Source organism: Somniosus microcephalus, chromosome 12 (genome assembly GCF_052327205.1).
Source record: "Somniosus microcephalus isolate GS21.2 chromosome 12, FLI_Smic_1.0, whole genome shotgun sequence".
NCBI classification, from domain to species: Eukaryota; Metazoa; Chordata; class Chondrichthyes; order Squaliformes; family Somniosidae; genus Somniosus; species Somniosus microcephalus.
The window spans coordinates 175733180-176021537 of NC_140998.1; positions in this window are offsets into that span (position 1 = coordinate 175733180).

Sequence of the window (288358 nt, forward strand, 5' to 3'; positions counted from 1 at the left end):
ACAGATCATTCACAACTCCACCCAAACTTCCGCTCCAATTCACAGCAACTACAGATCATTCACATCTCCACCCAAACTCCCGCTCCAATTCACAGTAACTACAGGTCATTCACAACTCCACCCAAACTCCCGCTTCAATTCACAGTAACTACAGATCATTCACAACTCCACCAAACTCCCGCTCCAATTCACAGTAACTACAGATCATTCACAACTCCACCCAAACTCCAGCTGCAATTCACTGTAACTACAGGTCATTTACAATTCCACCTAAACTCCCGCTCCAATTCACAGTTACTACAGATCATTCACAACTCCACCCAAACTCCCGCTCCAATTCACAGTAAGTACAGATCATTCACAACTCCATCCAAACTCCTGCTACAATTCACAGTGCAGTAACTACAGATCATTCACAACTCCACCCAGACTCCCGCTCCAATTCACAGTAACTACAGTTCATTCACAACTCCACCCAAACCCCCGCTCCAATTCCCAGTAACTACAGATCATTCACAACTCCACCCAAACTCCTGCTCCAATTCACAGTAACTACAGATCATTCACAACTACACACACGCTCCCGCTCCAATTCACAGTACAGTCACTACGGATCATTCACAACTCCACCCAAACCCCCGCTCCAATTCACAGTACAGTAACTACAGATCATTCACAACTCCACCCAAACTCCCGCTCCAATTCACAGTAACTGCAGGTCATTCACAACTCCACCCAAACTCCCGCTCCAATTCACAGTAACTACAGATCATTCACTACTCCAACCAATCTCCTGCTCCAATTCACAGTACAGTAACTACGGATCATTCACAACTCCACCCATACTCCCGCTCCAATTCACAGTACAGTAACTACAGATCATTCACAACTCCACCCAAACCACCGCTCCAATTCACAGTACAGTAACCACAGATCATTCACAACTCCACCCAAACTCCTGCTCCAATTCACAGTAACTACAGATCATTCACAACTCCACCCAAACCACCGCTCCTATTCAGAGTAACTACAGTTCACTCACAACTCCACCCAAACCCCCGCTCCAATTCACAGTACAGTAACTACAGATCATTCACAACTCCACACAAACTCCCGCTCCAATTCACAGTAACTACAGATCATTCACAACTCCACCCAAACTCTCGCTCCAATTCAGAGTAACTACAGATCATTCACAACTCCACCCTAACTCCCGCTCCAATTCACAGTAACTGCAGATCATTCACAACTCCACCCAAAATCCCGCTCCAATTCACAGGAACTACAGATCATTCACAACTCCATCCGAAACCCCGCTCCAATTCACAGTAACTACAGATCATTCACAACTCCTCCCAAACCCCCGCTCCCATTCACAGTAACGCCAGATCATTCATAACTCCACCCGAACTCCCGCTCCAATTCACAGTAACTCCAGATCATTCACAACTCCACCCAAACACCTGCGCCAATTCACAGTAACTACAGATCATTCACAACTCCAACCAAGCTCCCGCTCCAATTCACAGTAACTACAGATCATTCACAACTCCACCCAAACCCCCGCTACAATTCACAGTAACTACAGATCATTCACAACTCCACCTAAACTCCCGCTCCAATTGACAGTAACTACAGATCATTCACAACTCCACAGAAACTCCCGCTCCAATTGACAGTAAATACAGATCATTCACAACTCCACACAAACTCCCGCTCCAATTCACAGTGACTGCAGATCATTCACATCTACACCCAAACACCCGCTCCAATTCACAGTAACTACAGATCATTCACAACTCCACCCAAACTCCCGCTCCAATTCACAGTAACTACAAATCATTCACATCTCCACCCAAATCCCGCTCCAATTCACAGTAACTACAGGTCATTCACAACTCCACCCAAACTCCCGCTCCAATTCACAGTAACTACAGATCATTCACAACTCCACCCAAACTCCCGCTCCAATTCACAGTAACTACAGATCATTCACAACTCCACCCAAAGTCCAGCTCCAATTCACAGTAACTACAGGTCATTTACAATTCCACCCAAACTCCCGCTCCAATTCACAGTAACTACAGATCATTCACAACTCCACCCAAACTCGCGCTCCAATTCACAGTAACGACAGATCATTCACAACTCCACCCAAACTCCCGCTACAATTCACAGTACAGTAACTACAGATCATTCACAACTCCACCCAAACTCCCGCTCCAATTCACAGTAACTACAGTTCATTCACAACTCCACCCAAACCCCCCCTCCAATTCACAGTAACTACAGATCATTCACAACTCCACCCAAACTCCTGCTCCAATTCACAGTAACTACAGATCATTCACAACTACACACAAGCTCCCGCTCCAATTCACAGCACAGTAACTACAGATCATTCACAACTCCACCCAAACTCCCGCTCCAATTCACAGTACCTGCAGGTCATTCACAACTCCACCCAAACTCCCGCTCCAATTCAGAGTAACTACAGATCATTCACAACTCCACCCAATCTCCCGCTCCAATTCACAGTACAGTAACTACGGATCATTCACAACTCCACCCAAACCCCCGCTCCAATTCACAGTACAGTAACTACAGATCATTCACAACTCCACCCAAACCCCGCTCCAATTCACAGTACATTAACTACAGATCATTCACAACTCCACCCAAACTCCCGCTCCAATTCACAGTAACTACAGATCATTCACAACTCCTCCCAAACCCCCGCTCCCATTCACAGTAACGCCAGATCATTCATAACTCCACCCAAACTCCCGCTCCAATTCACAGTAACTCCGGATCATTCACAACTCCACCCAAACACCCGCTCCAATTCACAGTAACTACAGATCATTCACAACTCCAACCAAGCTCCCGCTCCAATTCACAGTAACTACAGATCATTCACAACTCCACCCAAACCCCCGCTACAATTCACAGTAACTACAGATCATTCACAACTCCACCTAAACTCCCGCTCCAATTCACAGTAACTACAGATCATTCACAACTCCCCCCAACCTCCCGCTCCAATTCACAGTAACTACAGATCATTCACAACTCCACACAAACTCCCGCTCCAATTCACAGTGACTGCAGATCATTCACATCTACACCCAAACACCCGCTCCAATTCACAGTAACTACAGATCATTCACAACTCCACCCAAACTCCCGCTCCAATTCACAGTAACTACAGATCATTCACATCTCCACCCAAACTCCCGCTCCAATTCACAGTAACTACAGGTCATTCACAACTCCACCCAAACTCCCGCTCCAATGCACAGTAACTACAGATCATTCACAACTCCACCCAAACACCCGCTCCAATTCACAGTAACTACAGATCATTCACAACTCCACCCAAATTCCAGCTCCAATTCACAGTAACTACAGGTCATTTACAATTCCACCCAAACTCCCGCTCCAATTCACAGTAACTACAGATCATTCACAACTCCACCCAAACTCCCGCTCCAATTCACAGTAACGACAGATCATTCACAACTCCACCCAAACTCCCGCTACAATTCACAGTACAGTAACTACAGATCATTCACAACTCCACCCAAACTCCCGCTCCAATTCACAGTAACTACAGTTCACTACAACTCCACCCAAACCCCCCCTCCAATTCACAGTAACTACAGATCATTCACAACTCCACCCAAACTCCTGCTCCAATTCACAGTAACTACAGATCATTCACAACTACTCACAAGCTCCCGCTCCAATTCACAGCACAGTAACTTACAGATCATTCACAACTCCACCCAAACTCCCGCTCCAATTCACAGTAACTGCAGGTCATTCACAACTCCACCCAAACTCCCGCTCCAATTCACAGTAACTACAGATCATTCACAACTCCAGCCAATCTCCCGCTCCAATTCACAGTACAGTAACTACGGATCATTCACAACTCCACCCAATCTCCCGCTCCAATTCACAGTACAGTAACTACAGATCATTCACAACTCCACCCAAACCCCGCTCCAATTCACAGTACAGTAACTACAGATCATTCACAACTCCACCCAAACTCCAGCTCCAATTCACAGTAACTACAGATCATTCACAACTCCACCCAAACCACCGCTCCTATTCACAGTAACTACAGTTCACTCACAACTCCACCGAAACCCCCGCTCCAATTCACAGTACAGTAACTACAGATCATTCACAACTCCACACAAACTCCCACTCCAATTCTCAGTAACTACAGATCATTCACAACTCCACCTAAACTCCCGCTCCAATTCACAGTAACTACAGATCATTCACAACTCCACCCAAACTCCAGCTCCAATTCACAGTAACTACAGGTCATTTACAATTCCACCCAAACTCCCGCTCCAATTCACAGTAGCTACAGATCATTCACAGCTCCAGCCAAATACCCGCTCCAATTCACAGTAAGTACAGATCATTCACAACTCCACCCAAACACCCGCTACAATTCACAGTACAGTAACTACAGATCATTCACAACTCCACCCAATTTCCCGCTCCAATTCCCAGTAACTACAGTTCATTCACAACTCCACCCAAATCCCCGCTCCAATTCACAGTAACTACAGATCATTCACAACTCCACCCAAACTCCTGCTCCAATTCACAGTAACTACAGATCAGTCACAACTACACAGAAGCTCCCGCTCCAATTCACAGTACAGTAACAACGGATCATTCACAACTCCACCCAAACCCCCGCTCCAATTCACAGTACAGTAACTACAGATCATTCACAACTCCACCCAAACTCCCGCTCCAATTCACAGTATCTACAGATCATTCACAACTCCACCCAAACTCCCGCTCCAATTCACAGTATCTACAGATCATTCACACATCCACCCAAACTCCCGCTCCAATTCACAGTACAGTAACTACAGATCATTCACAACTCCACCCAAACCCCCGCTCCAATTCACAGTACAGTAACTACAGATCATTCACAACTCCACCCAAACTCCCGCTCCAATTCACAGTAACTGCAGATCATTCACAACTCCACCCAAACTCCCGCTCCAATTCACAGTAACTACAGATCATTCACAACTCCACCCAAACTCCCGCTCCAATTCACAGTAACTGCAGATCATTCACAACTCCACCCAAACTCCCGCTCCAATTCAATGTAACTACAGATCATTCACAACTCCACCCAAACTCCCGCTCCAATTCACAGTAACTGCAGATCATTCACAACTGCACCCAAACACCCGCTCCAATTCACAGTAACTGCAGATCATTCACAACTCCACCCAAACTCCCGCTCCAATTCACAGTAACTGCAGATCATTCACAACTCCACCCAAACTCCCGCTCCAATTCACAGTAACCAGAGATCACACACAACTCCACCCAAACTCCCGCTCCAATTCACAGTACAGTAACAACGGATCATTCACAACTCCACCCAAACTCCAGCTCCAATTCACAGCACATTAACTACAGATCATTCACAACTCCACCCAAACCCCGCTCCAATTCACAGTACAGTAACTACAGATCATTCACAACTCCACCCAAACTCCCGCTCCAATTCACAGTAACTGCAGATCATTCACAACTCCACCCAAACTCCCGCTCCAATTCACAGGAATTACAGATCATTCACAACTCCATCCAAAACCCCGCTCCAATTCACAGGAACTACAGATCATTCACAACTCCACCCAAACCCCCGCTCCAATTCACAGTAACGCCAGATCATTCATAACTCCACCCAAACTCCCGCTCCAATTCACAGTAACTCCAGATCATTCACAACTCCACCCAAACACCCGCTCCAATTCACAGTAACTACAGTTCATTCACAACTCCACCCAAACCCCCACTCCAATTCACAGTAACGCCAGATCATTCATAACTCCACCCAAACACCCGCTCCAATTCACAGTAACTACAGATCATTCACAACTCCACCCAAACACCTGCTCCAATTCACAGTAACTACAGATCATTCACAACTCCACCCAACTCCCGCTCCAATTCACAGTAACTACAGATCATTCACAACACCACCCAAACCCCCGCTACAATTCACAGTAACTACAGATCATTCACAACTCCACCTAAACTCCCGCTCCAATTCAGAGTAACTGCAGATCATTCACAACTCCACCCAAACACCCGCTCCAATTCACAGTAACTGCAGATCATTCACAACTCCACCCAAACTCCCGCTCCAATTCACAGTAACTACAGATCATTCACAACTCCACCCAAACTCCCGCTCCAATTCACAGTAACCAGAGATCACACACAACTCCACCCAAACTCCCGCTCCAATTCACAGTCCAGTAACAACGGATCATTCACAACCCCACCCAAACTCCAGCTCCAATTCACAGCACATTAACTACAGATCATTCACAACTCCACTCAACCCCCGCTCCAATTCACAGTCCAATAACTACAGATCATTCACAACTCCACCCAAACTCCCGCTCCAATTCACAGTAACTGCAGATCATTCACAACTCCACCCAAACTCCCGCTCCAATTCACAGTAATTACAGATCATTCACAACTCCATCCAAAACCCCGCTCCAATTCACAGGAACTACAGATCATTCACAACTCCACCCAAACCCCCGCTCCAATTCACAGTAACGCCAGATCATTCATAACTCCACCCAAATTCCCGCTCCAATTCACAGTAACTCCAGATCATTCACAACTCCACCCAAACACCCGCTCCAATTCACAGTAACTACAGATCATTCACAACTCCACCCAATTCTCGCTCCAATTCACAGTAACTACAGATCATTCACAACTCCACCCAAACCCCCGCTACAATTCACAGTAACTACAGATCATTCACAACTCCACCTAAACTCCCGCTCCAATTCACAGTAACTACAGATCATTCACAACTCCACCCAAACTCCCGCTCCAATTCACAGTATCTACAGATCATTCACAACTCCACCAAAACTCCCGCTCCAATTCACTGTGGAGTAACTACGGATCATTCACAACTCCACCCAAACTCCCGCTCCAATTCACAGTAGAGTAACTACAGATCATTCACCACTCCACCCAAACCCCCGCTCCAATTCACAGTACAGTAACTACAGATCATTCACAACTACACGCAAACTCCCGCTCCAATTCACAGTAAATGCAGATCATTCACAACTCCACCCAAACTCCCGCTCCAATTCACAGTAACTACAGATCATTCACAACTCCACCCAAACTCGCGCTCCAATTCACAGTAACTGCAGATCATTAACAACTCCACCCAAACTCCCGCTCCAATTCACAGTAACTACGGATCATTCACAACTCCACCCAAACTCCCGCTCCAATTCACAGTACAGTAACTACAGATCATTTACAACTCCACCCAAACCCCCGCTCCAATTCACAGTACAATAACTACAGATCATTCACAACTCCACCCAAACTCCCGCTCCAATTCACAGTGACTGCAGATCATTCACATCTGCACCCAAACACCCGCTTCAATTCACAGTACCTACAGATCATTCACAACTCCACCCAAACTCCCGCTCCAATTCACAGTAACTACAGATCATTCACAACTCCACCCAAACTCCAGCTGCAATTCACAGTAACTACAGGTCATTTACAATTCCACCCAAACTCACGCTCCAATTCACAGTAACTACAGATCATTCACAACTCCACCCAAACTCCCGCTCCAATTCACAGTAAGTACAGATCATTCACAACTCCATCCGAACTCCCGCTACAATTCACAGTGCAGTAACTACAGATCATTCAGAACTCCACCCAGACTCCCGCTCCAATTCACAGTAACTACAGTTCATTCACAACTCCACCCAAACCCCCGCTCCAATTCACAGTAACGACAGATCATTCACAACTCCACCCAAACTCCTGCTCCAATTCACAGTAACTACAGATCATTCACAACTACACACAAGCTCCCGCTCCAATTCACAGTACAGTCACTACGGATCATTCACAACTCCACCCAAACTCCCGCTCAATTCACAGTAACTGCAGGTCATTCACAACTCCACCCAAACTCCCGCTCCAATTCACAGTAACTACAGATCATTCACAACTCCACCCAAACTCCCGCTCCAATTCACAGTACAGTAACTACAGATCATTCACAACTCCACCCAAACCACCGCTCCAATTCACAGTACAGTAAACACAGATCATTCACAACTCCACCCAAACTCCTGCTCCAATTCACAGTAACTACAGATCATTCACAACTCCACCCAAACCACCGCTCCTATTCAGAGTAACTACAGTTCACTCACAACTCCACCCAAACCCCCGCTCCAATTCACTGTACAGTAACTACAGATCATTCACAACTCCACACAAACTCCCGCTCCAATTCACAGTAACTACAGATCATTCACAACTCCACCCAAACTCTCGCTCCAATTCACAGTAACTACAGATCATTCACAACTCCACCCAAACCACCGCTCCTATTCACAGTAACTACAGTTCACTCACAACTCCACCCAAACCCCCGCTCCAATTCACAGAACAGTAATTACAGATCATTCACAACTCCACCCAAACTCCCTTTCCAATTCACAGTAACTGCAGATCATTCACAACTCCACCCAAACTCCCGCTCCAATTCACAGGAACTACATATCATTCACAACTCCATCCGAAACCCCGCTCCAATTCACAGTAACTACAGATCATTCACAACTCCTCCCAAACCCCCGCTCCCATTCACAGTAACGCCAGATCATTCATAACTCCACCCAAACTCCCGCTCCAATTCACAGTAACTCCAGATCATTCACAAATCCACCCAAACACCCGCTCCAATTCACAGTAACTACAGATCATTCACAACTCCAACCAAGCTCCCGCTCCAATTCACAGTAACTACAGATCATTCACAACTCCACCCAAACCCCCGCTACAATTCACAGTAACTACAGATCATTCACAACTCCACCTAAATTCCAGCTCCAATTCACAGTAACTACAGATCATTCACAACTCCACCCAACCTCCCGCTCCAATTCACAGTAACTACAGATCATTCACAACTCCACACAAACTCCCGCTCCAATTCACAGTGACTGCAGATCATTCACATCTACACCCAAACTCCCGCTCCAATTCACAGTGACTGCAGATCATTCACATCTACACCCAAACTCCCGCTCCAATTCACAGTACAGTAACTACAGATCATTCACAACTCCACCCAAACCCCGCTCCAATTCACAGTACAGTAACTACAGATCATTCACAACTCCACCCAAACTCCCGCTCCAATTCACAGTAACTACAGATCATTCAGAACTCCACCCAAACCACCGCTCCTATTCACAGTAACTACAGTTCACTCACAACTCCACCCAAACCCCCGCTCCAATTCACAGTACAGTAACTACAGATCATTCACAACTCCACACAAACTCCCGCTCCAATTCTCAGTAACTACAGATCATTCACAACTCCACCTAAACTCCCGCTCCAATTCACAGTAACTACAGATCATTCACAACTCCACCCAAACTCCCGCTTCAATTCACAGTACCTACAGATCATTCACAACTCCACCCAAACTCCCGCTCCAATTCACAGTAACTACAGATCATTCACAACTCCACCCAAACTCCAGCTGCAATTCACAGTAACTGCAGGTCATTTACAATTCCACCCAAACTCCCGCTCCAATTCACAGTAACTACAGATCATTCACAACTCCACCCAAACTCCCGCTCCAATTCACAGTAAGTACAGATCATTCACAACTCCATCCAAACTCCCGCTACAATTCACAGTGCAGTAACTACAGATCATTCACAACTCCACCCAGACTCCCGCTCCAATTCACAGTAACTACAGTTCATTCACAACTCCACCCAAACCCCCGCTCCAATTCACAGTAACTACAGATCATTCACAACTCCACCCAAACTCCTGCTCCAATTCACAGGAACTACAGGTCATTCACAACTACACACAAGCTCCCGCTCCAATTCACAGAACAGTCACTACGGATCATTCACAACTCCACCCAAACCCCCGCTCCAATTCACAGTACAGTAACTACAGATCATTCACAACTCCACCCAAACTCCCGCTCAATTCACAGTAACTGCAGGTCATTCACAACTCCACCCAAACTCCCGCTCCAATTCACAGTAACTACAGATCATTCACAACTCCAACCAATCTCCCGCTCCAATTCACAGTACAGTAACTACGGATCATTCACAACTCCACCCAAACTCCCGCTCCAATTCACAGTACAGTAACTACAGATCATTCACAACTCCACCCAAACCACCGCTCCAATTCACAGTACAGTAACCACAGATCATTCACAACTCCACCCAAACTCCTGCTCCAATTCACAGTAACTACAGATCATTCACAACTCCACCCAAACCACCGCTCCTATTCAGAGTAACTACAGTTCACTCACAACTCCACCCAAACCCCCGCTCCAATTCACAGTACAGTAACTACAGATCATTCACAACTCCACCCAAACTCCCGCTCCAATTCACAGGAATTACAGATCATTCACAACTCCATCCAAAACCCCGCTCCAATTCACAGGAACTACAGATCATTCACAACTCCACCCAAACCCCCGCTCCAATTCACAGTACAGTAACTACAGATCATTCACAACTACACCCAAACTCCCGCTCCAATTCACAGTAACTGCAGATCATTCACAACTCCACCCAAACTCCCGCTCCAATTCACAGTAACTACAGATCATTCACAACTCCACCCAAACTCGCGCTCCAATTCACAGTAACTGCAGATCATTAACAACTCCACCCAAACTCCCTCTCCAATTCACAGTAACTACAGATCATTCACAACTCCACCCAAACTCCCGCTCCAATTCACAGTACAGTAACTACGGATCATTCACAACTCCACCCAAACTCCCGCTCCAATTCACAGTACAATAACTACAGATCATTTACAACTCCACCCAAACCCCCGCTCCAATTCACAGTACAATAACTACAGATCATTCACAACTCCACCCAAACTCCCGCTCCAATTCACAGTGACTGCAGATCATTCACATCTACACCCAAACACCCGCTCCAATTCACAGTAACTACAGATCATTCACAACTCCACCCAAACTTCCGCTCCAATTCACAGCAACTACAGATCATTCACATCTCCACCCAAACTCCCGCTCCAATTCACAGTAACTACAGGTCATTCACAACTCCACCCAAACTCCCGCTTCAATTCACAGTAACTACAGATCATTCACAACTCCACCAAACTCCCGCTCCAATTCACAGTAACTACAGATCATTCACAACTCCACCCAAACTCCAGCTGCAATTCACAGTAACTACAGGTCATTTACAATTCCACCTAAACTCCCGCTCCAATTCACAGTTACTACAGATCATTCACAACTCCACCCAAACTCCCGCTCCAATTCACAGTAAGTACAGATCATTCACAACTCCATCCAAACTCCTGCTACAATTCACAGTGCAGTAACTACAGATCATTCACAACTCCACCCAGACTCCCGCTCCAATTCACAGTAACTACAGTTCATTCACAACTCCACCCAAACCCCCGCTCCAATTCCCAGTAACTACAGATCATTCACAACTCCACCCAAACTCCTGCTCCAATTCACAGTAACTACAGATCATTCACAACTACACACACGCTCCCGCTCCAATTCACAGTACAGTCACTACGGATCATTCACAACTCCACCCAAACCCCCGCTCCAATTCACAGTACAGTAACTACAGATCATTCACAACTCCACCCAAACTCCCGCTCCAATTCACAGTAACTGCAGGTCATTCACAACTCCACCCAAACTCCCGCTCCAATTCACAGTAACTACAGATCATTCACTACTCCAACCAATCTCCTGCTCCAATTCACAGTACAGTAACTACGGATCATTCACAACTCCACCCATACTCCCGCTCCAATTCACAGTACAGTAACTACAGATCATTCACAACTCCACCCAAACCACCGCTCCAATTCACAGTACAGTAACCACAGATCATTCACAACTCCACCCAAACTCCTGCTCCAATTCACAGTAACTACAGATCATTCACAACTCCACCCAAACCACCGCTCCTATTCAGAGTAACTACAGTTCACTCACAACTCCACCCAAACCCCCGCTCCAATTCACAGTACAGTAACTACAGATCATTCACAACTCCACACAAACTCCCGCTCCAATTCACAGTAACTACAGATCATTCACAACTCCACCCAAACTCTCGCTCCAATTCAGAGTAACTACAGATCATTCACAACTCCACCCTAACTCCCGCTCCAATTCACAGTAACTGCAGATCATTCACAACTCCACCCAAAATCCCGCTCCAATTCACAGGAACTACAGATCATTCACAACTCCATCCGAAACCCCGCTCCAATTCACAGTAACTACAGATCATTCACAACTCCTCCCAAACCCCCGCTCCCATTCACAGTAACGCCAGATCATTCATAACTCCACCCGAACTCCCGCTCCAATTCACAGTAACTCCAGATCATTCACAACTCCACCCAAACACCTGCGCCAATTCACAGTAACTACAGATCATTCACAACTCCAACCAAGCTCCCGCTCCAATTCACAGTAACTACAGATCATTCACAACTCCACCCAAACCCCCGCTACAATTCACAGTAACTACAGATCATTCACAACTCCACCTAAACTCCCGCTCCAATTGACAGTAACTACAGATCATTCACAACTCCACAGAAACTCCCGCTCCAATTGACAGTAAATACAGATCATTCACAACTCCACACAAACTCCCGCTCCAATTCACAGTGACTGCAGATCATTCACATCTACACCCAAACACCCGCTCCAATTCACAGTAACTACAGATCATTCACAACTCCACCCAAACTCCCGCTCCAATTCACAGTAACTACAAATCATTCACATCTCCACCCAAATCCCGCTCCAATTCACAGTAACTACAGGTCATTCACAACTCCACCCAAACTCCCGCTCCAATTCACAGTAACTACAGATCATTCACAACTCCACCCAAACTCCCGCTCCAATTCACAGTAACTACAGATCATTCACAACTCCACCCAAAGTCCAGCTCCAATTCACAGTAACTACAGGTCATTTACAATTCCACCCAAACTCCCGCTCCAATTCACAGTAACTACAGATCATTCACAACTCCACCCAAACTCGCGCTCCAATTCACAGTAACGACAGATCATTCACAACTCCACCCAAACTCCCGCTACAATTCACAGTACAGTAACTACAGATCATTCACAACTCCACCCAAACTCCCGCTCCAATTCACAGTAACTACAGTTCATTCACAACTCCACCCAAACCCCCCCTCCAATTCACAGTAACTACAGATCATTCACAACTCCACCCAAACTCCTGCTCCAATTCACAGTAACTACAGATCATTCACAACTACACACAAGCTCCCGCTCCAATTCACAGCACAGTAACTACAGATCATTCACAACTCCACCCAAACTCCCGCTCCAATTCACAGTACCTGCAGGTCATTGACAACTCCACCCAAACTCCCGCTCCAATTCAGAGTAACTACAGATCATTCACAACTCCACCCAATCTCCCGCTCCAATTCACAGTACAGTAACTACGGATCATTCACAACTCCACCCAAACCCCCGCTCCAATTCACAGTACAGTAACTACAGATCATTCACAACTCCACCCAAACCCCGCTCCAATTCACAGTACATTAACTACAGATCATTCACAACTCCACCCAAACTCCCGCTCCAATTCACAGTAACTACAGATCATTCACAACTCCTCCCAAACCCCCGCTCCCATTCACAGTAACGCCAGATCATTCATAACTCCACCCAAACTCCCGCTCCAATTCACAGTAACTCCGGATCATTCACAACTCCACCCAAACACCCGCTCCAATTCACAGTAACTACAGATCATTCACAACTCCAACCAAGCTCCCGCTCCAATTCACAGTAACTACAGATCATTCACAACTCCACCCAAACCCCCGCTACAATTCACAGTAACTACAGATCATTCACAACTCCACCTAAACTCCCGCTCCAATTCACAGTAACTACAGATCATTCACAACTCCCCCCAACCTCCCGCTCCAATTCACAGTAACTACAGATCATTCACAACTCCACACAAACTCCCGCTCCAATTCACAGTGACTGCAGATCATTCACATCTACACCCAAACACCCGCTCCAATTCACAGTAACTACAGATCATTCACAACTCCACCCAAACTCCCGCTCCAATTCACAGTAACTACAGATCATTCACATCTCCACCCAAACTCCCGCTCCAATTCACAGTAACTACAGGTCATTCACAACTCCACCCAAACTCCCGCTCCAATGCACAGGAACTACAGATCATTCACAACTCCACCCAAACACCCGCTCCAATTCACAGTAACTACAGATCATTCACAACTCCACCCAAATTCCAGCTCCAATTCACAGTAACTACAGGTCATTTACAATTCCACCCAAACTCCCGCTCCAATTCACAGTAACTACAGATCATTCACAACTCCACCCAAACTCCCGCTCCAATTCACAGTAACGACAGATCATTCACAACTCCACCCAAACTCCCGCTACAATTCACAGTACAGTAACTACAGATCATTCACAACTCCACCCAAACTCCCGCTCCAATTCACAGTAACTACAGTTCACTACAACTCCACCCAAACCCCCCCTCCAATTCACAGTAACTACAGATCATTCACAACTCCACCCAAACTCCTGCTCCAATTCACAGTAACTACAGATCATTCACAACTACTCACAAGCTCCCGCTCCAATTCACAGCACAGTAACTTACAGATCATTCACAACTCCACCCAAACTCCCGCTCCAATTCACAGTAACTGCAGGTCATTCACAACTCCACCCAAACTCCCGCTCCAATTCACAGTAACTACAGATCATTCACAACTCCAGCCAATCTCCCGCTCCAATTCACAGTACAGTAACTACGGATCATTCACAACTCCACCCAATCTCCCGCTCCAATTCACAGTACAGTAACTACAGATCATTCACAACTCCACCCAAACCCCGCTCCAATTCACAGTACAGTAACTACAGATCATTCACAACTCCACCCAAACTCCAGCTCCAATTCACAGTAACTACAGATCATTCACAACTCCACCCAAACCACCGCTCCTATTCACAGTAACTACAGTTCACTCACAACTCCACCGAAACCCCCGCTCCAATTCACAGTACAGTAACTACAGATCATTCACAACTCCACACAAACTCCCACTCCAATTCTCAGTAACTACAGATCATTCACAACTCCACCTAAACTCCCGCTCCAATTCACAGTAACTACAGATCATTCACAACTCCACCCAAACTCCAGCTCCAATTCACAGTAACTACAGGTCATTTACAATTCCACCCAAACTCCCGCTCCAATTCACAGTAGCTACAGATCATTCACAGCTCCAGCCAAATACCCGCTCCAATTCACAGTAAGTACAGATCATTCACAACTCCACCCAAACACCCGCTACAATTCACAGTACAGTAACTACAGATCATTCACAACTCCACCCAATTTCCCGCTCCAATTCCCAGTAACTACAGTTCATTCACAACTCCACCCAAATCCCCGCTCCAATTCACAGTAACTACAGATCATTCACAACTCCACCCAAACTCCTGCTCCAATTCACAGTAACTACAGATCAGTCACAACTACACAGAAGCTCCCGCTCCAATTCACAGTACAGTAACAACGGATCATTCACAACTCCACCCAAACCCCCGCTCCAATTCACAGTACAGTAACTACAGATCATTCACAACTCCACCCAAACTCCCGCTCCAATTCACAGTATCTACAGATCATTCACAACTCCACCCAAACTCCCGCTCCAATTCACTGTAGAGTAACTACGGATCATTCACACATCCACCCAAACTCCCGCTCCAATTCACAGTACAGTAACTACAGATCATTCACAACTCCACCCAAACCCCCGCTCCAATTCACAGTACAGTAACTACAGATCATTCACAACTCCACCCAAACTCCCGCTCCAATTCACAGTAACTGCAGATCATTCACAACTCCACCCAAACTCCCGCTCCAATTCACAGTAACTACAGATCATTCACAACTCCACCCAAACTCCCGCTCCAATTCACAGTAACTGCAGATCATTCACAACTCCACCCAAACTCCCGCTCCAATTCAATGTAACTACAGATCATTCACAACTCCACCCAAACTCCCGCTCCAATTCACAGTAACTGCAGATCATTCACAACTGCACCCAAACACCCGCTCCAATTCACAGTAACTGCAGATCATTCACAACTCCACCCAAACTCCCGCTCCAATTCACAGTAACTGCAGATCATTCACAACTCCACCCAAACTCCCGCTCCAATTCACAGTAACCAGAGATCACACACAACTCCACCCAAACTCCCGCTCCAATTCACAGTACAGTAACAACGGATCATTCACAACTCCACCCAAACTCCAGCTCCAATTCACAGCACATTAACTACAGATCATTCACAACTCCACCCAAACCCCGCTCCAATTCACAGTACAGTAACTACAGATCATTCACAACTCCACCCAAACTCCCGCTCCAATTCACAGTAACTGCAGATCATTCACAACTCCACCCAAACTCCCGCTCCAATTCACAGGAATTACAGATCATTCACAACTCCATCCAAAACCCCGCTCCAATTCACAGGAACTACAGATCATTCACAACTCCACCCAAACCCCCGCTCCAATTCACAGTAACGCCAGATCATTCATAACTCCACCCAAACTCCCGCTCCAATTCACAGTAACTCCAGATCATTCACAACTCCACCCAAACACCCGCTCCAATTCACAGTAACTACAGTTCATTCACAACTCCACCCAAACCCCCACTCCAATTCACAGTAACGCCAGATCATTCATAACTCCACCCAAACACCCGCTCCAATTCACAGTAACTACAGATCATTCACAACTCCACCCAAACACCTGCTCCAATTCACAGTAACTACAGATCATTCACAACTCCACCCAACTCCCGCTCCAATTCACAGTAACTACAGATCATTCACAACACCACCCAAACCCCCGCTACAATTCACAGTAACTACAGATCATTCACAACTCCACCTAAACTCCCGCTCCAATTCAGAGTAACTGCAGATCATTCACAACTCCACCCAAACACCCGCTCCAATTCACAGTAACTGCAGATCATTCACAACTCCACCCAAACTCCCGCTCCAATTCACAGTAACTACAGATCATTCACAACTCCACCCAAACTCCCGCTCCAATTCACAGTAACCAGAGATCACACACAACTCCACCCAAACTCCCGCTCCAATTCACAGTCCAGTAACAACGGATCATTCACAACCCCACCCAAACTCCAGCTCCAATTCACAGCACATTAACTACAGATCATTCACAACTCCACTCAACCCCCGCTCCAATTCACAGTCCAATAACTACAGATCATTCACAACTCCACCCAAACTCCCGCTCCAATTCACAGTAACTGCAGATCATTCACAACTCCACCCAAACTCCCGCTCCAATTCACAGTAATTACAGATCATTCACAACTCCATCCAAAACCCCGCTCCAATTCACAGGAACTACAGATCATTCACAACTCCACCCAAACCCCCGCTCCAATTCACAGTAACGCCAGATCATTCATAACTCCACCCAAATTCCCGCTCCAATTCACAGTAACTCCAGATCATTCACAACTCCACCCAAACACCCGCTCCAATTCACAGTAACTACAGATCATTCACAACTCCACCCAATTCTCGCTCCAATTCACAGTAACTACAGATCATTCACAACTCCACCCAAACCCCCGCTACAATTCACAGTAACTACAGATCATTCACAACTCCACCTAAACTCCCGCTCCAATTCACAGTAACTACAGATCATTCACAACTCCACCCAAACTCCCGCTCCAATTCACAGTATCTACAGATCATTCACAACTCCACCAAAACTCCCGCTCCAATTCACTGTGGAGTAACTACGGATCATTCACAACTCCACCCAAACTCCCGCTCCAATTCACAGTAGAGTAACTACAGATCATTCACCACTCCACCCAAACCCCCGCTCCAATTCACAGTACAGTAACTACAGATCATTCACAACTACACGCAAACTCCCGCTCCAATTCACAGTAAATGCAGATCATTCACAACTCCACCCAAACTCCCGCTCCAATTCACAGTAACTACAGATCATTCACAACTCCACCCAAACTCGCGCTCCAATTCACAGTAACTGCAGATCATTAACAACTCCACCCAAACTCCCGCTCCAATTCACAGTAACTACGGATCATTCACAACTCCACCCAAACTCCCGCTCCAATTCACAGTACAGTAACTACAGATCATTTACAACTCCACCCAAACCCCCGCTCCAATTCACAGTACAATAACTACAGATCATTCACAACTCCACCCAAACTCCCGCTCCAATTCACAGTGACTGCAGATCATTCACATCTGCACCCAAACACCCGCTTCAATTCACAGTACCTACAGATCATTCACAACTCCACCCAAACTCCCGCTCCAATTCACAGTAACTACAGATCATTCACAACTCCACCCAAACTCCAGCTGCAATTCACAGTAACTACAGGTCATTTACAATTCCACCCAAACTCACGCTCCAATTCACAGTAACTACAGATCATTCACAACTCCACCCAAACTCCCGCTCCAATTCACAGTAAGTACAGATCATTCACAACTCCATCCGAACTCCCGCTACAATTCACAGTGCAGTAACTACAGATCATTCAGAACTCCACCCAGACTCCCGCTCCAATTCACAGTAACTACAGTTCATTCACAACTCCACCCAAACCCCCGCTCCAATTCACAGTAACGACAGATCATTCACAACTCCACCCAAACTCCTGCTCCAATTCACAGTAACTACAGATCATTCACAACTACACACAAGCTCCCGCTCCAATTCACAGTACAGTCACTACGGATCATTCACAACTCCACCCAAACTCCCGCTCAATTCACAGTAACTGCAGGTCATTCACAACTCCACCCAAACTCCCGCTCCAATTCACAGTAACTACAGATCATTCACAACTCCACCCAAACTCCCGCTCCAATTCACAGTACAGTAACTACAGATCATTCACAACTCCACCCAAACCACCGCTCCAATTCACAGTACAGTAAACACAGATCATTCACAACTCCACCCAAACTCCTGCTCCAATTCACAGTAACTACAGATCATTCACAACTCCACCCAAACCACCGCTCCTATTCAGAGTAACTACAGTTCACTCACAACTCCACCCAAACCCCCGCTCCAATTCACTGTACAGTAACTACAGATCATTCACAACTCCACACAAACTCCCGCTCCAATTCACAGTAACTACAGATCATTCACAACTCCACCCAAACTCTCGCTCCAATTCACAGTAACTACAGATCATTCACAACTCCACCCAAACCACCGCTCCTATTCACAGTAACTACAGTTCACTCACAACTCCACCCAAACCCCCGCTCCAATTCACAGAACAGTAATTACAGATCATTCACAACTCCACCCAAACTCCCTTTCCAATTCACAGTAACTGCAGATCATTCACAACTCCACCCAAACTCCCGCTCCAATTCACAGGAACTACAGATCATTCACAACTCCATCCGAAACCCCGCTCCAATTCACAGTAACTACAGATCATTCACAACTCCTCCCAAACCCCCGCTCCCATTCACAGTAACGCCAGATCATTCATAACTCCACCCAAACTCCCGCTCCAATTCACAGTAACTCCAGATCATTCACAAATCCACCCAAACACCCGCTCCAATTCACAGTAACTACAGATCATTCACAACTCCAACCAAGCTCCCGCTCCAATTCACAGTAACTACAGATCATTCACAACTCCACCCAAACCCCCGCTACAATTCACAGTAACTACAGATCATTCACAACTCCACCTAAATTCCAGCTCCAATTCACAGTAACTACAGATCATTCACAACTCCACCCAACCTCCCGCTCCAATTCACAGTAACTACAGATCATTCACAACTCCACACAAACTCCCGCTCCAATTCACAGTGACTGCAGATCATTCACATCTACACCCAAACACCCGCTCCAATTCACAGTAACTACAGATCATTCACAACTCCACCCAAACTCCCGCTCCAATTCACAGTAACTACAGATCATTCACATCACCACCCAAACTCCCGCTCCAATTCACAGTAACTACAGGTCATTCACAACTCCACCCAAACTCCCGCTCCAATTCACAGTAACTACAGATCATTCACAACTCCACCCAAACTCCCGCTCCAATTCACAGTAACTACAGATCATTCACAACTCCACCCAAACTCCAGCTCCAATTAACAGTAACTGCAGGTCATTTACAATTCCACCCAATCTCCCGCTCCAATTCACAGTAACTACAGATCATTCACAACTCCACCCAATCTCCCGCTCCAATTCACAGTAACGACAGATCATTCACAACTCCACCCAAACTCCCGCTACAATTCACAGTACAGTAACTACAGATCATTCACAACTCCACCCAAACTCCCGCTCCAATTCACAGTAACTACAGTTCATTCACAACTCCACCCAAACCCCCCTCCAATTCACAGTAACTACAGATCATTCACAACTCCACCCAAACTCCTGCTCCAATTCACAGTAACTACTGATCATTCACAACTACACACAAGCTCCCACTCCAATTCACAGCACAGTAACTACAGATCATTCACAACTCCACCCAAACTCCCGCTCCAATTCACAGTAACTGCAGGTCATTCACAACTCGACCCAAACTCCCGCTCCAATTCACAGTAATTACAGATCATTCACAACCCCACCCAATCTCCCGCTCCAATTCACAGTACAGTAACTACGGATCATTCACAACTCCACCCAAACTCCCGCTCCAATTCACAGTACAGTAACTACAGATCATTCACAACTCCACCCAAACCCCGCTCCAATTCACAGTACAGTAACTACAGATCATTCACAACTCCACCCAAACTCCCGCTCCAATTCACAGTAACTACAGATCATTCAGAACTCCACCCAAACCACCGCTCCTATTCACAGTAACTACAGTTCACTCACAACTCCACCCAAACCCCCGCTCCAATTCACAGTACAGTAACTACAGATCATTCACAACTCCACACAAACTCCCGCTCCAATTCTCAGTAACTACAGATCATTCACAACTCCACCTAAACTCCCGCTCCAATTCACAGTAACTACAGATCATTCACAACTCCACCCAAACTCCCGCTTCAATTCACAGTACCTACAGATCATTCACAACTCCACCCAAACTCCCGCTCCAATTCACAGTAACTACAGATCATTCACAACTCCACCCAAACTCCAGCTGCAATTCACAGTAACTGCAGGTCATTTACAATTCCACCCAAACTCCCGCTCCAATTCACAGTAACTACAGATCATTCACAACTCCACCCAAACTCCCGCTCCAATTCACAGTAAGTACAGATCATTCACAACTCCATCCAAACTCCCGCTACAATTCACAGTGCAGTAACTACAGATCATTCACAACTCCACCCAGACTCCCGCTCCAATTCACAGTAACTACAGTTCATTCACAACTCCACCCAAACCCCCGCTCCAATTCACAGTAACTACAGATCATTCACAACTCCACCCAAACTCCTGCTCCAATTCACAGGAACTACAGGTCATTCACAACTACACACAAGCTCCCGCTCCAATTCACAGAACAGTCACTACGGATCATTCACAACTCCACCCAAACCCCCGCTCCAATTCACAGTACAGTAACTACAGATCATTCACAACTCCACCCAAACTCCCGCTCAATTCACAGTAACTGCAGGTCATTCACAACTCCACCCAAACTCCCGCTCCAATTCACAGTAACTACAGATCATTCACAACTCCAACCAATCTCCCGCTCCAATTCACAGTACAGTAACTACGGATCATTCACAACTCCACCCAAACTCCCGCTCCAATTCACAGTACAGTAACTACAGATCATTCACAACTCCACCCAAACCACCGCTCCAATTCACAGTACAGTAACCACAGATCATTCACAACTCCACCCAAACTCCTGCTCCAATTCACAGTAACTACAGATCATTCACAACTCCACCCAAACCACCGCTCCTATTCAGAGTAACTACAGTTCACTCACAACTCCACCCAAACCCCCGCTCCAATTCACAGTACAGTAACTACAGATCATTCACAACTCCACCCAAACTCCCGCTCCAATTCACAGGAATTACAGATCATTCACAACTCCATCCAAAACCCCGCTCCAATTCACAGGAACTACAGATCATTCACAACTCCACCCAAACCCCCGCTCCAATTCAAAGTAACGCCAGATCATTCATAACTCCACCCAAATTCCCGCTCCAATTCACAGTAACTCCAGATCATTCACAACTCCACCCAAACACCCGCACCAATTCACAGTAACTACAGATCATTCACAACTCCACCCAACTCCCGCTCCAATTCACAGTAACTACAGATCATTCACAACTCCACCCAAACCCCCGCTACAATTCACAGTAACTACAGATCATTCACAACTCCACCTAAACTCCCGCTCCAATTCACAGTAACTACAGATCATTCACAACTCCACCCAAACTCCCGCTCCAATTCACAGTATCTACAGATCATTCACAACTCCACCAAAACTCCCGCTCCAATTCACTGTGGAGTAACTACGGATCATTCACAACTCCACCCAAACTCCCGCTCCAATTCACAGTACAGTAACTACAGATCATTCACCACTCCACCCAAACCCCCGCTCCAATTCACAGTACAGTAACTACAGATCATTCACAACTACACGCAAACTCCCGCTCCAATTCACAGTAACTGCAGATCATTCACAACTCCACCCAAACTCCCGCTCCAATTCACAGTAACTACAGATCATTCACAACTCCACCCAAACTCGCGCTCCAATTCACAGTAACTGCAGATCATTAACAACTCCACCCAAACTCCCGCTCCAATTCACAGTAACTACGGATCATTCACAACTCCACCCAAACTTCCGCTCCAATTCACAGTAGAGTAACTACAGATCATTTACAACTCCACCCAAACCCCCGCTCCAATTCACAGTACAATAACTACAGATCATTCACAACTCCACCCAAACTCCCGCTCCAATTCACAGTGACTGCAGATCATTCACATCTGCACCCAAACACCCGCTCCAATTCACAGTAACTACAGATCATTCACAACTCCACCCAAACTCCCGCTCCAATTCACAGCAACTACAGATCATTCACATCTCCACCCAAACTCCCGCTCCAATTCACAGTAACTACAGGTCATTCACAACTCCACCCAAACTCCCGCTTCAATTCACAGTACCTACAGATCATTCACAACTCCACCCAAACTCCCGCTCCAATTCACAGTAACTACAGATCATTCACAACTCCACCCAAACTCCAGCTGCAATTCACAGTAACTACAGGTCATTTACAATTCCACCCAAACTCCCGCTCCAATTCACAGTAACTACAGATCATTCACAACTCCACCCAAACTCCCGCTCCAATTCACAGTAAGTACAGATCATTCACAACTCCATCCAAACTCCCGCTGCAGTTCACAGTGCAGTAACTACAGATCATTCACAACTCCACCCAGACTCCCGCTCCAATTCACAGTAACTACAGTTCATTCACAACTCCACCCAAACCCCCGCTCCAATTCACAGTAACTTCAGATCATTCACAACTCCACCCAAACTCCTGCTCCAATTCACAGCAACTACAGATCATTCACAACTACACACAAGCTCCCGCTCCAATTCACAGTACAGTCACTACGGATCATTCACAACTCCACCCAAACCCCCCCTCCAATTCACAGTACAGGAGCTACAGATCATTCACAACTCCACCCAAACTCCCGCTCAATTCACAGTAACTGCAGGTCATTCACAACTCCACCCAAACTCCCGCTCCAATTCACAGTAACTACAGATCATTCACAACTCCAACCAATCTCCCGCTCCAATTCACAGTACAGTAACTACGGATCATTCACAACTCCACCCAAACTCCCGCTCCAATTCACAGTACAGTAACTACAGATCATTCACAACTCCACCCAAACCACCGCTCCAATTCACAGTGCAGTAACCACAGATCATTCACAACTCCACCCAAACTCCTGCTCCAATTCACAGTAACTACAGATCATTCACAACTCCACCCAAACCACCGCTCCTATTCAGAGTAACTACAGTTCACTCACAACTCCACCCAAACCCCCGCTCCAATTCACAGTACAGTAAATACAGATCATTCACAACTCCACACAAACTCCCGCTCCAATTCACAGTAACTACAGATCATTCACAACTCCACCCAAACCACCGCTCCTATTCACAGTAACTACAGTTCACTCACAACTCCACCCAAACCCCCGATCCAATTCACAGTACAGTAACTACAGATCATTCACAACTCCACCCAAACTCCCGCTCCAATTCACAGTAACTGCAGATCATTCACAACTCCACCCAAACTCCCGCTCCAATTCACAGGAACTACAGATCATTAACAACTCCATCCGAAACCCCGCTCCAATTCACAGTAACTACAGATCATTCACAACTCCTCCCAAACCCCCGCTCCCATTCACAGTAACGCCAGATCATTCATAACTCCACCCAAACTCCCGCTCCAATTCACAGTAACTCCAGATCATTCACAACTCCACCCAAACACCCGCTCCAATTCACAGTAACTACAGATCATTCACAACTCCAACCAAGCTCCCGCTCCAATTCACAGTAACTACAGATCATTCACAACTCCACCCAAACCCCCGCTACAATTCACAGTAACTACAGATCATTCACAACTCCACCTAAATTCCCGCTCCAATTCACAGTAACTACAGATCATTCACAACTCCACCCAACCTCCCGCTCCAATTCACAGTAACTACAGATCATTCACAACTGCACACAAACTCCCGCTCCAATTCACAGTGACTGCAGATCATTCACATCTACACCCAAACACCCGCTCCAATTCACAGTAACTACAGATCATTCACAACTCCACCCAAACTCCCGCTCCAATTCACAGTAACTACAGATCATTCACATCTCCACCCAAACTCCCGCTCCAATTCACAGTAACTACAGGTCATTCACAACTCCACCCAAACTCCCGCTCCAATTCACAGTAACTACAGATCATTCACAACTCCACCCAAAATCCCGCTCCAATTCACAGTAACTACAGATCATTCACAACTCCACCCAAACTCCAGCTCCAATTCACAGTAACTGCAGGTCATTTACAATTCCACCCAATCTCCCGCTCCAATTCACAGTAACTACAGATCATTCACAACTCCACCCAAACTCCCGCTCCAATTCACAGTAACGACAGATCATTCACAACTCCACCCAAACTCCCGCTACAATTCACAGTACAGTAACTACAGATCATTCACAACTCCACCCAAACTCCCGCTCCAATTCACAGTAACTAGAGTTCATTCACAACTCCACCCAAACCCCCCCTCCAATTCACAGTAACTACAGATCATTCACAACTCCACCCAATCTACTGCTCCAATTCACAGTAACTACTGATCATTCACAACTACACACAAGCTCCCGCTCCAATTCACAGCACAGTAACTACAGATCATTCACAACTCCACCCAAACTCCCGCTCCAATTCACAGTAACTGCAGGTCATTCACAACTCCACCCAAACTCCCGCTCCAATTCACAGTAACTACAGATCATTCACAACTCCACCCAATCTCCCGCTCCAATTCACAGTACAGTAACTACGGATCATTCACAACTCCACCCAAACTCCCGCTCCAATTCACAGTACAGTAACTACAGATCATTCACAACTCCACCCAAACCCCGCTCCAATTCACAGCACAGTAACTACAGATCATTCACATCTCCACCCAAACTCCCGCTCCAATTCACAGTAACTACAGATCATTCACATCTCCACCCAAACTCCCGCTCCAATTCACAGTAACTACAGGTCATTCACAACTCCACCCAAACTCCCGCTCCAATTCACAGTAACTACAGATCATTCACAACTCCACCCAAACTCCCGCTCCAATTCACAGTAACTACAGATCATTCACAACTCCACCCAAACTCCAGCTCCAATTCACAGTAACTGCAGGTCATTTACAATTCCACCCAATCTCCCGCTCCAATTCACAGTAACTACAGATCATTCACAACTCCACCCAAACTCCCGCTCCAATTCACAGTAACGACAGATCATTCACAACTCCACCCAAACTCCCGCTACAATTCACAGTACAGTAACTACAGATCATTCACAACTCCACCCAAACTCCCGCTCCAATTCACAGTAACTACAGTTCATTCACAACTCCACCCAAACCCCCCCTCCAATTCACAGTAACTACAGATCATTCACAACTCCACCCAAACTCCTGCTCCAATTCACAGTAACTACTGATCATTCACAACTACACACAAGCTCCCGCTCCAATTCACAGCACAGTAACTACAGATCATTCACAACTCCACCCAAACTCCCGCTCCAATTCACAGTAACTGCAGGTCATTCACAACTCCACCCAAACTCCCGCTCCAATTCACAGTAACTACAGATCATTCACAACTCCACCCAATCTCCCGCTCCAATTCACAGTACAGTAACTGCGGATCATTCACAACTCCACCCAAACTCCCGCTCCAATTCACAGTACAGTAACTACAGATCATTCACAACTCCACCCAATCCCCGCTCCAATTCACAGTACAGTAACTACAGATCATTCACAACTCCACCCAAACTCCCGCTCCAATTCACAGTAACTACAGATCATTCACAACTCCACCCAAACTCCCGCTCCAATTCACAGTAACTACAGATCATTCACAACTCCACCCAAACTCCCGCTCCAATTCACAGTAACTACAGATCATTCACAACTCCACCCAAACTCCAGCTCCAATTCACAGTAACTGCAGGTCATTTACAATTCCACCCAATCTCCCGCTCCAATTCACAGTAACTACAGATCATTCACAACTCCACCCAAACTCCCGCTCCAATTCACAGTAACGACAGATCATTCACAACTCCACCCAAACTCCCGCTACAATTCACAGTACAGTAACTACAGATCATTCACAACTCCACCCAAACTCCTGCTCCAATTCACAGTAACTACTGATCATTCACAACTACACACAAGCTCCCGCTCCAATTCACAGCACAGTAACTACAGATCATTCACAACTCCACCCAAACTCCCGCTCCAATTCACAGTAACTGCAGGTCATTCACAACTCCACCCAAACTCCCGCTCCAATTCACAGTAACTACAGATCATTCACAACTCCACCCAATCTCCCGCTCCAATTCACAGTACAGTAACTACGGATCATTCACAACTCCACCCAAACTCCCGCTCCAATTCACAGTCCAGTAACTACAGATCATTCACAACTCCACCCAAACCCCGCTCCAATTCACAGTACAGTAACTACAGAGCATTCACAACTCCACCCAAACTCCCGCTCCAATTCACAGTAACTACAGATCATTCACAACTCCACCCAAACCACCGCTCCTATTCACAGTAACTACAGTTCACTCACAACTCCACCCAAACCCCCGCTCCAATTCACAGTACAGTAACTACAGATCATTCACAACTCCACACAAACTCCCGCTCCAATTCTCAGTAACTACAGATCATTCACAACTCCACCTAAACTCCCGCTCCAATTCACAGTAACTACAGATCATTCACAACTCCACCCAAACTCCCGCTTCAATTCACAGTACCTACAGATCATTCACAACTCCACCCAAACTCCCGCTCCAATTCACAGTAACTACAGATCATTCACAACTCCACCCAAACTCCAGCTGCAATTCACAGTAACTACAGGTCATTTACAATTCCACCCAAACTCCCGCTCCAATTCACAGTAACTACAGATCATTCACAACTCCACCCAAACTCCCGCTCCAATTCACAGTAAGTACAGATCATTCACAACTCCATCCAAACTCCCGCTACAATTCACAGTGCAGTAAGTACAGATCATTCACAACTCCACCCAGACTCCCGCTCCAATTCACAGTAACTACAGTTCATTCACAACTCCACCCAAACCCCCGCTCCAATTCACAGTAACTACAGATCATTCACAACTCCACCCAAACTCCTGCTCCAATTCACAGTAACTACAGATCATTCACAACTACACACAAGCTCGCGCTCCAATTCACAGTACAGTCACTACGGATCATTCACAACTCCACCCAAACCCCCGCTCCAATTCACAGTACAGTAACTACAGATCATTCACAGCTCCACCCAAACTCCCGCTCAATTCACAGTAACTGCAGGTCATTCACAACTCCACCCAAACTCCCGCTCCAATTCACAGTAACTACGGATCATTCACAACTCCACCCAAACTCCCGCTCCAATTCACAGTACAGTAACTACAGATCATTCAAAACTCCACCCAAACCACCGCTCCAACTCACAGTACAGTAACCACAGATCATTCACAACTCCACCCAAACTCCTGCTCCAATTCACAGTAACTACAGATCATTCACAACTCCACCCAAACCACCGCTCCTATTCAGAGTAACTACAGTTCACTCACAACTCCACCCAAACCCCCGCTCCAATTCACAGTACAGTAACTACAGATCATTCACAACTCCACACAAACTCCCGCTCCAATTCACAGTAACTACAGATCATTCACAACTCCACCCAAACTCTCGCTCCAATTCACAGTAACTACAGATCATTCACAACTCCACCCAAACCACCGCTCCTATTCACAGTAACTACAGTTCACTCACAACTCCACCCAAACCCCCGCTCCAATTCACAGTACAGTAACTACAGATCATTCACAACTCCACCCAAACTCCCGCTCCAATTCACAGTAACTGCAGATCATTCACAACACCACCCAAACTCCCGCTCCAATTCACAGGAACTACAGATCATTCACAACTCCATCCGAAACCCCGCTCCAATTCACAGTAACTACAGATCATTCACAACTCCTCCCAAACCCCCGCTCCCATTCACAGTAACGCCAGATCATTCATAACTCCACCCAAACTCCCGCTCCAATTCACAGTAACTCCAGATCATTCACAACTCCACCCAAACACCCGCTCCAATTCACAGTAACTACAGATCATTCACAACTCCAACCAAGCTCCCGCTCCAATTCACAGTAACTACAGATCATTCACAACTCCACCCAAACCCCCGCTACAATTCACAGTAACTACAGATCATTCACAACTCCACCTAAATTCCCGCTCTAATTCACAGTAACTACAGATCATTCACAACTCCACCCAACCTCCCGCTCCAATTCACAGTAACTACAGATCATTCACAACTCCACACAAACTCCCGCTCCAATTCACAGTGACTGCAGATCATTCACATCTACACCCAAACACCCGCTCCAATTCACAGTAACTACAGATCATTCACAACTCCACCCAAACTCCCGCTCCAATTCACAGTAACTACAGATCATTCACATCTCCACCCAAACTCCCGCTCCAATTCACAGTAACTACAGTTCATTCACAACTCCACCCAAACTCCCGCTTCAATTCACAGTAACTACAGATCATTCACAACTCCACCCAAACTCCCGCTCCAATTCACAGTAACTACAGATCATTCACAACTCCACCCAAACTCCAGCTCCAATTCACAGTAACTGCAGGTCATTTACAATTCCACCCAATCTCCCGCTCCAATTCACAGTAACTACAGATCATTCACAACTCCACCCAAACTCCCGCTCCAATTCACAGTAACGACAGATCATTCACAACTCCACCCAAACTCCCGCTACAATTCACAGTACAGTAACTACAGATCATTCACAACTCCACCCAAACTCCCGCTCCAATTCACAGTAACTACAGTTCATTCACAACTCCACCCAAACCCCCCCTCCAATTCACAGTAACTACAGATCATTCACAACTCCACCCAAACTCCTGCTCCAATTCACAGTAACTACTGATCATTCACAACTACACACAAGCTCCCGCTCCAATTCACAGCACAGTAACTACAGATCATTCACAACTCCACCCAAACTCCCGCTCCAATTCACAGTAACTGCAGGTCATTCACAACTCCACCCAAACTCCCGCTCCAATTCACAGTAACTACAGATCATTCACAACTCCACCCAATCTCCCGCTCCAATTCACAGTACAGTAACTACGGATCATTCACAACTCCACCCAAACTCCCGCTCCAATTCACAGTACAGTAACTACAGATCATTCAGAACTCCACCCAAACCCCGCTCCAATTCACAGTACAGTAACTACAGATCATTCACAACTCCACCCAAACTCCCGCTCCAATTCACAGTAACTACAGATCATTCACAACTCCACCCAAACCACCGCTCCTATTCACAGTAACTACAGTTCACTCACAACTCCACCCAAACCCCCGCTCCAATTCACAGTACAGTAACTACAGATCATTCACAACTCCACACAAACTCCCGCTCCAATTCTCAGTAACTACAGATCATTCACAACTCCACCTAAACTCCCGCTCCAATTCACAGTAACTACAGATCATTCACAACTCCACCCAAACTCCAGCTCCAATTCACAGTAACTACAGGTCATTTACAATTCCACCCAAACTCCCGCTCCAATTCACAGTAACTACAGATCATTCAAAACTCCACCCAAACTCCCGCTCCAATTCACAGTACAGTAACTACAGATCATTCACAACTCCACCCAATCTCCCGCTCCAATTCCCAGTAACTACAGTTCATTCACAACTCCACCCAAACCCCCGCTCCAATTCACAGTAACTACAGATCATTCACAACTCCACCCAAACTCCTGCTCCAATTCACAGTAACTACAGATCAGTCACAACTACACACAAGCTCCCGCTCCAATTCACAGTACAGTAACAACGGATCATTCACAACTCCACCCAAACCCCCGCTCCAATTCACAGTACAGTAACTACAGATCATTCACAACTCCACCCAAACTCCCGCTCCAATTCACAGTATCTACAGATCATTCACAACTCCACCCAAACTCCCGCTCCAATTCACTGTAGAGTAACTACGGATCATTCACAACTCCACCCAAACTCCTGCTCCAATTCACAGTACAGTAACTACAGATCATTCACAACTCCACCCAAACTCCCGCTCCAATTCACAGCACAGTAACTACAGATCATTCACAACTACACCCAAACTCCCGCTCCAATTCACAGTAACTGCAGATCATTCACAACTCCACCCAAAATCCCGCTCCAATTCACAGGAACTCCAGATCATTCACAACTCCACCCAAACACCCGCTCCAATTCACAGTAACTACAGATCATTCACAACTCCACCCAAACTCCCGCTCCAATTCACAGTAACTACAGATCATTCACAACTCCACCCAAACCCCCGCTACAATTCACAGTAACTACAGATCATTCACAACTCCACCTAAACTCCCGCTCCAATTCACAGTAACCAGAGATCATTCACAACTCCACCCAAACTCCCGCTCCAATTCACAGTATCTACAGATCATTCACAACTCCACCCAAACTCCCGCTCCAATTCACTGTAGAGTAACTACGGATCATTCACAACTCCACCCAAACCCCCGCTCCAATTCACAGTACAGTAACTACAGATCATTCACAACTACACCCAAACTCCCGCTCCAATTCACAGGAACTGCAGATCATTCACAACTCCACCCAAACTCCCGCTCCAATTCACAGTAACTACAGATCATTCGCAACGCCACCCAAACTCGCGCTCCAATTCACAGTAACTGCAGATCATTAACAACTCCACCCAAACTCCCGCTCCAATTCACAGTAACTACAGATCATTCACAACTCCACCCAAACTCCCGCTCCAATTCACAGTACAGTAACGACGGATCATTCACAACTCCACCCAAACTCCCGCTCCAATTCACAGAACAGTAACTACAGATCATTTACAACTCCACCCAAACCCCCGCTCCAATTCACAGTACAATAACTACAGATCATTCACAACTCCACCCAAACTCCCGCTCCAATTCACAGTGACTGCAGATCATTCACATCTACACCCAAACACCCGCTCCAATTTACAGTAACTACAGATCATTCACAACTCCACCCAAACTCCCGCTCAAATTCACAGCAACTACCGATCATTCACATCTCCACCCAAACTCCCGCTCCAATTCACAGTAACTACAGGTCATTCACAACTCCACCCAAACTCCCGCTTCAATTCACAGTAACTACAGATCATTCACAACTCCACCCAAACTCCCGCTCCAATTCACAGGAACTACAGATCATTCACAACTCCACCCAAACTCAAGCTCCAATTCACAGTACAGTAACTACAGATCATTCACAACTCCACACAAACTCCCGCTCCAATTCTCAGTAACTACAGATCATTCACAACTCCACCTAAACTCCCGCTCATATTCACAGTAACTACAGATCATTCACAACTCCACCCAAACTCCAGCTCCAATTCACAGTAACTACAGGTCATTTACAATTCCACCCAAACTCCCGCTCCAATTCACAGTAACTACAGATCATTCAAAACTCCACCCAAACTCCCGCTCCAATTCACAGTACAGTAACTACAGATCATTCACAACTCCACCCAATCTCCCGCTCCAATTCCCAGTAACTACAGTTCATTCACAACTCCACCCAAACCCCCGCTCCAATTCACAGTAACTACAGATCATTCACAACTCCACCCAAACTCCTGCTCCAATTCACAGTAACTAAAGATCAGTCACAACTACACACAAGCTCCCGCTCCAATTCACAGTACAGTAACAACGGATCATTCACAACTCCACCCAAACCCCCGCTCCAATTCACAGTACAGTAACTACAGATCATTCACAACTCCACCCAAACTCCCGCTCCAATTCACAGTATCTACAGATCATTCACAACTCCACCCAAACTCCCGCTCCAATTCACTGTAGAGTAACTACGGATCATTCACAACTCCACCCAAACTCCCGCTCCAATTCGCAGTACAGTAACTACAGATCATTCACAACTCCACCCAAACCCCCGCTCCAATTCACAGCACAGTAACTACAGATCATTCACAACTACACCCAAACTCCCGCTCCAATTCACAGTAACTGCAGATCATTCACAACTCCACCCAAACTCCCGCTCCAATTCACAGGAACTCCAGATCATTCACAACTCCACCCAAACACCCGCTCCAATTCACAGTAACTACAGATCATTCACAACTCCACCCAAACTCCCGCTCCAATTCACAGTAACTACAGATCATTCACAACTTCACCCAAACCCCCGCTACAATTCACAGTAACTACAGATCATTCACAACTCCACCTAAACTCCCGCTCCAATTCACAGTAACTACAGATCATTCACAACTCCACCCAAACTCCCGCTCCAATTCACAGTATCTACAGATCATTCACAACTCCACCCAAACTCCCGCTCCAATTCACTGTAGAGTAACTACGGATCATTCACAACTCCACCCAAACCCCCGCTCCAATTCACAGTACAGTAACTACAGATCATTCACAACTACACCCAAACTCCCGCTCCAATTCACAGGAACTGCAGATCATTCACAACTCCACCCAAACTCCCGCTCCAATTCACAGTAACTACAGATCATTCGCAACTCCACCCAAACTCGCGCTCCAATTCACAGTAACTGCAGATCATTAACAACTCCACCCAAACTCCCGCTCCAATTCACAGTAACTACAGATCATTCACAACTCCACCCAAACTCCCGCTCCAATTCACAGTACAGTAATGACGGATCATTCACAACTCCAACCAAACTCCCGCTCCAATTCACAGAACAGTAACTACAGATCATTTACAACTCCACCCAAACCCCCGCTCCAATTCACAGTACAATAACTACAGATCATTCACAACTCCACCCAAACTCCCGCTCCAATTCACAGTGACTGCAGATCATTCACATCTACACCCAAACACCCGCTCCAATTCACAGTAACTACAGATCATTCACAACTCCACCCAAACTCCCGCTCAAATTCACAGCAACTACAGATCATTCACATCTCCACCCAAACTCCCGCTCCAATTCACAGTAACTACAGGTCATTCACAACTCCACCCAAACTCCCGCTTCAATTCACAGTAACTACAGATCATTCACAACTCCACCCAAACTCCCGCTCCATTTCACAGGAACTACAGATCATTCACAACTCCACCCAAACTCCAGCTGCAATTCACAGTAACTACAGGTCATTTACAATTCCACCCAAACTCCCGCTCCAATTCACAGTAACTACAGATCATTCACAACTCCACCCAAACTCCCGCTCCAATTCACAGTAAGTACAGATCATTCACAACTCCATCCAAACTCCCGCTACAATTCACAGTGCAGTAACTAAAGATCATTCACAACTCCACCCAGACTCCCGCTCCAATTCACAGTAACTACAGTTCATTCACAACTCCACCCAAACCCCCGCTCCAATACACAGTAACTACAGATCATTCACAACTCCACCCAAACTCCTGCTCCAATTCACAGTAACTACAGATCATTCACAACTACACACAAGCTCCCGCTCCAATTCACAGTACAGTCACTACGGATCATTCACAACTCCACCCAAACCCCCGCTCCAATTCACAGCACAGTAACTACAGATCATTCACAACTCCACCCAAACTCCCGCTCCAATTCAGAGTAACTGCAGGTCATTCACAACTCCACCCAAACTCCCGCTCCAATTCACAGTAACTACAGATCATTCACAACTCCAACCAATCTCCCGCTCCAATTCACAGTACAGTAACTACGGATCATTCACAACTCCACCCAAACTCCCGCTCCAATTCACAGTACAGTAACTACAGATCATTCACAACTCCACCCAATCCACCGCTCCAATTCACAGTACAGTAACCACAGATCATTCACAACTCCACCCAAACTCCTGCTCCAATTCACAGTAACTACAGATCATTCACAACTCCACCCAAACCACCGCTCCTATTCCGAGTAACTACAGTTCACTCACAACTCCACCCAAACCCCCGCTCCAATTCACAGTACAGTAACTACAGATCATTCACAACTCCACACAAACTCCCGCTCCAATTCACAGTAACTACAGATCATTCACAACTCCACCCAAACTCTTGCTCCAATTCACAGTAACTACAGATCATTCACAACTCCACCCAAACCACCGCTCCTATTCACAGTAACTACAGTTCACTCACAACTCCACCCAAACCCCCGCTCCAATTCACAGTACAGTAACTACAGATCATTCACAACTCCACCCAAACTCCCGCTGCAATTCACAGTAACTGCAGATCATTCACAACTCCACCCAAACTCCCGCTCCAATTCACAGGAACTACAGATCATTCACAACTCCATCCGAAACCCCGCTCCAATTCACAGTAACTACATATCATTCACAACTCCTCCCAAACCCCCGCTCCCATTCACAGTAACGCCAGATCATCCATAACTCCACCCAAACTCCCGCTCCAATTCACAGTAACTCCAGATCATTCACAACTCCACCCAAACACCCGCTCCAATTCACAGTAACTACAGATCATTCACAACTCCAACCAAGCTCCCGCTCCAATTCATAGTAACTACAGATCATTCACAACTCCACCCAAACCCCCGCTACAATTCACAGTAACTACAGATCATTCACAGCTCCACCTAAACTCCCGCTCCAATTCACAGTAACTACAGATCATTCACAACTCCACCCAACCTCCCGCTCCAATTCACAGTAACTACAGATCATTCACAACTCCACACAAACTCCCGCTCCAATTCACAGTGACTGCAGATCATTCACAACTCCACCCAAACTCCCGCTCCAATTCACAGTAACTACAGATCATTCACATCTCCACCCAAACTCCCGCTCCAATTCACAGTAACTACAGGTCATTCACAACTCCACCCAAAACTCCCGCTCCAATTCACAGTAACTACAGATCATTCACAACTCCACCCAAACTCCCGCTCCAATTCACAGTAACTACAGACCATTCACAACTCCACCCAAACTCCAGCTCCAATTCACAGTAACTACAGGTCATTTACAGTTCCACCCAAACTCCCGCTCCAATTCACAGTAACTACAGATCATTCACAACTCCACCCAAACTCCCGCTCCAATTCACAGTAACGACAGATCATTCACAACTCCACCCAAACTCCCGCTACAATTCACAGTACAGTAACTACAGATCATTCACAACTCCACCCAAACTCCCGCTCCAATTCACAGTAACTTCAGTTGATTCACAACTCCACCCAAACCACCCCTCCAATTCCCAGTAACTACAGATCATTCACAAGTCCACCCAAACTCCTGCTCCAATTCACAGTAACTACAGATCATTCACAACTACACACAAGCTCCCGCTCCAATTCACAGCACAGTAACTACAGATCATTCACAACTCAACCCAAACTCCCGCTCCAATTCACAGTAACTGCAGGTCATTCACAACTCCACCCAAACTCCCGCTCCAATTCACAGTAACTACAGATCATTCACAACTCCACCCAATCTCCCGCTCCAATTCACAGTACAGTAACTACGGATCATTCACAACTCCACCCAAACTCCCGCTCCAATTCACAGTACAGTAACTACAGATCATTCACAACTCCACCCAAACCCCGCTCCAATTCACAGTACAGAAACTACAGATCATTCACAACTCCACCCAAACTCCCGCTCCAATTCACAGTAACTACAGTTCACTCACAACTCCACTCAAACCCCCGCTCCAATTCACAGTACAGTAACTACAGATCATTCACAACTCCACACAAACTCCCGCTCCAATTCTCAGTAACTACAGATCATTCACAACTTCACCTAAACTCCCGCTCCAATTCACAGTAACTACAGATCATTCACAACTCCACCCAAATTCCAGCTCCAATTCACAGTAACTAAAGGTCATTTACAATTCCACCCAAACTTCCGCTCCAATTCACAGTAACTACAGATCATTCACAACTCCACCCAAACTCCCGCTCCAATTCACAGTAAGTACAGATCATTCACAACTCCACCCAAACCCCCGCTCCAATTCACAGTAACTACAGATCATTCACAACTCCACCCAAACTCCTGCTCCAATTCACAGTAACTACGGATCATTCACAACTCCACCCAATCCCCCGCTCCAATTCACAGTACAGTAACTACAGATCATTCACAACTCCACCCAAACTCCCGCTCCAATTCACAGTATCTACAGATCATTCACAACTCCACCCAAACTCCCGTTCCAATTCACTGTAGAGTAACTACGGATCATTCACAACTCCACCCAAACTCCCGCTCCAATTCACAGTACAGTAACTACAGATCATTCACAACTACACCCAAACTCCCGCTCCAATTCACAGTAACTGCAGATCATTCACAACTCCACCCAAACTCCCGCTCCAATTCACAGTAACTACAGATCATTCACAACTCCACCCAAACTCGCGCTCCAATTCACAGTAACTGCTGATCATTAACAACTCCACGCAAACTCCCGCTCCAATTCACAGTAACTACAGATCATTCACAACTCCACCCAAACTCCCGCTCCAATTCACAGTACAGTAACTACAGATCATTTACAACTCCACCCAAACCCCCGCTCCAATTCACAGTAACTACAGATCATTCACAACTCCACCCAAACTCCCGCTCCAATTCACAGCAACTACAGATCATTCACATCTCCACCCAAACTCCCGCTCCAATTCACAGTAACTACAGGTCATTCACAACTCCACCCAAACTCCCGCTTCAATTCACAGTAACTACAGATCATTCACAACTCCACCCAAACTCCCGCTCCAATTCACAGTAACTACAGATCATTCACAACTCCACCCAAACTCCAGCTGCAATTCACAGTAACTACAGGTCATTTACAATTCCATCCAAACTCCCGCTCCAATTCACAGTAACTACAGATCATTCACAACTCCACCCAAACTCCCGCTCCAATTCACAGTAAGTACAGATCATTCACAACTCCATCCAAACTCCCGCTACAATTCACAGTGCAGTAACTACAGATCATTCACAGCTCCACCCAGACTCCCGCTCCAATTCACAGTAACTACAGTTCATTCACAACTCCACCCAAACCCCCGCTCCAATTCACAGTAACTACAGATCATTCACAACTCCACCCAAACTCCTGCTCCAATTCACAGTAACTACAGATCATTCACAACTACACACAAGCTCCCGCTCCAATTCACAGTACAGTCACTACGGATCATTCACAACTCCACCCAAACCCCCGCTCCATTTCACAGTACAGTAACTACAGTTCATTCACAATTCCACCCAAACTCCCGCTCCAATTCACAGTAACTGCAGGTCATTCACAACTCCACCCAAACTCCCGCTCCAATTCACAGTAACTACAGATCATTCACAACTCCAACCAATCTCCCGCTCCAATTCACAGTACAGTAACTACGGATCATTCACAACTCCACCCAAACTCCCGCTCCAATTCACAGTACAGTAACTACAGATCATTCACAACTCCACCCAAACCACCGCTCCAATTCACAGTACAGTAACCACAGATCATTCACAACTCCACCCAAACTCCTGCTCCAATTCACAGTAACTACAGATCATTCACAACTCCACCCAAACCACCGCTCCTATTCAGAGTAACTACAGTTCACTCACAACTCCACCCAAACCCCCGCTCCAATTCACAGTACAGCAACCACAGATCAATCACAACTCCACACAAACTCCCGCTCCAATTCACAGTAACTACAGATCATTCACAACTCCACCCAAACTCTCGCTCCAATTCACAGTAACAACAGATCATTCACAACTCCACCCAAGCCACCGCTCCTATTCACAGTAACTACAGTTCACTCACAACTCCACCCAAACCCCCGCTCCAATTCACAGTACAGTAACTACAGATCATTCACAAATCCACCCAAACTCCCGCTCCATTTCACAGTAACTGCAGATCATTCACAACTCCACCCAAACTCCCGCTCCAATTCACAGGAACTACAGATCATTCACAACTCCATCCGAAACCCCGCTCCAATTCACAGTAACTACAGATCATTCACAACTCCTCCCAAACCCCCGCTCCCATTCACAGTAACACCAGATCATTCATAACTCCACCCAAACTCCCGCTCCAATTCACAGTAACTCCAGATCATTCACAACTCCACCCAAACACCCGCTCCAATTCACAGTAACTACAGATCATTCACAACTCCAACCAAGGTCCCGCTCCAATTCACAGTAACTACAGATCATTCACAACTCCACCCAAACCCCCGCTACAATTCACAGTAACTACAGATCATTCACAACTCCACCTAAACTCCCGCTCCAATTCACAGTAACTACAGATCATTCACAACTCCACCCAAACTCCCGCTCCAATTCACAGTAACTACAGATCATTCACAACTCCACCCAAACTCGCGCTCCAATTCACAGTAACTGCTGATCATTAACAACTCCACGCAAACTCCCGCTCCAATTCACAGTAACTACAGATCATTCACAACTCCACCCAAACTCCCGCTCCAATTCACAGTACAGTAACTACAGATCATTTACAACTCCACCCAAACCCCCGCTCCAATTCACAGTAACTACAGATCATTCACAACTCCACCCAAACTCCCGCTCCAATTCACAGCAACTACAGATCATTCACATCTCCACCCAAACTCCCGCTCCAATTCACAGTAACTACAGGTCATTCACAACTCCACCCAAACTCCCGCTTCAATTCACAGTAACTACAGATCATTCACAACTCCACCCAAACTCCCGCTCCAATTCACAGTAACTACAGATCATTCACAACTCCACCCAAACTCCAGCTGCAATTCACAGTAACTACAGGTCATTTACAATTCCATCCAAACTCCCGCTCCAATTCACAGTAACTACAGATCATTCACAACTCCACCCAAACTCCCGCTCCAATTCACAGTAAGTACAGATCATTCACAACTCCATCCAAACTCCCGCTACAATTCACAGTGCAGTAACTACAGATCATTCACAGCTCCACCCAGACTCCCGCTCCAATTCACAGTAACTACAGTTCATTCACAACTCCACCCAAACCCCCGCTCCAATTCACAGTAACTACAGATCATTCACAACTCCACCCAAACTCCTGCTCCAATTCACAGTAACTACAGATCATTCACAACTACACACAAGCTCCCGCTCCAATTCACAGTACAGTCACTACGGATCATTCACAACTCCACCCAAACCCCCGCTCCATTTCACAGTACAGTAACTACAGTTCATTCACAATTCCACCCAAACTCCCGCTCCAATTCACAGTAACTGCAGGTCATTCACAACTCCACCCAAACTCCCGCTCCAATTCACAGTAACTACAGATCATTCACAACTCCAACCAATCTCCCGCTCCAATTCACAGTACAGTAACTACGGATCATTCACAACTCCACCCAAACTCCCGCTCCAATTCACAGTACAGTAACTACAGATCATTCACAACTCCACCCAAACCACCGCTCCAATTCACAGTACAGTAACCACAGATCATTCACAACTCCACCCAAACTCCTGCTCCAATTCACAGTAACTACAGATCATTCACAACTCCACCCAAACCACCGCTCCTATTCAGAGTAACTACAGTTCACTCACAACTCCACCCAAACCCCCGCTCCAATTCACAGTACAGCAACCACAGATCAATCACAACTCCACACAAACTCCCGCTCCAATTCACAGTAACTACAGATCATTCACAACTCCACCCAAACTCTCGCTCCAATTCACAGTAACTACAGATCATTCACAACTCCACCCAAGCCACCGCTCCTATTCACAGTAACTACAGTTCACTCACAACTCCACCCAAACCCCCGCTCCAATTCACAGTACAGTAACTACAGATCATTCACAAATCCACCCAAACTCCCGCTCCATTTCACAGTAACTGCAGATCATTCACAACTCCACCCAAACTCCCGCTCCAATTCACAGGAACTACAGATCATTCACAACTCCATCCGAAACCCCGCTCCAATTCACAGTAACTACAGATCATTCACAACTCCTCCCAAACCCCCGCTCCCATTCACAGTAACACCAGATCATTCATAACTCCACCCAAACTCCCGCTCCAATTCACAGTAACTCCAGATCATTCACAACTCCACCCAAACACCCGCTCCAATTCACAGTAACTACAGATCATTCACAACTCCAACCAAGGTCCCGCTCCAATTCACAGTAACTACAGATCATTCACAACTCCACCCAAACCCCCGCTACAATTCACAGTAACTACAGATCATTCACAACTCCACCTAAACTCCCGCTCCAATTCACAGTAACTACAGATCATTCACAACTCCACACAAGCTCCCGCTCCAATTCACAGTGACTGCAGATCATTCACATCTACACCCAAACACCCGCTCCAATTCACAGTAACTACAGATCATTCACAACTCCACCCAAACTCCCGCTCCAATTCACAGTAACTACAGATCATTCACATCTCCACCCAAACTCCCGCTCCAATTCACAGTAACTACAGGTCATTCACAACTCCACCCAAACTCCCGCTCCAATTCACAGTAACTACAGATCATTCACAACTCCACCCAAACTCCCGCTCCAATTCACAGTAACTCCAGATCATTCACAACTCCACCCAAACTCCAGCTCCAATTCACAGTAACTACAGGTCATTTACAATTCCACCCAAACTCCTGCTCCAATTCACAGTAACTGCAGATCATTCACAACTCCACCCAAACTCCCGCTCCAATTCACAGTAATGACAGATCATTCACAACTCCACCCAAACTCCCGCTACAATTCACAGTGCAGTAACTACAGATCATTCACAACTCCACCCAAACTCCCGCTCCAATTCACAGTAACTACAGTTCATTCACAACTCCACCCAAACCCCCCTCCAATTCACAGTAACGACAGATCATTCACAACTCCACCCAAACTCCTGCTCCAATTCACAGTAACTACAGATCATTCACAACTACACACAAGCTCCCGCTCCAATTCACAGCACAGTAACTACAGATCATTCACAACTCCACCCAAACTCCCGCTCCAATTCACAGTAACTGCAGGTCATTCACAACTCCACCCAAGCTCCCGCTCCAATTCACAGTAACTACAGATCATTCACAACTCCACCCAATCTCCCGCTCCAATTCACAGTACAGTAACTACGGATCATTCACAACTCCACCCAAACTCCCGCTCCAATTCACAGTACAGTAACTACAGATCATTCACAACTCCACCCAAACCCCGCTCCAATTCACAGTACAGTAACTACAGATCATTCACAATTCCACCCAAACTCCCGCTCCAATTCACAGTAACTACAGATCATTCACAACTCCACCCAAACCACCGCTCCTATTCACAGTAACTACAGTTCACTCACAACTCCACCCAAACCCCCACTCCAATTCACAGTACAGTAACTACAGATCATTCACAACTCCACACAAACTCCCGCTCCAATTCTCAGTAACTACAGATCATTCACAACTCCACCTAAACTCCCGCTCCAATTCACAGTAACTACAGATCATTCACAACTCCACCCAAACTCCAGCTCCAATTCACAGTAACTACAGGTCATTTACAATTCCACCCAAACTCCCGCTCCAATTCACAGTAACTACAGATCATTCACAACTCCACCCAAACTCCCGCTCCAAATCACAGTAAGTACAGATCATTCACAACTCCACCCAAACTCCCGCTACAATTCACAGTACAGTAACTACAGATCATTCACAACTCCACCCAATCTCCCGCTCCAATTCCCAGTAACTACAGTTCATTCACAACTCCACCCAAACCCCCGCTCCAATTCACAGTAACTACAGATCATTCACAACTCCACCCAAACTCCTGCTCCAATTCGCAGTAACTACAGATCAGTCACAACTACACACAAGCTCCCGCTCCAATTCACAGTACAGTAACTACGGATCATTCACAACTCCACCCAAACCCCCGCTCCAATTCACAGTACAGTAACTACAGATCATTCACAACTCCACCCAAACTCCCGCTCCAATTCACAGTATCTACAGATCATTCAGAACTCCACCCAAACTCCCGTTCCAATTCACTGTAGAGTAACTACGGATCATTCACAACTCCACCCAAACTCCCGCTCCAATTCACATTACAGTAACTACGGATCATTCACAACTCCACCCAAACTCCCGCTCCAATTCACAGTACAGTAACTACAGATCATTCACAACTACACCCAAACTCCCGCTCCAATTCACAGTAACTGCAGATCATCAACAACTCCACCCAAACTCCCGCTCCAATTCACAGTAACTACAGATCATTCACAACACCACCCAAAGTCGCGCTCCAATTCACAGTAACTGCTGATCATTAACAACTCCACCCAAACTCCCGCTCCAATTCACAGTAACTACAGATCATTCACAACTCCACCCAAACTCCCGCTCCAATTCACAGTACAGTAACTACGGATCATTCACAACTCCACCCAAACTCCCGCTCCAATTCACAGTACAGTAACTACAGATCATTTACAACTCCACCCAAACCCCCGCTCCAATTCACAGTACAATAACTACAGATCATTCACAACTCCACCCAAACTCCCGCTCCAATTCACAGTGACTGCAGATCATTCACATCTACACCCAAACACCCGCTCCAATTCACAGTAACTACAGATCATTCACAACTCCAACCAATCTCCCGCTCCAATTCACAGTACAGTAACTACGGATCATTCATAACTCCACCAAAACTCCCGCTCCAATTCAAAGTACAGTAACTACAGATCATTCACAACTCCACCCAAACCACCGCTCCAATTCACAGTACAGTAACCACAGATCATTCACAACTCCACCCAAACTCCTGCTCCAATTCACAGTAACTACAGATCATTCACAACTCCACCCAAACCACCGCTCCTATTCAGAGTAACTACAGTTCACTCACAACTCCACCCAAACTCCCGCTCCAATTCACAGTACAGCAACTACAGATCAATCACAACTCCACACAAACTCCCGCTCCAATTCACAGTAACTACAGATCATTCATAACTCCACCCAAACTTCCGCTCCAATTCACAGTAACTCCAGATCATTCACAACTCCACCCAAACACCCGCTCCAATTCACAGTAACTACAGATCATTCACAACTCCAACCAAGGTCCCGCTCCAATTCACAGTAACTACAGATCATTCACAACTCCACCCAAACCCCCGCTACAATTCACAGTAACTACAGATCATTCACAACTCCACCTAAACTCCCGCTCCAATTCACAGTAACTACAGATCATTCACAACTCCACACAAGCTCCCGCTCCAATTCACAGTGACTGCAGATCATTCACATCTACACCCAAACACCCGCTCCAATTCACAGTAACTACAGATCATTCACAACTCCACCCAAACTCCCGCTCCAATTCACAGTAACTACAGATCATTCACATCTCCACCCAAACTCCCGCTCCAATTCACAGTAACTACAGGTCATTCACAACTCCACCCAAACTCCCGCTCCAATTCACAGTAACTACAGATCATTCACAACTCCACCCAAACTCCCGCTCCAATTCACAGTAACTCCAGATCATTCACAACTCCACCCAAACTCCAGCTCCAATTCACAGTAACTACAGGTCATTTACAATTCCACCCAAACTCCCGCTCCAATTCACAGTAACTGCAGATCATTCACAACTCCACCCAAACTCCCGCTCCAATTCACAGTAATGACAGATCATTCACAACTCCACCCAAACTCCCGCTACAATTCACAGTGCAGTAACTACAGATCATTCACAACTCCACCCAATATCCCGCTCCAATTCACAGTAACTACAGTTCATTCACAACTCCACCCAAACCCCCCTCCAATTCACAGTAACGACAGATCATTCACAACTCCACCCAAACTCCTGCTTCAATTCACAGTAACTACAGATCATTCACAACTACACACAAGCTCCCGCTCCAATTCACAGCACAGTAACTACAGATCATTCACAACTCCACCCAAACTCCCGCTCCAATTCACAGTAACTGCAGGTCATTCACAACTCCACCCAAACTCCCGCTCCAATTCACAGTAACTACAGATCATTCACAACTCCACCCAATCTCCCGCTCCAATTCACAGTACAGTAACTACGGATCATTCACAACTCCACCCAAACTCCCGCTCCAATTCACAGTACAGTAACTACAGATCATTCACAACTCCACCCAAACCCCGCTCCAATTCACAGTACAGTAACTACAGATCATTCACAACTCCACCCAAACTCCCGCTCCAATTCACAGTAACTACAGATCATTCACAACTCCACCCAAACCACCGCTCCTATTCACAGTAACTACAGTTCACTCACAACTCCACCCAAACCCCCGCTCCAATTCACAGTACAGTAACTACAGATCATTCACAACTCCACACAAACTCCCGCTCCAATTCTCAGTAACTACAGATCATTCACAACTCCACCTAAACTCCCGCTCCAATTCACAGTAACTACAGATCATTCACAACTCCACCCAAACTCCAGCTCCAATTCACAGTAACTACAGGTCATTTACAATTCCACCCAAACTCCCGCTCCAATTCACAGTAACTACAGATCATTCACAACTCCACCCAAACTCCCGCTCCAAATCACAGTAAGTACAGATCATTCACAACTCCACCCAAACTCCCGCTACAATTCACAGTACAGTAACTACAGATCATTCACAACTCCACCCAATCTCCCGCTCCAATTCCCAGTAACTACAGTTCATTCACAACTCCACCCAAACCCCCGCTCCAATTCACAGTAACTACAGATCATTCACAACTCCACCCAAACTCCTGCTCCAATTCGCAGTAACTACAGATCAGTCACAACTACACACAAGCTCCCGCTCCAATTCACAGTACAGTAACTACGGATCATTCACAACTCCACCCAAACCCCCGCTCCAATTCACAGTACAGTAACTACAGATCATTCACAACTACACCCAAACTCCCGCTCCAATTCACAGTAACTGCAGATCATTCACAACTCCACCCAAACTCCCGCTCCAATTCACAGTAACTACAGATCATTCACAACTCCACCCAAAGTTGCGCTCCAATTCACAGTAGCTGCTGATCATTAACAACTCCACCCAAACTCCCGCTCCAATTCACAGTAACTACAGATCATTCACAACTCCACCCAAACTCCCGCTCCAATTCACAGTACAGTAACTACGGATCATTCACAACTCCACCCAAACTCCCGCTCCAATTCACAGTACAGTAACTACAGATCATTTACAACTCCACCCAAACCCCCGCTCCAATTCACAGTACAATAACTACAGATCATTCACAACTCCACCCAAACTCCCGCTCCAATTCACAGTGACTGCAGATCATTCACATCTACACCCAAACACCCGCTCCAATTCACAGTAACTACAGATCATTCACAACTCCACCCAAACTCCCGCTCCAATTCACAGTAACTACAGATCATTCACAACTCCAACCAATCTCCCGCTCCAATTCACAGTACAGTAACTACGGATCATTCATAACTCCACCAAAGCTCCCGCTCCAATTCACAGTACAGTAACTACAGATCATTCACAACTCCACCCAAACCACCGCTCCAATTCACAGTACAGTAACCACAGATCATTCACAACTCCACCCAAACTCCTGCTCCAATTCACAGTAACTACAGATCCTTCACAACTCCACCCAAACCACCGCTCCTATTCAGAGTAACTACAGTTCACTCACAACTCCACCCAAACCCCCGCTCCAATTCACAGTACAGCAACTACAGATCAATCACAACTCCATACAAACTCCCGCTCCAATTCACAGTAACTACAGATCATTCACAACTCCACCCAAACTCTCGCTCCAATTCACAGTAACTACAGGTCATTCACAACTCCACCCAAACCACCGCTCCTATTCACAGTAACTACAGTTCACTCACAACTCCACCCAAACCCCCGCTCCAATTCACAGTACAGTAACTACAGATCATTCACAACTCCACCCAAACTCCCGCTCCAATTCACAGTAACTGCAGATCCTTCACAACTCCACCCAAACTCCCGCTCCAATTCACAGGAACTACAGATCATTCACAACACCATCCGAAACCCCGCTCCAATTCACAGTAACTACAGATCATTCACAACTCCTCCCAAACCCCCGCTCCCATTCACAGTAACACCAGATCATTCATAACTCCACCCAAACTCCCGCTCCAATTCACAGTAACTCCAGATCATTCACAACTCCACCCAAACACCCGCTCCAATTCACAGTAACTACAGATCATTCACAACTCCAACCAAGGTCCCGCTCCAATTCACAGTAACTACAGATCATTCACAACTCCACCCAAACCCCCGATACAATTCACAGTAACTACAGATCATTCACAACTCCACCTAAACTCCCGCTCCAATTCACAGTAACTACAGATCATTCACATCTCCACCCAACCTCCCGCTCCAATTCACAGTAACTACAGATCATTCACAACTCCACACAAACTCCCGCTCCAATTCACAGTGACTGCAGATCATTCACATCGACACCCAAACACCCGCTCCAATTCACAGTAACTACAGATCATTCACAACTCCACCCAAACTCCCGCTCCAATTCACAGTAACTACAGATCATTCACATCTCCACCCAAACTCCCGCTCCAATTCACAGTAACTACATGTCATTCACAACTCCACCCAAACTCCCGCTCCAATTCACAGTAACTACAGATCATTCACAACTCCACCCAAACTCCCGCTCTAATTCACAGTAACTACAGATCATTCACAACTCCACTCAAACTCCAGCTCCAATTCACAGTAACTACAGGTCATTTACAATTCCACACAAACTCCCGCTCCAATTCACAGTAACTACAGATCATTCACAACTCCACCCAAACTCCCGCTCCAATTCACAGTAACGACAGATCATTCACAACTCCACCCAAACTCCCGCAACAATTCACAGTGCAGTAACTACAGATCATTCACAACTCCACCCAAACTCCCGCTCCAATTCACAGTAACTACAGTTCATTCACAACTCCACCCAAACCCCCCTCCAATTCACAGTAACTACAGATCATTCACAACTCCACCCAAACTCCTGCTCCAATTCACAGTAACTACAGATCATTCACAACTACACACAAGCTCCCGCTCCAATTCACAGCACAGTAACTACAGATCATTCACAACTCCACCCAAACTCCCGCTCCAATTCACAGTAACTGCAGGTCATTCACAACTCCACCCAAACTCCCGCTCCAATTCACAGTAACTACAGATCATTCACAACTCCACCCAAACTCCCGCTCCAATTCACAGTAACTGCAGGTCATTCACAACTCCACCCAAACTCCCGCTCCAATTCACAGTAACTACAGATCATTCACAACTCCACCCAAACTCCAGCTCCAATTCACAGTAACTACAGGTCATTTACAATTCCACCCAAACTCCCGCTCCAACTCACAGTAACTACAGATCATTCACAACTCCACCCAAACTCCCGCTCCAAATCACAGTAAGTACAGATCATTCACAACTCCACACAAACTCCCGCTACAATTCACAGTACAATAACTACAGATCATTCACAACTCCACCCAATCTCCCGCTCCAATTCCCAGTAACTACAGTTCATTCACAACTCCACCCAAACCCCCGCTCCAATTCACAGTAACTACAGATCATTCACAACTCCACCCAAACTCCTGCTCCAACTCGCAGTAACTACAGATCAGTCACAACTACACACAAGCTCCCGCTCCAATTCACAGTACAGTAACTACGGATCATTCACAACTCCACCCAAACCCCCGCTCCAATTCACAGTACAGTAACTACAGATCATTCACAACTCCACCCAAACTCCCGCTCCAATTCACAGTATCTACAGATCATTCACAACTCCACCCAAACTCCCGTTCCAATTCACTGTAGAGTAACTACGGATCATTCACAGCTCCACCCAAACTCCCGCTCCAATTCACAGTACAGTAACTACGGATCATTCACAACTGCACCCAAACTCCCGCTCCAATTCACAGTACAGAAACTACAGATCATTCACAACTACACCCAAACTCCCGCTCCAATTCACAGTAACTGCAGATCATTCACAACTCCACCCAAACTCCCGCTCCAATTCACAGTATCTACAGATCATTCACAACTCCACCCAAAGTCGCGCTCCAATTCACAGTAACTGCTGATCATTAACAACTCCACCCAAACTCCCGCTCCAATTCACAGTAACTACAGATCATTCACAACTCCACCCAAACTCCCGCTCCAATTCACAGTACAGTAACTACGGATCATTCACAACTCCACCCAAACTCCCGCTCCAATTCACAGTACAGTAACTACAGATCATTTACAACTCCACCCAAACCCCCGCTCCAATTCACAGTACAATAACTACAGATCATTCACAACTCCACCCAAACTCCCGCTCCAATTCACAGTGACTGCAGATCATTCACATCTACACCCAAACACCCGCTCCAATTCACAGTAACTACAGATCATTCACAACTCCACCCAAACTCCCGCTCCAATTCACAGCAACTACAGATCATTCACATCTCCACCCAAACCCCCGCTCCAATTCACAGTAACTACAGGTCATTCACAACTCCACCCAAACTCCCGCTTCAATTCACAGTAACTACAGATCATTCACAACTCCACCCAAACTCCCGCTCCAATTCACAGTAACTACAGATCATTCACAACTCCACCCAAACTCCAGCTGCAATTCACAGTAACTACAGGTCATTTACAATTCCACCCAAACTCCCGCTCCAATTCAGAGTAACTACAGATCATTCACAACTTCACCCAAACTCCCGCTCCAATTCACAGTAAGTACAGATCATTCACAACTCCATCCAAACTCCCGCTACAATTCACAGTGCAGTAACTACAGATCATTCACAACTCCACCCAGACTCCCGCTCCAATTCACAGTAACTACAGTTCATTCACAACTCCACCCAAACCCCCGCTCCAATTCACAGTAACTACAGATCATTCACAACTCCACCCAAACTCCTGCTCCAATTCACAGTAACTACAGATCATTCACAACTACACACAAGCTCCCGCTCCAATTCACAGTACAGTCACTACGGATCATTCACAACTCCACCCAAACCCCCGCTCCAATTCACAGTACAGTAACTACAGATCATTCACAACTCCACCCAAAATCCCGCTCCAATTCAAAGTAACTGCAGGTCATTCACAACTCCACCCAAACTCCCGCTCCAATTCACAGTATCTACAGATCATTCACAACTCCAACCAATCTCCCGCTCCAATTCACAGTACAGTAACTACGGATCATTCACAACTCCACCCAAACTCCCGCTCCAATTCACAGTACAGTAACTACAGATCATTCACAACTCCACCCAAACCACCGCTCCAATTCACAGTACAGTAACTGCAGATCATTCACAACTCCACCCAAACTCCTGCTCCAATTCACAGTAACTACAGATCATTCACAACTCCACCCAAACCACCGCTCCTATTCAGATTAACTACAGTTCACTCACAACTCCACCCAAACCCCCGCTCCAATTCACAGTACAGTAACTACAGATCATTCACAACTCCACCCAAACTCTCGCTCCAATTCACAGTAACTACAGATCATTCACAACTCCACCCAAACCACCGCTCCAATTCACAGTAACTACAGTTCACTCACAACACCACCCAAACCCCCACTCCAATTCACAGTACAGTAACTACAGATCATTCACAACTCCACCCAAACTCCCGCTACAATTCACAGTACAGTAACTACAGATCATTCACAACTCCACCCAAACTCCCGCTCCAATTCACAGTAACTACAGTTCATTCACAACTCCACCCAAACCCCCCCTCCAATTCACAGCAACTACAGATCATTCACAACTCCACCCAAACTCCTGCTCCAATTCACAGTAACTACAGATCATTCACAACCACACACAATCTCCCGCTCCAATTCACAGCACAGTAACTACAGATCATTCACAACTCCACCCAAACTCCCGCTCCAATTCACAGTAACTGCAGGTCATTCACAACTCCACCCAATCTCACGCTCCAATTCACAGTACAGTAACTACGGATCATTCACAACTCCACCCAAGCTCCCGCTCCAATTCACAGTACAGTAACTACAGATCATTCACAACTCCACCCAAACCCAGCTCCAATTCACAGTACAGTAACTACAGATCATTCACAACTCCACCCAAACTCCCGCTCCAATTCACAGTAACTACAGATCATTCACAACTCCACCCAAACCACCGCTGCTATTCACAGTACAGTAACTACAGATCATTCACAACTCCACACAAACTCCCGCTCCAATTCTCAGTAACTACAGATCATTCACAACTCCACCTAAACTCCCGCTCCAATTCACAGTAACTACAGATCATTCACAACTCCACCCTAACTCCAGCTCCAAATTCACAGTAACTACAGGTCATTTACAATTCCACCCAAACTCCCGCTCCAATTCACAGTAACTACAGATCATTCACAACTCCACCCAAACTCCCGCTCCAATTCACAGTAAGTACAGATCATTCACAACTCCACCCAAACTCCCGCTACAATTCACAGTACAGTAACTACAGATCATTCACAACTCCACCCAATCTCCCGCTCCAATTCCCAGTAACTACAGTTCATTCACAACTCCACCCAAACCCCCGCTCCAATTCACAGTAACTACAGATCATTCACAACTCCACCCAACTCCTGCTCCAATTCACAGTAACTACAGATCAGTCACAACTACACACAAGCTCCCGCTCCAATTCACAGTACAGTAACTACGGATCATTCACAACTCCACCCAAACCCCCGCTCCAATTCACAGTACAGTAACTACAGATCATTCACAACTCCACCCAAACTCCCGCTCCATTTCACAGTAACTGCAGGTCATTCACAACTCCACCCAAACTCCCGCTCCAATTCACAGTAACTACAGATCATTCACAAATCCACCCAATCTCCCGCTCCAATTCACAGTACAGTAACTACGGATCATTCACAACTCCACCCAAACTCCCGCTCCAATTCACAATACAGTAACTACAGATCATTCACAACTCCACCCAAATCCCCGCCCCAATTCACAGTACAGTAACTACAGATCATTCACAACTCCACCCAAACTCCCGCTCCAATTCACAGTAACTACAGATCATTCACAACTCCACCCAAACCACCGCTCCTAATCACAGAAACTACAGTTCACTCACAACTCCACCCAAACCCCCGCTCCAATTCACAGTACAGTAACTACAGATCATTCACAACTCCACACAAACTCCCGCTCCAATTCACAGTAACTACAGATCATTCACAACTCCACCCAAACTCCCGCTCCAATTCACAGTAACTACAGATCATTCACAACCCACCCAAACCACCGCTCCTATTCACAGTAACTACAGTTCACTCACAACTCCACCCAAACCCCCGCTCCAATTCACAGTACAGTAACTACAGATCATTCACAACTCCACCCAAACTCCCGCTCCAATTCACAGTAACTGCAGATCATTCACAACTCCACCCAAACTCCCGCTCCAATTCACAGGAACTACAGATCATTCACAACTCCATCCAAAACCCCGCTCCAATTCACAGTAACTACAGATCATTCACAACTCCACCCAAACCCCCGCTCCCATTCACAGTGACGCCAGATCATTCATAACTCCACCCAAACTCCCGCTCCAATTCACAGTAACTCCAGGTCATTCACAACTCCACCCAAACACCCGCTCCAATTCACAGTAACTGCAGATCATTCACAACTCCACCCAAGCTCCCGCTCCAATTCACAGTAACTACAGATCATTCACAACGCCACCCAAACCCCCGCGACAATTCACAGTAACTACAGATCATTCACAACTCCACCTAAACTCCCGCTCCAATTCACAGTAACTACAGATCATTCACAACTCCACCCAACCTCCCGCTCCAATTCACAGTAACTACAGATCATTCACAACTCCACCCAAACTCCCGCTCCAATTCACAGTAGAGTAACTACGGATCATTCACAACTCCACCCAAACTCCAGCTCCAATTCAAAGTACAGTAACTACGGATCATTCACAACTGCATCCAAACCCCCGCTCCAATTCACAGTACAGTAACTACAGATCATTCACAACTACACCCAAACTCCCGCTCCAATTCACAGTAACTGCAGATCATTCACAATTCCACCCAAACTCCCGCTCCAATTCACAGTAACTACAGATCATTCACAACTCCACCCAAACTCGCGCTCCAATTCACAGTAACTACAGATCATTCACAACTCCACCCAAACTCCCCCTCCAATTCACAGTACAGTAACTACGGATCATTCACAACTCCCCCCAAACTCCCGCTCCAATTCACAGTACAGTAACTACAGATCATTCACAACCCACCCAAACCACCGCTCCTATTCACAGTAACTACAGTTCACTCACAACTCCACCCAAACCCCCGCTCCAATTCACAGTACAGTAACTACAGATCATTCACAACTCCACCCAAACTCCCGCTCCAATTCACAGTAACTGCAGATCATTCACAACTCCATCCAAAACCCCGCTCCAATTCACAGTAACTACAGATCATTCACAACTCCACCCAAACCCCCGCTCCCATTCACAGTAACGCCAGATCATTCATAACTCCACCCAAACTCCCGCTCCAATTCACAGTAACTCCAGGTCATTCACAACTCCACCCAAACACCCGCTCCAATTCACAGTAACTACAGATCATTCACAACTCCACCCAAGCTCCCGCTCCAATTCACAGTAACTACAGATCATTCACAACTCCACCCAAACCCCCGCGACAATTCACAGTAACTACAGATCATTCACAACTCCATCTAAACTCCCGCTCCAATTCACAGTAACTACAGATCATTCACAACTCCAACCAACCTCCCGCTCCAATTCACTGTAACTACAGATCATTCACAAATCCACCCAAACTCCCGCTCCAATTCACAGTAGAGTAACTACGGATCATTCACAACTCCACCCAAACTCCCGCTCCAATTCACAGTACAGTAACTACAGATTATTCACAACTGCACCCAAACCCCCGCTCCAATTCACAGTACAGTAACTACAGATCATTCACAACTACACCCAAACTCCCGCTCCAATTCACAGTAACTGCAGATCATTCACAATTCCACCCAAACTCCCGCTCCAATTCACGGTAACTACAGATCATTCACAACTCCACCCAAACTCGCGCTCCAATTCACAGTAACTACAGATCATTCACAACTCCACCCAAACTCCCCCTCCAATTCACAGTACAGTAACTACGGATCATTCACAACTCCCCCCAAACTCCCACTCCAATTCACAGTACAGTAACTGCAGATCATTTACAACTCCAGCCAAACCCCCGCTCCAATTCACACTACAATAACTGCAGATCATTCACAACTCCACCCAAACTCCCGCTCCAATTCACAGTGACTGCAGATCATTCACATCTACACCAAAACACCCGCTCCAATTCACAGTACCTACAGATCATTCACAACTCCACCCAAACTACCGCTCCAATTCACAGTAACTACAGATCATTCACATCTCCACCCAAACTCCCGCTCCAATTCACAGTAACTACAGGTCATTCACAACTCCACCCAAACTCCCGCTCCAATTCACAGTAACTACAGATCATTCACAACTCCACCCAAACTCCCGCTCCAATTCACAGTAACTGCAGATCATTCACAACTCCACCCAAACTCCAGCTCCAATTCACAGTAACTACAGATCATTTACAATTCCACCCAAACTCCCGCTCCAATTCAAAGTAACTACAGATCATTCACAACTCCACCCAAACTCCCGCTCCAATTCACAGTAACGACAGATCATTCACATCTCCACCCAAACACCCGCTACAATTCACAGTTCAGTAACTACAGATCATTCACAACTCCACCCAAACTCCCGCTCCAATTCACAGTAACTACAGTTCATTCACAACTCTACCCAAACCCCCCCTCCAATTTACAGTAACTACAGATCATTCACAACTCCACCCAAACTCCTGCTCCAATTCAAAGTAACTGCAGATCATTCTCAACTGCACACAAGCTCCCGCTCCAATTCACAGTACAGTAACTACGGGTCATTCACAACTCCACCCAAACCCCCGCTCCAATTCACAGTACAGTAACTACAGATCATTCACAACTCCACCCAAACTCCCGCTCCAATTCACAGTAACTGCAGGTCATTCACAACTCCGCCCAAACTCACGCTCTAATTCACAGTAACTGCAGATCATTCACAATTCCACCCAAACTCCCGCTCCAATTCACAGTAACTACAGATCATTCACAACTCCACCCAAACTCGCGCTCCAATTCACAGTAACTACAGATCATTCACAACTCCACCCAAACTCCCCCTCCAATTCACAGTACAGTAACTACGGATCATTCACAACTCCCCCCAAACTCCCACTCCAATTCACAGTACAGTAACTGCAGATCATTTACAACTCCAGCCAAACCCCCGCTCCAATTCACAGTACAATAACTGCAGATCATTCACAACTCCACCCAAACTCCCGCTCCAATTCACAGTGACTGCAGATCATTCACATCTACACCAAAACACCCGCTCCAATTCACAGTACCTACAGATCATTCACAACTCCACCCAAACTACCGCTCCAATTCACAGTAACTACAGATCATTCACATCTCCACCCAAACTCCCGCTCCAATTCACAGTAACTACAGGTCATTCACAACTCCACCCAAACTCCCGCTCCAATTCACAGTAACTACAGATCATTCACAACTCCACCCAAACTCCCGCTCCAATTCACAGTAACTGCAGATCATTCACAACTCCACCCAAACTCCAGCTCCAATTCACAGTAACTACAGATCATTTACAATTCCACCCAAACTCCCGCTCCAATTCAAAGTAACTACAGATCATTCACAACTCCACCCAAACTCCCGCTCCAATTCACAGTAACGACAGATCATTCACATCTCCACCCAAACACCCGCTACAATTCACAGTTCAGTAACTACAGATCATTCACAACTCCACCCAAACTCCCGCTCCAATTCACAGTAACTACAGTTCATTCACAACTCTACCCAAACCCCCCCTCCAATTTACAGTAACTACAGATCATTCACAACTCCACCCAAACTCCTGCTCCAATTCAAAGTAACTGCAGATCATTCTCAACTGCACACAAGCTCCCGCTCCAATTCACAGTACAGTAACTACGGGTCATTCACAACTCCACCCAAACCCCCGCTCCAATTCACAGTACAGTAACTACAGATCATTCACAACTCCACCCAAACTCCCGCTCCAATTCACAGTAACTGCAGGTCATTCACAACTCCGCCCAAACTCCCGCTCTAATTCACAGTAACTACAGATCATTCACAACTCCACCCAATCTCCCGCTCCAATTCACAGTACAGTAACTACGGATGATTCACAACTCCACCCAAACTCCCGCTCCAATTCACAGTACAGTAACTACAGATCATTCACAACTCCACCCAACCCCCCGCTCCAATTCACAGTACAGTAACTACAGATCATTCACAACTCCACCCAAACTCCCGCTCCAATTCACAGTAACTACAGATCATTCACAACTCCACCCAAGCCACCGCTCCTATTCACAGTAACTACAGTTCACTCACAACTCCACCCAAATCCCCGCTCCAATTCACAGTACAGTAACTACAGATCATTCACAACTCCACACAATCTCCCGCTCCAATTCACAGTAACTACAGATCATTCACAACTCCACCCAAACTCCCGCTCCAATTCACAGTAACTGCAGATCATTCACAACTCCACCCAAACTCCCGCTCCAATTCACAGTAACTACAGTTCATTCACAACTCCACCCAATCCCCCGCTCCAATTCACAGTACAGTAAAAACAGATCATTCACAACTCCAGCCACACTCCCGCTCCATTTCACAGTGACTACAGATCATTCACAACTCCACCCAAACACCCTCTCCAATTCACAGTAACTGCAGATCATTCACAACTCCACCCAAACTCCCACTCCAATTCACAGTAACTACAGATCATTCACAACTCCACCCAAACTCCCGCTCCCATTCACAGTAACACCAGATCATTCACAGCTCCACCCAAACATCCGCTCCAATTCACAGTAACTACAGGTCATTCACAACTCCACCCAACCTCCCGCTCCAACTCACAGTAATTACTGATCATTCACAACTCCACCCAAACTCCCGCTACAATTCACAGTAACTGCAGATCATTCACAACTCCACCCAAACTCCCACTCCAATTCACTGTAACTGCAGATCATTTACAACTCCACCCCCGCTCCAATTCACAGTAACTACAGATCATTCACAACTTCAACTCCGCTCCAATTCACAGTGAATACAGATCATTCACAACTCCACCGAATTTCCTGCTCCAATTCAAAGTAACTACAGATCATTCACAACTCCAACCAAACTCCCGCTCCAATTCACAGTAACTACAGGTCATTCACAACTCCAACCAAACTCCCGCTACAATTCACAGTAACTGCAGATCATTCACAACTCCACCCAAACTCCCGCTCCAATTCACAGTAACTACAGGTCATTCACAACTCCACCCAAACTCCCGCTCCAATTCACAGCAACTGCAGATCATTCACAACTCCACCCAAACTCCCGCTCCAAGTCACAGTAACTGTAGATCATCACAACACCACCCAACCCTCCGCTACATTTCACAGTAACTACAGATGATTGACAAATCCACCTAAACCCCCGCTTCAACTCACAGTAAGTACAGATCATTCACAACTTCATCCAAACACCCGCTCCAATTCACAGTAACTACAGATCATTCACAACTCCACCCAATCTCCCGCTACAATTCACTGTACTGTAACTACAGATCATTCACAACTCCACCCAAACTCGTGCTCCAATTCAAAGCACAATAACTACAGATCATTCACAACTCCACCCAAACTCCCGCTCCAATTCACTGTAACTACAGATCATTCACAACTCCACCCAAACTCCAGCTCCAATTCACAGTAACTACAGGTCATTTACAATTCACCCAAACTCCCGCTCCAATTCACAGTAACGACAGATCATTCACAACTCCACCCAAACTCCCGCTCCATTTCACAGCAACTACAGATCATTCACAACTCCACCCAAACTCCCGCTCCAATTCACAGTACATTAAATACAGATCATTCACAACTCCACCCAAATCCCCGCTCCAATTCACAGTAACTACAGATCATTCGCAACTCCACCCAAACCCCCGCTCCAATTCACAGTAACTACAGATCATTCACAACTCCACCCAAACCCCCGCTCCAATACACAGTAATGCCAGATCATTCATAACACCACCCAAACTCCCGCTCCAATTCACAGTACCTACAGATCATTCACAACTCCACCCAAACTCCCACTCCAATTCACAGTACAGTAACTACAGATCATTCACAACTCCACCCAGACTCCCGCTCCAATTCACAGTAACTGCAGGTCATTCACAACTCCACCCAAACTCGTGCTCCAATTCACAGTAACTACAGATCATTCACAACTCCAGCCAAACTCCCGCTCCAATTCACAGTACAGTAAGTACGGTTCATTCACAACTCCACCCAAACTCCCGCTCCAATTCACAGTACAGTAACTACAGTTCATTCACAACTCCACCCAAACCCCCGCTCCAATTCACAGTACAGTAATTACAGATCATTCACAACTCCACCCAAACTCCTGCACCAATTCACAGTTACTACAGATCATTCACAACTCCACCCAAACTCCCGCTCCAATTCACAGTAACTACAGGTCATTCACAACTCCACCCAAACTCCCGCTCCAATTCACAGTAACTGCAGATCATTCACAACTCCACCCAAACTCCCGCTCCAATTCACAGTAATTACAGATCATTCACAACTGCACCCAAACTCCCGCTCCAATTCACAGTAACTGCAAATCATTCACAACTCCACCCAAACACCCGCTCCAATTCACAGTAACTGCAGATCATTCACAACTCCACCCAAACTCCCGCTCCAATTCACAGTAACTACAGATCATTCACAACTCCACCCAAACTCCCGTTCCAATTCACAGGAACTACACATCACACACAAATCCACCCAAACTCCCGCTCCAATTCACAGTACAGTAACAACGGATCATTCACAACTCCACCCAAACTCCAGCTCCAATTCACAGTACATTAACTACAGATCATTCACAACTCCACCCAAACCCCCGCTCCAATTCACAGTACAGTAACTACAGATGATTCACAACTCCACCCAAACTCCCGTTCCAATTTACAGTAACTGCAGATCATTCACAACTCCACCCAAACTCCCGCTCCAATTCACAGTAACTACAGATCATTCACAACTCCACCCAAACTCCCACTCCAATTCACAGTAACTACAGATCATTCACATCTCCACCCAAACTCCCGCTCCAATTCACAGTAACTACAGGTCATTCACAACTCCACCCAAACTCCCGCTCCAATTCACAGTAACTACAGATCATTCACAACTCCACCCAAACTCCCGCTCCAATTCACAGTAACTACAGATCATACACAACTCCACCCAAACTCCCGCTCCAATTCACAGTAACTACAGATCATTCACAACTCCACCCAAACTCCCGCTCCAATTCACTGTAACGACAGATCATTCACAACTCCACCCAAACTCCCGCTACAATTCACAGTACAGTAACTACAGATCATTCATAACTCCACACAAACTCCCGCTCCAATTCACAGTAACTACAGTTCATTCACAACTCCACCCAATCCCCCGCTCCAATTCACAGTAACTACAGATCATTCACAACTCCACCCAAACTCCTGCTCCAATTCACAGTAACTACAGATCATTCACAACTACACACAAGCTCCCGCTCCAATTCACAGTACAGTAACTAAAGGTCATTCACAACTCCACCCAATCCCCCGCTCCAATTCACAGTAAAGTAACTACAGATCATTCACAACTCCGCCCAAATTCCCGCTCCAATTCACAGTAACTGCAGGTCATTCACAACTCCACCCAAACTCCCGCTCCAATTCACAGTAACGCCAGATCATTCATAACTCCACCCAAACTCCCGCTCCAATTCACAGTAACTACAGATCATTCACAACACCACCCAAACTCCCGCTCCAATTCACAGTAACGCCAGATCATTCATAACTCCACCCAAACTCCCGCTCCAAATCACAGTAACTCCAGATCATTCACAACTCCACCCAAACGCCCGCTCCAATTCACAGTAACTACAGATCTTTCACAACTCCACCCAAACTCCCAATCCAATTCACAGTAACTACAGAGCATTAACAGCACCACCCAACCTCCCGCTGCAATTCACAGTAACTACAGATCATTCACAACTCCACCCAAACTCCCGCTCCATTTCAAAGTACAGTAACTACAGATCATTCACAAATCCACACAAACCCCCGCTCCAATTCACAGTACAGTAACTACAGATCATTCACAACTCCACCCAAACACCCGCTCCAATTCACAGTAACTACAGATCATTCACAACTCCACCCAAGCTCCCGCTCCAATTCACAGTAACTACAGATCATTCACAACACCACCCAAACTTCCGCTCCAATTCACAGTAACGCCAGATCATTCATAACTCCACCCAAACTCCCTCTCCAATTCACAGTAACTCCAGATCATTCACAACTCCACCCAAACGCCCGCTCCAATTCACAGTAACTACAGAACTTTTACAACTCCACCCAAACTCCCAATCCACTTCGCAGTAACTACAGATCATTCACAACACCACCCAACCTCCTGCTCCAATTCACAGTAACTACAGATCATTCACAACTCCACCCAAACTCCCGCTCCATTTCAAAGTACAGTAAATACAGATCATTCACAAATCCACCCAAAACCCCGCTCCAATTCACAGTACAGTAACTACAGATCATTCACATCTCCACCCAAACTCCCGCTCCAATTCACAGTAACTGAGAACATTCACAACTCCACCCAAACTCCCGCTCCAATTCACAGTATCTACAGATCATTCACAACTCCACCCAAACTCACGCTCCAATTCACAGTAACTGCAGATCATTAACAATGCCACCCAAACTCCCGCTCCAATTCACAGTAACTACAGATCATTCACAACTCCACCCAAACTCCCGCTCCAATTTACAGTACAGTAACTACAGATCATTCACAACTCCACACAAAACCCCGCTCCAATTCTCAGTACAGTAACTACAGATCATTCACAACTCCACCCAAACTCCCGATCCAATTCACAGTGACTGCAGATCATTCACAACTACATCCAAACACCCGCTCCAATTCACAGTAACTACAGATCATTCACAACTCCACCCAAACTCCCGCTCCAATTCACAGAAACTACAGATCATTCACATCTCCACCCAAACTCCCGCTCCAATTCACAGGAACTACAGATCATTCACAACTCCACCCAAACTCCCGCTCCAATTCACAGTAACTACAGATCATTCACAAATCCACCGAAACCCCCGCTCCAATTCGCAGTATCGACAGATCATTCACAACTCCACCCAAACTCCCACTCCAATTCACTGCAACTGCAGATCATTCACAACTCCAACCCCGCTCCAATTCACAGTAACTACAGATCATTCACAACTCCACCCAAACTCCCGCTACAACTCACAGTACAGTAACGACAGATCATTCACAACTCCTACCAAACTCCCGCTCCAATTCACAGTAACTACAGATCATTCACAACTCCACCCAAACCCCCGCTCCAATTCACAGTAACTACAGATCATTCACAACTCCACCCAAACTCCTGGTCCAATTCACAGTAACTACAGATCATTCACAACTCCTACCAAACTCCCGCTCCAATTCACAGTAACTACAGATCATTCACAACTCCACCCAAACCCCCGCTCCAATTCACAGTAACTACAGATCGTTCACAACTCCACCCAAATTCCGCTCCAATTCACAGTACAGTAACTACGGATCATTCACAACTCCACCCAAACTCCCGCTCCAATTCACAGTACAGTAACTACAGATCATTCTCAACTCCACCCAAACCCCCGCTCCAATTCACAGTACAGTAACTACAGATCATTCACAATTCCACCCAAACCACCGCTCCAATTCACAGTACAGTAACTACAGATCATTCACAACTCCACCCAAACTGCCGCTCCAATTCACAGTAACTACAGATCATTCACAACTCCACCCAAACCCCCGCTCCAATTCATCAGTATCTACAGTTCATTCACAACTCCACCCAAACCCCCGCTCCAATTCACAGTTCAGTAACTGCAGATCATTCACAACTTCACCCAAACTCCCGCTGCAATTCACAGTAACTACAGATCATTCACAACTCCACCCAAACTCCCGCTCCAATTCACAGCAACTGCAGATCATTCACAACTCCACCCAAACTCCCGCTCCAATTCACAGTAACTACAGTTCATTCACAACTCCACTGAAACTCCCGCTCCAATTCACAGTAACTACAGATCATTCACAACTCCACCCAATCTCCCGCTCCAATTTACAGTACATTAATTACAGATCAGTCACAACTCCGCCAACCCCCCGCTCCAATACACAGTAGAGTAAGTACAGATCATGCACAACTCTACCCAATCTCCCGCACCAATTCACAGGATCTACAGATCATTCACAACTCCACCCAAAACCCCGCTCCAATTCACAGAAGCTACAGATCATTCACAACTCCACCCAAACCCCCGCTCCAATTCACAGTAACTACAGATCATTCACAACTCCACCCAAAACCCCGCTCCAATTCACAGTAACTACAGATCATTCACAACTCCACCAAAGCCCCCGCTCCAATTCACAGTAACTCAAGATCATTCACAACACCACCCAAACTCCCGCTCCAATTCACAGTAACTCTGGATCATTCACAACTCCACCCAAACTCCCGCTCCAATTCACAGTAACTACAGATCATTCACAACTCCACCCAAACCCCCGCTCCAATTCACAGCACAGTAACTACAGATCATTCACAACTACACCCAAACTCCCGCTCCAATTCACAATAACTGCAGATCATTCACAACTCCACCCAAACTCCCGCTCCAATTCACAGTAACTGCAGATCATTCACAAATCCACCCAAACTCCCGCTCCAATTCACAGTAACTGCAGATCATTAACAACTCCACCCAAACTCCTGCTCCAATTCACAGTAACTACAGATCATTCACAACTCCACCCAAACTCCCGCTCCAATTCACAGTACAGTAACTACGGATCATTCACATCTCCACCCAAACTCCCGCTCCAATTCACAGTACAGTAACTACAGATCATTCACAACTCCACCCAAACCCCCACTCCAATTCACAGTACAATAACTACAGATCATTCACAACTCCACCCAAATTCCCGCTCCAATTCACAGTGACTGCAGATCATTCACAACTACACCCAAACTCCTGCTCCAATTCACAGTACCTACAGATCATTCACAACTCCACCCAAACTCCCACTCTAATTCACAGTACAGTAACTACAGATCATTACACAACTCCACCCAAACCCCCGCTCCAATTCACAGTAAAGTAACTACAGATCATTCACAACTCCACCCAAACTCCCGCTCCAATTCACAGTAACTGCAAGTCATTCACAACTCCACCCAAACTCCCGCTCCAATTCACAGTAACGCCAGATCATTCATAACTCCACCCAAACTCCCGCTCCAAGTCACAGTAACTCCAGATCATTCACAACTCCACCCAAACACCCGCTCCAATTCACAGTATCTACAGATCATTCACAACTCCACCCAAACTCCCGATCCAATTCACAGTAACTACAGATCATTCACAACACCACCCAACCTCCCGCTCCAATTCACAGTAACTACAGATCATTCACAACTCCACCCAAACTCCCGCTCCAATTCAAAGTACAGTAACTACAGATCATTCACAAATCCACACAAACCCCCGCTCCAATTCACCGTACAGTAACTACAGATCATTCACAACTCCACCCAAACTCCCGCTCCAATTCACAGTAACTGAGAACATTCACAACTCCAGCCAAACTCCCGCTCCAATTCACAGTAACTACGGATCATTAACAACTCCACCCAAACTCCCGCTCCAATTCACAGTAACTACAGATCATTCACAACTCCACCCAAACTCCCGCTGCAATTCACAGTACAGTAACTACGGATCATTCACAACTCCACCCAAACTCCCGCTCCAATTCACAGTAGAGTAACTACAGATCATTCACAACTCCACCCAAACCCCCGCTCCAATTCTCAGTACAGTAACTACAGATCATTCACAACTCCACCCAAACTCCCGCTCCAATTCACAGTGACTGCAGGTCATTCACAACTACATCCAAACACCCGCTCTAATTCACAGTAACTACAGATCATTCACAACTCCACCCAAACTCCCGCTCCAATTCACAGTAACTACAGATCATTCACAAATCCACCGAAACCCCCGCTCCAATTCGCAGTATCGACAGATCATTCACAACTCCACCCAAACTCCCACTCCAATTCACTGCAACTGCAGATCATTTACAACTCCAGCCCCGCTCCAATTCACAGTAACTACAGATCATTCACAACTCCAACCCCGCTCCAATTCACAGTAACGACAGATGATTCACAACTCCACCCAAACTCCCGCTACAATTCACAGTCCAGTAACTACAGATCATTCACAACTCCACCCAGACTCCCGCTCCAATTCACAGTAACTACAGATCATTCACAACTCCACCCAAACTACCGCTCCAATTCACAGTACAGTAACTACAGATCATTCACAACTCCACCCAGACTCCCGCTCCAATTCACAGTAACTGCAGGTCATTCACAACTCCACCCAAACTCGTGCTCCAATTCACAGTAACTACAGATCATTCACAACTCCAGCCAAACTCCCGCTCCAATTCACAGTACAGTAAGTACGGTTCATTCACAACTCCACCCAAACTCCCGCTCCAATTCACAGTACAGTAACTACAGTTCATTCACAACTCCACCCAAACCCCCGCTCCAATTCACAGTACAGTAATTACAGATCATTCACAACTCCACCCAAACTCCTGCACCAATTCACAGTTACTACAGATCATTCACAACTCCACCCAAACTCCCGCTCAAATTCACAGTAACTACAGGTCATTCACAACTCCACCCAAACTCCCGCTCCAATTCACAGTAACTGCAGATCATTCACAACTCCACCCAAACTCCCGCTCCAATTCACAGTAACTACAGATCATTCACAACTGCACCCAATCTCCCGCTCCAATTCACAGTAACTGCAAATCATTCACAACTCCACCCAAACACCCGCTCCAATTCACAGTAACTGCAGATCATTCACAACTCCACCCAAACTCCCGCTCCAATTCACAGTAACTACAGATCATTCACAACTCCACCCAAACTCCCGTTCCAATTCACAGGAACTACACATCACACACAACTCCACCCAAACTCCCGCTCCAATTCACAGTACAGTAACAACGGATCATTCACAACTCCACCCAAACTCCAGCTCCAATTCACAGTACATTAACTACAGATCATTCACAACTCCACCCAAACACCCGCTCCAATTCACAGTTCAGTAACTACAGATGATTCACAAGTCCACCCAAACTCCCGCTCCAATTTACAGTAACTACAGATCATTCACAAATCCACACAAACCCCCGCTCCAATTCACCGTACAGTAACTACAGATCATTCACAACTCCACCCAAACTCCCGCTCCAATTCACAGTAACTGAGAACATTCACAACTCCAGCCAAACTCCCGCTCCAATTCACAGTAACTACAGATCATTAACAACTCCACCCAAACTCCCGCTCCAATTCACAGTAACTACAGATCATTCACAACTCCACCCAAACTCCCGCTGCAATTCACAGTACAGTAACTACGGATCATTCACAACTCCACCCAAACTCCCGCTCCAATTCACAGTAGAGTAACTACAGATCATTCACAACTCCACCCAAACCCCCGCTCCAATTCTCAGTACAGTAACTACAGATCATTCACAACTCCACCCAAACTCCCGCTCCAATTCACAGTGACTGCAGGTCATTCACAACTACATCCAAACACCCGCTCTAATTCACAGTAACTACAGATCATTCACAACTCCACCCAAACTCCCGCTCCAATTCACAGTAACTACAGATCATTCACAAATCCACCGAAACCCCCGCTCCAATTCGCAGTATCGACAGATCATTCACAACTCCACCCAAACTCCCACTCCAATTCACTGCAACTGCAGATCAGTTACAACTCCACCCCCGCTCCAATTCACAGTAACTACAGATCATTCACAACTCCAACCCCGCTCCAATTCACAGTAACGACAGATGATTCACAACTCCACCCAAACTCCCGCTACAATTCACAGTCCAGTAACTACAGATCATTCACAACTCCACCCAGACTCCCGCTCCAATTCACAGTAACTACAGATCATTCACAACTCCACCCAAACTACCGCTCCAATTCACAGTACAGTAACTACAGATCATTCACAACTCCACCCAGACTCCCGCTCCAATTCACAGTAACTGCAGGTCATTCACAACTCCACCCAAACTCGTGCTCCAATTCACAGTAACTACAGATCATTCACAACTCCAGCCAAACTCCCGCTCCAATTCACAGTACAGTAAGTACGGTTCATTCACAACTCCACCCAAACTCCCGCTCCAATTCACTGTACAGTAACTACAGTTCATTCACAACTCCACCCAAACCCCCGCTCCAATTCACAGTACAGTAATTACAGATCATTCACAACTCCACCCAAACTCCTGCACCAATTCACAGTTACTACAGATCATTCACAACTCCACCCAAACTCCCGCTCAAATTCACAGTAACTACAGGTCATTCACAACTCCACCCAAACTCCCGCTCCAATTCACAGTAACTGCAGATCATTCACAACTCCACCCAAACTCCCGCTCCAATTCACAGTAATTACAGATCATTCACAACTGCACCCAATCTCCCGCTCCAATTCACAGTAACTGCAAATCATTCACAACTCCACCCAAACACCCGCTCCAATTCACAGTAACTGCAGATCATTCACAACTCCACCCAAACTCCCGCTCCAATTCACAGTAACTACAGATCATTCACAACTCCACCCAAACTCCCGTTCCAATTCACAGGAACTACACATCACACACAACTCCACCCAAACTCCCGCTCCAATTCACAGTACAGTAACAACGGATCATTCACAACTCCACCCAAACTCCAGCTCCAATTCACAGTACATTAACTACAGATCATTCACAACTCCACCCAAACACCCGCTCCAATTCACAGTTCAGTAACTACAGATGATTCACAAGTCCACCCAAACTCCCGCTCCAATTTACAGTAACTGCAGATCATTCACAACTCCACCCAAACTCCCGCTCCAATTCACAGTAACTACAGATCATTCACAACTCCACCCAAACTCCCACTCCAATTCACAGTAACTACAGATCATTCACATCTCCACCCAAACTCCCGCTCCAATTCACAGTAACTACAGGTCATTCACAACTCCACCCAAACTCCCGCTCCAATTCACAGTAACTACAGATCATTCACAACTCCACCCAAACTCCCGCTCCAATTCACAGTAACTACAGATCATACACAACTCCACCCAAACTCCCGCTCCAATTCACAGTAACTACAGATCATTCACAACTCCACCCAAACTCCCGCTCCAATTCACTGTAACGACAGATCATTCACAACTCCACCCAAACTCCCGCTACAATTCACAGTACAGCAACTACAGATCTTTCATAACTCCACACAAACTCCCGCTCCAATTCACAGTAACTACAGTTCATTCACAACTCCACCCAAACCCCCGCTCCAATTCACAGTAACTACAGATCATTCACAACTCCACCCAAACTCCTGCTCCAATTCACAGTAACTACAGATCATTCACAACTACACACAAGCTCCCGCTCCAATTCACAGTACAGTAACTACAGATCATTCACAACTCCACCCAATCCCCCGCTCCAATTCACAGTAAAGTAACTACAGATCATTCACAACTCCGCCCAAATTCCCGCTCCAATTCACAGTAACTGCAGGTCATTCACAACTCCACCCAAACGCCCGCTCCAATTCACAGTAACGCCAGATCATTCATAACTCCACCCAAACTCCCGCTCCAATTCACAGTAACTACAGATCATTCACAACACCACCCAAACTCCCGCTCCAATTCACAGTAACGCCAGATCATTCATAACACCACCCAAACTCCCGCTCCAAATCACAGTAACTCCAGATCATTCACAACTCCACCCAAACGCCCGCTCCAATTCACAGTAACTACAGATCTTTCACAACTCCACCCAAACTCCCAATCCAATTCACAGTAACTACAGATCATTAACAACACCACCCAACCTCCCGCTGCAATTCACAGTAACTACAGATCATTCACAACTCCACCCAAACTCCCGCTCCATTTCAAAGTACAGTAACTACAGATCATTCACAAATCCACACAAACCCCCGCTCCAATTCACAGTACAGCAACTACAGATCATTCACAACTCCACCCAAACACCCGCTCCAATTCACAGTAACGACAGATCATTCACAACTCCACCCAAGCTCCCGCTCCAATTCACAGTAACTACAGATCATTCACAACACCACCCAAACTTCCGCTCCAATTCACAGTAACGCCAGATCATTCATAACTCCACCCAAACTCCCGCTCCAATTCACAGTAACTCCAGATCATTCACAACTCCACCCAAACGCCCGCTCCAATTCACAGTAACTACAGATCTTTCACAACTCCACCCAAACTCCCAATCCAATTCGCAGTAACTACAGATCATTCACAACACCACCCAACCTCCCGCTCCAATTCACAGTAACTACAGATCATTCACAACTCCACCCAAACTCCCGCTCCATTTCAAAGTACAGTAAATACAGATCATTCACAAATCCACCCAAACCACCGCTCCAATTCACAGTACAGTAACTACAGATCATTCACATCTCCACCCAAACTCCCGCTCCAATTCACAGTAACTGAGAACATTCACAACTCCACCCAAACTCCCGCTCCAATTCACAGTATCTACAGATCATTCACAACTCCACCCAAACTCCCGCTCCAATTCACAGTAACTGCAGATCATTAACAATGCCACCCAAACTCCCGCTCCAATTCACAGTAACTACAGATCATTCACAACTCCACCCAAACTCCCGCTCCAATTCACAGTACAGTAACTACAGATCATTCACAACTCCACCCAAAACCCCGCTCCAATTCTCAGTACAGTAACTACAGATCATTCACAACTCCACCCAAACTCCCGATCCAATTCACAGTGACTGCAGATCATTCACAACTACATCCAAACACCCGCTCCAATTCACAGTAACTACAGATCATTCACAACTCCACCCAAACTCCCGCTCCAATTCACAGAAACTACAGATCATTCACATCTCCACCCAAACTCCCGCTCCAATTCACAGGAACTACAGATCATTCACAACTCCACCCAAACTCCCACACCAATTCACAGTAACTACAGATCATTCACAAATCCACCGAAACCCCCGCTCCAATTCGCAGTATCGACAGATCATTCACAACTCCACCCAAACTCCCACTCCAATTCACTGCAACTGCAGATCATTCACAACTCCAACCCCGCTCCAATTCACAGTAACTACAGATCATTCACAACTCCACCCAAACTCCCGCTACAACTCACAGTACAGTAACGACAGATCATTCACAACTCCAACCAAACTCCCGCTCCAATTCACAGTAACTACAGATCATTCACAACACCACCCAAACTCCCGCTCCAATTCACAGTAACTACAGATCATTCACAACTCCACCCAAACTCCCGTTCCAATTCACAGGAACTACACATCACACACAACTCCACCCAAACTCCCGCTCCAATTCACAGTACATTAACAACGGATCATTCACAACTCCACCCAAACTCCAGCTCCAATTCACAGTACATTAACTGCAGATCATTCACAACTCCACCCAAACCCCCGCTCCAATTCACAGTTCAGTAACTACAGATGATTCACAAGTCCACCCAATCTCCCGCTCCAATTTACAGTAACTGCAGATCATTCACAACTCCACCCAAACTCCCGCTCCAATTCACAGTAACTACAGATCATTCACAACTCCACCCAAACTCCCACTCCAATTCACAGTAACTACAGATCATTCACATCTCCACCCAAACTCCCGCTCCAATTCACAGTAACTACAGGTCATTCACAACTACACCCAAACTCCCGCTCCAATTCACAGTAACTACAGATCATTCACAACTCCACCCAAACTCCCGCTCCAATTCACAGTAACTACAGATCATACACAACTCCACCCAAACTCCCGCTCCAATTCACAGTAACTACAGATCATTCACAACTCCACCCAAACTCCCGCTCCAATTCACTGTAACGACAGATCATTCACAACTCCACCCAAACTCCCGCTACAATTCACAGTAGAGCAACTACAGATCTTTCATAACTCCACACAAACTCCCGCTCCAATTCACAGTAACTACAGTTCATTCACAACTCCACCCAAACCCCCGCTCCAATTCACAGTAACTACAGATCATTCACAAGTCCACCCAAACTCCTGCTCCAATTCACAGTAACTACAGATCATTCACAACTACACACAAGCTCCCGCTCCAATTCACAGTACAGTAACTACAGATCATTCACAACTCCACCCAATCCCCCGCTCCAATTCACAGTAAAGTAACTACAGATCATTCACAACTCCGCCCAAATTCCCGCTCCAATTCACAGTAACTGCAGGTCATTCACAACTCCACCCAAACGCCCGCTCCAATTCACAGTAACGCCAGATCATTCATAACTCCACCCAAACTCCCGCTCCAATTCACAGTAACTACAGATCATTCACAACACCACCCAAACTCCCGCTCCAATTCACAGTAACGCCAGATCATTCATAACTCCACCCAAACTCCCGCTCCAAATCACAGTAACTCCAGATCATTCACAACTCCACCCAAACGCCCGCTCCAATTCACAGTAACTACAGATCTTTCACAACTCCACCCAAACTCCCAATCCAATTCACAGTAACTACAGATCATTAACAACACCACCCAACCTCCCGCTGCAATTCACAGTAACTACAGATCATTCACAACTCCACCCAAACTCCCGCTCCATTTCAAAGTACAGTAACTACAGATCATTCACAAATCCACACAAACCCCCGCTCCAATTCACAGTACAGTAACTACAGATCATTCACAACTCCACCCAAACACCCGCTCCAATTCACAGTAACGACAGATCATTCACAACTCCACCCAAGCTCCCGCTCCAATTCACAGTAACTACAGATCATTCACAACACCACCCAAACTTCCGCTCCAATTCACAGTAACGCCAGATCATTCATAACTCCACCCAAACTCCCGCTCCAATTCACAGTAACTCCAGATCATTCACAACTCCACCCAAACGCCCGCTCCAATTCACAGTAACTACAGATCTTTCACAACTCCACCCAAACTCCCAATCCAATTCGCAGTAACTACAGATCATTCACAACACCACCCAACCTCCCGCTCCAATTCACAGTAACTACAGATCATTCACAACTCCACCCAAACTCCCGCTCCATTTCAAAGTACAGTAAATACAGATCATTCACAAATCCACCCAACCCCCGCTCCAATTCACAGTACAGTAACTACAGATCATTCACATCTCCACCCAAACTCCCGCTCCAATTCACAGTAACTGAGAACATTCACAACTCCACCCAAACTCCCGCTCCAATTCACAGTATCTACAGATCATTCACAACTCCACCCAAACTCCCGCTCCAATTCACAGTAACTGCAGATCATTAACAATGCCACCCAAACTCCCGCTCCAATTCACAGTAACTACAGATCATTCACAACTCCACCCAAACTCCCGCTCCAATTCACAGTACAGTAACTACAGATCATTCACAACTCCACCCAAAACCCCGCTCCAATTCTCAGTACAGTAACTACAGATCATTCACAACTCCACCCAAACTCCCGATCCAATTCACAGTGACTGCAGATCATTCACAACTACATCCAAACACCCGCTCCAATTCACAGTAACTACAGATCATTCACAACTCCACCCAAAATCCCGCTCCAATTCACAGAAACTACAGATCATTCACATCTCCACCCAAACTCCCGCTCCAATTCACAGGAACTACAGATCATTCACAACTCCACCCAAACTCCCGCTCCAATTCACAGTAACTACAGATCATTCACAAATCCACCGAAACCCCCGCTCCAATTCGCAGTATCGACAGATCATTCACAACTCCACCCAAACTCCCACTCCAATTCACTGCAACTGCAGATCATTCACAACTCCAACCCCGCTCCAATTCACAGTAACTACAGATCATTCACAACTCCACCCAAACTCCCGCTACAACTCACAGTACAGTAACGACAGATCATTCACAACTCCAACCAAACTCCCGCTCCAATTCACAGTAACTACAGATCATTCACAACTCCACCCAAACTCCTGGTCCAATTCACAGTAACTACAGATCATTCACAACTACACCCAAACTCCCGCTCCAATTCACAGTACCTACAGATTGTTCACAACTCCACCCAAATTCCGCTCCAATTCACAGTACAGTAACTACGGATCATTCACAACTCCACCCAAACTCCCGCTCCAATTCACAGTACAGTAACTACAGATCATTCTCAACTCCACCCAAACCCCCGCTCCAATTCACAGTACAGTAACTACAGATCATTCACAATTCCACCCAAACCACCGCTCCAATTCACAGTAACTACAGATCATTCACAACTCCACCCAAACTCCCGCTCCAATTCACAGTAACTACAGATCATACACAACTCCACCCAAACTCCCGCTCCAATTCACAGTAACTACAGATCATTCACAACTCCACCCAAACTCCCGCTCCAATTCACTGTAACGACAGATCATTCACAACTCCACCCAAACTCCCGCTACAATTCACAGTACAGCAACTACAGATCTTTCATAACTCCACACAAACTCCCGCTCCAATTCACAGTAACTACAGTTCATTCACAACTCCACACAAACCCCCGCTCCAATTCACAGTAACTACAGATCATTCACAACTCCACCCAAACTCCTGCTCCAATTCACAGTAACTACAGATCATTCACAACTACACACAAGCTCCCGCTCCAATTCACAGTACAGTAACTCCAGATCATTCACAACTCCACCCAATCCCTCGCTCCAATTCACAGTAAAGTAACTACAGATCATTCACAACTCCGCCCAAATTCCCGCTCCAATTCACAGTAACTGCAGGTCATTCACAACTCCACCCAAACGCCCGCTCCAATTCACAGTAACGCCAGATCATTCATAACTCCACCCAAACTCCCGCTCCAATTCACAGTAACTACAGATCATTCACAACACCACCCAAACTCCCGCTCCAATTCACAGTAACGCCAGATCATTCATAACTCCACCCAAACTCCCGCTCCAAATCACAGTAACTCCAGATCATTCACAACTCCACCCAAACGCCCGCTCCAATTCACAGTAACTACAGATGTTTCACAACTCCACCCAAACTCCCAATCCAATTCACAGTAACTACAGATCATTTACAACACCACCCAACCTCCCGCTGCAATTCACAGTAACTACAGATCATTCACAACTCCACCCAAACTCCCGCTCCATTTCAAAGTACAGTAACTACAGATCATTCACAAATCCACACAAACCCCCGCTCCAATTCACAGTACAGTAACTACAGATCATTCACAACTCCACCCAAACACCCGCTCCAATTCACAGTAACGACAGATCATTCACAACTCCACCCAAGCTCCCGCTCCAATTCACAGTAACTACAGATCATTCACAACACCACCCAAACTTCCGCTCCAATTCACAGTAACGCCAGATCATTCATAACTCCACCCAAACTCCCGCTCCAATTCACAGTAACTCCAGATCATTCACAACTCCACCCAAACGCCCGCTCCAATTCACAGTAACTACAGATCTTTCACAACTCCACCCAAACTCCCAATCCAATTCGCAGTAACTACAGATCATTCACAACACCACCCAACCTCCCGCTCCAATTCACAGTAACTACAGATCATTCACAACTCCACCCAAACTCCCGCTCCATTTCAAAGTACAGTAAATACAGATCATTCACAAATCCACCCAACCCCCGCTCCAATTCACAGTACAGTAACTACAGATCATTCACATCTCCACCCAAACTCCCGCTCCAATTCACAGTAACTGAGAACATTCACAACTCCACCCAAACTCCCGCTCCAATTCACAGTATCTACAGATCATTCACAACTCCACCCAAACTCCCGCTCCAATTCACAGTAACTGCAGATCATTAACAATGCCACCCAAACTCCCGCTCCAATTCACAGTAACTACAGATCATTCACAACTCCACCCAAACTCCCGCTCCAATTCACAGTACAGTAACTACAGATCATTCACAACTCCACCCAAAACCCCGCTCCAATTCTCAGTACAGTAACTACAGATCATTCACAACTCCACCCAAACTCCCGATCCAATTCACAGTGACTGCAGATCATTCACAACTACATCCAAACACCCGCTCCAATTCACAGTAACTACAGATCATTCACAACTCCACCCAAACTCCCGCTCCAATTCACAGAAACTACAGATCATTCACATCTCCACCCAAACTCCCGCTCCAATTCACAGGAACTACAGATCATTCACAACTCCACCCAAACTCCCGCTCCAATTCACAGTAACTACAGATCATTCACAAATCCACCGAAACCCCCGCTCCAATTCGCAGTATCGACAGATCATTCACAACTCCACCCAAACTCCCACTCCAATTCACTGCAACTGCAGATCATTCACAACTCCAACCCCGCTCCAATTCACAGTAACTACAGATCATTCACAACTCCACCCAAACTCCCGCTACAACTCACGGTACAGTAACGACAGATCATTCACAACTCCAACCAAACTCCCGCTCCAATTCACAGTAACTACAGATCATTCACAACTCCACCCAAACTCCTGGTCCAATTCACAGTAACTACAGATCATTCACAACTACACCCAAACTCCCGCTCCAATTCACAGTACCTACAGATTGTTCACAACTCCACCCAAATTCCGCTCCAATTCACAGTACAGTAACTACGGATCATTCACAACTCCACCCAAACTCCTGCTCCAATTCACAGTACAGTAACTACAGATCATTCTCAACTCCACCCAAACCCCCGCTCCAATTCACAGTACAGTAACTACAGATCATTCACAATTCCACCCAAACCACCGCTCCAATTCACAGTACAGTAAATACAGATCATTCACAACTCCACCCAAATTGCCGCTCCAATTCACAGTAACTACAGATCATTCACAACTCCACCCAAACCCCCGCTCCAATTCATCAGTATCTACAGTTCATTCACAACTCCACCCAAACCCCCGCTCCAATTCACAGTTCAGTAACTGCAGATCATTCACAACTTCACCCAAACTCCCGCTGCAATTCACAGTAGCTACAGATCATTCACAACTCCACCCAAACTCCCGCTCCAATTCACAGCAACTGCAGATCATTCACAACTCCACCCAAACTCCCGCTCCAATTCACAGTAACTACAGTTCATTCACAACTCCACTGAAACTCCCGCTCCAATTCACAGTAACTACAGATCATTCACAACTCCACCCAAACTCCCGCTCCAATTTACAGTACATTAATTACAGATCAGTCACAACTCCGCCAACCCCCCGCTCCAATTCACAGCAGAGTAACTACAGATCATGCACAACACTACCCAATCTCCCGCACCAATTCACAGGATCTACAGATCATTCACAACTCCACCCAAAACCCCGCTCCAATTCACAGAAACTACAGATCATTCACAACTCCACCCAAACCCCCGCTCCAATTCACAGTAACTACAGATCATTCACAACTCCACCCAAACCCCCGCTCCAATTCACAGTAACTACAGATCTTTCACAACTCCACCAAAACCCCCGCTCCAATTCACAGTAACTCAAGATCATTCACAACACCACCCAAACTCCCGCTCCAATTCACAATAACTCTGGATCATTCACAACTCCACCCAAACTCCCGCTCCAATTCACAGTAACTACAGATCATTCACAACTCCACCAAAACCCCCGCTCCAATTCACAGTAACTCAAGATCATTCACAACACCACCCAAACTCCCGCTCCAATTCACAATAACTCTGGATCATTCACAACTCCACCCAAACTCCCGCTCCAATTCACAATAACTGCAGATCATTCACAACTCCACCCAAACTCCCGCTCCAATTCACAGTAACTGCAGATCATTCACAACTCCACCCAAACTCCCGCTCCAATTCACAGTAACTGCAGATCATTAACAACTCCACCCAAACTCCTGCTCCAATTCATAGTAACTACAGATCATTCACAACTCCACCCAAACTCCCGCTCCAATTCACAGTACAGTAACTACGGATCATTCACATCTCCACCCAAACTCCCGCTCCAATTCACAGTACAGTAACTACAGATCATTCACAACTCCACCCAAACCCCCACTCCAATTCACAGTACAATAACTACAGATCATTCACAACTCCACCCAAATTCCCGCTCCAATTCACAGTGACTGCAGATCATTCACAACTACACCCAAACTCCAGCTCCAATTCACAGTACCTACAGATCATTCACAACTCCACCCAAACTCCCACTCTAATTCACAGTACAGTAACTACAGATCATTCACAACTCCACCCAAACCCCCGCTCCAATTCACAGTAAAGTAACTACAGATCATTCACAACTCCACCCAAACTCCCGCTCCAATTCACAGTAAATGCAAGTCATTCACAACTCCACCCAAACTCCCGCTCCAATTCACAGTAACGCCAGATCATTCATAACTCCACCCAAACTCCCGCTCCAAGTCACAGTAACTCCAGATCATTCACAACTCCACCCAAACACCCGCTCCAATTCACAGTATCTACAGATCATTCACAACTCCACCCAAACTCCCGATCCAATTCACAGTAACTACAGATCATTCACAACACCACCCAACCTCCCGCTCCAATTCACAGTAACTACAGATCATTCACAACTCCACCCAAACTCCCGCTCCAATTCAAAGTACAGTAACTACAGATCATTCACAAATCCACCCAAACCCCCGCTCCAATTCACAGTAACTGAGAACATTCACAACTCCAGCCAAACTCCCGCTCCAATTCACAGTAACTACAGATCATTAACAACTCCACCCAAACTCCCGCTCCAATTCACAGTAACTACAGATCATTCACAACTCCAACCAAACTCCCGCTCCAATTCACAGTAACTGAGAACATTCACAACTCCAGCCAAACTCCCGCTCCAATTCACAGTAACTACAGATCATTAACAACTCCACCCAAACTCCCGCTCCAATTCACAGTAACTACAGATCATTCACAACTCCACCCAAACTCCCGCTGCAATTCACAGTACAGTAACTACGGATCATTCACAACTCCACCCAAACTCCCGCTCCAATTCACAGTAGAGTAACTACAGATCATTCACAACTCCACCCAAACCCCCGCTCCAATTCTCAGTACAGTAACTACAGATCATTCACAACCCCACCCAAACTCCCGCTCCAATTCACAGTGACTGCAGGTCATTCACAACTACATCCAAACACCCGCTCTAATTCACAGTAACTACAGATCATTCACAACTCCACCCAAACTCCCGCTCCAATTCACAGTAACTACAGATCATTCACAAATCCACCGAAACCCCCGCTCCAATTCGCAGTATCGACAGATCATTCACAACTCCACCCAAACTCCCACTCCAATTCACTGCAACTGCAGATCATTTACAACTCCACCCCCGCTCCAATTCACAGTAACTACAGATCATTCACAACTCCAACCACGCTCCAATTCACAGTAACAACAGATCATTCACAACTCCACCCAAACTCCCGCTGCAATTCACAGTCCAGTAACAACAGATCATTCACAACTCCACCCAAACTCCCGCTCCAATTCACAGTAACTACAGATCATTCACAACTCCACCCAAACCCCCGCTCCAATTCACAGTAACTACAGATCATTCACAACCCCACCCAAACTCCTGGTCCAATTCACAGTAACTACAGATCATTCACAACTACACCCAAACTCCCGCTCCAATTCACAGTCCCTACAGATCGTTCACAACTCCACCCAAATTCCGCTCCAATTCACAGTACAGTAACTACGTATCATTCACAACTCCACCCAAACTCCAGCTCCAATTCACAGTGCAGTAACTACAGATCATTCTCAACTCCACCCAAACCCCCGCTCCAATTCACAGCACAGTAACTACAGATCATTCACAACTCCACACAAACTCCCGCTCCAATTCACAGTAACTGCAGGTCATTCACAAATCCACCCAATCTCCCGCTCAAATTCACAGTATCTACTGATCATTCACAACTCCTCCCAAACTCCCGCTCCAATTCACAGTACACTAACTACAGATCATTCACAATTCCACCCAAACCACCGCTCCAATTCACAGTAACTACAGTTCATTCACAACTCCACTCAAACTCCCGCTCCAATTCACAGCAACTGCAGATCATTCACAACTCCACCCAAACTCCCGCTCCAATTCACAGTAACTACAGTTCATTCACAACTCCACTCAAACTCCCGCTCCAATTCACAGTAACTACAGATCATTCACAACTCCACCCAAGCTCCCGCTCCAATTTACAGTACAATAATTACAGATCAGTCACAACTCCGCCAACACCCCGCTCCAATTCACAGTAGAGTAACTACAGATCATGCACAACTCGACCCAATCTCCCGCTCCAATTCACAGGACCTACAGATCATTCACAACTCCACCCAAAACCCCGCTCCAATTCACAGAAGCTACAGATCATTCACATCTCCACCCAAACCCCCGCTCCAATTCACAGTAACTACAGATCATTCACAACTCCACCCAAACCCCCGCTCCAATTCACAGTAACTACAGATCATTCACAACACCAAATCCCCCGCTCCAATTCACAGTAACTCCAGATCATTCACAACTCCACCCAAACTCCCGCTCCAATTCACAGTAACTCTGGATCATTCACAACTCCACCCAAACTCCCGCTCCAATTCACAGTAACTACAGATCATTCACAACTCCACCCAAACCCCCGCTCCAATTCACAGTACAGTAACTACAGATCATTCACAACTACACCCAAACTCCCGCTCCAATTCACAATAACTGCAGATCATTCACAACTCCACCCAAACTCCCGCTCCAATTCACAGCAACTACAGATCATTCACAACTCCACCCAAACTCCCGCTCCAGTTCACAGTAACTGCAGATCATTAACAACTCCACCCAAACTCCTGCTCCAATTCACAGTAACTACAGATCATTCACAACTCCACCCAAACTCCCGCTTCAATTCACAGTACAGTAACTACGGATCATTCACAACTCCACCCAAACTCCCGCTCCAATTCACAGTACAGTAACTACAGATCATTCACAACTCCACCCAAACCCCCACTCCAATTCACAGTACAATAACTACAGATCATTCACAACTCCACCCAAATTCCCGCTCCAATTCACAGTGACTGCAGATCATTCACAACTACACCCAAACTCCTGCTCCAATTCACAGTACCTACAGAACATTCACAACTCCACCCAAACTCCCACTCTAATTCACAGTACAGTAACTACAGATCATTCACAACTCCACCCAAACACCCGCTCCAATTCACAGTAAAGTAACTACATATCATTCACAACTCCACCCAAACTCCCGCTCCAATTCACAGTAACTGCAGGTCATTCACAACTCCACCCAAACTCCCACTCCAATTCACAGTAACGCCAGATCATTCATAACTCCACCCAAACTCCCTCTCCAATTCACACGAACTCCAGATCATTCACAACTCCACCCAAACACCCGCTCCAATTCACAGTAACTACAGATTATTCACAACTCCACCCAAACTCCCGATCCAATTCACAGTAACTACAAATCATTCACAACACCACCCAACCTCCCGCTCCAATTCACAATTACTACAAATCATTCACAACTCCACCCAAACTCCTGCTCCAATTCAAAGTACAGTAACTACAGATCATTCACAAATCCACCCAAACCCCCGCTCCAATTCACAGTACAGTAACTACAGATCATTCACAACTCCACCCAAACTCCCGCTCCAATTCACAGTAACTGAGAACATTCACAACTCCAGCCAAACTCCCGCTCCAATTCACAGTAACTACAGATCATTCACAACTCCACCCAAACTCCCGCTCCAATTCACAGCAACTGCAGATCATTAACAACTCCACCCAAACTCCCGCTCCAATTCACAGTAACTACAGATCATTCACAACTCCACCCAAACTCCCGCTGCAATTCACAGTGCAGTAACTACGGATCATTCACAACTCCACCCAAACTCCCGCTCCAATTCACAGTGACTGCAGGTCATTCACAACTACATCCAAACACCCGGTCTGATTCACAGTAACTACAGATCATTCACAACTCCACCCAAACTCCCGCTCCAATTCACAGTAACTACAGATCATTCACATCTCCACCCAAACTCCCGCTCCAATTCACAGTAACTACAGATCATTCACAACTCCACCCAAACTTCCGCTCCAATTCACAGTAACTACAGATCATTCACAACTCCACCCAAACCCCCGCTCCAATTCGCAGTAACTACAGAACATTCACAACTCCACCCAAACACCCACTCCAATTCACTGTAACTGCAGATCATTTACAACTCCACCCCCGCTCCAATTCACAGTAACTACAGATCATTCACAACTCCAACCCCGCTCCAATTCACAGTAAATACAGATCATTCACATCTCCACCCAAACTCCCGCTCCAATTCAAAGTAACTACAGATCATTCACAACTCCACCCAAACTCCCTCTCCAATTCACAGTAACTACAGATCATTCAAAACTCCACCCAAACACCCGCTCCAATTCACAGTAACTACAGATGATTCACAACTCCACCCAAACTCCCGCTCCAATTCACAGTAACGACAGATCATTCACAACTCCACCCAAACTCCCGCTCCAACTCACAGTACAGTAACTACGGATCATTCACAACTCCACCCAAACTCCCGCTCCAATTCGCAGTAACTACAGATCATTCACAACTCCACCCAAACCCCCGCTCCAATTCATCAGTATCTACAGTTCATTCACAACTCCACCCAAACCCCCGCTCCAATTCACAGTTCAGTAACTGCAGATCATTCACAACTTCACCCAAACTCCCGCTGCAATTCACAGTAGCTACAGATCATTCACAACTCCACCCAAACTCCCGCTCCAATTCACAGCAACTGCAGATCATTCACAACTCCACCCAAACTCCCGCTCCAATTCACAGTAACTACAGTTCATTCACAACTCCACTGAAACTCCCGCTCCAATTCACAGTAACTACAGATCATTCACAACTCCACCCAAACTCCCGCTCCAATTTACAGTACATTAATTACAGATCAGTCACAACTCCGCCAACCCCCCGCTCCAATTCACAGCAGAGTAACTACAGATCATGCACAACACTACCCAATCTCCCGCACCAATTCACAGGATCTACAGATCATTCACAACTCCACCCAAAACCCCGCTCCAATTCACAGAAGCTACAGATCATTCACAACTCCACCCAAACCCCCGCTCCAATTCACAGTAACTACAGATCATTCACAACTCCACCCAAACCCCCGCTCCAATTCACAGTAACTACAGATCATTCACAACTCCACCAAAACCCCCGCTCCAATGCACAGTAACTCAAGATCATTCACAACACCACCCAAACTCCCGCTCCAATTCACAATAACTCTGGATCATTCACAACTCCACCCAAACTCCCGTTCCAATTCACAGTAACTACAGATCATTCACAACTCCACCCAAACCCCCGCTCCAATTCACAGCACAGTAACTACAGATCATTCACAACTACACCCAAACTCCCGCTCCAATTCACAATAACTGCAGATCATTCACAACTCCACCCAAACTCCCGCTCCAATTCACAGTAACTGCAGATCATTCACAACTCCACCCAAACTCCCGCTCCAATTCACAGTAACTGCAGACCATTAACAACTCCACCCAAACTCCTGCTCCAATTCACAGTAACTACAGATCATTCACAACTCCACCCAAACTCCCGCTCCAATTCAAAGTACAGTAACTAAGGATCATTCACATCTCCACGCAAACTCCCGCTCCAATTCACAGTACAGTAACTACAGATCATTCACAACTCCACCCAAACCCCCACTCCAATTCACAGTACAATAACTACAGATCATTCACAACTCCACCCAAATTCCCGCTCCAATTCACAGTGACTGCAGATCATTCACAACTACACCCAAACTCCAGCTCCAATTCACAGTACCTACAGATCATTCACAACTCCACCCAAACTCCCACTCTAATTCACAGTACAGTAACTACAGATCATTCACAACTCCACCCAAACCCCCGCTCCAATTCACAGTAAAGTAACTACAGATCATTCACAACTCCACCCAAACTCCCGCTCCAATTCACAGTAACTGCAAGTCATTCACAACTCCACCCAAACTCCCGCTCCAATTCACAGTAACGCCAGATCATTCATAACTCCACCCAAACTCCCGCTCCAAGTCACAGTAACTCCAGATCATTCACAACTCCACCCAAACACCCGCTCCAATTCACAGTATCTACAGATCATTCAAACTCCACCCAAACTCCCGATCCAATTCACAGTAACTACAGATCATTCACAACACCACCCAAACTCCCGCTCCAATTCAAAGTACAGTAACTACAGATCATTCACAAATCCACCCAAACCCCCGCTCCAATTCACCGTACAGTAACTACAGATCATTCACAACTCCAACCAAACTCCCGCTCCAATTCACAGTAACTGAGAACATTCACAACTCCAGCCAAACTCCCGCTCCAATTCACAGTAACTACAGATTATTAACAACTCCACCCAAACTCCCGCTCCAATTCACAGTAACTACAGATCATTCACAACTCCACCCAAACTCCTGCTGCAATTCACAGTACAGTAACTACGGATCATTCACAACTCCACTCAAACTCCCGCTCCAATTCACAGTAGAGTAACTACAGATCATTCACAACTCCACCCAAACCCCCGCTCCAATTCTCAGTACAGTAACTACAGATCATTCACAACTCCACCCAAACTCCCGCTCCAATTCACAGTGACTGCAGGTCATTCACAACTACATCCAAACACCCGCTCTAATTCACAGTAACTACAGATCATTCACAACTCCACCCAAACTCCCGCTCCAATTCACAGTAACTACAGATCATTCACAAATCCACCGAAACCCCCGCTCCAATTCGCAGTATCGACAGATCATTCACAACTCCACCCAAACTCCCACTCCAATTCACTGCAACTGCAGATCATTTACAACTCCACCCCCGCTCCAATTCACAGTAACTACAGATCATTCACAACTCCAACCCCGCTCCAATTCACAGTAACTACAGATCATTCACAACTCCACCCAAACTCCCGCTCCAATTCACAGTAACTACAGATCATTCACATCTCCACCCAAACTCCCGCTCCAATTCACAGTAACTACAGATCATTCACAACTCCACCCAAACTTCCGCTCCAATTCACAGTAACTACAGATCATTCACAACTCCACCCAAACCCCCGCTCCAATTCGCAGTAACTACAGATCATTCACAACTCCACCCAAACACCCACTCCAATTCACTGTAACTGCAGATCATTTACAACTCCACCCCCGCTCCAATTCACAGTAACTACAGATCATTCACAACTCCAACCCCGCTCCAATTCACAGTAAATACAGATCATTCACATCTCCACCCAAACTCCCGCTCCAATTCAAAGTAACTACAGATCATTCACAACTCCACCCAAACTCCCTCTCCAATTCACAGTAACTACAGATCATTCAAAACTCCACCCAAACACCCGCTCCAATTCACAGTAACTACAGATGATTCACAACTCCACCCAAACTCCCGCTCCAATTCACAGTAACGACAGATCATTCACAACTCCACCCAAACTCCCGCTCCAACTCACAGTACAGTAACTACGGATCATTCACAACTCCACCCAAACTCCCGCTCCAATTCGCAGTAACTACAGATCATTCACAACTCCACCCAAACCCCCGCTCCAATTCATCAGTATCTACAGTTCATTCACAACTCCACCCAAACCCCCGCTCCAATTCACAGTTCAGTAACTGCAGATCATTCACAACTTCACCCAAACTCCCGCTGCAATTCACAGTAGCTACAGATCATTCACAACTCCACCCAAACTCCCGCTCCAATTCACAGCAACTGCAGATCATTCACAACTCCACCCAAACTCCCGCTCCAATTCACAGTAACTACAGTTCATTCACAACTCCACTGAAACTCCCGCTCCAATTCACAGTAACTACAGATCATTCACAACTCCACCCAAACTCCCGCTCCAATTTACAGTACATTAATTACAGATCAGTCACAACTCCGCCAACCCCCCGCTCCAATTCACAGCAGAGTAACTACAGATCATGCACAACACTACCCAATCTCCCGCACCAATTCACAGGATCTACAGATCATTCACAACTCCACCCAAAACCCCGCTCCAATTCACAGAAGCTACAGATCATTCACAACTCCACCCAAACCCCCGCTCCAATTCACAGTAACTACAGATCATTCACAACTCCACCCAAACCCCCGCTCCAATTCACAGTAACTACAGATCATTCACAACTCCACCAAAACCCCCGCTCCAATGCACAGTAACTCAAGATCATTCACAACACCACCCAAACTCCCGCTCCAATTCACAATAACTCTGGATCATTCACAACTCCACCCAAACTCCCGTTCCAATTCACAGTAACTACAGATCATTCACAACTCCACCCAAACCCCCGCTCCAATTCACAGCACAGTAACTACAGATCATTCACAACTACACCCAAACTCCCGCTCCAATTCACAATAACTGCAGATCATTCACAACTCCACCCAAACTCCCGCTCCAATTCACAGTAACTGCAGATCATTCACAACTCCACCCAAACTCCCGCTCCAATTCACAGTAACTGCAGACCATTAACAACTCCACCCAAACTCCTGCTCCAATTCACAGTAACTACAGATCATTCACAACTCCACCCAAACTCCCGCTCCAATTCAAAGTACAGTAACTAAGGATCATTCACATCTCCACGCAAACTCCCGCTCCAATTCACAGTACAGTAACTACAGATCATTCACAACTCCACCCAAACCCCCACTCCAATTCACAGTACAATAACTACAGATCATTCACAACTCCACCCAAATTCCCGCTCCAATTCACAGTGACTGCAGATCATTCACAACTACACCCAAACTCCAGCTCCAATTCACAGTACCTACAGATCATTCACAACTCCACCCAAACTCCCACTCTAATTCACAGTACAGTAACTACAGATCATTCACAACTCCACCCAAACCCCCGCTCCAATTCACAGTAAAGTAACTACAGATCATTCACAACTCCACCCAAACTCCCGCTCCAATTCACAGTAACTGCAAGTCATTCACAACTCCACCCAAACTCCCGCTCCAATTCACAGTAACGCCAGATCATTCATAACTCCACCCAAACTCCCGCTCCAAGTCACAGTAACTCCAGATCATTCACAACTCCACCCAAACACCCGCTCCAATTCACAGTATCTACAGATCATTCAAACTCCACCCAAACTCCCGATCCAATTCACAGTAACTACAGATCATTCACAACACCACCCAAACTCCCGCTCCAATTCAAAGTACAGTAACTACAGATCATTCACAAATCCACCCAAACCCCCGCTCCAATTCACCGTACAGTAACTACAGATCATTCACAACTCCAACCAAACTCCCGCTCCAATTCACAGTAACTGAGAACATTCACAACTCCAGCCAAACTCCCGCTCCAATTCACAGTAACTACAGATCATTAACAACTCCACCCAAACTCCCGCTCCAATTCACAGTAACTACAGATCATTCACAACTCCACCCAAACTCCTGCTGCAATTCACAGTACAGTAACTACGGATCATTCACAACTCCACTCAAACTCCCGCTCCAATTCACAGTAGAGTAACTACAGATCATTCACAACTCCACCCAAACCCCCGCTCCAATTCTCAGTACAGTAACTACAGATCATTCACAACTCCACCCAAACTCCCGCTCCAATTCACAGTGACTGCAGGTCATTCACAACTACATCCAAACACCCGCTCTAATTCACAGTAACTACAGATCATTCACAACTCCACCCAAACTCCCGCTCCAATTCACAGTAACTACAGATCATTCACAAATCCACCGAAACCCACGCTCCAATTCGCAGTATCGACAGATCATTCACAACTCCACCCAAACTCCCACTCCAATTCACTGCAACTGCAGATCATTTACAACTCCACCCCCGCTCCAATTCACAGTAACTACAGATCATTCACAACTCCAACCCCGCTCCAATTCACAGTAACTACAGATCATTCACAACTCCACCCAAACTCCCGCTCCAATTCACAGTAACTACAGATCATTCACATCTCCACCCAAACTCCCGCTCCAATTCACAGTAACTACAGATCATTCACAACTCCACCCAAACTTCCGCTCCAATTCACAGTAACTACAGATCATTCACAACTCCACCCAAACCCCCGCTCCAATTCGCAGTAACTACAGATCATTCACAACTCCACCCAAACACCCACTCCAATTCACTGTAACTGCAGATCATTTACAACTCCACCCCCGCTCCAATTCACAGTAACTACAGATCATTCACAACTCCAACCCCGCTCCAATTCACAGTAAATACAGATCATTCACATCTCCACCCAAACTCCCGCTCCAATTCAAAGTAACTACAGATCATTCACAACTCCACCCAAACTCCCTCTCCAATTCACAGTAACTACAGATCATTCAAAACTCCACCCAAACACCCGCTCCAATTCACAGTAACTACAGATGATTCACAACTCCACCCAAACTCCCGCTCCAATTCACAGTAACGACAGATCATTCACAACTCCACCCAAACTCCCGCTCCAACTCACAGTACAGTAACTACAGATCATTCACAACTCCACCCAAACTCCCGCTCCAATTCACAGTAACTACAGATCATTCACAACTCCACCCAAACCCCCGCTCCAATTCATCAGTATCTACAGTTCATTCACAACTCCACCCAAACCCCCGCACCAATTCACAGTTCAGTAACTGCAGATCATTCACAACTTCACCCAAACTCCCGCTGCAATTCACAGTAGCTACAGATCATTCACAACTCCACCCAAACTCCCGCTCCAATTCACAGCAACTGCAGATCATTCACAACTCCACCCAAACTCCCGCTCCAATTCACAGTAACTACAGTTCATTCACAACTCCACTGAAACTCCCGCTCCAATTCACAGTAACTACAGATCATTCACAACTCCACCCAAACTCCCGCTCCAATTTACAGTACATTAATTACAGATCAGTCACAACTCCGCCAACCCCCCGCTCCAATTCACAGCAGAGTAACTACAGATCATGCACAACACTACCCAATCTCCCGCACCAATTCACAGGATCTACAGATCATTCACAACTCCACCCAAAACCCCGCTCCAATTCACAGAAGCTACAGATCATTCACAACTCCACCCAAACCCCCGCTCCAATTCACAGTAACTACAGATCATTCACAACTCCACCCAAACCCCCGCCCCAATTCACAGTAACTACAGATCATTCACAACTCCACCAAAACCCCCGCTCCAATTCACAGTAACTCAAGATCATTCACAACACCACCCAAACTCCCGCTCCAATTCACAATAACTCTGGATCATTCACAACTCCACCCAAACTCCCGCTCCAATTCACAGTAACTACAGATCATTCACAACTCCACCCAAACCCCCGCTCCAATTCACAGCACAGTAACTACAGATCATTCACAACTACACCCAAACTCCCGCTCCAATTCACAATAACTGCAGATCATTCACAACTCCACCCAAACTCCCGCTCCAATTCACAGTAACTGCAGATCATTCACAACTCCACCCAAACTCCCGCTCCAATTCACAGTAACTGCAGATCATTAACAACTCCACCCAAACTCCTGCTCCAATTCACAGTAACTACAGATCATTCACAACTCCACCCAAACTCCCGCTCCAATTCACAGTACAGTAACTACGGATCATTCACATCTCCACGCAAACTCCCGCTCCAATTCACAGTACAGTAACTACAGATCATTCACAACTCCACCCAAACCCCCACTCCAATTCACAGTACAATAACTACAGATCATTCACAACTCCACCCAAATTCCCGCTCCAATTCACAGTGACTGCAGATCATTCACAACTACACCCAAACTCCAGCTCCAATTCACAGTACCGACAGATCATTCACAACTCCACCCAAACTCCCTCTCTAATTCACAGTACAGTAACTACAGATCATTCACAACTCCACCCAAACCCCCGCTCCAATTCACAGTAAAGTAACTACAGATCATTCACAACTCCACCCAAACTCCCGCTCCAATTCACAGTAACTGCAAGTCATTCACAACTCCACCCAAACTCCCGCTCCAATTCACAGTAACGCCAGATCATTCATAACTCCACCCAAACTCCCGCTCCAAGTCACAGTAACTCCAGATCATTCACAACTCCACCCAAACACCCGCTCCAATTCACAGTATCTACAGATCATTCACAACTCCACCCAAACTCCCGATCCAATTCACAGTAACTACAGATCATTCACAACACCACCCAACCTCCCGCTCCAATTCACAGTAACTACAGATCATTCACAACTCCACCCAAACTCCCGCTCCAATTCAAAGTACAGTAACTACAGATCATTCACAAATCCACCCAAACCCCCGCTCCAATTCACCGTACAGTAACTACAGATCATTCACAACTCCAACCAAACTCCCGCTCCAATTCACAGTAACTGAGATCATTCACAACTCCAGCCAAACTCCCGCTCCAATTCACAGTAACTACAGATCATTCACAACTCCACCCAAACTCCTGCTGCAATTCACAGTACAGTAACTACGGATCATTCACAACTCCACTCAAACTCCCGCTCCAATTCACAGTAGAGTAACTACAGATCATTCACAACTCCACCCAAACCCCCGCTCCAATTCTCAGTACAGTAACTACAGATCATTCACAACTCCACCCAAACTCCCGCTCCAATTCACAGTGACTGCAGGTCATTCACAACTACATCCAAACACCCGCTCTAATTCACAGTAACCACAGATCATTCACAACTCCACCCAAACTCCCGCTCCAATTCACAGTAACTACAGATCATTCACAAATCCACCGAAACCCCCGCTCCAATTCGCAGTATCGACAGATCATTCACAACTCCACCCAAACTCCCACTCCAATTCACTGCAACTGCAGATCATTTACAACTCCACCCCCGCTCCAATTCACAGTAACTACAGATCATTCACAACTCCAACCCCGCTCCAATTCACAGTAACTACAGATCATTCACAACTCCACCCAAACTCCCGCTCCAATTCACAGTAACTACAGATCATTCACATCTCCACCCAAACTCCCGCTCCAATTCACAGTAACTACAGATCATTCACAACTCCACCCAAACTTCCGCTCCAATTCACAGTAACTACAGATCATTCACAACTCCACCCAAACCCCCGCTCCAATTCGCAGTAACTACAGATCATTCACAACTCCACCCAAACACCCACTCCAATTCACTGTAACTGCAGATCATTTACAACTCCACCCCCGCTCCAATTCACAGTAACTACAGATCATTCACAACTCCAACCCCGCTCCAATTCACAGTAAATACAGATCATTCACATCTCCACCCAAACTCCCGCTCCAATTCAAAGTAACTACAGATCATTCACAACTCCACCCAAACTCCCTCTCCAATTCACAGTAACTACAGATCATTCAAAACTCCACCCAAACACCCGCTCCAATTCACAGTAACTACAGATGATTCACAACTCCACCCAAACTCCCGCTCCAATTCACAGTAACGACAGATCATTCACAACTCCACCCAAACTCCCGCTCCAACTCACAGTACAGTAACTACGGATCATTCACAACTCCACCCAAACTCCCGCTCCAATTCACAGTAACTACAGATCATTCACAACTCCACCCAAACCCCCGCTCCAATTCATCAGTATCTACAGTTCATTCACAACTCCACCCAAACCCCCGCTCCAATTCACAGTTCAGTAACTGCAGATCATTCACAACTTCACCCAAACTCCCGCTGCAATTCACAGTAGCTACAGATCATTCACAACTCCACCCAAACTCCCGCTCCAATTCACAGCAACTGCAGATCATTCACAACTCCACCCAAACTCCCGCTCCAATTCACAGTAACTACAGTTCATTCACAACTCCACTGAAACTCCCGCTCCAATTCACAGTAACTACAGATCATTCACAACTCCACCCAAACTCCCGCTCCAATTTACAGTACATTAATTACAGATCAGTCACAACTCCGCCAACCCCCCGCTCCAATTCACAGCAGAGTAACTACAGATCATGCACAACACTACCCAATCTCCCGCACCAATTCACAGGATCTACAGATCATTCACAACTCCACCCAAAACCCCGCTCCAATTCACAGAAGCTACAGATCATTCACAACTCCACCCAAACCCCCGCTCCAATTCACAGTAACTACAGATCATTCACAACTTCACCCAAACCCCCGCTCCAATTCACAGTAACTACAGATCATTCACAACTCCACCAAAACCCCCGCTCCAATTCACAGTAACTCAAGATCATTCACAACACCACCCAAACTCCCGCTCCAATTCACAATAACTCTGGATCATTCACAACTCCACCCAAACTCCCGCTCCAATTCACAGTAACTACAGATCATTCACAACTCCACCCAAACCCCCGCTCCAATTCACAGCACAGTAACTACAGATCATTCACAACTACACCCAAACTCCCGCTCCAATTCACAATAACTGCAGATCATTCACAACTCCACCCAAACTCCCGCTCCAATTCACAGTAACTGCAGATCATTCACAACTCCACCCAAACTCCCGCTCCAATTCACAGTAACTGCAGATCATTAACAACTCCACCCAAACTCCTGCTCCAATTCACAGTAACTACAGATCATTCACAACTCCACCCAAACTCCCGCTCCAATTCACAGTACAGTAACTACGGATCATTCACATCTCCACGCAAACTCCCGCTCCAATTCACAGTACAGTAACTACAGATCATTCACAACTCCACCCAAACCCCCACTCCAATTCACAGTACAATAACTACAGATCATTCACAACTCCACCCAAATTCCCGCTCCAATTCACAGTGACTGCAGATCATTCACAACTACACCCAAACTCCAGCTCCAATTCACAGTACCTACAGATCATTCACAACTCCACCCAAACTCCCACTCTAATTCACAGTACAGTAACTACAGATCATTCACAACTCCACCCAAACCCCCGCTCCAATTCACAGTAAAGTAACTACAGATCATTCACAACTCCACCCAAACTCCCGCTCCAATTCACAGTAACTGCAAGTCATTCACAACTCCACCCAAACTCCCGCTCCAATTCACAGTAACGCCAGATCATTCATAACTCCACCCAAACTCCCGCTCCAAGTCACAGTAACTCCAGATCATTCACAACTCCACCCAAACACCCGCTCCAATTCACAGTATCTACAGATCATTCACAACTCCACCCAAACTCCCGATCCAATTCACAGTAACTACAGATCATTCACAACACCACCCAACCTCCCGCTCCAATTCACAGTAACTACAGATCATTCACAACTCCACCCAAACTCCCGCTCCAATTCAAAGTACAGTAACTACAGATCATTCACAAATCCACCCAAACCCCCGCTCCAATTCACCGTACAGTAACTACAGATCATTCACAACTCCAACCAAACTCCCGCTCCAATTCACAGTAACTGAGAACATTCACAACTCCAGCCAAACTCCCGCTCCAATTCACAGTAACTACAGATCATTAACAACTCCACCCAAACTCCCGCTCCAATTCACAGTAACTACAGATCATTCACAACTCCACCCAAACTCCCGCTGCAATTCACAGTACAGTAACTACGGATCATTCACAACTCCACCCAAACTCCCGCTCCAATTCACAGTAGAGTAACTACAGATCATTCACAACTCCACCCAAACCCCCGCTCCAATTCTCAGTACAGTAACTACAGATCATTCACAACTCCACCCAAACTCCCGCTCCAATTCACAGTGACTGCAGGTCATTCACAACTACATCCAAACACCCGCTCTAATTCACAGTAACTACAGATCATTCACAACTCCACCCAAACTCCCGCTCCAATTCACAGTAACTACAGATCATTCACAAATCCACCGAAACCCCCGCTCCAATTCGCAGTATCGACAGATCATTCACAACTCCACCCAAACTCCCACTCCAATTCACTGCAACTGCAGATCATTTACAACTCCACCCCCGCTCCAATTCACAGTAACTACAGATCATTCACAACTCCAACCCCGCTCCAATTCACAGTAACTACAGATCATTCACAACTCCACCCAAACTCCCGCTGCAATTCACAGTCCAGTAACAACAGATCATTCACAATTCCACCCAAACTCCCGCTCCAATTCACAGTAACTACAGATCATTCACAACTCCACCCAAACCCCCGCTCCAATTCACAGTAACTACAGATCATTCACAACCCCACCCAAACTCCTGGTCCAATTCACAGTAACTACAGATCATTCACAACTACACCCAAACTCCCGCTCCAATTCACAGTACCTACAGATCGTTCACAACTCCACCCAAATTCCGCTCCAATTCACAGTACAGTAACTACGTATCATTCACAACTCCACCCAAACTCCAGCTCCAATTCACAGTGCAGTAACTACAGATCATTCTCAACTCCACCCAAACCCCCGCTCCAATTCACAGCACAGTAACTACAGATCATTCACAACTCCACACAAACTCCCGCTCCAATTCACAGTAACTGCAGGTCATTCACAAATCCACCCAATCTCCCGCTCAAATTCACAGTATCTACTGATCATTCACAACTCCTCCCAAACTCCCGCTCCAATTCACAGTACACTAACTACAGATCATTCACAATTCCACCCAAACCACCGCTCCAATTCACAGTATCTACAGTTCATTCACAACTCCACTCAAACTCCCGCTCCAATTCACAGCAACTGCAGATCATTCACAACTCCACCCAAACTCCCGCTCCAATTCACAGTAACTACAGTTCATTCACAACTCCACTCAAACTCCCGCTCCAATTCACAGTAACTACAGATCATTCACAACTCCACCCAAACTCCCGCTCCAATTTACAGTACAATAATTACAGATCAGTCACAACTCCGCCAACCCCCCGCTCCAATTCACAGTAGAGTAACTGCAGATCATGCACAACTCGACCCAATCTCCCGCTCCAATTCACAGGATCTACAGATCATTCACAACTCCACCCAAAACCCAGCTCCAATTCACAGAAGCTACAGATCATTCACATCTCCACCCAAACCCCCACTCCAATTCACAGTAACTACAGATCATTCACAACTCCACCCAAACCCCCGCTCCAATTCACAGTAACTACAGATCATTCACAACACCAAATCCCCCGCTCCAATTCACAGTAACTCCAGATCATTCACAACTCCACCCAAACTCCCGCTCCAATTCACAGTAACTCTGGATCATTCACAACTCCACCCAAACTCCCGCTCCAATTCACAGTAACTACAGATCATTCACAACTCCACCCAAACCCCCGCTCCAATTCACAGTACAGTAACTACAGATCATTCACAACTACACCCAAACTCCCGCTCCAATTCACAATAACTGCAGATCATTCACAACTCCACCCAAACTCCCGCTCCAATTCACTGTAACTGCAGATCATTAACAACTCCACCCAAACTCCTGCTCCAATTCACAGTAACTACAGATCATTCACAACTCCACCCAAACTCCCGCTTCAATTCACAGTACAGTAACTACGGATCATTCACAACTCCACCCAAACTCCCGCTCCAATTCACAGTACAGTAACTACAGATCATTCACAACTCCACCCAAACCCCCACTCCAATTCACAGTACAATAACTACAGATCATTCACAACTCCACCCAAATTCCCGCTCCAATTCACAGTGACTGCAGATCATTCACAACTACACCCAAACTCCTGCTCCAATTCACAGTACCTACAGATCATTCACAACTCCACCCAAACTCCCACTCTGATTCACAGTACAGTAACTACAGATCATTCACAACTCCACCCAAACACCCGCTCCAATTCACAGTAAAGTAACTACATATCATTCACAACTCCACCCAAACTCCCGCTCCAATTCACAGTAACTGCAGGTCATTCACAACTCCACCCAAACTCCCACTCCAATTCACAGTAACGCCAGATCATTCATAACTCCACCCAAATTCCCGCTCCAATTCACACTAACTCCAGATCATTCACAACTCCACCCAAACACCCGCTCCAATTCACAGCAACTACAGATTATTCACAACTCCACCCAAACTCCCGATCCAATTCACAGTAACTACAAATCATTCACAACACCACCCAACCTCCCGCTCCAATTCACAGTAACTACAAATTATTCACAACTCCACCCAAACTCCTGCTCCAATTCAAAGTACAGTAACTACAGATCATTCACAAATCCACCCAAATCCCCGCTCCAATTCACAGTACAGTAACTACAGATCATTCACAACTCCACCCAAACTCCCGCTCCAATTCACAGTAACTGAGAACATTCACATCTGCAGCCAAACTCCCGCTCCAATTCACAGTAACTACAGATCATTCACAACTCCACCCAAACTCCCGCTCCAATTCACAGCAACTGCAGATCATTAACAACTCCACCCAAACTCCCGCTCCAATTCACAGTAACTACAGATCATTCACAACTCCACCCAAACTCCCGCTGCAATTCACAGTGCAGTAACTACGGATCATTCACAACTCCACCCAAACTCCCGCTCCAATTCACAGTGACTGCAGGTCATTCACAACTACATCCAAACACCCGGTCTAATTCACAGTAACTACAGATCATTCACAACTCCACCCAAACTCCCGCTCCAATTCACAGTAACTACAGATCATTCACATCTCCACCCAAACTCCCGCTCCAATTCACAGTAACTACAGATCATTCACAACTCCACCCAAACTTCCGCTCCAATTCACAGTAACTACAGATCATTCACAACTCCACCCAAACCCCCGCTCCAATTCACAGTAACTACAGATCATTCACAACTCCACCCAAATTCCCGCTCCAATTCACAGTGACTGCAGATCATTCACAACTACACCCAAACTCCAGCTCCAATTCACAGTACCTACAGATCATTCACAACTCCACCCAAACTCCCACTCTAATTCACAGTACAGTAACTACAGATCATTCACAACTCCACCCAAACCCCCGCTCCAATTCACAGTAAAGTAACTACAGATCATTCACAACTCCACCCAAACTCCCGCTCCAATTCACAGTAACTGCAAGTCATTCACAACTCCACCCAAACTCCCGCTCCAATTCACAGTAACGCCAGATCATTCATAACTCCACCCAAACTCCCGCTCCAAGTCACAGTAACTCCAGATCATTCACAACTTCACCCAAACACCCGCTCCAATTCACAGTATCTACAGATCATTCACAACTCCACCCAAACTCCCGATCCAATTCACAGTAACTACAGATCATTCACAACACCACCCAACCTCCCGCTCCAATTCACAGTAACTACAGATCATTCACAACTCCACCCAAACTCCCGCTCCAATTCAAAGTACAGTAACTACAGATCATTCACAAATCCACCCAAACCCCCGCTCCAATTCACCGTACAGTAACTACAGATCATTCACAACTCCAACCAAACTCCCGCTCCAATTCACAGTAACTGAGATCATTCACAACTCCAGCCAAACTCCCGCTCCAATTCACAGTAACTACAGATCATTCACAACTCCACCCAAACTCCTGCTGCAATTCACAGTACAGTAACTACGGATCATTCACAACTCCACTCAAACTCCCGCTCCAATTCACAGTAGAGTAACTACAGATCATTCACAACTCCACCCAAACCCCCGCTCCAATTCTCAGTACAGTAACTACAGATCATTCACAACTCCACCCAAACTCCCGCTCCAATTCACAGTGACTGCAGGTCATTCACAACTACATCCAAACACCCGCTCTAATTCACAGTAACTACAGATCATTCACAACTCCACCCAAACTCCCGCTCCAATTCACAGTAACTACAGATCATTCACAAATCCACCGAAACCCCCGCTCCAATTCGCAGTATCGACAGATCATTCACAACTCCACCCAAACTCCCACTCCAATTCACTGCAACTGCAGATCATTTACAACTCCACCCCCGCTCCAATTCACAGTAACTACAGATCATTCACAACTCCAACCCCGCTCCAATTCACAGTAACTACAGATCATTCACAACTCCACCCAAACTCCCGCTCCAATTCACAGTAACTACAGATCATTCACATCTCCACCCAAACTCCCGCTCCAATTCACAGTAACTACAGATCATTCACAACTCCACCCAAACTTCCGCTCCAATTCACAGTAACTACAGATCATTCACAACTCCACCCAAACCCCCGCTCCAATTCGCAGTAACTACAGATCATTCACAACTCCACCCAAACACCCACTCCAATTCACTGTAACTGCAGATCATTTACAACTCCACCCCCGCTCCAATTCACAGTAACTACAGATCATTCACAACTCCAACCCCGCTCCAATTCACAGTAAATACAGATCATTCACATCTCCACCCAAACTCCCGCTCCAATTCAAAGTAACTACAGATCATTCACAACTCCACCCAAACTCCCTCTCCAATTCACAGTAACTACAGATCATTCAAAACTCCACCCAAACACCCGCTCCAATTCACAGTAACTACAGATGATTCACAACTCCACCCAAACTCCCGCTCCAATTCACAGTAACGACAGATCATTCACAACTCCACCCAAACTCCCGCTCCAACTCACAGTACAGTAACTACGGATCATTCACAACTCCACCCAAACTCCCGCTCCAATTCACAGTAACTACAGATCATTCACAACTCCACCCAAACCCCCGCTCCAATTCATCAGTATCTACAGTTCATTCACAACTCCACCCAAACCCCCGCTCCAATTCACAGTTCAGTAACTGCAGATCATTCACAACTTCACCCAAACTCCCGCTGCAATTCACAGTAGCTACAGATCATTCACAACTCCACCCAAACTCCCGCTCCAATTCACAGCAACTGCAGATCATTCGCAACTCCACCCAAACTCCCGCTCCAATTCACAGTAACTACAGTTCATTCACAACTCCACTGAAACTCCCGCTCCAATTCACAGTAACTACAGATCATTCACAACTCCACCCAAACTCCCGCTCCAATTTACAGTACATTAATTACAGATCAGTCACAACTCCGCCAACCCCCCGCTCCAATTCACAGCAGAGTAACTACAGATCATGCACAACACTACCCAATCTCCCGCACCAATTCACAGGATCTACAGATCATTCACAACTCCACCCAAAACCCCGCTCCAATTCACAGAAGCTACAGATCATTCACAACTCCACCCAAACCCCCGCTCCAATTCACAGTAACTACAGATCATTCACAACTCCACCCAAACCCCCGCTCCAATTCACAGTAACTACAGATCATTCACAACTCCACCAAAACCCCCGCTCCAATTCACAGTAACTCAAGATCATTCACAACACCACCCAAACTCCCGCTCCAATTCACAATAACTCTGGATCATTCACAACTCCACCCAACCTCCCGCTCCAATTCACAGTAACTGCAGATCATTCACAACTCCACCCAAACCCCCGCTCCAATTCACAGCACAGTAACTACAGATCATTCACAACTACACCCAAACTCCCGCTCCAATTCACAATAACTGCAGATCATTCACAACTCCACCCAAACTCCCGCTCCAATTCACAGTAACTGCAGATCATTCACAACTCCACCCAAACTCCCGCTCCAATTCACAGTAACTGCAGATCATTAACAACTCCACCCAAACTCCTGCTCCAATTCACAGTAACTACAGATCATTCACAACTCCACCCAAACTCCCGCTCCAATTCACAGTACAGTAACTACGGATCATTCACATCTCCACGCAAACTCCCGCTCCAATTCACAGTACAGTAACTACAGATCATTCACAACTCCACCCAAACCCCCACTCCAATTCACAGTACAATAACTACAGATCATTCACAACTCCACCCAAATTCCCGCTCCAATTCACAGTGACTGCAGATCATTCACAACTACACCCAAACTCCAGCTCCAATTCACAGTACCTACAGATCATTCACAACTCCACCCAAACTCCCACTCTAATTCACAGTACAGTAACTACAGATCATTCACAACTCCACCCAAACCCCCGCTCCAATTCACAGTAAAGTAACTACAGATCATTCACAACTCCACCCAAACTCCCGCTCCAATTCACAGTAACTGCAAGTCATTCACAACTCCACCCAAACTCCCGCTCCAATTCACAGTAACGCCAGATCATTCATAACTCCACCCAAACTCCCGCTCCAAGTCACAGTAACTCCAGATCATTCACAACTCCACCCAAACACCCGCTCCAATTCACAGTATCTACAGATCATTCACAACTCCACCCAAACTCCCGATCCAATTCACAGTAACTACAGATCATTCACAACACCACCCAACCTCCCGCTCCAATTCACAGTAACTACAGATCATTCACAACTCCACCCAAACTCCCGCTCCAATTCAAAGTACAGTAACTACAGATCATTCACAAATCCACCCAAACCCCCGCTCCAATTCACCGTACAGTAACTACAGATCATTCACAACTCCAACCAAACTCCCGCTCCAATTCACAGTAACTGAGAACATTCACAACTCCAGCCAAACTCCCGCTCCAATTCACAGTAACTACAGATCATTAACAACTCCACCCAAACTCCCGCTCCAATTCACAGTAACTACAGATCATTCACAATTCCACCCAAACCACCGCTCCAATTCACAGTATCTACAGTTCATTCACAACTCCACTCAAACTCCCGCTCCAATTCACAGCAACTGCAGATCATTCACAACTCCACCCAAACTCCCGCTCCAATTCACAGTAACTACAGTTCATTCACAACTCCACTCAAACTCCCGCTCCAATTCACAGTAACTACAGATCATTCACAACTCCACCCAAACTCCCGCTCCAATTTACAGTACAATAATTACAGATCAGTCACAACTCCGCCAACCCCCCGCTCCAATTCACAGTAGAGTAACTGCAGATCATGCACAACTCGACCCAATCTCCCGCTCCAATTCACAGGATCTACAGATCATTCACAACTCCACCCAAAACCCAGCTCCAATTCACAGAAGCTACAGATCATTCACATCTCCACCCAAACCCCCACTCCAATTCACAGTAACTACAGATCATTCACAACTCCACCCAAACCCCCGCTCCAATTCACAGTAACTACAGATCATTCACAACACCAAATCCCCCGCTCCAATTCACAGTAACTCCAGATCATTCACAACTCCACCCAAACTCCCGCTCCAATTCACAGTAACTCTGGATCATTCACAACTCCACCCAAACTCCCGCTCCAATTCACAGTAACTACAGATCATTCACAACTCCACCCAAACCCCCGCTCCAATTCACAGTACAGTAACTACAGATCATTCACAACTACACCCAAACTCCCGCTCCAATTCACAATAACTGCAGATCATTCACAACTCCACCCAAACTCCCGCTCCAATTCACAGCAACTACAGATCATTCACAACTCCACCCAAACTCCCGCTCCAATTCACAGTAACTGCAGATCATTAACAACTCCACCCAAACTCCTGCTCCAATTCACAGTAACTACAGATCATTCACAACTCCACCCAAACTCCCGCTTCAATTCACAGTACAGTAACTACGGATCATTCACAACTCCACCCAAACTCCCGCTCCAATTCACAGTACAGTAACTACAGATCATACACAACTCCACCCAAACCCCCACTCCAATTCACAGTACAATAACTACAGATCATTCACAACTCCACCCAAATTCCCGCTCCAATTCACAGTGACTGCAGATCATTCACAACTACACCCAAACTCCTGCTCCAATTCACAGTACCTACAGATCATTCACAACTCCACCCAAACTCCCACTCTGATTCACAGTACAGTAACTACAGATCATTCACAACTCCACCCAAACACCCGCTCCAATTCACAGTAAAGTAACTACATATCATTCACAACTCCACCCAAACTCCCGCTCCAATTCACAGTAACTGCAGGTCATTCACAACTCCACCCAAACTCCCACTCCAATTCACAGTAACGCCAGATCATTCATAACTCCACCCAAATTCCCGCTCCAATTCACACTAACTCCAGATCATTCACAACTCCACCCAAACACCCGCTCCAATTCACAGCAACTACAGATTATTCACAACTCCACCCAAACTCCCGATCCAATTCACAGTAACTACAAATCATTCACAACACCACCCAACCTCCCGCTCCAATTCACAGTAACTACAAATTATTCACAACTCCACCCAAACTCCTGCTCCAATTCAAAGTACAGTAACTACAGATCATTCACAAATCCACCCAAATCCCCGCTCCAATTCACAGTACAGTAACTACAGATCATTCACAACTCCACCCAAACTCCCGCTCCAATTCACAGTAACTGAGAACATTCACATCTGCAGCCAAACTCCCGCTCCAATTCACAGTAACTACAGATCATTCACAACTCCACCCAAACTCCCGCTCCAATTCACAGCAACTGCAGATCATTAACAACTCCACCCAAACTCCCGCTCCAATTCACAGTAACTACAGATCATTCACAACTCCACCCAAACTCCCGCTGCAATTCACAGTGCAGTAACTACGGATCATTCACAACTCCACCCAAACTCCCGCTCCAATTCACAGTGACTGCAGGTCATTCACAACTACATCCAAACACCCGGTCTAATTCACAGTAACTACAGATCATTCACAACTCCACCCAAACTCCCGCTCCAATTCACAGTAACTACAGATCATTCACATCTCCACCCAAACTCCCGCTCCAATTCACAGTAACTACAGATCATTCACAACTCCACCCAAACTTCCGCTCCAATTCACAGTAACTACAGATCATTCACAACTCCACCCAAACCCCCGCTCCAATTCACAGTAACTACAGATCATTCACAACTCCACCCAAATTCCCGCTCCAATTCACAGTGACTGCAGATCATTCACAACTACACCCAAACTCCAGCTCCAATTCACAGTACCTACAGATCATTCACAACTCCACCCAAACTCCCACTCTAATTCACAGTACAGTAACTACAGATCATTCACAACTCCACCCAAACCCCCGCTCCAATTCACAGTAAAGTAACTACAGATCATTCACAACTCCACCCAAACTCCCGCTCCAATTCACAGTAACTGCAAGTCATTCACAACTCCACCCAAACTCCCGCTCCAATTCACAGTAACGCCAGATCATTCATAACTCCACCCAAACTCCCGCTCCAAGTCACAGTAACTCCAGATCATTCACAACTCCACCCAAACACCCGCTCCAATTCACAGTATCTACAGATCATTCACAACTCCACCCAAACTCCCGATCCAATTCACAGTAACTACAGATCATTCACAACTCCACCCAAACTCCCGCTCCAATTCAAAGTACAGTAACTACAGATCATTCACAAATCCACCCAAACCCCCGCTCCAATTCACCGTACAGTAACTACAGATCATTCACAACTCCAACCAAACTCCCGCTCCAATTCACAGTAACTGAGATCATTCACAACTCCAGCCAAACTCCCGCTCCAATTCACAGTAACTACAGATCATTCACAACTCCACCCAAACTCCTGCTGCAATTCACAGTACAGTAACTACGGATCATTCACAACTCCACTCAAACTCCCGCTCCAATTCACAGTAGAGTAACTACAGATCATTCACAACTCCACCCAAACCCCCGCTCCAATTCTCAGTACAGTAACTACAGATCATTCACAACTCCAACCAAACTCCCGCTCCAATTCACAGTGACTGCAGGTCATTCACAACTACATCCAAACACCCGCTCTAATTCACAGTAACTACAGATCATTCACAACTCCACCCAAACTCCCGCTCCAATTCACAGTAACTACAGATCATTCACAAATCCACCGAAACCCCCGCTCCAATTCGCAGTATCGACAGATCATTCACAACTCCACCCAAACTCCCACTCCAATTCACTGCAACTGCAGATCATTTACAACTCCACCCCCGCTCCAATTCACAGTAACTACAGATCATTCACAACTCCAACCCCGCTCCAATTCACAGTAACTACAGATCATTCACAACTCCACCCAAACTCCCGCTCCAATTCACAGTAACTACAGATCATTCACATCTCCACCCAAACTCCCGCTCCAATTCACAGTAACTACAGATCATTCACAACTCCACCCAAACTTCCGCTCCAATTCACAGTAACTACAGATCATTCACAACTCCACCCAAACCCCCGCTCCAATTCGCAGTAACTACAGATCATTCACAACTCCACCCAAACACCCACTCCAATTCACTGTAACTGCAGATCATTTACAACTCCACCCCCGCTCCAATTCACAGTAACTACAGATCATTCACAACTCCAACCCCGCTCCAATTCACAGTAAATACAGATCATTCACATCTCCACCCAAACTCCCGCTCCAATTCAAAGTAACTACAGATCATTCACAACTCCACCCAAACTCCCTCTCCAATTCACAGTAACTACAGATCATTCAAAACTCCACCCAAACACCCGCTCCAATTCACAGTAACTACAGATGATTCACAACTCCACCCAAACTCCCGCTCCAATTCACAGTAACGACAGATCATTCACAACTCCACCCAAACTCCCGCTCCAACTCACAGTACAGTAACTACGGATCATTCACAACTCCACCCAAACTCCCGCTCCAATTCACAGTAACTACAGATCATTCACAACTCCACCCAAACCCCCGCTCCAATTCATCAGTATCTACAGTTCATTCACAACTCCACCCAAACCCCCGCTCCAATTCACAGTTCAGTAACTGCAGATCATTCACAACTTCACCCAAACTCCCGCTGCAATTCACAGTAGCTACAGATCATTCACAACTCCACCCAAACTCCCGCTCCAATTCACAGCAACTGCAGATCATTCGCAACTCCACCCAAACTCCCGCTCCAATTCACAGTAACTACAGTTCATTCACAACTCCACTGAAACTCCCGCTCCAATTCACAGTAACTACAGATCATTCACAACTCCACCCAAACTCCCGCTCCAATTTACAGTACATTAATTACAGATCAGTCACAACTCCGCCAACCCCCTGCTCCAATTCACAGCAGAGTAACTACAGATCATGCACAACACTACCCAATCTCCCGCACCAATTCACAGGATCTACAGATCATTCACAACTCCACCCAAAACCCCGCTCCAATTCACAGAAGCTACAGATCATTCACAACTCCACCCAAACCCCCGCTCCAATTCACAGTAACTACAGATCATTCACAACTCCACCCAAACCCCCGCTCCAATTCACAGTAACTACAGATCATTCACAACTCCACCAAAACCCCCGCTCCAATTCACAGTAACTCAAGATCATTCACAACACCACCCAAACTCCCGCTCCAATTCACAATAACTCTGGATCATTCACAACTCCACCCAACCTCCCGCTCCAATTCACAGTAACTACAGATCATTCACAACTCCACCCAAACCCCCGCTCCAATTCACAGCACAGTAACTACAGATCATTCACAACTACACCCAAACTCCCGCTCCAATTCACAATAACTGCAGATCATTCACAACTCCACCCAAACTCCCGCTCCAATTCACAGTAACTGCAGATCATTCACAACTCCACCCAAACTCCCGCTCCAATTCACAGTAACTGCAGATCATTAACAACTCCACCCAAACTCCTGCTCCAATTCACAGTAACTACAGATCATTCACAACTCCACCCAAACTCCTGCTCCAATTCACAGTACAGTAACTACGGATCATTCACATCTCCACGCAAACTCCCGCTCCAATTCACAGTACAGTAACTACAGATCATTCACAACTCCACCCAAACCCCCACTCCAATTCACAGTACAATAACTACAGATCATTCACAACTCCACCCAAATTCCCGCTCCAATTCACAGTGACTGCAGATCTTTCACAACTACACCCAAACTCCAGCTCCAATTCACAGTACCTACAGATCATTCACAACTCCACCCAAACTCCCACTCTAATTCACAGTACAGTAACTACAGATCATTCACAACTCCACCCAAACCCCCGCTCCAATTCACAGTAAAGTAACTACAGATCATTCACAACTCCACCCAAACTCCCGCTCCAATTCACAGTAACTGCAAGTCATTCACAACTCCACCCAAACTCCCGCTCCAATTCACAGTAACGCCAGATCATTCATAACTCCACCCAAACTCCCGCTCCAAGTCACAGTAACTCCAGATCATTCACAACTCCACCCAAACACCCGCTCCAATTCACAGTATCTACAGATCATTCACAACTCCACCCAAACTCCCGATCCAATTCACAGTAACTACAGATCATTCACAACACCACCCAACCTCCCGCTCCAATTCACAGTAACTACAGATCATTCACAACTCCACCCAAACTCCCGCTCCAATTCAAAGTACAGTAACTACAGATCATTCACAAATCCACCCAAACCCCCGCTCCAATTCACCGTACAGTAACTACAGATCATTCACAACTCCAACCAAACTCCCGCTCCAATTCACAGTAACTGAGAACATTCACAACTCCAGCCAAACTCCCGCTCCAATTCACAGTAACTACAGATCATTAACAACTCCACCCAAACTCCCGCTCCAATTCACAGTAACTACAGATCATTCACAACTCCACCCAAACTCCCGCTGCAATTCACAGTACAGTAACTACGGATCATTCACAACTCCAACCAAACTCCCGCTCCAATTCACAGTAGATTAACTACAGATCATTCACAACTCCACCCAAACCCCCGCTCCAATTCTCAGTACAGTAACTACAGATCATTCACAACTCCACCCAAACTCCCGCTCCAATTCACAGTGACTGCAGGTCATTCACAACTACATCCAAACACCCGCTCTAATTCACAGTAACTACAGATCATTCACAACTCCACCCAAACTCCCGCTCCAATTCACAGTAACTACAGATCATTCACAAATCCACCGAAACCCCCGCTCCAATTCGCAGTATCGACAGATCATTCACAACTCCACCCAAACTCCCACTCCAATTCACTGCAACTGCAGATCATTTACAACTCCACCCCCGCTCCAATTCACAGTAACTACAGATCATTCACAACTCCAACCCCGCTCCAATTCACAGTAACTACAGATCATTCACAACTCCACCCAAACTCCCGCTGCAATTCACAGTCCAGTAACAACAGATCATTCACAATTCCACCCAAACTCCCGCTCCAATTCACAGTAACTACAGATCATTCACAACTCCACCCAAACCCCCGCTCCAATTCACAGTAACTACAGATCATTCACAACCCCACCCAAACTCCTGGTCCAAGTCACAGTAACTACAGATCATTCACAACTACACCCAAACTCCCGCTCCAATTCACAGTACCTACAGATCGTTCACAACTCCACCCAAATTCCGCTCCAATTCACAGTACAGTAACTACGTATCATTCACAACTCCACCCAAACTCCAGCTCCAATTCACAGTGCAGTAACTACAGATCATTCTCAACTCCACCCAAACCCCCGCTCCAATTCACAGCACAGTAACTACAGATCATTCACAACTCCACACAAACTCCCGCTCCAATTCACAGTAACTGCAGGTCATTCACAAATCCACCCAATCTCGCGCTCAAATTCACAGTATCTACTGATCATTCACAACTCCTCCCAAACTCCCGCTCCAATTCACAGTACACTAACTACAGATCATTCACAATTCCACCCAAACCACCGCTCCAATTCACAGTATCTACAGTTCATTCACAACTCCACTCAAACTCCCGCTCCAATTCACAGCAACTGCAGATCATTCACAACTCCACCCAAACTCCCGCTCCAATTCACAGTAACTACAGTTCATTCACAACTCCACTCAAACTCCCGCTCCAATTCACAGTAACTACAGATCATTCACAACTCCACCCAAACTCCCGCTCCAATTTACAGTACAATAATTACAGATCAGTCACAACTCCGCCAACCCCCCGCTCCAATTCACAGTAGAGTAACTGCAGATCATGCACAACTCGACCCAATCTCCCGCTCCAATTCACAGGATCTACAGATCATTCACAACTCCACCCAAAACCCCGCTCCAATTCACAGAAGCTACAGATCATTCACATCTCCACCCAAACCCCCGCTCCAATTCACAGTAACTACAGATCATTCACAACTCCACCCAAACCCCCGCTCCAATTCACAGTAACTACAGATCATTCACAACACCAAATCCCCCGCTCCAATTCACAGTAACTCCAGATCATTCACAACTCCACCCAAACTCCCGCTCCAATTCACAGTAACTCTGGATCATTCACAACTCCACCCAAACTCCCGCTCCAATTCACAGTAACTACAGATCATTCACAACTCCACCCAAACCCCCGCTCCAATTCACAGTACAGTAACTACAGATCATTCACAACTACACCCAAACTCCCGCTCCAATTCACAATAACTGCAGATCATTCACAACTCCACCCAAACTCCCGCTCCAATTCACAGCAACTACAGATCATTCACAACTCCACCCAAACTCCCGCTCCAATTCACAGTAACTGCAGATCATTAACAACTCCACCCAAACTCCTGCTCCAATTCACAGTAACTACAGATCATTCACAACTCCACCCAAACTCCCGCTTCAATTCACAGTACAGTAACTACGGATCATTCACAACTCCACCCAAACTCCCGCTCCAATTCACAGTACAGTAACTACAGATCATTCACAACTCCACCCAAACCCCCACTCCAATTCACAGTACAATAACTACAGATCATTCACAACTCCACCCAAATTCCCGCTCCAATTCACAGTGACTGCAGATCATTCACAACTACACCCAAACTCCTGCTCCAATTCACAGTACCTACAGATCATTCACAACTCCACCCAAACTCCCACTCTGATTCACAGTACAGTAACTACAGATCATTCACAACTCCACCCAAACACCCGCTCCAATTCACAGTAAAGTAACTACATATCATTCACAACTCCACCCAAACTCCCGCTCCAATTCACAGTAACTGCAGGTCATTCACAACTCCACCCAAACTCCCACTCCAATTCACAGTAACGCCAGATCATTCATAACTCCACCCAAATTCCCGCTCCAATTCACACTAACTCCAGATCATTCACAACTCCACCCAAACACCCGCTCCAATTCACAGCAACTACAGATTATTCACAACTCCACCCAAACTCCCGATCCAATTCACAGTAACTACAAATCATTCACAACACCACCCAACCTCCCGCTCCAATTCACAGTAACTACAAATTATTCACAACTCCACCCAAACTCCTGCTCCAATTCAAAGTACAGTAACTACAGATCATTCACAAATCCACCCAAATCCCCGCTCCAATTCACAGTACAGTAACTACAGATCATTCACAACTCCACCCAAACTCCCGCTCCAATTCACAGTAACTGAGAACATTCACATCTGCAGCCAAACTCCCGCTCCAATTCACAGTAACTACAGATCATTCACAACTCCACCCAAACTCCCGCTCCAATTCACAGCAACTGCAGATCATTAACAACTCCACCCAAACTCCCGCTCCAATTCACAGTAACTAAAGATCATTCACAACTCCACCCAAACTCCCGCTGCAATTCACAGTGCAGTAACTACGGATCATTCACAACTCCACCCAAACTCCCGCTCCAATTCACAGTGACTGCAGGTCATTCACAACTACATCCAAACACGCGGTCTAATTCACAGTAACTACAGATCATTCACAACTCCACCCAAACTCCCGCTCCAATTCACAGTAACTACAGATCATTCACATCTCCACCCAAACTCCCGCTCCAATTCACAGTAACTACAGATCATTCACAACTCCACCCAAACTTCCGCTCCAATTCACAGTAACTACAGATCATTCACAACTCCACCCAAACCCCCGCTCCAATTCGCAGTAACTACAGATCATTCACAACTCCACCCAAACACCCACTCCAATTCACTGTAACTGCAGATCATTTACAACTCCACCCCCGCTCCAATTCACAGTAACTACAGATCATTCACAACTCCAACCCCGCTCCAATTCACAGTAAATACAGATCATTCACATCTCCACCCAAACTCCCGCTCCAATTCAAAGTAACTACAGATCATTCACAACTCCACCCAAACTCCCTCTCCAATTCACAGTAACTACAGATCATTCAAAACTCCACCCAAACACCCGCTCCAATTCACAGTAACTACAGATGATTCACAACTCCACCCAAACTCCCGCTCCAATTCACAGTAACGACAGATCATTCACAACTCCACCCAAACTCCCGCTCCAACTCACAGTACAGTAACTACGGATCATTCACAACTCCACCCAAACTCCCGCTCCAATTCACAGTACAGTAACTACAGATCATTCACAACTCCACCCAAACCCCCGCTCCAATTCACAGTACATTAACTACAGATCATTCACAACTCCACCCAAACTCCCACTCCACTTCACAATAACTGCAGATCATTCACAACTCCACCCAAACTCCCGCTCCAATTCACAGTAACTACAGATCATTCACAAATCCACCCAAACTCCCGCTCCAATTCACAGTAACTGCAGATCATTAACAACTCCACCCAAACTCCTGCTCCAATTCACAGTCACTACAGATCATTCACAACTCCACCCAAACTCCCGCTCCAATTCACAGTACAGTAACTACGGATCATTTACAACTCCACCCAAACTCCCGCTCCAATTCACAGTACAGTAACTACAGATCATTCACAACTCCACCCAAACCACCACTCCAATTCACAGTACAATAACTACAGATCATTCACAACTCCACCCAAATTCCCGCTCCAATTCACAGTGACTGCAGATCATTCACAACTACACCCAAACTCCTGCTCCAATTCACAGTACCTACAGATCATTCACAACTCCACCCAAACTCCCACTCTAATTCACAGTACAGTAACTACAGATCATTCACAACTCCACCCAAACACCCGCTCCAATTCACAGTAAAGTAACTACAGATCATTCACAACTCCACCCAAACTCCCGCTCCAATTCACAGTAACTGCAGGTCATTCACAACTCCAGCCAAACTCCCACTCCAATTCACAGTAACGCCAGATCATTCATAACTCCACCCAAACTCCCGCTCCAATTCACACTAACTCCAGATCATTCACAACTCCACCCAAACACCCGCTCCAATTCACAGTAACTACAGATTATTCACAACTCCACCCAAACTCCCGATCCAATTCACAGTAACTACAGATCATTCACAACACCACCCAACCTCTCGCTCCAATTCACAGTAACTACAGATCATTCACAACTCCACCCAAACTCCTGCTCCAATTCAATGTACAGTAACTACAGATCATTCACAAATCCACCCAAACCCCCGCTCCAATTCACAGTACAGTAACTACAGATCATTCACAACTCCACCCAAACTCCCGCTCCAATTCACAGTAACTGAGAACATTCACAACTCCAGCCAAACTCCCGCTCCAATTCACAGTAACTACAGATCATTCACAACTCCACCCAAACTCCCGCTCCAATTCACAGCAACTGCAGATCATTAACAACTCCACCCAAACTCCCGCTCCAATTCATAGTAACTGCAGATCATTCACAACTCCACCCAAACTCCCGCTGCAATTCACAGTGCAGAAACTACGGATCATTCACAACTCCACCCAAACTCCCGCTCCAATTCACAGTGACTGCCGGTCATTCACAACTACATCCAAACACCCACTCTAATTCACAGTAACTACAGATCATTCACAACTCCACCCAAACTCCCGCTCCAATTCACAGTAACTACAGATCATTCACATCTCCACCCAAACTCCCGCTCCAATTCACAGTAACTACAGATCATTCACTACTCCACCCAAACTTCCGCTCCAATTCACAGTAACTACAGATCATTCACAACTCCACCCAAACCCCCGCTCCAATTCGCAGTAACTACAGATCATTCACAACTCCACCCAAACACCCACTCCAATTCACTGTAACTGCAGATCATTTACAACTCCACCCCCGCTCCAATTCACAGTAACTACAGATCATTCACAACTCCAACCCCGCTCCAATTCACAGTAAATACAGATCATTCACATCTCCACCCAAACTCCCGCTCCAATTCAAAGTAACTACAGATCATTCACAACTCCACCCAAACTCCCTCTCCAATTCACAGTAACTACAGATCATTCAAAACTCCACCCAAACACCCGCTCCAATTCACAGTAACTATAGATGATTCACAACTCCACCCAAACTCCCGCTCCAATTCACAGTAACGACAGATCATTCACAACTCCACCCAAACTCCCGCTCCAACTCACAGTACAGTAACTACGGATCATTCACAACTCCACCCAAACTCCCGCTCCAATTCACAGTACGGTAACTACAGATCATTCACAACTCCACCCAATCCCCCGCTCCAATTCACAGTACAATAACTACAGATCATTCACAACCCCACCCAAACTCCCACTCCACTTCACAATAACTGCAGATCATTCACAACTCCACCCAAACTCCCGCTCCAATTCACAGTAACTACAGATCATTCACAAATCCACCCAAACTCCCGCTCCAATTCACAGTAACTGCAGGTCATTAACAACTCCACCCAAACCCCCGCTCCAATTCACAGTAACTACAGATCATTCACAACACCAAATCCCCCGCTCCAATTCACAGTAACTCCAGATCATTCACAACTCCATCCAAACTCCCGCTCCAATTCACAGTAACTCTGGATCATTCACAACTCCACCCAAACTCCCGCTCCAATTCACAGTAACTACAGATCATTCACATCTCCACCCAAACCCCCGCTCCAATTCACAGTAACTACAGATCATTCACAACTCCACCCAAACCCCCGCTCCAATTCACAGTAACTACAGATCATTCACAACACCAAATCCCCCGCTCCAATTCACAGTAACTCCAGATCATTCACAACTCCACCCAAACTCCCGCTCCAATTCACAGTAACTCTGGATCATTCACAACTCCACCCAAACTCCCGCTCCAATTCACAGTAACTACAGATCATTCACAACTCCACCCAAACCCCCGCTCCAATTCACAGTACAGTAACTACAGATCATTCACAACTACACCCAAACTCCCGCTCCAATTCACAATAACTGCAGATCATTCACAACTCCACCCAAACTTATGCTCCAATTCACAGCAACTACAGATCATTCACAACTCCACCCAAACTCCCGCTCCAATTCACAGTAACTGCAGATCATTAACAACTCCACCCAAACTCCTGCTCCAATTCACAGTAACTACAGATCATTCACAACTCCACCCAAACTCCCGCTTCAATTCACAGTACAGTAACTACGGATCATTCACAACTCCACCCAAACTCCCGCTCCAATTCACAGTACAGTAACTACAGATCATTCACAACTCCACCCAAACCCCCACTCCAATTCACAGTACAATAACTACAGATCATTCACAACTCCACCCAAATTCCCGCTCCAATTCACAGTGACTGCAGATCATTCACAACTACACCCAAACTCCTGCTCCAATTCACAGTACCTACAGATCATTCACAACTCCACCCAAACTCCCACTCTGATTCACAGTACAGTAACTACAGATCATTCACAACTCCACCCAAACACCCGCTCCAATTCACAGTAAAGTAACTACATATCATTCACAACTCCACCCAAACTCCCGCTCCAATTCACAGTAACTGCAGGTCATTCACAACTCCACCCAAACTCCCACTCCAATTCACAGTAACGCCAGATCATTCATAACTCCACCCAAATTCCCGCTCCAATTCACACTAACTCCAGATCATTCACAACTCCACCCAAACACCCGCTCCAATTCACAGCAACTACAGATTATTCACAACTCCACCCAAACTCCCGATCCAATTCACAGTAACTACAAATCATTCACAACACCACCCAACCTCCCGCTCCAATTCACAGTAACTACAAATCATTCACAACTCCACCCAAACTCCTGCTCCAATTCAAAGTACAGTAACTACAGATCATTCACAAATCCACCCAAACCCCCGCTCCAATTCACAGTACAGTAACTACAGATCATTCACAACTCCACCCAAACTCCCGCTCCAATTCACAGCAACTGCAGATCATTAACAACTCCACCCAAACTCCCGCTCCAATTCACAGTAACTACAGATCATTCACAACTCCACCCAAACTCCCGCTGCAATTCACAGTGCAGTAACTACGGATCATTCACAACTCCACCCAAACTCCCGCTCCAATTCACAGTGACTGCAGGTCATTCACAACTACATCCAAACACCCGCTCTAATTCACAGTAACTACAGATCATTCACAACTCCACCCAAACTCCCGCTCCTATTCACAGTAACTACAGATCATTCACATCTCCACCCAAACTCCCGCTCCAATTCACAGTAACTACAGATCATTCACAACTCCACCCAAACTTCCGCTCCAATTCACAGTAACTACAGATCATTCACAACTCCACCCAAACCCCCGCTCCAATTCGCAGTAACTACAGATCATTCACAACTCCACCCAAACACCCACTCCAATTCACTGTAACTGCAGATCATTTACAACTCCACCCCCGCTCCAATTCACAGTAACTACAGATCATTCACAACTCCAACCCCGCTCCAATTCACAGTAAATACAGATCATTCACATCTCCACCCAAACTCCCGCTCCAATTCAAAGTAACTACAGATCATTCACAACTCCACCCAAACTCCCTCTCCAATTCACAGTAACTACAGATCATTCAAAACTCCACCCAAACACCCGCTCCAATTCACAGTAACTACAGATGATTCACAACTCCACCCAAACTCCCGCTCCAATTCACAGTAACGACAGATCATTCACAACTCCACCCAAACTCCCGCTCCAACTCACAGTACAGTAACTACGGATCATTCACAACTCCACCCAAACTCCCGCTCCAATTCACAGTACAGTAACTACAGATCATTCACAACTCCACCCAAACCCCCGCTCCAATTCACAGTACATTAACTACAGATCATTCACAACTCCACCCAAACTCCCACTCCACTTCACAATAACTGCAGATCATTCACAACTCCACCCAAGCTCCAGCTCCAATTCACAGTAACTACAGATCATTCACAAATCCACCCAAACTCCCGCTCCAATTCACAGTAACTGCAGATCATTAACAACTCCACCCAAACTCCTGCTCCAATTCACAGTCACTACAGATCATTCACAACTCCACCCAAACTCCCGCTCCAATTCACAGTACAGTAACTACGGATCATTCACAACTCCACCCAAACTCCCGCTCCAATTCACAGTACAGTAACTACAGATCATTCACAACTCCACCCAAACCCCCACTCCAATTCACAGTACAATAACTACAGATCATTCACAACTCCACCCAAATTCCCGCTCCAATTCACAGTGACTGCAGATCATTCACAACTACACCCAAACTCCTGCTCCAATTCACAGTACCTACAGATCATTCACAACTCCAACCAAACTCCCACTCTAATTCACAGTACAGTAACTACAGATCATTCACAACTCCACCCAAACACCCGCTCCAATTCACAGTAAAGTAACTACAGATCATTCACAACTCCACCCAAACTCCCGCTCCAATTCACAGTAACTGCAGGTCATTCACAACTCCAGCCAAACTCCCACTCCAATTCACAGTAACGCCAGATCATTCATAACTCCACCCAAACTCCCGCTCCAATTCACACTAACTCCAGATCATTCACAACTCCACCCAAACACCCGCTCCAATTCACAGTAACTACAGATTATTCACAACTCCACCCAAACTCCCGATCCAATTCACAGTAACTACAGATCATTCACAACACCACCCAACCTCTCGCTCCAATTCACAGTAACTACAGATCATTCACAACTCCACCCAAACTCCTGCTCCAATTCAATGTACAGTAACTACAGATCATTCACAAATCCACCCAAACCCCCGCTCCAATTCACAGTACAGTAACTACAGATCATTCACAACTCCACCCAAACTCCCGCTCCAATTCACAGTAACTGAGAACATTCACAACTCCAGCCAAACTCCCGCTCCAATTCACAGTAACTACAGATCATTCACAACTCCACCCAAACTCCCGCTCCAATTCACAGCAACTGCAGATCATTAACAACTCCACCCAAACTCCCGCTCCAATTCATAGTAACTGCAGATCATTCACAACTCCACCCAAACTCCCGCTGCAATTCACAGTGCAGAAACTACGGATCATTCACAACTCCACCCAAACTCCCGCTCCAATTCACAGTGACTGCAGGTCATTCACAACTACATCCAAACACCCGCTCTAATTCACAGTAACTACAGATCATTCACAACTCCACCCAAACTCCCGCTCCAATTCACAGTAACTACAGATCATTCACATCTCCACCCAAACTCCCACTCCAATTCACAGTAACTACAGATCATTCACAACTCCACCCAAACCCCCGCTCCAATTCACAGTAACTACAGATCATTCACAACTCCACCCAAACTCCCGCTCCAATTTACAGTACAATAATTACAGATCTGTCACAACTCCGCCAACTCCCCGCTCCAATTCACAGTAGAGTAACTACAGATCATGCACAACTCTACCCAATCTCCCGCTCCAATTCACAGGATCTACAGATCATTCACAACTCCACCCAAAACCCCGCTCCAATTCACAGAAGCTACAGATCATTCACATCTCCACCCAAACCCCCGCTCCAATTCACAGTAAGGCAGATCATTCACAACTCCACCCAAACCCCCGCTCCAATTCACAGTAACTACAGATCATTCACAACTCCACCAAATCCCCCGCTCCAATTCACAGTAACTCCAGATCATTCACAACTCCACCCAAACTCCCGCTCCAATTCACAGTAACTCTGGATCATTCACAACTCCACCCAAACTCCCGCTCCAATTCACAGTAACTACAGATCATTCACAACTCCACCCAAACCCCCGCTCCAATTCACAGTACAGTAACTACAGATCATTCACAACTACACCCAAACTCCCGCACCAATTCACAATAACTGCAGATCATTCACAACTCCACCCAAACTCCCGCTCCAATTCACAGCAACTACAGATCATTCACAACTCCACCCAAACTCCCGCTCCAATTCACAGTAACTGCAGATCATTAACAACTCCACCCAAACTCCTGCTCCAATTCACAGTAACTACAGATCATTCACAACTCCACCCAAACTCCCGCTTCAATTCACAGTACAGTAACTACGGATCATTCACAACTCCACCCAAACTCCCGCTCCAATTCACAGTACAGTAACTACAGATCATTCACAACTCCACCCAAACCCCCACTCCAATTCACAGTACAATACCTACAGATCATTCACAACTCCACCCAAATTCCCGCTCCAATTCACAGTGACTGCAGATCATTCACAACTACACCCAAACTCCTGCTCCAATTCACAGTACCTACAGATCATTCACAACTCCACCCAAACTCCCACTCTAATTCACAGTAGAGTAACTACAGATCATTCACAACTCCACCCAAACACCCGCTCCAATTCACAGTAAAGTAACTTCAGATCATTCACAACTCCACCCAAACTCCCGCTCCAATTCACAGTAACTGCAGGTCATTCACAACTCCACCCAAACTCCCACTCCAATTCACAGTAACGCCAGATCATTCATAACTCCACCCAAACTCCCGCTCCAATTCACACTAACTCCAGATCATTCACAACTCCACCCAAACACCCGCTCCAATTCACAGTAACTACAGATTATTCACAACTCCACCCAAACTCCCGATCCAATTCACAGTAACTACAGATCATTCACAACACCACCCAACCTCCCGCTCCAATTCACAGTAACTACAGATCATTCACAACTCCACCCAAACTCCTGCTCCAATTCAAAGTACAGTAACTACAGATCATTCACAAATCCACCCAAACCCCCGCTCCAATTCACAGTACAGTAACTACAGATCATTCACAACTCCACCCAAACTCCCGCTCCAATTCACAGTAACTGAGAACATTCACAACTCCAGCCAAACTCCCGCTCCAATTCACAGTAACTACAGATCATTCACAACTCCACCCAAACTCCCGCTCCAATTCACAGCAACTGCAGATCATTAACAACTCCACCCAAACTCCCGCTCCAATTCACAGTAACTACAGATCATTCACAACTCCACCCAAACTCCCGCTGCAATTCACAGTGCAGTAACTACGGACCATTCACAACTCCACCCAAACTCCCGCTCCAATTCACAGTGACTGCAGGTCTTTCACAACTACATCCAAACACCCGCTCTAATTCACAGTAACTACAGATCATTCACAACTCCACCCAAACTCCCGCTCCAATTCACAGTAACTACAGATCATTCACATCTCCACCCAAACTCCCGCTCCAATTCACAGCAACTACAGATCATTCACAACTCCACCCAAACTTCCGCTCCAATTCACAGTAACTACAGATCATTCACAGCTCCACCCAAACACCCGCTCCAATTCGCAGTAACTACAGATCATTCACAACTCCACCCAAACACCCACTCCAATTCACTGTAACTGCAGATCATTTACAACTCCACCCCCGCTCCAATTCACAGTAACTACAGATCATTCACAACTCCAACCCCGCTCCAATTCACAGTAAATACAGATCATTCACATCTCCACCCAAACTCCCGCTCCAATTCAAAGTAACGACAGATCATTCAAAACTCCACCCAAACACCCGCTCCAATTCACAGTAACTACAGATGATTCACAACTCCACCCAAACTCCCGCTCCAATTCACAGTAACGACAGATCATTCACAACTCCACCCAAACTCCCGCTCCAACTCACAGTACAGTAACTACGGATCATTCACAACTCCACCCAAACTCCCACTCCAATTCACAGTACAGTAACTACAGATCATTCACAACTCCACCCAAACCCCCGCTCCAATTCACAGTACATTAACTACAGATCATTCACAACCCCACCCAAACTCCCACTCCACTTCACAATAACTGCAGATCATTCACAACTCCACCCAAACTCCCGCTCCAATTCACAGTAACTACAGATCATTCACAACTCCACCCAAACTCCCGCTCAAATTCACAGTAACTGCAGATCATTAACAACTCCACCCAAACTCCTGCTCCAATTCACAGTAACTACAGATAATTCACAACTCCACCCAAACTCCCGCTCCAATTCACAGTACAGTAACTACGGATCATTCACAACTCCACCCAAACTCCCGCTCCAATTCACAGTACAGTAACTACAGATCATTCACAACTCCACCCAAACCCCCACTCCAATTCACAGTACAATAACTACAGATCATTCACAACTCCACCCAAATTCCCGCTCCAATTCACAGTGACTGCAGATCATTCACAACTACACCCAAACTCCTGCTCCAATTCACAGTACCTACAGATCATTCACAACTCCACCCAAACACCCGCTCCAATTCACAGTAAAGTAACTACAGATCATTCACAACTCCACCCAAACTCCCGCTCCAATTCACAGTAACTGCAGGTCATTCACAACTCCACCCAAACACCCACTCCAATTCACAGTAACGCCAGATCATTCATAACTCCACCCAAACTCCCGCTCCAATTCACACTAACTCCAGATCATTCACAACTCCACCCAAACACCCGCTCCAATTCACAGTAACTACAGATTATTCACAACTCCACCCAAACTCCCGATCCAATTCACAGTAACTACAGATCATTCACAACACCACCCAACCACCCGCTCCAATTCACAGTAAATACAGATCATTCACAAATCCACCCAAACTCCTGCTCCAATTCAAAGTACAGTAACTACAGATCATTCACAAATCCACCCAAACCCCCGCTCCAATTCACAGTACAGTAACTACAGATCATTCACAACTCCACCCAAACTCCCGCTCCAATTCACAGTAACTGAGAACATTCACAACTCCAGCCAAAGTCCCGCTCCAATTCACAGTAACTAACGATCATTCACAACTCCACCAAAACTCCCGCTCCAATTCACAGCAACTGCAGATCATTAACAACTCCACCCAAACTCCCGCTCCAATTCACAGTAACTACAGATCATTCACAACTCCACCCAAACTCCCGCTGCAATTCACAGTGCAGTAACTACGGATCATTCACAACTCCACCCAAACTCCCGCTCCAATTCACAGTGACTGCAGGTCATTCACAACTACATCCAAACACCCGCTCCACTTCACAATAACTGCAGATCATTCACAACTCCACCCAAACTCCCGCTCCAATTCACAGTAACTACAGATCATTCACAACTCCACCCAAACTCCCGCTCAAATTCACAGTAACTGCAGATCATTAACAACTCCACCCAAACTCCTGCTCCAATTCACAGTAACTACAGATAATTCACAACTCCACCCAAACTCCCGCTCCAATTCACAGTACAGTAACTACGGATCATTCACAACTCCACCCAAACTCCCGCTCCAATTCACAGTACAGTAACTACAGATCATTCACAACTCCACCCAAACCCCCACTCCAATTCACAGTACAATAACTACAGATCATTCACAACTCCACCCAAATTCCCGCTCCAATTCACAGTGACTGCAGATCATTCACAACTACACCCAAACTCCTGCTCCAATTCACAGTACCTACAGATCATTCACAACTCCACCCAAACACCCGCTCCAATTCACAGTAAAGTAACTACAGATCATTCACAACTCCACCCAAACTCCCGCTCCAATTCACAGTAACTGCAGGTCATTCACAACTCCACCCAAACACCCACTCCAATTCACAGTAACGCCAGATCATTCATAACTCCACCCAAACTCCCGCTCCAATTCACACTAACTCCAGATCATTCACAACTCCACCCAAACACCCGCTCCAATTCACAGTAACTACAGATTATTCACAACTCCACCCAAACTCCCGATCCAATTCACAGTAACTACAGATCATTCACAACACCACCCAACCACCCGCTCCAATTCACAGTAAATACAGATCATTCACAAATCCACCCAAACTCCTGCTCCAATTCAAAGTACAGTAACTACAGATCATTCACAAATCCACCCAAACCCCCGCTCCAATTCACAGTACAGTAACTACAGATCATTCACAACTCCACCCAAACTCCCGCTCCAATTCACAGTAACTGAGAACATTCACAACTCCAGCCAAAGTCCCGCTCCAATTCACAGCAACTAACGATCATTCACAACTCCACCAAAACTCCCGCTCCAATTCACAGCAACTGCAGATCATTAACAACTCCACCCAAACTCCCGCTCCAATTCACAGTAACTACAGATCATTCACAACTCCACCCAAACTCCCGCTGCAATTCACAGTGCAGTAACTACGGATCATTCACAACTCCACCCAAACTCCCGCTCCAATTCACAGTGACTGCAGGTCATTCACAACTACATCCAAACACCCGCTCTAATTCACAGTAACTACAGATCATTCACAACTCCACCCAAACTCCCGCTCCAATTCACAGTAACTACAGATCATTCACATCTCCACCCAAACTCCCGCTCCAATTCACAGTAACTACAGATCATTCACAACTCCACCCAAACTTCCGCTCCAATTCACAGTAACTACAGATCATTCACAACTCCAGCCAAACCCCCGGTCCAATTCGCAGTAACTACAGATCATTCACAACTCCACCCAAACACCCACTCCAATTCACTGTAACTGCAGATCATTTACAACTCCACCCCCGCTCCAATTCACAGTAACTACAGATCATTCACAACTCCAACCCCGCTCCAATTCACAGTAAATACAGATCATTCACATCTCCACCCAAACTCCCGCTCCAATTCAAAGTAACTACAGATCATTCACAACTCCACCCAAACTCCCTCTCCAATTCACAGTAACTACAGATCATTCAAAACTCCACCCAAACACCCGCTCCAATTCACAGTAACTACAGATGATTCACAACTCCACCCAAACTCCCGCTCCAATTCACAGTAACGACAGATCATTCACAACTCCACCCAAACTCCCGCTCCAACTCACAGTACAGTAACTACGGATCATTCACAACTCCACCCAAACTCCCGCTCCAATTCACAGTACAGTAACTACAGATCATTCACAACTCCACCCAAACCCCCGCTCCAATTCACAGTACATTAACTACAGATCATTCACAACTCCACCCAAACTCCCACTCCACTTCACAATAACTGCAGATCATTCACAACTCCACCCAAACTCCCGCTCCAATTCACAGTAACTACAGATCATTCACAACTCCACCCAAACTCCCGCTCCAATTCACAGTAACTGCAGATCATTAACAACTCCACCCAAACTCCTGCTCCAATTCACAGTAACTACAGATCATTCACAACTCCACCCAAACTCCCGCTCCAATTCACAGTACAGTAACTACGGATCATTCACAACTCCACCCAAACTCCCGCTCCAATTCACAGTACAGTAACTACAGATCATTCACAACTCCACCCAAACCCCCACTCCAATTCACAGTACAATAACTACAGATCATTCACAACTCCACCCAAATTCCCGCTCCAATTCACAGTGACTGCAGATCATTCACAACTACACCCAAACTCCTGCTCCAATTCACAGTACCTACAGATCATTCACAACTCCACCCAAACTCCCTCTCTAATTCACAGTACAGTAACTACAGATCATTCACAACTCCACCCAAACCCCCGCTCCAATTCACAGTAAGGTAACTACAGATCATTCACAACTCCACCCAAACTCCCGCTCCAATTCACAGTAACTGCAGGTCATTCACAACTCCACCCAAACTCCCACTCCAATTCACAGTAACGCCAGATCATTCATAACTCCACCCAAACTCCCGCTCCAATTCACAGTAACTCCAGATCATTCACAACTCCACCCAAACACCCGCTCCAATTCACAGTAACTACAGATCATTCACAACTCCACCCAAACTCCCGATCCAATTCACAGTAACTACAGATCATTCACAACACCACCCAACCTCCCGCTCCAATTCACAGTAACTACAGATCATTCACAACTCCACCAAAACTCCCGCTCCAATTCAAAGTACAGTAACTACAGATCATTCACAAATCCACCCAAACCCCCGCTCCAATTCACAGTACAGTAACTACAGATCATTCACAACTCCACCCAAACTCCCGCTCCAATTCACAGTAACTGAGAACATTCACAACTCCAGCCAAACTCCCGCTCCAATTCACAGTAACTACAGATCATTCACAACTCCACCCAAACTCCCGCTCCAATTCACAGTAACTGCATATCATTAACAACTCCACCCAAACTCCCGCTCCAATTCACAGTAACTACAGATCATTCACAACTCCACCCAAACTCCCGCTCCAATTCACAGTAACTGCAGTTCATTCACAACTCCAACCAAACTCCCGCTCCAATTCACAGTAACTACAGATCATTCACAACTCCACCCAAACCCCCGCTCCAATTCACAGTAACTACAGAGCATTCACAACTCCACTGAAACTCCCACTCCAATTCGCTGTAACTGCAGATCATTGACAACTCCACCCCCGCTCCAATTCACAGTAACTGCAGATCATTCGCAACTCCAACCCCGCTCCAATTCACAGTAAATACAGATCATTCACAACTCCACCCAAACTCTCACTCGAATTCAAAGTAGCTACAGATCATTCACAACTCCACCCAAAGTCCCGCTCCAATTCACAGTAACTACAGATCATTCACAACTCCACCCAAACTCCCGCTCCATTTCACAGTAACTGCAGATCATTCACAACTCCACCCAAACTCCCGCTCCAATTCACAGTAACTACAGATCATTCACAACTCCACCCCAACCCCCGCTCCAATTCACAGTACAGTAACTACAGATCATTCACAACTCCACCCAAACTCCCGCTCCAATTCACAGTAACTGAGAACATTCACAACTCCAGCCAAACTCCCGCTCCAATTCACAGTAACTACAGATCATTCACAACTCCACCCAAACTCCCGCTCCAATTCACAGTAACTGCAGATCATTAACAACTCCACCCAAACTCCTGCTCCAATTCACAGTAACTACAGATCATTCACAACTCCACCCAAACTCCCGCTTCAATTCACAGTACAGTAACTACGGATCATTCACAACTCCACCCAAACTCCCGCTCCAATTCACAGTACAGTAACTACAGATCATTCACAACTCCACCCAAACCCCCACTCCAATTCACAGTACAATACCTACAGATCATTCACAACTCCACCCAAATTCCCGCTCCAATTCACAGTGACTGCAGATCATTCACAACTACACCCAAACTCCTGCTCCAATTCACAGTACCTACAGATCATTCACAACTCCACCCAAACTCCCACTCTAATTCACAGTAGAGTAACTACAGATCATTCACAACTCCACCCAAACACCCGCTCCAATTCACAGTAAAGTAACTTCAGATCATTCACAACTCCACCCAAACTCCCGCTCCAATTCACAGTAACTGCAGGTCATTCACAACTCCACCCAAACTCCCACTCCAATTCACAGTAACGCCAGATCATTCATAACTCCACCCAAACTCCCGCTCCAATTCACACTAACTCCAGATCATTCACAACTCCACCCAAACACCCGCTCCAATTCACAGTAACTACAGATTATTCACAACTCCACCCAAACTCCCGATCCAATTCACAGTAACTACAGATCATTCACAACACCACCCAACCTCCCGCTCCAATTCACAGTAACTACAGATCATTCACAACTCCACCCAAACTCCTGCTCCAATTCCAAGTACAGTAACTACAGATCATTCACAAATCCACCCAAACCCCCGCTCCAATTCACAGTACAGTAACTACAGATCATTCACAACTCCACCCAAACTCCCGCTCCAATTCACAGTAACTGAGAACATTCACAACTCCAGCCAAACTCCCGCTCCAATTCACAGTAACTACAGATCATTCACAACTCCACCCAAACTCCCGCTCCAATTCACAGCAACTGCAGATCATTAACAACTCCACCCAAACTCCCGCTCCAATTCACAGTAACTACAGATCATTCACAACTCCACCCAAACTCCCGCTGCAATTCACAGTGCAGTAACTACGGACCATTCACAACTCCACCCAAACTCCCGCTCCAATTCACAGTGACTGCAGGTCTTTCACAACTACATCCAAACACCCGCTCTAATTCACAGTAACTACAGATCATTCACAACTCCACCCAAACTCCCGCTCCAATTCACAGTAACTACAGATCATTCACATCTGCACCCAAACTCCCGCTCCAATTCACAGCAACTACAGATCATTCACAACTCCACCCAAACTTCCGCTCCAATTCACAGTAACTACAGATCATTCACAGCTCCACCCAAACACCCGCTCCAATTCGCAGTAACTACAGATCATTCACAACTCCACCCAAACACCCACTCCAATTCACTGTAACTGCAGATCATTTACAACTCCACCCCCGCTCCAATTCACAGTAACTACAGATCATTCACAACTCCAACCCCGCTCCAATTCACAGTAAATACAGATCATTCACATCTCCACCCAAACTCCCGCTCCAATTCAAAGTAACGACAGATCATTCACCACTCCACCCAAACTCCCTCTCCAATTCTCAGTAACTACAGATCATTCAAAACTCCACCCAAACACCCGCTCCAATTCACAGTAACTACAGATGATTCACAACTCCACCCAAACTCCCGCTCCAATTCACAGTAACGACAGATCATTCACAACTCCACCCAAACTCCCGCTCCAACTCACAGTACAGTAACTACGGATCATTCACAACTCCACCCAAACTCCCGCTCCAATTCACAGTACAGTAACTACAGATCATTCACAACTCCACCCAAACCCCCGCTCCAATTCACAGTACATTAACTACAGATCATTCACAACCCCACCCAAACTCCCACTCCACTTCACAATAACTGCAGATCATTCACAACTCCACCCAAACTCCCGCTCCAATTCACAGTAACTACAGATCATTCACAACTCCACCCAAACTCCCGCTCCAATTCACAGTAACTGCAGATCATTAACAACTCCACCCAAACTCCTGCTCCAATTCACAGTAACTACAGATAATTCACAACTCCACCCAAACTCCCGCTCCAATTCACAGTACAGTAACTACGGATCATTCACAACTCCACCCAAACTCCCGCTCCAATTCACAGTACAGTAACTACAGATCATTCACAACTCCACCCAAACCCCCACTCCAATTCACAGTACAATAACTACAGATCATTCACAACTCCACCCAAATTCCCGCTCCAATTCACAGTGACTGCAGATCATTCACAACTACACCCAAACTCCTGCTCCAATTCACAGTACCTACAGATCATTCACAACTCCACCCAAACACCCGCTCCAATTCACAGTAAAGTAACTACAGATCATTCACAACTCCACCCAAACTCCCGCTCCAATTCACAGTAACTGCAGGTCATTCACAACTCCACCCAAACACCCACTCCAATTCACAGTAACGCCAGATCATTCATAACTCCACCCAAACTCCCGCTCCAATTCACACTAACTCCAGATCATTCACAACTCCACCCAAACACCCGCTCCAATTCACAGTAACTACAGATTATTCACAACTCCACCCAAACTCCCGATCCAATTCACAGTAACTACAGATCATTCACAACACCACCCAACCTCCCGCTCCAATTCACAGTAACTACTGATCATTCACAAATCCACCCAAACTCCTGCTCCAATTCAAAGTACAGTAACTACAGATCATTCACAAATCCACCCAAACCCCCGCTCCAATTAACAGTACAGTAACTACAGATCATTCACAACTCCACCCAAACCCCCGCTCCAATTCACAGTAACTGAGAACATTCACAACTCCAGCCAAAGTCCCGCTCCAATTCACAGTAACTAACGATCATTCACAACTCCACCAAAACTCCCGCTCCAATTCACAGCAACTGCAGATCATTAACAACTCCACCCAAACTCCCGCTCCAATTCACAGTAACTACAGATCATTCACAACTCCACCCAAACTCCCGCTGCAATTCACAGTGCAGTAACTACGGATCATTCACAACTCCACCCAAACTCCCGCTCCAATTCACAGTGACTGCAGGTCATTCACAACTACATCCAAACACCCGCTCTAATTCACAGTAACTACAGATCATTCACAACTCCACCCAAACTCCCGCTCCAATTCACAGTAACTACAGATCATTCACATCTCCACCCAAACTCCCGCTCCAATTCACAGTAACTACAGATCATTCACAACTCCACCCAAACTTCCGCTCCAATTCACAGTAACTACAGATCATTCACAACTCCAGCCAAACCCCCGGTCCAATTCGCAGTAACTACAGATCATTCACAACTCCACCCAAACACCCACTCCAATTCACTGTAACTGCAGATCATTTACAACTCCACCCCCGCTCCAATTCATAGTAACTACAGATCATTCACAACTCCAACCCCGCTCCAATTCACAGTAAATACAGATCATTCACATCTCCACCCAAACTCCCGCTCCAATTCAAAGTAACTACAGATCATTCAAAACTCCACCCAAACACCCGCTCCAATTCACAGTAACTACAGATGATTCACAACTCCACCCAAACTCCCGCTCCAATTCACAGTAACGACAGATCATTCACAACTCCACCCAAACTCCCGCTCCAACTCACAGTACAGTAACTACGGATCATTCACAACTCCACCCAAACTCCCGCTCCAATTCACAGTACAGTAACTACAGATCATTCACAACTCCACCCAAACCCCCGCTCCAATTCACAGTACATTAACTACAGATCATTCACAACTCCACCCAAACTCCCACTCCACTTCACAATAACTGCAGATCATTCACAACTCCACCCAAACTCCCGCTCCAATTCACAGTAACTACAGATCATTCACAACTCCACCCAAACTCCCGCTCCAATTCACAGTAACTGCAGATCATTAACAACTCCACCCAAACTCCTGCTCCAATTCACAGTAACTACAGATCATTCACAACTCCACCCAAACTCCCGCTCCAATTCACAGTACAGTAACTACGGATCATTCACAACTCCACCCAAACTCCCGCTCCAATTCACAGTACAGTAACTACAGATCATTCACAACTCCACCCAAACCCCCACTCCAATTCACAGTACAATAACTACAGATCATTCACAACTCCACCCAAATTCCCGCTCCAATTCACAGTGACTGCAGATCATTCACAACTACACCCAAACTCCTGCTCCAATTCACAGTACCTACAGATCATTCACAACTCCACCCAAACTCCCACTCTAATTCACAGTACAGTAACTACAGATCATTCACAACTCCACCCAAACCCCCGCTCCAATTCACAGTAAGGTAACTACAGATCATTCACAACTCCACCCAAACTCCCGCTCCAATTCACAGTAACTGCAGGTCATTCACAACTCCACCCAAACTCCCACTCCAATTCACAGTAACGCCAGATCATTCATAACTCCACCCAAACTCCCGCTCCAATTCACAGTAACTCCAGATCATTCACAACTCCACCCAAACACCCGCTCCAATTCACAGTAACTACAGATCATTCACAACTCCACCCAAACTCCCGATCCAATTCACAGTAATTACAGATCATTCACAACACCACCCAACCTCCCGCTCCAATTCACAGTAACTACAGATCATTCACAACTCCACCAAAACTCCCGCTCCAATTCAAAGTACAGTAACTACAGATCATTCACAAATCCACCCAAACCCCCGCTCCAATTCACAGTACAGTAACTACAGATCATTCACAACTCCACCCAAACTCCCGCTCCAATTCACAGTAACTGAGAACATTCACAACTCCAGCCAAACTCCCGCTCCAATTCACAGTAACTACAGATCATTCACAACTCCACCCAAACTCCCGCTCCAATTCACAGTAACTGCATATCATTAACAACTCCACCCAAACTCCCGCTCCAATTCACAGTAACTACAGATCATTCACAACTCCACCCAAACTCCCGCTCCAATTCACAGTAACTGCAGTTCATTCACAACTCCAACCAAACTCCCGCTCCAATTCACAGTAACTGAGAACATTCACAACTCCAGCCAAACTCCCGCTCCAATTCACAGTAACTACAGAGCATTCACAACTCCACTGAAACTCCCACTCCAATTCGCTGTAACTGCAGATCATTGACAACTCCACCCCCGCTCCAATTCACAGTAACTGCAGATCATTCGCAACTCCAACCCCGCTCCAATTCACAGTAAATACAGATCATTCACAACTCCACCCAAACTCTCACTCGAATTCAAAGTAGCTACAGATCATTCACAACTCCACCCAAAGTCCCGCTCCAATTCACAGTAACTACAGATCATTCACAACTCCACCCAAACTCCCGCTCCATTTCACAGTAACTGCAGATCATTCACAACTCCACCCAAACTCCCGCTCCAATTCACAGTAACTACAGATCATTCACAACTCCACCCATGCTCCCACTCCAATTCACACTAACTACAGACCATTCACAACTCCACCCAAACTCCCGCTCCAATTCACAGTAACTGCAGATCATTCACAACTTCACCCAAACTCCCGCTCCAATTCACAGTAACTACAGATCATTCACAACTCCACCCAAACTCCCACTGCAATTCACAGTACAGTAACTACAGATCATTCACAACTCCACCCAAACTCCCGCTCCAATTCACAGCAACTGCAGATCATTCACAACTCCACCCAAACTCCCGCTCCAATTCACAGTAACTACAGATCATTCACAACTCCACCCAAACTCCCGCTGCAATTCACAGTACAGTAACTACGGATCATTCACAACTCCACCCAAACTCCCGCTCCAATTCACAGTGACTGCAGGTCATTCACAACTACATCCAAACACCTGCTCTAATTCACAGTAACTACAGATCATTCACAAATCCACCCAAACTCCCGCTCCAATTCACAGTAACTACAGAACATTCACATCTCCACCCAAACTCCCGCTCCAATTCACAGTAAATACAGATCATTCACAACTCCACCCAAACTTCCGCTCCAGTTCACAGTAACTACAGATCATTCACAACTCCACCCAAACCCCCGCTCCAATTCGCAGTAACTACAGATCATTCACAACTCCACCCAAACACCCACTCCAATTCACTGTAACTGCAGATCATTTACAACTCCAGCCCCGCTCCAATTCATAGTAACTACAGATCATTCACAACTCCAACCCCGCTCCAATTCACAGTAAATACAGATCATTCACATCTCCACCCAAACTCCCGCTCCAATTCAAAGTAACTACAGATCATTCACAACTCCACCCAAACTCCCTCTCCAATTCACAGTAACTACAGATCATTCAAAACGCCACCCAAACACCCGCTCCAATTCACAGTAACTACAGATGATTCACAACTCCACCCAAACTCCCGCTCCAATTCACAGTAACGACAGATCATTCACAACTCCACCCAAACTCCCGCTCCAACTCACAGTACAGTAACTACGGATCATTCACAACTCCACCCAAACTCCCGCTCCAATTCACAGTACAGTAACTACAGATCATTCACAACTCCACCCAAACCCCCGCTCCAATTCACAGTACATTAACTACAGATCATTCACAACTCCACCCAAACTCCCACTCCAATTCACAATAACTGCAGATCATTCACAACTCCACCCAAACTCCCGCTCCAATTCACAGTAACTACAGATCATTCACAACTCCACCCAAACTCCCGCTCCAATTCACAGTAACTGCAGATCATTAACAACTCCACCCAAACTCCTGCTCCAATTCACAGTAACTACAGATCATTCACAACTCCACACAAACTCCCGCTCCAATTCACAGTACAGTAACTACGGATCATTCACAACTCCACCCAAACTCCCGCTCCAATTCACAGTACAGTAACTACAGATCATTCACAACTCCACCCAAACCCCCACTCCAATTCACAGTACAATAACTACAGATCATTCAGAACTCCACCCAAATTCCCGCTCCAATTCACAGTGACTGCAGATCATTCACAACTACACCCAAACTCCTGCTCCAATTCGCAGTACCTACAGATCATTCACAACTCCACCCAAACTCCCACTCTAATTCACAGTACAGTAACTACAGATCATTCACAACTCCACCCAAACCCCCGCTCCAATTCACAGTAAAGTAACTACAGATCATTCACAACTCCACCCAAACTCCCGCTCCAATTCACAGTAACTGCAGGTCATTCAGAACTCCACCCAAACTCCCACTCCAATTCACAGTAATGCCAGATCATTCATAACTCCACCCAAACTCCTGCTCCAATTCACAGTAACTCCAGATCATTCACAACTCCACCCAAATACCCGCTCCAATTCACAGTAACTACAGATCATTCAGAACTTCACCCAAACTCCCGATCCAATTCACAGTAACTACAGATCATTCACAACACCACCCAACCTCCCGCTCCAATTCACAGTAACTACAGATCATTCACAACTCCACCAAAACTCCCGCTCCAATTCAAAGTACAGTAACTACAGATCATTCACAAATCCACCCAAACCCCCGCTCCAATTCACAGTACAGTAACTACAGATCATTCACAACTCCACCCAAACTCGCGCTCCAATTCACAGTAACTGAGAACATTCACAACTCCAGCCAAACTTCCGCTCCAATTCACAGTAACTAACGATCATTCACAACTCCACCCAAACTCCCGCTCCAATTCACAGTAACAGCAGATCATTAACAACTCCACCCAAACTCCCGCTCCAATTCACAGTAACTACAGATCATTCACAACTCCACCCAAACTCCCGCTCCAATTCACAGTAACTACAGTTCATTCACAACTCCAACCAAACTCCCGCTCCAATTCACAGTAGCTACAGCTCATTAACAACTACACCCAAACCCCCGCTCCAATTCACAGTAACTACAGAGCATTCACAACTCCACTGAAACTCCCACTCCAATTCGCTGTAACTGCAGATCATTGACAACTGCACCCCCGCTCCAATTCACAGTAACTACAGATCATTCGCAACTCCAACCCCGCTCCAATTCACAGTAAATACAGATCATTCACAACTCCACCCAAACTCTCACTCGAATTCAAAGTAACTACAGATCATTCACAACTCCACCCAAACTCCCGCTCGAATTCACAGTAACTACAGATCATTCACTACTCCACCCAAACCCCCGCTCCAATTCAAAGTACAGTAACTACAGATCATTCACAAATCCACCCAAACCCCCGCTCCAATTCACAGTACAGTAACTGCAGATCATTCCCAACTCCACCCAAACTCCCGCTCCAATTCACAGTAACTGAGAACATTCACAACTCCAGCCAAACTCCCGCTCCAATTCACAGTAACTACAGATCATTCACAACTCCACCCAAACTCCCGCTCCAATTCACAGTAACTGCAGATCATTAACAACTCCACCCAAACTCCCGCTCCAATTCACAGTAACTGCAGATCATTAACAACTCCACCCAAACTCCCTCTCCAATTCACAGTAACTACAGATCATTCAAAACTCCACCCAAACACCCGCTCCAATTCACAGTAACTACAGATGATTCACAACTCCACCCAAACTCCCGCTCCAATTCACAGTAACGACAGATCATTCACAACTCCACCCAAACTCCCGCTCCAACTCACAGTACAGTAACTACGGATCATTCACAACTCCACCCAACTCCCACTCCAATTCACAGTACAGTAACTACAGATCATTCACAACTCCACCCAAACCCCCGCTCCAATTCACAGTACATTCACTACAGATCATTCACAACTCCACCCAAACTCCCACTCCAATTCACAATAACTGCAGATCAGTCACAACTCCACCCAAACTCCCGCTCCAATTCACAGTAACTACAGATCATTCACAACTCCACCCAAACTCCCGCTCCAATTCACAGTAACTGCAGATCATTAACAACTCCACCCAAACTCCTGCTCCAATTCACAGTAACTACAGATCATTCACAACTCCACCCAAACTCCCTCTCCAATTCACAGTACAGTAACTACGGATCATTCACAACTCCACCCAAACTCCCGCTCCAATTCACAGTAGAGTAACTACAGATCATTCACAACTCCACCCAAACCCCCACTCCAATTCACAGTACAATAACTACAGATCATTCACAACTCCACCCAAATTCCCGCTCCAATTCACAGTGACTGCAGATCATTCACAACTATACCCAAACTCCTGCTCCAATTCACAGTACCTACAGATCATTCACAACTCCACCCAAACTCCCACTCTAATTCACAGTACAGTAACTACAGATCATTCACAACTCCACCCAAACCCCCGCTCCAATTCACAGTAAAGTAACTACAGATCATTCACAACTCCACCCAAACTCCCGCTCCAATTCACAGTAACTGCAGGTCATTCACAACTCCACCCAAACTCCCACTCCAATTCACAGTAACGCCAGATCATTCATAACTCCACCCAAACTCCTGCTCCAATTCACAGTAACTACAGATCATTCACAACTCCACCCAAACTCCCGCTCCATTTCACAGTAACTGCAGATCATTCACAACTCCACCCAAACTCTCGCTCCAATTCACAGTAACTACAGATCATTCATAACTCCACCCAAACTCCTGCTCCAATTCACAGTAACTCCAGATCATTCACAACTCCACCCAAACACCCGCTCCAATTCACAGAAACTACAGATCATTCACAACTCCACCCAAACTCCCGATCCAATTCACAGTAACTACAGATCATTCACAACACCACCCAACCTCCCGCTCCAATTCACAGTAACTACAGATCATTCACAACTCCACCAAAACTCCCGCTCCAATTCAAAGTACAGTAACTACAGATCATTCACAAATCCACCCAAACCCCCACTCCAATTCACAGTACAGTAACTACAGATCATTCACAACTCCACCCAAACTCGCGCTCCAATTCACAGTAACTGAGAACATTCACAACTCCAGCCAAACTCCCGCTCCAATTCACAGTAACTACAGAGCATTCACAACTCCACTGAAACTCCCACTCCAATTCGCTGTAACTGCAGATCATTGACAACTCCACCCCCGCTCCAATTCACAGTAACTGCAGATCATTCGCAACTCCAACCCCGCTCCAATTCACAGTAAATACAGATCATTCACAACTCCACCCAAACTCTCACTCGAATTCAAAGTAGCTACAGATCATTCACAACTCCACCCAAAGTCCCGCTCCAATTCACAGTAACTACAGATCATTCACAACTCCACCCAAACTCCCGCTCCATTTCACAGTAACTGCAGATCATTCACAACTCCACCCAAACTCTCGCTCCAATTCACAGTAACTACAGATCATTCACAACTCCACCCATGCTCCCACTCCAATTCACACTAACTACAGACCATTCACAACTCCACCCAAACTCCCGCTCCAATTCACAGTAACTGCAGATCATTCACAACTCCACCCAAACTCCCGCTCCAATTCACAGTAACTACAGATCATTCACAACTCCACCCAAACTCCCGCTGCAATTCACAGTACAGTAACTACAGATCATTCACAACTCCACCCAAACTCCCGCTCCAATTCACAGCAACTGCAGATCATTCACAACTCCACCCAAACTCCCGCTCCAATTCACAGTAACTACAGATCATTCACAACTCCACCCAAACTCCCGCTGCAATTCACAGTACAGTAACTACGGATCATTCACAACTCCACCCAAACTCCCGCTCCAATTCACAGTGACTGCAGGTCATTCACAACTACATCCAAACACCCGCTCTAATTCACAGTAACTACAGATCATTCACAACTCCACCCAAACTCCCGCTCCAATTCACAGTAACTACAGAACATTCACATCTCCACCCAAACTCCCGCTCCAATTCACAGTAAATACAGATCATTCACAACTCCACCCAAACTTCCGCTCCAGTTCACAGTAACTACAGATCATTCACAACTCCACCCAAACCCCCGCTCCAATTCGCAGTAACTACAGATCATTCACAACTCCACCCAAACACCCACGCCAATTCACTGTAACTGCAGATCATTTACAACTCCAGCCCCGCTCCAATTCACAGTAACTACAGATCATTCACAACTCCAACCCCGCTCCAATTCACAGTAAATACAGATGATTCACAACTCCACCCAAACTCCCGCTCCAATTCACAGTAACGACAGATCATTCACAACTCCACCCAAACTCCCGCTCCAACTCACAGTACAGTAACTACGGATCATTCACAACTCCACCCAAACTCCCGCTCCAATTCACAGTACAGTAACTACAGATCATTCACAACTCCACCCAAACCCCCGCTCCAATTCACAGTACATTAACTACAGATCATTCACAACTCCACCCAAACTCCCACTCCAATTCACAATAACTGCAGATCATTCACAACTCCACCCAAACTCCCGCTCCAATTCACAGTAACTACAGATCATTCACAACTCCACCCAAACTCCCGCTCCAATTCACAGTAACTGCAGATCATTAACAACTCCACCCAAACTCCTGCTCCAATTCACAGTAACTACAGATCATTCACAACTCCACACAAACTCCCGCTCCAATTCACAGTACAGTAACTACGGATCATTCACAACTCCACCCAAACTCCCGCTCCAATTCACAGTACAGTAACTACAGATCATTCACAACTCCACCCAAACCCCCACTCCAATTCACAGTACAATAACTACAGATCATTCAGAACTCCACCCAAATTCCCGCTCCAATTCACAGTGACTGCAGATCATTCACAACTACACCCAAACTCCTGCTCCAATTCGCAGTACCTACAGTTCATTCACAACTCCACCCAAACTCCCACTCTAATTCACAGTACAGTAACTACAGATCATTCACAACTCCACCCAAACCCCCGCTCCAATTCACAGTAAAGTAACTACAGATCATTCACAACTCCACCCAAACTCCCGCTCCAATTCACAGTAACTGCAGGTCATTCAGAACTCCACCCAAACTCCCACTCCAATTCACAGTAATGCCAGATCATTCATAACTCCACCCAAACTCCTGCTCCAATTCACAGTAACTCCAGATCATTCACAACTCCACCCAAACACCCGCTCCAATTCACAGTAACTACAGATCATTCAGAACTTCACCCAAACTCCCGATCCAATTCACAGTAACTACAGATCATTCACAACACCACCCAACCTCCCGCTCCAATTCACAGTAACTACAGATCATTCACAACTCCACCAAAACTCCCGCTCCAATTCAAAGTACAGTAACTACAGATCATTCACAAATCCACCCAAACCCCCGCTCCAATTCACAGTACAGTAACTACAGATCATTCACAACTCCACCCAAACTCGCGCTCCAATTCACAGTAACTGAGAACATTCACAACTCCAGCCAAACTTCCGCTCCAATTCACAGTAACTAACGATCATTCACAACTCCACCCAAACTCCCGCTCCAATTCACAGTAACAGCAGATCATTAACAACTCCACCCAAACTCCCGCTCCAATTCACAGTAACTACAGATCATTCACAACTCCACCCAAACTCCCGCTCCAATTCACAGTAACTACAGTTCATTCACAACTCCAACCAAACTCCCGCTCCAATTCACAGTAGCTACAGCTCATTCACAACTACACCCAAACCCCCGCTCCAATTCACAGTAACTACAGAGCATTCACAACTCCACTGAAACTCCCACTCCAATTCGCTGTAACTGCAGATCATTGACAACTGCACCCCCGCTCCAATTCACAGTAACTACAGATCATTCGCAACTCCAACCCCGCTCCAATTCACAGTAAATACAGATCATTCACAACTCCACCCAAACTCTCACTCGAATTCAAAGTAACTACAGATCATTCACAACTCCACCCAAACTCCCGCTCGAATTCACAGTAACTACAGATCATTCACTACTCCACCCAAACCCCCGCTCCAATTCAAAGTACAGTAACTACAGATCATTCACAAATCCACCCAAACCCCCGCTCCAATTCACAGTACAGTAACTGCAGATCATTCCCAACTCCACCCAAACTCCCGCTCCAATTCACAGTAACTGAGAACATTCACAACTCCAGCCAAACTCCCGCTCCAATTCACAGTAACTACAGATCATTCACAACTCCACCCAAACTCCCGCTCCAATTCACAGTAACTGCAGATCATTAACAACTCCACCCAAACTCCCGCTCCAATTCACAGTAACTGCAGATCATTAACAACTCCACCCAAACTCCCTCTCCAATTCACAGTAACTACAGATCATTCAAAACTCCACCCAAACACCCGCTCCAATTCACAGTAACTACAGATGATTCACAACTCCACCCAAACTCCCGCTCCAATTCACAGTAACGACAGATCATTCACAACTCCACCCAAACTCCCGCTCCAACTCACAGTACAGTAACTACGGATCATTCACAACTCCACCCAACTCCCACTCCAATTCACAGTACAGTAACTACAGATCATTCACAACTCCACCCAAACCCCCGCTCCAATTCACAGTACATTCACTACAGATCATTCACAACTCCACCCAAACTCCCACTCCAATTCACAATAACTGCAGATCAGTCACAACTCCACCCAAACTCCCGCTCCAATTCACAGTAACTACAGATCATTCACAACTCCACCCAAACTCCCGCTCCAATTCACAGTAACTGCAGATCATTAACAACTCCACCCAAACTCCTGCTCCAATTCACAGTAACTACAGATCATTCACAACTCCACCCAAACTCCCTCTCCAATTCACAGTACAGTAACTACGGATCATTCACAACTCCACCCAAACTCCCGCTCCAATTCACAGTAGAGTAACTACAGATCATTCACAACTCCACCCAAACCCCCACTCCAATTCACAGTACAATAACTACAGATCATTCACAACTCCACCCAAATTCCCGCTCCAATTCACAGTGACTGCAGATCATTCACAACTATACCCAAACTCCTGCTCCAATTCACAGTACCTACAGATCATTCACAACTCCACCCAAACTCCCACTCTAATTCACAGTACAGTAACTACAGATCATTCACAACTCCACCCAAACCCCCGCTCCAATTCACAGTAAAGTAACTACAGATCATTCACAACTCCACCCAAACTCCCGCTCCAATTCACAGTAACTGCAGGTCATTCACAACTCCACCCAAACTCCCACTCCAATTCACAGTAACGCCAGATCATTCATAACTCCACCCAAACTCCTGCTCCAATTCACAGTAACTACAGATCATTCACAACTCCACCCAAACTCCCGCTCCATTTCACAGTAACTGCAGATCATTCACAACTCCACCCAAACTCTCGCTCCAATTCACAGTAACTACAGATCATTCATAACTCCACCCAAACTCCTGCTCCAATTCACAGTAACTCCAGATCATTCACAACTCCACCCAAACACCCGCTCCAATTCACAGAAACTACAGATCATTCACAACTCCACCCAAACTCCCGATCCAATTCACAGTAACTACAGATCATTCACAACACCACCCAACCTCCCGCTCCAATTCACAGTAACTACAGATCATTCACAACTCCACCAAAACTCCCGCTCCAATTCAAAGTACAGTAACTACAGATCATTCACAAATCCACCCAAACCCCCACTCCAATTCACAGTACAGTAACTACAGATCATTCACAACTCCACCCAAACTCGCGCTCCAATTCACAGTAACTGAGAACATTCACAACTCCAGCCAAACTCCCGCTCCAATTCACAGTAACTACAGAGCATTCACAACTCCACTGAAACTCCCACTCCAATTCGCTGTAACTGCAGATCATTGACAACTCCACCCCCGCTCCAATTCACAGTAACTGCAGATCATTCGCAACTCCAACCCCGCTCCAATTCACAGTAAATACAGATCATTCACAACTCCACCCAAACTCTCACTCGAATTCAAAGTAGCTACAGATCATTCACAACTCCACCCAAAGTCCCGCTCCAATTCACAGTAACTACAGATCATTCACAACTCCACCCAAACTCCCGCTCCATTTCACAGTAACTGCAGATCATTCACAACTCCACCCAAACTCTCGCTCCAATTCACAGTAACTACAGATCATTCACAACTCCACCCATGCTCCCACTCCAATTCACACTAACTACAGACCATTCACAACTCCACCCAAACTCCCGCTCCAATTCACAGTAACTGCAGATCATTCACAACTCCACCCAAACTCCCGCTCCAATTCACAGTAACTACAGATCATTCACAACTCCACCCAAACTCCCGCTGCAATTCACAGTACAGTAACTACAGATCATTCACAACTCCACCCAAACTCCCGCTCCAATTCACAGCAACTGCAGATCATTCACAACTCCACCCAAACTCCCGCTCCAATTCACAGTAACTACAGATCATTCACAACTCCACCCAAACTCCCGCTGCAATTCACAGTACAGTAACTACGGATCATTCACAACTCCACCCAAACTCCCGCTCCAATTCACAGTGACTGCAGGTCATTCACAACTACATCCAAACACCCGCTCTAATTCACAGTAACTACAGATCATTCACAACTCCACCCAAACTCCCGCTCCAATTCACAGTAACTACAGAACATTCACATCTCCACCCAAACTCCCGCTCCAATTCACAGTAAATACAGATCATTCACAACTCCACCCAAACTTCCGCTCCAGTTCACAGTAACTACAGATCATTCACAACTCCACCCAAACCCCCGCTCCAATTCGCAGTAACTACAGATCATTCACAACTCCACCCAAACACCCACGCCAATTCACTGTAACTGCAGATCATTTACAACTCCAGCCCCGCTCCAATTCACAGTAACTACAGATCATTCACAACTCCAACCCCGCTCCAATTCACAGTAAATACAGATCATTCACATCTCCACCCAAACTCCCGCTCCAATTCAAAGTAACTACAGATCATTCACAACTCCACCCAAACTCCCTCTCCAATTCACAGTAACTACAGATCATTCAAAACGCCACCCAAACACCCGCTCCAATTCACAGTAACTACAGATGATTCACAACTCCACCCAAACTCCCGCTCCAATTCACAGTAACGACAGATCATTCACAACTCCACCCAAACTCCCGCTCCAACTCACAGTACAGTAACTACGGATCATTCACAACTCCACCCAAACTCCCGCTCCAATTCACAGTACAGTAACTACAGATCATTCACAACTCCACCCAAACCCCCGCTCCAATTCACAGTACATTAAATACAGATCATTCACAACTCCACCCAAACTCCCACTCCAATTCACAATAACTGCAGATCATTCACAACTCCACCCAAACTCCCGCTCCAATTCACAGTAACTGCAGATCATTAACAACTCCACCCAAACTCCTGCTCCAATTCACAGTAACTACAGATCATTCACAACTCCACACAAACTCCCGCTCCAATTCACAGTACAGTAACTACGGATCATTCACAACTCCACCCTAACTCCCGCTCCAATTCACAGTACAGTAACTACAGATCATTCACAACTCCACCCAAACCCCCACTCCAATTCACAGTACAATAACTACAGATCATTCAGAACTCCACCCAAATTCCCGCTCCAATTCACAGTGACTGCAGATCATTCACAACTACACCCAAACTCCTGCTCCAATTCGCAGTACCTACAGATCATTCACAACTCCACCCAAACTCCCACTCTAATTCACAGTACAGTAACTACAGATCATTCACAACTCCACCCAAACCCCCGCTCCAATTCACAGTAAAGTAACTACAGATCATTCACAACTCCACCCAAACTCCCGCTCCAATTCACAGTAACTGCAGGTCATTCACAACTCCACCCAAACTCCCACTCCAATTCACAGTAATGCCAGATCATTCATAACTCCACTCAAACTCCTGCTCCAATTCACAGTAACTCCAGATCATTCACAACTCCACCCAAACACCCGCTCCAATTCACAGTAACTACAGATCATTCAGAACTTCACCCAAACTCCCGATCCAATTCACAGTAACTACAGATCATTCACAACACCACCCAACCTCCCGCTCCAATTCACAGTAACTACAGATCATTCACAACTCCACCAAAACTCCCGCTCCAATTCAAAGTACAGTAACTACAGATCATTCACAAATCCACCCAAACCCCCGCTCCAATTCACAGTACAGTAACTACAGATCATTCACAACTCCACCCAAACTCGCGCTCCAATTCACAGTAACTGAGAACATTCACAACTCCAGCCAAACTTCCGCTCCAATTCACAGTAACTAACGATCATTCACAACTCCACCCAAACTCCCGCTCCAATTCACAGTAACAGCAGATCATTAACAACTCCACCCAAACTCCCGCTCCAATTCACAGTAACTACAGATCATTCACAACTCCACCCAAACTCCCGCTCCAATTCACAGTAACTACAGTTCATTCACAACTCCAACCAAACTCCCGCTCCAATTCACAGTAGCTACAGCTCATTCACAACTACACCCAAACCCCCGCTCCAATTCACAGTAACTACAGAGCATTCACAACTCCACTGAAACTCCCACTCCAATTCGTTGTAACTGCAGATCATTGACAACTCCACCCCCGCTCCAATTCACAGTAACTACAGATCATTCGCAACTCCAACCCCGCTCCAATTCACAGTAAATACAGATCATTCACAACTCCACCCAAACTCTCACTCGAATTCAAAGTAACTACAGATCATTCACAACTCCACCCAAACTCCCGCTCGAATTCACAGTAACTACAGATCATTCACTACTCCACCCAAACCCCCGCTCCAATTCAAAGTACAGTAACTACAGATCATTCACAAATCCACCCAAACCCCCGCTCCAATTCACAGTACAGTAACTGCAGATCATTCCCAACTCCACCCAAACTCCCGCTCCAATTCACAGTAACTGAGAACATTCACAACTCCAGCCAAACTCCCGCTCCAATTCACAGTAACTACAGATCATTCACAACTCCACCCAAACTCCCGCTCCAATTCACAGTAACTGCAGATCATTAACAACTCCACCCAAACTCCCGCTCCAATTCACAGTAACTGCAGATCATTAACAACTCCACCCAAACTCCCTCTCCAATTCACAGTAACTACAGATCATTCAAATCTCCACCCAAACACCCGCTCCAATTCACAGTAACTACAGATGATTCACAACTCCACCCAAACTCCCGCTCCAATTCACAGTAACGACAGATCATTCACAACTCCACCCAAACTCCCGCTCCAACTCACAGTACAGTAACTACGGATCATTCACAACTCCACCCAACTCCCACTCCAATTCACAGTACAGTAACTACAGATCATTCACAACTCCACCCAAACCCCCGCTCCAATTCACAGTACATTCACTGCAGATCATTCACAACTCCACCCAAACTCCCACTCCAATTCACAATAACTGCAGATCAGTCACAACTCCACCCAAACTCCCGCTCCAATTCACAGTAACTACAGATCATTCACAACTCCACCCAAACTCCCGCTCCAATTCACAGTAACTGCAGATCATTAACAACTCCACCCAAACTCCTGCTCCAATTCACAGTAACTACAGATCATTCACAACTCCACCCAAACTCCCTCTCCAATTCACAGTACAGTAACTACGGATCATTCACAACTCCACCCAAACTCCCGCTCCAATTCACAGTAGAGTAACTACAGATCATTCACAACTCCACCCAAACCCCCACTCCAATTCACAGTACAATAACTACAGATCATTCACAACTCCACCCAAATTCCCGCTCCAATTCACAGTGACTGCAGATCATTCACAACTATACCCAAACTCCTGCTCCAATTCACAGTACCTACAGATGATTCACAACTCCACCCAAACTCCCACTCTAATTCACAGTACAGTAACTACAGATCATTCACAACTCCACCCAAACCCCCGCTCCAATTCACAGTAAAGTAACTACAGATCATTCACAACTCCACCCAAACTCCCGCTCCAATTCACAGTAACTGCAGGTCATTCACAACTCCACCCAAACTCCCACTCCAATTCACAGTAACGCCAGATCATTCATAACTCCACCCAAACTCCTGCTCCAATTCACAGTAACTCCAGATCATTCACAACTCCACCCAAACACCCGCTCCAATTCACAGAAACTACAGATCATTCACAACTCCACCCAAACTCCCGATCCAATTCACAGTAACTACAGATCATTCACAACACCACCCAACCTCCCGCTCCAATTCACAGTAACTACAGATCATTCACAACTCCACCAAAACTCCCGCTCCAATTCAAAGTACAGTAACTACAGATCATTCACAAATCCACCCAAACCCCCACTCCAATTCACAGTACAGTAACTACAGATCATTCACAACTCCACCCAAACTCGCGCTCCAATTCACAGTAACTGAGAACATTCACAACTCCAGCCAAACTCCCGCTCCAATTCACAGTAACTACAGAGCATTCACAACTCCACTGAAACTCCCACTCCAATTCGCTGTAACTGCAGATCATTGACAACTCCACCCCCGCTCCAATTCACAGTAACTGCAGATCATTCGCAACTCCAACCCCGCTCCAATTCACAGTAAATACAGATCATTCACAACTCCACCCAAACTCTCACTCGAATTCAAAGTAGCTACAGATCATTCACAACTCCACCCAAAGTCCCGCTCCAATTCACAGTAACTACAGATCATTCACAACTCCACCCAAACTCCCGCTCCATTTCACAGTAACTGCAGATCATTCACAACTCCACCCAAACTCTCGCTCCAATTCACAGTAACTACAGATCATTCACAACTCCACCCATGCTCCCACTCCAATTCACACTAACTACAGACCATTCACAACTCCACCCAAACTCCCGCTCCAATTCACAGTAACTGCAGATCATTCACAACTCCACCCAAACTCCCGCTCCAATTCACAGTAACTACAGATCATTCACAACTCCACCCAAACTCCCGCTGCAATTCACAGTACAGTAACTACAGATCATTCACAACTCCACCCAAGCTCCCGCTCCAATTCACAGCAACTGCAGATCATTCACAACTCCACCCAAACTCCCGCTCCAATTCACAGTAACTACAGATCATTCACAACTCCACCCAAACTCCCGCTGCAATTCACAGTACAGTAACTACGGATCATTCACAACTCCACCCAAACTCCCGCTCCAATTCACAGTGACTGCAGGTCATTCACAACTACATCCAAACACCCGCTCTAATTCACAGTAACTACAGATCATTCACAACTCCACCCAAACTCCCGCTCCAATTCACAGTAACTACAGAACATTCACATCTCCACCCAAACTCCCGCTCCAATTCACAGTAAATACAGATCATTCACAACTCCACCCAAACTTCCGCTCCAGTTCACAGTAACTACAGATCATTCACAACTCCACCCAAACCCCCGCTCCAATTCGCAGTAACTACAGATCATTCACAACTCCACCCAAACACCCACGCCAATTCACTGTAACTGCAGATCATTTACAACTCCAGCCCCGCTCCAATTCACAGTAACTACAGATCATTCACAACTCCAACCCCGCTCCAATTCACAGTAAATACAGATCATTCACATCTCCACCCAAACTCCCGCTCCAATTCAAAGTAACTACAGATCATTCACAACTCCACCCAAACTCCCTCTCCAATTCACAGTAACTACAGATCATTCAAAACGCCACCCAAACACCCGCTCCAATTCACAGTAACTACAGATGATTCACAACTCCACCCAAACTCCCGCTCCAATTCACAGTAACTACAGAACATTCACATCTCCACCCAAACTCCCGCTCCAATTCACAGTAAATACAGATCATTCACAACTCCACCCAAACTTCCGCTCCAGTTCACAGTAACTACAGATCATTCACAACTCCACCCAAACCCCCGCTCCAATTCGCAGTAACTACAGATCATTCACAACTCCACCCAAACACCCACGCCAATTCACTGTAACTGCAGATCATTTACAACTCCAGCCCCGCTCCAATTCACAGTAACTACAGATCATTCACAACTCCAACCCCGCTCCAATTCACAGTAAATACAGATCATTCACATCTCCACCCAAACTCCCGCTCCAATTCAAAGTAACTACAGATCATTCACAACTCCACCCAAACTCCCTCTCCAATTCACAGTAACTACAGATCATTCAAAACGCCACCCAAACACCCGCTCCAATTCACAGTAACTACAGATGATTCACAACTCCACCCAAACTCCCGCTCCAATTCACAGTAACGACAGATCATTCACAACTCCACCCAAACTCCCGCTCCAACTCACAGTACAGTAACTACGGATCATTCACAACTCCACCCAAACTCCCGCTCCAATTCACAGTACAGTAACTACAGATCATTCACAACTCCACCCAAACCCCCGCTCCAATTCACAGTACATTAACTACAGATCATTCACAACTCCACCCAAACTCCCACTCCAATTCACAATAACTGCAGATCATTCACAACTCCACCCAAACTCCCGCTCCAATTCACAGTAACTACAGATCATTCACAACTCCACCCAAACTCCCGCTCCAATTCACAGTAACTGCAGATCATTAACAACTCCACCCAAACTCCTGCTCCAATTCACAGTAACTACAGATCATTCACAACTCCACACAAACTCCCGCTCCAATTCACAGTACAGTAACTACGGATCATTCACAACTCCACCCTAACTCCCGCTCCAATTCACAGTACAGTAACTACAGATCATTCACAACTCCACCCAAACCCCCACTCCAATTCACAGTACAATAACTACAGATCATTCAGAACTCCACCCAAATTCCCGCTCCAATTCACAGTGACTGCAGATCATTCACAACTACACCCAAACTCCTGCTCCAATTCGCAGTACCTACAGATCATTCACAACTCCACCCAAACTCCCACTCTAATTCACAGTACAGTAACTACAGATCATTCACAACTCCACCCAAACCCCCGCTCCAATTCACAGTAAAGTAACTACAGATCATTCACAACTCCACCCAAACTCCCGCTCCAATTCACAGTAACTGCAGGTCATTCACAACTCCACCCAAACTCCCACTCCAATTCACAGTAATGCCAGATCATTCATAACTCCACCCAAACTCCTGCTCCAATTCACAGTAACTCCAGATCATTCACAACTCCACCCAAACACCCGCTCCAATTCACAGTAACTACAGATCATTCAGAACTTCACCCAAACTCCCGATCCAATTCACAGTAACTACAGATCATTCACAACACCACCCAACCTCCCGTTCGAATTCACAGTAACTACAGATCATTCACAACTCCACCAAAACTCCCGCTCCAATTCAAAGTACAGTAACTACAGATCATTCACAAATCCACCCAAACCCCCGCTCCAATTCACAGTACAGTAACTACAGATCATTCACAACTCCACCCAAACTCGCGCTCCAATTCACAGTAACTGAGAACATTCACAACTCCAGCCAAACTTCCGCTCCAATTCACAGTAACTAACGATCATTCACAACTCCACCCAAACTCCCGCTCCAATTCACAGTAACAGCAGATCATTAACAACTCCACCCAAACTCCCGCTCCAATTCACAGTAACTACAGATCATTCACAACTCCACCCAAACTCCCGCTCCAATTGACAGTAACTACAGTTCATTCACAACTCCAACCAAACTCCCGCTCCAATTCACAGTAGCTACAGCTCATTCACAACTACACCCAAACCCCCGCTCCAATTCACAGTAACTACAGAGCATTCACAACTCCACTGAAACTCCCACTCCAATTCGTTGTAACTGCAGATCATTGACAACTCCACCCCCGCTCCAATTCACAGTAACTACAGATCATTCGCAACTCCAACCCCGCTCCAATTCACAGTAAATACAGATCATTCACAACTCCACCCAAACTCTCACTCGAATTCAAAGTAACTACAGATCATTCACAACTCCACCCAAACTCCCGCTCGAATTCACAGTAACTACAGATCATTCACTACTCCACCCAAACCCCCGCTCCAATTCAAAGTACAGTAACTACAGATCATTCACAAATCCACCCAAACCCCCGCTCCAATTCACAGTACAGTAACTGCAGATCATTCCCAACTCCACCCAAACTCCCGCTCCAATTCACAGTAACTGAGAACATTCACAACTCCAGCCAAACTCCCGCTCCAATTCACAGTAACTACAGATCATTCACAACTCCACCCAAACTCCCGCTCCAATTCACAGTAACTGCAGATCATTAACAACTCCACCCAAACTCCCGCTCCAATTCACAGTAACTGCAGATCATTAACAACTCCACCCAAACTCCCTCTCCAATTCACAGTAACTACAGATCATTCAAATCTCCACCCAAACACCCGCTCCAATTCACAGTAACTACAGATGATTCACAACTCCACCCAAACTCCCGCTCCAATTCACAGTAACGACAGATCATTCACAACTCCACCCAAACTCCCGCTCCAACTCACAGTACAGTAACTACGGATCATTCACAACTCCACCCAACTCCCACTCCAATTCACAGTACAGTAACTACAGATCATTCACAACTCCACCCAAACCCCCGCTCCAATTCACAGTACATTCACTACAGATCATTCACAACTCCACCCAAACTCCCACTCCAATTCACAATAACTGCAGATCAGTCACAACTCCACCCAAACTCCCGCTCCAATTCACAGTAACTACAGATCATTCACAACTCCACCCAAACTCCCGCTCCAATTCACAGTAACTGCAGATCATTAACAACTCCACCCAAACTCCTGCTCCAATTCACAGTAACTACAGATCATTCACAACTCCACCCAAACTCCCTCTCCAATTCACAGTACAGTAACTACGGATCATTCACAACTCCACCCAAACTCCCGCTCCAATTCACAGTACAGTAACTACAGATCATTCACAACTCCACCCAAACCCCCACTCCAATTCACAGTACAATAACTACAGATCATTCACAACTCCACCCAAATTCCCGCTCCAATTCACAGTGACTGCAGATCATTCACAACTATACCCAAACTCCTGCTCCAATTCACAGTACCTACAGATCATTCACAACTCCACCCAAACTCCCACTCTAATTCACAGTACAGTAACTACAGATCATTCACAACTCCACCCAAACCCCCGCTCCAATTCACAGTAAAGTAACTACAGATCATTCACAACTCCACCCAAACTCCCGCTCCAATTCACAGTAACTGCAGGTCATTCACAACTCCACCCAAACTCCCACTCCAATTCACAGTAACGCCAGATCATTCATAACTCCACCCAAACTCCTGCTCCAATTCACAGTAACTCCAGATCATTCACAACTCCACCCAAATACCCGCTCCAATTCACAGAAACTACAGATCATTCACAACTCCACCCAAACTCCCGATCCAATTCACAGTAACTACAGATCATTCACAACACCACCCAACCTCCCGCTCCAATTCACAGTAACTACAGATCATTCACAACTCCACCAAAACTCCCGCTCCAATTCAAAGTACAGTAACTACAGATCATTCACAAATCCACCCAAACCCCCACTCCAATTCACAGTACAGTAACTACAGATCATTCACAACTCCACCCAAACTCGCGCTCCAATTCACAGTAACTGAGAACATTCACAACTCCAGCCAAACTCCCGCTCCAATTCACAGTAACTACAGATCATTCACAACTCCACCCAAACTCCCGCTCCAATTCACAGTAACTGCAGATCTTTAACAACTCCACCCAAACTCCCGCTCCAATTCACAGTAACTACAGCTCATTCACAACTCCACCCAAACTCCCGCTCCAATTCACAGTAACTACAGTTCATTCACAACTCCAACCAAACTCCCGCTCCAATTCACAGTAACTACAGCTCATTCACAACTCCACCCAAACCCCCGCTCCAATTCACAGTAACTACAGAGAATTCACAACTCCACTGAAACACCCACTCCAATTCGCTGTAACTGCAGATCATTGACAACTCCACCCCCGTTCCAATTCACAGTAACTACAGATCATTCGCAACTCCAACCCCGCTCCAATTCACAGTAAATACAGATCATTCACAACTCCACCCAAACTCTCACTCGAATTCAAAGTAACTACAGATCATTCACAACTCCACCCAAACTCCCGCTCCAATTCACAGTAACTACAGATCATTCACTACTCCACCCAAACTCCCGCTCCAATTCACAGTAACTGCAGATCATTCACAACTCCACCCAAACTCCCGTTCCAATTCACAGTAACTACAGATCATTCACAACTCCACCCAAACTCCCGCTCCAATTCACAGCAACTGCAGGTCATTCACAACTCCACCCAAACTCCCGCTCCAATTCACAGTAACTGCAGATCATTAACAACTCCACCCAAACTCCCTCTCCAATTCACAGTAACTACAGATCATTCAAATCTCCACCCAAACACCCGCTCCAATTCACAGTAACTACAGATGATTCACAACTCCACCCAAACTCCCGCTCCAATTCACAGTAACGACAGATCATTCACAACTCCACCCAAACTCCCGCTCCAACTCACAGTACAGTAACTACGGATCATTCACAACTCCACCCAACTCCCACTCCAATTCACAGTACAGTAACTACAGATCATTCACAACTCCACCCAAACCCCCGCTCCAATTAACAGTACATTCACTACAGATCATTCACAACTCCACCCAAACTCCCACTCCAATTCACAATAACTGCAGATCAGTCACAACTCCACCCAAACTCCCGCTCCAATTCACAGTAACTACAGATCATTCACAACTCCACCCAAACTCCCGCTCCAATTCACAGTAACTGCAGATCATTAACAACTCCACCCAAACTCCTGCTCCAATTCACAGTAACTACAGATCATTCACAACTCCACCCAAACTCCCTCTCCAATTCACAGTACAGTAACTACGGATCATTCACAACTCCACCCAAACTCCCGCTCCAATTCACAGTACAGTAACTACAGATCATTCACAACTCCACCCAAACCCCCACTCCAATTCACAGTACAATAACTACAGATCATTCACAACTCCACCCAAATTCCCGCTCCAATTCACAGTGACTGCAGATCATTCACAACTATACCCAAACTCCTGCTCCAATTCACAGTACCTACAGATCATTCACAACTCCACCCAAACTCCCACTCTAATTCACAGTACAGTAACTACAGATCATTCACAACTCCACCCAAACCCCCGCTCCAATTCACAGTAAAGTAACTACAGATCATTCACAACTCCACCCAAACTCCCGCTCCAATTCACAGTAACTGCAGGTCATTCACAACTCCACCCAAACTCCCACTCCAATTCACAGTAACGCCAGATCATTCATAACTCCACCCAAACTCCTGCTCCAATTCACAGTAACTCCAGATCATTCACAACTCCACCCAAATACCCGCTCCAATTCACAGAAACTACAGATCATTCACAACTCCACCCAAACTCCCGATCCAATTCACAGTAACTACAGATCATTCACAACACCACCCAACCTCCCGCTCCAATTCACAGTAACTACAGATCATTCACAACTCCACCAAAACTCCCGCTCCAATTGAAAGTACAGTAACTACAGATCATTCACAAATCCACCCAAACCCCCACTCCAATTCACAGTACAGTAACTACAGATCATTCACAACTCCACCCAAACTCGCGCTCCAATTCACAGTAACTGAGAACATTCACAACTCCAGCCAAACTCCCGCTCCAATTCACAGTAACTACAGATCATTCACAAGTCCACCCAAACTCCCGCTCCAATTCACAGTAACTGCAGATCTTTAACAACTCCACCCAAACTCCCGCTCCAATTCACAGTAACTACAGCTCATTCACAACTCCACCCAAACTCCCGCTCCAATTCACAGTAACTACAGTTCATTCACAACTCCAACCAAACTCCCGCTCCAATTCACAGTAACTACAGCTCATTCACAACTCCACCCAAACCCCCGCTCCAATTCACAGTAACTACAGAGAATTCACAACTCCACTGAAACACCCACTCCAATTCGCTGTAACTGCAGATCATTGACAACTCCACCCCCGTTCCAATTCACAGTAACTACAGATCATTCGCAACTCCAACCCCGCTCCAATTCACAGTAAATACAGATCATTCACAACTCCACCCAAACTCTCACTCGAATTCAAAGTAACTACAGATCATTCACAACTCCACCCAAACTCCCGCTCCAATTCACAGTAACTACAGATCATTCACTACTCCACCCAAACTCCCGCTCCAATTCACAGTAACTGCAGATCATTCACAACTCCACCCAAACTCCCGTTCCAATTCACAGTAACTACAGATCATTCACAACTCCACCCAAACTCCCGCTCCAATTCACAGCAACTGCAGGTCATTCACAACTCCACCCAAACTCCCGCTCCAATTCACAGTAACTGCAGATCATTCACAACTCCACCCAAACTCCCGCTCCAATTCACAGTAACTGCAGATCATTCACAACTCCACCCAAACTCCCGCTCCAATTCACAGCAACTGCAGATCATTCACAACTCCATCCAAACTCCCGCTCCAATTCACAGTAACTGCAGATCATTCACATCTCCACCGAAACTCCCACTCCTATTCACACTAACTACAGATCATTCACAACTCCACCCAAACTCCCGCTCCAATTCACAGTAACTACAGATCATTGACAACTCCACCCAAACTCCCGCTCCAATTCACAGTACAGTAACTACAGATCATTCACAACTCCACCCCAACCCCCGCTCCAATTCACAGTACAGTAACTACAGATCATTCACAACTCCACCCAAACTCCCGCTCCAATTCACAGTAACTGAGAACATTCACAACTCCAGCCAAACTCCCGCTCCAATTCACAGTAACTACAGATCATTCACAACTCCACCCAAACTCCCGCTCCAATTCACAGTAACTGCAGATCATTAACAACTCCACCCAAACTCCCGCTCCAATTCACAGTAACTACAGATCATTCACAACTCCACCCAAACTCCCGCTGCAATTCAAAGTACAGTAACTACGGATCATTCACAACTCCACCCAAACTCCCGCTCCAATTCACAGTAGAGAAACTACAGATCATTCACAACTCCACCCAAACCCCCGCTCCAATTCTCAGTACAGTAACTACAGATCATTCACAACTCCACCCAAACTCCCGCTCCAATTCACAGTGACTGCAGGTCATTCACAACTACATCCAAACACCCGCTCTGATTCACAGTAACTACAGATCATTCACAACTCCACCCAAACTCCCGCTCCAATTCACAGTAACTAAAGATCATTCACATCTCCACCCAAACTCCCGCTCCAATTCACAGTAACTACAGATCATTCACAACTCCACCCAAACTTCCGCTCCAATTCACAGTAACTACAGATCATTCACAACTCCACCCAAACTCCCGCTCCAATGCGCAGTAACTACAGATCATTCACAACTCCACCCAAACTCCCACTCCAATTCACTGTAACTGCAGATCATTTACAACTCCACCCCCGCTCCAATTCACAGTAACTACAGATCATTCACAACTCCAACCCCGCTCCAATTCACAGTAAATACAGATCATTCACATCTCCACCCAAACTCCCGCTCCAATTTAAAGTAACTACAGATCATTCACAACTCCACCCAAACTCCCTCTCCAATTCACAGTAACTACAGATCATTCAAAACTCCACCCAAACACCCGCTCCAATTCACAGTAACTACAGATCATTCACAACTCCACCCAAACTCCCGCTCCAATTCACAGTAATGACAGATCATTCACAACTCCACCCAAACTCCCGCTCCAACTCACGATACAGTAACTACGGATCATTCACAACTCCACCCAAACTCCCGCTCCAATTCACAGTACAGTAACTACAGATCATTCACAACTCCACCCAAACTCCCGCTCCAATTCACAGTACAGTAACTACGGATCATTCACAACTCCACCCAAACTCCCGCTCCAATTCACAGTACATTAACTACAGATCATTCACAACTCCCCCCAAACTCCCACTCCAATTCACAATAACTGCAGATCATTCACAACTCCACCCAAACTCTCGCTCCAATTCACAGTAACTACAGATCATTCACAACTCCAACCAAACTCCCACTCCAATTCACAGTATCTACAGATCATTCACTACTCCACCCAAACTCCCGCTCCAATTCACAGTACAGTAACTACGGATCATTCACAACTCCACCCAAACTCCAGCTCCAATTCACAGTACAGTAACTACAGATCATTCACAACTCCACCCAAACCCCCGCTCCAATTCACAGTACAGTAACTACAGATCATTCACAACTCCACCCAAACTCCCGCTCCAATTCACAGTGACTGCAGATCATTCACAACTCCACCCAAAGTCCCGCTCCAATTCACAGTAACTGCAGATCATTAACAGCTCCACCCAAACTCCCGCTCCAATTCACAGTAACTACAGATCATTCACAACTCCACCCAAACTCCCGCTCCAATTCACAGTAACTACAGTTCATTCACAACTCCAACCAAACTCCCGCTCCAATTCACAGTAACTACAGCTCATTCACAACTCCACCCAAACCCCCGCTCCAATTCACAGTAACTACAGGGCATTCACAACTCCACTGAAACTCCCACTCCAATTCGCTGTAACTGCAGATCATTGACAACTCCACCCCCGCTCCAATTCACAGTAACTACAGATCATTCGCAACTCCAACGCCGCTCCAATTCACAGTAAATACAGATCATTCACAAATCCACCCAAACTCTCACTCGAATTCAAAGTAACTACAGATCATTCACAACTCCACCCAAACTCCCGCTCCAATTCACAGTAACTACAGATCATTCACTACTCCACCCAATCTCCCGCTCCAATTCACAGTAACTGCAGATCATTCACAACTCCACCCAAACTCCCGCTCCAATTCACAGTAACTACAGATCATTCACAACTCCACCCAAACTCCCGCTCCAATTCACAGCAACTGCAGGTCATTCACAACTCCACCCAAACTCCCGCTCCAATTCACAGTAACTACAGATCATTCACAACTCCACCCAAGCTGCCACTCCAATTCACACTAAGTACAGGCCATTCACAACTCCACCCAAACTCCCGCTCCAATTCACAGTAACAGCAGATCATTCACAACTCCACCCAAACTCCCGCTCCAATTCACAGTAACTGCAGATCATTCACAACTCCACCCAAACTCCCGCTCCAATTCACAGCAACTGCAGATCATTCACAACTCCACCCAAACTCCCGCTCCAATTCACAGTGACTGCAGGTCATTCACAACTACATCCAAACACCTGCTCTGATTCACAGTAACTACAGATCATTCACAACTCCACCCAAACTCCCGCTCCAATTCACAGTAACTAAAGATCATTCACATCTCCACCCAAACTCCCGCTCCAATTCACAGTAACTACAGATCATTCACAACTCCACCCAAACTTCCGCTCCAATTCACAGTAACTACAGATCATTCACAACTCCACCCAAACTCCCGCTCCAATGCGCAGTAACTACAGATCATTCACAACTCCACCCAAACTCCCACTCCAATTCACTGTAACTGCAGATGATTTACAACTCCACCCCCGCTCCAATTCACAGTAACTACAGATCATTCACAACTCCAACCCCGCTCCAATTCACAGTAAATACAGATCATTCACATCTCCACCCAAACTCCCGCTCCAATTCAAAGTAACTACAGATCATTCACAACTCCACCCAAACTCCCTCTCCAATTCACAGTAACTACAGATCATTCAAAACTCCACCCAAACACCCGCTCCAATTCACAGTAACTACAGATCATTCACAACTCCACCCAAACTCCCGCTCCAATTCACAGTAATGACAGATCATTCACAACTCCAACCAAACTCCCGCTCCAACTCACGATACAGTAACTACGGATCATTCACAACTCCACCCAAACTCCCGCTCCAATTCACAGTACAGTAACTACAGATCATTCACAACTCCACCCAAACTCCCGCTCCAATTCACAGTACAGTAACTACGGATCATTCACAACTCCACCCAAACTCCCGCTCCAATTCACAGTACATTAACTACAGATCATTCACAACTCCACCCAAACTCCCACTCCAATTCACAATAACTGCAGATCATTCACAACTCCACCCAAACTCTCGCTCCAATTCACAGTAACTACAGATCATTCACAACTCCACCCAAACTCCCGCGCCAATTCACAGTAACTGCAGATCATTAACAACTCCACCCAAACTCCCGCTCCAATTCACAGTATCTACAGATCATTCACTACTCCACCCAAACTCCCGCTCCAATTCACAGTACAGTAACTACGGATCATTCACAACTCCACCCAAACTCCAGCTCCAATTCACAGTACAGTAACTACAGATCATTCACAACTCCACCCAAACCCCCGCTCCAATTCACAGTACAGTAACTACAGATCATTCACAACTCCACCCAAACTCCCGCTCCAATTCACTGTGACTGCAGATCATTCACAACTCCACCCAAAGTCCCGCTCCAATTCACAGTAACTGCAGATCATTAACAACTCCACCCAAACTCCCGCTCCAATTCACAGTAACTACAGATCATTCACAACTCCACCCAAACTCCCGCTCCAATTCACAGTAACTACAGTTCATTCACAACTCCAACCAGCTCCCGCTCCAATTCAAAGTAACTACAGCTCATTCACAACTCCACCCAAACCCCCGCTCCAATTCACAGTAACTACAGAGCATTCACAACTCCACTGAATCTCCCACTCCAATTCGCTGTAACTGCAGATCATTGACAACTCCACCCCCGCTCCAATTCTCAGTAACTACAGATCATTCGCAACTCCAACCCCGCTCCAATTCACAGTAAATACAGATCATTCACAAATCCACCCAAACTCTCACTCGAATTCAAAGTAACTACAGATCATTCACAACTCCACCCAAACTCCCGCTCCAATTCACAGTAACTACAGATCATTCACTACTCCACCCAAACTCCCGCTCCAATTCACAGTAACTGCAGATCATTCACAACTCCACCCAAACTCCCGCTCCAATTCACAGTAACTACAGATCATTCACAACTCCACCCAAACTCCCGCTCCAATTCACAGCAACTGCAGGTCTTTCACAACTCCACCCAAACTCCCGCTCCAATTCACAGTAACTACAGATCATTCACAACTCCACCCAAGCTGCCACTCCAATTCACACTAAGTACAGGCCATTCACAACTCCACCCAAACTCCCGCTCCAATTCACAGTAACTGCAGATCATTCACAACTCCACCCAAACTCCCGCTCCAATTCACAGTAACTGCAGATCATTCACAACTCCACCCAAACTCCCGCTCCAATTCACAGCAACTGCAGATCATTCACAACTCCATCCAAACTCCCGCTCCAATTCACAGTAACTACAGATCATTCACATCTCCACTGAAACTCCCACTCCAATTCACACTAACTACAGATCATTCACAACTCCACCCAAACTCCCGCTCCAATTCACAGTAACTACAGATCATTGACAACTCCACCCAAACTCCCGCTCCAATTCACAGTACAGTAACTACAGATCATTCACAACTCCACCCAAACCCCTGCTCCAATTCACAGTACAGTAACTACAGATCATTCACAACTCCACCCAAACTCCCGCTCCAATTCACAGTAACTGAGAACATTCACAACTCCAGCCAAACTCCCGCTCCAATTCACAGTAACTACAGATCATTCACAACTGCACCCAAACTCCCGCTCCAATTCACAGTAACTGCAGATCATTAACAACTCCACCCAAACTCCCGCTCCAATTCACAGTAACTACAGATCATTCACAACTCCACCCAAACTCCCGCTGCAATTCACAGTACAGTAACTATGGATCATTCACAACTCCACCCAAACTCCTGCTCCAATTCACAGTAGAGAAACTACAGATCATTCACAACTCCACCCAAACCCCCGCTCCAATTCTCAGTACAGTAACTACAGATCATTCACAACTCCACCCAAACTCCCGCTCCAATTCACAGTGACTGCAGGTCATTCACAACTACATCCAAACACCCGCTCTGATTCACAGTAACTACAGATCATTCACAACTCCACCCAAACTCCCGCTCCAATTCACAGTAACTAAAGATCATTCACATCTCCACCCAAACTCCCGCTCCAATTCACAGTAACTACAGATCATTCACAACTCCACCCAAACTTCCGCTCCAATTCACAATAACTACAGATCATTCACAACTCCACCCAAACCCCCGCTCCAATGCGCAGTAACTACAGATCATTCACAACTCCACCCAAACTCCCACTCCAATTCACTGTAACTGCAGATCATTTACAACTCCACCCCCGCTCCAATTCACAGTAACTACAGATCATTCACAACTCCAACCCCGCTCCAATTCACAGTAAATACAGATCATTCACATCTCCACCCAAACTCCCGCTCCAATTCAATGTAACTACAGATCATTCACAACTCCACCCAAACTCCCTCTCCAATTCACAGTAACTACAGGTCATTCAAAACTCCACCCAAACACCCGCTCCAATTCACAGTAACTACAGATCATTCACAACTCCACCCAAACTCCCGCTCCAATTCACAGTAATGACAGATCATTCACAACTCCAACCAAACTCCCGCTCCAACTCACGATACTGTAACTACGGATCATTCACAACTCCACCCAAACTCCCGCTCCAATTCACAGTACAGTAACTACAGATCATTCACAACTCCACCCAAACTCCCGCTCCAATTCTCAGTACAGTAACTACGGATCATTCACAACTCCACCCAAACTCCCGCTCCAATTCACAGTACATTAACTACAGATCATTCACAACTCCACCCAAACTCCCACTCCAATTCACAATAACTGCAGATCATTCACAACTCCACCCAAACTCTCGCTCCAATTCACAGTAACTACAGATCATTCACAACTCCACCCAAACTCCCGCGCCAATTCACAGTAACTGCAGATCATTAACAACTCCACTCAAACTCCCGCTGCAATTCACAGTATCTACAGATCATTCACTACTCCACCCAAACTCCCGCTCCAATTCACAGTACAGTAACTACGGATCATTCACAACTCCACCCAAACTCCAGCTCCAATTCACAGTACAGTAACTACAGATCATTCACAACTCCACCCAAACCCCCGCTCCAATTCACAGTACAGTAACTACAGATCATTCACAACTCCACCCAAACTCCCGCTCCAATTCACTGTGACTGCAGATCATTCACAACTCCACCCAAAGTCCCGCTCCAATTCACAGTAACTGCAGATCATTAACAACTCCACCCAAACTCCCGCTCCAATTCACAGTAACTACAGATCATTCACAACTCCACCCAAACTCCCGCTCCAATTCACAGTAACTACAGTTCATTCACAACTCCAACCAAACTCCCGCTCCAATTCACAGTAACTACAGCTCATTCACAACTCCACCCAAACCCCCGCTCCAATTCACAGTAACTACAGAGCATTCACAACTCCACTGAAACTCCCACTCCAATTCGCTGTAACTGCAGATCATTGACAACTCCACCCCCGCTCCAATTCACAGTAACTACAGATCATTCGCAACTCCAACCCCGCTCCAATTCACAGTAAATACAGATCATTCACAAATCCACCCAAACTCTCACTCGAATTCAAAGTAACTACAGATCATTCACAACTCCACCCAAACTCCCGCTCCAATTCACAGTAACTACAGATCATTCACTACTCCACCCAAACTCCCGCTCCAATTCACAGTAACTGCAGATCATTCACAACTCCACCCAAACTCCCGCTCCAATTCACAGTAACTACAGATCATTCACAACTCCACCCAAACTCCCGCTCCAATTCACAGCAACTGCAGGTCATTCACAACTCCACCCAAACTCCCGCTCCAATTCACAGTAACTACAGATCATTCACAACTCCACCCAAGCTGCCACTCCAATTCACACTAAGTACAGGCCATTCACAACTCCACCCAAACTCCCGCTCCAATTCACAGTAACTGCAGATCATTCACAACTCCACCCAAACTCCCGCTCCAATTCACAGTAACTGCAGATCATTCACAACTCCACCCAAACTCCCGCTCCAATTCACAGCAACTGCAGATCATTCACAACTCCATCCAAAGTCCCGCTCCAATTCACAGTAACTACAGATCATTCACATCTCCACCGAAACTCCCACTCCAATTCACACTAACTACAGATCATTCACAACTCCACCCAAACTCCCGCTCCAATTCACAGTAACTACAGATCATTGACAACTCCACCCAAACTCCCGCTCCAATTCACAGTACAGTAACTACAGATCATTCACAACTCCACCCAAACCCCCGCTCCAATTCACAGTACAGTAACTACAGATCATTCACAACTCCACCCAAACTCCCGCTCCAATTCACAGTAACTGAGAACATTCACAACTCCAGCCAATCTCCCGCTCCAATTCACAGTAACTACAGATCATTCACAACTGCACCCAAACTCCCGCTCCAATTCACAGTAACTGCAGATCATTAACAACTCCACCCAAACTCCCGCTCCAATTCACAGTAACTACAGATCATTCACAACTCCACCCAAACTCCCGCTGCAATTCACAGTACAGTAACTATGGATCATTCACAACTCCACCCAAACTCCCGCTCCAATTCACAGTAGAGAAACTACAGATCATTCACAACTCCACCCAAACCCCCGCTCCAATTCTCAGTACAGTAACTACAGATCATTCACAACTCCACCCAAACTCCCGCTCCAATTCACAGTGACTGCAGGTCATTTACAACTACATCCAAACACCCGCTCTGATTCACAATAACTACAGATCATTCACAACTCCACCCAAACTCCCGCTCCAATTCACAGTAACTAAAGATCATTCACATCTCCACCCAAACTCCCGCTCCAATTCACAGTAACTACAGATCTTTCACAACTCCACCCAAACTTCCGCTCCAATTCACAGTAACTACAGATCATTCACAACTCCACCCAAACCCCCGCTCCAATGCGCAGTAACTACAGATCATTCACAACTCCACCCAAACTCCCACTCCAATTCACTGTAACTGCAGATCATTTACAACTCCACCCCCGCTCCAATTCACAGTAACTACAGATCATTCACAACTCCAACCCCGCTCCAATTCACAGTAAATACAGATCATTCACATTTCCACCCAAACTCCCGCTCCAATTCAAAGTAACTATAGATCATTCACAACTCCACCCAAACTCCCTCTCCAATTCACAGTAACTACAGATCATTCAAAACTCCACCCAAACACCCGCTCCAATTCACAGTAACTACAGATCATTCACAACTCCACCCAAACTCACGCTCCAATTCACAGTAACGACAGATCATTCACAACTCCACCCAAACTCCCGCTCCAACTCACGATACAGTAACTACGGATCATTCACAACTCCACTCAAACTCCCGCTCCAATTCACAGTACAGTAACTACAGATCATTCACAACTCCACCCAAACTCCCGCTCCAATTCACAGTACAGTAACTACGGATCATTCACAACTCCACCCAAACTCCCGCTCCAATTCACAGTACATTAACTACAGATCATTCACAACTCCACCCAAACTCCCACTCCAATTCACAATATATGCAGATCATTCACAACTCCACCCAAACTCTCGCTCCAATTCACAGTAACTACAGATCATTCACAACTCCACCCAAACTCCCGCGCCAATTGACAGTAACTGCAGATCATTAACAACTCCACCCAAACTCCCGCTCCAATTCACAGTACAGTAACTACGGATCATTCACAACTCCACCCAAACTCCAGCTCCAATTCACAGTACAGTAACTACAGATCATTCACAACTTCACCCAAACCCCCGCTCCAATTCACAGTACAGTAACTACAGATCATTCACAACTCCACCCAAACTCCCGCTCCAATTCACAGTGACTGCAGATCATTCACAACTACACCCAAACAGCTGCTCCAATTCACAGTAACTACAGATCATTCACAACTCCACCCGATCTCCCGCTCCAATTCACAGTAACTACAGTTCATTCACAACTCCAACCAAACTCCCGCTCCAATTCACAGTAACTACAGATCATTCACATCTCCACCCAGACCCCCGCTCCAATTCACAGTAACTACAGAGCATTCACAACTCCACTGAAACTCCCACTCTAATTCGCTGTAACTGCAGATCATTGACAACTCCACCCGCGCTCCAATACACAGTAACTACAGATCATTCGCAACTCCAACCCCGCTCCAATTCACAGTAAATACAGATCATTCACAACTCCACCCAAACTCTCACTCGAATTCAATGTAACTACAGATCATTCACAGCTCCACCCAAACTCCCGCTCCAATTCACAGTAACTACAGATCATTCACAACTCCACCCAAACTCCCGCTCCAATTCACAGTAACTGCAGATCATTCACAACTCCACCCAAACTCCCGCTCCAATTCACATTAACTACAGATCATTCACAACTCCATCCAAACTCCCGCTCCAATTCACAGCAACTGCAGATCATTCACAACTCCACCCAAACTCCCGCTCCAATTCACAGTAACTACAGATCATTCACAACTCCACCCAAACTCCCACTCCAATTCACACTAAGTACAGACCATTCACAACTCCACCCAAACTCCCGCTCCAATTCACAGTAACTGCAGATCATTCACAACTCCACCCAAACACCCGCTCCAATTCACAGTAACTACAGATCATTCACAACTCAACCCAAACTCCCGCTCCAATTCACAGCAACTGCAGATCATTCACAACTCCATCCAAACTCCCGCTCCAATTCACAGTAACTACAGATCATTCACAACTCCACCGAAACTCCCACTCCAATTCACACTAACTACAGATCATTCACAACTCCACCCAAACTCCCGCTCCAATTCACAGTATCTGCAGATCATTCACAACTCCACCCAAACTCCCGCTCCAATTCACAGTAACTACAGATCATTCACAACTCCACCCAACCATCCGCTCCAATTCACAGTAACTACAGATCATTCACAAGTTCACCTAAACCCCCGCTCCAATTCACAGTAAGTACAGATCATTCACAACTCCACCCAAACACCCGCTCCAATTCACAGTAACTACAGATCATTCACAACTACTCCCAAACTCCCGCTCCAATTCACTGTAACTGCAGATCATTTACAACTCCACCCCCGCTCCGATTCACAGCAACTACAGATCATTCACAACTCCACCCAAACTCCCGCTCCAATTCACAGTACAGTAACTACAGATCATTCACAACTCCACCCAAACCCCCGCTCCAATTCACAGTACATTAACTACAGATCATTCACAACTCCACCCAAACTCCCACTCCAATTCACAATAACTGCAGATCATTCACAACTCCACCCAAACTCCCGCTCCAATTCACAGTAACTACAGATCATTCACAACTCCACCCAAACTCCCGCTCCAATTCACAGTAACTGCAGATCATTAACAAATCCACCCAAACTCCTGCTCCAATTCACAGTAACTACAGATCATTCACAACTCCACCCAAACTCCCGCTCCAATTCACAGTACAGTAACTACGGATCATTCACAACTCCACCCAAACTCCCGCTCCAATTCACAGTACAGTAACTACAGATCATTCACAACTCCACCCAAACCCCCACTCCAATTCACAGTACAATAACTACAGATCATTCACAACTCCACCCAAATTCCCGCTCCAATTCACAGTGACTGCAGATCATTCACAACTACACCCAAACTCCAGCTCCAATTCACAGTACCTACAGATCATTCACAACTCCACCCAAACTCCCACTCTAATTCACAGTACAGTAACTACAGATCATTCACAACTCCACCCAAACCCCCGCTCCAATTCACAGTAAAGTAACTACAGATCATTCACAACTCCACCCAAACTCCCGCTCCAATTCACAGTAACTGAGAACATTCACAACTCCAGCCAAACTCCCGCTCCAATTCACAGTAACTACAGATCATTCACAACTGCACCCAAACTCCCGCTCCAATTCACAGTAACTGCAGATCATTAACAACTCCACCCAAACTCCCGCTCCAATTCACAGTAACTACAGATCATTCACAACTCCACCCAAACTCCCGCTGCAATTCACAGTACAGTAACTATGGATCATTCACAACTCCACCCAAACTCCCGCTCCAATTCACAGTAGAGAAACTACAGATCATTCACAACTCCACCCAAACCCCCGCTCCAATTCTCAGTACAGTAACTACAGATCATTCACAACTCCACCCAAACTCCCGCTCCAATTCACAGTGACTGCAGGTCATTTACAACTACATCCAAACACCCGCTCTGATTCACAATAACTACAGATCATTCACAACTCCACCCAAACTCCCGCTCCAATTCACAGTAACTAAAGATCATTCACATCTCCACCCAAACTCCCGCTCCAATTCACAGTAACTACAGATCTTTCACAACTCCACCCAAACTTCCGCTCCAATTCACAGTAACTACAGATCATTCACAACTCCACCCAAACCCCCGCTCCAATGCGCAGTAACTACAGATCATTCACAACTCCACCCAAACTCCCACTCCAATTCACTGTAACTGCAGATCATTTACAACTCCACCCCCGCTCCAATTCACAGTAACTACAGATCATTCACAACTCCAACCCCGCTCCAATTCACAGTAAATACAGATCATTCACATTTCCACCCAAACTCCCGCTCCAATTCAAAGTAACTATAGATCATTCACAACTCCACCCAAACTCCCTCTCCAATTCACAGTAACTACAGATCATTCAAAACTCCACCCAAACACCCGCTCCAATTCACAGTAACTACAGATCATTCACAACTCCACCCAAACTCACGCTCCAATTCACAGTAACGACAGATCATTCACAACTCCACCCAAACTCCCGCTCCAACTCACGATACAGTAACTACGGATCATTCACAACTCCACTCAAACTCCCGCTCCAATTCACAGTACAGTAACTACAGATCATTCACAACTCCACCCAAACTCCCGCTCCAATTCACAGTACAGTAACTACGGATCATTCACAACTCCACCCAAACTCCCGCTCCAATTCACAGTACATTAACTACAGATCATTCACAACTCCACCCAAACTCCCACTCCAATTCACAATATATGCAGATCATTCACAACTCCACCCAAACTCTCGCTCCAATTCACAGTAACTACAGATCATTCACAACTCCACCCAAACTCCCGCGCCAATTGACAGTAACTGCAGATCATTAACAACTCCACCCAAACTCCCGCTCCAATTCACAGTACAGTAACTACGGATCATTCACAACTCCACCCAAACTCCAGCTCCAATTCACAGTACAGTAACTACAGATCATTCACAACTTCACCCAAACCCCCGCTCCAATTCACAGTACAGTAACTACAGATCATTCACAACTCCACCCAAACTCCCGCTCCAATTCACAGTGACTGCAGATCATTCACAACTACACCCAAACAGCTGCTCCAATTCACAGTAACTACAGATCATTCACAACTCCACCCGATCTCCCGCTCCAATTCACAGTAACTACAGTTCATTCACAACTCCAACCAAACTCCCGCTCCAATTCACAGTAACTACAGATCATTCACATCTCCACCCAGACCCCCGCTCCAATTCACAGTAACTACAGAGCATTCACAACTCCACTGAAACTCCCACTCTAATTCGCTGTAACTGCAGATCATTGACAACTCCACCCGCGCTCCAATACACAGTAACTACAGATCATTCGCAACTCCAACCCCGCTCCAATTCACAGTAAATACAGATCATTCACAACTCCACCCAAACTCTCACTCGAATTCAATGTAACTACAGATCATTCACAGCTCCACCCAAACTCCCGCTCCAATTCACAGTAACTACAGATCATTCACAACTCCACCCAAACTCCCGCTCCAATTCACAGTAACTGCAGATCATTCACAACTCCACCCAAACTCCCGCTCCAATTCACATTAACTACAGATCATTCACAACTCCACCCAAACTCCCGCTCCAATTCACAGCAACTGCAGATCATTCACAACTCCACCCAAACTCCCGCTCCAATTCACAGTAACTACAGATCATTCACAACTCCACCCAAACTCCCACTCCAATTCACACTAAGTACAGACCATTCACAACTCCACCCAAACTCCCGCTCCAATTCACAGTAACTGCAGATCATTCACAACTCCACCCAAACACCCGCTCCAATTCACAGTAACTACAGATCATTCACAACTCAACCCAAACTCCCGCTCCAATTCACAGCAACTGCAGATCATTCACAACTCCATCCAAACTCCCGCTCCAATTCACAGTAACTACAGATCATTCACAACTCCACCGAAACTCCCACTCCAATTCACACTAACTACAGATCATTCACAACTCCACCCAAACTCCCGCTCCAATTCACAGTATCTGCAGATCATTCACAACTCCACCCAAACTCCCGCTCCAATTCACAGTAACTACAGATCATTCACAACTCCACCCAACCATCCGCTCCAATTCACAGTAACTACAGATCATTCACAAGTTCACCTAAACCCCCGCTCCAATTCACAGTAAGTACAGATCATTCACAACTCCACCCAAACACCCGCTCCAATTCACAGTAACTACAGATCATTCACAACTACTCCCAAACTCCCGCTCCAATTCACTGTAACTGCAGATCATTTACAACTCCACCCCCGCTCCGATTCACAGCAACTACAGATCATTCACAACTCCACCCAAACTCCCGCTCCAATTCACAGTACAGTAACTACAGATCATTCACAACTCCACCCAAACCCCCGCTCCAATTCACAGTACATTAACTACAGATCATTCACAACTCCACCCAAACTCCCACTCCAATTCACAATAACTGCAGATCATTCACAACTCCACCCAAACTCCCGCTCCAATTCACAGTAACTACAGATCATTCACAACTCCACCCAAACTCCCGCTCCAATTCACAGTAACTGCAGATCATTAACAAATCCACCCAAACTCCTGCTCCAATTCACAGTAACTACAGATCATTCACAACTCCACCCAAACTCCCGCTCCAATTCACAGTACAGTAACTACGGATCATTCACAACTCCACCCAAACTCCCGCTCCAATTCACAGTACAGTAACTACAGATCATTCACAACTCCACCCAAACCCCCACTCCAATTCACAGTACAATAACTACAGATCATTCACAACTCCACCCAAATTCCCGCTCCAATTCACAGTGACTGCAGATCATTCACAACTACACCCAAACTCCAGCTCCAATTCACAGTACCTACAGATCATTCACAACTCCACCCAAACTCCCACTCTAATTCACAGTACAGTAACTACAGATCATTCACAACTCCACCCAAACCCCCGCTCCAATTCACAGTAAAGTAACTACAGATCATTCACAACTCCACCCAAACTCCCGCTCCAATTCACAGTAACTGCAGGTCATTCACAACTCCACCCAAACTCCCACTCCAAATCACAGTAACGCCAGATCATTCATAACTCCACCCAAACTCCTGCTCCAATTCACAGTAACTCCAGATCATTCACAACTCCACCCAAACACCCGCTCCAATTCACAGTAACTACAGATCATTCACAACTTCACCCAAACTCCCGATCCAATTCACAGTAACTACAGATCATTCACAACAGCACCCAACCTCCCGCTCCAATTCACAGTAACTACAGATCATTCACAACTCCACCAAAACTCCCGCTCCAATTCAAAGTACAGTAACTACAGATCATTCACAAATCCACCCAAACCCCCGCTCCAATTCACAGTACAGTAACTACAGATCATTCACAACTCCACCCAAACTCGCGCTCCAATTCACAGTAACTGAGAACATTCACAACTCCAGCCAAACTCCCGCTCCAATTCACAGTAACTACAGATCATTCACAACTCCACCCAAACTCCCGCTCCAATTCACAGTAACTACAGATCATTCACAACTCCACCCAACCATCCGCTCCAATTCACAGTAACTACAGATCATTCACAAGTTCACCTAAACCCCCGCTCCAATTCACAGTAAGTACAGATCATTCACAACTCCACCCAAACACCCGCTCCAATTCACAGTAACTACAGATCATTCACAACTACTCCCAAACTCCCGCTCCAATTCACTGTAACTGCAGATCATTTACAACTCCACCCCCGCTCCGATTCACAGCAACTACAGATCATTCACAACTCCACCCAAACTCCCGCTCCAATTCACAGTACAGTAACTACAGATCATTCACAACTCCACCCAAACCCCCGCTCCAATTCACAGTACATTAACTACAGATCATTCACAATTCCACCCAAACTCCCACTCCAATTCACAATAACTGCAGATCATTCACAACTCCACCCAAACTCCCGCTCCAATTCACAGTAACTACAGATCATTCACAACTCCACCCAAACTCCCGCTCCAATGCACAGTAACTGCAGATCATTAACAAATCCACCCAAACTCCTGCTCCAATTCACAGTAACTACAGATCATTCACAACTCCACCCAAACTCCCGCTCCAATTCACAGTACAGTAACTACGGATCATTCACAACTCCACCCAAACTCCCGCTCCAATTCACAGTACAGTAACTACAGATCATTCACAACTCCACCCAAACCCCCACTCCAATTCACAGTACAATAACTACAGATCATTCACAACTCCACCCAAATTCCCGCTCCAATTCACAGTGACTGCAGATCATTCACAACTACACCCAAACTCCTGCTCCAATTCACAGTACCTACAGATCATTCACAACTCCACCCAAACTCCCACTCTAATTCACAGTACAGTAACTACAGATCATTCACAACTCCACCCAAACCCCCGCTCCAATTCACAGTAAAGTAACTACAGATCATTCACAACTCCACCCAAACTCCCGCTCCAATTCACAGTAACTGCAGGTCATTCACAACTCCACCCAAACTCCCACTCCAAATCACAGTAACGCCAGATCATTCATAACTCCACCCAAACTCCTGCTCCAATTCACAGTAACTCCAGATCATTCACAACTCCACCCAAACACCCGCTCCAATTCACAGTAACTACAGATCATTCACAACTTCACCCAAACTCCCGATCCAATTCACAGTAACTACAGATCATTCACAACAGCACCCAACCTCCCGCTCCAATTCACAGTAACTACAGATCATTCACAACTCCACCGAAACTCCCGCTCCAATTCAAAGTACAGTAACTACAGATCATTCACAAATCCACCCAAACCCCCGCTCCAATTCACAGTACAGTAACTACAGATCATTCACAACTCCACCCAAACTCGCGCTCCAATTCACAGTAACTGAGAACATTCACAACTCCAGCCAAACTCCCGCTCCAATTCACAGTAACTACAGATCATTCACAACTCCACCCAAACTCCCGCTCCAATTCACAGTAACTGCAGATCATTAACAACTCCACCCAAACTCCCGCTCCAATTCACAGTAACTACAGATCATTCACAACTCCACCCAAACTCCCGCTCCAATTCACAGTAACTACAGTTCATTCACAACTCCAACCAAACTCCCGCTCCAATTCACAGTAACTACAGTTCATTCACAACTCCACCCAAACCCCCGCTCAAATTCACAGTAACTACAGAGCATTCACAACTCCACTGAAACTCCCACTCCAATTCGCTGTAACTGCAGACCATTGACAACTCCACCCCCGCTCCAATTCACAGTAACTACAGATCATTCGCAACTCCAACCCCGCTCCAATTCACAGTAAATACAGATCATTCACAACTCCACCCAAACTCTCACTCGAATTCAAAGTAACTACAGATCATTCACAACTCCACCCAAACTCCCGCTCCAATTCACAGTAACTACAGATCATTCACTACTCCACCCAAACCCCCGCTCCAATTCAAAGTACAGTAACTACAGATCATTCACAAATCCACCCAAACCCCCGCTCCAATTCACAGTACAGTAACTGCAGTTCATTCCCAACTCCACCCAAACTCCCGCTCCAATTCACAGTAACTGAGAACATTCACAACTCCAGCCAAACTCCCGCTCCAATTCACAGTAACTACAGATCATTCACAAATCCACCAAAACCCCCGCTCCAATTCACAGTACAGTAACTGCAGATCATTCACAACTCCAGCCAAACTCCCGCTCCAATTCACAGTAACTACAGATCATTCACAACTCCAACCAAACTCCCGCTCCAATTCACAGTAACTGCAGATCATTAACAACTCCACCCAAACTCCCGCTCCAATTCACAGTAACTACAGATCATTCACAACTCCACCCAAACTCCCGCTCCAATTCACAGTAACTGCAGTTCATTCACAATTCCAACCAAACTCCCGCTCCAATTCACACTAACTACAGATCATTCACAACTCCACGCAAACCCTCGCTCCAATTCACAGTAACTACAGAGCATTCACAACTCCACTGAAACTCCCACTCCAATTCGCTGTAACTGCAGATCATTGACAACTCCACCCCCGCTCCAATTCACAGTAACTACAGATCATTCGCAACTCCAACCCCGCTCCAATTCACAGTAAATACAGATCATTCACAACTCCACCCAAACTCTCACTCGAATTCAAAGTAACTACAGATGATTCACAACTCCACCCAAACTCCCGCTCCAATTCACAGTAACTACAGATCATTCACTACTCCACCCAAACTCCCGCTCCAATTCACAGTAACTGCAGATCATTCACATCTCCACCGAAACTCCCACTCCAATTCACACTAACTACAGATCATTCACAACTCCACCCAAACTCCCGCTCCAATTCACAGTAACTACAGATCATTGACAACTCCACCCAAACTCCCGCTCCAATTCACAGTACAGTAACTACAGATCATTCACAACTCCACCCAAACCCCCGCTCCAATTCACAGTACAGTGACTACAGATCATTCACAACTCCACCCAAACTCCCGCTCCAATTCACAGTAACTGAGAACATTCACGACTCCAGCCAAACTCCCGCTCCAATTCACAGTAACTACAGATCATTCACAACTCCACCCAAACTCCCGCTCCAATTCACAGTAACTGCAGATCATTAACAACTCCACCCAAACTCCCGCTCCAATTCACAGTAACTACAGATCATTCACAACTCCACCCAAACTCCCGCTGCAATTCACAGAACAGTAACTACGGATCATTCACAACTCCACCCAAACTCCCGCTCCAATTCACAGTAGAGAAACTACAGATCATTCACAACTCCACCCAAACCCCCGCTCCAATTCTCAGTACAGTAACTACAGATCATTCACAACTCCACCCAAACTCCCGCTCCAATTCACAGTGACTGCAGGTCATTCACAACTACATCCAAACACCCGCTCTGATTCACAGTAACTACAGATCATTCACAACTCCACCCAAACTCCCGCAACAATTCACAGTAACTATAGATCATTCACATCTCCACCCAAACTCCCACTCCAATTCACAGTAACTACAGATCATTCACAACTCCACCCAAATTTCGCTCCAATTCACAGTAACTACAGATCATTCACAACTCCACCCAAACTCCCGCTCCAATGCGCAGTAACTACAGATCATTCACAACTCCACCCAAACTCCCACTCCAATTCACTGTAACTGCAGATCATTTACAACTCCACCCCCGCTCCAATTCACAGTAACTACAGATCATTCACAACTCCAACCCCGCTCCAATTCACAGTAAATACAGATCATTCACATCTCCACCCAAACTCCCGCTCCAATTCAAAGTAACTACAGATCATTCACAACTCCACCCAAACTCCCTCTCCAATTCACAGTAACTACAGATCATTCAAAACTCCACCCAAACACCCGCTCCAATTCACAGTAACTACAGATCATTCACAACTCCACCCAAACTCCCGCTCCAATTCACAGTAACGACAGATCATTCACAACTCCACCCAAACTCCCGCTCCAACTCACGATACAGTAACTACGGATCATTCACAACTCCACCCAAACTCCCGCTCCAATTCACAGTACAGTAACTACAGATCATTCACAACTCCACCCAAACTCCCGCTCCAATTCACAGTACAGTAACTACGGATCATTCACAACTCCACCTAAACTCCCGCTCCAATTCACAGTACATTAACTACAGATCATTCACAACTCCACCCAAACTCCCACTCCAATTCACAATAACTGCAGATCATTCACAACTTCACCCAAACTCTCGCTCCAATTCACAGTAACTACAGATCATTCACAACTCCACCCAAACTCCCGCGCCAATAACAGTAACTGCAGATCATTAACAACTCCACCCAAACTCCCGCTCCAATTCACAGTATCTACAGATCATTCACTACTCCACCCAAACTCCCGCTCCAATTCACAGTACAGTAACTACGGATCATTCACAACTCCACCCATACTCCAGCTCCAATTCACAGTACAGTAACGACAGATCATTCACAACTCCACCCAAACCCCCGCTCCAATTCACAGTACAGTAACTACAGATCATTCACAACTCCACCCAAACTCCCGCTCCAATTCACAGTGACTGCAGATCATTCACAACTCCACCCAAAGTCCCGCTCCAATTCACAGTAACTGCAGATCATTAACAACTCCACCCAAACTCCCGCTCCAATTCACAGTAACTACAGATCATTCACAACTCCACCCAAACTCCCGCTCCAATTCACAGTAACTACAGTTCATTCAAAACTCCAACCAAACTCCCGCTCCAATTCACAGTAACTACAGCTCATTCACAACTCCACCCAAACCCCCGCTCCAATTCACAGTAACTACAGAGCATTCACAACTCCACTGAAACTCCCACTCCAATTCGCTGTAACTGCAGATCATTGACAACTCCACCCCCGCTCCAATTCACAGTAACTACAGATCATTCGCAACTCCAACCCCGCTCCAATTCACAGTAAATACAGATCATTCACAAATCCACCCAAACTCTCACTCGAATTCAAAGTAACTACAGATCATTCACAACTCCACCCAAACTCCCGCTCCAATTCAGAGTAACTACAGATCATTCACTACTCCACCCAAACTCCCGCTCCAATTCACAGTAACTGCAGATCATTCACAACTCCACCCAAACTCCCGCTCCAATTCACAGTAACTACAGATCATTCACAACTCCACCCAAACTCCCGCTCCAATTCACAGCAACTGCAGGTCATTCACAACTCCACCCAAACTCCAGCTCCAATTCACAGTAACTACAGATCATTCACAACTCCACCCAAGCTGCCACTCCAATTCACACTAAGTACAGGCCATTCACAACTCCACCGAAACTCCCGCTCCAATTCACAGTAACTGCAGATCATTCACAACTCCACCCAAACTCCCGCTCCAATTCACAGTAACTGCAGATCATTCACAACTCCACCCAAACTCCCGCTCCAATTCACAGCAACTGCAGATCATTCACAACTCCATCCAAACTCCCGCTCCAATTCTCAGTAACTACAGATCATTCACATCTCCACCGAAACTCCCACTCCAATTCACACTAACGACAGATCATTCACAACTCCACCCAAACTCCCGCTCCAATTCACAGTAACTACAGATCATTGACAACTCCACCAAACTCCCGCTCCAATTCACAGTACAGTAACTACAGATCATTCACAACTTCACCCAAACCCCCGCTCCAATTCACAGTACAGTAACTACAGATCATTCACAACTCCACCCAAACTCCCGCTCCAATTCACAGTAACTGAGAACATTCACAACTCCAGCCAAACTCCCGCTCCAATTCACAGTAACTACAGATCATTCACAACTCCACCCAAACTCCCGCTCCAATTCACAGTAATTGCAGATCATTAACAACTCCACCCAAACTCCCGCTCCAATTCACAGTAACTACAGATCATTCACAACTCCACCCAAACTCCCGCTGCAATTCACAGTACAGTAACTATGGATCATTCACAACTCCACCCAAACTCCAGCTTCAATTCACAGTAGAGAAACTACAGATCATTCACAACTCCACCCAAACCCCCGCTCCAATTCTCAGTACAGTAACTACAGATCATTCACAACTCCACCCAAACTCCCGCTCCAATTCACAGTGACTGCAGGTCATTCACAACTACATCCAAACACCCGCTCTGATTCACAGTAACTACAGATCATTCACAACTCCACCCAAACTCCCGCTCCAATTCACAGTAACTAAAGATCATTCACATCTCCACCCAAACTCCCGCTCCAATTCACAGTAACTACAGATCATTCACAACTCCACCCAAACTTCCGCTCCAATTCACAGTAACTACAGATCATTCACAACTCCACCCAAACCCCCGCTCCAATGCGCAGTAACTACAGATCATTCACAACTCCACCCAAACTCCCACTCCAATTCACTGTAACTGCAGATCATTTACAACTCCACCCCCGCTCCAATTCACAGTAACTACAGATCATTCACAACTCCAACCCCGCTCCAATTCACAGTAAATACAGATCATTCACATCTCCACCCAAACTCCCGCTCCAATTCAAAGTAAATACAGATCATTCACAACTCCACCCAAACTCCCTCTCCAATTCACAGTAACTACAGATCATTCAAAACTCCACCCAAACACCCGCTCCAATTCACAGTAACTACAGATCATTCACAACTCCACCCAAACTCACGCTCCAATTCACAGTAACGACAGATCATTCACAACTCCACCCAAACTCCCGCTCCAACTCACGATACAGTAACTACGGATCATTCACAACTCCACTCAAACTCCCGCTCCAATTCACAGTACAGTAACTACAGATCATTCACAACTCCACCCAAACTCCCGCTCCAATTCACAGTACAGTAACTACGGATCATTCACAACTCCACCCAAACTCCCGCTCCAATTCACAGTACATTAACTACAGATCATTCACAACTCCACCCAAACTCCCACTCCAATTCACAATAACTGCAGATCATTCACAACTCCACCCAAACTCTCGCTCCAATTCACAGTAACTACAGATCATTCACAACTCCACCCAAACTCCCGCGCCAATTCACAGTAACTGCAGATCATTAACAACTCCACCCAAACTCCCGCTCCAATTCACAGTATCTACAGATCATTCACTACTCCACCCAAACTCCCGCTCCAATTCACAGTACAGTAACTACGGATCATTCACAACTCCACCCAAACTCCAGCTCCAATTCACAGTACAGTAACTACAGATCATTCACAACTTCACCCAAACCCCCGCTCCAATTCACAGTACAGTAACGACAGATCATTCACAACTCCACCCAAACTCCCGCTCCAATTCACAGTGACTGCAGATCATTCACAACTACACCCAAACACCTGCTCCAATTCACAGTAACTACAGATCATTCACAACTCCACCCAATCTCCCACTCCAATTCACAGTAACTACAGTTCATTCACAACTCCAACCAAACTCCCGCTCCAATTCACAGTAACTACAGATCATTCACAACTCCACCCAAATCCCCGCTCCAATTCACAGTAACTACAGAGCATTCACAACTCCACTGAAACTCCCACTCCAATTCGCTGTAACTGCAGATCATTGACAACTCCACCCGCGCTCCAATTCACAGTAACTACAGATCATTCGCAACTCCAACCCCGCTCCAATTCACAGTAAATACAGATCATTCACAACTCCACCCAAACTCTCACTCGAATTCAATGTAACTACAGATCATTCACAGCTCCACCCAAACTCCCGCTCCAATTCACAGTAACTACAGATCATTCACAACACTACCCAAACTCCCGCTCCAATTCACAGTAACTGCAGATCATTCACAACTCCACCCAAACTCCCGCTCCAATTCACATTAACTACAGATCATTCACAACTCCACCCAAACTCCCGCTCCAATTCACAGCAACTGCAGATCATTCACAACTCCACCCAAATTCCCGCTCCAATTCACAGTAACTACAGATCATTCACAACTCCACCCAAACTCCCACTCCAATTCACACTAAGTACAGACCATTCACAACTCCACCCAAACTCCCGCTCCAATTCACAGTAACTGCAGATCATTCGCAACTCCACCCAAACACCCGCTCCAATTCACAGTAACTACAGGTCATTCACAACTCCACCCAAACTCCCGCTCCAATTCACAGCAACTGCAGATCATTCACAACTCCATCCAAACTCCCGCTCCAATTCACAGTAACTACAGATCATTCACAACTCCACCGAAACTCCCACTCCAATTCACACTAACTACAGATCATTCACAACTCCACCCAAACTCCCGCTCCAATTCACAGTATCTGCAGATCATTCACAACTCCACCCAAACTCCCGCTCCAATTCACAGTAACTACAGATCATTCACAACTCCACCCAACCATCCGCTCCAATTCACAGTAACTACAGATCATTCACAAGTTCACCTAAACCCCCGCTCCAATTCACAGTAAGTACAGATCATTCACAACTCCACCCAAACACCCGCTCCAATTCACAGTAACTACAGATCATTCACAACTACTCCCAAACTCCCGCTCTAATTCACTGTAACTGCAGATCATTTACAACTCCACCCCCGCTCCGATTCACAGCAACTACAGATCATTCACAACTCCACCCAAACTCCCGCTCCAATTCACAGTACAGTAACTACAGATTATTCACAACTCCACCCAAACCCCCGCTCCAATTCACAGTACATTAACTGCAGGTCATTCACAACTCCACCCAAACTCCCACTCCAATTCACAGTAACGCCAGATCATTCATAACTCCACCCAAACTCCTGCTCCAATTCACAGTAACTCCAGATCATTCACAACTCCACCCAAACTCCCGCTCCAATTCACAGTAACTGCAGATCATTAACAACTCCACCCAAACTCCTGCTCCAATTCACAGTAACTACAGATCATTCACAACTCCACCCAAACTCCCGCTCCAATTCACAGTACAGTAACTACGGATCATTCACAACTCCACCCAAACTCCCGCTCCAATTCACAGTACAGTAACTACAGATCATTCACAACTCCACCCAAACCCCCACTCCAATTCACAGTACAATAACTGCAGATCATTCACAACTACAACCAAACTCCTGCTCCAATTCACAGTACCTACAGATCATTCACAACTCCATCCAAACTCCCACTCTAATTCACAGTACAGTAACTACAGATCATTCACAACTCCACCCGAACCCCCCCTCCAATTCACAGTAAAGTAACTACAGATCATTCACAGCTCCACCCAAACTCCCGCTCCAATTCACAGTAACTGCAGGTCATTCACAACTCCACCCAAACTCCCACTCCAATTCACAGTAACTACAGATCATTCACAACACCACCCAACCTCCCGCTCCAATTCACAGTAACTACAGATCATTCACAACTCCACCAAAACTCCCGCTCCAATTCAAAGTACAGTAACTACAGATCATTCACAAATCCACCCAAACCCCCGCTCCAATTCACAGTACAGTAACTACAGATCATTCACAACTCCACCCAAACTCGCGCTCCAATTCACAGTAACTGAGAACATTCACAACTCCAGCCAAACTCCCGCTCCAATTCACAGTAACTACAGATCATTCACAACTCCACCCAAACTCCCGCTCCAATTCACAGTAACTGCAGATCATTAACAACTCCACCCAAACTCCCGCTCCAATTCACAGTAACTACAGATCATTCACAACTCCACCCAAACTCCCGCTCCAATTCACAGTAACTACAGTTCATTCACAACTCCAACCAAACTCCCGCTCCAATTCACAGTAACTACAGCTCATTCACAACTCCACCCAAACCCCCGCTCCAATTCACAGTAACTACAGAGCATTCACAACTCCACTGAAACTCCCACTCCAATTCGCTGTAACTGCAGATCATTGACAACTCCACCCCCGCTCCAATTCACAGTAACTACAGATCATTCGCAACTCCAACCCCGCTCCAATTCACAGTAAATACAGATCATTCACAACTCCACCCAAACTCTCACTCGAATTCAAAGTAACTACAGATCATTCACAACTCCACCCAAACTCCCGCTCCAATTCACAGTAACTACAGATCATTCACTACTCCACCCAAACCCCCGCTCCAATTCAAAGTACAGTAACTACAGATCATTCACAAATCCACCAAAACCCCCGCTCCAATTCACAGTACAGTAACTGCAGATCATTCACAACTCCACCCAAACTCCCGCTCCAATTCACAGTAACTGAGAACATTCACAACTCCAGCCAAACTCCCGCTCCAATTCACAGTAACTACAGATCATTCACAACTCCACCCAAACTCCCGCTCCAATTCACAGTAACTGCAGATCATTAACAACTCCACCCAAACTCCCGCTCCAATTCACAGTAACTACAGATCATTCACAACTCCACCCAAACTCCCGCTCCAATTCACAGTAACTGCAGTTCATTCACAACTCCAACCAAACTCCCGCTCCAATTCACAGTAACTACAGATCATTCACAACTCCACGCAAACCCCCGCTCCAATTCACAGTAACTACAGAGCATTCACAACTCCACTGAAACTCCCACTCCAATTCGATGTAACTGCAGATCATTGACAACTCCACCCCCGCTCCAATTCACAGTAACTACAGATCATTCGCAACTCCAACCCCGCTCCAATTTACAGTAAATACAGATCATTCACTACTCCACCCAAACTCCCGCTCCAATTCACAGTAACTGCAGATCATTCACAACTCCACCCAAACTCCCGCACCAATTCACAGTAACTACAGATCATTCACAACTCCACCCAAGCTCCCACTCCAATTCACACTAACTACAGACCATTCACAACTCCACCCAAACTCCCGCTCCAATTCACAGTAACTGCAGATCATTCACAACTCCACCCAAACTCCCGCTCCAATTCACAGTAACTGAGAACATTCACAACTCCAGCCAAACTCCCGCTCCAATTCACAGTAACTACAGATCATTCACAACTCCACCCAAACTCCCGCACCAATTCACAGTAACTGCAGATCATTAACAACTCCACCCAAACTCCCGCTCCAATTCACAGTAACTACAGATCATTCACAACTCCACCCAAACTCCCGCTCCAATTCACAGTAACTGCAGTTCATTCACAACTCCAACCAAACTCCCGCTCCAATTCACAGTAACTACAGATCATTCACAACTCCACGCAAACCCCCGCTCCAATTCACAGTAACTACAGAGCATTCACAACTCCACTGAAACTCCCACTCCAATTCGCTGTAACTGCAGATCATTGACAACTCCACCCCCGCTCCAATTCACAGTAACTACAGATCATTCGCAACTCCAACCCCGCTCCAATTTACAGTAAATACAGATCATTCACTACTCCACCCAAACTCCCGCTCCAATTCACAGTAACTGCAGATCATTCACAACTCCACCCAAACTCCCGCACCAATTCACAGTAATTACAGATCATTCACAACTCCACCCAAACTCCCGCTCCAATTCACAGTAACTACAGATCATTCACAACTCCACCCAAACTCCCGCTCCAATTCACAGCAACTGCAGATCATTCCAACTCCACCCAAACTCCCGCTCCAATTCACAGTAACTACAGGTCATTCACAACTACATCCAAACACCCGCTCTAATTCACAGTAACTACAGATCATTCACAACTCCACCCAAACTTCCGCTCCAATTCACAGTAACTACAGATCATTCACAACTCCACCTAAACCCCCGCTCCAATTCGCAGTAACTGCAGATCATTCACAACTCCACCCAAACTCCCTCTCCAATTCACAGTAACTACAGATCATTCAAAACTCCACCCAAACACCCGCTCCAATTCACAGTAACTACAGATGATTCACAACTCCACCCAAACTCCCGCTCCAATTCACAGTAACGACAGATCATTCACAACTCCACCCAAACTCCCGCTCCAACTCACAGTACAGTAACTACGGATCATTCACAACTCCACCCAAACTCCCGCTCCAATTCACAGTACAGTAACTACAGATCATTCACAACTCCACCCAAACCCCCGCTCCAATTCACAGTACATTCACTACAGATCATTCACAACTCCACCCAAACTCCCACTCCAATTCCCAATAACTGCAGATCAGTCACAACTCCACCCAAACTCCCGCTCCAATTCACAGTAACTACAGATCATTCACAACTCCACCCAAACTCCCGCTCCAATTCACAGTAACTGCAGATCATTAACAACTCCACCCAAACTCCTGCTCCAATTCACAGTAACTACAGATCATTCACAACTCCACCCAAACTCCCTCTCCAATTCACAGTACAGTAACTACGGATCATTCACAACTCCACCCAAACTCCCGCTCCAATTCACAGTACAGTAACTACAGATCATTCACAACTCCACCCAAACCCCCACTCCAATTCACAGTACAATAACTACAGATCATTCACAACTCCACCCAAATTCCCGCTCCAATTCACAGTGACTGCAGATCATTCACAACTATACCCAAACTCCTGCTCCAATTCACAGTACCTACAGATCATTCACAACTCCACCCAAACTCCCACTCTAATTCACAGTACAGTAACTACAGATCATTCACAACTCCACCCAAACCCCCGCTCCAATTCACAGTAAAGTAACTACAGATCATTCACAACGCCACCCAAACTCCCGCTCCAATTCACAGTAACTGCAGGTCATTCACAACTCCACCCAAACTCCCACTCCAATTCACAGTAACGCCAGATCATTCATAACTCCACCCAACCTCCTGCTCCAATTCACAGTAACTCCAGATCATTCACAACTCCACCCAAACACCCGCTCCAATTCACAGTAACTACAGATCATTCACAACTCCACCCAAACTCCCGATCCAATTCACAGTAACTACAGATCATTCACAACACCACCCAACCTCCCGCTCCAATTCACAGTAACTACAGATCATTCACAACTCCACCAAAACTCCCGCTCCAATTCAAAGTACAGTAACTACAGATCATTCACAAATCCACCCAAACCCCCACTCCAATTCACAGTACAGTAACTACAGATCATTCACAACTCCACCCAAACTCGCGCTCCAATTCACAGTAACTGAGAACATTCACAACTCCAGCCAAACTCCCGCTCCAATTCACAGTAACTACAGATCATTCACAACTCCACCCAAACTCCCGCTCCAATTCAGAGTAACTGCAGATCATTAACAACTCCACCCAAACTCCCGCTCCAATTCACAGTAACTACAGATCATTCACAACTCCACCCAAACTCCCGGTCCAATTCACAGTAACTACAGTTCATTCACAACTCCAACCAAACTCCCGCTCCAATTCACAGTAACTACAGCTCATTCACAACTCCACCCAAACCACCGCTCCAATTCACAGTAACTACAGAGCATTCACAACTCCACTGAATCTCCCACTCCAATTCGCTGTAACTGCAGATCATTCACAACTCCACCCCCGCTCCAATTCACAGTAACTACAGATCATTCACAACTCCACCCAAACTCTCACTCGAATTCAAAGTAACTACAGATCATTCACAACTCCACCCAAACTCCCGCTCCAATTCACAGTAACTACAGATCATTCACTACTCCACCCAAACTCCCGCTCCAATTCACAGTAACTGCAGATCATTCACAACTCCACCCAAACTCCCGCTCCAATTCACAGTAACTACAGATCATTCACAACTCCACCCAAACTCCCGCTCCAATTCACAGCAACTACAGGTCATTCACAACTCCACCCAAACTCCCACTCCAATTCACAGTAACTACAGATCATTCACAACTCCACCCAAGCTGCCACTCCAATTCACACTAAGTACAGACCATTCACAACTCCACCCAACCTCCCGCTCCAATTCACAGTAACTGCAGATCATTCACTACTCCACCCAAACTCCCGCTCCAATTCACAGCAACTGCAGATCATTCACAACTCCATCCAAACTCCCGCTCCAATTCACAGTAACTGCAGATCATTCACATCTCCACCGAAACTTCCACTCCAATTCACACTAACTACAGATCATTCACAACTCCACCCAAACTCCCGCTCCAATTCACAGTACAGTAACTACAGATCATTCACAACTCCACCCAAACCCCCGCTCCAATTCACAGTACAGTAACTACAGATCATTCACAACTCCACCCAAACTCCCGCTCCAATTCACAGTAACTGAGAACATTCACAACTCCAGCCAAACTCCCGCTCCAATTCACAGTATCTACAGATCATTCACAACTCCACCCAAACTCCCGCTCCAATTCACAGTAACTGCAGATCATTAACAACTCCACCCAAACTCCCGCTCCAATTCACAGTAACTACAGATCATTCACAACTCCACCCAAACTCCCGCTGCAATTCACAGTACAGTAACTACGGATCATTCACAACTCCACCCAAACTCCCGCTCCAATTCACAGTAGAGAAACTACAGATCATTCACAACTCCACCCAAACCCCCGCTCCAATTCTCAGTACCGTAACTACAGATCATTCACAACTCCACCCAAACTCCCGCTCCAATTCACAGTGACTGCAGGTCATTCACAACTACATCCAAACACCCGCTCTGATTCACAGTAACTACAGATCTTTCACAAGTCCACCCAAACTCCCGCTCCAATTCACAGTAACTAAAGATCATTCACATCTCCACCCAAACTCCCGCTCCAATTCACAGTAACTACAGATCATTCACAACTCCACCCAAACTTCCGCTCCAATTCACAGTAACTACAGATCATTCACAACTCCACCCCCGCTCCAATTCACAGTAACTACAGATCATTCACAACTCCAACCCCGCTCCAATTCACAGTAAATACAGATCATTCACATCTCCACCCAAACTCCCGCTCCAATTCAAAGTAACTACAGATCATTCACAACTCCACCCAAACTCCCTCTCCAATTCACAGTAACTACAGATCATTCAAAACTCCACCCAAACACCCGCTCCAATTCACAGTAACTACAGATCATTCACAACTCCACCCAAACTCCCGCTCCAATTCACAGTAACGACAGATCATTCACAACTCCACCCAAACTCCCGCTCCAACTCACGATACAGTAACTACGGATCATTCACAACTCCACCCAAACTCCCGCTCCAATTCACAGTACAGTAACTACAGATCATTCACAACTCCACCCAAACTCCCGCTCCAATTCACAGTACAGTAACTACGGATCATTCACAACTCCACCCAAACTCCCGCTCCAATTCACAGTACATTAACTACAGATCATTCACAACTCCACCCAAACTCCCACTCCAATTCACAATAACTGCAGATCATTCACAACTCCACCCAAACTCTCGCTCCAATTCACAGTAACTACAGATCATTCACAACTCCACCCAAACTCCCGCGCCAATTCACAGTAACTGCAGATCATTAACAACTCCACCCAAACTCCCGCTCCAATTCACAGTATCTACAGATCATTCACTACTCCACCCAAACTCCCGCTCCAATTCACAGTACAGTAACTACGGATCATTCACAACTCCACCCAAACTCCAGCTCCAATTCACAGTACAGTAACTACAGATCATTCACAACTCCACCCAAACCCCCGCTCCAATTCACAGTATAGTAACTACAGATCATTCACAACTCCACCCAAACTCCCGCTCCAATTCACAGTGACTGCAGATCATTCACAACTCCACCCAAAGTCCCGCTCCAATTCACAGTAACTGCAGATCATTAACAACTCCACCCAAACTCCCGCTCCAATTCACAGTAACTACAGATCATTCACAACTCCACCCAAACTCCCGCTCCAATTCACAGTAACTACAGTTCATTCACAACTCCAACCAAACTCCCGCTCCAATTCACAGTAACTACAGCTCATTCACAACTCCACCCAAACCCCGCTCCAATTCACAGTAACTACAGAGCATTCACAACTCCACTGAAACTCCCACTCCAATTCGCTGTAACTGCAGATCATTGACAACTCCAACCCCGCTCCAATTCACAGTAACTACAGATCATTCGCAACTCCAACCCCGCTCCAATTCACAGTAAATACAGATCATTCACAAATCCACCCGAACTCTCACTCTAATTCAAAATAACTACAGATCATTCACAACTCCACCCAAACTCCCGCTCCAATTCACAGCAACTACAGATCATTCACTACTCCACCCAAACTCCCGCTCCAATTCACAGTAACTGCAGATCATTCACAACTCCACCCAAACTCCCGCTCCAATTCACAGTAACTACAGATCATTCACAACTCCACCCAAACTCCCGCTCCAATTCACAGCAACTGCAGGTCATTCACAACTCCACCCAAACTCCCGCTCCAATTCACAGTAACTACAGATCATTCACAACTCCACCCAAGCTGCCACTCCAATTCACACTAAGTACAGGCCATTCACAACTCCACCCAAACTCCAGCTCCAATTCACAGTAACTGCAGATCATTCACAACTCCACCCAAACTCCCGCTCCAATTCACAGTAACTGCAGATCATTCACAACTCCACCCAAATTCCCGCTCCAATTCACAGCAACTGCAGATCATTCACAACTCCATCCAAACTCCCGCTCCAATTCACAGTAACTACAGATCATTCACATCTCCACCGAAACTCCCACTCCAATTCACACTAACTACAGATCATTCACAACTCCACCCAAACTCCTGCTCCAATTCACAGTAACTACAGATCATTGACAACTCCACCCAAACTCCCGCTCCAATTCACAGTACAGTAACTACAGATCATTCACAACTCCACCCAAACCCCCGCTCCAATTCACAGTACAGTAACTACAGATCATTCACAACTCCACCCAAACTCCCGCTCCAATTCACAGTAACTGAGAACATTCACAACTCCAGCCAAACTCCCGCTCCAATTCACAGTAACTACAGATCATTCACAACTCCACCCAAACTCCCGCTCCAATTCACAGTAACTGCAGATCATTAACAACTCCACCCAAACTCCCGCTCCAATTCACACTAACTACAGATCATTCACAACTCCACCCAAACTCCCGCTCCAATTCACAGTAACTACAGATCATTGACAACTCCACCCAAACTCCCGCTCCAATTCACAGTACAGTAACTACAGATCATTCACAACTCCACCCAAACCCCCGCTCCAATTCACAGTACAGTAACTACAGATCATTCACAACTCCACCCAAACTCCCGCTCCAATTCACAGTAACTGAGAACATTCACAACTCCAGCCAAACTCCCGCTCCAATTCACAGTAACTACAGATCATTCACAACTCCACCCAAACTCCCGCTCCAATTCACAGTAACTGCAGATCATTAACAACTCCACCCAAACTCCCGCTCCAATTCACAGTAACTACAGATCATTCACAACTCCACCCAAACTCCCGCTGCAATTCACAGTACAGTAACTACGGATCATTCACAACTCCACCCAAACTCCCGCTCCAATTCACAGTAGAGAAACTACAGATCATTCACAACTCCACCCAAACCCCCGCTCCAATTCTCAGTACAGTAACTACAGATCATTCACAACTCCACCCAAACTCCCGCTCCAATTCACAGTGACTGCAGGTCATTCACAACTACATCCAAACACCCGCTCTGATTCACAGTAACTACAGATCATTCACAACTCCACCCAAACTCCCGCTCCAATTCACAGTAACTAAAGATCATTCACATCTCCACCCAAACTCCCGCTCCAATTCACAGTAACTACAGATCATTCACAACTCCACCCAAACTTCCGCTCCAATTCACAGTAACTACAGATCATTCACAACTCCACCCAAACTCCCGCTCCAATGCGCAGTAACTACAGATCATTCACAACTCCACCCAAACTCCCACTCCAATTCACTGTAACTGCAGATCATTTACAACTCCACCCCCGCTCCAATTCACAGTAACTACAGATCATTCACAACTCCAACCCCGCTCCAATTCACAGTAAATACAGATCATTCACATCTCCACCCAAACTCCCGCTCCAATTCAAAGTAACTACAGATCATTCACAACTCCACCCAAACTCCCTCTCCAATTCACAGTAACTACAGATCATTCAAAACTCCACCCAAACACCCGCTCCAATTCACAGTAACTACAGATCATTCACAACTCCACCCAAACTCACGCTCCAATTCACAGTAACGACAGATCATTCACAACTCCACCCAAACTCCCGCTCCAACTCACGATACAGTAACTACGGATCATTCACAACTCCACCCAAACTCCCGCTCCAATTCACAGTACAGTAACTACAGATCATTCACAACTCCACCCAAACTCCCGCTCCAATTCACAGTACAGTAACTACGGATCATTCACAACTCCACCCAAACTCCCGCTCCAATTCACAGTACATTAACTACAGATCATTCACAACTCCACCCAAACTCCCACTCCAATTCAAAATAACTGCAGATCATTCACAACTCCACCCAAACTCTCGCTCCAATTCACAGTAACTACAGATCATTCACAACTCCACCCAAACTCCCACGCCAATTCACAGTAACTGCAGATCATTAACAACTCCACCCAAACTCCCGCTCCAATTCACAGTATCTACAGATCATTCACTACTCCACCCAAACTCCCGCTCCAATTCACAGTACAGTAACTACGGATCATTCACAACTCCACCCAAACTCCAGCTCCAATTCACAGTACAGTAACTACAGATCATTCACAACTCCACCCAAACCCCCGCTCCAATTCACAGTATAGTAACTACAGATCATTCACAACTCCACCCAAACTCCCGCTCCAATTCACAGTGACTGCAGATCATTCACAACTCCACCCAAAGTCCCGCTCCAATTCACAGTAACTGCAGATCATTAACAACTCCACCCAAACTCCCGCTCCAATTCACAGTAACTACAGGCCATTCACAACTCCACCCAAAGTCCCGCTCCAATTCACAGTAACTACAGATCATTCACAACTCCACCCAAGCTGCCACTCCAATTCACACTAAGTACAGGCCATTCACAACTCCACCCAAACTCCAGCTCCAATTCACAGTAACTGCAGATCATTCACAACTCCACCCAAACTCCCGCTCCAATTCACAGTAACTGCAGATCATTCACAACTCCACCCAAACTCCCGCTCCAATTCACAGCAACTGCAGATCATTCACAACTCCATCCAAACTCCCGCTCCAATTCACAGTAACTACAGATCATTCACATCTCCACCGAAACTCCCACTCCAATTCACACTAACTACAGATCATTCACAACTCCACCCAAACTCCTGCTCCAATTCACAGTAACTACAGATCATTGACAACTCCACCCAAACTCCCGCTCCAATTCACAGTACAGTAACTACAGATCATTCACAACTCCACCCAAACTCCCGCTCCAATTCACAGTACAGTAACTACAGATCATTCACAACTCCACCCAAACTCCCGCTCCAATTCACAGTAACTGAGAACATTCACAACTCCAGCCAAACTCCCGCTCCAATTCACAGTAACTACAGATCATTCACAACTCCACCCAAACTCCCGCTCCAATTCACAGTAACTGCAGATCATTAACAACTCCACCCAAACTCCCGCTCCAATTCACAGTAACTACAGATCATTCACAACTCCACCCAAACTCCCGCTGCAATTCACAGTACAGTAACTATGGATCATTCACAACTCCACCCAAACTCCCGCTCCAATTCACAGTAGAGAAACTACAGATCATTCACAACTCCACCCAAACCCCCGCTCCAATTCTCAGTACAGTAACTACAGATCATTCACAACTCCACCCAAACTCCCGCTCCAATTCACAGTGACTGCAGGTCATTCACAACTACATCCAAACACCCGCTCTGATTCACAGTTACTACAGATCATTCACAACTCCACCCAAACTCCCGCTCCAATTCACAGTAACTAAAGATCATTCACATCTCCACCCAAACTCCCGCTCCAATTCACAGTAACTACAGATCATTCACAACTCCACCCAAACTTCCGCTCCAATTCACAGTAACTACAGATCATTCACCACTCCACCCAAACCCCCGCTCCAATGCGCAGTAACTACAGATCATTCACAACTCCACCCAAACTCCCACTCCAATTCACTGTAACTGCAGATCATTTACAACTCCACCCCCGCTCCAATTCACAGTAACTACAGATCATTCACAACTCCAACCCCGCTCCAATTCACAGTAAATACAGATCATTCACATCTCCACCCAAACTCCCGCTCCAATTCAAAGTAACTACAGATCATTCACAACTCCACCCAAACACCCGCTCCAATTCACAGTAACTACAGATCATTCACAACTCCACCCAAACTCACGCTCCAATTCACAGTAACGACAGATCATTCACAACTCCACCCAAACTCCCGCTCCAACTCACGATACAGTAACTACGGATCTTTCACAACTCCACTCAAACTCCCGCTCCAATTCGCACTACAGTAACTACAGATCATTCACAACTCCACCCAAACTCCCGCTCCAATTCACAGTACAGTAACTACGGATCATTCACAACTCCACCCAAACTCCCGCTCCAATTCACAGTACATTAACTACAGATCATTCACAACTCCACCCAAACTCCCACTCCAATTCACAATAACTGCAGATCATTCACAACTCCACCCAAACTCTCGCTCCAATTCACAGTAACTACAGATCATTCACAACTCCACCCAAACTCCCGCGCCAATTCACAGTAACTGCAGATCATTAACAACTCCACCCAAACTCCCGCTCCAATTCCCAGTATCTACAGATCATTCACTACTCCACCCAAACTCCCGCTCCAATTCACAGTACAGTAACGACGGATCATTCACAACTCCACCCAAACTCCAGCTCCAATTCACAGTACAGTAACTACAGATCATTCACAACTCCACCCAAACCCCCGCTCCAATTCACAGTACAGTAACTACAGATCATTCACAACTCCACCCAAACTCCCGCTCCAATTCACAGTGACTGCAGATCATTCACAACTACACCCAAACACCTGCTCCAATTCACAGTAACTACAGATCATTCACAACTCCACCCAATCTCCCGCTCCAATTCACAGTAACTACAGTTCATTCACAACTCCAACCAAACTCCCGCTCCAATTCACAGTAACTACAGATCATTCACAACTCCACCCAAACCCCCGCTCCAATTCACAGTAACTACAGAGCATTCACAACTCCACTGAAACTCCCACTCCAATTCGCTGTAACTGCAGATCATTGACAACTCCACCCGCGCTCCAATTCACAGTAACTACAGATCATTCGCAACTCCAACCCCGCTCCAATTCACAGTAAATACAGATCATTCACAACTCCACCCAAACTCTCACTCGAATTCAATGTAACTACAGATCATTCACAGCTCCACCCAAACTCCCGCTCCAATTCACAGTAACTACAGATCATTCACAACTCCACCCAAACTCCCGCTCCAATTCACAGTAACTGCAGATCATTCACAACTCCACCCAAACTCCCGCTCCAATTCACATTAACTACAGATCATTCACAACTCCACCCAAACTCCCGCTCCAATTCACAGCAACTGCAGATCATTCACAACTCCACCCAAACTCCCGCTCCAATTCACAGTAACTACAGATCATTCACAACTCCACCCAAACTCCCACTCCAAATCACACTAAATACAGACCATTCACAACTCCACCCAAACTCCCGCTCCAATTCACAGTAACTGCAGATCATTCACAACTCCACCCAAACACCCGCTCCAATTCACAGTAACTACAGATCATTCACAACTCCACCCAAACTCCCGCTCCAATTCACAGCAACTGCAGATCATTCACAACTCCATCCAAACTCCCGCTCCAATTCACAGTAACTACAGATCATTCACAACTCCACCGAAACTCCCACTCCAATTCACACTAACTACAGATCATTCACAACTCCACCCAAACTCCCGCTCCAATTCACAGTATCTGCAGATCATTCACAACTCCACCCAAACTCCCGCTCCAATTCACAGTAACTACAGATCATTCACAACTCCACCCAACCATCCGCTCCAATTCACAGTAACTACAGATCATTCACAAGTTCACCTAAACCCCCGCTCCAATTCACAGTAAGTACAGATCATTCACAACTCCACCCAAACACCCGCTCCAATTCACAGTAACTACAGATCATTCACAACTACTCCCAAACTCCCGCTCCAATTCACTGTAACTGCAGATCATTTACAACGCCACCACCGCTCCGATTCACAGCAACTACAGATCATTCACAACTCCACCCAAACTCCCGCTTCAATTCACAGTAACTACAGATCATTCACAACTCCACCCAAACTCCCACTCCAATTCACAGTAGAGTATCTACGGATCATTCACAACTCCACCCAAACTCCCGCTCCAATTCACAGTAACTACAGATCATTCACAACTCCACCCAAACTCCCGCTCCAATTCACAGTAACTGCAGATCATTAACAGCTCCACCCAAACTCCCGCTCCAATTCACAGTAACTACAGATCATTCACAACTCCACCCAAACCCCCGCTCCAATTCACAGTACAGTAACTACATATCATTCACAACTCCACCCAAACTCGCGCTCCAATTCACAGTGACTGCAGATCATTCACAACTACACCCAAACTCCCGCTCCAATTCGCTGCAACTGCAGATCATTTACAACTCCACCCCCGCTCCAATTCACAGTAACTACAGATCATTCACAACTCCAACCCCGCTCCAATTCACTGTAAATAGATATCATTCACAACTCCACCCAAACCCCCGCTCCAATTCAAAGTAACTGCAGATCAATCACAACTCCTCCCAAACTCCCGCTCCAATTCACAGTAACTACAGATCATTCACAACTCCACCCAAACTCCCGCTCCAATTCACAGTAACTGCAGATCATGCACAACTCCACCCAAACTCCCGCTCCAATTCAAATCAACTACAGATCATTCACAACTCCACCCAAACTCCCGCTCCAATTCACACCAACTGCAGATCATTCACAACTACACCCAAACTCCTGCTCCAATTCACAGTACCTACAGATCATTCACAACTCCACCCAAACTCCCACTCCAATTCACAGTAACTGCAGGTCATTCACAACTCCACCCAAACTCCCACTCGAATTCACAGTAACGCCAGATCATTCATAACTCCACCCAAACTCCCGCTCCAATTCACACTAACTCCAGATCATTCACAACTCCACCCAAACACCCGCTCCAATTCACAGTAACTACAGATCATTCACAACTCCACCCAAACTCCCGATCCAATTCACAGTAACTACAGATCATTCACAACACCACCCAACCTCCCGCTCCAATTCACAGTAACTGCAGATCATTCACAACTCCACCCAAACTCCCGCTCCAATTCAAAGTACAGTAACTACAGATCATTCACAAATCCACCCAAACCCCCGCTCCAATTCAAAGTACAGTAACTACAGATCATTCACAACTCCACCCAAACTCCCGCTCCAATTCACAGTAACTGAGAACATTCACAACTCCAGCCAAACTCCCGCTCCAATTCACAGTAACTACAGATCATTCACAACTCCACCCAAAATCCCGCTCCAATTCACAGTAACTGCAGATCATTAACAACTCCACCCAAACTCCCGCTCCAATTTACAGTAACTACAGATCATTCACAACTCCACCCAAACTCCCGCTGCAATTCACAGTGCAGTAACTACGGATCATTCACAACTCCACCCAAACTCCCGCTCCAATTCACAGTGACTGCAGGTCATTCACAACTACATCCAAACACCCGCTCTAATTCACAGTAACTACAGATCATTCACAACTCCACCCAAACTCCCGCTCCAATTCACAGTAACTACAGATCATTCACATCTCCACCCAAACTCCCGCTCCAATTCACAGTAACTACAGATCATTCACAACTCCACCCAAACTTCCGCTCCAATTCACAGTAACTACAGATCATTCACAACTCCACCCAAACCCCCGCTCCAATTCGCAGTAATTACAGATCATTCACAACTCCACCCAAACACCCACTCCAATTCACTGTAACTGCAGATCATTTACAACTCCAACCCCACTCCAATTCACAGTAACTACAGATCATTCACAACTCCAACCTCGCTCCAATTCACAGTAAATACAGATCATTCACATCTCCACCCAAACTCCCGCTCCAATTCAAAGTAACTACAGATCATTCACCACTCCACCCAAACTCCCTCTCCAATTCACAGTAACTACAGATCATTCAAAACTCCACCCAAACACCCGCTCCAATTCACAGTAACTACAGATGATTCACAACTCCACCCAAACTCCCGCTCCAATTCACAGTAACGACAGATCATTCACAACTCCACCCAAACTCCCGCTCCAACTCACGGTACAGTAACTACGGATCATTCACAACTCCACCCAAACTCCCGCTCCAATTCACAGTACAGTAACTACAGATCATTCACAACTCCACCCAAACCCCCGCTCCAATTCACATTACATTAACTACAGATCATTCACAACTCCACCCAAACTCCCACTCGAATTCACAATAACTGCAGATCATTCACAACTCCACCCAAACTCCCGCTCCAATTCACAGTAACTACAGATCATTCACAACTCCACCCAAACTACCGCTCCAATTCACAGTAACTGCAGATCATTAACAAATCCACCCAAACTCCTGCTCCAATTCACAGTAACTACAGATCATTCACAACTCCACCCAAACTCCCGCTCCAATTCACAGTACAGTAACTACGGATCATTCACAACTCCACCCAAACCCCCGCTCCAATTCACAGTACAGTAACTACAGATCATTCACAACTCCACCCAAACCCCCACTCCAATTCACAGGACAATAACTACAGATCATTCACAACTCCACCCAAAATACCGCTGCAATTCACAGTGACTGCAGATCATTCACAACTACACCCAAACTCCTGCTCCAATTCACAGTACCTACAGATCATTCACAACTCCACCCAAACTCCCACTCTAATTCACAGTACAGTAACTACAGATCATTCACAACTCCACCCAAACCCCAGCTCCAATTCACAGTAAAGTAACTACAGATCATTCACAACTCCACCCAAACTCCCGCTCCAATTCACAGTAACTGCAGGTCATTCACAACTCCACCCAAACGCCCACTCCAATTCACAGTAACGCCAGATCATTCATAACTCCACCCAAACTCCCGCTCCAATTCACAGTAACTCCAGATCATTCACAACTCCACCCAAACACCCGCTCCAATTCACAGTAACTACAGATCATTCACAACTCCACCCAAACTCCCGATCCAATTCACAATAACTACAGATCATTCACAACACCACCCAACCTCCCGCTCAAATTCACAGTAACTACAGAACATTCACAACTCCACCAAAACTCCCGCTCCAATTCAAAGTACAGTAACTACAGATCATTCACAAATCCACCCAAACCCCCGCTCCAATTCACAGTACAGTAACTACAGATCATTCACAACTCCACCCAAACTCCCGCTCCAATTCACAGTAACTGAGAACATTCACAACTCCAGCCAAACTCCCGCTCCAATTCACAGTAACTACAGATCATTCACAACTCCACCCAAACTCCCGCTCCAATTCACAGTAACTGCAGATCATTAACAACTCCACCCAAACTCCCGCTCCAATTCACAGTAACTGCAGATCATTCACAACTCCTCCCAAACTCCCGCTCCAATTCACAGTAACTGCAGATCATTAACAACTCCACCCAAACTACCGCTCCAATTCACAGTAACTACAGATCATTCACAACTCCACCCAAACTCCCGCTCCAATTCACAGTAACTACAGTTCATTCACAACTCCAACCAAACTCCCGCTCCAATTCACAGTAACTACAGATCATTCACAACTCCACCCAAACCCCCGCTCCAATTCACAGTAACTACAGTGCATTCACAACTCCACTGAAACTCCCACTCCAATTCGCTGTAACTGCAGATCATTGACAACTCCACCCCCGCTCCAATTCACAGTAACTACAGATCATTCGCAACTCCAACCACGCTCCAATTCACAGTAAATACAGATCATTCACAACTCCACCCAAACTCTCACTCGAATTCAAAGTAACTACAGATCATTCACAACTCCACCCAAACTCCCGCTCCAATTCACAGTAACTACAGATCATTCACTACTCCACCCAAACTCCCGCTCCAATTCACAGTAACTGCAGATCATTCACAACTCCACCCAAACTCCCGCTCCAATTCACAGTAACTACAGATCATTCACAACTCCACCCAAACTCCCGCTCCAATTCACAGCAACTGCAGATCATTCACAACTCCACCCAAACTCCCGCTCCAATTCACAGCAACTGCAGATCATTCACAACTCCACCCAAACTCCCGCTCCAATTCACAGTAACTACAGATCATTCACAACTCCACCCAAGCTCCCACTCCAATTCACACTAACTACAGACCATTCACAACTCCACCCAAACTCCCGCTCCAATTCACAGTAACTGCAGATCATTCACAACTCCACCCAAACTCCCGCTCCAATTCACAGTAACTACAGATCATTCACAACTCCACCCAAACTCCCGCTCCAATTCACAGCAACTGCAGATCATTCACAACTCCACCCAAACTCCCGCTCCAATTCACAGTAACTACAGATCATTCACAACTCCACATAAACTCCCGCTGCAATTCACAGTGCAGTAACTACGGATCATTCACAACTCCACCCAAACTCCCGCTCCAATTCACAGTGACTGCATGTCATTCACAACTACATCCAAACACCCGCTCTAATTCACAGTAACTACAGATCATTCACAACTCCACCCAAACTCCCGCTCCAATTCACAGTAACTACAGATCATACACATCTCCACCCAAACTCCCGCTCCAATTCACAGTTACTACAGATCATTCACAACTCCACCCAAACTTCCGCACCAATTCACAGTAACTACAGATCATTCACAACTCCACCCAAACACCCACTCCAATTCACTGTAACTGCTGATCATTTACAACTCCACCCCCGCTCTAATTCACAGTAACTACAGATCATTCACAACTCCAACCCCGCTCCAATTCACAGTAAATACAGATCATTCACATCTCCACCCAAACTCCCGCTCCAATTCAAAGTAACTACAGATCATTCACAACTCCACCCAAACTCACTCTCCAATTCACAGTATACAGATCATTCAAAACTCCACCCAAACACCCGCTCCAATTCACAGTAACTACAGATGATTCACAACTCCACCCAAACTCCCGCTCCAATTCACAGTAACGACAGATCATTCACAACTCCACCCAAACTCCCGCTCCAACTCACAGTACAGTAACTACGGATCATTCACAACTCCACCCAAACTCCCGCTCCAATTCACAGTACAGTAACTACAGATCATTCACAACTCCACCCAAACCCCCGCTCCAATTCACAGTACATTAACTACAGATCATTCACAACTCCACCCAAACTCCCACTCCAATTCACAGTAACTACAGATCATTCACAACTCCACCCAAACTCCCGCTCCAATTCACAGTAACTGCAGATCATTAACAACTCCACCCAAACTCCTGCTCCAATTCACAGTAACTACAGATCATTCACAACTCCACCCAAACTCCCGCTGCAATTCACAGTACAGTAACTACGGATCATTCACAACTCCACCCAAACTCCCGCTCCAATTCACAGTAGAGTAACTACAGATCATTCACAACTCCACCCAAATCCCCACTCCAATTCACAGTACAATAACTACAGATCATTCACAACTCCACCCAAATTCCCGCTCCAATTCACAGTGACTGCAGATCATTCACAACTACACCCAAATTCCTGCTCCAATTCACAGTACCTACAGATCATTCACAACTCCACCCAAACTCCCACTCTAATTCACAGTACAGTAACTACAGATCATTCACAACTCCACCCAAACCCCCGCTCCAATTCAGAGTGCAGTAACTACAGATCATTCACAACTCCACCCAAACTCCCGCTCCAATTCACAGTAACTGCAGGTCATTCACAACTCCACCCAAACTCCCACTCCAATTCACAGTAACGCCAGATCATTCATAACTCCACCCAAACTCCCGCTCCAATTCACAGTAACTCCAGATCATTCACAACTCCACCCAAACACCCGCTCCAATTCACAGTAACTACAGATCATTCACAACTCCACCCAAGCTCCCGATCCAATTCACAGTAACTACAGATCATTCACAACACCACCCAACCTCCCGCTCCAATTCACAGTAACTACAGATCATTCACAACTCCACCAAAACTCCCGCTCCAATTCAAAGTACAGTAACTACAGATCATTCACAAATCCACCCAAACCGCCGCTCCAATTCACAGTACAGTAACTACAGATCATTCACAACTCCACCCAAACTCCCGCTCCAATTCACAATAACTGAGAACATTCACAACTCCAGCCAAACTCCCGCTCCAATTCACACTAACTACAGATCATTCACAACTCCACCCAAACTCCCGCTCCAATTCACAGTAACTGCAGATCATTAACAACTCCACCCAAACTCCCGCTCCAATTCACAGTAACTGCAGATCATTCACAACTCCACCCAAACTCCCGCTCCAATTCACAGTAACTGCAGATCATTAACAACTCCATCCAAACTCCCGCTCCAATTCACAGTAACTACAGATCATTCACAACTCCACCCAAACTCCCGCTCCAATTCACAGTAACTACAGTTCATTCACAACTCCAACCAAACTCCCGCTCCAATTCACAGTAACTACAGATCATTCACAACTCCACCCAAACCCCCGCTCCAATTCACAGTAACTACAGAGCATTCACAACTCCACTGAAACTCCCACTCCAATTCGCTGTATCTGCAGATCATTGACAACTCCACCCCCGCTCCAATTCACAGTAACGACAGATCATTCGCAACTCCAACACCGCTCCAATTCACAGTAAATACAGATCATTCACAACTCCACCCAAACTCTCACTCGAATTCAAAGTAACTACAGATGATTCACAACTCCACCCAAACTCCCGCTCCAATTCACAGTAACTACAGATCATTCACAACTCCACCCAAACTCCCGCTCCAATTCACAGCAACTGCAGATCATTCACAACTCCACCCAAACTCCCGCTCCAATTCACAGTAACTACAGATCATTCACAACTCCACCCAATCTCCCGCTCCAATTCACAGTAACTACAGATCATTCACATCTCCACCCAAACTCCCGCTCCAATTCACAGTAGCTACAGATCATTCACAACTCCACCCAAACTTCCGCTCCAATTCACAGTAACTATAGATCATTCACAACTCCACCCAAACCCCCGCTCCAATTCGCAGTAACTACAGATCATTCACAACTCCACCCAAACACCCACTCCAATTCACTGTAACTGCAGATCATTTACAACTCCACCCCCGCTCCAATTCACAGTAACTACAGATCATTCACAACTCCAACCCCGCTCCAATTCACAGTAAATACAGATCATTCACATCTCCACCCAAACTCCCGCTCCAACTCAAAGTAACTACAGAACATTCACAACTCCACCCAAACTCCCGCTCCAATTCACAGTAACTACAGATCATTCACAACTCCACCCAAGCTCCCACTCCAATTCACACTAACTACAGACCATTCACAACTCCACCCAAACTCCCGCTCCAATTCACAGTAACTGCAGATCATTCACAACTCCACCCAAACTCCCGCTCCAATTCACAGTAACTACAGATCATTCACAACTCCACCCAAACTCCCGCTCCAATTCACAGCAACTGCAGATCATTCACAACTCCACCCAAACTTCCGCTCCAATTCACAGTAACTACAGATCATTCACAACTCCACCCAAACTCCCGCTGCAATTCACAGTGCAGTAACTACGGATCATTCACAACTCCACCCAAACTCCCGCTCCAATTCACAGTGACTGCAGGTCATTCACAACTACATCCAAACACCCGCTCTAATTCACAGTAACTACAGATCATTCACAACTCCAACCAAACTCCCGCTCCAATTCACAGTAACTACAGATCATTCACATCTCCACCCAAACTCCCGCTCCAATTCACAGTAACTACAGATCATTCACAACACCACCCAAACTTCCGCTCCAATTCACAGTAACTACAGATCATTCACAACTCCACCCAAACCCCCGCTCCAATTCGCAGTAACTACAGATCATTCACAACTCCACCCAAACACCCACTCCAATTCACTGTGACTGCAGATCATTTGCAACTCCACCCCCGCTCCAATTCACAGTAACTACAGATCATTCACAACTCCAACCCCGCTCCAATTCACAGTAAATACAGATCATTCACATCTCCACCCAAACTCCCGCTCCAACTCAAAGTAACTACAGATCATTCACAACTCCACCCAAACTCCCTCTCCAATTCACAGTATACAGATCATTCAAAACTCCACCCAAACACCCGCTCCAATTCACAGTAACTACAGATGATTCACAACTCCACCCAAACTCCCGCTCCAATTCACAGTAACGACAGATCATTCACAACTCCACCCAAACTCCCACTCCAACTCACAGTACAGTAACTACGGATCATTCACAACTCCACCCAAACTCCCGCTCCAATTCACAGTACAGTAACTACAGATCATTCACAACTCCACCCAAACCCCCGCTCCAATTCACAATACATTAACTACAGATCATTCACAACTCCACCCAAACTCCCACTCCAATTCACAATAACTGCAGATCATTCACAACTCCACCCAAACTCCCGCTCCAATTCACAGTAACTGCAGATCATTCACAACTCCACCCAAACTCCCGCTCGAATTCACAGTAACTACAGATCATTCACAACTCCACCCAAACTCCCGCTGCAATTCACAGTGCAGTAACTACGGATCATTCACAACTCCACCCAAACACCCGCTCCAATTCACAGTAACTACAGATGATTCACAACTCCACCCAAACTCCCGCTCCAATTCACAGTAACGACAGATCATTCACAACTCCACCCAAACTCCCGCTCCAACTCACAGTACAGTAACTACGGATCATTCACAACTCCACCCAAACTCCCGCTCCAATTCACAGTACAGTAACTACAGATCATTCACAACTCCACCCAAACCCCCGCTCCAATTCACAATACATTAACTACAGATCATTCACAACTCCACCCAAACTCCCACTCCAATTCACAATAACTGCAGATCATTCACAACTCCACCCAAACTCCCGCTCCAATTCACAGTAACTACAGATCATTCACAACTTCACCCAAACTGCCGCTCCAATTCACAGTAACTGCAGATCATTAACAACTCCACCCAAACTCCTGCTCCAATTCACAGTAACTACAGATCATTCACAACTCCACCCAAACTCCCGCTCCAATTCACAGTACAGTAACTACGGATCATTCACAACTCCACCCAAACTCCCGCTCCAATTCACAGTAGAGTAACTACAGATCATTCACAACTCCACCCAAACCCCCACTCCAATTCACAGTACAATAACTACAGATCATTCGCAACTCCACCCAAATTCCCGCTCCAATTCACAGTGACTGCAGATCATTCACAACTACACCCAAACTCCTGCTCCAATTCACAGTACCTACAGATCATTCACAACTCCACCCAAACTCCCACTCTAATTCACAGTACAGTAACTACAGATCATTCACAACTCCACCCAAACCCCCGCTCCAATTCACAGTAAAGTAACTACAGATCATTCACAACTCCACCCAAACTACCGCTCCAATTCACAGTGACTGCAGGTCATTCACAACTACACCCAAACTCCCACTCCAATTCACAGCAACGCCAGATCATTCATAACTCCACCCAAACTCCCTCTCCAATTCACAGTAACTCCAGATCATTCACAACTCCACCCAAACACCCGCTCCAATTCACAGTAACTACAGATCATTCACAACTCCACCCAAACTCCCGATCCAATTCACAGTAACTACAGATCATTCACAAAACCACCCAACCTCCCGCTCCAATTCACAGTAACTACAGATCATTCACAACTCCACCAAAACTCCCGCTCCAATTCAAAGTACAGTAACTACAGATCATTCACAAATCCACCCAAACCCCCGCTCCAATTCACAGTACAGTAACTACAGATCATTCACAACTCCACCCAAACTCCCGCTCCAATTCACAGTAACTGAGAACATTCACAACTCCAGCCAAACTCCCGCTCCAATTCACAGTAACTGCAGATCATTCACAACTCCACCCAAACTCCCGCTCCAATTCACAGTAACTACAGATCATTCACAACTCCACCCAAACTCCCGCTCCAATTCACAGTAACTACAGTTCATTCACAACTCCAACCAAACTCCCGCTCCAATTCACAGTAACTACAGATCATTCACAACTCCACCCAAACCCCCGCTCCAATTGACAGTAACTACAGAGCATTCACAACTCCACTGAAACTCCCACTCCAATTCGCTGTAACTGCAGATCATTGACAACTCCAACCCCGCTCCAATTCACAGTAAATACAGATCATTCACAACTCCACCCAAACTCTCACTCGAATTCAAAGTAACTACAGATCATTCACAACTCCACCCAAACTCCCGCTCCAATTCACAGTAACTACAGATCATTCACTACTCCACCCAAACTCCCGCTCCAATTCACAGTAACTGCAGATCATTCACAACTCCACCCAAACTCCCGCTCCAATTCACAGTAACTACAGATCATTCACAACTCCACCCAAGCTCCCACTCCAATTCACACTAACTACAGACCATTCACAACTCCACCCAAACTCCCGCTCCAATTCACAGTAACTGCAGATCATTCACAACTCCACCCAAACTCCCGCTCCAATTCACAGTAACTACAGATCATTCACAACTCCACCCAAACTCCCGCTTCAATTCACAGCAACTGCAGATCATTCACAACTCCACCCAAACTCCCGCTCCAATTCACAGTAACTTCAGAGCATTCACAACTCCACTGAAACTCCCACTCCAATTCGCTGTAACTGCAGATCATTGACAACTCCACCCCTGCTTCAATTCACAGTAATGACAGATCATTCGCAACTCCAACCCCGCTCCAATTCACAGTAAATACAGATCATTCACAACTCCACCCAAACTCTCACTCGAATTCAAAGTAACTACAGATCATTCACAACTCCACCCAAACTCCCGCTCCAATTCACAGTAACTACAGATCATTCACAACTCCACCCAAACTCCCGCTCCAATTCACAGCAACTGCAGATCATTCACAACTCCACCCAAACTCCCGCTCCAATTCACAGTAACTACAGATCATTCACAACTCCACCCAAACTCCCGCTCCAATTCACAGTAACTACAGATCATTCACAACTCCACCCAAGCTCCCACTCCAATTCACACTAACTACAGACCATTCACAACTCCACCCAAACTCCCGCTCCAATTCACAGTAACTGCAGATCATTCACAACTCCACCCAAACTCCCGCTCCAATTCACAGTAACTACAGATCATTCACAACTCCACCCAAACTCCCGCTCCAATTCACATCAACTGCAGATCATTCACAACTCCACCCAAACTCCCGCTCCAATTCACAGTAACTACAGATCATTCACAACTCCACCCAAACTCCCGCTGCAATTCACAGTGCAGTAACTACGGATCATTCACAACTCCACCCAAACTCCCGCTCCAATTCACAGTGACTGCAGGTCATTCACAACTACATCCAAACACCCGCTCTAATTCACAGTAACTACAGATCATTCGCAACTCCACCCAAACTCCCGCTCCAATTCACAGTAACTACAGATCATTCACATCTCCACCCAAACTCCCGCTCCAATTCACAGTAACTACAGATCATTCACAAATCCACCCAATCTTCCGCTCCAATTCACAGTAACTACAGATCATTCACAACTCCACCCAAACCCCCGCTCCAATTCGCAGTAACTACAGATCATTCACAACTCCACCCAAACACCCACTCCAATTCACTGTAACTGCAGATCATTTACAACTCCACCCCCGCTCCAATTCACAGTAACTACAGATCATTCACAACTCCAACCCCGCTCCAATTCACTGTAAATACAGATCATTCACATCTCCACCCGAACTCCCGCTCCAACTCAAAGTAACTACAGATCATTCACAACTCCACCCAAACTCCCGCTCCAATTCACAGTAACTACAGATCATTCACAACTCCACCCAAGCTCCCACTCCAATTCACACTAACTACAGACCATTCACAACTCCACCCAAACTCCCGCTCCAATTCACAGTAACTGCAGATCATTCACAACTCCACCCAAACTCCCGCTCCAATTCACAGTAACTACAGATCATTCACAACTCCACCCAAACTCCCGCTCCAATTCACAGCAACTGCAGATCATTCACAACTCCACCCAAACCCCCGCTCCAATTCACAGTAACTACAGATCATTCACAACTCCACCCAAACTCCCGCTGCAATTCACAGTGCAGTAAATACGGATCATTCACAACTCCACCCAAACTCCCGCTCCAATTCACAGTGACTGCAGGTCATTCACAACTACATCCAAACACCCGCTCTAATTCACAGTAACTACAGATCATTCACAACTCCACCCAAACTCCCGCTCCAATTCACAGTAACTACAGATCATTCACATCTCCACCCAAACTCCCGCTCCAATTCACAGTAACTACAGATCATTCACAACTCCACCCAAACTTCCGCTCCAATTCACAGTAACTACAGATCTTTCACAACTCCACCCAAACCCCCGCTCCAATTCGCAGTAACTACAGATCATTCACAACTCCACCCAAACACCCACTCCAATTCACTGTAACTGCAGATCATTTACAACTCCACCCCCGCTCCAATTCACAGTAACGACAGATCATTCACAACTCCAACCCCGCTCCAATTCACAGTAAATACAGATCATTCACATCTCCACCCAAACTCCCGCTCCAACTCAAAGTAACTACAGATCATTCACAAATCCACCCAAACTCCCTCTCCAATTCACAGTATACAGATCATTCAAAACTCCACCCAAAAACCCGCTCCAATTCACAGTAACTACAGATGATTCACAACACCACCCAAACTCCCGCTCCAATTCACAGTAACGACAGATCATTCACAACTCCACCCAAACTCCCGCTCCAACTCACAGTACAGTAACTACGGATCATTCACAACTCCACCCAAACTCCCGCTCCAATTCACAGTACAGTAACTACAGATCATTCACAACTCCACCCAAACCCCCGCTCCAATTCACAATACATTAACTACAGATCATTCACAACTCCACCCAAACTCCCACTCCAATTCACAATAACTGCAGATCATTCACAACTCCACCCAAACTCCCGCTCCAATTCACAGTAACTACAGATCATTCACAACTCCACCCAAACTCCTGCTCCAATTCACAGTAACTGCAGATCATTAACAACTCCACCCAAACTCCTGCTCCAATTCACAGTAACTACAGATCATTCACAACTCCACCCAAACTCCCGCTCCAATTCACAGTACAGTAACTACGGATCATTCACAACTCCACCCAAACTCCCGCTCCAATTCACTGTAGAGTAACTACAGATCATTCACAACTCCACCCAAACCCCCACTCCAATTCACAGTACAATAACTACAGATCATTCGCAACTCCACCCAAATTCCCGCTCCAATTCACAGTGACTGCAGATCATTCACAACTACACCTAAACTCCTGCTCCAATTCACAGTACCTACAGATCATTCACAACTCCACCCAAACTCCCACTCTAATTCACAGTACAGTAACTACAGATCATTCACAACTCCACCCAAACCCACGCTCCAATTCACAGTAACTACAGATCATTCACAACTCCACCCAAACTCCCGATCCAATTCACAGTAACTACAGATCATTCACAACACCAACCAACCTCCCGCTCCAATTCACAGTAACTACAGATCATTCACAACTCCACCAAAACTCCCGCTCCAGTTCAAAGTACAGTAACTACAGATCATTCACAAATCCACCCAAACCCCCGCTCCAATTCACAGTACAGTAACTACAGATCATTCACAATTCCACCCAAACTCCCGCTCCAATTCACAGTAACTGAGAACATTCACAACTCCAGCCAAACTCCCGCTCCAATTCACAGTAACTGCAGATCATTCACAACTCCACCCAAACTCCCGCTCCAATTCACAGTAACTACAGATCATTCACAACTCCACCCAAACTCCCGCTCCAATTCACAGTAACTACAGTTCATTCACAACTCCAACCAAACTCCCGCTCCAATTCACAGTAACTACAGATCATTCACAACTCCACCCAAACCCCCGCTCCAATTGACAGTAACTACAGAGCATTCACAACTCCACTGAAACTCCCACTCCAATTCGCTGTAACTGCAGATCATTGACAACTCCAACCCCGCTCCAATTCACAGTAAATACAGATCATTCACAACTCCACCCAAACTCTCACTCGAATTCAAAGTAACTACAGATCATTCACAACTCCACCCAAACTCCCGCTCCAATTCACAGTAACTACAGATCATTCACTACTCCACCCAAACTCCCGCTCCAATTCACAGTAACTGCAGATCATTCACAACTCCATCCAAACTCCCGCTCCAATTCACAGTAACTACAGATCATTCACAACTCCACCCAAACTCCCGCTCCAATTCACAGCAACTGCAGATCATTCACAACTCCACCCAAACTACCGCTCCAATTCACAGTAACTACAGATCATTCACAACTCCACCCAAGCTCCCACTCCTATTCACACTAACTACAGACCATTCACAACTCCACCCAAACTCCCGCTCCAATTCACAGTAACTGCAGATCATTCACAACTCCACCCTAACTCCCGCTCCAATTCACAGTAACTACAGATCATTCACAACTCCACCCAAACTCCCGCTCCAATTCACAGCAACTGCAGATCATTCACAACTCCACCCAAACTCCCGCTCCAATTCACAGTAACTACAGATCATTCACAACTCCACCCAAACTCCCGCTCCAATTCACAGTACAGTAACTACAGATCATTCACAACTCCACCCAAACTCCCGCTCCAATTCACAGTAACTGAGAACATTCACAACTGCAGCCAAACTCTCCCTCCAATTCACAGTAACTACAGATCATTCACAACTCCACCCAAACTCCCGCTCCAACTCAAAGTAACTACAGATCATTCACAAATCCACCCAAACTCCCTCTCCAATTCACAGTATACAGATCATTCAAAACTCCACCCAAAAACCCGCTCCAATTCACAGTAACTACAGATGATTCACAACACCACCCAAACTCCCGCTCCAATTCACAGTAACGACAGATCATTCACAACTCCACCCAAACTCCCGCTCCAACTCACAGTACAGTAACTACGGATCATTCACAACTCCACCCAAACTCCCGCTCCAATTCACAGTACAGTAACTACAGATCATTCACAACTCCACCCAAACCCCCGCTCCAATTCACAATACATTAACTACAGATCATTCACAACTCCACCCAAACTCCCACTCCAATTCACAATAACTGCAGATCATTCACAACTCCACCCAAACTCCCGCTCCAATTCACAGTAACTACAGATCATTCACAACTCCACCCAAACTCCTGCTCCAATTCACAGTAACTGCAGATCATTAACAACTCCACCCAAACTCCTGCTCCAATTCACAGTAACTACAGATCATTCACAACTCCACCCAAACTCCCGCTCCAATTCACAGTACAGTAACTACGGATCATTCACAACTCCACCCAAACTCCCGCTCCAATTCACTGTAGAGTAACTACAGATCATTCACAACTCCACCCAAACCCCCACTCCAATTCACAGTACAATAACTACAGATCATTCGCAACTCCACCCAAATTCCCGCTCCAATTCACAGTGACTGCAGATCATTCACAACTACACCTAAACTCCTGCTCCAATTCACAGTACCTACAGATCATTCACAACACCACCCAAACTCCCACTCTAATTCACAGTACAGTAACTACAGATCATTCACAACTCCACCCAAACCCACGCTCCAATTCACAGTAACTACAGATCATTCACAACTCCACCCAAACTCCCGATCCAATTCACAGTAACTACAGATCATTCACAACACCAACCAACCTCCCGCTCCAATTCACAGTAACTACAGATCATTCACAACTCCACCAAAACTCCCGCTCCAGTTCAAAGTACAGTAACTACAGATCATTCACAAATCCACCCAAACCCCCGCTCCAATTCACAGTACAGTAACTACAGATCATTCACAATTCCACCCAAACTCCCGCTCCAATTCACAGTAACTGAGAACATTCACAACTCCAGCCAAACTCCCGCTCCAATTCACAGTAACTGCAGATCATTCACAACTCCACCCAAACTCCCGCTCCAATTCACAGTAACTACAGATCATTCACAACTCCACCCAAACTCCCGCTCCAATTCACAGTAACTACAGTTCATTCACAACTCCAACCAAACTCCCGCTCCAATTCACAGTAACTACAGATCATTCACAACTCCACCCAAACCCCCGCTCCAATTGACAGTAACTACAGAGCATTCACAACTCCACTGAAACTCCCACTCCAATTCGCTGTAACTGCAGATCATTGACAACTCCAACCCCGCTCCAATTCACAGTAAATACAGATCATTCACAACTCCACCCAAACTCTCACTCGAATTCAAAGTAACTACAGATCATTCACAACTCCACCCAAACTCCCGCTCCAATTCACAGTAACTACAGATCATTCACTACTCCACCCAAACTCCCGCTCCAATTCACAGTAACTGCAGATCATTCACAACTCCATCCAAACTCCCGCTCCAATTCACAGTAACTACAGATCATTCACAACTCCACCCAAACTCCCGCTCCAATTCACAGCAACTGCAGATCATTCACAACTCCACCCAAACTACCGCTCCAATTCACAGTAACTACAGATCATTCACAACTCCACCCAAGCTCCCACTCCTATTCACACTAACTACAGACCATTCACAACTCCACCCAAACTCCCGCTCCAATTCACAGTAACTGCAGATCATTCACAACTCCACCCTAACTCCCGCTCCAATTCACAGTAACTACAGATCATTCACAACTCCACCCAAACTCCCGCTCCAATTCACAGCAACTGCAGATCATTCACAACTCCACCCAAACTCCCGCTCCAATTCACAGTAACTACAGATCATTCACAACTCCACCCAAACTCCCGCTCCAATTCACAGTACAGTAACTACAGATCATTCACAACTCCACCCAAACTCCCGCTCCAATTCACAGTAACTGAGAACATTCACAACTGCAGCCAAACTCTCCCTCCAATTCACAGTAACTACAGATCATTCACAACTCCACCCAAACTCCCGCTCCAATTCACAGTAACTGAGAACATTCACAACTGCAGCCAAACTCCCGCTCCAATTCACAGTAACTGCAGATCAATAACAACTCCACCCAAACCCCCGCTCCAATTCACAGTACAATAACTACAGATCATTCACAAATCCACCCAAACTCCCGCTCCAATTCACAGTAACTACAGATCATTCACAACTCCACCCAAACTCCCGCTCCAATTCACAGTAACTGCAGATCATTAACAACTCCACCCAAACTCCCGCTCCAATTCACAGTAACTACAGATCATTCACAACTCCACCCAAACTCCCGCTGCAATTCACAGTACAGTAACTATGGATCATTCACAACTCCACCCAAACTCCCGCTCCAATTCACAGTAGAGTAACTACAGATCATTCACAACTCCACCCAAACCCCCGCTCCATTTCTCAGTACAGTAACGAGAGATCATTCACAACTCCACCCAAACTCCCGCTCCAATTCACAGTGACTGCAGGTCATTCACAACTCCAACCAAACCCCTGCTCCAATTCTCAGTACAGTAACTACAGATCATTCACAACTCCACCCAAACTCCCGCTCCAATTCACAGTAACTGCTGGTCATTCACAACTCCATCCAAACACCCGCTCTGATTCACAGTAACTACAGATCATTCACAACTCCACCCAAACTCCCGCTCCAATTCACAGTAACTAAAGATCATTCACATCTCCACCCAAACCCCCGCTCCAATTCGCAGTAACTACAGATCATTCACAACTCCACCCAAACACCCACTCCAATTCACTGTAACTGCAGATCATTTACAACTCCACCCCCGCTCCAATTCACAGTAACTACAGATCATTCACAACTCCAACCCCGCTCCAATTCACAGTAAATACAGATCATTCACATCTCCACCCAAACTCCCGCTCCAACTCAAAGTAACTACAGATCATTCACAACTCCACCCAAACTCCCGCTCCAATTCACAGTAACTACAGATCATTCACAACTCCACCCAAGCTCCCACTCCAATTCACACTAACTACAGACCATTCACAACTCCACCCAAACTCCCGCTCCAATTCACAGTAACTGCAGATCATTCACAACTCCACCCAAACTCCCGCTCCAATTCACAGTAACTACAGATCATTCACAACTCCACCCAAACTCCCGCTCCAATTCACAGCAACTGCAGATCATTCACAACTCCACCCAAACTCCCGCTCCAATTCACAGTAACTACAGATCATTCACAACTCCACCCAAACTCCCGCTGCAATTCACAGTGCAGTAACTACGGATCATTCACAACTCCACCCAAACTCCCGCTCCAATTCACAGTGACTGCAGGTCATTCACAACTACATCCAAACACCCGCTCTAATTCACAGTAACTACAGATCATTCACAACTCCAACCAAACTCCCGCTCCAATTCACAGTAACTACAGATCATTCACATCTCCACCCAAACTCCCGCTCCAATTCACAGTAACTACAGATCATTCACAACTCCACCCAAACTTCCGCTCCAATTCACAGTAACTACAGATCATTCACAACTCCACCCAAACCCCCGCTCCAATTCGCAGTAACTACAGATCATTCACAACTCCACCCAAACACCCACTCCAATTCACTGTAACTGCAGATCATTTGCAACTCCACCCCCGCTCCAATTCACAGTAACTACAGATCATTCACAACTCCAACCCCGCTCCAATTCACAGTAAATACAGATCATTCACATCTCCACCCAAACTCCCGCTCCAACTCAAAGTAACTACAGATCATTCACAACTCCACCCAAACTCCCTCTCCAATTCACAGTATACAGATCATTCAAAACTCCACCCAAACACCCGCTCCAATTCACAGTAACTACAGATGATTCACAACTCCACCCAAACTCCCGCTCCAATTCACAGTAACGACAGATCATTCACAACTCCACCCAAACTCCCGCTCCAACTCACAGTACAGTAACTACGGATCATTCACAACTCCACCCAAACTCCCGCTCCAATTCACAGTACAGTAACTACAGATCATTCACAACTCCACCCAAACCCCCGCTCCAATTCACAATACATTAACTACAGATCATTCACAACTCCACCCAAACTCCCACTCCAATTCACAATAACTGCAGATCATTCACAACTCCACCCAAACTCCCGCTCCAATTCACAGTAACTGCAGATCATTCACAACTCCACCCAAACTCCCGCTCCAATTCACAGTAACTACAGATCATTCACAACTCCACCCAAACTCACGCTGCAATTCACAGTGCAGTAACTACGGATCATTCACAACTCCACCCAAACACCCGCTCCAATTCACAGTAACTACAGATGATTCACAACTCCACCCAAACTCCCGCTCCAATTCACAGTAACGACAGATCATTCACAACTCCACCCAAACTCCCGCTCCAACTCACAGTACAGTAACTACGGATCATTCACAACTCCACCCAAACTCCCGCTCCAATTCACAGTACAGTAACTACAGATCATTCACAACTCCACCCAAACCCCCGCTCCAATTCACAATACATTAACTACAGATCATTCACAACTCCACCCAAACTCCCACTCCAATTCACAATAACTGCAGATCATTCACAACTCCACCCAAACTCCCGCTCCAATTCACAGTAACTACAGATCATTCACAACTTCACCCAAACTGCCGCTCCAATTCACAGTAACTGCAGATCATTAACAACTCCACCCAAACTCCTGCTCCAATTCACAGTAACTACAGATCATTCACAACTCCACCCAAACTCCCGCTCCAATTCACAGTACAGTAACTACGGATCATTCACAACTCCACCCAAACTCCCGCTCCAATTCACAGTAGAGTAACTACAGATCATTCACAACTCCACCCAAACCCCCACTCCAATTCACAGTACAATAACTACAGATCATTCGCAACTCCACCCAAATTCCCGCTCCAATTCACAGTGACTGCAGATCATTCACAACTACACCCAAACTCCTGCTCCAATTCACAGTACCTACAGATCATTCACAACTCCACCCAAACTCCCACTCTAATTCACAGTACAGTAACTACAGATCATTCACAACTCCACCCAAACCCCCGCTCCAATTCACAGTAAAGTAACTACAGATCATTCACAACTCCACCCAAACTACCGCTCCAATTCACAGTGACTGCAGGTCATTCACAACTACACCCAAACTCCCACTCCAATTCACAGCAACGCCAGATCATTCATAACTCCACCCAAACTCCCGCTCCAATTCACAGTAACTCCAGATCATTCACAACTCCACCCAAACACCCGCTCCAATTCACAGTAACTACAGATCATTCACAACTCCACCCAAACTCCCGATCCAATTCACAGTAACTACAGATCATTCACAACACCACCCAACCTCCCGCTCCAATTCACAGTAACTACAGATCATTCACAACTCCACCAAAACTCCCGCTCCAATTCAAAGTACAGTAACTACAGATCATTCACAAATCCACCCAAACCCCCGCTCCAATTCACAGTACAGTAACTACAGATCATTCACAACTCCACCCAAACTCCCGCTCCAATTCACAGTAACTGAGAACATTCACAACTCCAGCCAAACTCCCGCTCCAATTCACAGTAACTGCAGATCATTCACAACTCCACCCAAACTCCCGCTCCAATTCACAGTAACTACAGATCATTCACAACTCCACCCAAACTCCCGCTCCAATTCACAGTAACTACAGTTCATTCACAACTCCAACCAAACTCCCGCTCCAATTCACAGTAACTACAGATCATTCACAACTCCACCCAAACCCCCGCTCCAATTGACAGTAACTACAGAGCATTCACAACTCCACTGAAACTCCCACTCCAATTCGCTGTAACTGCAGATCATTGACAACTCCAACCCCGCTCCAATTCACAGTAAATACAGATCATTCACAACTCCACCCAAACTCTCACTCGAATTCAAAGTAACTACAGATCATTCACAACTCCACCCAAACTCCCGCTCCAATTCACAGTAACTGCAGATCATTCACAACTCCACCCAAACTCCCGCTCCAATTCACAGTAACTACAGATCATTCACAACTCCAGCCAAACTCCCGCTCCAATTCACAGCAACTGCAGATCATTCACAACTCCACCCAAACTCCTGCTCCAATTCACAGTAACTACAGATCACTCACAACTCCACCCAAGCTCCCACTCCAATTCACACTAACTACAGACCATTCACAACTCCACCCAAACTCCCGCTCCAATTCACAGGAACTGCAGATCATTCACAACTCCACCCAAACTCCCGCTCCAATTCACAGTAACTACAGATCATTCACAACTCCACCCAAACTCCCGCTCCAATTCACAGCAACTGCAGATCATTCACAACTCCACCCAAACTCCCGCTCCAATTCACAGTAACTTCAGAGCATTCACAACTCCACTGAAACTCCCACTCCAATTCGCTGTAACTGCAGATCATTGACAACTCCACCCCCGCTCCAATTCACAGTAATGACAGATCATTCGCAACTCCAACCCCACTCCAATTCACAGTAAATACAGATCATTCACAACTCCACCCAAACTCTCACTCGAATTCAAAGTAACTACAGATCATTCACAACTCCACCCAAACTCCCGCTCCAATTCACAGTAACTACAGATCATTCACAACTCCACCCAAACTCCCGCTCCAATTCACAGCAACTGCAGATCATTCACAACTCCACCCAAACTCCCGCTCCAATTCACAGTAACTACAGATCATTTACAACTCCACCCAAACTCCCGCTCCAATTCACAGTAACTACAGATCATTCACAACTCCACCCAAGCTCCCACTCCAATTCACACTAACTACAGACCATTCACAACTCCACCCAAACTCCCGCTCCAATTCACAGTAACTGCAGATCATTCACAACTCCACCCAAACTCCCGCTCCAATTCACAGTAACTACAGATCATTCACAACTCCACCCAAACTCCCGCTCCAATTCACATCAACTGCAGATCATTCACAACTCCACCCAAACTCCCGCTCCAATTCACAGTAACTACAGATCATTCACAACTCCACCCAAACTCCCGCTGCAATTCACAGTGCAGTAACTACGGATCATTCACAACTCCACCCAAACTCCCGCTCCAATTCACAGTGACTGCAGGTCATTCACAACTACATCCAAACACCCGCTCTAATTCACAGTAACTACAGATCATTCGCAACTCCACCCAAACTCCCGCTCCAATTCACAGTAACTACAGATCATTCACATCTCCACCCAAACTCCCGCTCCAATTCACAGTAACTACAGATCATTCACAACTCCACCCAAACTTCCGCTCCAATTCACAGTAACTACAGATCATTCACAACTCCACCCAAACTCCCGCTCCAATTCACAGCAACTGCAGATCATTCACAACTCCACCCAAACTCCTGCTCCAATTCACAGTAACTACAGATCACTCACAACTCCACCCAAGCTCCCACTCCAATTCACACTAACTACAGACCATTCACAACTCCACCCAAACTCCCGCTCCAATTCACAGGAACTGCAGATCATTCACAACTCCACCCAAACTCCCGCTCCAATTCACAGTAACTACAGATCATTCACAACTCCACCCAAACTCCCGCTCCAATTCACAGCAACTGCAGATCATTCACAACTCCACCCAAACTCCCGCTCCAATTCACAGTAACTTCAGAGCATTCACAACTCCACTGAAACTCCCACTCCAATTCGCTGTAACTGCAGATCATTGACAACTCCACCCCCGCTCCAATTCACAGTAATGACAGATCATTCGCAACTCCAACCCCACTCCAATTCACAGTAAATACAGATCATTCACAACTCCACCCAAACTCTCACTCGAATTCAAAGTAACTACAGATCATTCACAACTCCACCCAAACTCCCGCTCCAATTCACAGTAACTACAGATCATTCACAACTCCACCCAAACTCCCGCTCCAATTCACAGCAACTGCAGATCATTCACAACTCCACCCAAACTCCCGCTCCAATTCACAGTAACTACAGATCATTTACAACTCCACCCAAACTCCCGCTCCAATTCACAGTAACTACAGATCATTCACAACTCCACCCAAGCTCCCACTCCAATTCACACTAACTACAGACCATTCACAACTCCACCCAAACTCCCGCTCCAATTCACAGTAACTGCAGATCATTCACAACTCCACCCAAACTCCCGCTCCAATTCACAGTAACTACAGATCATTCACAACTCCACCCAAACTCCCGCTCCAATTCACATCAACTGCAGATCATTCACAACTCCACCCAAACTCCCGCTCCAATTCACAGTAACTACAGATCATTCACAACTCCACCCAAACTCCCGCTGCAATTCACAGTGCAGTAACTACGGATCATTCACAACTCCACCCAAACTCCCGCTCCAATTCACAGTGACTGCAGGTCATTCACAACTACATCCAAACACCCGCTCTAATTCACAGTAACTACAGATCATTCGCAACTCCACCCAAACTCCCGCTCCAATTCACAGTAACTACAGATCATTCACATCTCCACCCAAACTCCCGCTCCAATTCACAGTAACTACAGATCATTCACAACTCCACCCAAACTTCCGCTCCAATTCACAGTAACTACAGATCATTCACAACTCCACCCAAACCCCCGCTCCAATTCGCAGTAACTACAGATCATTCACAACTCCACCCAAACACCCACTCCAATTCACTGTAACTGCAGATCATTTACAAATCCACCCCCGCTCCAATTCACAGTAACTACAGATCATTCACAACTCCAACCCCGCTCCAATTCACAGTAAATACAGATCATTCACATCTCCACCCAAACTCCCGCTCCAACTCAAAGTAACTACAGATCATTCACAACTCCACCCAAACTCCCGGTCCAATTCACAGTAACTACAGATCATTCACAACTCCACCCAAGCTCCCACTCCAATTCACACTAACTACAGACCATTCACAACTCCACCCAAACTCCCGCTCCAATTCACAGTAACTGCAGATCATTCACAACTCCACCCAAACTCCCGCTCCAATTCACAGTAACTACAGATCATTCACAACTCCACCCAAACTCCCGCTCCAATTCACAGCAACTGCAGATCATTCACAACTCCACCCAAACTCCCGCTCCAATTCACAGTAACTACAGATCATTCACAACTCCACCCAAACTCCCGCTGCAATTCACAGTGCAGTAAATACGGATCATTCACAACTCCACCCAAACTCCCGCTCCAATTCACAGTGACTGCAGGTCATTCACAACTACATCCAAACACCCGCTCTAATTCACAGTAACTACAGATCATTCACAACTCCACCCAAACTCCCGCTCCAATTCACAGTAACTACAGATCATTCACATCTCCACCCAAACTCCCGCTCCAATTCACAGTAACTACAGATCATTCACAACTCCACCCAAACTTCCGCTCCAATTCACAGTAACTACAGATCTTTCACAACTCCACCCAAACCCCCGCTCCAATTCGCAGTAACTACAGATCATTCACAACTCCACCCAAACACCCACTCCAATTCACTGTAACTGCAGATCATTTACAACTCCACCCCCGCTCCAATTCACAGTAACGACAGATCATTCACAACTCCAACCCCGCTCCAATTCCCAGTAAATACAGATCATTCACATCTCCACCCAAACTCCCGCTCCAACTCAAAGTAACTACAGATCATTCACAACTCCACCCAAACTCCCTCTCCAATTCACAGTATACAGATCATTCAAAGCTCCACCCAAAAACCCGCTCCAATTCACAGTAACTACAGATGATTCACAACACCACCCAAACTCCCGCTTCAATTCACAGTAACGACAGTTCATTCACAACTCCACCCAAACTCCCGCTCCAACTCACAGTACAGTAACTACGGATCATTCACAACTCCACCCAAACTCCCGCTCCAATTCACAGTACAGTAACTACAGATCATTCACAACTCCACCCAAACCCCCGCTCCAATTCACAATACATTAACTACAGATCATTCACAACTCCACCCAAACTCCCACTCCAATTCACAATAACTGCAGGTCATTCACAACTCCACCCAAACTCCCGCTCCAATTCACAGTAACTACAGATCATTCACAACTCCACCCAAACTCCCGCTCCAATTCACAGTACAGTAACTACGGATCATTCACAACTCCACCCAAACTCCCGCTCCAATTCACAGTAGAGTAACTACAGATCATTCACAACTCCACCCAAACCCCCACTCCAATTCACAGTACAATAACTACAGATCATTCGCAACTCCACCCAAATTCCCGCTCCAATTCACAGTGACTGCAGATCATTCACAACTACACCCAAACTCCTGCTCCAATTCACAGTACCTACAGATCATTCACAACTCCACCCAAACTCCCACTCTAATTCACAGTACAGTAACTACAGATCATTCACAACTCCACCCAAACCCCCGCTCCAATTCACAGTAAAGTAACTACAGATCATTCACAACTCCACCCAAACTCCCGCTCCAATTCACAGTGACTGCAGGTCATTCACAACTACACCCAAACTCCCACTCCAATTCACAGTAACGCCAGATCATTCATAACTCCACCCAAACTCCCGCTCCAATTCACAGTAACTCCAGATCATTCACAACTCCACCCAAACACCCGCTCCAATTCACAGTAACTACAGATCATTCACAACTCCACCCAAACTCCCGATCCAATTCACAGTAACTACAGATCATTCACAACACCAACCAACCTCCCGCTCCAATTCACAGTAACTACAGATCATTCACAACTCCACCAAAACTCCCGCTCCAATTCAAAGTACAGTAACTACAGATCATTCACAAATCCACCCAAACCCCCGCTCCAATTCACAGTACAGTAACTACAGATCATTCACAATTCCACCCAAACTCCCGCTCCAATTCACAGTAACTGAGAACATTCACAACTCCAGCCAAACTCCCGCTCCAATTCACAGTAACTGCAGATCATTCACAACTCCACCCAAACTCCCGCTCCAATTCACAGTAACTACAGATCATTCACAACTCCACCCAAACTCCCGCTCCAATTCACAGTAACTACAGTTCATTCACAACTCCAACCAAACTCCCGCTCCAATTCACAGTAACTACAGATCATTCACAACTCCACCCAAACCCCCGCTCCAATTGACAGTAACTACAGAGCATTCACAACTCCACTGAAACTCCCACTCCAATTCGCTGTAACTGCAGATCATTGACAACTCCAACCCCGCTCCAATTCACAGTAAATACAGATCATTCACAACTCCACCCAAACTCTCACTCGAATTCAAAGTAACTACAGATCATTCACAACTCCACCCAAACTCCCGCTCCAATTCACAGTAACTACAGATCATTCACTACTCCACCCAAACTCCCGCTCCAATTCACAGTAACTGCAGATCATTCACAACTCCACCCAAACTCCCGCTCCAATTCACAGTAACTACAGATCATTCACAACTCCACCAAAACTCCCGCTCCAATTCACAGCAACTGCAGATCATTCACAACTCCACCCAAACTACCGCTCCAATTCACAGTAACTACAGATCATTCACAACTCCACCCAAGCTCCCACTCCAATTCACACTAACTACAGACCATTCACAACTCCACCCAAACTCCCGCTCCAATTCACAGTAACTGCAGATCATTCACAACTCCACCCTAACTCCCGCTTCAATTCACAGTAACTACAGATCATTCACAACTCCACCCAAACTCCCGCTCCAATTCACAGCAACTGCAGATCATTCACAACTCCACCCAAACTCCCGCTCCAATTCACAGTAACTACAGATCATTGACAACTCCACCCAAACTCCCGCTCCAATTCACAGTACAGTAACTACAGATCATTCACAACTCCACCCAAGCTCCCACTCCAATTCACACTAACTACAGACCATTCACAACTCCACCCAAACTCCCGCTCCAATTCACAGTAACTGCAGATCATTCACAACTCCACCCAAACTCCCGCTCCAATTCACAGTAACTACAGATCATTCACAACTCCACCCAAACTCCCGCTCCAATTCACATCAACTGCAGATCATTCACAACTCCACCCAAACTCCCGCTCCAATTCACAGTAACTACAGATCATTCACAACTCCACCCAAACTCCCGCTGCAATTCACAGTGCAGTAACTACGGATCATTCACAACTCCACCCAAACTCCCGCTCCAATTCACAGTGACTGCAGGTCATTCACAACTACATCCAAACACCCGCTCTAATTCACAGTAACTACAGATCATTCGCAACTCCACCCAAACTCCCGCTCCAATTCACAGTAACTACAGATCATTCACATCTCCACCCAAACTCCCGCTCCAATTCACAGTAACTACAGATCATTCACAACTCCACCCAAACTTCCGCTCCAATTCACAGTAACTACAGATCATTCACAACTCCACCCAAACCCCCACTCCAATTCACTGTAACTGCAGATCATTTACAACTCCACCCCCGCTCCAATTCACAGTAACTACAGATCATTCACATCTCCACCCAAACTCCCGCTCCAACTCAAAGTAACTACAGATCATTCACAACTCCACCCAAACTCCCGGTCCAATTCACAGTAACTACAGATCATTCACAACTCCACCCAAGCTCCCACTCCAATTCACACTAACTACAGACCATTCACAACTCCACCCAAACTCCCGCTCCAATTCACAGTAACTGCAGATCATTCACAACTCCACCCAAACTCCCGCTCCAATTCACAGTAACTACAGATCATTCACAACTCCACCCAAACTCCCGCTCCAATTCACAGCAACTGCAGATCATTCACAACTCCACCCAAACTCCCGCTCCAATTCACAGTAACTACAGATCATTCACAACTCCACCCAAACTCCCGCTGCAATTCACAGTGCAGTAAATACGGATCATTCACAACTCCACCCAAACTCCCGCTCCAATTCACAGTGACTGCAGGTCATTCACAACTACATCCAAACACCCGCTCTAATTCACAGTAACTACAGATCATTCACAACTCCACCCAAACTCCCGCTCCAATTCACAGTAACTACAGATCATTCACATCTCCACCCAAACTCCCGCTCCAATTCACAGTAACTACAGATCATTCACAACTCCACCCAAACTTCCGCTCCAATTCACAGTAACTACAGATCTTTCACAACTCCACCCAAACCCCCGCTCCAATTCGCAGTAACTACAGATCATTCACAACTCCACCCAAACACCCACTCCAATTCACTGTAACTGCAGATCATTTACAACTCCACCCCCGCTCCATTTCACAGTAACGACAGATCATTCACAACTCCAACCCCGCTCCAATTCACAGTAAATACAGATCATTCACATCTCCACCCAAACTCCCGCTCCAACTCAAAGTAACTACAGATCATTCACAACTCCACCCAAACTCCCTCTCCAATTCACAGTATACAGATCATTCAAAACTCCACCCAAAAACCCGCTCCAATTCACAGTAACTACAGATGATTCACAACACCACCCAAACTCCCGCTCCAATTCACAGTAACGACAGTTCATTCACAACTCCACCCAAACTCCCGCTCCAACTCACAGTACAGTAACTACGGATCATTCACAACTCCACCCAAACTCCCGCTCCAATTCACAGTACAGTAACTACAGATCATTCACAACTCCACCCAAACCCCCGCTCCAATTCACAATACATTAACTACAGATCATTCACAACTCCACCCAAACTCCCACTCCAATTCACAATAACTGCAGGTCATTCACAACTCCACCCAATCTCCCGCTCCAATTCACAGTAACTACAGATCATTCACAACTCCACCCAAACTCCTGCTCCAATTCACAGTAACTGCAGATCATTAACAACTCCACCCAAACTCCTGCTCCAATTCACAGTAACTACAGATCATTCACAACTCCACCCAAACTCCCGCTCCAATTCACAGTACAGTAACTACGGATCATTCACAACTCCACCCAAACTCCCGCTCCAATTCACAGTAGAGTAACTACAGATCATTCACAACTCCACCCAAACCCCCACTCCAATTCACAGTACAATAACTACAGATCATTCGCAACTCCACCCAAATTCCCGCTCCAATTCACAGTGACTGCAGATCATTCACAACTACACCCAAACTCCTGCTCCAATTCACAGTACCTACAGATCATTCACAACTCCACCCAAACTCCCACTCTAATTCACCGTACAGTAACTACAGATCATTCACAACTCCACCCAAACCCCCGCTCCAATTCACAGTAAAGTAACTACAGATCATTCACAACTCCACCCAAACTCCCGCTCCAATTCACAGTGACTGCAGGTCATTCACAACTACACCCAAACTCCCACTCCAATTCACAGTAACGCCAGATCATTCATAACTCCACCCAAACTCCCGCTCCAATTCACAGTAACTCCAGATCATTCACAACTCCACCCAAACACCCGCTCCAATTCACAGTAACTACAGATCATTCACAACTCCACCCAAACTCCCGATCCAATTCACAGTAACTACAGATCATTCACAACACCAACCAACCTCCCGCTCCAATTCACAGTAACTACAGATCATTCACAACTCCACCAAAACTCCCGCTCCAATTCAAAGTACAGTAACTACAGATCATTCACAAATCCACCCAAACCCCCGCTCCAATTCACAGTACAGTAACTACAGATCATTCACAATTCCACCCAAACTCCCGCTCCAATTCACAGTAACTGAGAACATTCACAACTCCAGCCAAACTCCCGCTCCAATTCACAGTAACTGCAGATCATTCACATCTCCACCCAAACTCCCGCTCCAATTCACAGTAACTACAGATCATTCAAAACTCCACCCAAAAACCCGCTCCAATTCACAGTAACTACAGATGATTCACAACACCACCCAAACTCCCGCTCCAATTCACAGTAACGACAGTTCATTCACAACTCCACCCAAACTCCCGCTCCAACTCACAGTACAGTAACTACGGATCATTCACAACTCCACCCAAACTCCCGCTCCATTTCACAGTACAGTAACTACAGATCATTCACAACTCCACCCAAACTCCCGCTCCAATTCACAGTACAGTAACTACAGATCATTCACAACACCAACCAACCTCCCGCTCCAATTCACAGTAACTACAGATCATTCACAACTCCACCAAAACTCCCGCTCCAATTCAAAGTACAGTAACTACAGATCATTCACAAATCCACCCAAACCCCCGCTCCAATTCACAGTACAGTAACTACAGATCATTCACAATTCCACCCAAACTCCCGCTCCAATTCACAGTAACTGAGAACATTCACAACTCCAGCCAAACTCCCGCTCCAATTCACAGTAACTGCAGATCATTCACAACTCCACCCAAACTCCCGCTCCAATTCACAGTAACTACAGATCATTCACAACTCCACCCAAACTCCCGCTCCAATTCACAGTAACTACAGTTCATTCACAACTCCAACCAAACTCCCGCTCCAATTCACAGTAACTACAGATCATTCACAACTCCACCCAAACCCCCGCTCCAATTGACAGTAACTACAGAGCATTCACAACTCCACTGAAACTCCCACTCCAATTCGCTGTAACTGCAGATCATTGACAACTCCAACCCCGCTCCAATTCACAGTAAATACAGATCATTCACAACTCCACCCAAACTCTCACTCGAATTCAAAGTAACTACAGATCATTCACAACTCCACCCAAACTCCCGCTCCAATTCACAGTAACTACAGATCATTCACTACTCCACCCAAACTCCCGCTCCAATTCACAGTAACTGCAGATCATTCACAACTCCACCCAAACTCCCGCTCCAATTCACAGTAACTACAGATCATTCACAACTCCACCCAAACTCCCGCTCCAATTCACAGCAACTGCAGATCATTCACAACTCCACCCAAACTACCGCTCCAATTCACAGTAACTACAGATCATTCACAACTCCACCCAAGCTCCCACTCCAATTCACACTAACTACAGACCATTCACAACTCCACCCAAACTCCCGCTCCAATTCACAGTAACTGCAGATCATTCACAACTCCACCCTAACTCCCGCTTCAATTCACAGTAACTACAGATCATTCACAACTCCACCCAAACTCCCGCTCCAATTCACAGCAACTGCAGATCATTCACAACTCCACCCAAACTCCCGCTCCAATTCACAGTAACTACAGATCATTGACAACTCCACCCAAACTCCCGCTCCAATTCACAGTACAGTAACTACAGATCATTCACAACTCCACCCAAACTCCCGCTCCAATTCACAGTAACTGAGAACATTCACAACTGCAGCCAAACTCTCCCTCCAATTCACAGTAACTACAGATCATTCACAACTCCACCCAAACTCCCGCTCCAATTCACAGTAACTGAGAACATTCACAACTGCAGCGAAACTCCCGCTCCAATTCACAGTAACTGCAGATCAATCACAACTCCACCCAAACCCCCGCTCCAATTCACAGTACAATAACTACAGATCATTCACAAATCCACCCAAACTCCCGCTCCAATTCACAGTAACTACAGATCATTCACAACTCCACCCAAACTCCCGCTCCAATTCACAGTAACTGCAGATCATTAACAACTCCACCCAAACTCCCGCTCCAATTCACAGTAACTACAGATCATTCACAACTCCACCCAAACTCCCGCTGCAATTCACAGTACAGTAACTATGGATCATTCACAACTCCACCCAAACTCCCGCTCCAATTCACAGTAGAGTAACTACAGATCATTCACAACTCCACCCAAACCCCCGCTCCAATTCTCAGTACAGTAACGAGAGATCATTCACAACTCCACCCAAACTCCCGCTCCAATTCACAGTGACTGCAGGTCATTCACAACTCCAACCAAACCCCCGCTCCAATTCTCAGTACAGTAACTACAGATCATTCACAACTCCACCCAAACTCCCGCTCCAATTCACAGTAACTGCAGGTCATTCACAACTCCATCCAAACACCCGCTCTGATTCACAGTAACTACAGATCATTCACAACTCCACCCAAACTCCCGCTCCAATTCACAGTAACTAAAGATCATTCACATCTCCACCCAAACTCCCGCTCCAATTCACAGTAACTGCAGATCATTCACAACTCCACCCAAACTTCCGCTCCAATTCACAGTAACTACAGATCATTCACAACTCCACGCAAACCCCCGCTCCAATTCGCAGTAACTACAGATCATTCACAACTCCACCCAAACTCCCACTCCAATTCACTGTAACTGCAGATCATTTACAACTCCACCCCCGCTCCAATTCACAGTAACTACAGATCATTCACAACTCCAACCCCGCTCCAATTCACAGTAAATACAGATCATTCACATCTCCACCCAAACACCCGCTCCAATTCACAGTAACTACAGATCATTCACAACTCCACCCAAACTCCCGCTCCAATTCACAGTAACGACAGATCATTCACAACTCCACCCAAACTCCCGCTCCAACTCACGGTACAGTAACTACGGATCATTCACAACTCCACCCAAACTCCCGCTCCAATTCACAGTACAGTAACTACAGATCATTCACAACTCCACCCAAACCCCCGCTCCAATTCACAGTACATTAACTGCAGATCATTCACAACTCCACCCAAACTCCCACTCCAATTCACAATAACTGCAGATCATTCACAACTCCACCCAAACTCCCGCTCCAATTCACAGTAACTACAGATCATTCACAACTCCACCCAAACTCCCGCTCCAATTCACAGTAACTACAGTTCATTCACAACTCCACCCAAACCCCCGCTCCAATTGACAGTAACTACAGAGCATTCACAACTCCACTGAAACTCCCACTCCAATTCGCTGTAACTGCAGATCATTGACAACTCCAACCCCGCTCCAATTCACAGTAAATACAGATCATTCACAACTCCACCCAAACTCTCACTCGAATTCAAAGTAACTACAGATCATTCACAACTCCACCCAAACTCCCGCTCCAATTCACAGTAACTACAGATCATTCACTACTCCACCCAAACTCCCGCTCCAATTCACAGTAACTGCAGATCATTCACAACTCCACCCAAACTCCCGCTCCAATTCACAGTAACTACAGATCATTCACAACTCCACCCAAACTCCCGCTCCAATTCACAGCAACTGCAGATCATTCACAACTCCACCCAAACTACCGCTCCAATTCACAGTAACTACAGATCATTCACAACTCCACCCAAGCTCCCACTCCAATTCACACTAACTACAGACCATTCACAACTCCACCCAAACTCCCGTTCCAATTCACAGTAACTGCAGATCATTCACAACTCCACCCTAACTCCCGCTCCAATTCACAGTAACTACAGATCATTCACAACTCCACCCAAACTCCCGCTCCAATTCACAGCAACTGCAGATCATTCACAACTCCACCCAAACTCCCGCTCCAATTCACAGTAACTACAGATCATTGACAACTCCACCCAAACTCCCGCTCCAATTCACAGTACAGTAACTACAGATCATTCACAACTCCACCCAAACTCCCGCTCCAATTCACAGTAACTGAGAACATTCACAACTGCAGCCAAACTCTCCCTCCAATTCACAGTAACTACAGATCATTCACAACTCCACCCAAACTCCCGCTCCAATTCACAGTAACTGAGAACATTCACAACTGCAGCCAAACTCCCGCTCCAATTCACAGTAACTGCAGATCAATCACAACTCCACCCAAACCCCCGCTCCAATTCACAGTACAATAACTACAGATCATTCACAAATCCACCCAAACTCCCGCTCCAATTCACAGTAACTTCAGATCATTCACAACTCCACCCAAACTCCCGCTCCAATTCACAGTAACAGCAGATCATTAACAACTCCACCCAAACTCCCGCTCCAATTCACAGTAACTACAGATCATTCACAACTCCACCCAAACTCCCGCTGCAATTCACAGTACAGTAACTATGGATCATTCACAACTCCACCCAAACTCCCGCTCCAATTCACAGTAGAGTAACTACAGATCATTCACAACTCCACCCAAACCCCCGCTCCAATTCTCAGTACAGTAACGAGAGATCATTCACAACTCCACCCAAACTCCCGCTCCAATTCACAGTGACTGCAGGTCATTCACAACTCCAACCAAACCCCCGCTCCAATTCTCAGTACAGTAACTACAGATCATTCACAACTCCACCCAAACTCCCGCTCCAATTCACAGTAACTGCAGGTCATTCACAACTCCATCCAAACACCCGCTCTGATTCACAGTAACTACAGATCATTCACAACTCCACCCAAACTCCCGCTCCAATTCACAGTAACTAAAGATCATTCACATCTCCACCCAAACTCCCGCTCCAATTCACAGTAACTGCAGATCATTCACAACTCCACCCAAACTTCCGCTCCAATTCACAGTAACTACAGATCATTCACAACTCCACGCAAACCCCCGCTCCAATTCGCAGTAACTACAGATCATTCACAACTCCACCCAAACTCCCACTCCAATTCACTGTAACTGCAGATCATTTACAACTCCACCCCCGCTCCAATTCACAGTAACTACAGATCATTCACAACTCCAACCCCGCTCCAATTCACAGTAAATACAGATCATTCACATCTCCACCCAAACACCCGCTCCAATTCACAGTAACTACAGATCATTCACAACTCCACCCAAACTCCCGCTCCAATTCACAGTAACGACAGATCATTCACAACTCCACCCAAACTCCCGCTCCAACTCACGGTACAGTAACTACGGATCATTCACAACTCCACCCAAACTCCCGCTCCAATTCACAGTACAGTAACTACAGATCATTCACAACTCCACCCAAACCCCCGCTCCAATTCACAGTACATTAACTGCAGATCATTCACAACTCCACCCAAACTCCCACTCCAATTCACAATAACTGCAGATCATTCACAACTCCACCCAAACTCTCGCTCCAATTCACAGTAACTGCAGATCATTCACAACTCCACCCAAACTCCCGCTCCAATTCACAGTAACTACAGATCATTCACAACTCCACCCAAACTCCCGCTCCAATTCACAGTAACTACAGTTCATTCACAACTCCAACCAAACTCCCGCTCCAATTCACAGTAACTACAGGTCATTCACAACTCCACCCAAACCCCCGCTCCAATTGACAGTAACTACAGAGCATTCACAACTCCACTGAAACTCCCACTCCAATTCGCTGTAACTGCAGATCATTGACAACTCCAACCCCGCTCCAATTCACAGTAAATACAGATCATTCACAACTCCACCCAAACTCTCACTCGAATTCAAAGTAACTACAGATCATTCACAACTCCACCCAAACTCCCTCTCCAATTCACAGTATACAGATCATTCAAAACTCCACCCAAAAACCCGCTCCAAATCACAGTAACTGCAGATGATTCACAACACCACCCAAACTCCCGCTCCAATTCACAGTAACTACAGATCATTCACAACTCCACCCAAACTCCCGCTCCAATTCACAGTACAGTAACTACGGATCATTCACAACTCCACCCAAACTCCCGCTCCAATTCACAGTAGAGTAACTACAGATCATTCACAACTCCACCCAAACCCCCACTCCAATTCACAGTACAATAACTACAGATCATTCGCAACTCCACCCAAATTCCCACTCCAATTCACAGTGACTGCAGATCATTCACAACTACACCCAAACTCCTGCTCCAATTCACAGTACCTACAGATCATTCACAACTCCACCCAAACTCCCACTCTAATTCACAGTACAGTAACTACAGATCATTCACAACTCCACCCAAACCCCCGCTCCAATTCACAGTAAAGTAACTACAGATCATTCACAACTCCACCCAAACTCCCGCTCCAATTCACAGTGACTGCAGGTCATTCACAACTACACCCAAACTCCCACTCCAATTCACAGTAACGCCAGATCATTCATAACTCCACCCAAACTCCCGCTCCAATTCACAGTAACTCCAGATCATTCACAACTCCACCCAAACACCCGCTCCAATTCACAGTAACTACAGATCATTCACAACTCCACCCAAACTCCCGATCCAATTCACAGTAACTACAGATCATTCACAACACCAACCAACCTCCCGCTCCAATTCACAGTAACTACAGATCATTCACAACTCCACCAAAACTCCCGCTCCAATTCAAAGTACAGTAACTACAGATCATTCACAAATCCACCCAAACCCCCGCTCCAATTCACAGTACAGTAACTACGGATCATTCACAACTCCACCCAAACTCCCGCTCCAATTCACAGTGACTGCAGGTCATTCACAACTACATCCAAACACCCGCTCTAATTCACAGTAACTACAGATCATTCGCAACTCCACCCAAACTCCCGCTCCAATTCACAGTAACTACAGATCATTCACATCTCCACCCAAACTCCCGCTCCAATTCACAGTAACTACAGATGATTCACAACTCCACCCAAACTTCCGCTCCAATTCACAGTAACTACAGATCATTCACAACTCCACCCAAACCCCCACTCCAATTCACTGTAACTGCAGATCATTTACAACTCCACCCCCGCTCCAATTCACAGTAACTACAGATCATTCACAACTCCAACCCCGCTCCAATTCACAGTAAATACAGATCATTCACATCTCCACCCAAACTCCCGCTCCAACTCAAAGTAACTACAGATCATTCACAACTCCACCCAAACTCCCGGTCCAATTCACAGTAACTACAGATCATTCACAACTCCACCCAAGCTCCCACTCCAATTCACACTAACTACAGACCATTCACAACTCCACCCAAACTCCCGCTCCAATTCACAGTAACTGCAGATCATTCACAACTCCACCCAAACTCCCGCTCCAATTCACAGTAACTACAGATCATTCACAACTCCACCCAAACTCCCGCTCCAATTCACAGCAACTGCAGATCATTCACAACTCCACCCAAACTCCCGCTCCAATTCACAGTAACTACAGATCATTCACAACTCCACCCAAACTCCCGCTGCAATTCACAGTGCAGTAAATACGGATCATTCACAACTCCACCCAAACTCCCGCTCCAATTCACAGTGACTGCAGGTCATTCACAACTACATCCAAACACCCGCTCTAATTCACAGTAACTACAGATCATTCACAACTCCACCCAAACTCCCGCTCCAATTCACAGTAACTACAGATCATTCACATCTCCACCCAAACTCCCGCTCCAATTCACAGTAACTACAGATCATTCACAACTCCACCCAAACTTCCGCTCCAATTCACAGTAACTACAGATCTTTCACAACTCCACCCAAACCCCCGCTCCAATTCGCAGTAACTACAGATCATTCACAACTCCACCCAAACACCCACTCCAATTCACTGTAACTGCAGATCATTTACAACTCCACCCCCGCTCCAATTCACAGTAACGACAGATCATTCACAACTCCAACCCCGCTCCAATTCACAGTAAATACAGATCATTCACATCTCCACCCAAACTCCCGCTCCAACTCAAAGTAACTACAGATCATTCACAACTCCACCCAAACTCCCTCTCCAATTCACAGTATACAGATCATTCAAAACTCCACCCAAAAACCCGCTCCAATTCACAGTAACTACAGATGATTCACAACACCACCCAAACTCCCGCTCCAATTCACAGTAACGACAGTTCATTCACAACTCCACCCAGACTCCCGCTCCAACTCACAGTACAGTAACTACGGATCATTCACAACTCCACCCAAACTCCCGCTCCAATTCACAGTACAGTAACTACAGATCATTCACAACTCCACCCAAACCCCCGCTCCAATTCACAATACATTAACTACAGATCATTCACAACTCCACCCAAACTCCCACTCCAATTCACAATAACTGCAGGTCATTCACAACTCCACCCAAACTCCCGCTCCAATTCACAGTAACTACAGATCATTCACAACTCCACCCAAACTCCTGCTCCAATTCACAGTAACTGCAGATCATTAACAACTCCACCCAAACTCCTGCTCCAATTCACAGTAACTACAGATCATTCACAACTCCACCCAAACTCCCGCTCCAATTCACAGTACAGTAACTACGGATCATTCACAACTCCACCCAAACTCCCGCTCCAATTCACAGTAGAGTAACTACAGATCATTCACAACTCCACCCAAACCCCCACTCCAATTCACAGTACAATAACTACAGATCATTCGCAACTCCACCCAAATTCCCGCTCCAATTCACAGTGACTGCAGATCATTCACAACTACACCCAAACTCCTGCTCCAATTCACAGTACCTACAGATCATTCACAACTCCACCCAAACTCCCACTCTAATTCACAGTACAGTAACTACAGATCATTCACAACTCCACCCAAACCCCCGCTCCAATTCACAGTAAAGTAACTACAGATCATTCACAACTCCACCCAAACTCCCGCTCCAAATCACAGTGACTGCAGGTCATTCACAACTACACCCAAACTCCCACTCCAATTCACAGTAACGCCAGATCATTCATAACTCCACCCAAACTCCCGCTCCAATTCACAGTAACTCCAGATCATTCACAACTCCACCCAAACACCCGCTCCAATTCACAGTAACTACAGATCATTCACAACTCCACCCAAACTCCCGATCCAATTCACAGTAACTACAGATCATTCACAACACCAACCAACCTCCCGCTCCAATTCACAGTAACTACAGATCATTCACAACTCCACCAAAACTCCCGCTCCAATTCAAAGTACAGTAACTACAGATCATTCTCAAATCCACCCAAACCCCCGCTCCAATTCACAGTACAGTAACTACAGATCATTCACAATTCCACCCAAACTCCCGCTCCAATTCACAGTAACTGAGAACATTCACAACTCCAGCCAAACTCCCGCTCCAATTCACAGTAACTGCAGATCATTCACAACTCCACCCAAACTCCCGCTCCAATTCACAGTAACTACAGATCATTCACAACTCCACCCAAACTCCCGCTCCAATTCACAGTAACTACAGTTCATTCACAACTCCAACCAAACTCCCGCTCCAATTCACAGTAACTACAGATCATTCACAACTCCACCCAAACCCCCGCTCCAATTGACAGTAACTACAGAGCATTCACAACTCCACTGAAACTCCCACTCCAATTCGCTGTAACTGCAGATCATTGACAACTCCAACCCCGCTCCAATTCACAGTAAATACAGATCATTCACAACTCCACCCAAACTCTCACTCGAATTCAAAGTAACTACAGATCATTCACAACTCCACCCAAACTCCCGCTCCAATTCACAGTAACTACAGATCATTCACTACTCCACCCAAACTCCCGCTCCAATTCACAGTAACTGCAGATCATTCACAACTCCACCCAAACTCCCGCTCCAATTCACAGTAACTACAGATCATTCACAACTCCACCCAAACTCCCGCTCCAATTCACAGCAACTGCAGATCATTCACAACTCCACCCAAACTACCGCTCCAATTCACAGTAACTACAGATCATTCACAACTCCACCCAAGCTCCCACTCCAATTCACACTAACTACAGACCATTCACAACTCCACCCAAACTCCCGCTCCAATTCACAGTAACTGCAGATCATTCACAACTCCACCCTAACTCCCGCTTCAATTCACAGTAACTACAGATCATTCACAACTCCACCCAAACTCCCGCTCCAATTCACAGTACAGTAACTACAGATCATTCACAACTCCACCCAAACTCCCGCTCCAATTCACAGTAACTGAGAACATTCACAACTGCAGCCAAACTCTCCCTCCAATTCACAGTAACTACAGATCATTCACAACTCCACCCAAACTCCCGCTCCAATTCACAGTAACTGAGAACATTCACAACTGCAGCGAAACTCCCGCTCCAATTCACAGTAACTGCAGATCAATCACAACTCCACCCAAACCCCCGCTCCAATTCACAGTACAGTAACTACAGATCATTGACAACTCCACCCAAACTCCCGCTCCAATTCACAGTACAGTAACTACAGATCATTCACAACTCCACCCAAACTCCCGCTCCAATTCACAGTAACTGAGAACATTCACAACTGCAGCCAAACTCTCCCTCCAATTCACAGTAACTACAGATCATTCACAACTCCACCCAAACTCCCGCTCCAATTCACAGTAACTGAGAACATTCACAACTGCAGCGAAACTCCCGCTCCAATTCACAGTAACTGCAGATCAATCACAACTCCACCCAAACCCCCGCTCCAATTCACAGTACAATAACTACAGATCATTCACAAATCCACCCAAACTCCCGCTCCAATTCACAGTAACTACAGATCATTCACAACTCCACCCAAACTCCCGCTCCAATTCACAGTAACTGCAGATCATTAACAACTCCACCCAAACTCCCGCTCCAATTCACAGTAACTACAGATCATTCACAACTCCACCCAAACTCCCGCTGCAATTCACAGTACAGTAACTATGGATCATTCACAACTCCACCCAAACTCCCGCTCCAATTCACAGTAGAGTAACTACAGATCATTCACAACTCCACCCAAACCCCCGCTCCAATTCTCAGTACAGTAACGAGAGATCATTCACAACTCCACCCAAACTCCCGCTCCAATTCACAGTGACTGCAGGTCATTCACAACTCCAACCAAACCCCCGCTCCAATTCTCAGTACAGTAACTACAGATCATTCACAACTCCACCCAAACTCCCGCTCCAATTCACAGTAACTGCAGGTCATTCACAACTCCATCCAAACACCCGCTCTGATTCACAGTAACTACAGATCATTCACAACTCCACCCAAACTCCCGCTCCAATTCACAGTAACTAAAGATCATTCACATCTCCACCCAAACTCCCGCTCCAATTCACAGTAACTGCAGATCATTCACAACTCCACCCAAACTTCCGCTCCAATTCACAGTAACTACAGATCATTCACAACTCCACGCAAACCCCCGCTCCAATTCGCAGTAACTACAGATCATTCACAACTCCACCCAAACTCCCACTCCAATTCACTGTAACTGCAGATCATTTACAACTCCACCCCCGCTCCAATTCACAGTAACTACAGATCATTCACAACTCCAACCCCGCTCCAATTCACAGTAAATACAGATCATTCACATCTCCACCCAAACACCCGCTCCAATTCACAGTAACTACAGATCATTCACAACTCCACCCAAACTCCCGCTCCAATTCACAGTAACGACAGATCATTCACAACTCCACCCAAACTCCCGCTCCAACTCACGGTACAGTAACTACGGATCATTCACAACTCCACCCAAACTCCCGCTCCAATTCACAGTACAGTAACTACAGATCATTCACAACTCCACCCAAACCCCCGCTCCAATTCACAGTACATTAACTGCAGATCATTCACAACTCCACCCAAACTCCCACTCCAATTCACAATAACTGCAGATCATTCACAACTCCACCCAAACTCCCGCTCCAATTCACAGTAACTACAGATCATTCACAACTCCACCCAAACTCCCGCTCCAATTCACAGTAACTACAGTTCATTCACAACTCCAACCAAACTCCCGCTCCAATTCACAGTAACTACAGATCATTCACAACTCCACCCAAACCCCCGCTCCAATTGACAGTAACTACAGAGCATTCACAACTCCACTGAAACTCCCACTCCAATTCGCTGTAACTGCAGATCATTGACAACTCCAACCCCGCTCCAATTCACAGTAAATACAGATCATTCACAACTCCACCCAAACTCTCACTCGAATTCAAAGTAACTACAGATCATTCACAACTCCACCCAAACTCCCGCTCCAATTCACAGTAACTACAGATCATTCACTACTCCACCCAAACTCCCGCTCCAATTCACAGTAACTGCAGATCATTCACAACTCCACCCAAACTCCCGCTCCAATTCACAGTAACTACAGATCATTCACAACTCCACCCAAACTCCCGCTCCAATTCACAGCAACTGCAGATCATTCACAACTCCACCCAAACTACCGCTCCAATTCACAGTAACTACAGATCATTCACAACTCCACCCAAACTCCCGCTCCAATTCACAGCAACTGCAGATCATTCACAACTCCACCCAAACTCCCGCTCCAATTCACAGTAACTACAGATCATTGACAACTCCACCCAAACTCCCGCTCCAATTCACAGTACAGTAACTACAGATCATTCACAACTCCACCCAAACTTCCGCTCCAATTCACAGTAACTGAGAACATTCACAACTGCAGCCAAACTCTCCCTCCAATTCACAGTAACTACAGATCATTCACAACTCCACCCAAACTCCCGCTCCAATTCACAGTAACTGAGAACATTCACAACTGCAGCCAAACTCCCGCTCCAATTCACAGTAACTGCAGATCAATCACAACTCCACCCAAACCCCCGCTCCAATTCACAGTACAATAACTACAGATCATTCACAAATCCACCCAAACTCCCGCTCCAATTCACAGTAACTTCAGATCATTCACAACTCCACCCAAACTCCCGCTCCAATTCACAGTAACAGCAGATCATTAACAACTCCACCCAAACTCCCGCTCCAATTCACAGTAACTACAGATCATTCACAACTCCACCCAAACTCCCGCTGCAATTCACAGTACAGTAACTATGGATCATTCACAACTCCACCCAAACTCCCGCTCCAATTCACAGTAGAGTAACTACAGATCATTCACAACTCCACCCAAACCCCCGCTCCAATTCTCAGTACAGTAACGAGAGATCATTCACAACTCCACCCAAACTCCCGCTCCAATTCACAGTGACTGCAGGTCATTCACAACTCCAACCAAACCCCCGCTCCAATTCTCAGTACAGTAACTACAGATCATTCACAACTCCACCCAAACTCCCGCTCCAATTCACAGTAACTGCAGGTCATTCACAACTCCATCCAAACACCCGCTCTGATTCACAGTAACTACAGATCATTCACAACTCCACCCAAACTCCCGCTCCAATTCACAGTAACTAAAGATCATTCACATCTCCACCCAAACTCCCGCTCCAATTCACAGTAACTGCAGATCATTCACAACTCCACCCAAACTTCCGCTCCAATTCACAGTAACTACAGATCATTCACAACTCCACGCAAACCCCCGCTCCAATTCGCAGTAACTACAGATCATTCACAACTCCACCCAAACTCCCACTCCAATTCACTGTAACTGCAGATCATTTACAACTCCACCCCCGCTCCAATTCACAGTAACTACAGATCATTCACAACTCCAACCCCGCTCCAATTCACAGTAAATACAGATCATTCACATCTCCACCCAAACACCCGCTCCAATTCACAGTAACTACAGATCATTCACAACTCCACCCAAACTCCCGCTCCAATTCACAGTAACGACAGATCATTCACAACTCCACCCAAACTCCCGCTCCAACTCACGGTACAGTAACTACGGATCATTCACAACTCCACCCAAACTCCCGCTCCAATTCACAGTACAGTAACTACAGATCATTCACAACTCCACCCAAACCCCCGCTCCAATTCACAGTACATTAACTGCAGATCATTCACAACTCCACCCAAACTCCCACTCCAATTCACAATAACTGCAGATCATTCACAACTCCACCCAAACTCTCGCTCCAATTCACAGTAACTGCAGATCATTCACAACTCCACCCAAACTCCCGCTCCAATTCACAGTAACTACAGATCATTCACAACTCCACCCAAACTCCCGCTCCAATTCACAGTAACTACAGTTCATTCACAACTCCAACCAAACTCCCGCTCCAATTCACAGTAACTACAGGTCATTCACAACTCCACCCAAACCCCCGCTCCAATTGACAGTAACTACAGAGCATTCACAACTCCACTGAAACTCCCACTCCAATTCGCTGTAACTGCAGATCATTGACAACTCCAACCCCGCTCCAATTCACAGTAAATACAGATCATTCACAACTCCACCCAAACTCTCACTCGAATTCAAAGTAACTACAGATCATTCACAACTCCACCCAAACTCCCGCTCCAATTCACAGTAACTACAGATCATTCACTACTCCACCCAAACTCCCGCTCCAATTCACAGTAACTGCAGATCATTCACAACTCCACCCAAACTCCCGCTCCAATTCACAGTAACTACAGATCATTCACAACTCCACCCAAACTCCTGCTCCAATTCACAGCAACTGCAGATCATTCACAACTCCACCCAAACTCCTGCTCCAATTCACAGTAACTACAGATCATTCACAACTCCACCCAAGCTCCCACTCCAATTCACACTAACTACAGACCATTCACAACTCCACCCAAACTCCCGCTCCAATTCACAGTAACTGCAGATCATTCACAACTCCACCCAAACTCCCGCTCCAATTCACAGTAACTACAGATCATTCACAACTCCACCCAAACTCCCGCTCCAATTCACAGCAACTGCAGATCATTCACAACTCCACCCAAACTCCCGCTCCAATTCACAGTAACTTCAGAGCATTCACAACTCCACTGAAACTCCCACTCCAATTCGCTGTAACTGCAGATCATTGACAACTCCACCCCCGCTCCAATTCACAGTAACGACAGATCATTCGCAACTCCAACCCCGCTCCAATTCACAGTAAATACAGATCATTCACAACTCCACCCAAACTCTCACTCGAATTCAAAGTAACTACAGATCATTCACAACTCCACCCAAACTCCCGCTCCAATTCACAGTAACTACAGATCATTCACAACTCCACTGAAACTCCCACTCCAATTCGCTGTAACTGCAGATCATTGACAACTCCAACCCCGCTCCAATTCACAGTAAATACAGATCATTCACAACTCCACCCAAACTCTCACTCGAATTCAAAGTAACTACAGATCATTCACAACTCCACCCAAACTCCCGCTCCAATTCACAGTAACTACAGATCATTCACTACTCCACCCAAACTCCCGCTCCAATTCACAGTAACTGCAGATCATTCACAACTCCACCCAAACTCCCGCTCCAATTCACAGTAACTACAGATCATTCACAACTCCACCCAAACTCCCGCTCCAATTCACAGCAACTGCAGATCATTCACAACTCCACCCAAACTACCGCTCCAATTCACAGTAACTACAGATCATTCACAACTCCACCCAAGCTCCCACTCCAATTCACACTAACTACAGACCATTCACAACTCCACCCAAACTCCCGTTCCAATTCACAGTAACTGCAGATCATTCACAACTCCACCCTAACTCCCGCTCCAATTCACAGTAACTACAGATCATTCACAACTCCACCCAAACTCCCGCTCCAATTCACAGCAACTGCAGATCATTCACAACTCCACCCAAACTCCCGCTCCAATTCACAGTAACTACAGATCATTGACAACTCCACCCAAACTCCCGCTCCAATTCACAGTACAGTAACTACAGATCATTCACAACTCCACCCAAACTCCCGCTCCAATTCACAGTAACTGAGAACATTCACAACTGCAGCCAAACTCCCGCTCCAATTCACAGTAACTGCAGATCAATCACAACTCCACCCAAACCCCCGCTCCAATTCACAGTACAATAACTACAGATCATTCACAAATCCACCCAAACTCCCGCTCCAATTCACAGTAACTTCAGATCATTCACAACTCCACCCAAACTCCCGCTCCAATTCACAGTAACAGCAGATCATTAACAACTCCACCCAAACTCCCGCTCCAATTCACAGTAACTACAGATCATTCACAACTCCACCCAAACTCCCGCTGCAATTCACAGTACAGTAACTATGGATCATTCACAACTCCACCCAAACTCCCGCTCCAATTCACAGTAGAGTAACTACAGATCATTCACAACTCCACCCAAACCCCCGCTCCAATTCTCAGTACAGTAACGAGAGATCATTCACAACTCCACCCAAACTCCCGCTCCAATTCACAGTGACTGCAGGTCATTCACAACTCCAACCAAACCCCCGCTCCAATTCTCAGTACAGTAACTACAGATCATTCACAACTCCACCCAAACTCCCGCTCCAATTCACAGTAACTGCAGGTCATTCACAACTCCATCCAAACACCCGCTCTGATTCACAGTAACTACAGATCATTCACAACTCCACCCAAACTCCCGCTCCAATTCACAGTAACTAAAGATCATTCACATCTCCACCCAAACTCCCGCTCCAATTCACAGTAACTGCAGATCATTCACAACTCCACCCAAACTTCCGCTCCAATTCACAGTAACTACAGATCATTCACAACTCCACGCAAACCCCCGCTCCAATTCGCAGTAACTACAGATCATTCACAACTCCACCCAAACTCCCACTCCAATTCACTGTAACTGCAGATCATTTACAACTCCACCCCCGCTCCAATTCACAGTAACTACAGATCATTCACAACTCCAACCCCGCTCCAATTCACAGTAAATACAGATCATTCACATCTCCACCCAAACACCCGCTCCAATTCACAGTAACTACAGATCATTCACAACTCCACCCAAACTCCCGCTCCAATTCACAGTAACGACAGATCATTCACAACTCCACCCAAACTCCCGCTCCAACTCACGGTACAGTAACTACGGATCATTCACAACTCCACCCAAACTCCCGCTCCAATTCACAGTACAGTAACTACAGATCATTCACAACTCCACCCAAACCCCCGCTCCAATTCACAGTACATTAACTGCAGATCATTCACAACTCCATCCAAACTCCCACTCCAATTCACAATAACTGCAGATCATTCACAACTCCACCCAAACTCTCGCTCCAATTCACAGTAACTGCAGATCATTCACAACTCCACCCAAACTCCCGCTCCAATTCACAGTAACTACAGATCATTCACAACTTCACCCAAACTCCCGCTCCAATTCACAGTAACTACAGTTCATTCACAACTCCAACCAAACTCCCGCTCCAATTCACAGTAACTACAGGTCATTCACAACTCCACCCAAACCCCCGCTCCAATTGACAGTAACTACAGAGCATTCACAACTCCACTGAAACTCCCACTCCAATTCGCTGTAACTGCAGATCATTGACAACTCCAACCCCGCTCCAATTCACAGTAAATACAGATCATTCACAACTCCACCCAAACTCTCACTCGAATTCAAAGTAACTACAGATCATTCACAACTCCACCCAAACTCCCGCTCCAATTCACAGTAACTACAGATCATTCACTACTCCACCCAAACTCCCGCTCCAATTCACAGTAACTGCAGATCATTCACAACTCCACCCAAACTCCCGCTCCAATTCACAGTAACTACAGATCATTCACAACTCCACCCAAACTCCCGCTCCAATTCACAGCAACTGCAGATCATTCACAACTCCACCCAAACTCCTGCTCCAATTCACAGTAACTACAGATCATTCACAACTCCACCCAAGCTCCCACTCCAATTCACACTAACTACAGACCATTCACAACTCCACCCAAACTCCCGCTCCAATTCACAGTAACTGCAGATCATTCACAACTCCACCCAAACTCCCGCTCCAATTCACAGTAACTACAGATCATTCACAACTCCACCCAAACTCCCGCTCCAATTCACAGCAACTGCAGATCATTCACAACTCCACCCAAACTCCCGCTCCAATTCACAGTAACTTCAGAGCATTCACAACTCCACTGAAACTCCCACTCCAATTCGCTGTAACTGCAGATCATTGACAACTCCACCCCCGCTCCAATTCACAGTAACGACAGATCATTCGCAACTCCAACCCCGCTCCAATTCACAGTAAATACAGATCATTCACAACTCCACCCAAACTCTCACTCGAATTCAAAGTAACTACAGATCATTCACAACTCCACCCAAACTCCCGCTCCAATTCACAGTAACTACAGATCATTCACAACTCCACCCAAACTCCTGCTCCAATTCACAGCAACTGCAGATCATTCACAACTCCACCCAAACTCCCGCTCCAATTCACAGTAACTACAGATCATTCACAACTCCACCCAAACTCCCGCTCCAATTCACAGTAACTACAGATCATTCACAACTCCACCCAAGCTCCCACTCCAATTCACACTAACTACAGACCATTCACAACTCCACCCAAACTCCCGCTCCAATTCACAGTAACTGCAGATCATTCACAACTCCACCCAAACTCCCGCTCCAATTCACAGTAACTACAGATCATTCACAACTCCACCCAAACTCCCGCTCCAATTCACATCAACTGCAGATCATTCACAACTCCACCCAAACTCCCGCTCCAATTCACAGTAACTACAGATCATTCACAACTCCACCCAAACTCCCGCTGCAATTCACAGTGCAGTAACTACGGATCATTCACAACTCCACCCAAACTCCCGCTCCAATTCACAGTGACTGCAGGTCATTCACAACTACATCCAAACACCCGCTCTAATTCACAGTAACTACAGATCATTCGCAACTCCACCCAAACTCCCGCTCCAATTCACAGTAACTACAGATCATTCACATCTCCACCCAAACTCCCGCTCCAATTCACAGTAACTACAGATCATTCACAACTCCACCCAAACTTCCGCTCCAATTCACAGTAACTACAGATCATTCACAACTCCACCCAAACCCCCGCTCCAATTCGCAGTAACTACAGATCATTCACAACTCCACCCAAACACCCACTCCAATTCACTGTAACTGCAGATCATTTACAACTCCACCCCCGCTCCAATTCACAGTAACTACAGATCATTCACAACTCCAACCCCGCTCCAATTCACAGTAAATACAGATCATTCACATCTCCACCCAAACTCCCGCTCCAACTCAAAGTAACTACAGATCATTCACAACTCCACCCAAACTCCCGCTCCAATTCACAGTAACTACAGATCATTCACAACTCCACCCAAGCTCCCACTCCAATTCACACTAACTACAGACCATTCACAACTCCACCCAAACTCCCGCTCCAATTCACAGTAACTGCAGATCATTCACAACTCCACCCAAACTCCCGCTCCAATTCACAGTAACTACAGATCATTCACAACTCCACCCAAACTCCCGCTCCAATTCACAGCAACTGCAGATCATTCACAACTCCACCCAAACTCCCGCTCCAATTCACAGTAACTACAGATCATTCACAACTCCACCCAAACTCCCGCTGCAATTCACAGTGCAGTAAATACGGATCATTCACAACTCCACCCAAACTCCCGCTCCAATTCACAGTAACTACAGATCATTCACAACTCCACCCAAACTCCCGCTCCAATTCACAGCAACTGCAGATCATTCACAACTCCACCCAAACTCCCGCTCTAATTCACAGTAACTACAGATCATTCACAACTCCACCCAAACTCCCGCTCCAATTCACAGTAACTACAGATCATTCACATCTCCACCCAAACTCCCGCTCCAATTCACAGTAACTACAGATCATTCACAACTCCACCCAAACTTCCGCTCCAATTCACAGTAACTACAGATCTTTCACAACTCCACCCAAACCCCCGCTCCAATTCGCAGTAACTACAGATCATTCACAACTCCACCCAAACTTCCGCTCCAATTCACAGTAACTACAGATCTTTCACAACTCCACCCAAACCCCCGCTCCAATTCGCAGTAACTACAGATCATTCACAACTCCACCCAAACACCCACTCCAATTCACTGTAACTGCAGATCATTTACAACTCCACCCCCGCTCCAATTCACAGTAACGACAGATCATTCACAACTCCAACCCCGCTCCAATTCACAGTAAATACAGATCATTCACATCTCCACCCAAACTCCCGCTCCAACTCAAAGTAACTACAGATCATTCACAACTCCACCCAAACTCCCTCTCCAATTCACAGTATACAGATCATTCAAAACTCCACCCAAAAACCCGCTCCAATTCACAGTAACTACAGATGATTCACAACACCACCCAAACTCCCGCTCCAATTCACAGTAACGACAGATCATTCACAACTCCACCCAAACTCCCGCTCCAACTCACAGTACAGTAACTACGGATCATTCACAACTCCACCCAAACTCCCGCTCCAATTCACAGTACAGTAACTACAGATCATTCACAACTCCACCCAAACACCCGCTCCAATTCACAATACATTAACTACAGATCATTCACAACTCCACCCAAACTCCCACTCCAATTCACAATAACTGCAGATCATTCACAACTCCACCCAAACTCCCGCTCCAATTCACAGTAACTACAGATCATTCACAACTCCACCCAAACTCCTGCTACAATTCACAGTAACTGCAGATCATTAACAACTCCACCCAAACTCCTGCTCCAATTCACAGTAACTACAGATCATTCACAACTCCACCCAAACTCCCGCTCCAATTCACAGTACAGTAACTACGGATCATTCACAACTCCACCCAAACTCCCGCTCCAATTCACAGTAGAGTAACTACAGATCATTCACAACTCCACCCAAACCCCCACTCCAATTCACAGTACAATAACTACAGATCATTCGCAACTCCACCCAAATTCCCGCTCCAATTCACAGTGACTGCAGATCATTCACAACTACACCCAAACTCCTGCTCCAATTCACAGTACCTACAGATCATTCACAACTCCACCCAAACTCCCACTCTAATTCACAGTACAGTAACTACAGATCATTCACAACTCCACCCAAACCCCCGCACCAATTCACAGTAAAGTAACTACAGATCATTCACAACTCCACCCAAACTCCCGCTCCAATTCACAGTGACTGCAGGTCATTCACAACTACACCCAAACTCCCACTCCAATTCACAGTAACGCCAGATCATTCATAACTCCACCCAAACTCCCGCTCCAATTCACAGTAACTCCAGATCATTCACAACTCCACCCAAACACCCGCTCCAATTCACAGTAACTACAGATCATTCACAACTCCACCCAAACTCCCGATCCAATTCACAGTAACTACAGATCATTCACAACACCAACCAACCTCCCGCTCCAATTCACAGTAACTACAGATCATTCACAACTCCACCAAAACTCCCGCTCCAATTCAAAGTACAGTAACTACAGATCATTCACAAATCCACCCAAACCCCCGCTCCAATTCACAGTACAGTAACTACAGATCATTCACAATTCCACCCAAACTCCCGCTCCAATTCACAGTAACTGAGAACATTCACAACTCCAGCCAAACTCCCGCTCCAATTCACAGTAACTGCAGATCATTCACAACTCCACCCAAACTCCCGCTCCAATTCACAGTAACTACAGATCATTCACAACTCCACCCAAACTCCCGCTCCAATTCACAGTAACTACAGTTCATTCACAACTCCAACCAAACTCCCGCTCCAATTCACAGTAACTACAGATCATTCACAACTCCACCCAAACCCCCGCTCCAATTGACAGTAACTACAGAGCATTCACAACTCCACTGAAACTCCCACTCCAATTCGCTGTAACTGCAGATCATTGACAACTCCAACCCCGCTCCAATTCACAGTAAATACAGATCATTCACAACTCCACCCAAACTCTCACTCGAATTCAAAGTAACTACAGATCATTCACAACTCCACCCAAACTACCGCTCCAATTCACAGTAACTACAGATCATTCACTACTCCACCCAAACTCCCGCTCCAATTCACAGTAACTGCAGATCATTCACAACTCCACCCAAACTCCCGCTCCAATTCACAGTAACTACAGATCATTCACAACTCCACCCAAACTACCGCTCCAATTCACAGTAACTACAGATCATTCACTACTCCACCCAAACTCCCGCTCCAATTCACAGTAACTGCAGATCATTCACAACTCCACCCAAACTCCCGCTCCAATTCACAGTAACTACAGATCATTCACAACTCCACCCAAACTCCCGCTCCAATTCACAGCAACTGCAGATCATTCACAACTCCACCCAAACTCCCGCTCCAATTCACAGTAACTACAGATCATTGACAACTCCACCCAAACTCCCGCTCCAATTCACAGTACAGTAACTACAGATCATTCACAACTCCACCCAAACTCCCGCTCCAATTCACAGTAACTGAGAACATTCACAACTGCAGCCAAACTCTCCCTCCAATTCACAGTAACTACAGATCATTCACAACTCCACCCAAACTCCCGCTCCAATTCACAGTAACTGAGAACATTCACAACTGCAGCCAAACTCCCGCTCCAATTCACAGTAACTGCAGATCAATCACAACTCCACCCAAACCCCCGCTCCAATTCACAGTACAATAACTACAGATCATTCACAAATCCACCCAAACTCCCGCTCCAATTCACAGTAACTACAGATCATTCACAACTCCACCCAAACTCCCGCTCCAATTCACAGTAACTGCAGATCATTAACAACCCCACCCAAACTGCCGCTCCAATTCACAGTAACTACAGATCATTCACAACTCCACCCAAACTCCCGCTGCAATTCACAGTACAGTAACTATGGATCATTCACAACTCCACACAAACTCCCGCTCCAATTCACAGTAGAGTAACTACAGATCATTCACAACTCCACCCAAACCCCCGCTCCAATTCTCAGGACAGTAACGAGAGATCATTCACAACTCCATCCAAACTCCCGCTCCAATTCACAGTGACTGCAGGTCATTCACAACTCCAACCAAACCCCCGCTCCAATTCTCAGTACAGTAACTACAGATCATTCACAACTCCACCCAAACTCCCGCTCCAATTCACAGTAACTGCAGGTCATTCACAACTCCATCCAAACACCCGCTCTGATTCACAGTAACTACAGATCATTCACAACTCCACCCAAACTCCCGCTCCAATTCACAGTAACTAAAGATCATTCACATCTCCAACCAAACTCCCGCTCCAATTCACAGTAACTGCAGATCATTCACAACTCCACCCAAACTTCCGCTCCAATTCACAGTAACTACAGATCATTCACAACTCCACGCAAACCCCCGCTCCAATTCGCAGTAACTACAGATCATTCACAACTCCACCCAAACTCCCACTCCAATTCACTGTAACTGCAGATCATTTACAACTCCACCCCCGCTCCAATTCACAGTAACTACAGATCATTCACAACTCCAACCCCGCTCCAATTCACAGTAAATACAGATCATTCACATCTCCACCCAAACACCCGCTCCAATTCACAGTAACTACAGATCATTCACAACTCCACCCAAACTCCCGCTCCAATTCACAGTAACGACAGATCATTCACAACTCCACCCAAACTCCCGCTCCAACTCACGGTACAGTAACTACGGATCATTCACAACTCCACCCAAACTCCCGCTCCAATTCACAGTACAGTAACTACAGATCATTCACAACTCCACCCAAACCCCCGCTCCAATTCACAGTACATTAACTGCAGATCATTCACAACTCCACCCAAACTCCCACTCCAATTCACAATAACTGCAGATCATTCACAACTCCACCCAAACTCTCGCTCCAATTCACAGTAACTACAGATCATTCACAACTCCACCCAAACTCCCGCGCCAATTCACAGTAACTGCAGATCATTAACAACTCCACCCAAACTCCCGCTCCAATTCACAGTATCTACAGATCATTCACTACTCCAGCCAAACTCCCGCTCCAATTCACAGTACAGTAACTATGGATCATTCACAACTCCACCCAAACTCCAGCTCCAATTCACAGTACAGTAACTACAGATCATTCACAACTCCACCCAAACCCCCGCTCCAATTCACAGTACAGTAACTACAGATCATTCACAACTCCACCCAAACTCCCGCTCCAATTCACAGTGACTGCAGATCATTCACAACTACATCCAAACACCTGCTCCAATTCACAGTAACTACAGATCATTCACAACTCCACCCAATCTCCCGCTCCAATTCACAGTAACTACAGTTCATTCACAACTCCAACCAAACTCCCGCTCCAATTCACAGTAACTACAGATCATTCACAACTCCACCCAAACCCCCGCTCCAATTCACAGTAACTACAGAGCATTCACAACTCCACTGAAACTCCCACTCCAATTCGCTGTAACTGCAGATCATTGACAACTCCACCCCCGCTCCAATTCACAGTAACCACAGATCATTCGCAACTCCAACCCCGCTCCACTTCACAGTAAATACAGATCATTCACAACCCCACCCAAACTCTCACTCGAATTCAAAGTAACTACAGATCATTCACAACTCCACCCAAACTCCCGCTCCAATTCACAGTAACTACAGATCATTCACAACTCCACCCAAACTCCCGCTCCAATTCACAGTAACTGCAGATCATTCACAACTGCACCCAAACTCCCGCTCCAATTCACATTAACTACAGATCATTCACAACTCCACCCAAACTCCCGCTCCAATTCACAGCAACTGCAGATCATTCACAACTCCACCCAATCTCCCGCTCCAATTCACAGTAACTACAGATCTTTCACAACTCCACCCAAACTCCCACACCAATTCACACTAAGTACAGACCATTCACAACTCCACCCAAACTCCCGCTCCAATTCACAGTAACTGCAGATCATTCACAACTCCAACCAAACTCCCGCTCCAATTCACAGTAACTACAGATCATTCACAACTCCACCCAAACTCCCGCTCCAATTCACAGCAACTGCAGATCATTCACAACTCCATCCAAACTCCCGCTCCAATTCACAGTAACTACAGATCATTCACAACTCCACCGAAACTCCCACTCCAATTCACACTAACTACAGATCATTCACAACTCCACCCAAACTCCCGCTCCAATTCACAGTATCTGCAGATCATTCACAACTCCACCCAAACTCCCGCTCCAATTCACAGTAACTACAGATCATTCACAACTCCACCCAACCATCCGCTCCAATTCACAGTAACTACAGATCATTCACAAGTTCACCTAAACCCCCGCTCCAATTCACAGTAAGTACAGATCATTCACAACTCCACCCAAACACCCGCTCCAATTCACAGTAACTACAGATCATTCACAACTCCTCCCAAACTCCCGCTCCAAATCACAGTAACTACAGATCATTCACAACTCCTCCCAAACCCCGCTCCAATTCACAGTATCTACAGATCATTCACAACTCCACCCAAACTCCCACTCCAATTCACTGTAACTGCAGATCATTTACAACTCCACCCCCGCTCCGATTCACAGTAACTACAGATCATTCACAACTCCACCCAAACTCCCGCTCCAATTCACAGTAACTACAGATCATTCACAACTCCACCCAAACTCCCACTCCAATTCACAGTAGAGTATCTACGGATCATTCACAACTCCACCCAAACTCCCGCTCCAATTCACAGTAACTACAGATCATTCACAACTCCACCCAAACTCCCGCTCCAATTCACAGTAACTGCACATCATTAACAACTCCACCCAAACTCCCGCTCCAATTCACAGTAACTACAGATCATTCACAACTCCACCCAAACTCCCGCTAGAATTCACAGTACAGTAACGACGGATCATTCACAACTCCACCAAAACTCCCGCTCCAATTCACAGTACAGTAACTACAGATCATTCACAACTCCACCCAAACCCCCGCTCCAATTCACAGTACAGTAACTACAGATCATTCACAACTCCACCCAAACTCCCGCTCCAATTCACAGTGACTGCAGATCATTCACAACTACACCCCAACCCCTGCTCCAATTCACAGTAACGACAGATCATTCACAACTCCACCCAAACTCCCGCTCCAATTCGCTGCAACTGCAGATCATTTACAACTCCACCCCCGCTCCAATTCACAGTAACTACAGATCATTCACAACTCCAACCCCGCTCCAATTCACTGTAAATACATATCATTCACAACTCCACCCAAACCCCCGCTCCAATTCAAAGTAACTACAGCTCAATCACAACTCCTCCCAAATTCCCGCTCCAATTCACAGTAACTACAGATCATTCACAACTCCACCCAAACTCCCGCTCCAATTCACAGTAACTGCAGATCATTCACAACTCCACCCAAACTCACGCTCCAATTCAAAGCAACTACAGATCATTCACAACACCACCCAAACTCCCGCTCCAATTCACAGCAACTGCAGATCATTCACAACTCCACCCAAACTCCCGCTCCAATTCACAGTATCTACAGATCATTCACAACTCCAACCAAACTCCCACTCCAATTCACACTAACTACAGATCATTCACAACTCCACCCAAACTCACGCTCCAATTCACAGTAACTGCAGATTATTCACAACTCCACCCAAACTCCCGCTCCAATTCACAGTAACTGCAGATCATTCACAACTCCACCCAAACTCCCGCTCCAATTCACAGTAACTACAGATCATTCACAACTCCATCAAACTCCCGCTCCAGTTCACACTAACTACAGATCATTCACAACTCCACCCAAACTCCCACTCCAATTCACAGAAACGACAGATCATTCACAACTCCACCCAAACTCACGCTCCAATTCACAGTAACTGCAGATAATTCACAACTCCACCCAAGCTCCCGCTCCAATTCACAGTAACTGCAGACCATTCACAACTCCACCCAAACTCCCGCTCCAATTCACAGTAACAGCAGATCATTAACAACTCCACCCAAACTCCCGCTCCAATTCACAGTATCTACAGATCATTCACAACTCCACCCAAACTCCCGCTCCAATTCACAGTACAGTGACTACGGATCATTCACAACTCCACCCAAACTCCCGCTCCAATTCACTGTACAGTAACTACAGATCATTCACAACTGCACCCAAACCCCCTCTCCAAATCAGAGTGCAGTAACTACAGATCATTCACAACTCCACCCAAACTCCCGCTCCAATTCACAGTGACTGCAGATCATTCACAACTACACCCAAACACCTGCTGCAATTCACAGTAACTACAGATCATTCACAACACCACCCAAACTTCCGCTCCAATTCACAGTAACTGCAGATCATTCACATCTCCACCCAAACTCCCGCTCCAATTCACAGTAACTACAGATCATTCACAACTCCACCCAAACCCCCGCTCCAATTCACAGTCACTTCAGATCATTAACAACTCCACCCAAACTCCCACTCCAATTCGCTGTAACTGCAGATCATTTACAACTCCACCCCCGCTCCAATTCACAGTAACTACAGATCATTCACAACTCCAACCCCTCTCCAATTCACAGTAAATACAGATCATTCACAACTCCACCCAAACCCCTGCTCCAATTCAAAGTAACTACAGATCATTCACAACTCCACCCAAACTTCCGCTCCAAATCACAGTAACTACAGATCATTCACAACTCCAACCCCGCTTCAATTCACAGTAAATACAGATCATTCACAACTCCACCCAAACTCCTGCTCCAATTCAAAGAAACTACAGATCATTCACAACTCCACCCAAACACCCGCTCCAAATCACAGTACAGTAACTACAGATCATTCACAACTACACCCAAACTCCCGCTCCAATTCACAGTAACTGCAGATCATTCACAACTCCACCCAAACTCCCGCTTCAATGCACAGTAACTACAGATCATTCGCAACTCCACCCAAACTCCCGCTCCAATTCACAGTAACTGCAGATCATTAACAGCTCCACACAAACTCCCGCTCCAATTCACAGTAACTACAGATCATTCACAACTCCACCCAAACTCCCGCTCCAATTCACAGTACAGTAACTACGGATCATTCACAACTCCACCCAAACTCCCGCTCCAATTCACAGTACAGTAAATACAGATCATTCACAACTCCCCCCAAACTCCCGCTCCAATTCACGGTAACTGAGAACATTCACAACTCCACCCAAACTCCCGCTCCAATTCACAGTAACTGCAGATCATTAACAACTCCACCCAAACTCCCGCTCCAATTCACAGTAACTACAGATCATTCACAACTCCACCCAAACTCCCGCTCCAATTCACAGTAACTACAGATCATTCACAACTCCACCCAAACCCCCGCTCCAATTGACAGTAACTACAGAGCATTCACAACTCCACTGAAACTCCCACTCCAATTCGCTGTAACTGCAGATCATTGACAACTCCACCCCCGCTCCAATTCACAGTAACTACAGATCATTCGCAACTCCAACCCCGCTCCAATTCACAGTAAATACAGATCATTCACAACTCCACCCAAACTCTCACTCGAATTCAAAGTAACTACAGATCATTCACAACTCCACCCAAACTCCCGCTCCAATTTACAGTCACTACAGATCATTCACTACTCCACCCAAACTCCCGCTCCAATTCACAGTAACTGCAGATCATTCACAACTCCACCCAAACTCCCGCTCCAATTCACAGTAACTACAGATCATTCACAACTCCACCCAAACTCCCGCTCCAATTCACAGCAACTGCAGATCATTCACAACTCCACCCAAACTCCCTCTCCAATTCACAGCAACTGCAGATCATTCACAACTCCACCCAAACTCCCGCTCCAATTCACAGTAACTACAGATCATTCACAACTCCACCCAAACTCCCGCTCCAATTCACAGTAACTACAGATCATTCACAACTCCACCCAAACTCCCGCTCCAATTCACAGTAACTACAGATCATTCACAACTCCACCCAAGCTCCCACTCCAATTCACACTAACTACAGACCATTCAGAACTCCACCCAAACTCCCGCTCCAATTCACAGTAACTGCAGATCATTCACAACTCCACCCAAACTCCCGCTCCAATTCACAGTAACTACAGATCATTGACAACTCCACCCAAACTCCCGCTCCAATTCACAGTACAGTAACTACAGATCATTCACAACTCCACCCAAACCCCCGCTCCAATTCACAGTACAGTAACTACAGATCATTCACAACTCCACCCAATCTCCCGCTCCATTTCACAGTAACTGAGAACATTCACAACTCCAGCCAAACTCCCGCTCCAATTCACAGTAACTACAGATCATTCACAACTCCACCCAAATTCCCGCTCCAATTCACAGTAACTGCAGATCATTAACAACTCCACCCAAACTCCCGCTCCAATTCACAGTAACTACAGATCATTCACAACTCCACCCAAACTCCCGCTGCAATTCACAGTACAGTAACTATGGATCATTCACAACTCCACCCAAACTCCCGCTCCAATTCACAGTAGAGTAACTACAGATCATTCACAACTCCACCCAAACCCCCGCTCCAATTCTCAGTACAGTAACTACAGATCATTCACAACTCCACCCAAACTCCCGCTCCAATGCACAGTGAATGCAGGTCATTCACAACTACATCCAAACACCCGCTCTGATTCATAGTAACTACAGATCATTCACAACTCCACCCAAACTCCCGCTCCAATTCACAGTAACTAAAGATCATTCACATCTCCACCCAAACTCCCGCTCCAATTCACAGTAACTACAGATCATTCACAACTCCACCCAAACTTCCGCTCTAATTCACAGTAACTACAGATCATTCACAACTCCACCCAAACCCCCGCTCCAATTCACAGTAACTACAGTCCATTCACAACTCCAACCCCGCTCCAATTCACAGTAAATACAGATCATTCACATCTCCACCCAAACTCCCGCTCCAATTCAAATAACTACAGATCATTCACAACTCCACCCAAACTCCCTCTCCAATTCACAGTAACTACAGATCATTCAAAACTCCACCCAAACACCCGCTCCAATTCACAGTAACGACAGATCATTCACAACTCCACCCAAACTCCCGCTCCAACTCACGGTACAGTAACTACGGATCATTCACAACTCCACCCAAACTCCCGCTCCAATTCACAGTACAGTAACTACAGATCATTCACAATTCCACCCAAACCCCCGCTCCAATTCACAGTACAGTAACTACAGATCATTCACAACTCCACCCAAACTCCCGCTCCAATTCACAATAACTGCAGGTCATTCACAACTCCACCCAAACTCTCGCTCCAATTCACAGTAACTACAGATCATTCACAACTCCACCCAAACTCCCGCGCCAATTCACAGTAACTGCAGATCATTAACAACTCCACCCAAACTCCCGCTCTAATTCACAGTAACTACAGATCATTCACAACTCCACCCAAACTCCCGCTCCAATTCACAGTACAGTAATTACGGATCATTCACAACTCCACCCAAACTCCAGCTCCAATTCACAGTACAGTAACTACAGATCATTCACAACTCCACCCAAAGCCCCGCTCCAATTCACAGTACAGTAACTACAGATCATTCACAACTCCACCCAAACTCCCGCTCCAATTCACAGTGACTGCAGATCATTCACAACTACACCCAAACACCTGCTCCAATTCACAGTAACTACAGATCATTCACAACTCCAACCAATCTCCCGCTCCAATTCACAGTAACTACAGTTCATTCACAACTCCAACCAAACTCCCGCTCCAATTCACAGTAACTACAGATCATTCAAAACTCCACCCAAACCCCCGCTCCAATTCACAGTAACTACAGAGCATTCACAACTCCACTGAATCTCCCACTCCAATTCGCTGTAACTGCAGATCATTGACAACTCCACCCCCGCTCCAATTCACAGTAACTACAGATCATTCGCAACTCCAACCCCGCTCCAATTCACAGTAAATACAGATCATTCACAACTCCACCCAAACTCTCACTCGAATTCAAAGTAACTACAGATCATTCACAACTCCACCCAAACTCCCGCTCCAATTCACAGTAACTACAGATCATTCACAACTCCACCCAAACTCCCGCTCCAATTCACAGTAACTGCAGATCATTCACAACTCCACCCAAACTCCCGCTCCAATTCACATTAACTACAGATCATTCACAACTCCACCCAAACTCCCGCTCCAATTCACAGCAACTGCAGATCATTCACAACTCCACCCAAACTCCCGCTCCAATTCACAGTAACTACAGATCATTCACAACTGCATCCAAACTCCCACTCCAATTCACACTAAGTACAGACCATTCACAACTCCACCCAAACTCCCGCTCCAATTCACAGTAACTGCAGATCATTCACAACTCCACCCAAACTCCCGCTCCAAGTCACATTAACTACAGATCATTCACAACTCCACCCAAACTCCCGCTCCAATTCACAGCAACTGCAGATCATTCACAACTCCATCCAAACTCCCGCTCCAATTCACAGTAACTACAGATCATTCACAACTCCACCGAAACTCCCACTCCAATTCACACTAACTACAGATCATTCACAACTCCACCCAAACTCCCGCTCCAATTCACAGTATCTGCAGATCATTCACTACTCCACCCAAACTCCCGCTCCAATTCACAGTAACTACAGATCATTCACAACTCCACCCAACCATCCGCTCCAATTCACAGTAACTACAGATCATTCACAAGTTCACCTAAACCCCCGCTCCAATTCACAGTAAGTGCAGATCATTCACAACTCCACCCAAACACCCGCTCCAATTCACAGTAACTACAGATCATTCACAACTCCTCCCAAACTCCCGCTCCAATTCACAGTAACTACAGATCATTCACAACTCCACCCAAACTTCCGCTCCAATTCACAGTAACTACAGATCATTCACAACTCCACCCAAACTTCCGCTCCAATTCACAGTAACTACAGATCATTCACAACTCCACGCAAACCCCCGCTCCAATTCGCAGTAACTACAGATCATTCACAACTCCACCCAAACTCCCACTCCAATTCACTGTAACTGCAGATCATTTACAACTCCACCCCCGCTCCAATTCACAGTAACTACAGATCATTCACAACTCCAACCCCGCTCCAATTCACAGTAAATACAGATCATTCACATCTCCACCCAAACACCCGCTCCAATTCACAGTAACTACAGATCATTCACAACTCCACCCAAACTCCCGCTCCAATTCACAGTAACGACAGATCATTCACAACTCCACCCAAACTCCCGCTCCAACTCACGGTACAGTAACTACGGATCATTCACAACTCCACCCAAACTCCCGCTCCAATTCACAGTACAGTAACTACAGATCATTCACAACTCCACCCAAACCCCCGCTCCAATTCACAGTACATTAACTGCAGATCATTCACAACTCCACCCAAACTCCCACTCCAATTCACAATAACTGCAGATCATTCACAACTCCACCCAAACTCTCGCTCCAATTCACAGTAACTACAGATCATTCACAACTCCACCCAAACTCCCGCGCCAATTCACAGTAACTGCAGATCATTAACAACTCCACCCAAACTCCCGCTCCAATTCACAGTATCTACAGATCATTCACTACTCCAGCCAAACTCCCGCTCCAATTCACAGTACAGTAACTATGGATCATTCACAACTCCACCCAAACTCCAGCTCCAATTCACAGTACAGTAACTACAGATCATTCACAACTCCACCCAAACCCCCGCTCCAATTCACAGTGACTGCAGATCATTCACAACTACATCCAAACACCTGCTCCAATTCACAGTAACTACAGATCATTCACAACTCCACCCAATCTCCCGCTCCAATTCACAGTAACTACAGTTCATTCACAACTCCAACCAAACTCCCGCTCCAATTCACAGTAACCACAGATCATTCACAACTCCACCCAAACCCCCGCTCCAATTCACAGTAACTACAGATCATTCACAACTCCACTGAAACTCCCACTCCAATTCGCTGTAACTGCAGATCATTGACAACTCCACCCCCGCTCCAATTCACAGTAACCACAGATCATTCGCAACTCCAACCCCGCTCCACTTCACAGTAAATACAGATCATTCACAACCCCACCCAAACTCTCACTCGAATTCAAAGTAACTACAGATCATTCACAACTCCACCCAAACTCCCGCTCCAATTCACAGTAACTACAGATCATTCACAACTCCACCCAAACTCCCGCTCCAATTCACAGTAACTGCAGATCATTCACAACTGCACCCAAACTCCCGCTCCAATTCACATTAACTACAGATCATTCACAACTCCACCCAAACTCCCGCTCCAATTCACAGCAACTGCAGATCATTCACAACTCCACCCAATCTCCCGCTCCAATTCACAGTAACTACAGATCTTTCACAACTCCACCCAAACTCCCACACCAATTCACACTAAGTACAGACCATTCACAACTCCACCCAAACTCCCGCTCCAATTCACAGTAACTGCAGATCATTCACAACTCCAACCAAACTCCCGCTCCAATTCACAGTAACTACAGATCATTCACAACTCCACCCAAACTCCCGCTCCAATTCACAGCAACTGCAGATCATTCACAACTCCATCCAAACTCCCGCTCCAATTCACAGTAACTACAGATCATTCACAACTCCACCGAAACTCCCACTCCAATTCACACTAACTACAGATCATTCACAACTCCACCCAAACTCCCGCTCCAATTCACAGTATCTGCAGATCATTCACAACTCCACCCAAACTCCCGCTCCAATTCACAGTAACTACAGATCATTCACAACTCCACCCAACCATCCGCTCCAATTCACAGTAACTACAGATCATTCACAAGTTCACCTAAACCCCCGCTCCAATTCACAGTAAGTACAGATCATTCACAACTCCACCCAAACACCCGCTCCAATTCACAGTAACTACAGATCATTCACAACTCCTCCCAAACTCCCGCTCCAAATCACAGTAACTACAGATCATTCACAACTCCTCCCAAACCCCGCTCCAATTCACAGTATCTACAGATCATTCACAACTCCACCCAAACTCCCACTCCAATTCACTGTAACTGCAGATCATTTACAACTCCACCCCCGCTCCGATTCACAGTAACTACAGATCATTCACAACTCCACCCAAACTCCCGCTCCAATTCACAGTAACTACAGATCATTCACAACTCCACCCAAACTCCCACTCCAATTCACAGTAGAGTATCTACGGATCGTTCACAACTCCACCCAAACTCCCGCTCCAATTCACAGTAACTACAGATCATTCACAACTCCACCCAAACTCCCGCTCCAATTCACAGTAACTGCACATCATTAACAACTCCACCCAAACTCCCGCTCCAATTCACAGTAACTACAGATCATTCACAACTCCACCCAAACTCCCGCTAGAATTCACAGTACAGTAACGACGGATCATTCACAACTCCACCAAAACTCCCGCTCCAATTCACAGTACAGTAACTACAGATCATTCACAACTCCACCCAAACCCCCGCTCCAATTCACAGTACAGTAACTACAGATCATTCACAACTCCACCCAAACTCCCGCTCCAATTCACAGTGACTGCAGATCATTCACAACTACACCCCAACCCCTGCTCCAATTCACAGTAACGACAGATCATTCACAACTCCACCCAAACTCCCGCTCCAATTCGCTGCAACTGCAGATCATTTACAACTCCACCCCCGCTCCAATTCACAGTAACTACAGATCATTCACAACTCCAACCCCGCTCCAATTCACTGTAAATACATATCATTCACAACTCCACCCAAACCCCCGCTCCAATTCAAAGTAACTACAGCTCAATCACAACTCCTCCCAAATTCCCGCTCCAATTCACAGTAACTACAGATCATTCACAACTCCACCCAAACTCCCGCTCCAATTCACAGTAACTGCAGATCATTCACAACTCCACCCAAACTCACGCTCCAATTCAAAGCAACTACAGATCATTCACAACACCACCCAAACTCCCGCTCCAATTCACAGCAACTGCAGATCATTCACAACTCCACCCAAACTCCCGCTCCAATTCACAGTATCTACAGATCATTCACAACTCCAACCAAACTCCCACTCCAATTCACACTAACTACAGATCATTCACAACTCCACCCAAACTCACGCTCCAATTCACAGTAACTGCAGATTATTCACAACTCCACCCAAACTCCCGCTCCAATTCACAGTAACTGCAGATCATTCACAACTCCACCCAAACTCCCGCTCCAATTCACAGTAACTACAGATCATTCACAACTCCATCAAACTCCCGCTCCAGTTCACACTAACTACAGATCATTCACAACTCCACCCAAACTCCCACTCCAATTCACAGAAACGACAGATCATTCACAACTCCACCCAAACTCATGCTCCAATTCACAGTAACTGCAGATAATTCACAACTCCACCCAAGCTCCCGCTCCAATTCACAGTAACTGCAGACCATTCACAACTCCACCCAAACTCCCGCTCCAATTCACAGTAACAGCAGATCATTAACAACTCCACCCAAACTCCCGCTCCAATTCACAGTATCTACAGATCATTCACAACTCCACCCAAACTCCCGCTCCAATTCACAGTACAGTGACTACGGATCATTCACAACTCCACCCAAACTCCCGCTCCAATTCACTGTACAGTAACTACAGATCATTCACAACTGCACCCAAACCCCCTCTCCAAATCAGAGTGCAGTAACTACAGATCATTCACAACTCCACCCAAACTCCCGCTCCAATTCACAGTGACTGCAGATCATTCACAACTACACCCAAACACCTGCTCCAATTCACAGTAACTACAGATCATTCACAACACCACCCAAACTTCCGCTCCAATTCACAGTAACTGCAGATCATTCACATCTCCACCCAAACTCCCGCTCCAATTCACAGTAACTACAGATCATTCACAACTCCACCCAAACCCCCGCTCCAATTCACAGTCACTTCAGATCATTAACAACTCCACCCAAACTCCCACTCCAATTCGCTGTAACTGCAGATCATTTACAACTCCACCCCCGCTCCAATTCACAGTAACTACAGATCATTCACAACTCCAACCCCTCTCCAATTCACAGTAAATACAGATCATTCACAACTCCACCCAAACCCCTGCTCCAATTCAAAGTAACTACAGATCATTCACAACTCCACCCAAACTTCCGCTCCAAATCACTATAACTACAGATCATTCACAACTCCAACCCCGCTTCAATTCACAGTAAATACAGATCATTCACAACTCCACCCAAACTCCTGCTCCAATTCAAAGAAACTACAGATCATTCACAACTCCACCCAAACACCCGCTCCAAATCACAGTACAGTAACTACAGATCATTCACAACTACACCCAAACTCCCGCTCCAATTCACAGTAACTGCAGATCATTCACAACTCCACCCAAACTCCCGCTTCAATGCACAGTAACTACAGATCATTCGCAACTCCACCCAAACTCCCGCTCCAATTCACAGTAACTGCAGATCATTAACAGCTCCACACAAACTCCCGCTCCAATTCACAGTAACTACAGATCATTCACAACTCCACCCAAACTCCCGCTCCAATTCACAGTACAGTAACTACGGATCATTCACAACTCCACCCAAACTCCCGCTCCAATTCACAGTACAGTAACTACAGATCATTCACAACTCCCCCCAAACTCCCGCTCCAATTCACAGTAACTGAGAACATTCACAACTCCACCCAAACTCCCGCTCCAATTCACAGTAACTGCAGATCATTAACAACTCCACCCAAACTCCCGCTCCAATTCACAGTAACTACAGATCATTCACAACTCCACCCAAACTCCCGCTCCAATTCACAGTAACTACAGATCATTCACAACTCCACCCAAACCCCCGCTCCAATTGACAGTAACTACAGAGCATTCACAACTCCACTGAAACTCCCACTCCAATTCGCTGTAACTGCAGATCATTGACAACTCCACCCCCGCTCCAATTCACAGTAACTACAGATCATTCGCAACTCCAACCCCGCTCCAATTCACAGTAAATACAGATCATTCACAACTCCACCCAAACTCTCACTCGAATTCAAAGTAACTACAGATCATTCACAACTCCACCCAAACTCCCGCTCCAATTTACAGTAACTACAGATCATTCACTACTCCACCCAAACTCCCGCTCCAATTCACAGTAACTGCAGATCATTCACAACTCCACCCAAACTCCCGCTCCAATTCACAGTAACTACAGATCATTCACAACTCCACCCAAACTCCCGCTCCAATTCACAGCAACTGCAGATCATTCACAACTCCACCCAAACTCCCTCTCCAATTCACAGCAACTGCAGATCATTCACAACTCCACCCAAACTCCCGCTCCAATTCACAGTAACTACAGATCATTCACAACTCCACCCAAACTCCCGCTCCAATTCACAGTAACTACAGATCATTCACAACTCCACCCAAACTCCCGCTCCAATTCACAGTAACTACAGATCATTCACAACTCCACCCAAGCTCCCACTCCAATTCACACTAACTACAGACCATTCAGAACTCCACCCAAACTCCCGCTCCAATTCACAGTAACTGCAGATCATTCACAACTCCACCCAAACTCCCGCTCCAATTCACAGTAACTACAGATCATTGACAACTCCACCCAAACTCCCGCTCCAATTCACAGTACAGTAACTACAGATCATTCACAACTCCACCCAAACCCCCGCTCCAATTCACAGTACAGTAACTACAGATCATTCACAACTCCACCCAATCTCCCGCTCCAATTCACAGTAACTGAGAACATTCACAACTCCAGCCAAACTCCCGCTCCAATTCACAGTAACTACAGATCATTCACAACTCCACCCAAATTCCCGCTCCAATTCACAGTAACTGCAGATCATTAACAACTCCACCCAAACTCCCGCTCCAATTCACAGTAACTACAGATCATTCACAACTCCACCCAAACTCCCGCTGCAATTCACAGTACAGTAACTATGGATCATTCACAACTCCACCCAAACTCCCGCTCCAATTCACAGTAGAGTAACTACAGATCATTCACAACTCCACCCAAACCCCCGCTCCAATTCTCAGTACAGTAACTACAGATCATTCACAACTCCACCCAAACTCCCGCTCCAATTCACAGTGACTGCAGGTCATTCACAACTACATCCAAACACCCGCTCTGATTCATAGTAACTACAGATCATTCACAACTCCACCCAAACTCCCGCTCCAATTCACAGTAACTAAAGATCATTCACATCTCCACCCAAACTCCCGCTCCAATTCACAGTAACTACAGATCATTCACAACTCCACCCAAACTTCCGCTCTAATTCACAGTAACTACAGATCATTCACAACTCCACCCAAACCCCCGCTCCAATTCACAGTAACTACAGATCATTCACAACTCCAACCCCGCTCCAATTCACAGTAAATACAGATCATTCACATCTCCACCCAAACTCCCGCTCCAATTCACAGTGACTGCAGGTCATTCACAACTACATCCAAACACCCGCTCTGATTCATAGTAACTACAGATCATTCACAACTCCACCCAAACTCCCGCTCCAATTCACAGTAACTAAAGATCATTCACATCTCCACCCAAACTCCCGCTCCAATTCAAATAACTACAGATCATTCACAACTCCACCCAAACTCCCGCTCCAATTCACAGTAACGACAGATCATTCACAACTCCACCCAAACTCCCGCTCCAACTCACGGTACAGTAACTACGGATCATTCACAACTCCACCCAAACTCCCGCTCCAATTCACAGTACAGTAACTACAGATCATTCACAATTCCACCCAAACCCCCGCTCCAATTCACAGTACATTAACTACAGATCATTCACAACTCCACCCAAACTCCCACTCCAATTCACAATAACTGCAGATCATTCACAACTCCACCCAAACTCTCGCTCCAATTCACAGTAACTACAGATCATTCACAACTCCACCCAAACTCCCGCGCCAATTCACAGTAACTGCAGATCATTAACAACTCCAGCCAAACTCCCGCTCTAATTCACAGTAACTACAGATCATTCACAACTCCACCCAAACTCCCGCTCCAATTCACAGTACAGTAATTACGGATCATTCACAACTCCACCCAAACTCCAGCTCCAATTCACAGTACAGTAACTACAGATCATTCACAACTCCACCCAAACCCCCGCTCCAATTCACAGTACAGTAACTACAGATCATTCACAACTCCACCCAAACTCCCGCTCCAATTCACAGTGACTGCAGATCATTCACAACTACACCCAAACACCTGCTCCAATTCACAGTAACTACAGATCATTCACAACTCCAACCAATCTCCCGCTCCAATTCACAGTAACTACAGTTCATTCACAACTCCAACCAAACTCCCGCTCCAATTCACAGTAACTACAGATCATTCAAAACTCCACCCAAACCCCCGCTCCAATTCACAGTAACTACAGAGCATTCACAACTCCACTGAATCTCCCACTCCAATTCGCTGTAACTGCAGATCATTGACAACTCCACCCCCGCTCCAATTCACAGTAACTACAGATCATTCGCAACTCCAACCCCGCTCCAATTCACAGTAAATACAGATCATTCACAACTCCACCCAAACTCTCACTCGAATTCAAAGTAACTACAGATCATTCACAACTCCACCCAAACTCCCGCTCCAATTCACAGTAACTACAGATCATTCACAACTCCACCCAAACTCCCGCTCCAATTCACAGTAACTGCAGATCATTCACAACTCCACCCAAACTCCCGCTCCAATTCACATTAACTACAGATCATTCACAACTCCACCCAAACTCCCGCTCCAATTCACAGCAACTGCAGATCATTCACAACTCCACCCAAACTCCCGCTCCAATTCACAGTAACTACAGATCATTCACAACTGCATCCAAACTCCCACTCCAATTCACACTAAGTACAGACCATTCACAACTCCACCCAAACTCCCGCTCCAATTCACAGTAACTGCAGATCATTCACAACTCCACCCAAACTCCCGCTCCAATTCACATTAACTACAGATCATTCACAACTCCACCCAAACTCCCACTCCAATTCACAGCAACTGCAGATCATTCACAACTCCATCCAAACTCCCGCTCCAATTCACAGTAACTACAGATCATTCACAACTCCACCGAAGCTCCCACTCCAATTCACACTAACTACAGATCATTCACAACTCCACCCAAACTCCCGCTCCAATTCACAGTAAGTGCAGATCATTCACAACTCCACCCAAACACCCGCTCCAATTCACAGTAACTACAGATCATTCACAACTCCTCCCAAACTCCCGCTCCAATTCACAGTAACTACAGATCATTCACAACTCCTCCCAAACCCCGCTCCAATTCACAGTATCTACAGATCATTCACAACTCCACCCAAACTCCCACTCCAATTCACTGTAACTGCAGATCATTTAAACTCCACCCCCGCTCCGATTCACAGTAACTACAGATCATTCACAACTCTACCCAAACTCTCGCTCCAATTCACAGTAACTACTGATCATTCACAACTCCACCCAAACTCCCACTCCAATTCACAGTAGAGTATCTACGGATCATTCACAACTCCACCCAAACTCCCGCTCCAATTCACAGTAACTATCACAACTCCACCCAAACTCCCGCTCCAATTCACAGCAACTGCAGATCATTCACAACTCCACCCAAACTCCCGCTCCAATTCACAGTATCTACAGATCATTCACAACTCCAACCAAACTCCCACTCCAATTCACACTAACTACAGATCATTCACAACTCCACCCAAACTCACGCTCCAATTCACAGTAACTGCAGATCATTCACAACTCCACCCAAACTCCCGCTCCAATTCACAGTAACTACAGATCATTCACAACTCCATCAAACTCCCGCTCCAGTTCACACTAACTACAGATCATTCACAACTCCACCCAAACTCCCACTCCAGTTCACACTAACTACAGATCATTCACAACTCCACCCAAACTCACGCTCCAATTCACACTAACGACAGATCATTCACAACTCCACCCAAACTCCCGCTCCAATTCACAGTAACAGCAGATCATTAACAACTCCACCCAAACTCCCGCTCCAATTCACAGTATCTACAGATCATTCACAACTCCACCCAAACTCCCGCTCCAATTCACAGTACAGTGACTACGGATCATTCACAACTCCACCCAAACTCCTGCTCCAATTCACTGTACAGTAACTACAGATCATTCACAACTGCACCCAAACCCCCGCTCCAATTCAGAGTGCAGTAACTACAGATCATTCACAACTCCACCCAAACTCCCGCTCCAATTCACAGTGACTGCAGATTATTCACAACTACACCCAAACACCTGCTCCAATTCACAGTAACTACAGATCATTCACAACTCCACCTAAACTTCCGCTCCAATTCACAGTAACTACAGATCATTCACATCTCCAGCCAAACTCCCGCTCCAATTCATAGTAACTACAGATCATTCACATCTCCACCCAAACTCCCGCTCCAATTCTCAGTAACTACAGATCATTCACAATTCCACCCAAACCCCCGCTCCAATTCACAGTAACTACAGATCATTAACAACTCCACCCAAACTCCCACTCCAATTCGCTGTAACTGCAGCTCATTTACAACTCCACCCCCGCTCCAATTCACAGTAACTACAGATCATTCACAACTCCAACCCCGCTCCAATTCACAGTAAATACAGATCATTCACAACTCCACCCAAACCCCTGCTCCAATTCAAAGTAACTACAGATCATTCACAACTCCACCCAAACTTCCGCTCCAAATCACAGTAACTACAGATCATTCACAACTCCAACCCCGCTTCAATTCACAGTAAATACAGATCATTCACAACTCCACCCAAACTCCTGCTCCAATTCAAAGAAACTACAGATCATTCACAACTCCACCCAAACACCCGCTCCAATTCACAGTACAGTAACTGCAGATCATTCACAACTACACCCAAACTCCCGCTCCAATTCACAGTAACTGCAGATCATTCACAACTCCACCCAAACTCCCGCTCCAATGCACAGTAACGACAGATCATTCGCAACTCCACCCAAACTCCTGCTCCAATTCACAGTAACTGCAGATCATTAACAACTCCACCCAAACTCCCGCTCCAATTCACAGTAACTACAGATCATTCACAACTCCACCCAAACTCCTGCTCCAATTCAAAGAAACTACAGATCATTCACAACTCCACCCAAACACCCGCTCCAATTCACAGTACAGTAACTGCAGATCATTCACAACTACACCCAAACTCCCGCTCCAATTCACAGTAACTGCAGATCATTCACAACTCCACCCAAACTCCCGCTCCAATGCACAGTAACGACAGATCATTCGCAACTCCACCCAAACTCCTGCTCCAATTCACAGTAACTGCAGATCATTAACAACTCCACCCAAACTCCCGCTCCAATTCACAGTAACTACAGATCATTCACAACTCCACCCAAACTCCCGCTCCAATTCACAGTACAGTAACTGCGGATCATTCACAACTCCACCCAAACTCCCGCTCCAATTCACAGTACAGTAACTACAGATCATTCACAACTCCCCTCAAACCCCTGCTCCAATTCACAGTACAATAACCACAGATCATTCACAACTCCACCCAAACTCCCGCTCCAATTCACAGTGACTGCAGATCATTCACAACTACACCCAAACTCCCGCTCCAATTCACAGTACCTACAGATCATTCACAACTCCACCCAAACTCCCACTCTAATTCACAGTACAGTAACTACAGATCATTCACAACTCCACCCAATCCCTCCCTCCAATTCAGAGTGCAGTAACTACAGATCATTCACAACTCCACCCAAACTCCCGCTCCAATTCAAAGTAACTACAGATCATTCACAACTCCACCCAAACTTCCGCTCCAAATCACAGTAACTACAGATCATTCACAACTCCAACACCGCTTCAATTCACTGTAAATACAGATCATTCACAACTCCACACAAACTCCTGCTCCAATTCAAAGAAACTACAGATCATTCACAACTCCACCCAAACACCCGCTCCAATTCACAGTACAGTAACTACAGATCATTCACAACTACACTCAAACTCCCGCTCCAATTCACAGTAACTGCAGATCATTCACAACTCCTCCCAAACTCCCGCTCCAATGCACAGTAACTACAGATCATTCGCAACTCCACCCAAACTCCCGCTCCAATTCACAGTAACTGCAGATCATTAACAACTCCACCCAAACTCCCGCTCCAATTCACAGTAACTACAGATCATTCACAACTCCACCCAAACTCCCGCTCCAATTCACAGTACAGTAACTGCGGATCATTCACAACTCCACCCAAACTCCCGCTCCAATTCACAGTAGAGTAACTACAGATCATTCACAACTCCCCTCAAACCCCTGCTCCAATTCACAGTACAATAACTACAGATCATTCACAACTCCACCCAAACTCCCGCTCCAATTCACAGTGACTGCAGATCATTCACAACTACACCCAAACCCCCGCTCCAATTCACAGTACCTACAGATCATTCACAACTCCACCCAAACTCCCACTCTAATTCACAGTACAGTAACTACAGATCATTCACAACTCCACCCAATCCCTCCCTCCAATTCACAGTAAAGTAACTACAGATCATTCACAACTCCACCCAAACTCCCGCTCCAATTCACAGTAACTGCAGATCATTCACAACTCCACCCAAACTCCCGCTCCAATTCACAGTAACTACAGATCATTCACAACTCCACCCAAACTCCCGCTCCAATTCACAGCAACTGCAGATCATTCACAACTCCACCCAAACTCCCGCTCCAATTCACAGTAACTACAGATCATTCACAACTCCACCCAAACTCCCACTCCAATTCACACTAACTACAGGCCATTCACAACTCCATCCAAACTCCCGCTCCAATTCACAGTAACTGCAGATCATTCACAACTCCACCCAAACTCCCGCTCCAATTCACAGTAACTACAGATCATTCACAACTCCACCCAAACTCCCACTCCAATTCACAGCAACTGCAGATCATTCACAACTCCATCCAAACTCCCGCTCCAATTCACAGTAACTGCAGATCATGCACAACTCCACCCAAACTCCCGCTCCAATTCAAAGTACAGTAACTACAGATCATTCACAAATCCACCCAAACCCCCCCTCCAATTCACAGTACAGTAATTACAGATCATTCACAACTCCACCCAAACTCCCGCTCCAATTCACAGGAACTGAGTACATTCAAACTCCAGCCAAACTCCCGCTCCAATTCACAGTAACTACAGATCATTCACAACTCCACCCAAACTCCCGCTCCAATTCACAGTAACTGCAGATCATCAACAACTCCACCCAAACTCCCGCTCCAATTCACAGTAACTACAGATCATTCACAACTCCACCCAAACTCCCACTGCAATTCACAGTACAGTAACTACGGATCATTCACAACTCCACCCAAACACCCGCTCCAATTCACAGTGGAGTAACTACAGATCATTCACAACTCCACCCAAACCCCCGCTCCAATTCTCAGTACAGTAACTACAGATCATTCACAACTCCACCCAAACTCCCGCTCCAATACACAGTGACTGCAGGTCATTCACAACTACATCCAAACACCCGCTCTAATTCACAGTAACTACAGATCATTCACAACTCCACCCAAACTCACGCTCCAATTCACAGTAACTACAGATCATTCACAACTCCACCCAAACTTCCGCTCCAATTCACAGTAACTACAGATCATTCACAACTCCACCCAAACCCCCGCTCCAATTCACAGTAACTACAGATCATTCACAACTCCACCCAAACTCCCACTCAAATTCACTGTAACTGCAGATCATTTACAACCCCACCCCCGCTCCAATTCACAGTAATTACAGATCATTCACAACCCCAACCCCGCACCAATTCACAGTAAATACAGGTCATTCACATCTCCACCCAAACTCCCGCTCCAATTCAAAGTAACTACAGATCATTCACAACTCCACCCAAACTCCCTCTCCAATTCACAGTAACTACAGATCATTCAAAACTCCACCCAAACACCCGCTCCAATTCACAGTAACTACAGATCATTCACAACTCCACCCAAACTCGCGCTCCAATTCAAGGTAACGACAGATCATTCACAACTCCACCCAAACTCCCGCTCCAACTCACAGTACAGTAACTGCGGATCATTCACAACTCCACCCAAACTCCCGCTCCAATTCACAGTACAGTAACTACAGATCATTCACAACTCCACCCAAACCCCCGCTCCAATTCACAGTACATTAACTACAGATCATTCACAACTCCACCCAAACTCCCACTCCAATTCACAGTAAATTCAGATCATTCACAACTCCACCCAAACTCTCGCTCCAATTCACAGTAACTACAGATCATTCACAACTCCACCCAAACTCCCGCGCCAATTCACAGTAACTGCAGATCATTAACAACTCCACCCAAACTCCCGCTCCAATTCACAGTAACTACAGATCATTCACAACTCCACCCAAACTCCCGCTACAATTCACAGTACAGTAACTACGGATCATTCACAACTCCACCCAAACTCCCGCTCCAATTCACAGTACAGTAACTACAGATCATTCACAACTCCCCCCAAAACCCTGCTCCAATTCACAGTACAATAACTACAGATCATTCACAACTCCACCCAAACTCCCGCTCCAATTCACAGTGACTGCAGATCATTCACAACTACACCCAAACTCCCGCTCCAATTCACAGTACCTACACATCATTCACAACTCCACCCAAACTCCCACTCTAATTCACAGTACAGTAACTACAGATCATTCACAACTCCACCCAATCCCTCCCTCCAATTCACAGTAAAGTAACTACAGATCATTCACAACTCCACCCAAACTCCCGCTCCAATTCACAGTAACTGCAGATCATTCACAACTCCACCCAAACTCCCGCTCCAATTCACAGTAACTACAGATCATTCACAAATCCACCCAAACTCCCGCTCCAATTCACAGCAACTGCAGATCATTCACAACTCCACCCAAACTCCCGCTCCAATTCACAGTAACTACAGATCATTCACAACTCCAACCCCGCTCCAATTCACAGTAAATACAGATCATTCACATCTCCACCCAAACTCCCGCTCCAATTCAAAGTAACTACAGATCATTCACAACTCCACCCAAACTCCCTCTCCAATTCACAGTAACTACAGATCATTCAAAACTCCACCCAAACACCCGCTCCAATTCACAGTAACTACAGATGATTCACAACTCCACCCAAACTCCCGCTCCAATTCACAGTAACGGCAGATCATTCACAACTCCACCCAAACTCCCGCTCCAACTCACAGTACAGTAACTACGAATCATTCACAACTCCACCCAAACTCCCGCTCCAATTCACAGTACAGTAACTACAGATCATTCACAACTCCACCCAAAACCCCGCTCCAATTCACAGTACATTAACTACAGATCATTCACAACTCCACCCAAACTCCCACTCCAATTCACAATAACTGCAGATCATTCACAACTCCACCCAAACTCCCGCTCCAATTCACAGTAACTACAGATCATTCACAACTCCACCCAAACTCCCGCTCCAATTCACAGTAACTGCAGATCATTAACAACCCCACCCAAACTCCTGCTCCAATTCACAGTAGCTACAGATCATTCACAACTCCACCCAAACTCCCGCTCCAATTCACAGTACAGTAACTACGGATCATTCACAACTCCACCCAAACTCCCGCTCCAATTCACAGTACAGTAACTACAGATCATTCACAACTCCACCCAAACCCCCACTCCAATTCACAGTGACTGCAGATCATTCACAACTACACCCAAACTCCTGCTCCAATTCACAGTACCTACAGATCATTCACAACTCCACCCAAACTCCCACTCTAATTCACAGTACAGTAACTACAGATCATTCACAACTCCACCCAAACCCCCGCTCCAATTCACAGTAAAGTAACTACAGATCATTCACAACTCCACCCAAACTCCCGCTCCAATTCACAGTAACTGCAGGTCATTCACAACTCCACCCAAACTCCCACTCCAATTCACAGTAACGCCAGATCAATCATAACTCCACCCAAACTCCCGCTCCAATTCACAGTAACTCCAGATCATTAACAACTCCACCCAAACTCCCGCTCCAATTTTCAGTACAGTAACTACAGATCATTCACAACTCCACCCAAACTCCCGCTCCAATTCTCAGTACAGTAACTACAGATCATTCACAACTCCACCCAAACTCCCGCTCCAATACACAGTGACTGCAGGTCATTCACAACTACATCCAAACACCCGCTCTAATTCACAGTAACTACAGATCATTCACAACTCCACCCAAACTCACGCTCCAATTCACAGTAACTACAGATCATTCACAACTCCACCCAAACCTCCGCTCCAATTCACAGTAACTACAGATCATTCAAAACTCCACCCAAACACCCGCTCCAATTCACAGTAACTACAGATGATTAACAACTCCTCCCAAACTCCCGCTCCAATTCACAGTAACGACAGATCATTCACAACTCCACCCAAACTCCCGCTCCAACTCACAGTACAGTAACTACGGATCATTCACAACTCCACCCAAACTCCCACTCCAATTCACAGTACAGTAACTACAGATCATTCACAACTCCACCCAAAACCCCGCTCCAATTCACAGTACATTAACTACAGATCATTCACAACTCCACCCAAACTCCCACTCCAATTCACAATAACTGCAGATCATTCACAACTCCACCCAAACTCCCGCTCCAATTCACAGTAACTACAGATCATTCACAACTCCACCCAAACTCCCGCTCCAATTCACAGTAACTGCAGATCATTAACAACTCCACCCAAACTCCTGCTCCAATTCACAGTAACTACAGATCATTCACAACTCCACCCAAACTCCCGCTCCAATTCACAGGACAGTAACTACGGATCATTCACAACTCCACCCAAACTCCCGCTCCAATTCACAGTACAGGAACTACAGATCATTCACAACTCCACCCAAACCCCCGCTCCAATTCACAGTGACTGCAGATCATTCACAACTACACCCAAACTCCTGCTCCAATTCACAGTACCTACAGATCATTCACAACTCCACCCAAACTCCCACTCTAATTCACAGTACAGTAACTACAGATCATTCACAACTCCACCCAAACCCCCGCTCCAATTCACAGTAAAGTAACTACAGATCATTCACAACTCCACCCAAACTCCCGCTCCAATTCACAGTAACTGCAGGTCATTCACAACTGCACCCAAACTCCCACTCCAATTCACAGTAACGCCAGATCATTCATAACTCCACCCAAACTCCCGCTCCAATTCACAGTAACTCCAGATCATTAACAACTCCAACCAAACTCCCGCTCCAATTCACAGTAACTACAGGTCATTCACAACTCCACCCAAACTCCCGATCCAATTCACAGTAACTACAGATCATTCACAACTCCACCCAAACTCCCACTCCAATTCACAGTAACTGCAGATCATTAACAACTCCACCCAAACTCCCGCTCCAATTCACAGTAACTACAGATCATTCACAACTCCACCCAAACTCCCGATCCAATTCACAGTAACTACAGATCATTCACAACACCACCCAACCTCCCGCTCCAATTCACAGTAACTACAGATCATTCACAACTCCACCAAAACTCCCGCTCCAATTCAAAGTACAGTAACTACAGATCAGTCACAAATCCACCCAAAACCCCGCTCCAATTCACAGTACAGTAACTACAGATCATTCACAACTCCACCCAAACTCCCGCTCCAATTCACAGTAACTGAGAACATTCACAACTCCACCCAAACTCCCGCTCCAATTCACAGTAACTGCAGATCATTAACAACTCCACCCAAACTCCCGCTCCAATTCACAGTAACTACAGATCATTCACAACTCCACCCAAACTCCCGCTCCAATTCACAGTAACTACAGATCATTCACAACTCCACCCAAACTCCCGCTCCAATTCACAGTAACTACAGATCATTCACAACTCCACCCAAACCCCCGCTCCAATTGACAGTAACTACAGAGCATTCACAACTCCACTGAAACTCCCACTCCAATTCGCTGTAACTGCAGATCATTGACAACTCCACCCCCGCTCCAATTCACAGTAACTACAGATCATTCGCAACTCCAACCCCGCTCCAATTCACAGTAAATACAGATCATTCACAACTCCACCCAAACTCTCACTCGAATTCAAAGTAACTACAGATCATTCACAACTCCACCCAAACTCCCGCTCCAATTTACAGTAACTACAGATCATTCACTACTCCACCCAAACTCCCGCTCCAATTCACAGTAACTGCAGATCATTCACAACTCCACCCAAACTCCCGCTCCAATTCACAGTAACTACAGATCATTCACAACTCCACCCAAACTCCCGCTCCAATTCACAGCAACTGCAGATCATTCACAACTCCACCCAAACTCCCGCTCCGATTCACAGTTACTACAGATCATTCACAAATCCACCCAAGCTCCCACTCCAATTCACACTAACTACAGACCATTCAAAACTCCACCCAAACTCCCACTCCAATTCACAGTAACTGCAGATCATTCACAACTCCACCCAAACTCCCGCTCCAATTCACAGTAACTACAGATCATTCACATCTCCACCGAGACTCCCACTCCAATTCACACTAACTACAGATCATTCACAACTCCACGCAAACTCCCGCTCCAATTCACAGTAACTACAGATCATTGACAACTCCACCCAAACTCCCGCTCCAATTCACAGTACAGTAACTACAAATCATTCACAACTCCACCCAAACCCCCGCTCCAATTCACAGTACAGTAACTACAGATCATTCACAACTCCACCCAAACTCCCGATCCAATTCACAGTAACTACAGATCATTCACAACACCACCCAACCTCCCGCTCCAATTCACAGTAACTACAGATCATTCACAACTCCACCAAAACTCCCGCTCCAATTCAAAGTACAGTAACTAAAGATCATTCACAAATCCACCCAAACCCCCGCTCCAATTCACAGTAACTACAGATCATTCACAACTCCAACCCCGCTCCAATTCACAGTAAATACAGATCATTCACATCTCCACCCAAACTCCCGCTCCAATTCAAAGTAACTACAGATCATTCACAACTCCACCCAAACTCCCTCTCCAATTCACAGTAACTACAGATCATTCAAAACTCCACCCAAACACCCGCTCCAATTCACAGTAACTACAGATGATTCACAACTCCACCCAAACTCCCGCTCCAATTCACAGTAACGGCAGATCATTCACAACTCCACCCAAACTCCCGCTCCAACTCACAGTACAGTAACTACGAATCATTCACAACTCCACCCAAACTCCCGCTCCAATTCACAGTACAGTAACTACAGATCATTCACAACTCCACCCAAAACCCCGCTCCAATTCACAGTACATTAACTACAGATCATTCACAACTCCACCCAAACTCCCACTCCAATTCACAATAACTGCAGATCATTCACAACTCCACCCAAACTCCCGCTCCAATTCACAGTAACTACAGATCATTCACAACTCCACCCAAACTCCCGCTCCAATTCACAGTAACTGCAGATCATTAACAACCCCACCCAAACTCCTGCTCCAATTCACAGTAGCTACAGATCATTCACAACTCCACCCAAACTCCCGCTCCAATTCACAGTACAGTAACTACGGATCATTCACAACTCCACCCAAACTCCCGCTCCAATTCACAGTACAGTAACTACAGATCATTCACAACTCCACCCAAACCCCCACTCCAATTCACAGTGACTGCAGATCATTCACAACTACACCCAAACTCCTGCTCCAATTCACAGTACCTACAGATCATTCACAACTCCACCCAAACTCCCACTCTAATTCACAGTACAGTAACAACAGATCATTCACAACTCCACCCAAACCCCCGCTCCAATTCACAGTAAAGTAACTACAGATCATTCACAACTCCACCCAAACTCCCGCTCCAATTCACAGTAACTGCAGGTCATTCACAACTCCACCCAAACTCCCACTCCAATTCACAGTAACGCCAGATCATTCATAACTCCACCCAAACTCCCGCTCCAATTCACAGTAACTCCAGATCATTAACAACTCCACCCAAACTCCCGCTCCAATTTTCAGTACAGTAACTACAGATCATTCACAACTCCACCCAAACTCCCGCTCCAATTCTCAGTACAGTAACTACAGATCATTCACAACTCCACCCAAACTCCCGCTCCAATACACAGTGACTGCAGGTCATTCACAACTACATCCAAACACCCGCTCTAATTCACAGTAACTACAGATCATTCACAACTCCACCCAAACTCACGCTCCAATTCACAGTAACTACAGATCATTCACAACTCCACCCAAACCTCCGCTCCAATTCACAGTAACTACAGATCATTCAAAACTCCACCCAAACACCCGCTCCAATTCACAGTAACTACAGATGATTAACAACTCCTCCCAAACTCCCGCTCCAATTCACAGTAACGACAGATCATTCACAACTCCACCCAAACTCCCGCTCCAACTCACAGTACAGTAACTACGGATCATTCACAACTCCACCCAAACTCCCACTCCAATTCACAGTACAGTAACTACAGATCATTCACAACTCCACCCAAACCCCGCTCCAATTCACAGTACATTAACTACAGATCATTCACAACTCCACCCAAACTCCCACTCCAATTCACAATAACTGCAGATCATTCACAACTCCACCCAAACTCCCGCTCCAATTCACAGTAACTACAGATCATTCACAACTCCACCCAAACTCCCGCTCCAATTCACAGTAACTGCAGATCATTAACAACTCCACCCAAACTCCTGCTCCAATTCACAGTAACTACAGATCATTCACAACTCCACCCAAGCTCCCGCTCCAATTCACAGGACAGTAACTACGGATCATTCACAACTCCACCCAAACTCCCGCTCCAATTCACAGTACAGGAACTACAGATCATTCACAACTCCACCCAAACCCCCGCTCCAATTCACAGTGACTGCAGATCATTCACAACTACACCCAAACTCCTGCTCCAATTCACAGTACCTACAGATCATTCACAACTCCACCCAAACTCCCACTCTAATTCACAGTACAGTAACTACAGATCATTCACAACTCCACCCAAACCCCCGCTCCAATTCACAGTAAAGTAACTACAGATCATTCACAACTCCACCCAAACTCCCGCTCCAATTCACAGTAACTGCAGGTCATTCACAACTGCACCCAAACTCCCACTCCAATTCACAGTAACGCCAGATCATTCATAACTCCACCCAAACTCCCGCTCCAATTCACAGTAACTCCAGATCATTAACAACTCCACCCAAACTCCCGCTCCAATTCACAGTAACTACAGGTCATTCACAACTCCACCCAAACTCCCGATCCAATTCACAGTAACTACAGATCATTCACAACTCCACCCAAACTCCCACTCCAATTCACAGTAACTGCAGATCATTAACAACTCCACCCAAACTCCCGCTCCAATTCACAGTAACTACAGATCATTCACAACTCCACCCAAACTCCCGATCCAATTCACAGTAACTACAGATCATTCACAACACCACCCAACCTCCCGCTCCAATTCACAGTAACTACAGATCATTCACAACTCCACCAAAACTCCCGCTCCAATTCAAAGTTCAGTAACTACAGATCATTCACAAATCCACCCAAAACCCCGCTCCAATTCACAGTACAGTAACTACAGATCATTCACAACTCCACCCAAACTCCCGCTCCAATTCACAGTAACTGAGAACATTCACAACTCCACCCAAACTCCCGCTCCAATTCACAGTAACTGCAGATCATTAACAACTCCACCCAAACTCCCGCTCCAATTCACAGTAACTACAGATCATTCACAACTCCACCCAAACTCCCGCTCCAATTCACAGTAACTACAGATCATTCACAACTCCACCCAAACTCCCGCTCCAATTCACAGTAACTACAGATCATTCACAACTCCACCCAAACCCCCGCTCCAATTGACAGTAACTACAGAGCATTCACAACTCCACTGAAACTCCCACTCCAATTCGCTGTAACTGCAGATCATTGACAACTCCACCCCCGCTCCAATTCACAGTAACTACAGATCATTCGCAACTCCAACCCCGCTCCAATTCACAGTAAATACAGATCATTCACAACTCCACCCAAACTCTCACTCGAATTCAAAGTAACTACAGATCATTCACAACTCCACCCAAACTCCCGCTCCAATTCACAGTAACTGCAGATCATTCACAACTCCACCCAAACTCCCGCTCCAATTCACAGTAACTACAGATCATTCACAACTCCACCCAAACTCCCGCTCCAATTCACAGCAACTGCAGATCATTCACAACTCCACCCAAACTCCCGCTCCGATTCACAGTTACTACAGATCATTCACAAATCCACCCAAGCTCCCACTCCAATTCACACTAACTACAGACCATTCAAAACTCCACCCAAACTCCCACTCCAATTCACAGTAACTGCAGATCATTCACAACTCCACCCAAACTCCCGCTCCAATTCACAGTAACTACAGATCATTCACATCTCCACCGAGACTCCCACTCCAATTCACACTAACTACAGATCATTCACAACTCCACGCAAACTCCCGCTCCAATTCACAGTAACTACAGATCATTGACAACTCCACCCAAACTCCCGCTCCAATTCACAGTACAGTAACTACAAATCATTCACAACTCCACCCAAACCCCCGCTCCAATTCACAGTACAGTAACTACAGATCATTCACAACTCCACCCAAACTCCCGATCCAATTCACAGTAACTACAGATCATTCACAACACCACCCAACCTCCCGCTCCAATTCACAGTAACTACAGATCATTCACAACTCCACCAAAACTCCCGCTCCAATTCAAAGTACAGTAACTAAAGATCATTCACAAATCCACCCAAACCCCCGCTCCAATTGACAGTACTGTAACTACAGATCATTCACAACTCCACCCAAACTCCCGCTCCAATTCACAGTAACTGAGAACATTCACAACTCCACCCAAACTCCCGCTCCAATTCACAGTAACTGCAGATCATTAACAACTCCACCCAAACTCCCGCTCCAATTCACAGTAACTACAGATCATTCACAACTCCACCCAAACTCCCGCTCCAATTCACAGTAACTACAGATCATTCACAACTCCACCCAAACCCCCGCTCCAATTGACAGTAACTACAGAGCATTCACAACTCCACTGAAACTCCCACTCCAATTCGCTGTAACTGCAGATCATTGACAACTCCACCCCCGCTCCAATTCACAGTAACTACAGATCATTCGCAACTCCAACCCCGCTCCAATTCACAGTAAATACAGATCATTCACAACTCCACCCAAACTCTCACTCGAATTCAAAGTAACTACAGATCATTCACAACTCCACCCAAACTCCCGCTCCAATTTACAGTAACTACAGATCATTCACTACTCCACCCAAACTCCCGCTCCAATTCACAGTAACTGCAGATCATTCACAACTCCACCCAAACTCCCGCTCCAATTCACAGTAACTACAGATCATTCACAACTCCACCCAAACTCCCGCTCCAATTCACAGCAACTGCAGATCATTCACAACTCCACCCAAACTCCCGCTCCGATTCACAGTAACTACAGATCATTCACAACTCCACCCAAGCTCCCACTCCAATTCACACTAACTACAGACCATTCAAAACTCCACCCAAACTCCCACTCCAATTCACAGTAACTGCAGATCATTCACAACTCCACCCAAACTCCCGCTCCAATTCACAGTAACTACAGATCATTCACATCTCCACCGAAACTCCCACTCCAATTCACACTAACTACAGATCATTCACAACTCCACCCAAACTCCCGCTCCAATTCACAGTAACTACAGATCATTGACAACTCCACCCAAACTCCCGCTCCAATTCACAGTACAGTAACTACAAATCATTCACAACTCCACCCAAACCCCCGCTCCAATTCACAGTACAGTAACTACAGATCATTCACAACTCCACCCAAACTCCCGCTCCAATTCACAGTAACTGAGAACATTCACAACTCCAGCCAAACTCCCGCTCCAATTCACAGTAACTGCAGATCATTCACAACTCCACCCAAACTCCCGCTCCAATTCACAGTAACTGCAGATCATTAACAACTCCACCCAAACTCCCGCTCCAATTCACAGTAACTACAGATCATTCACAACTCCACCCAAACTCCCGCTGCAATTCACAGTACAGTAACTATGGATCATTCACAACTCCACCCAAACTCCCGCTCCAATTCACAGTAGAGTAACTACAGATCATTCACAACTCCACCCAAACCCCCGCTCCAATTCTCAGTACAGTAACTACAGATCATTCACAACTCCACCCAAACTCCCGCTCCAATTCACAGTGACTGCAGGTGATTCACAACTACATCCAAACACCCGCTCTGATTCACAGTAACTACAGATCATTCACAACTCCACCCAAACTCCCACTCCAATTCACAGTAACTAAAGATCATTCACATCTCCACCCAAACTCCCGCTCCAATTCACAGTAACTACAGATCATTCACAACTCCACCCAAACTTCCGCTCCAATTCACAGTAACTACAGATCATTCACAACTCCACCCAAACCCCCGCTCCAATTCGCAGTAACTACAGATCATTCACAACTCCACCCAAACTCCCACTCCAATTCACTGTAACTGCAGATCATTTACAACTCCACCCCCGCTCCAATTCACAGTAACTACAGATCATTCACAACTCCAAACCCGCTCCAATTCACAGTAAATACAGATCATTCACATCTCCACCCAAACTCCCGCTCCAATTCAAAGTAACTACAGATCATTCACAACTCCACCCAAACTCCCTCTCCAATTCACAGTACAGTAACTACAGATCATTCACAACACCACCCAAACCCCCGCTCCAATTCACAGTACAGTAACTACAGATCATTCACAACTCCACCCAAACTCCCGCTCCAATTCACAGTGACTGCAGATCATTCACAACTACACCCAAACACCTGCTCCAATTCACAGTAACTACAGATCATTCACAACTCCACCCAATCTCCCGCTCCAATTCACAGTAACTACAGTTCATTCACAACTCCAACCAAACTCCCGCTCCAATTCACAGTAACTACAGATCATTCGCAACTCCAACCCCGCTCCAATTCACAGTAAATACAGATCATTCACAACTCCACCCAAACTCTCACTCGAATTCAAAGTAACTACAGATCATTCACAACTCCACCCAAACTCCCGCTCCAATTTACAGTAACTACAGATCATTCACTACTCCACCCAAACTCCCGCTCCAATTCACAGTAACTGCAGATCATTCACAACTCCACCCAAACTCCCGCTCCAATTCACAGTAACTACAGATCATTCACAACTCCACCCAAACTCCCGCTCCAATTCACAGCAACTGCAGATTATTCACAACTCCACCCAAACTCCCGCTCCGATTCACAGTTACTACAGATCATTCACAAATCCACCCAAGCTCCCACTCCAATTCACACTAACTACAGACCATTCAAAACTCCACCCAAACTCCCACTCCAATTCACAGTAACTGCAGATCATTCACAACTCCACCCAAACTCCCGCTCCAATTCACAGTAACTACAGATCATTCACATCTCCACCGAGACTCCCACTCCAATTCACACTAACTACAGATCATTCACAACTCCACGCAAACTCCCGCTCCAATTCACAGTAACTACAGATCATTGACAACTCCACCCAAACTCCCGCTCCAATTCACAGTACAGTAACTACAAATCATTCACAACTCCACCCAAACCCCCGCTCCAATTCACAGTACAGTAACTACAGATCATTCACAACTCCACCCAAACTCCCGATCCAATTCACAGTAACTACAGATCATTCACAACACCACCCAACCTCCCGCTCCAATTCACAGTAACTACAGATCATTCACAACTCCACCAAAACTCCCGCTCCAATTCAAAGTACAGTAACTAAAGATCATTCACAAATCCACCCAAACCCCCGCTCCAATTCACAGTACTGTAACTACAGATCATTCACAACTCCACCCAAACTCCCGCTCCAATTCACAGTAACTGAGAACATTCACAACTCCACCCAAACTCCCGCTCCAATTCACAGTAACTGCAGATCATTAACAACTCCACCCAAACTCCCGCTCCAATTCACAGTAACTACAGATCATTCACAACTCCACCCAAACTCCCGCTCCAATTCACAGTAACTACAGATCATTCACAACTCCACCCAAACCCCCGCTCCAATTGACAGTAACTACAGAGCATTCACAACTCCACTGAAACTCCCACTCCAATTCGCTGTAACTGCAGATCATTGACAACTCCACCCCCGCTCCAATTCACAGTAACTACAGATCATTCGCAACTCCAACCCCGCTCCAATTCACAGTAAATACAGATCATTCACAACTCCACCCAAACTCTCACTCGAATTCAAAGTAACTACAGATCATTCACAACTCCACCCAAACTCCCGCTCCAATTTACAGTAACTACAGATCATTCACTACTCCACCCAAACTCCCGCTCCAATTCACAGTAACTGCAGATCATTCACAACTCCACCCAAACTCCCGCTCCAATTCACAGTAACTACAGATCATTCACAACTCCACCCAAACTCCCGCTCCAATTCACAGCAACTGCAGATCATTCACAACTCCACCCAAACTCCCGCTCCGATTCACAGTAACTACAGATCATTCACAACTCCACCCAAGCTCCCACTCCAATTCACACTAACTACAGACCATTCAAAACTCCACCCAAACTCCCACTCCAATTCACAGTAACTGCAGATCATTCACAACTCCACCCAAACTCCCGCTCCAATTCACAGTAACTACAGATCATTCACATCTCCACCGAAACTCCCACTCCAATTCACACTAACTACAGATCATTCACAACTCCACCCAAACTCCCGATCCAATTCACAGTAACTACAGATCATTGACAACTCCACCCAAACACCCGCTCCAATTCACAGTACAGTAACTACAAATCATTCACAACTCCACCCAAACCCCCGCTCCAATTCACAGTACAGTAACTACAGATCATTCACAACTCCACCCAAACTCCCGCTCCAATTCACAGTAACTGAGAACATTCACAACTCCAGCCAAACTCCCGCTCCAATTCACAGTAACTGCAGATCATTCACAACTCCACCCAAACTCCCGCTCCAATTCACAGTAACTGCAGATCATTAACAACTCCACCCAAACTCCCGCTCCAATTCACAGTAACTACAGATCATTCACAACTCCACCCAAACTCCCGCTGCAATTCACAGTACAGTAACTATGGATCATTCACAACTCCACCCAAACTCCCGCTCCAATTCACAGTAGAGTAACTACAGATCATTCACAACTCCACCCAAACCCCCGCTCCAATTCTCAGTACAGTAACTACAGATCATTCACAACTCCACCCAAACTCCCGCTCCAATTCACAGTGACTGCAGGTGATTCACAACTACATCCAAACACCCGCTCTGATTCACAGTAACTACAGATCATTCACAACTCCACCCAAACTCCCACTCCAATTCACAGTAACTAAAGATCATTCACATCTCCACCCAAACTCCCGCTCCAATTCACAGTAACTACAGATCATTCACAACTCCACCCAAACTTCCGCTCCAATTCACAGTAACTACAGATCATTCACAACTCCACCCAAACCCCCGCTCCAATTCGCAGTAACTACAGATCATTCACAACTCCACCCAAACTCCCACTCCAATTCACTGTAACTGCAGATCATTTACAACTCCACCCCCGCTCCAATTCACAGTAACTACAGATCATTCACAACTCCAAACCCGCTCCAATTCACAGTAAATACAGATCATTCACATCTCCACCCAAACTCCCGCTCCAATTCAAAGTAACTACAGATCATTCACAACTCCACCCAAACTCCCTCTCCAATTCACAGTACAGTAACTACAGATCATTCACAACACCACCCAAACCCCCGCTCCAATTCACAGTACAGTAACTACAGATCATTCACAACTCCACCCAAACTCCCGCTCCAATTCACAGTGACTGCAGATCATTCACAACTACACCCAAACACCTGCTCCAATTCACAGTAACTACAGATCATTCACAACTCCACCCAATCTCCCGCTCCAATTCACAGTAACTACAGTTCATTCACAACTCCAACCAAACTCCCGCTCCAATTCACAGTAACTACAGATCATTCACAACTCCACCCAAACCCCCGCTCCAATTCACAGTAACTACAGAGCATTCACAACTCCACTGAAACTCCCACTCCAATTCGCTGTAACTGCAGATCATTGACAACTCCACCCCCGCTCCAATTCACAGTAACTACAGATCATTCGCAACTCCAACCCCGCTCCAATTCACAGTAAATACAGATCATTCACAACTCCACCCAAACTCTCACTCGAATTCAAAGTAACTACAGATCATTCACAACTCCACCCAAACTCCCGCTCCAATTCACAGTAACTACAGATCATTCACAACTCCACCCAAACTCCCGCTCCAATTCACAGTAACTGCAGATCATTCACAACTCCACCCAAACTCCCGCTCCAATTCACATTTACTACAGATCATTCACAACTCCACCCAAACTCCCGCTCCAATTCACAGCAACTGCAGATCATTCACAACTCCACCCAAACTCCCGCTCCAATTCACAGTAACTACAGATCATTCACAACTCCACCCAAACTCCCACTCCAATTCACACTAAGTACAGACCATTCACAACTCCACCCAAACTCCCGCTCCAATTCACAGTAACTGCAGATCATTCACAACTCCACCCAAACTCCCGCACCAATTCACAGTAACTACAGATCATTCACAACTCCACCCAAACTCCCGCTCCAATTCACAGCAACTGCAGATCATTCACAACTCCATCCAAACTCCCGCTCCAATTCACAGTAACTACAGATCATTCACAACTCCACCGAAACTCCCACTCCAATTCACACTAACTACAGATCATTCACAACTCCACCCAAACTCCCGCTCCAATTCACAGTATCTGCAGATCATTCACTACTCCACCCAAACTCCCGCTCCAATTCACAGTAACTACAGATCATTCACAACTCCACCCAACCATCCGCTCCAATTCACAGTAACTACAGATCATTCACAAGTTCACCTAAACCCCCGCTCCAATTCACAGTAAGTGCAGATCATTCACAACTCCACCCAAACACCCGCTCCAATTCACAGTAACTACAGATCATTCACAACTCCTCCCAAACTCCCGCTCCAATTCACAGTAACTACAGATCATTCACAACTCCTCCCAAACCCCGCTCCAATTCACAGTATCTACAGATCATTCACAACTCCACCCAAACTCCCACTCCAATTCACTGTAACTGCAGATCATTTAAACTCCACCCCCGCTCCGATTCACAGTATCTACAGATCATTCACAACTCCACCCAAACTCCCGCTCCAATTCACAGTAACTACAGATCATTCACAACTCCACCCAAACTCCCGCTCCAATTCACAGCAACTGCAGATCATTCACAACTCCACCCAAACTCCCGCTCCGATTCACAGTAACTGCAGATCATTCACAACTCCACCCAAACTCCCGCTCCAATTCACAGTAACTACAGATCATTCACAACTCCACCCAAACTCCCGCTCCAATTCACAGTAACTACAGATCATTCAAAACTCCACCCAAACACCCGCTCCAATTCACAGTAACTACAGATCATTCACAACTCCACCCAAACTCGCGCTCCAATTCAAGGTAACGACAGATCATTCACAACTCCACCCAAACTCCCGCTCCAACTCACAGTACAGTAACGGCGGATCATTCACAACTCCACCCAAACTCCCGCTCCAATTCACAGTACAGTAACTACAGATCATTCACAACTCCACCCAAACCCACGCTCAAATTCACAGTACATTAACTACAGATCATTCACAACTCCACCCAAACTCCCACTCCAATTCACAGTAAATTCAGATCATTCACAACTCCACCCAAACTCTCGCTCCAATTCACAGTAACTACAGATCATTCACAACTCCACCCAAACTCCCGCGCCAATTCACAGTAACTGCAGATCATTAACAACTCCACCCAAACTCCCGCTCCAATTCACAGTAACTACAGATCATTCACAACTCCACCCAAACTCCCGCTACAATTCACAGTACAGTAACTACGGATCATTCACAACTCCACCCAAACTCCCGCTCCAATTCACAGTACAGTAACTACAGATCATTCACAACTCCCCCCAAAACCCTGCTCCAATTCACAGTACAATAACTACAGATCATTCACAACTCCACCCAAACTCCCGCTCCAATTCACAGTGACTGCAGATCATTCACAACTACACCCAAACTCCCGCTCCAATTCACAGTACCTACACATCATTCACAACTCCACCCAAACTCCCACTCTAATTCACAGTACAGTAACTACAGATCATTCACAACTCCACCCAATCCCTCCCTCCAATTCACAGTAAAGTAACTACAGATCATTCACAACTCCACCCAAACTCCCGCTCCAATTCACAGTAACTGCAGATCATTCACAACTCCACCCAAACTCCCGCTCCAATTCACAGTAACTACAGATCATTCACAAATCCACCCAAACTCCCGCTCCAATTCACAGCAACTGCAGATCATTCACAACTCCACCCAAACTCCCGCTCCAATTCACAGTAACTACAGATCATTCACAACTCCAACCCCGCTCCAATTCACAGTAAATACAGATCATTCACATCTCCACCCAAACTCCCGCTCCAATTCAAAGTAACTACAGATCATTCACAACTCCACCCAAACTCCCTCTCCAATTCACAGTAACTACAGATCATTCACAACTCCACCCAAACCTCCGCTCCAATTCACAGTAACTACAGATCATTCAAAACTCCACCCAAACACCCGCTCCAATTCACAGTAACTACAGATGATTAACAACTCCTCCCAAACTCCCGCTCCAATTCACAGTAACGACAGATCATTCACAACTCCACCCAAACTCCCGCTCCAACTCACAGTACAGTAACTACGGATCATTCACAACTCCACCCAAACTCCCACTCCAATTCACAGTACAGTAACTACAGATCATTCACAACTCCACCCAAAACCCCGCTCCAATTCACAGTACATTAACTACAGATCATTCACAACTCCACCCAAACTCCCACTCCAATTCACAATAACTGCAGATCATTCACAACTCCACCCAAACTCCCGCTCCAATTCACAGTAACTACAGATCATTCACAACTCCACCCAAACTCCCGCTCCAATTCACAGTAACTGCAGATCATTAACAACTCCACCCAAACTCCTGCTCCAATTCACAGTAACTACAGATCATTCACAACTCCACCCAAACTCCCGCTCCAATTCACAGGACAGTAACTACGGATCATTCACAACTCCACCCAAACTCCCGCTCCAATTCACAGTACAGGAACTACAGATCATTCACAACTCCACCCAAACCCCCGCTCCAATTCACAGTGACTGCAGATCATTCACAACTACACCCAAACTCCTGCTCCAATTCACAGTACCTACAGATCATTCACAACTCCACCCAAACTCCCACTCTAATTCACAGTACAGTAACTACAGATCATTCACAACTCCACCCAAACCCCCGCTCCAATTCACAGTAAAGTAACTACAGATCATTCACAACTCCACCCAAACTCCCGCTCCAATTCACAGTAACTGCAGGTCATTCACAACTCCACCCAAACTCCCACTCCAATTCACAGTAACGCCAGATCATTCATAACTCCACCCAAACTCCCGCTCCAATTCACAGTAACTCCAGATCATTAACAACTCCACCCAAACTCCCGCTCCAATTCACAGTAACTACAGGTCATTCACAACTCCACCCAAACTCCCGATCCAATTCACAGTAACTACAGATCATTCACAACTCCACCCAAACTCCCACTCCAATTCACAGTAACTGCAGATCATTAACAACTCCACCCAAACTCCCGCTCCAATTCACAGTAACTACAGATCATTCACAACTCCACCCAAACTCCCGATCCAATTCACAGTAACTACAGATCATTCACAACACCACCCAACCTCCCGCTCCAATTCACAGTAACTACAGATCATTCACAACTCCACCAAAACTCCCGCTCCAATTCAAAGTACAGTAACTACAGATCATTCACAAATCCACCCAAAACCCCGCTCCAATTCACAGTACAGTAACTACAGATCATTCACAACTCCACCCAAACTCCCGCTCCAATTCACAGTAACTGCAGATCATTAACAACTCCACCCAAACTCCCGCTCCAATTCACAGTAACTACAGATCATTCACAACTCCACCCAAACTCCCGCTCCAATTCACAGTAACTACAGATCATTCACAACTCCACCCAAACTCCCGCTCCAATTCACAGTAACTACAGATCATTCACAACTCCACCCAAACCCCCGCTCCAATTGACAGTAACTACAGAGCATTCACAACTCCACTGAAACTCCCACTCCAATTCGCTGTAACTGCAGATCATTGACAACTCCACCCCCGCTCCAATTCACAGTAACTACAGATCATTCGCAACTCCAACCCCGCTCCAATTCACAGTAAATACAGATCATTCACAACTCCACCCAAACTCTCACTCGAATTCAAAGTAACTACAGATCATTCACAACTCCACCCAAACTCCCGCTCCAATTTACAGTAACTACAGATCATTCACTACTCCACCCAAACTCCCGCTCCAATTCACAGTAACTGCAGATCATTCACAACTCCACCCAAACTCCCGCTCCAATTCACAGTAACTACAGATCATTCACAACTCCACCCAAACTCCCGCTCCAATTCACAGCAACTGCAGATCATTCACAACTCCACCCAAACTCCCGCTCCGATTCACAGTTACTACAGATCATTCACAAATCCACCCAAGCTCCCACTCCAATTCACACTAACTACAGACCATTCAAAACTCCACCCAAACTCCCACTCCAATTCACAGTAACTGCAGATCATTCACAACTCCACCCAAACTCCCGCTCCAATTCACAGTAACTACAGATCATTCACATCTCCACCGAGACTCCCACTCCAATTCACACTAACTACAGATCATTCACAACTCCACGCAAACTCCCGCTCCAATTCACAGTAACTACAGATCATTGACAACTCCACCCAAACTCCCGCTCCAATTCACAGTACAGTAACTACAAATCATTCACAACTCCACCCAAACCCCCGCTCCAATTCACAGTACAGTAACTACAGATCATTCACAACTCCACCCAAACTCCCGATCCAATTCACAGTAACTACAGATCATTCACAACACCACCCAACCTCCCGCTCCAATTCACAGTAACTACAGATCATTCACAACTCCACCAAAACTCCCGCTCCAATTCAAAGTACAGTAACTAAAGATCATTCACAAATCCACCCAAACCCCCGCTCCAATTCACAGTACTGTAACTACAGATCATTCACAACTCCACCCAAACTCCCGCTCCAATTCACAGTAACTGAGAACATTCACAACTCCACCCAAACTCCCGCTCCAATTCACAGTAACTGCAGATCATTAACAACTCCACCCAAACTCCCGCTCCAATTCACAGTAACTACAGATCATTCACAACTCCACCCAAACTCCCGCTCCAATTCACAGTAACTACAGATCATTCACAACTCCACCCAAACCCCCGCTCCAATTGACAGTAACTACAGAGCATTCACAACTCCACTGAAACTCCCACTCCAATTCGCTGTAACTGCAGATCATTGACAACTCCACCCCCGCTCCAATTCACAGTAACTACAGATCATTCGCAACTCCAACCCCGCTCCAATTCACAGTAAATACAGATCATTCACAACTCCACCCAAACTCTCACTCGAATTCAAAGTAACTACAGATCATTCACAACTCCACCCAAACTCCCGCTCCAATTTACAGTAACTACAGATCATTCACTACTCCACCCAAACTCCCGCTCCAATTCACAGTAACTGCAGATCATTCACAACTCCACCCAAACTCCCGCTCCAATTCACAGTAACTACAGATCATTCACAACTCCACCCAAACTCCCGCTCCAATTCACAGCAACTGCAGATCATTCACAACTCCACCCAAACTCCCGCTCCGATTCACAGTAACTACAGATCATTCACAACTCCACCCAAGCTCCCACTCCAATTCACACTAACTACAGACCATTCAAAACTCCACCCAAACTCCCACTCCAATTCACAGTAACTGCAGATCATTCACAACTCCACCCAAACTCCCGCTCCAATTCACAGTAACTACAGATCATTCACATCTCCACCGAAACTCCCACTCCAATTCACACTAACTACAGATCATTCACAACTCCACCCAAACTCCCGCTCCAATTCACAGTAACTACAGATCATTGACAACTCCACCCAAACTCCCGCTCCAATTCACAGTACAGTAACTACAAATCATTCACAACTCCACCCAAACCCCCGCTCCAATTCACAGTACAGTAAATACAGATCATTCACAACTCCACCCAAACTCCCGCTCCAATTCACAGTAACTGAGAACATTCACAACTCCAGCCAAACTCCCGCTCCAATTCACAGTAACTGCAGATCATTCACAACTCCACCCAAACTCCCGCTCCAATTCACAGTAACTGCAGATCATTAACAACTCCACCCAAACTCCCGCTCCAATTCACAGTAACTACAGATCATTCACAACTCCACCCAAACTCCCGCTGCAATTCACAGTACAGTAACTATGGATCATTCACAACTCCACCCAAACTCCCGCTCCAATTCACAGTAGAGTAACTACAGATCATTCACAACTCCACCCAAACCCCCGCTCCAATTCTCAGTACAGTAACTACAGATCATTCACAACTCCACCCAAACTCCCGCTCCAATTCACAGTGACTGCAGGTGATTCACAACTACATCCAAACACCCGCTCTGATTCACAGTAACTACAGATCATTCACAACTCCACCCAAACTCCCACTCCAATTCACAGTAACTAAAGATCATTCACATCTCCACCCAAACTCCCGCTCCAATTCACAGTAACTACAGATCATTCACAACTCCACCCAAACTTCCGCTCCAATTCACAGTAACTACAGATCATTCACAACTCCACCCAAACCCCCGCTCCAATTCGCAGTAACTACAGATCATTCACAACTCCACCCAAACTCCCACTCCAATTCACTGTAACTGCAGATCATTTACAACTCCACCCCCGCTCCAATTCACAGTAACTACAGATCATTCACAACTCCAAACCCGCTCCAATTCACAGTAAATACAGATCATTCACATCTCCACCCAAACTCCCGCTCCAATTCAAAGTAACTACAGATCATTCACAACTCCACCCAAACTCCCTCTCCAATTCACAGTACAGTAACTGCAGATCATTAACAACTCCACCCAAACTCCCGCTCCAATTCACAGTAACTACAGATCATTCACAACTCCACCCAAACTCCCGCTCCAATTCACAGTAACTACAGATCATTCACAACTCCACCCAAACTCCCGCTCCAATTCACAGTAACTACAGATCATTCACAACTCCACCCAAACCCCCGCTCCAATTGACAGTAACTACAGAGCATTCACAACTCCACTGAAACTCCCACTCCAATTCGCTGTAACTGCAGATCATTGACAACTCCACCCCCGCTCCAATTCACAGTAACTACAGATCATTCGCAACTCCAACCCCGCTCCAATTCACAGTAAATACAGATCATTCACAACTCCACCCAAACTCTCACTCGAATTCAAAGTAACTACAGATCATTCACAACTCCACCCAAACTCCCGCTCCAATTTACAGTAACTACAGATCATTCACTACTCCACCCAAACTCCCGCTCCAATTCACAGTAACTGCAGATCATTCACAACTCCACCCAAACTCCCGCTCCAATTCACAGTAACTACAGATCATTCACAACTCCACCCAAACTCCCGCTCCAATTCACAGCAACTGCAGATCATTCACAACTCCACCCAAACTCCCGCTCCGATTCACAGTTACTACAGATCATTCACAAATCCACCCAAGCTCCCACTCCAATTCACACTAACTACAGACCATTCAAAACTCCACCCAAACTCCCACTCCAATTCACAGTAACTGCAGATCATTCACAACTCCACCCAAACTCCCGCTCCAATTCACAGTAACTACAGATCATTCACATCTCCACCGAGACTCCCACTCCAATTCACACTAACTACAGATCATTCACAACTCCACGCAAACTCCCGCTCCAAATCACAGTAACTACAGATCATTGACAACTCCACCCAAACTCCCGCTCCAATTCACAGTACAGTAACTACAAATCATTCACAACTCCACCCAAACCCCCGCTCCAATTCACAGTACAGTAACTACAGATCATTCACAACTCCACCCAAACTCCCGATCCAATTCACAGTAACTACAGATCATTCACAACACCACCCAACCTCCCGCTCCAATTCACAGTAACTACAGATCATTCACAACTCCACCAAAACTCCCGCTCCAATTCAAAGTACAGTAACTAAAGATCATTCACAAATCCACCCAAACCCCCGCTCCAATTCACAGTACTGTAACTACAGATCATTCACAACTCCACCCAAACTCCCGCTCCAATTCACAGTAACTGAGAACATTCACAACTCCACCCAAACTCCCGCTCCAATTCACAGTAACTGCAGATCATTAACAACTCCACCCAAACTCCCGCTCCAATTCACAGTAACTACAGATCATTCACAACTCCACCCAAACTCCCGCTCCAATTCACAGTAACTACAGATCATTCACAACTCCACCCAAACCCCCGCTCCAATTGACAGTAACTACAGAGCATTCACAACTCCACTGAATCTCCCACTCCAATTCGCTGTAACTGCAGATCATTGACAACTCCACCCCCGCTCCAATTCACAGTAACTACAGATCATTCGCAACTCCAACCCCGCTCCAATTCACAGTAAATACAGATCATTCACAACTCCACCCAAACTCTCACTCGAATTCAAAGTAACTACAGATCATTCACAACTCCACCCAAACTCCCGCTCCAATTTACAGTAACTACAGATCATTCACTACTCCACCCAAACTCCCGCTCCAATTCACAGTAACTGCAGAT